The 202,259-nt window shown below is 40.2% G+C and overlaps 3 protein-coding genes and 1 pseudogene across 54 annotated transcripts; 3 read left to right on the top strand and 1 right to left on the bottom strand.

The window, feature by feature from the left end:
* LOC103694898 (COMM domain-containing protein 6 pseudogene) overlaps positions 1-2,807 on the top strand; it is a 6,986-nt pseudogene extending 4,179 nt beyond the window's left edge.
* An 11,679-nt stretch (positions 2,808-14,486) lies between these two features.
* On the top strand, positions 14,487-38,169 carry Rad52 (RAD52 homolog, DNA repair protein). Of its 20 annotated transcripts, none has more exons than NM_001354109.1 (12): positions 14,487-14,662; positions 22,056-22,149; positions 24,974-25,075; positions 26,023-26,116; positions 26,281-26,348; positions 27,533-27,651; positions 28,382-28,457; positions 31,656-31,858; positions 32,001-32,152; positions 33,153-33,233; positions 33,870-34,103; positions 35,152-35,784. In NM_001354109.1, exons 2-12 carry the CDS (start codon positions 22,063-22,065, stop codon positions 35,211-35,213), a joined length of 1,278 nt encoding a protein of 425 aa, NP_001341038.1. In that variant the 5' UTR covers positions 14,487-14,662; positions 22,056-22,062; the 3' UTR covers positions 35,214-35,784. The 20 variants fall into 20 exon arrangements, with proteins under 20 accessions (NP_001341038.1, XP_008761454.1, XP_008761459.1 ...); XM_008763232.4 differs by having other exon boundaries at positions 14,527-14,662; positions 33,870-34,156; positions 35,152-38,169; XM_008763237.4 differs by having other exon boundaries at positions 14,527-14,662; positions 33,870-34,094; positions 35,152-38,169.
* On the bottom strand, positions 36,757-162,314 carry Wnk1 (WNK lysine deficient protein kinase 1). Of its 33 annotated transcripts, none has more exons than XM_039106932.2 (31): positions 161,391-162,149; positions 119,753-119,925; positions 112,867-113,087; positions 110,313-110,470; positions 83,849-83,937; positions 81,812-82,031; positions 80,001-80,334; positions 79,247-79,434; positions 73,118-74,356; positions 71,321-71,401; positions 69,326-69,445; positions 66,962-67,093; positions 65,876-66,160; positions 65,082-65,182; positions 64,819-64,981; positions 64,193-64,309; positions 63,675-63,848; positions 63,415-63,472; positions 63,192-63,314; positions 61,168-62,609; positions 59,405-59,488; positions 57,165-57,248; positions 56,096-56,156; positions 52,663-52,727; positions 50,301-50,959; positions 49,282-49,484; positions 47,009-47,203; positions 45,457-45,549; positions 42,702-42,743; positions 39,870-40,057; positions 36,757-39,501 (listed from the first exon to the last, which is right to left on the bottom strand). In XM_039106932.2, the coding sequence occupies exons 1-31, from the start codon at positions 162,147-162,149 to the stop codon at positions 39,184-39,186; spliced, it is 8,169 nt and encodes a 2,722-aa protein (XP_038962860.1). In that variant the 3' UTR covers positions 36,757-39,183. The 33 variants fall into 33 exon arrangements, with proteins under 33 accessions (XP_038962860.1, XP_038962850.1, XP_038962859.1 ...); XM_039106922.2 differs by having other exon boundaries at positions 66,962-67,423; XM_039106931.2 differs by having other exon boundaries at positions 69,326-69,448.
* Rps12l11 (ribosomal protein S12 like 11) lies at positions 127,975-128,441 on the top strand. Its single transcript, XM_039108946.2, has one exon. It carries the CDS (start codon positions 128,041-128,043, stop codon positions 128,404-128,406), a length of 366 nt encoding a protein of 121 aa, XP_038964874.2. The 5' UTR covers positions 127,975-128,040; the 3' UTR covers positions 128,407-128,441.
* Positions 162,315-202,259: the final 39,945 nt, after the last annotated feature.

Genomic DNA, 202,259 nt, shown 5'->3' on the forward strand with positions numbered 1-202,259 from the left:
CATAATCAGGCCACTTCCAGGAAAACTTGGAGTGCCTGCCTGTGCAGGGACAATACCTGTGCTTACAGGGTACAACCTAGGGTATCTCCCACTGTTCAGGAGACTTGAGTGCCACCATCCCAGTCACCAGCACCCATGGAAAGGGTGGTTAGCCTTCTCCGTGCTGTCCTAGCTGTTAACATTAACCCTTGGGGTCAGGTACCAAAGCCAGAGGCTGAGGTTGAGACACTGGGTGTGGGGTGTGGGGTTCTGGGCTGTTGGGGAGCCTGAATCAGCAACCACAGGCCAGGAAGGAGTTGTCAGAACCACCTTGGAGGACATTGTGATTACTTCAGCTGTCAAACAATAAACCCTCTTAGTGCTTTCACAGCCTAGATTACCAACTCCGCATCTGGTGTCCTTACTATGGCTGCCACCACTGCTTCCTGTCACGAGCATAGCCAGCACTCCGAAAAGTCCACAAGAAAGGATAAGCTAGAACAAACTTTTTTTTTTCTTTTTTTCGGAGCTGGGGACCGAACCCAGGGCCTTGCGCTTGTTAGGCAAGCGCTCTACCACTGAGCCAAATCCCCAACCCCTAGAACAAACTTTTAAGCTTATTGTATTTATTATTGGTGGGGAGTGACGTGTGTATCCCACAGACTGCGGAGCAGGGGCGGGGGGGCGGGTCAGGGGACAGCTTGGTTTTCTTTCCATTGTGGGTTCCTGGATCAGATTTTAGTCTGAAGATTTTGCTATAAGCACTTTCACCTGCTGAGCTGTTTTGTGGGCGTGAGGGAAGTCTCTTAGGGGACCTAATGGGCAACATCAGAGGAGAGGAACTACAAGCTGTTGACTTGAGTCAGTCTACAACATCTATTTCTGCAGACAAAGAAGAGATGTTTGGACCAATCAGAGCCATTTCTTTGCCAGCCTTGTCTCTCAGCACCAATCACGGGCATTGGGGCTTATACTTGGACCAACCATGGCCTTGTCTCTTAGTTCTAGTCGTAATGATCCCTCCACCAGGCACGTTGCTCCCTAGTACAAGTAGGTGGAAATGTTTGCACAGTTGTTGAGAAAAGATGAATAATCCAGAGTAATGAAGGTGAGGCAGCTTTAATTTACGATTCTACAGAAGAGGCGTCGACATAGAGAGACAGCAAAAATGGTCACTACGCTGATTTAGTGATGTTAATCTCAAAGATTCGAGAGAAAGAGCACTGACCCAAATCATCATGGCCAAATCAATAAAAGCAAGCTTTTTAAAATTTGTGTACAGGGGCTGTCTCCACCCCGGCCCTCCAAGGCAAGGGCTGAGAGGTCAGCATTGGATGTGAGGAAGGCAAGGTTTATAAAGCTCAAGGATAGAGGGTTTCCAAACGGGGAATCTGGGGTGCAAAATAGGCCGGGGGTTACAGAAACAGAAGTAAGCATAGCGACCTCTTGAAGCAAAGTCATAGTTTCAAGGTGGTCCTAACAAGGTAGTCATAACAAACTTTTGAAACAAAGGTAGAGTTGCAAGATGGTTATAAACAGATTTTTGAAACAAAGACATTGTTGCCATTTCCTGAAACAAGTGGTACAGAAACATTTGTAGCTAAGGTCACAGATGGGGCATAGCCCAGTGCTTGAGAAACAGAGGTTTAACCATAAACAGGAATGAGCCTCGTTTGGCTTTACTTTAAAATGGCTTTTAAGTCAAGGATGGATGGAGGCAAACCAGTGGGCTTAAAATGGTCTGATCAGGAGAAATTTTTATCCTCTTCTGTAGGCCAGAACTTGCGTATCTCCCAAATGCCTTTTCTGGTTGGTTTTGTCAATTTGACCCAAACCTGGGCATGTCTGGGAAAAGGAACTCAGTTGAGAAAATGCCTCCAAGGGGTGGCCTGTAGGCAAGTCTATGAGGTCTCCATTGATGTCGGCAGAGTCAGCCATTGTGGATGGTGTCACCCCTGGATAGGTAGTCTTAGTTGTGTAAGGAAGCAAGCTGAGCAAGCCACAGAAAAACAAGCCAGTATGTAGCACTCCTCTGTGGTGTTTGCATTTGTTCCTGACTCCAGGTTCCTACTCTGAATTCTCACCCTGGCTTCTGTCAGTGATGAATGTGACCTGAGAGTTGTTAGAAAATCCATTCCCTCCCCAAGTTCGCTGCCTGTGTTAATCACAACTAGAGAAAACCTAACTAAGCTCCCCTCACCCCCGATGTCTAATTGGTCCAGGACACATAATGATCGTGAGTTACCTAGAGTTCATCAAAGGCTCAAGATAACAAACCCCGTCTGTGCCCTGAGGGGCTCGGAGCATCAGATGTCTTTAGGGGAATTCGAAACAGCTAGTGCTGGGATAAAGGTAATCTGGTTGGTGTTAGACTAAAGATTTTGCTCAAGGCATCAGGGCACAAGGGAGAGTCTGACAGCTACTGATTAGGGAGTCAAATTGCCCTAGTCCCAACAACTTTGCTTATTTAGGGAGGTAAACACGGTGTTTGCAATTTCCACTCTGGCCAAGGAGGAGTCTCAGTTCAGGGAGCCGGTGCTGGACGCCAAGTCAGATGTCACCGGCCAGCTTATAGACTTTCAGTGGAAACTGGGCATGGCTGTGAGCTCCGACAGCTGCAGATCTCTCAGGTATCCTTAGGTGGTGGTGATGCTGAAGGTGACAGATGATTCTGGCCAAGTAAGCAGTAAGTCCATGGAAATGACAATCCCACAGTTTCAGAATTTCCACAGACCATTCAAGGAAATCCCTGCTGTAATTGAGATGGTGTGAGAACTGATTCATGATTCAAAAGGAATGGACTCTTCCCTCCAAAAGAGAACCGCATATGGATCACAGGATATTTATACAGTGAAAATTTTGCTTCTCGGGTTGGAGAGATGGCTTGGAGGTTAAGAACACTGGCTGCTCTTCCAGAGGACCCAGGTTCAATTCCCAGCACCCACATGGATGCTCACATTTGTCTGTAACTCCAGTTCCCGAGGACCCAACACATGCAGGCAAAACACCAATATAGAGTAAACATATGGAGTAAAAATAATTAATTAAAAAAAAGAATTTTGGGGTTGGGGATTTAGCTCAGTGGTAGAGCGCTTGCCTAGCAAGCGCAAGGCCCTGGGTTCAGTCACCAGCTCCGAAAAAAAAGAAAAGAAAAAAAAAAAGAAGTTTGTGCTGGAGAGATGGCTCAGTGGTTAAGAGCACTGACTGCTCTTCCAGAGGTCCTGAGTTCAAATTCCAGCAACCACATGGTGGCTCACAACCATCTGTAATGAGATTTGATGCCCTCTTCTGGTAGCTGAAGACAGCGACAGTGTACTTATATATAAATAAATCTTATTTTCCTTTTTTCTTTTTCTTTTTTTTTTTTTTTTTTTTTTCGGAGCTGGGGACCAAACCCAGGGCCTTGCGCTTGCTAGGCAAGCGCTCTACCACTGAGCTAAATCCCCAACCCTTCATAAATCTTTTTTAAAAAAAGAAAAAAAGAATAAAGGCAAAAACTAAAGGAGTGCTCGCCCAGGAAGAACTAGTCGTTAACACGGTTATAACTAATTTTAATGTTTTACAGCTCCCCAGCACCTAAGGGGGAAGGCTTTCCATAAATTAGGACAGAGGAATGGAATCGACAAAAAGATCTAGCCCCAGGGGATTTATTAGACTGCCTTATGTGACACAGGCTAGGCCATCCAACAGTAGCTGTCTTCATATCAGAGGCTGAGAACAAGATGACTGTTCACTTTATGAGACTGGATACTTCAGCAGTCCCTGTATTGGTGTTGAAGGTCTGGAGGGTTCCCAGAGAACTTCTGGTCTTCAGTCTTCCATGGAAAGCCCAAGAATCTGGGTTTTGATGCCACTGAAGGAAGGTACCACCGCCACCATCGCCACAGCCACCAGCAGCAGCAGCAGCAGCAGCAGCAGCAGCAGCAGCAGCAGCAGCAGCAGCAGCAGCAGCAACAGCGCAACACAGAAGATACACTCTCCACCAAGACGTGAGATCAGGCACACAGGAGCCGCCCTGATTTCCCCTTTCTATTCGGGTGGTGCTGGGATGTCCTGTCCATTCTAGAAGATGGTTTCCCAATTTAGTTAACGCATCCGTAAAACACCCTTACAGACATGCCAGGAGGGGTGCCTCTTAGTTGAGTCAAGATCCAGTTAGGTTGACAACTGTCTTCCTGTAATGAAACACCACGACCGAAAGCAACTTGGGGAGGAAAGGGTTTATTTGGCTCACCTATCCCAAACTATACTCCTCTGAGGGAAGCCAAGGCAGGAACTCAAGTTGGGTAGGAACCTGAAGGTAGGAGCTGATGCCAAAGCCATGGAGGAGTGCTGCTTACTAGCTCGCTCCTCATAGCCCTCTCATGCTGTTTTTTTATAGAACCCAGGCCCACCTTACCAGGGGTATCTCTACCCACAGTGAACTGGGCCCTCCTCCATCAATCACCAATTAAGAAAACGACCTACAGTCTTGCATGCCTACAGCTTGGCCTTGTGAAGGCATTTTAAAACTTGGTGTTCTCTATTCTCAGACTTTATGACTTTAGTCAGGCATATGACTTTAGCTTGTGTCAGGTTGACATAAAACTAGCCAGGACAATTGACCCTCGTCAACTTAACGTACCAACACAATGCAAACGCCATTTCACAGCCACCTTTCTGTTTTTGTTCATCTCCAGAGATCTCATATTAATAAATAATTCAATATGAAACATTGTAACTGTAAAAGTCCCACAGTCTTTACAAATCCAAATGCTTTCAAATTCAGCGTCTTTAAAAATCTAGGGGCTGGAGAGATGGCTCAGTGGTTAAGAGCACTGACTGCTCTTCCAGAGGTCCTGAGTTCAATTCCCAGCAACCACGTGGTGGCTCACAACCATCTGTAATGGGATCTGATGCACTCTTCTGGTGTGTCTGAAGACAGTGACAGTGTACTCACATACATAAGATAAATAAATAATTTTAAAAAAAGATCATGTCTCATTAAAAAAAAAAACAAAATCTCTTGAAAGTTCAAAGTCTCTCAACTGTGAGCTCCTATAAAATCAAAATAAATTAAATCCTTATATGGAAGAGCCACAACACAGTCACAATCTCAACAAGGCAAAACCAAAGTCCATCAGTGTCAGACTTTTGGGACCCCCTCACAACCTTCTGGCTCCTCCTCCAGCACACAGAGCTTGTCTCTCTGTGTAAGCTCAGGCTGACTCCACTCCATGGCAGCCACTGTCTTGGCAGTCATTACACTGGTGTCTCCAAAGTCCTGGGATCTCCTGGGCTGCACTTGCACCAGTAGCCTCTCCTGGGCTCTCTTCATGGTGACAAGCCTCGATTTCTCTGCATGAGCCCTTTCAGTCCTGGGGCTTCAGCAGCTACTGTGGCTGCACCTTAACCAGTGGCCTCTTCTGGCCTCTCACAGTGCCAACCCTCAGCTGCCCTCCATGAACCCATCATGTCTTCAAACCCAGAACCATCCGGGAGACTTGTATACAAGATGAAAGCTTGGCTGCCAGCACAAGGTACAACACTGGCTTCCTCCAGAACCCAGCCTCTGTGTGCCAACCCCGAGGAAATACTACCAGATTTCACCTCAGTGATGCTGGTTCCTTCTTTTTTTTTTTTTTTTTTTTCCGGAGCTGGGGATCCAACCCAGGGCCTTGCGCTTCCTAGGCAAGCGCTCTACCACTGAGCTAAATCCCCAACCCTGCTGGTTCCTTCTTAATCTCTGCTAATTTCTCAGCTCCAGCCCACCTTCTTCTCTTTTTTTTATTAGATTTTTTATATTTACATTTCAAATGTTATCCCCTTTCCTGGTTTCCCATCCATAACCCTCCCCCGTTCCCCCCTCCCCCTGCGTCTATGATGGTGTTCCCCCACCCCCACCCCTTCCCACCTCCCCACCCTGTCATTCCCCTACACTGGAGCATTGAACCTTGGCAGAACTAAGGGCTTCTCATCCTATTGGTGCCCAACAAGGCCATCCTCTGCTACATATGCAGAAGGAGCCATGGGTCTGTCCATGTGTGTAATCTTTGGGTAGTGGGCACTCTGGTTGGTTGGTATTGTTGTTCTTCCTATGGGGTTGCAAGCCCCTTCAGCTCCTTCAGTCCTTTCTCTAACTCCTCCATTGGGAACCCCGTTCTCAGTCCAGTGGTTGGCTGTGAGCGTCCACATCTGTATTTCTCTGGTTCTGGCTGAGCCTCTCAGGAGACAGCTATATCAGGCTCCTGTCAGCATGCACTTCTTGGCATCAGCAATATCGTCTGGGTTTGGTGGCTGTGTGTATATGCCAGCCCACCTTCTTGTGCTGGTTGTCCCGGCAAAGCAAAGGTTTCACTTTAGTGGTCCTGGTATCTTGTTAATTCCAGCTGATTCAGTCCCACCTCACCAGGATCACAGATTAGCAATGCAGTATACGCAACAATAGAGTTTAAGAGGCTCCTAAACTTCCCTCTGGAAAGTCAAAAGCCAGGCCTTTATCGTCTGTGTTCTCCCAACACAATTCTTTCCCAAGCACTCACAAAGCACCTCACCAAGTTTTGAACTCTCAATGGCTTTTCTTGCCCAAAGTTTCAAGGTCCTTCCACGATTCTTCCTAAAGCACAGTCTCAAGTCTGTTATGGCAACACCCCATGATTCTAGTATCAATTCCTGTCTTCGTTAAGGTTACTATTGTTGGGATGAAACGGCAGGATCAAACTCGACTTGAAGAGGAAAGGGTTTATTTGGTTTTCACATCCTGAATCACACGGTCCACTGTGGGAAGCCAAGGCAGGAACATAGATGGGAACCTGGAAGCAGGAGCCGATGCAGAGGCCTTGGAGGGTGCTGCTTACCGATTTGTTCCTCATAGCTTCCTGAGCCTGCTTTGTTCTAGAAACCTCTCTATAGGACCACCTGACTAGGGGATATCTCCACCCATGATGGGCTCCCTCACTCCAGGCCTGCCCCAGTCAATTACTAATTAATTAAGAAAATGCCCTATAGTCTTGCACGCCTTAGCTGGATCATACGGAATCATTTTTTAAATTGAGGGTCCCTTCTCTCAAACTCTTCTAGCTTGTAGAGAGTTGATAAAAAACTAACCAGGAGAACAACCAAGATGAGCTCGAGTTTCCCTCTGTATGTATCTCCTTATGACGTCAGGATACTTGTATCCAGACACAGCTACAGCAACTTTCATCTTACCTGTGCCTTTCCCCATGAAGACTTCCTGATGCTTCATCAGAGGTGACCCCATTTAAATTTCATTATCTAAACTCCTCATTCACCACTTTTAATGTCATATGGAAATTATTTCTAATATCGATCTAAGTTCTTTACCTTCTTGTGAGTTCTGTGGGCGTGGGTCCTCTACTTCACCTTCCACACCCTGTTGGACCTATGTGGTAAGTGTTCAGAAAACACACCTAAATTCAGTGACCTGCCACATCGTTAGAGAAAATAAAACTAAGACATTGTCACATGCACACACGCACACACAAAAAAAACCTTTCAATTTATTCTGTGTGGTGTCAAAGCATACATGAAACACAACATTTGAACACAGGAGTACTATCTTTCAATTAGTGAGTTGTCCCCCAAATAGATTTTTTTTTCTTTTTCTTTTTTTTTTTCGGAGCTGGGGACTGAACCCAGGGCCTTGCGCTTGCTACGCAAGCGCTCTACCACTGAGCTAAATCCCCAACCCCCCCAAATAGATTTTTGAGCTGGCAAGATGGCTCATCAAGTAAAGATGTTTCCCTTCAAGTCTCACAATCTCAGCTTCATTCCTGAGACCCACATGTGGAAGAACTGACTCCTGGAGGTTGCCCTCTGACCTCCACATGTGTATACACACCCACTCACAAATGCGCACAAAATAAATATGTGCAATAAACATGTTTAAAAAGATTTAAAGATTCTTTTTTATTATTTATTTATTTATTATTTATTTATTTATTTAATGTATATTACAGATGATTGTGAGTCACCATGTGGTTGCTGGGATTTGAACTCAGGACCTCTAGAAGAGCAGTCAGTGCTCTTGACCACTGAGCCATCTCTCCAGAGCCAGATTTAAAGATTCTTAATAGAAATATTTTTTCTTGTGTGTGAATGCTCATGGTGTGGGGGAGATGGATATTAGCTCTCTTCCTCAATCACTCTGCACATGATTTTATTTTTTGAGTAAGGTCTTTCACTGAACCTGGGATTAACAATTCACCTCCACTGGCTGGCCAGCAAGCTTCAGGCATCCTCTTATTCCCACCTCCCCAGCCGTGGAATTCTAGGTACATATTGCTATTCCTGGCTTTTCCCAAAGACGTTAGGGATCTCAACTCTGGTCCTTATGCTTGGATAGTGAGGTCTTTGATGAGTGAGCTATTTCACCAGACCCCAAATAGATTGTCTAAATTGTACGGTAGGGCTTCCTTGGGAGGTTTCTGCTAACAGAAATGGATGATAGGTGAAGAGGTGTAGAGCATTATCTTATTCAGCTCTGAACTTCTCTTTGTGGCAAAAGTACTGATTCTAAAGCCAGAAGACAGGTCACAGTCTGGCTGAGTTGCAGCTGTGTGACTCAGTGGTAGAGCACTTACTTGCCTAAAAGGTGAGTGACTCTGACTTCTATCACCAGAAGTGCAACCTAAAATGAACAAGCAGATACCACCAGCCATCAGTCTGATTAAAGCAATAGCTACATGGTTTCTGGAAAATCAGTAAATCCCATCGTGCTATATACAAAATGAGGGTGACTTCTTTGGCTCCAGAACACAATGTAAACACTATTACATTTCTGAAGTTGGATGCTTCTTGTCAGCCAGGTGGCATTGGCAACATTGATAGTTCACATTGTTTTCAGGCTTGTAGTAAATTCTGAGACTTTAACAAATGTCTTCTCAGAGATTACAATATAAATTGTCATTGGAAATCTTTTGTGTGCTTAGAAAGGCATGGCTGAATCAGGCAAAGCGGCTCATACTTGCAACTGTAGCTAGCACGTGTGATACTAGGGCAGGAGGGTCACTGAGAACCTGAGGCGGCTCAGGCTACAGAGTGAGTTTCGGGCCAGGCTGTACTACAGCATGAGGCCTGGGACTACAGCGTGAGGCCCTGTCATAGAAATACACAAAAGAGGGTTGTAGGGATGGCTAAGGGCAATTGTTGTTCTTGCAGAAGACCTGAGTCAAGTTCACCACAGTCTGTAAAACCAGTCCCAGGCGATCTGATTCCCTCCTCTGGCCTCTGTGCTCACCGATGCGCCTCTCTCTCTCTCTCTCCATATATATGCTCTCTCTCTCTGCATATATATATATATATATGCAGATGCTTACACATACAAATAAAGAAAACTTAAAAAAAGGAACCCAAACACTACAAAACAAAAACCAAGAAGAAGATGGACCTGGAGTCACTAGACACCTTTGTCTCTTCCTCTTTTCAATGCGGTTACATTGATAAGTCTCATTTCTCTGCTTTTCACTAAAAAGATGGATTATATAAAGACAGGGCAGCAGGACAGGCACTATACATTTCTGCTGTGTAGACAGTCTCTGCAGTTGCTTTGGGAATGTTTTGGAGATAAGGCTCCACTGTACAGTTGGGGCTGCCTTGAACTTGATATTTAGTCCAGGCTGACCTAGAACTTGAGAACCTCCTGCCTTATTTGCTGGGGTTATAGGTATGCATGTCCAGCTTCCTCTTTCTTCTTCTCTTCTTGCTCCCAGCCCTTTGTTTCTTTTCCTCCCTTTCTTGCACCCCAGGCTGCCCTTGAATGCATTTAGTAGTTTAGGATGACCTTGAACTCCTAATCCTTCCAAGAGCTGGGATTACAGGCAGAGGCCATCATGACTCTCTGCTTTTGTTTCAAGTTAAGGGTCTCATCCTACAGTGCAAACCAGTGTGAAATTTGCTATGTAGCCTAGGTTGGCCTCAAAGTTGTGACGATCTTCGTCCTTCAGCCTCACAAATGCTGGGATTAGAAGCAGGAGCTACCATGTCTGACTTTCATTTTCTTCCTTGGTAGTAAATAAATAATGATAAATATTTAAGATGGACAGCATCTTTCAGTGAGTGATCATGGTATCTCATTGGGTTACCCCATGAGGTTATTATAAAGCATGAGGATTAAATGAATTATATACAATGTTTACAGCCTTGGAACAAGAGTTAGCACCATGTAAGAACTATTGTTATTAAAGATTTACAAAATGAGTCATTGTTAATTTAACAGTAGCATCCGGCACTCTGACTTCTAATATGTCATAAGCAGCAGGCTTTTGAGAAATGCAAAAGGAAAATTAAAGCTTTCTACAATGTGAAAATAATGGCCTTGGAAATTAATTATCAATGCCATCAAAGCAAAAGAAGTCCTAGGAGAAAACAGTAACATCTCACGGGCCAGCCTCCTTAAACTCCCAGAGAAGTATCTGCTCATGAAGCCTCTTTGGAAATAGCCCAGAAATCCATCCCACTGCCCCTCCAGATGTCGGTCAAATGATATTTGACTAATAGTTCCAAGAATGTGTGAGAAAAGGATAGCCTTCCTTGATACATGGTGCTGGGAAAACTGATCTTCCCAGGTGAGAGAGTAAAATCAGACTATCTTCCTACAGTGCAATTATAAAGTAATTCCTCATGCTCAGTAGGTAGGAACAAGAGAAGTGTGAGTTTAGGGCTGTACCGAGCCACGCTGGGTTCCAGGAAGCCTGGGATGCATATATTATATACTTCTGTCTTTCAAACAGGAAAGAAAAGGTGAAAGTAAAAGCCAGGCACGGTGGTCATCGGTGCGCACCTGTAATCTTAACTACTTGGGAAGTTGAGGCAGGAAGACAAGTTTGAGGCTGGCCTGAGTTACACAGAGAGAACCATTTAAAAAGCAAAACAAATGAGAAACTTAGAGCAACACATTTCCTTATGACCTTAGGAACACCAGACTCGCAACAGGACAAGCAGAATACCAACCTAAAAAGCTTCAACATAAAAAGAGAAACAGCCTCTGGGCAGTGGCGGCATGCCTTTAATGCACTTGGGAGACAGAGGCAGGCGGGTCTCTTTGAGTTTGAGGCCAGCCTGGTCTACAGAGTTCTGGCATAGCCAGGGCTACAGAGAAACCCTGGATTGAAAAAAAAAAAGAGAGAGAACTAAAAACAAAAGAAAGACACAAGTCACAGAGTAAAATAGGAGAGTAGCCACAGAATAGAGGAAATATTTTCATACTATATATTTGATAGGTAATAAATAACCAAATTATATAAGTAACTCCTATAACACCAATTAAGCCCAAATATCTCTATTTTAAGAAAGGGTAAAACAATCAGGTGCCATGACTCATGCCCACTTTCCTGGAACCCAGGAGGCAGAAGCAGGAAGGACAGTGAGTGTGAAGCCAGCCCTGGTTACAAAAAGAGCTTGTCAAAAAATGAAAATAACGCTGGGTGGGGATGGCTCACATCCTTGATTCCAGCACTCAGGAGGCAGAGGCAGGCGAAACTTTTGAGTTCAAGGCCAGCTTGGTCTACAGAACAAGTTCCAGGATGCTCAGAGCTATACAGAAACTCTGTATGAAAAACCATAGATAGACTAGATAGATGGATAGATAGATTGATAGATAGATCAATAGATAGATCAATAGATAGATAGATAGATAGATAGATAGATAGATAGATAGGGAAAGAACCAAAATACGATATACGATATCCAAAATTCGAAAAGATGTTTACCATCAGTAATTATAGACGGAAGGGGGTTCAGCCAGATAGCTCAGAGGGTAAAAAAAAAAAACAAACAAAAAACCAAAAAAAAAACAAAAAAAAAACAAAAAACCAAACTGCTGAGCAAACCTGTTGAGCTGTGTTCAATCCCTGGAGCCCATCTAAAAATGGAAGGAGAAAACAGACTCCAGAAAGTTGGTTTTCAGACCTTCACATGTATGAAACGGCACACAAGCAGCATACACATACCATGCACACACATGCACATTATTAAAAAGAGGAAAGAACTAACTACTAGGAGGGAACTACTATCTCACAATCTCGTTAGAATAGTCATTAAACAAGCAAACAGACAAACACACAAACAAACACAGGCCTTGCAAGATGGCTCTGAGAATTACCACGTTTGCTGCCAAGCCTGACCACCTGAGTTTGTTCCCAGAGTCCACACAGTGGAAGGAGATACCCAATTCCACAAAGTTGTACTTGACTTCCTGCATGTGTGGGTGCATTCACACTCACTACATGTGCAAAACTAAATCCAAAACACACTCGAGGAGTGGAGAGGTAGTTGGTCCAGGGGCTCTGGTGCCCCAGAATGCCAGAAGCAGGCATCAGAGCCCCTGGACCTGAAGTTACAGATGGCTGTGAGCTGCCATGGGGGGGTGCTGAGAACCCCAGTCCTCTGCAAGGACAACATTTTCTCTCTTTTTTTTTTATTATTATTAACTTGAGTATTTCTTATATACATTTTGAGTGTTATTCCCTTTCCTGGTTTCTGGGCAAACATCCCCCTCCCCCTCCCCTTCCTTATGGGTGTTCCCCTCCCCACCCTCCCCCCATTGCCGCCCTCCCCCAACATTTTCTCTTAACCGGTTAGTAAACTCACCAGCCCTTCCTTAGTGGTTTTAACTTTTTTTTTTTTTTTTTGAGACAGTTTCTCTGTAATGTAGCCCTGACTGTCTTGTAACTCACTGTGTAGACCAGGTTGGTTTTCGCGTGTCTGCCCTCTGAGTGCTGAACGTAAGGTGTGTACCATGTCGTGCTGCACCTTCATTTTTAAAAGGAAGATTCATTTTTATTTATATGTATGCATGTTTTGTGTGTCTGGGTCGATGAGTGCCTTATGTGTACGGTGCCTTCAGAGGCCAGAAGAGAGCACTGGGCCCTCTGGAACTGCAGTTACAGGTAGTTCTGAGTTGCCTAATTTGGGCGTGGGGAACCTGACTCAGGTTCTCTGAAATAGCATGTGCTCTTAAACTGTGGAGCCATCTCTGTAGCCACAAATACTCAGGCTATCCTCCCCTGTCCTTGGGATTGAGCCCACTGCTTCATATATGCTAAGCAAGAGTCCTACTGGTGGGGGCTGGAGAGATGGCTCAGTGGTTAGGAGCACTGACTGCTCTTCCTAGAGGTCCTGAGCTCAAATCGCAGCAACTACACTGTGGCTCAGAACCATCTGTAATGGGTGCCAGCCTCTTCTGGTGTGTCTGAGGACAGTGAGAGTGCACTCACATACCTACAATAAGTAAAATCTTTGAAAAAAATTAAAAAAATAAGAGTCCTGCTACTAAGCTATAATGCCAACCTTCTTTTTATAGGTAAAAAGCCCAGGCTCTCCTTGAGTTTGGGATTCTCCTGTTTCAACTTCCTCAGTCGTTTGGGTTACAGGCCTGTGCCCCCAGGATTGGCAAACTTGGTGGCACAGTTTCAAAAGATGTTTTTCTTTTCTTCGAGACAGGGTTTCTCTGTGTAGCCCTGACCGTCCTGGAACTCACTCTGAAGACCAGGCTGGCCTTGAACTCAAGACAGGCCTGCCTCTGCCTCCTGAGTCCTGGGATTAAAGGCGTGCTTCTGCCTTTTGAGTGCTGGAATTAAAGGCGTGCTTCCCCACTGCCCAGAGAAAGAGTCTTTTCTTTTTTTGTGCAAGTATTGGGCATGTTGAGTGGCCAGCTAATTCCAGAAACTGCTGAGTTCTTCTTGTAGCTGGTGTCGTTGTCCTGTTACCTTGGTCTTGTCGGTATGGACCCTACATTGGGCTAAAGAACTTTCGATTTATTTATTTATTTATTTATTTATTTATTTATTTATTTATTTATTTATTTATTTATTTATTTTGTTATTTATTTTGTTATTTATTTATTTATTTATTTATTTTGTTCTTTTTTTCGGAGCTGGGGACCGAACCCAGGACCTTGCGCTTCCTAGGTAAGCGCTCTACCACTGAGCTAAATCCCCAACCCCTCGATTTATTTATTAACTGCATCTGACTCCGTGTTCCTGGGAAGACTAGTTAAGCCAATCATCCAGGAAAACACAGAAGATCCTAGAGATAGTGGTCATATAATGAATTGGTTAAATTGTAGCAATCCGGAGGCCTGAACCAAAAAGTTCTCAGTGTATAAACTACACATTGGGGATATAGATCTGCTGTAAAGCAGAAAACACCATAAACTGGGATCGGTCTGGTTGAATTTCTGCGGAAATCCCTCTGGCTGCCAGGGTCTCAGAGTTTAAAAGTGCTTGGAGGAGAGGTTGGCTCCAGGAGTCACCCAGCCCGGTCACACCAGGCACCCTCGCAGGGCGCCTAGAGAAACCAGATAGAAGGCGAAGAGTCAGCCTCGGGAGAGCTTGGAAGAAGCCGCACCCTTGAAGAGAGAGCAATGACCACCGAAGCTGTGGTGGTATCGCGGCTCCAACACGACCCTGGCTGTAGGATGGCTGATTGCTGCAGACCGCAACTTAATAGCGAGCGAATCAGGATGCCAAATCCTCCGCGGCCTCCAGCTCGCCACGAGATTTGCGACAGTCGGCTTTGCTGCTCTCGTCGACTTCGGACTTGACTTACGGCTCCTCTTCTGTTATTCTTTGGGCTCAGACCTTCTTCCCAGCGTTCCCTGAGCTTGCGCCTCGATCTCTTCTGCGAGGCCCTCTCCAGCCTCCCAGCACCCAGGACCGAGCTCCTGCGTGCACCGCGTTCCGAGGCACGTGAGTGCAGGCGGCCCTCGCTGGGGTGGTTCCAGCGGGGTCGCAGAGCGTGGGACCCTTTGGATTCGGGCGGCTGCTGGGCACGCCCTGCACGGGGGCGTCTCATTTAGGGAGACCTAGTCCGGAAGTCCCCTGGGCTCCGCTGATTCTGGACGGAGGCGCCGGGTCTGCGGTGCTGACCGCGAGCTAGGGAGGGCAGCCCGGGCTGTAGTAGCGGTTCTCTGCACAAGGTGACACGCGCGCCGACTGTTAACAGTCTGTGACTGGGTGAAGTCGGATGGAGTGGGTTGGGTTGAGAAGAAACGGTGGACTTGACCTTCGGAGTAGCCTTTCCGGACTTTGAAAACTGAGGCGTGCATTAGTACGTTTAAATTCACTCCTTAGAGGTGTGCAGTTCTCTGGTTACTCATATGCTTGGGGGTTGTGCAACCCTTAGCATCATCGAATTCCACAACATTTTCATCACTCCTAAATAAATCCTGAAGCTCCAGTGAGCTCTCCATTCCACCACTTTCCCCCTCGTCCCAGGACCCCTTCTACTCTGTCAGTGAACTTGCCTGTTTCGCTTGTGTGAAATAATACAGTTCGTTCTCGTTCTCTCTCTCTCTCTCTCTCTCTCTCTCTCTCTCTCTCTCTCTCTCTCTCTCTCTGTGTGTGTGTGTGTGTGTGTGTAGGATCTGTTTCCGCAGAATAAAGTTCTGTCGTGTGTATGGTTTCAACTATCCATCAGATGACTAAGTTGTTGGCCATCTAGGCTGATTCCACTACATCCATGACATCTCGTATTGCTGCTTTAATAAGAGCTAGACAGGGGCCGGAGAGATGGCTCAGTGGTGAAGAGCACTGACTGCTCTTCCAGAGGTCCTGAGTTCAAATCCCAGCAACCACATGGTGGCTCACAACCATCTGTAATGAGATCTGATGCCCTCTTCTGGTGTGTGTGAAGACAGCTACAGTGTATTCACATATAATAAATAAATAAGTCTTTAAAAAAAATAAGAGCTGGACAATGATAGCACCAATTGACATGCCCACTTGGAAGGGGGGCAGGATCTTGAAGGGCCAACCCCTAGATGTAGAGCTACAGACAATGACTGTTGAGACAGGGAGAATAGATACTAGAGATGAACCCCCTAACGGATAACCCAGTACCAAGTGATCAGCCCTAAAATCATGCATGTACATGCTACATTAAACAGACTTAGGGTTATATTTATATATTCACATATGTATGTCTGTGTTGTCTGTGTAAAACAAACACAAAAAGGCCATGATGTTGAGAGGGGGATATGAGGGATTGGATATGATGAGTATAATGTAATTATATTTCATTTAAAAAAAACATCAAGGCTAGAAAGATGACTCAGTGGATAAGAGGACTGGCTGCTCTTCCCAAGGACCTGGGTTCAGTTCCCAGCATTCAACATGATAGCTTACAGCTATCTATAACTCTAGTTATAAGGAATACGTGGAGGCACCAGGCACACATGGGGTGCCCAGATAAGCATGCGGGCAAAACACCCATATAATACAAACATTGAATGTTTTTTTTTTAAGATTCAAAATTTCTAATCTTTAAAAAACACAGGGGCTGAAGAAATGGCTTAGTGGTTAAGAGCAATGGCTGTTCTTTCAGAGGACCTGGGTTTAATTCCCAGCGCCCACGTGTCTATAACTTCAATTGCAGAGGTCCAGCACCATCATATAGACATAATATGCTGACAAACTACCAATGTACATAGTTTAAAAAAATAAAAAATGTTAGCTGGGTGTGGTGGTACATACTTTTAATCCCAGCACTCAGGAGACAGAGGCAGGTGGATTTCTGTGAGTTCGAGACCAAACTGGTTGACAGAGTAAGTTCTAGAACAGCCAGGACTACACAGAGACCCCCTCCCCCCAGTCATTTCTCTGGCTGGGTTTACTCCATGATAGTTTGTTTATTGTGGTAGTTGTGAATACAGTTGTGTTTGTCGTTGGTCTATATTTTGCCCCTAATGGTCTGTGTGTATTAATTTTGCATCCTGGTAGTTCATTAAAGTGACTATCAACTCTAAGACTTCTGTTGGAATCTTTAGGGTCTGGTGTATAGAGGCACAATGTGTACAACTAAGGATGCTTTGGCAACTTCCTTAGAGGCCGGCAGGGCACTGGCTGCCCTGAAGCTTGCTACGCAGGTCAGGCTGCCTCAGTGCTGGGAGTACAGTGAGGCAATCAGGTCAGACTCGTTTTATCTTTCTGTAGCTTTGGCTGTCCCAGAACTCAGAGACCCGCCTGCTCTGCCTCCCAAGTGCTGGGATTAACCTCATGGGCCACCTTGCTCAGCTCTGGGTGACATTTTCATCTATAGTTTAGATGTGTGCTTCGATAAAATTATAAGACCAGACAGACCAGAAAGGCTCCTTATGTTCAAAGCGTAGGTATAGACCGGGCCGGCTTCATTTCCTTGTAGGCAGGCAGGCTTTGTGGTGATTTGAATATGAAACAGGATTGCCATCCTTGTGGTGCCCCCCTAAGAATCCCCACAGGAACAGCCAAAATTAAGATACACTGACCAAAGTCACCTGCAAAGGAAAAGGAGGTCCTGTCACCTGCCACTAGAAGGCTGTGGGCTTGCCTCTTTCTGGACAAGGCCTTCCTTTTGTGTACTTTTGGTTTATTCTGATAGTAGAACGTTCTACAATATATGAGTTGGACTGAGAAGGCAGGGAGTGGGTACACAGTGAGATCCAGGACAGCCTGAAGGAGATCCCAACTCAAACAAACAAGTGTCCCATATGTTAATCTCAAAGATGGGAGGAGAAAGGCCACTGACTCATCATTTCATCAAGCAATTAATGAAAATAAGCTTTTTCTACTTGTGCACATGGACTGCCTTCACTTAAGGCAGGGTTGGAGAGGTCAAGCATTGGATAGGAAGAAGAGAAGACTTTTTTTTTTTTTTTTGGTTCTTTTTTTTGGAGCTGGGGACCGAACCCAGGGCCTTGCGCTTCCTAGGCAAGCACTCTACCACTGAGCTAAATCCCCAACCCCAAGAGAAGACTTTTAAAGCTCAGGGGTAGGGGGTTTCAAATGGGGCAACTGACAGGCAAAACAGGCAGGGTTACAGGGGCAGAACAAAGCATAATGTCAGTCCTAAAGACCTCCTGAAGCAAAGACTAGTTGCAAGGTGGGCATAACAAGGTAGTCATAGCAACTGGTAGCCATAGCAACCCCTTTGAAACAAAGGTAGGGTTGCAAGATAGTTATTAACTTTTTGAAACAGACATTACCATTCCTGGAACAGGTAGTACAGTTAAGGTTGCAGGTGGGAAACAGCCCAGAACTTGAGAAACAGGTTTAATCATGAACAGGGGTGAATCTAGTTTGTCTTTCTTATGAGATGGCTTTAAAGCCCCAAATGGAGTCAGGCTGGGTCTTCACATATCTGCCATGAGTGATGGGAATTGACAGCATAACCACTTCGATGATTCAGTAGCAAAGGCCTAGTGTGGATTTTTTAAAATTGTTTTTAATTATTTTCTGTGGGGCCGGGGTTGTGGTGTGTGGAGGTCAGAGAACAGTGTGCAGAAGCCTCTCTTTATTCCACCATGGGTCCCTGGGATTGAACTCTGATTGTCACACTTAACGGCAAGCACCTTTACCTTCTGAGCCATCTTGCTGGCCCAGATCTTATCCTTTCTTCCCTATAATACATATCCATACTTCATCCTTTTGTTCCATTGTCTTACTTGAGCTTTTTCTTACTCCTCTCTGAGTCGTTGTGATACAGGTTGGCGACTGACCTGTACCATTCCCTGTGGAAAATCTAACTTGCCTTCAGATTTCCCGTTAGTCTCTCTGGAAGCTGATGAAATGGGCTCACACTTTTCAGGTTCTTTATAAACACTGCTGCTGCTTTGAAGAGCTGAGAAGGGTTGCCGGGAGGGAGAAAGGTCAGACCTCCTCCAGTGACAGTGTCTCATTTTCTGTCCCTCCTTCCCCTTCCTTCCACAAATTTCTAGACATGCTTTTAGGTAATGAGATGGAAGAGAATAGAAAGCCACTTTGCTTGTTTTATCCCCGACCCCACCCCAGGACTGAGACATGAATGGGTCTCTTTGCTTGTGCTTTCTAAACCTTGCCTCTGAGCTGAGTCCTTATTTACCTTTTATTTTTTTGAGACAGGGTGTCATGTAGTCCAGGTTAGCCTTGAACTCACTATGTGGCTGAGGAGAGCCTTGGACTAATCCTTCACTTCCTAAGAGCATCATGCCTAGTTTATGTGGTGCTGACGATCAGACTTGGGCTTTGTGTGAGGTAGGCACTGTGCATCTTCAGCTCCGTTGACCTTTTAAATCATCCGTTTCTACTCGTAGTAAGGACTCCACTCTGGACTCTTACTATTTATGGGGCTCAATATTCTGTGTCGTTCCAGGCATTCACTGCCTGTGAGGAGGCAACCGTGTGTCTTAGGAAAAGGTTGTTTGAACATCGCCGCCATCTGAGGCTGCTGCATGTGGTGCAGTGCGGCTCGCCAGCTTGCCACACAGAATAGGTACTAATGCCAAAGGAGCACTCAGGTGAAGAGTGCAGGTGTTGGCGTTTGGACGGAAGGTCAGGGTGTGCCGTGTGGAGAGAGCTGAGCGACTGGACGTGCATTTTCCCTTTAACAAATGTGTACATGCTGGAAGGGAGAAGTGTCAGATTTCCTCCAGTGTACATGTGTGTACATAAGAAAAAGGGTGGGGCTGTTTCTTGGTGGTGGGATCCATTCACTTTTTGCTTTCTACTTATTTGTAGCCTTCCTTTACTTCTATTTCATGTATATGAGTGTTTTGTATATGTGTGTCTGTGCACCATATGTGTGTAGTACTTAGGGAGGCCAGATGATGTTGACTCCTTTGAAATTAGAGTTACAGGCGGTTGTAAACCACTGTGTACTGGGTTCTATGGAAGAGCAGCCAGTGCTCTTAACTACAGCTCCTTTTTCCTTTTCTTCCTTTTTTGTCCTCTCTAATTCTACTTTTATTAATTTTTTTTTTAGTCCAGTGTCTAGTTTCATAGGAATGAAACTATTTCTATGGCTGAATATCCTGACCAACAAACAGACAAAAACCAACCGCCACAACAAATCAAACAGCCTCGGGGAGAAGGGGTTTATTTTAGTTCACCTTCCAGGTCATAGTCCGTCATGGCCAGGAAGTCAGGGTGGCAGGAACGTGAAGCAGCCTGTCACATCACGTCCACAGTCGTGACCTGAGAGACATGAATGATCCGTGCTGAAGGCTCAGGTAGCTTTGCCTACTCTTGATGCAGTCCAGGCCCACACTGAGGACTGGTGTCTGTTCAAGCTGGGTTTTCTCCACATCAGCTCACGTAGCCAAGACAGTCCTCACAGACATGTCCCCTGATCAACGGGACCTGGGCAGGCTTCCCTTACAACCCTCTCCCCAGGTGATTGTAGATTAGATCAAGTTGACAACTAACCTGGTTAGCCATCACCTCGCTAACTAGCTCACCTGGTGTAGCTGGACTTTCAGAGATTAGAACATGAGTTCTAGCAGGGGTGGGCGCAGTGTGGCCTGTGGGCAGATCTGTTAGCTTCATATACAAAGCTCAGTTGAAATGCCCACTTAGGAATTGTCACTGAGCGACTGCTCATATGCTCACATTCCACAGTTGGATGCTCTGGCAGGCTCTGCATTGCTCTGGAACACAGTACTCACTGTCTAGCCTTTGCTGGATCCACTACATTTGTTTATTTCTATTTATTAAAAAATAATATACAGGGCCGGAGAGATGGCTCAGTGGTTAAGAGCGCTGTCTGCTCTTCCAGAGGTCCTGAGTTCAATTCCCAGCAAGCACATGGTGGCTCACAACCATCTGTAATGAGATCTGGTGCCCTCTTCTGGTGTGTCTGAAGACAGTGACAGGGTACACATATACATAAAATAAATAATCCTAAAAGAACATTACACACACACACACACACACACACACACACACACACATTTGAGTACTGGAGTAGTTCTAGAAGTTTATTTTGGGGTGTGTATGTGGGGGGGTGGAGATTTGAGATAGGGTCTCTTATATCTCAGACTAGGCTTAAAACTCACTGTGTCACCAAGGACCTCAGAAAATGCTTCTGCCTCCTGCTCCCGTGTGGTTCTTAGTGTGTCTCTCTCTAACGGCCTATGTGTTTTCAAGCACATTGTACATGTAGTGGAATTGTGGGGCAGGCATTTGAAACAGACACTGTTTTCAGTCTACCGAAGCAGTCGTGCTTCAGCAGCCTGAAGAGGAGTCTAAGAATTTGCATCTTCTGCAAGTTTCCCAGCTGCTGCTGCTGCTGCTGCTGGTTGAGAGTCCAATCTGGCTGAAGGGGATGCTGCTGTTTCTGTCAGTCTACTGCCCTGCCCACCCTGGCTATCCGGGTCCCCTTTGCTTTTTCCTTTTCCTTTCCTCTTGCTCCTTTTTCCTTCTGATGAACTCTTGATGTACTGCCCAGGCTCTCCAATGTGGACCACCACACCTGGCCTGTTTCCTTTCTGGTGTTCTCCTAACTAGAGTGATTCTTGGAAAACAGTTGAGTTATTGTGGCCATTTCCATTTTAACCCCATAGAGACCAGAGTTACATTGTCCATATGCTAGATACTTACGGTTAGTCTTTAAGGTGAAAACATAGGTTCTCAAGTTGGGCTGGTAGCCTACATCTTTAATCTCTGCTTGTGGGAAGGAGAGGCTGCCCTGATGTACTTAGTTTCAGGCTAGCAGAGCTATAGAGTAAGACCTTCTCTCAGAATAGCCTCTTTATTCCCTCTAGCTTTCTAAGGTGTGTAGTATGCTGACTGTTGTTTTGAGATGACTGTGTTGTTCAAACTGGACTCCAGATCCTGGGCTGCAGGGCGCCTTCAGATCAGCCTTCTAAGCAGTTGAGCCTGTAGGCATTTGCCCCAGACCCAGCTACAGTAGTGATTTGATATATAGCATATACGGTGTGAAGTGATTGCCACAGAGAGGCTGTTAATACCTCTCCTCTTGTACTCACTCTGAGGTAGCAGTTAGTGACTCTTTCCCCATAGCGAGAATTTTGTTTTGTATTTTAAGACAGAGATTGTCTGCCTCTGCCTTCTGAATGCTCGCATTAAGGTGTGCACCACCGTCGCCTGCCTTTGTAACCCTGCACAACACAGTGTGCTCTTGGTGTAAATATTCACCCTTGCGAGCCCATAGTAGTAAATGTGTGAACTGAAAGTGGGAGCTATAGGTTTGTCTGTGTCTTCGTAGACCCTAGCTGACCCCTGAGATACTTTGTCCCTTGAGTAAGTACCTTATCTGATTTGGGATAGAGGCCCTCCCTTCCTTTAGCATTCTTTGAATTTTGTTTTAATGTTTTCTTTAAACAGAGTCAATATGGCTGGGGCTGAAGAAGCGGTCCATGGAGGCTGTGACTGCCGTCCTCCGTTTGTTGGTGGGAAGTCTGTGCTTCTCTTTGGACAGGTAACTGGCTCTTTGTCCCTCATAAAAGGAGTTCATGTGAGGAGTGTCAGACTGTCAGCATGTGTGTGAGCTACTCACTGGTTCCCTTTTTCCTTTGGATGCAGGACCTCTGGGTCTTGGCTGTTTTGTTCTGTATTACTGAGGATTGAACTCAGTGCTCTACTACTGAGCTGTTGTGTCCCCAGCATGGAGTAGGATTTTGTCCTTTGTTTTAAGTTCTTTATTAACTAAGTGTATTTAAACACTTTACAGCAAACGACTAGTAGGGCCAGTGAGGCAGCTCAGCGGATGAAGTCACCTCCTGCCAGCCTGATCACTTGAGGTGGGTCCCTAGGATCCGCACGGTGGGAAGAAAGAAGTGACTTCTGCAGGCTGTCCTCTGAGCCCACTACACACTGTACTTACACATGCATATGCAAAATAAAAACATTGAAAAATTAAAAACACCTAACAGTACAAGGGATTACATTTAGGTGTAAATTTTTTGTGCTCACCCTATTTGAATGTACAGTGTTTAGGATGTGTGTGTGTGAAGAGGGTATCAAATCGCCTGAGGCTGAAATTGTAGTCAATCAGTGATACACCAACCAGTGACAGCCTTCACAGTGACACACCAGTGACAGCCTTCACAGTGACACACCAGTGACGGCCTTCACAGTGACACACCAGTGACGGTCTTCACAGTGACACACCGGTGACAGCCTTCACAGTGACACACCAGTGACAGCCTTCACAGTGACACACCAGTGTCGGCCTTCACAGTGACACACTGGTGACAGCCTTCACAGTGACACACCAGTGACGGTCTTCACAGTGACACACCGGTGACAGCCTTCACAGTGACACACCAGTGACGGTCTTCACAGTGACACACCGGTGACAGCCTTCACAGTGACACACCAGTGACAGCCTTCACAGTGACACACCAGTGTCGGCCTTCACAGTGACACACCGGTGACAGCCTTCACAGTGACACACCAGTGACGGCCTTCACGGTGACACACCAGTGACAGCCTTCACAGTGACACACCAGTGACGGCCTTCACAGTGACACACCAGTGTCGGCCTTCACAGTGACACACCAGTGACGGCCTTCACAGTGACACACCAGTGACGGTCTTCACAGTGACACACCGGTGACGGCCTTCACAGTGACACACCGGTGACGGCCTTCACAGTGACACACCGGTGACGGCCTTCACAGTGACACACCGGTGACGGCCTTCACAGTGACACACCGGTGACGGCCTTCACAGTGACACACCGGTGACGGCCTTCACAGTGACACACCGGTGACGGCCTTCACAGTGACACACCGGTGACGGCCTTCACAGTGACACACCGGTGACGGCCTTCACAGTGACACACCGGTGACGGCCTTCACAGTGACACACCAGTGACGGCCTTCACAGTGACACACCAGTGACGGCCTTCACAGTGACACCCCAGTGACGGCCTTCACAGTGACACACCAGTGTCGGCCTTCACAGTGACACACCAGTGACGGCCTTCACAGTGACACACCAGTGACGGCCTTCACAGTGACACACCAGTGACGGCCTTCACAGTGACACACCAGTGACGGCCTTCACAGTGACACACCAGTGACGGCCTTCACAGTGAGACACCAGTGACGGCCTTCACAGTGACACACCAGTGACGGCCTTCACAGTGACACACCAGTGACGGCCTTCACAGTGACACACCAGTGACGGCCTTCACAGGCCCAGACCCTCCTGAGCTTCCTTTTCCCAAGCGGCACCAACATAAACAGCCCCCTGGCTAGAGCTTCTTGGCAGCCACTTCCCCTTTTCAGTGCTGAGATTTTGTGTGGTTTGAGCATGTGCGTGTGTCAGTGTGCAGCTACAGTCTGAGTGTGCATTAGTCCTCTTGTGTCTAGAAGGCGCTGTTGGCTTAGAGTCGCCTCTGCCTCTTCTGCATACATCCCTGAGCCTTGAGGGGAGAGGTTTAATGAATTCCATTTAGGGCTGTGTGTGCCGAGGCCTCTTACTCTCCTCACACTGTCTAGTTGTGTATCTGTGATGAGGGTTGAATGATGCATGGATCTGTGCATATAGTAATGTATCAGTATCATTTATTAAGTATCATTTATTGCTATATTTCTATGTAGAATAATAGTAGTAGGTTCCCCTCACTACTCTGATCCATCTAGTCTCCAGTCCCCAGCCATTTAAAGCAGTGTTTTTTTTTTTTTTTTTTTTTGTTTTTTTTTTTTGTTTTTTGGTTCTTTTTTTCGGAGCTGGGGACCGAACCCAGGGCCTTGCGCTTCCTAGGCAAGCGCTCTACCACTGAGCTAAATCCCCAACCCCTTAAAGCAGTTTTTAATGAGTGCATAAAGTAAGGCTTTGTAGAGGGTACCACACAATGCTTTGATTCATGTATATATATATATATATATTTTTTTTTTAAAAGAAAACCACTTTTATTTATTTTATTTACATTAGTACACTGTTACTGTCTTCAGACACACCAGAAGAGGGCATCAGATCCCATTACAGATGGTTGTGAGCCACCATGTGGTTTCTGGGAATTGAACTCAGGACCTCTGGAAGAGCAGTCAGTGCTCTTAACCGCTGAGACACCTCTCCAGCCCGATTCATGTATATATTAATGTCTAATTTTTCCCTTGGGCTGAGGATGAAACCTAAGCCTCATGCCTGCTAGGCAGGTACTCTCCTGCTGCTGACCTACTCAGCTCTCCTCAGTGTTTACCAGGAAGAGATGCCGCAGTTGGAAACTCAGACAGGGCTTCACTGGGGGAGGAATGGCACACGTAGCAATTTGATTTCCTTCTTGATTATAGAGCCAATACACAGCAGATGAATACCAGGCCATCCAGAAAGCCCTGAGGCAGAGGCTGGGGCCAGAGTACATTAGCAGCCGCATGGCGGGAGGAGGTCAGAAGGTAAGTTGAGTCTTGGACATGTATGTAGTTGTTGACAGAGATCCTGCCTTTTGCTTTTATTGGATTTCATGGATTCAGAGGCCCTTGGCCTCTGTTACTAGATTCTTTTTAGTGCCTCTAAGATGGGTGGGTCCAGCCTTCACTGTCATCTGCAAAAGCCCAGACAGATGCCCTCTTCAAATTCCATGTTGAGATTTTTTAAAGACTTATTTATTATAAATGAGTACACTGTAGCTGTTTCCAGACACACCAGAAGAGGGCATTGGATCCCATTACAGATGGTTGTGAGCCACCATGTGGTTGCTGGGATTTGAACTCAGAACCTCTGGAAGAGCCGTCAGTGCTCTTAACTGCTGAGCCATCTCTCCAGCCCCCATTTTGAGATTTTTACATCATCTTTAAAAATGTTCCCTTTGCCACTTGCTTCCAATTTTATTAATTTTTGTTTTTGTGTTTTCAGACAGGGTCTTTGTATGTAACCCTGCCTACCTTCACAGAGATCCACCTGCCTCAGCCTCCTGAGTGCTGGGATTAAAGGCGGGCACTATCCTGCCAGGTCTTGCCTTCAGTTTTAACAATCTTCTCTTGGTGCTCGGATGGAGAATTGGCCTCCTGCCTACGAGGCGTGTGCTGTACACCTGGCCACCATGCTAAAGTTCTGTGTGTGGTTTTGGTCCTCCATTTAACATGTCATACATCAGCTTGACGGTTTTTCCCAGAGTCTGGTCCATTCCCAGAGGTAGACTGGTAGTTCTGGTTTGATTTTTTCCAAAACTCTCTGAAATACTTGCTGCAAAGCTTCCTGTGGAATGAAAGTTTTTCCAAAAATCCAAAAACGAAAACAAAACAGCAAAAAACCCCCACATGAGGAATAAATGACTTTCATTCACATTTTAAAATGGCAAAAATATTTTAATAGTTTTTTTCTTAAAAAATTTATTTTCTAGGTGTGTTATATTGAAGGTCACCGGGTAATTAATCTGGCCAATGAGATGTTTGGTTACAATGGCTGGGCACACTCCGTCACCCAGCAGAATGTGGGTATGTTTCTGTGTGTGCTGACCGCCCCACGTTCCTTACTGCATAACTGCCCTACTGTGCTCCAGTCCAGTGAGTTAGGGCAGGCGGCTTTGATTGACAGCCGAGGAGTGCGGATGAGGCACAGGGCTCAGTATCTCTCCAACTGCTTCTCTTTCCATTTCTAGATTTTGTTGACCTCAACAATGGCAAGTTCTACGTGGGAGTCTGTGCATTTGTAAGGGTGCAGTTAAAGGTGAGGGGGTGGGTGCCACTTCCACCTTGCGGGGACTGAGCAGACAGAGGGGAGGGAGTCTATAGAGTGTAGACCTGGGATGGGGTTGGGGATTTAGCTCAGTGGTAGAGCGCTTGCCTAGGAAGCGCAAGGCCCTGGGTTCGGTCCCCAGCTCCGAAAAAAAGAACCAAAAAAAAAAAAAAAAAAAAGAAAATCTATAACAACAACAGAACCTAAGTGTCATAGGGGATTGGAGTCTGTCATTTATTTGAAGCAATGCTGTGTCCCATAACCCTTAACTCAGTTTAGACCAGTGGTTCTCACCCTGTGGGTGGCAACTTCTTTGGAGGTTGAATGGCCCTTTCAGGGGTTGTCTAAGACTGTCTGTATTTCAGACATTTACGTTACAGTTTCTAACATTAGTAGAATTGTTATGAAGCATCAAGGGAGACTGTTTTATGGTTGGGTCACGACAGGAGGAACTGTTAAAGTTTGGTAGAATCAGAAGGGTTGAGAAGCCCTGGCCTGACTGTGCAGGCTTCTAGGTGTCTGCAGCTCTGTCTTCCTTCTGCCTTTTGCTGAGGTGACAGGCGTGTGCTATGAAAGGCCTACTAGCTTTTTGTACTTAATTTTATAGAGAGCTATGGAAAAGGTGTCAGCAGACAGCCTAGGTTATGCTTAAACTGTCAGTCTTCTTGCCTCTTACCTTGAGCCCCAGGATTTTAGGGTTTGCTCTGCCACATCTGGCTATGCTGCACTTGGATCACAGAAACGTCAGAATGTTCTGTGTTTTGTCTCAAGTCCTAGTTCCTGCTGCTGTTGTCCTATATTTATGCTTGAAAGTTCCTTTTATAACTCCATTGCATTTCCACACCTCTGTGTGTGTGTGTGTGTGTGTGTGTGTGTGTGTGTGTGTGTGTGTGTGTGTGTAAACATAAATTCCTCTTGTTTAATTATTGACCTTAAAGCTTTAAATATTAAAGACTTGTCACTGAGCACAGGTATCTTTCCAGGTAGCTCCAAGCAGCACTTCTAGAAATTGATATCTTAAACTCTGTGCTGTGTCCTCTTCAGCAGTGTCCTGGGTCCTTAGGTGCAGGGCGATTTGTTTTGTTTATTTTCTTCCTTTCTTTTAAGTGCTGTTGGTCAGAGAAGAGGCTGGACAGCCAAAGGTAGTACAGCTTTCTGCTCCCTTTCTACCTCAGGATGGTTCCTACCATGAGGATGTGGGCTATGGAGTTAGTGAGGGCCTCAGATCGAAGGCTTTGTCACTGGAGAAGGCCAGGAAGGAGGCTGTGACTGACGGGCTGAAACGGGCACTCAGGTAAGGAGGAAGCAGGGGTCCACCTCATTTTAGCTCTTATTTTCAAGGAAGTGGCACGTTCACTTGGGTCAGAAGTCTAAATAGCATGGAAAGATGTCTCAGCTCATCCTGATCTCATGTTTCCTGCTTTTTTAAGGACTTTCCAATGGATAAATGGCAGAATTCAGACCATGCCTCTTGGTTCTCCAGTTTTGGGGCCTCTCTTCCCTCCCAGGAAGGGCCCAGAACTTCTCAGGTGCTGAGTCGCCAATCAGTTCTTAGAACAGTTGCCTGGATATAGTGCTCAGAGCTTTAGCTTGGCTCAGCTTTGAGAGGGCTTAGCCCAGGATTGACTTAGCCCAGGATTGACTAGCCTTCTTGCTGTGGGTCTGGAGCATGGGTCATGCATCGTGGTGGAGAAGCAAAAATAAGAACAGACAGAAGAGACCAATGGTCCATAGTCCAGAGGACAGATGCCCAATCACCAAAACCTCCCATCAGCCCTGAGCTGCTAAACTCCATCAGTTCCATCAGCTCCCTAGAGATGAAACTGTCAGCAGGTGGGTTTTGTGAGACTCATGTGCCTGTTCCTGCTCTGTTCTCAGAAGCTAGTGGAGTGCAGGGACATGGCAGAAGTTCCAGTACCACTGAATGAAGGTTAGGGTCCGATTCCTCTCGTGTTTGCATCCTTGTGGTGTTGTGACAACTGGTCAGATGTTGTCACTGAGCTCTTGTTTCTTTGTCACCATAGGAGTTTTGGGAATGCACTTGGAAACTGCATTCTGGATAAAGACTATCTGAAGTCGCTGAATAGGCTGCCTCGGCAGGTACGTTGTGTGAGAGCTGGTTAGCCCGGTTGGGGTTCTCCAGTGTGGCCCAGCTAAAAGGAGAAGTGAGGACTCTCACTTCTGGGCAGCATCTTTACTGATTATTTCAGATCTGGAAGGTTGATGCTAGTAGATGTGTCCTGGACAGGTTTTCCATTGCACCTCACAGACAGAGGGCTGTGCCTGGGACTGGTCTTTGACTCCTCAGAACCAGTGCAGAGCCTTCTGCCATTGCTGTGCGCCATACATGTTCAGATCTTTCTTCCTTTAGTTCTGGTGCTTAGAGGTGCACATCTCCGTTCTGGTACTGCCCACCTATGGAATCTTAGTGCTAGCCTCTGAGTGTACATAGATACTGATAGAGTCACAGTTAACTAGCGAGAGCTGCCATCTACCTCACAGAATCATTGCCTTCTCTGTCTGTCTCCTTGAGGGCCCTTTCAGCTCTACCCCGTTCTCCTCTCATGGGTCCAGTTGGCGTCTTCTTCCTCCTTCCTCTTGTGTGTCTGCTGTCTCCTGGGGACTACACTGTGCTTGTCTGCCCATCTCTTGGCTGTTGTCACTGCTATGAACATGGATGTGTAAATTCCCTTAGAAGCCAGCCTTCAGTTTCATGAAAATTACACACAAGTGTGAGTGCTGGATCGTGTGTCTCCTATGTTGATTCTTTTGAGAAATCTCCATACTGATATTCACAGTAGTTTCTACTGTACCAAAGGTTCTCTTCATGGCTTTGTTCTGTGTTTCAAAAGCTTGTTGGTCTTTTTTTTTTTTTTTGAGAGATTGAAGTCCTACGCCCTTTTTAATGGGTTATCTGGTATTCTTTTTTTTTTTTTTTCTTTTTTCTTTTTTTCGGAGCTGGGGACCGAACCCAGGGCCTTCCGCTTGCTAGGCAAGCGCTCTACCACTGAGCTAAATCCCCAACCCCGTTATCTGGTATTCTTGCTGTTAAATTACAGTAGTACTTTCAAGTAAAGGACATTAAAACCCTTTATCTGTTAATAAGACATACAAATATTTTCTTCCATTCCCTGGGGATCTTAAGGTTATTTTTATTTCATTATATTAATTTTTTTACCGAGAAAGGGTTTCTCTGGCTGTCCTGGAACTCACTCTGTAGACCAAGCTGGCCTTGAACTTGGAAGATCCATTTGCCTGCCTCCTCTACTTTTGGAGCACTGGGACTAAAGACCTGTGCCACCACAGCCTGGCTCTTTTGGTATTTTATCAAGACATTATCATCATATCCAGTGTTGTAAAACATTTTCTATTTTTTACTTCCTAAGAGTTTGGAGTCCTACACTTAGGACTTTAGCCTATGTTGAGCTGGTTCTTGTGAATAGTATAAGACATGAACCTTTGTTCTGGGAAGACCACGCATTCTCAGCCTCCTTTATTGACTCTATTCCCGGGTGAGAGCGAGTTCATGCTTGTGTGTGCACGTGGTGGTGAGAGGTCGATGTTGGTTGTCTGTCTTAGTTGCTCTACCTTATATTTTGAGACAGGGTCTGTCACTGAGCCTGGTGTATATCAATTAGGTTCCACTGGTTAGCCGTTGAGCCCGGGGGTCCTTCAGGGTTGGGGTTCCTTCAGGGTTGGGGTTATGGGCATGTGCTACCCTACCAGGCTCAGGCTCAGCTCTTTGTAGGTGTCACGTATTTGATATACTTTTTTGTAATTCATTCACCAAAACTGCTTTTTTAATTTTAATTTTTGTTATTTTTAATTCTGTGTATATCAGTTTATGTATGTGGGTGTGTATGAACATAGATGCAGGTGTCCATGGAGCACAGAGGAGTTAGATCTCTTTAGAGAGGCAGTTACAGGTCTCTGCAAGAGCTCCGTATCCTGAGCCATCTCTGGCCCCATCCATGCATTTTAACTAAGATTTGATCCATTTATGTTTAAAATAATTACAATAGGATTATTACTACTTTCACTTTTCTAATTTTCTGCACATTTAATAGCTTTTATTTTCTTGGTTCTTTGTCTTTTAAGTATTTTGCATTGCTGATTCACATTTCCAGTTTGTACATCCTAAGGTAATTTATTTCCATTGCAGTCGCATAAACCATCCTAATGTTAATAATTCTTTTAACAAGGCATCAGTTTAACTCTAATTGCATAAAAGCCTGTAAAACCGTGCTTTCTGTGTGTTACACAGTCCGTACCATAGGGTTGGAGGTTTTGTTGCCGTTGGCCCAGGCTCCGATGGTGTAGTTGTTGCTGGTCTGGAACTCAGAGAGACCTGCCTGCCTCTGTATCCTGAGTGCTGGGGTTAAGGGTGTGTCCCACATACCTGGCAGGTTTTTTTTTTTAATTAAATTTTTTATTGCTTTGCTTTGTACATTCTCTGTCCCAGAGTTTCAGTGGTCGTCTCTGTGCATGCCAGTGCTTACTGGAGACTTTTGTTTCCTTCTGTCTTTATGCTGCTTTCTGTATCTTTTTTTTTTTTTAATGTTGACTCCTGTTTTCTGTTTTTTAAGATTTATTTATTTACTTTATATATTTGAGTACACTGTAGCTGTCTTCAGACACACCAGAAGAGGGCATAAGATCCCATTACAGATGGTTGTGAGCCACCGTGTGGTTGCTGGGAATTGAACTCAGGACCTGAGAAAGATCAGCCAGTGCTCCTAACCGCTGAGCCATCTCTCCAGCCCTGTGTCTTTTCATTTTTAATCTAGAGGACTCCAGCCTTTTTTTCTTCTTGTTCCTCTCTTCTTCTCTCCCTTCCTCCTTCCTTTTACTTCCGTGGCCCTTCCTTCTAAGACATGAGGGGAAGCCCGTTTATCCTTAAGCTTGTAGCTGTCTTCTGTTTGCTGAAGTGCTAGGGCCTTAGGTGTGTGTCGCTGTGCAAAGACGGTAATAAGCAGACAGCAAGGACAGGTCAACAGCAAGATTCAAATTAGATTGTGTATACTATTCATCAAAGTAAAGATTCATTTTTATTATTTATCATTTGTTAAAATGTCAGAAGTCTGCAGTCCCAGCTGCCTGGCCCAAGAGTTTGACATGAATATAGAAAACGGACCCAATTATGAAACAAACAAACCAATTTGGAAATTATGGGTCATTTTAGTCACCTTTTGAGGACAGATGGATCAAGGATCAAATGCTATGTCCGAATAGCTATGCATGATGGGGAAGGACAGCTGTGTATGGGGTACATTCAATATTTCTTTCTCCTCTTTCTAGCTCCCACTTGAAGTGGATTTAACTACAACAAAGAGAGAAGATTTTGAACCATCTGTAGAACAGGCAAGATATAACAGCTGCCGACAGGATAAAGCATCGGGGCTCCCCAAACCACAGGAAGCAGCTTCTCCTTGCAGACCAAGCCACCCACATGATTCGAACATTAAGCTACAGGGGGCTAAGGACAGCAGCAGCAGCTCCTGGTACTGGACTCAGGTTCCCTCCCTTTCCTCTCTCGCCCCTTCTAGTGTGGCTTTGATCGTTTTCCACTCCTGTACTTGAAACCAGCAAGTGGTTGTGTGTGCTTCCTCAAGCCGGGTCCATTGTGGTTAACTTGGTTTGCAGCAGTCTGGCCACCACCTCAGAGAGTGATGCCACTCACCAGAGGAAGCTCCGGAAGCTCCGGCAGAAGCAGTTACAGCAGCAGTTCCGGGAACAGATGGAGGCTCACCGGCTTAGCCACGCACCTGCCGAAGAGGTGGAAGCCAAGCGTGAGGGTGTGTGAGAGGGAGCTCCTGTGACTCATTCTAGGCCATGTCTCACTAGGGCGTGTAGGATCTATAACCCCATGAAATTAGGATGGTAAAGTTTGCCCTGCATCTTCCCAGTTCCAAAGACAATAGGCTTTTTAGGGAAGTCAACAGGCTGTGATTGACATAGTCTTCTACAGTACTTGGGAGGCAGAGGTAGGTAGGTGGTTCTAGGCCAGCCTGAACTATAGAGTGAGACCCTGTCTCAAACAAACACCTCCCAAAGACACCCCCCCCCACCCCATTCTGGTATTTGAAGTTTCAGAGACTTGCCTCTTGGATGGCCTTTGACTATGAGACAATGTTGGAAGATAATGAGCTTTGGGCAGATTCCTTACCCAGAGCTTAAATTAATTCCAGGTTTCATAAAATTTCAGGTATTTCTGGTGTTACACAGATATTTGTCACAGAGCATTCCCAGACCAGGGAGCTTTGTTAGCTTTTGTTTTTGTTATGCACCCCTTGGCATAACAGTAAAATTATTGCAGGAAAAAATGAAAACAACAAAAACCAAAACATGTACCATTTTGGGTACATCATGAGTAGTGAGTTATACTGAAAGTTTGGCTTCTGGGTCATAGCAGGAGCTGGAAGGGCAGGGGTATCTAGGATCTACTGCCCTTGCCCCAGATCCACTGGGCTGGATGGCTCCTAACAATGTTCTGCCTTAAAGTAGAAATGGGTCAGGGTGCCGCTCTCCAGTTTTATCCCCTGCACCACAGACCTGCTGTGCTGGCACACTGCTCTCACTCAGTAGGTTAAGGTGTCGAAGGTCATCTTGGCTTTATAGGGAATCCGAGGCCTACCTGGGCTACATGAGATACCCTGTCCACCACAGATAAAATGCCAAAGGAAATACACTCGGTTCTCTCAGGAACCTGAATGCCCAAGGTGCACAAGGGGGATAAACTTAATCAGAGTTGACATGTGACTCTGGCTGACCCTCTGTCTCCTGTGCAAACCATAGCAGCACTTCCAGCCCCTCCAAAACACAGCACCCCCGTACCTGCAGCCTCGGCATGCCTCAGGGAGAAAGCCGTCCTTCCAGGTAATGCGAGTTCTGAGTTACTGTACTGTGTGCTTTTTGATATATATAGAATCCATGTTAGTTTGGGGAGGTCATGTACAGTGTTGGATTGATCCTACCTTGCAACACTAGGCAAGTGCTGTACCATTGAGCTCTATCTCTAACCTGTAGATTTCATCTTAAAGGAATCATAAAAGTCCTCACTTTTATGTGACTTTTATGTATGTCCTGGCACATACGTGTAGGTCAGAGGGCAACTTGTAGTAGTCAGTTCTTTTTTACCACGTGCCTGGGTCTTGAATGTAGGGAATTGAGCTTTGTGGAAAGTGATGTTACCCAGTAAGCTGGCTCTCACTTGATTTTTAGTGCCATTAAGTTTTATAAAAAAAATGGAAAGAGGTCTCCAAATTGATAGGGGCTCTGATATATGTTTCTTTGTGCTCTGACCAATGGGAAGGTTTAGATATTTGTGAGAATAAAAAATTATCAGAGGGAGCTTTAAGCATGGAATTTTTTTTTTTTTTTAAATCCCGAGACAAGGCCTCACTGTCTTGCCTGAAATTGTCAGTCTTCTACTCCCTGCCAGCTGCCAGGTGCACCATTATGGTTGTCAAAACATGGAAGCTTTTGTGAATAACTCTGTGGTTCTCTTTGTAGATAACCTAGAAGAGAACCTTGAAATGTGGGACCTTACTCCAGACTTAGAGGACATCATTAAGCCCTTGTGTAGAACAGAACCACCCCAAACCTCTGTCACCCGAACCCTCAACAACCAGGCGGTGATCCAGGACAGTGTCCCACATATCCATTGCCACCAGAAAGTACAAGAAAAACCTGGACCTGGGCACCTGCAGACCTGCAGCACTAATCAGCATGTCCTAGGTAGCAGAGGTTCGTGGAAGAGCAGAGATTCTGGGTTTAATTCTATCAAATGGAAAGGAAAGGTGCTAGTTCATTTTAAGAAGTTGACTTAGGGGGGTCTGTAGAGAACCTGGACTTAATTCCTAGTACTTCTGTGTTGCTTTGTAACAGTTTATAACACCAGTTCCAAGGAGATGAGGTCAGCCTGCACTATAGATGAATTCTGTGGGCTGGGCAATCAATGTTAGAACATTTTACCTAGTGTGTATAAGGCCTCATGTTCAATTGTGCCAGTAAGGAATACATACGAATTAAAATCCTGTCTCAAAAGAAAAAAAAAAAAAAGCTAGATGGAGTCCTCCTAAGGCAGTGAGCAGTACAGGTGGTGGTTTGAGCTTTGGACTCTAAACATCACGTCTAGATCTATTTAGATCTAAAATGTGTGTCCAACATGATATTTGGGAAAGCTATGAGTGTTTGTATTAATAAAGTTTAAAAGTTTTGTAAATTGATTGCATGGCTCTTGAGCTCCAAAATGTCAAAATGTTGGACACACTACTTATCCTGACTGCATTTAGAGGACTTCCTTCTGAAGGTAGATACGTCATGAGAATGATATCAGTGGTCACTCTCACTGTGTTGTCTGAATGAAAGTAGTTGGACAGTATACTCCAGAAATGACTAATTACTGTTTGTTTTTAAATTTGTTTTCACTTTACATCCCAATCATAGCCCCACTTCCCTTTCTTCCCAGTCCCAACCCTTAACAAGTCCCTCCCCCCATTACAGCCACCCCTCCTTGGGTACCACCTCACCCTGGGACATCCAGTCCCAGCAGATTGGCACATTCCCTCCCACTGAGGCCCAACCAGCAGGCAGCCCGCCCAGTTAGGGGAAAAGGATCCAGAGGGAGGCAACAGTGAGAGACAAGTCCTATTCTAGGTGTTAGGGGACCCACAGGAAGACCAGACAGCACATCTGCTACAGTTACGGGGGCGGGGAATGGGGATGGGAGGGTACTGTTTATTTTAAAGTCAAAGCTGCTGTATTTTAACTATTAAACCATTATCTTCTACAGAAAACTCTGAATCTCATAGGAAGAGCCAGGACCTGAAGAAAAGGAAACTAGATCCATCCTGAAGCTCAATAAGTTACTAGATTCTGCCACAAAAGGACTTTGGAAAATGCAGTTTGGTCACCAAATTATTCCCATCTTGGTTCATGCTGAACTCTTTAGAGCCTACTGTAGAGGAAGCTGACTACAAGAGGTTGTTGTACCCTGTGATGGGAAAGAGGCCAACAGATGCTTTAACTTTTTTCAGTATTGCTTACTCCTAAGCCAATGCATTGAGATTCTAGGAAGGCTGCCTTCCGTTTTAACGATGTAGCTCACCAAACCCAGTTTCATTGCCACCTACATTAAATCACGTGTGACCTTGCCTTTCCTTTGGCTTCAGGTTTTTAATGTTTTCCACTGGGTGCTATCAACAAGGTCACGGTTAGTTCAGGACTATGCATGGATCCACAGAGTAGCCTCCCTTTATCTAGAGATGTGCCAACACTTAAATGGGGCACTTAAGACTTCCGTCCTCTCCATGGCATTTCTTTTAGTGTTTTTGTTTTTTGTGTAGTCCTGGCCGTCCTGGGTCTTGCACCTGCCCCCTCCCTCCCTCCCTTCAGAGTGCTGGGATTAAAGGAGTGGCTCCTGTCAGTGCTGTGTTTTGAGCTAGTAATGTTTGAACGCTAATACTGGAAGAATTGGTGTGACTTATAACTGAGATTACTGGTCGTTAGACTTCTTGCATGGCTGTATTTGGCAAAGGCGTAATTCACATCCAGGGTAAGATTCATGAACAACGCACAATTTTAAAGAATTGTTTTCTCTGGCTGAAACCTGAATGAAAAACCATGGGTTGTCGGGGAGCTACTGCATAACTTCTCATTTAAAGGAAGGAATCATAGTGCATAAGGTTGCTGGGACTTGAACTCAGACATTTCAAGAGCAGTCAGTGCTCTTAACTGTTGAACCCCAGGAATAGGTTTTTTTTTTCTTTTTTTTCGGAGCTGGGGACCGAACCCAGGGCCTTGCGCTTCCTAGGCAAGTGCTCTACCACTGAGCTAAATCCCCAACCCCCAGGAATAGGTGTTTTAAAGAAGTAACTACTCTCTTGACTATGTCATACCCAGAAGTTCCCATGATTCTTTTCAAAGGAATAAGGAACTTCCAAGTCTACGTAGCTGCATTTAGGGTTATGCTATGCCTAAAACAGGAGGAAATTGGTGCTCTCTTCACACCATGTGGGTCCTTGTGGTCAAGCACAGGCTTTGTGGGAAGTACCTTTAGCCCCTGTTCTCAATCTCGAAGCAGGAACAAGATTTATTTGTGGGAAACTGAGTCAAATGCTTACAGAACTGTTGACTGACAGCCGTTTGCCATAATTTCCCTGCCTCCTAACAGCTGCTTTGCCTTTTTTTTCCTGAGGGGAAAGTACCACTTTCATCCTTGCAACTGCTACTAAAGGTTCCCAGAAACAATAAATCCAGCTATAAACTGACACATCTGTGTGTTGGTAGTCTGGCAGGTTGGAAAAGGAGAGACTCACCTCATAATTCATGTGTCCTTTGCTGCCTCTCCTGCCTGAAAAAGTTTTTTTGTTGGTTTGTTAGAAAGGACACCCCAGAGTTCAACAAAAGCAAGTTTGGTTTATTTGAATGGTTTCATTAAATAAGTTCTACAAAGGTAACAAACTGAAGCACGAAGCGCAATCTTACAAGAAGCGCAACACCCGGAGTTAGTGCAAAATGTACAGTTAACGGCTGCTGAGAAACCCCAAGGTTTGAATTCAGTTTTAAACAGTGTACATTGTTAAATAACGTAAGGAAAACATTTATAATTCGGAAAGTTCTTTTTAAATGTGGAAAAAGATACTCAAAGTGTACTATTAACACAAAAATAATTTAAACAGTTCAGTAGCTCTAGCTCTTGTCTCTAGGCTTCAGTTATTTCATCCACAGGAGGGGAAATCAACAGTAAGTAAACCTTTGTGAAGGGGGCACAGACCTCAAAACCAAACACCACAGGCTGCATTTGGCTCCCTCTACTGCTGGTACAAAACACTCAATCATCCAAAACCCGCTTCACTCCCACAGTACCTCTCACCCTCTCCCAAAAGGAATAAATGAGTGAACACTTTAGTAGCAGGACCTCAAACAAAAACCCTGCTCATTACACTTCCCTCTCCTAAAACTTTCAGCTCTCACTTGTACCTTTGGGCCTCGACCAACTTAGAAAGAACAGGACTGACTCTTAAAGGAAGCAGCCAGGCTCTTGCTAGTGTGGCAACTCCCGGGATGTGTCATGAAGTTGGAAATGTGTCAGTTCCCAACTCAAGGTGAAGCACCCAAGAAATGACGGAGATCTACTTTTCTCCACTTTTCTAGAATATTCAGATCCCAAACAGCCAATTAGGTCCCTACTGCCAGAAAGTTAGATAATACTGGTTGGTTCTGTTATTTCGGGACATGAGTATGAAAACGTGAGAGTATTATTTCTAATACAGAAGTATAGGCAGCACAATAGATTCTGACTGTGCAGCCATTTGGACATGGCAGAAGGGGTAGGAAAGGAAATAAGCATTGTTAGAAAGTCAGAAGTGGGTTGAATTCCCACAGTACAGTACTTAAAGCAGAGAAATGGGTGGTACATGTGTAATAAGAGGTGGGGGCAACCAAGCAGGTTTCCTTAGAGCAATATTTCCATCTGTGACTTGGCACTGCCATCCTCCCCAACGTAAAATCTAGCCCACCCCCTCTCACTTTACTTTCCTCTAGGTCTTGTTTGTTCAGTGGCCAGGCATCACTTCGAACAAGCTTGTCCCCCACATCCAGTCCCTGTCCTTCACACGGCTCACAACTCTCCTCATTCTTTCTGAAACAGAACTTTATTTCCCACCACTGATGCCAACCTCTCACTGTGTTCATCTCACACCTGCTCTAGGCAAAACTGTTGAACGACTAAAAAAAAAAAAAAAAAGAAAGAAAGAAAGAAAAAAGAAAAAAAAAAAAAGGAAAAAGAAAAACAAAACAAAAAAATAAACCAAACCAAAACCAAAAACACTTTCATTTTCCCTTTGGCATATCCACTGCTGGGGTCACGTGGACCTAAGATTTCTTTCCACATACCCTTTGGTGACCTGGGGGTCTGGTAAGTTGATGCTAACAGCAGAAGCAATAGAAGTCCAAGGCACTAAAATATCCAGCAAGCAATACTGGGAGAACAGAAGTATTCAAGTACAGTAATTTATACAATTTTACATTCACATTTATTTATCTAATACAATGGAAATACAAAGGAAAAAGTTAAAGTGTCTTAATAAGGAAAGGACAGAGCTAGCTTTGTGTGTGAACCTTTTAAACCTTTCAAATTTTACTCTTAAAACTAATGTTGTCCAACAACATTTATATATCACAGTGTTTCCACATCAAAACTGATGGCAAAGTTAACATGTCCGCAGGGAACGTCATTGTTTTCCCTAATTGCTAATGCTGCAGTCAAAGCTGCTAATCTTTTGCTTAAAGCATTAATGACCTATATAAGAAAGGGTTGCAACCCCAGTCCCCTGGTGTTTTTCACTAGGTTGTAAAAGGAAAAAAAAAAAGTGGGGGTAGGGATCCGAGTGGGAGAGAACCTTTTTGTCTTAAGGTGTGCACTGTTGAGGGAATAAGGAGTTTCGGGGGCACATGTCAAAATTAAGAGCTCTACCCACTTCAGATACATATGGGATTTGGCTTACATGAGGCTTTCTGGTAACAAGGCTCTCTTCTAGCCCCTAGGCCTTACTGGTGGGTACAAAAACAGAAAAGCAGTCTCAGGCAGCCCCTCCACCAGAAAGCTCTTCTTTCCTTCTTTTTTAACTCCAACAAATGGAGAAGGAGGGTGGTTCTCCATTCTGAGGGCTCAAAATGGTATTAAAAACATTCCCTTCTGGCAAGAAATAACCAGTTAAATGCAGCACTAGTAGTTAGTATATAGGCTATTTCCCCACCCCCCACCCCATCACCATTCCATTTCCTGCCCCCAGATCTACTCAGTTAACATCCTTGCTGCTGACTAGGTGGTCCGTAGGTTGGAACCTGGGGGGTTGCTGATGGACTTCTGCAAATTGCTGATGTTGAAATTTTGCAAGGATGTGGTTCCTACAGGTTGGAACTGACCAAGTGGCTGTGGTGCTGGACCACCTGTTCCACTCCACTGAGTGCCGAATGGGGCAGCTGGAAAACCATACTGCTGTGGGGGGCACATGGACTTGGTGAAGTGACCTAGAGAGGTAGCAGATGCTGCAGAGATGGGGGTAGAGCCACCCATGTTTGAGGTCATGGAAATGCACAGCTGCCCAGGAGCAGAGAACTTCCTTGCCATTCCAGGGCCCTATAAACAAGAAAGTAGCAATGAGAACTTGGCATAGGTGAATACCCAGACACAAAATGGGTGCTATGCAGTGCTGTTCTAGAACTGAGATGTTCTAATCTTAGCATTGTCAAAATATAACAAAGCCTCCCATAATATTCACTGGCTCTACCCTTAACAAGGAGGAGTAAACAGGTATTTATGTGCACATACAGGTAGTGCAGGATGCTGAAGGAAAAGGGTAACAAAGTGATTGTCTCCTTGTTTTCTCAGTGATGGAATCCACAGGCTAGTGAAGAGGGTGGTAGTTAAGAACAACACACCAGCCTTGGCAGTCCTGACACATCTGTGTGTTGGTAGTCTGGCAGGTTGGAAAAGGAGAGACTCACCTCATAATTCATGTGTCCTTTGCTGCCTCTCCTGCCTGAAAGATTCATGGCATCTCGGGCCCAGTTGTCTACCAACTTGTGCAGGTCATCTGTGAATGTGCCCTTCCTACTGGAAGTCATGGCAGGAGGCTGAGCCTGGGCAGCCTGGCTACTCACTGTTCCTCCAACGGTGTTTGTGCTGCTGGTCCCTAGAATTGTAAGTAACATAATACTTGCATTAATGTGGGGGTCTGGAATATAACTCTAGGGAAAGGGGAAAATGTCACAGGATAATGAATGGCAAGCCACAGAATGGGGAGAATATTTGGGAAGCCATGCAGGAGAGGAAGATTTTGAAGTTTTACTTATCCATTTGCTTTGCATAACAGGTAATGAAAATGGTTTCTCTTCCACAGCTTGTAGATAAGGCTCAACAACTTGGAATGATGGCAGGCATGAAGAGGAAGAAGCCTTTCTTTCAAAGCATTTTCTAACACTGGGACTCTTTGCCAGTACTCTATTCCCAGCAACACACTGATGAGGGAGTGATGCGGTCCACAGGGCTAGCTGCTATGGACTTTGTAGAGAGCAGGGCCAAAGAAGTACTGTGCACTGGGCAAGTTATAGTACAAAGGCAGAGATCAGTGCTTCTGTGGAAAAGATGGGGTTCTCAGACTACATGTGTACTGTGGCATTCTTTAGATCCTCTTAAACAGAAACAGACAATGAGATGCAACATGCTTTGTTCAAAAGTTTCCACCTGGAACCATAAACATAAATTTGTAAATATGAATTTGGAAGGAGTCAAGGCTTCAACTCCTCTCTGTGTCCCAGGAATAAAGAACCGAGATTTGGTGGCAGCAGATGTGCCTGAAATTTTCAGCTCCACGAAGTTATGGTTTCTTGAGGACTTGGGTTTTAATTGGTCAAGGATTCTCATCCCTTCTCCCCACTCTTCCCAACAGAAGAAGCACTCCTAGGTAGAAGCAACAGGAAAATGCAGCTGAGGCAGGGGTGCAGAGGGGAGAGGAGGAGGCATAGAGGTTATGATGAAGGATTTCTATTTCTATGGTTTGATGAAAAAGAAAAGGAGGAGTCTGTGTCCTGCCTGATTTTGGTTCAGCTGGAGGGCACACTGAAGGTTATTCGAAGAGGCAAGTTTTAGGGAAGAGGGAAAGAAGAGTCATGGTCTTATTTTTGGTTTTTATCCCCCACTTTATTAGTAGACTTCACATTTACTACACAGTTACTAAAGCTGTGAGCCAGTAGGTCCTACCGTATGCAGGAGCTCTGGGTTAACTAAGTGCATGCATTTTCCTGCTTTCAAATGCCAAAGCAGCACACCAGAGCACAGCAGCACACCTGAAGCAACCCTGCCTACAAACACCCACTGCCATCCTCTGTTGATACCAAAGGGTATATCTACTACTTTACCACGTAGGGAATAGGACTCTAGCTAAAAGCATTTCTGTGCTAAAGGAAAGCTAACTTGGGTGAAGCTGCAGAGCGAGGATGCTCACATGCTTTTTTTGTGTGGCAATTCATGGCTAAAACTGCAGGGGATCACAATACAGTGTGAAGGTAGAGTAATTCACCTATAGTACAGGAAACCAAGTGGGAAAGTATAAAAGCACAGAAAACGGCTTTCTTTGAATGCAAGTGTGGGATAAGGTGCAGTGGGAAGGAAGCAAAGGCCATGAGGATGGGCAGTTACAACAGTGAGGAAACCCAGAAAGCAGGCATGTGGCATGCATGTGGACCAGCATCCTGCTGGATGACAGGCCAGATGATCAGAACAATAAAAATATCCACAAGTGAGCAGAGCTGTCGATGCCAGATGAGAAGCCAAGTCAAGGTGAGCACTGCTTGTCCAGAGAGCTCATGCCAGAAGTCACACTTCTCTAGTCTGATGCTAGTTGCTCTTGATGTTGTGAGGGCCCTTTAAAACCAAACGCCATTCATTTTAGTCTACATTCCTCAATATTGTATTCTGAAAACGAGGTTTACCCTACACACGAGAGTCACCCTACAGTTAATCTTTTTTTTTTTTTGGTTCTTTTTTTCGGAGCTGGGGACTGAACCCAGCAGTTAATCTTTTTATTGTAGTTTCTGACTATAAAGTAGGATTAACAGGCTTTCTGCCGAGTATGGTAACTTTAAAATGTTTTCAGTCACTCTGAAAGCTTTATAAACTAGGATAGATTTTATTCCTTTAAATTCATGCTTCCCTATCCCTACAATGTCAGATTCAGACATGTCCCTCAGCCACTATAAGTCATATTTACTGCCAAAGAATCCCACCCATAGAATTTTCGTGTTAACTCTGTATACTCTTATAACTTGTTGGGTACTAAATTCTTAGCATTTGCATTTTATTTTAATGAGAAACCCCTAGGCTAAAAAGCCAAGCTCTAATAACCAAGCAGCATTCCTCTCCCTACTAGCTGAGCATCACCTTCTACTGAGATGAATGATAACGAGAACATGGTTCTCTGTACACCTAGATCATCGAGTTTCCAGTGTGACCAACTGTGGGGGGAGCATGCTCCCTGTCTCTGAGATTCTTCTGCCTGGATCCTAGGTTCCCCCCTTCTCCCTACTCAACATCAGTGGACACAGTAGATCCACGACTAACTTAGCTGGGATCACAGAACAGCACTGACTATGAAGTGGTTTCTCAATCTGGAAGTAGTAGTAATTAAATATGGCAATTAAGCATGTTAAGGAATATATCAGAAAAGGGTGCAGGAATGGGTGGAAATTAGGAAACAGGGAGTTAATGAGGCTTCAGAGTTCAAATAACGCATGGCTTTGCAATCAGGACCAAAAGTGACAGAAAGAAAAGATAATTACTACAGAGCTGGTTGCAAGGACAGACTTTTTTCACCATCTTCCCTGAAGCACAAAGAGAGAGCAGTGTGTTAAAGAAATATCAGTGTAAAATCTTTACAGACACTCCAAACAGCACATAGAAGCCCAGCAAGAGAAAGCAGGAGGAGACATAGCTGGGTGGGACCTGGTAGCCCTAGAAGTAAACACAAGTGGATGAATAAATCTAAGTGGCTTGTGAACAGTGACATAGTTATCAGATGGACTGGCTGTAAAGCCGGGGTGACAGATACTGGGCTTTTACACCTAATCTTTCTAAAATATAATTTGGCATTAAGGCTCTAGAAGAGGAAGGAACAGGGTTCACTGCTTGAATTTCAAATATCCAAGCAGTACTTCCATTGACCTTGTCCTACTTCCTGTTTCTCCTGCTGGGTTGTTATAAAGCATTTAAATCAGTAACATTGTTATAGCTTTAAGTTAACTTAAACTGGTTGTTATATTTCCACATCCTAGGTACAACACACCCATGTACACGTACATACACACACACACACACACACACACACACACACACACACCACCCCTATACCATACAAACATACTCTCGCTTCCCCCCATATACCCCATAACTTCCAGAAACAATTTAAAAGTATGTGAAAAACAAGCAACCTTTAAATAAATATAGATAGAGCATTAAGCCAAGCCGTGCTTCCAAACTATTTTGAGAACATAGGATAATGTCTCCAAAACTAGTAAGGGTCCCCCGACTCTTTCAAGCACCTGCTCTCTATTCTATGTCTTTTTAAAAATCTGCCTCCTAGGATTTGTCCAGCAGTTTTATCATGATGCACCTTTGCTAGGTATAAGGCCTTTCATTTTCAAGTAGATAATACTGCCTATACTTAAAGAGTATGCTGTGAGATACAAAATTAGTTCAAATGGTGCATATCAGATTTCACAGAAAGAAGCCCTGCTTTGCCTTTTTTTCCTCAGATGTATCAGGCTGTGTTTTACAGGCCTGGCATGTCACATTTTACTGCAAAATACCCACTCTATTACTTATACACTTACATCTCTCTAGCTGGACATATAAATTAAATGCTTATTCAAGTGTGCTAACAACATATGTAGTCAAAGCTACACTAATTAAAAAAAGGTATTGGTAAATGCATACACAAATTATGCATGCTTGGAAACCACCAAAATGGACACTGCCCTTCAACCACTTTTGTTGAAGAGCTCAGCCCTGGACCACTGACATGTGTGGGAATGTGGTAAAGGAAGGCTCTAGGTAGAAGCAATCCATAACTAACCCAGGAGAAAGAACAGGGGAACAAGGATGACAAATATGTCTGTGAGGGAAACAGAGGCTAAATCTAATACACAAAAGTACAAGAACAGAGCAGAGAGCAAATTCTTCCCACCATGAAGAGGCCAAAGGCTCCCTGAGCCATACTTAGAAACACTGATGGCTTTAGCACATGCATTTAAAAGCACTAATAACCACACCAGAAGTTTGAGGCCTCAACGGATTGTTATTCAAACTCTAAACAAGGTTTTTTCTTACTTGAGTTTTTTCTTTTTAATTTTTTTCTTTCAATACACACTTATTGGCCACTTACTAAGTACCAGAGAGGTTCTTGCTAATCACAGGGAACTCTGACATTTTTCTAAGGACCAGACGTTTTTATGGAGAATATCCATATTTAAATTGCACAATAGCCTTGGGGAGTAGGCACTGACTTCACTCCTTATCTGGAGAAGACGAGACAGGGCAATCTGCTCCTGTGCACATGTCACCTTGTTCTTCATGATTATTTTTTATTTCACTGTTATGGGTGTTTAGCCTGCATGTATGTCTGTGTACCATGCATGTGCGTGTTCTAAGGCCAGAGGAGGATGTTGGATTCCCTGGAACTGGCATTGTAGACAGTTGTGAGCTGCCATGTGGTTGTTGGGAACTGAACCTGAGTCCACTGGAAGAACAGCCAGTGCTCTTGACTGTTGAACAATCGTTGGAGTCACACGGGCACCCTTTTCTTTTGGTGTGTGCCCTTCTGTGTATAGGTACATGTGGTGATTGGAGGACAACTTCAGGTGTGGGTCCTTCATGAGGCCATCCAGTTTTTTTCTGAGGAAGGGTCTCTCATTGGCCCAAGGCTTGCTAACATGGCTAAATTGATTTGTTCTTGAGACATGGGGTCCTTTTTCCAACTTTGCTACTACTAGGATTACAAGTACAAGCCAACGTGCCAAACTTTTAACTTAGGTTCTAGGGAATCAAACTCAGGCCCTCAATCTACATAGCAAATACTTTACTGAGGAATTTCTCTAGCTTTCTTCACCTCGTTTTTACACAGAAAGTGGGAAAGTTCTATTGATATTAAAGTGACAAATTACACGTGCAGGTATTTAGCTTTGGTCTTCAAAAGTATAAATGCTTTGTCATGATAACTACACTAAATGTTCTTTCCAACTACTTAGTGTCATGGAGTTGGTAATAGTAAGGGATTTCTAGCATTTTTTCAACCTGCACATATTCAGGCTAAATTGAAAAGGTGAACCTGGGAGTTATTTTGAAACCTCAAAAAATTTACTGTTGTTTCTGTATCTTTTACTATAATTAACATGGGGACCCAAACTTCTGAGGGTAACAATCAGCCAAGCCACTGAGTAGATGAAATATAAAAGAGACAAATGAAAATGGACTGCGTGACAAATCAGATCCAAAGCAGCAGAAAAACAAGGACAAGGAAGGAGTAAAGGTGTTACACACAAAGAGCCAAGCAGGGCGTACTCAGAAATCGCGTCCTCCTGCCACCAGGTTTGAATGTCACCTGCTCAGATGCACAGTTAAACTTCGCACAGCCTGTGAGAAGGGAAAAGGAAAGAACAGAGAGGAGAAGAGACAACACAACTACAAGATGTTAGAGCTTGAGGCTGGAGTGGTGACACACTGGATGGCATGTAGAAGAGCAAGATCCGTGGGAAGTCCATCTGCTGTATGAGACAGAGACACCAGGCTTCACTCCATTGGCAGAAATGAAGCCCTTTTTTTTCCGGTTGGAACAATGCTAGCAACTTTGTGTTGTTTCATATTAAGCAAATATATTAACTGGGTGAAGAGAAAATTAATGTCTAGATTTTATGTAATTGTGCAAAAGGCACTTAACTTTTCTGTAGTCTGTACCTCCATTCCTTTCTACACAAACACCCAATTGTTTTGAATTTTTTTCAAAAATTTTCTTTTCTTTTTTTTTCTTTTCTTTTTTCTTTTTTTGGTGTGTGTAAATCAGGTTTCACTGCTACAGCCCAGACTGGCCTCAGCTCGTGAGTACTAGAACTAAAAAATCATGTGCTACAACACCTGGCTTTCCTTTCAATTTTTTAAAGACGTTTTATGTGTTTGGCCTGATTGTAAGCCTGTGCACCATACACATGGGTGCTGTGAATTGAACCCAGATCCTCTGCAAAAGCAGCTCCTGCTCTTAACCACTGATATACTCAGTCTCTCCCTTCCAACTCTCACTTAATTTTAGTTACTAAAGGATCTGTGCAGAAATGTTTTGAATAAGACTAAACAAAATACTATTTTGGAAAGTAGAATATGGATCAAGAACTTGATCTTAGGATATTCCTCTCTTGGAGTCACTTCAACTCTATGGAATTTTCTTGTTTTCCTTACTAAATCCATGTTTAAAAAAAAAAAAAGTAGATGTTAAGACTAGTCATTTCAGTATGCTGCTATCATGCTTAGAAGTTTAAATGTGCACCTAGAAGTGCACATTGGCTTAAAAAAAAAAAAAGACATTAGTTTTTAAAAACTGCTAGCAACTTCTTAGAGTTTTGTCCACAAGTCTTGGCTTAGTGTGAAATGTTAAGGTCTAAATCTTTAACAAATTATATACATAGGCTGTAAATGCAATGATCCCTCTTTAAAAAGAAGCAATTTCAGAGCTGGGTTTGATGGCTTACATCTAATTCCAGCACACGGGAGGCTGAAGCAAGAGAACTTGTAGGAGTTCAAGGTTAGCCTGGGTTCCACACTGAGTTACAGATCAGTAGAATCTAGTCTACACAATGAGGTGTTGTCTAAACAACAACAAACGAGAAGAAGCTATCTTACCAGACGGCTGGAAGCAAGGAGGCCAGTGATTCTAATCCCTAGTCAACTTTCCTGCTAAGCTCTATAGCTAGTCATTGCTTAACAACTCAGGCTCTTTCTACTCAGCTGATGGCAGTAAGGTATCCATCTTGCTTTTGTAGCAAGTAAGGCAATATTTCTATTTTAATGCTTCTGGAAGATGGTGGTCACTTTGAATTCTTACCTTGACCTGGAGCAGAAAGGCTTGGTACTGAAATGGCACCATCACTGGTAAAGGCTGAATAGAGGTTGTCACTGGAGGGAGATGGCTTAAGAGGCTGTAACAGCTGGTTGTGTCCAGTCTCTGGGGTATTGCCTGGGGGATGGAGGGTCTGTTGGGGGTTTAAGACTGAAGTTCCACTCTGACCAGACAGGTTACCTGTTCAAAGATAAAAGTACGAAAAACCATGTAGAAGGGGCTGAAGATCTGTCTCAATTCGCTACGCATTCGTGAAGCACTGGATTTCATCTCCAGCACCACAGAAACCAGGGTATGTATGGTGGTCAGCATGTCTGTAATCCCAGCACTCGAGAAGTGGAAGAATGATCAGGCATTCAAGGTAATCCTTAACTGCACAGTGAGTCTGAAGTTAGTTTGGGATTCATGAGACCATATCTTCAATAAATAACTAAATAAATAATAAAACAAACAAAAGAAAAAACATATAAACCTTTCCTAATACACTTATTGTTTCTGTTTCAAATTTGTCTTGAGAGGTAAATGAAACAAAACAAACCTAAAAAATGACAAATGCACAAAAACTTTATTGATATGAAGGTGAGAAAAAATAAGTTTATAAACATAGGATCATTATGAATTGCTCAAGAATGATAGCTTAGGTAACATGTAGAGCTCACTAGCCTGAGCAGAATGTACAGTAAATTAGAATATAGACACAAAGATTCCTTTCTATTTCCATAATCACTGTTTTCTGCCATATTAGAAAGATGGTGACCATACAAATAGGATGTTAGTCTCTGCTTAGATTTCCTTATAAACATGCACGATATAATACATATAAAAATGGCTGGAGAGATGGCTCAGTAAGATTAAGATTAAGATTAAGAGCACTGGTAGCTCTTGCGAAGGAGCCAGCTTAGATTCCAAGAACCCACACGGCAGCTTACAACTGTCTTTAATGTCAGTTCCGGCGATCCAACACCCTCTTCTGAACTCCTAAGACAACTTATAAATGTAGAACAAAGCTTAAGAAATAGGACACAAAGAAAGCGTTGAATGATGATGTAGGTAACCACTGACTAGTATTTAAAACTCCTTTTGGATAAAGAAAATGAATAAAAATAACACTTAGTAGGGAGTTATGAGTTATGTCAACTGCCCATAATTCTTGGTTTACAAGTTACTAGTTAAATAGAAATGCACTAAAAATTACATCAAAACCAGAGTTTGAGTCTGAATTAGCCACTCTCCTCTATAGACACATCTCTCTAAGTTGCACACATTGGTCAAGTACTCAAGAAAAGGCCTGAATCACTCTGAGTTTCTAGACAATAGAGAGCAGGTAAGAAATTTGCAAATACCTGCTTTCCATACTTCAACTAGACTTGGAGAACAAGTGTGAAACATATAGCCCTTTCTTTTAGCCCTCTTCTTTAGCTCTGAAGCCAATTAGTTGTCATATACTACACAATTTTAACGAGGACAAAACTTTCTATCCCATTAAAATAGGCATAGTGTATTATGAAAAGTTATGATTTTATATCTTTGATTAGAGTCACCATCAAGTTCCTTATCCTAAGACAGATACATGAGATGCAAAGCTTCATCTAGGGTTAATACTACTTAAGTACACCAAGTCTCTAACAGCTACATTAAGTTTATGCAATTATGGCCAATTCACAGACATTTAAAAAAGAAAAAATCTTGAGGCTGGAGAGATGGCTCCCTGGTTAGGAGCACTGGCGGCTCTTCTAGAGGACTTGGGTTCAACTCCCAGAACCCACGGGGCCACTCACAACTATCTGTGACTCCAGTTTCAGGGGCTATGACACCCTCACACAAAAACATGCAGGCAAAACACCAATGTACATGGTATAAAAATAGATTAAAAAAGAAAGAATGAATGAAAGAAAGAAAGAAAGGAAGAAAGAAAGGAATCTTTAGTTTATTAAACAGAAAATAAGTTTTTCTTCTAAATGCCCAAAGGCCTGATCAAATATTGAGTTGTATAAATTGACAGAGCTAAATGTCTATCCTGAAGAATAATCATAAACAAAAACTGTTAGTAAGATAGACAGTAACACCCATTACATTTTTTAAAAAAGCCTATTTCTATAGTGTCAGAGGTTCAAAATACACAAGAGGTAGAAAAGTCAAAGAAGCAAGAAAGCCAAACACCTTTGAAATGTAATAGAAGTTAGCCAATGTGTAGTAGTAACATACATTGTGGGATACAGACAAAAAAATGACTGACTTGACAGCTTCCAGCTTTTTACCTGAAAGCTGAGGGCTTTTGTTGCCCAATGAGCTGCTGCGACTGGACTTGCTGCCTTTGCTTTTAGTAGGCCTCCTTCTTCTCCCTGACAGAGGAGCAGCTGGGGGAATAATGACAGCAGGGGGAACCTTGCCCAGTTTGGTATACAAAGATTCAATTTCATGCTTCTGGCGACTCTGCAGGTCCTGAATCTCTTTAAGATGTCTAGAAAAGATAACCAAACATAGATAAAAATATAACCATCATTGTTGAAGAGTTAAAGCGTGTTCTTAAATCTGCATTCAAGTGTTTACATAGCTATGAATCCCTTTGCGAAATGTGCTGTGAGACTCTACTTTGACAATTCATTTTTGCTGGTCTCTATTACACAAGACACATTCCAGCAATCTCCTAGTCTAGATGATAGCATGTTACAGAAAAAAAAAAAGGACTTGAGGCCATACAAAGGGTAGGTAAGAATGCTACTGTGATCCAAGTGATAATCAGCAAAACTGATCACAATTATATACTGTAGTGCTATTATTAGATTCATAGTATAGACTAAGAAACAACCAAGAGTTGTTAGTTATTAACAGAGCTGGAGAGATGGTTCAGCAATTAAGAAAATTTCCTCTTCTTGCAGAGGACCTGAGTTCAGTTGGCAGTACCCACATCACAGCCAACAACCATCCGTAACTTAGGTCCAGAGAATGATACTGTCTTTTGTTCTCCATGGGCACCATGCATGCACATGATGCATATCGTGCAGGCAAAATATTTATACACATAAACAACTTTCTTTAAAGGTGTCATAAGCAAAAGTAATTTAATAATACAGAAGTGTTGAAGAGATCCCAAAAGTAGAAATGCCATGGGTGCTGATGAGTACAGAACAACCCATGAATAATCTATCAGGTAATTTTAGCTTTTGTGTATCACTTTCTGTTCAAAAGGGACGTGAAATTAGCATCTGTATTGAAAAGCTATTAGACCAGGTGAGACATAGTATCTAACATTATTTTACATGAAAAAATTACTTACTTTTCCCGTAGTCGTCGCAGTTCTAACCTTAAGTCTTCATCTTCAATGTCGGACTCATTGTCACTACTCATGTAAGAGGAGTTGAATGAATTACTAAGGCTTTGACTTAGAGTCTGGATGGGAAGGCTCTTTGAACACAGGTGAGGGGGAGAGTGAGGACTACCTGATCCATCCTCTCCACCCCTACTTAGAAAGGCAGCCTCCAAGTCTGAAGATGGCCCATTCAGATGGGAAGGTTCTGCCAGCTCAGGCTTCTCCTTCTTTGGTATCGCAGCAGGAATAACAGTTTGTTCTGAATCTCTGAAAGGAGAGGTCACTGGTCCCTCTTTTTTGAGCTCTGTGACCTTGTCCTCAGTTCTTGAAACAGAGAAACGACCCACTTTGTTGGCTGTAGTTGTCACCTGAAAACGTCCAACCTTGGTAGGCTGTCCTGTTTCTGACTTTGCTTCTGGGGTCGGTGTTCTATGGGTACTGTCTGGCACATCTAAGGAGATGCCAGAAACAGTAATTCCATTAGGCTCTGGCTTTACCAGGGTACTCTCTGGACTACTACTTGAAAGAACTGATGACTCTGATGTACTAGATTCAAAATGAACCGACTTTGTATCTTCTGACCTATTTTTACGCTCTTTCTGGGCATCATCCATTGTAACTGAAACCTGGTGGAAAAAGAGAATGAAGTATAATTAAAAAATGATGTCCCTGGCTGGAGTGGTGGTGCACGTCTTTAATCCTAGCACTTCAGAGGTAGAGGCAGGTGGATCTCCATAAGTTTAAGTCAACATGTTCTATATAGCAAGTTCCAAGCCAATCAAGGCTACATAGGAAACCTTTTCTCAAAAACAGACAAACAAACAAACTCCAAAAAGCACAAAGCCAAACGAGAGAGCAAGATAGACAGAGAGAGAGAGAGACTGAGAGAGAGAGAGACAGAGAGAGAGAGAAAGAAGAGTTCTTCCATTTTTAGCGTGGACAGTTAAAAAAGAAAAATCTGCTGGTGATGTAGCTCAGTTGGCCAAATGCTTGCTTAGTATGAATGAGGCCCCTGGGAGAAATCTCCAGGACTAAATAAACCAGAAACAATGGTGCATGCTTGTAATCTCAGCGCATTGGAGACGGTGTCAGGAGGATCAAAAAGAAGTTCAAAGCCACCCTCACATACACAGCCTGGGCTGGAGAGGTTAGCTTAGAGAGGAGAAGGGCCAGGAGGGGCAGGGTAGGGAGGGGTGAAGGTGAAAGAAGGATTAGTGAACTTGTGGCACCTCTTCTCTTAGTGTCTCTGATCACTGTGAAGTAAAGTGGATACCTATTACAGAGAACATTTGCATACAGTACTGAGATGCATATTCTCAGTGGCTGCTGACTAAATGATTCATTTTTACCTCTTATTGGACCTGACACAAATTCATATCTCAGTCAAATTATAAATAACAGGTTATAGTCTTGAATGTTTCTTCTGAATAGATTAAATACAACAAACCTCAAATGCTAGAATCAATAGTAAGGCCATCCAAGCCATGACTTGTTCATCATATAAACTCAGTCCATTCCAAACTCTTAGAACCTCTGTTTGAATTATAATTAAAAAAAAAAAAAATCACCTACAATCTTCTTCAACTCCAAGGACTATCCCAAAAAATAATGAAAGTGTTTTAGAAAATAATTCTCTATGTATTAAGGGCCAAAAACCCTCCCTGGTTGGACCAAGGTGGGAAATAAAATGTAGTATCACTTGATGCTGATTTTATTTGAGGGCTGAATCCTAAGAAAAATATTCTAAACATGGAAGATATTTTTAGATGTTTGCTATTACTTTCGTTTGTGTATTGGAAAATTACAACAACAAGGAACAAAAGAATGTATAGGTAAGCCAAATGGCTATTGGGGAAAAGAATCTAGAAAAGATCATTTAGAGAAGCCAGTTGTTAAGGGGGGTAGGTGGAAGAAAATATGTTTGCATTTTCTATAATTAGTAGTAATGATTTATGAGGTAAAGAATAGAGCTATAAAATGGTATATAAAATACACCATTAGATTGATAACTATGTCCTAAATATGTATATAATATATATTTCTCCTTTTTGTGAAGACTGAATTGAGGGATGTGAATATGCTACTTTAGTGTCCTAGCACTGAGTATATCCTAGCCTTCTTTTTACTTTTTGAGAAAAGCTCTTACTAAATTAAAAGTCTGGACTTGAACTTACTCTGTAGTCCCAAGAACACTCTGAACTGATGGCCCTCCTGCTCAGGGTTCTCGACCAATTTTCTAGAATCATAGTCCATGCCACTCAGTTTGGCTAAGAGTTTTTTTTACTATAGACCCTGTCCCCAAAAGAGGCAAAGAAAATGATTGCCTTACCTGAAATCTCCCCATCTTAACAACACCAGCTCCTGAGCTACTTGCTGTGACATGAACTTCTGTGCCTTGAGAAACAGAAACAAGAAATAGGAAGACAAAAGCAAATTAACATCTCTTTTTAGTCTTTGCAATTTCACCAGTAATGTGACATTAAAGATTCCTTTCCTACCCTTACGCAGTCTGCTAATAAACTTGTTCTGTGTCAGACTCCCAAGTACGTATGAAATTACAAGTGTGCAATCAGTTAAACATTTGTTTTTAAATTTTTCATTATTGCTATGGTTTGTTTGTTTCTTTCTTTAAGACTTATTTATTATATATAAGTATACTGTACCTGTCTTCAGACACACCTGAAGAGAGCATCAGATCTCATTACAGATGGTTGTGAGCCACCATGTGGTTGCTGGGATTTGAACTCAGGACCTCTGGAAGAGTTCAGAGCAGTCATTGCTCTTAACCACTGAGCCATCTCACCAGTCCATTGCTATGTTTTCTTTATGATGTGTGTATGTGGGTATGTGCTTGCATGTAAAACAGCACATGGGAGAGGTCAACTTTCAGGACTTAGTCCTCTACACAGGGTAGACTCTGGCAATAAAAGCAGGTTGTCGGGCTTGTGTGGCATTTACCCTTGAGCCACATCTCTAGGCAACATCATTTTTTGCCTTTAAGCACACACACAAAGAAAATTACATTTATTTATTTCGTATGTGTACATGTGTGCACACTTGTATTCTATAGAATGTGTGTGGAGGAAAGGATGTCGACTTGTGGCAGTTGGTTTTCTTCTTCCACCTTCTAAGTCTTTTTTTTTTTTTTTTTTGGTTCTTTTTTTTGGAGCTGGGGACCGAACCCAGGGCCTTGCGCTTCCTAGGTAAGCGCTCTACCACTGAGCTAAATCCCCAGCCCCCACCTTCTAAGTCTTAAGATCAAACTCAGGCTGACAGGCTTAGCAGGAGGAGCTTCTGCTTGCCTGACCATCGCACTGGCCTTTCTTCAGATTTTTTAAGTTCTCTGAGAAATAGTCTCTTACAGATCTATACACTACAATTTTGACAGATGTTACTAAACTGATTGGCAGAGGCTTTTTCCATGTGGCTGAGAAAGCAAACTGCTTTTAACTTTTTAACTTTGTTTTGTATTTTTGTTATTATGTATTTTCATAGTTATGTCTTTTAATCCCAGCACCTGGGAGACAGTAGCCAGATTTGAGTTCAAGGCCAGCTTGGTCTATAGACCAAGTTACAAGATAGCCAGGGATACACAGAGAAACCCTGTCTTAATAACAACACCCCCCCCCCCACGAAAAAAAGGATGTCCCTTTTTTTAAAAAGATTTATTATATATGAGTACACTGCCGCTGTCTTCAGACACACCAGAAGAGGGCATCAGATCCCATTACAGACAGTTGTGAGCCACCATGTGGTTGCTGGGAATTGAACTCAGAACCTCTGGAAGAGCAGTCAGTGCTCTCTCTCTTTTTTTTCTTTTAAATATTTTATTCATTTATTATATCTGAGTACACTGTAGCTGTCTTCAGACACAGCAGAAGAGGGCGTCAGATCTCATTACAGATGGTTGTGAGCCACCATGTGGTTGCTGGGATTTGAACTCAGGACCTCAGGAAGAGCATTCGGTGCTCTTAACCACTGAGCCATCTCTCCAGCCCAGTCCCTATTGTTTTTTAACTTAGTCTGAAAAGTTACTACTACTGCCTACTCTGGCTTGTACACCAAACTTATTAGTAACCTGTTTTACTGTATTAGTAAAAACTGTGATTAGTGGGACAAATTTTGCTTTTGACCATTTTTAGAAATACATTTATTTTGCACACAGCCATGCTCACCCACATACTATTATCCACTGTAAGAGACTTGTGTGACTTGAAAAACCCTTTTAATAATCTTAGTATCTGGCCTTTACAGAAAAGTTTCAGTCGAGCATATAGTAGCCCATATCAATAATTCTAACACTCAGAACATAGGAGCACAAGAGTAAGAGTTCAAGGTAATCCTTAGCTACACAGTAAGTTGTAAGCTACCCTAGGCTACATGGGAGCCTTTCTCAAAAAACAAAAGCAACCAACCAAACAAAAAACGGTCCTGGGCTCTGCTCTAGATAGTTGGGGGAGAAGATAAGTATGCTTAATTAGTTTGGGTTTTATTATTTTTAGTGTGCCTTCATGACATAGAAATATAGGTTTATGGTATTTTCACACATATACTTTTATGACTTTTATACTGATATTTTATGTTGCATCTGTGATTTATTTAGAATTTTACCTTGGTCTAACTGCTGTTCATCTTGGCATTATACAGATCACTATATAGTGGTCCGAACCATATACCAAAATTTCCTATCTTGCCACGTGCTATGGTAGTACACACTTTTAATCCCAGCAGAGGAAGCAGGAGGATCTCTGTTAGCTTTGAGGCCAGCCTCATCTACATAGTGAGTTCTAGAATAGTTGAGGCTATGTAGAGACTCAGTTTCAAACCATCAAACTCACTCTACTGGTTTAAAAAGCCATCTTTTCAGATTTTACATGCTTCCCTATCCTGCTTTGTTTTTCTGAGACAAGGTCTGACAGTATCTAACACTGGCTTGCAACTCATGGCAATCCTCCTGCCTTAGCTTTCTGGGTTCTGAAATTAGACCTAGTGTTTGTATTTTCTTTTATTTGGCACACCTTGTCACCCCTTAAACCCCAAGTGATGTAGACTGAACCCAAGGATTTGTGCCTGTAGATTTTACTCCCAGCCCTGGGGTGAATACCAGTTTTTATTTTATATATATATATTTTTTCAATGCATCTAAAACACATTGGAAATCTAAACTTTGTTCATTTCTAGACTTTCTATACTGTTGTACTCATTTCTCTGTTTTGTTTTTAATGAGAGCAAATCAGAAGATAATTGCTTTGAAAATAAAAATTATAATGTCTAAACTAATATATTAGTACCTTAAGTTTTTATCAATAAAGAAATGTTATGTCCAGGCTTTTCCAGGTAAACTACATTTCTGTATATATGTTTCTATGTAAAAATTACAAATCTTAATAGTTACCTGTCAATTGACTACTCCTAGCCTTTTCCCTGCTGACACAGTTATTATCTTGCCTCTGCTGTGGCACATCACCACACCTGGGCTTGTAAATTGTTTTTTATAATAACAAAGGATCTCATTCTATAAACCACACAATGCTTATTACATGTACCTCTTTACCCCAATATAATCATTCAAGATTCATTAGTCCATTATTTCCTACCTTAGAAATTAGCAAAGTTCTTCAGTCATGAAAACATATAAATATTCTCATATATAAGTCAAAAGTACAACAATATTGTCAAAACGTGTCTTTTAAATAGTAAACTGTATTATCATTTACAGGTAGAAGTGGGTTCAATAAAACAAAAGGAAGAAGGCATCTCACCATCCTTCTGAGGTTGACTTCCTGCTTCTGTAACTGCCGTTGAAGACATCGTAGACAAAGGCTGCAAAACACATACACATAGATACCAGACAATCTTCAGTTTTAATCACTCTGACAACTTTTGTTTTGTTACCTTTCCTCTATGTAAAATAGCAGAAAGATAGTATATACAAGGAAATACTTTAATGTAGTGGGGTTTTTTTCCCTCTTCTTTTTTTTTACAACCTAAAGGTTGGATATAGAAAGGCAGTTTTTAGAAAAAACATTGAAACTTAACTCTTTACTATTGTCTTAGTTTTCAGCACAAAAAAATTTAAAATTACATTTATTTATGTATATGTGTACAGGTGCCAGGAGAGACCAGAAAAATGCATTAGATTCCCTGAAGGTTGAATTACAAGGAGCTGTGAGCTGCTAGAGAACTCAACTCTGGTCTTCTCCAAGAGCAACAAATGTACTTAATTGCCAAGCCATCTTTCCAGTGTCTATCACAAGATATTTAAACAGTATAGCTTAAATATTTATTGGGGAAAAAATTTTTTTTGAAGCAGGGTTTCTCTGTGTAGTCCTGGCTGTTCTGGAACTTACCCTATAGACCAGGCTAGCCTTGAATTCAGGGATCCACCTGCCTCTGTCTCCTGAGTGCTAGGATTTAAAGGCTTGAGCCATCACTGCCTCACTGAAAAATAGGCTTTTTTGTTTATCAAGACAGGGTTTCTCTATGTAGCCTTCGCTGTCCTGAAACTTGCACTGTAGACCAGGTTGGCCTTGAACTCAGAGATAGGCGTGCACCACCACTAGAAGGTAGTTTTAGTAAAAATATTGTCACAGGGGTTTAACCTCTTCTAAAACACAAAATTCATAAGCTCGAGCTATAATCTAATTCCCTGAGAGGGCATCTCTGATATCTTTTTCCATAGATACATTAGGGGTCAGTGTTACTCTTTCATTAATCCGTGCCGTTTTGTTAACAAGGACTCTGACTAGGAATTAAGATAATCATCTAGATTATAGTTTGTGCTAGGAAACACTTTGAAGACTGGTTTTTATCACAGCTTTAAAAACTTACACCAACTGCGGGTGTCACTGGAATAGTCTCTGGACTAAGTGTTCTTCTCAACTGAGCATCAAGATCTTCTAGGGGTTGCTGGGTCTAAGCAAAAACAGTTACAGCACTGTAAGTTGTTTAGCACCTTCAGAGTCACTATATATAGCTAATTTATAGAACATACATTATTTTATGCTTTAGACCACAACATTTGTTGTAATACTGAATATGAAACCAGTGCATATCAAGTTGCTAGTCTATCAATCTTTGGGACAATTCAAGAACATTTATGCTTTTGTAGTTTCAGAACCATTTTATCTTGTGTTTAATATTAGTGACGTTACTGTTTTCTGTATGAAAATACATTCTGGAAAGTATATCAGAATCTATTGCTAGATTATATAACCACTTGTCTTTCTACACACACACACACACACACACACACACACACTTTTTTGCTGTGTAGCCAGGTTAGACTTCCTGGTCTCCTGAGTTCTTTTATTGCTATTCTGGCTCTTTCTCAGCTTTCATACATCTTTCTGAGAACTGCTCTCTGAATAAGAGATAGCATTAACACATCCTGTTGCTATCAAGGGATCGTTTTCTTTTCTTCAGCTGTTCAGATGTAGTTCTTCTGTCATTAACAGCATCAAGGAGCTGCTTTGTACCACTAGTGTCCATCTCAAGTTCCTTTATTACTCTCTAATCCTGCTTCTAATCTTGTTTTTCTTTTCTGTATGCAAGCTTTTATCTGTTAACGTCACACATTTCTCATTACACTTTTAACTTCCCTAGATTTCTTATGTGACTTGCTATGCTTCCTAGGTTAGTTGCAAACTTCTGGGTTCAAGTGATACTCCCCAAACATGGTGCCAGGCCTCTAAATACCTATTTCTAACAAGAACCAGGCTAAAAACTACATTCCTAATTATAAGCTTTTCCTTTTCTCCTAAACTTTTATGGCTTGACTGGTAGTGTCTATTTCTGTTGGAGTTAAGACTCTTATGGTACATTCCTTATCCTATCATGTCTATTGAAAATTAAGATCAAATAAGTAGGATAAATACATACTGGGCTTCTTATGTAAGCAAATTTGTCATGTTTTTCTTAAACATAATTTAAAAATGAATTACAAATATTTCAAATTTATTTGCTGTTTCATATAAGAAGCTTTTTCAGGTTTACAATGAATTCAGAACTGCTTTCAATCAAGAATGCAATTAAATGCATTGGTAACAGTGGTGGGAAAAGTAAATAGTAACTTAAATATTATACTTATGACCATACTGTACTTTAACTATTTCACTAATGAAAGAAATGATAAACACAAAAGGGAAAGCTTGTGAGCCCCAAAGGAAAGCTGTACCAGTTACCCACGTGGTTTCCACCCTTCTCTCCCTGGAAATGGTCTTGCTATGTAGGCCATCTGTCCTTGTACCTAAAACTCTTTTTCTTGACCCACCCAAGTGGTGGGATTATAGATCTTTTTTTTTTCTTTCTTTTTTTCAGAGCTGGGGACCGAACCCAGGGCCTTGTGCTTTCTAGGCAAGCGCTCTACCACTGAGCTAAATCCCCAACCCCTATAGATCTTTTTGTACAAGGCCTGGTTTATGGTTCCATTCTTTAAACAAAGTGAACAGAGTTTTAAGGAAAAGTGAGGAAGAACTCTGGTTGTGTGCTGTGGTTTGCAGAGATTTCAAACTCTGACTGCTGACTTATGACGGATTTCTTTTCTTTTCTGACTCAGGAACTCAAGAGTTAAATATATACCTTTTATTTCTACAATGGCTTAGAAGCTCAACTTACTCTTTTTTTGCTTTCAAAGTTTCATCTTATTTCTGTGTGCCTGTGGTGCTGTGGTGGGCGGCACTTATATACACTGTGTATGCAGAAGCTTGCAGTTGTTATCAAGTGTCTTCTTTGATTGCTTTCCATCTTATATATTGAGACAGGTGCCTCGTTTGAATCCTAAACTCATCACCTGACTAGCATAGCCAGATACAGTTTATTATTTACTTATTTATTGAGGGAGGGTTTATGTAGCTCTGAATGGCCTGAAACTAACAGATCCACTTGAATGCTGGGATTAAAGGCATGTGCCGCCATGCCAGGCCTGCCAAATATAGTTTAAAAAACTGCTATTACTAATTTATAGCCAAAATGAGTTGGAAGTCAAGATAAATAACACAATGGAGAATTTACACAAACTTGGTGAAGAAAAAAGCAGGGGCGCAAAAAATAGTTTGTTAAGTTAGTGGCACCTGAATTAGAGACGGTCCGGGAAAAGGTGGCAGCTGCTCACAGGGTACAGTACCAGCCGAAAGCTCAGTACCCACTGGCGGCACCTATGATGATGAAGGAGAATTCAAATCCATGAGCTACCACTGGTAAAAACCATATAATAAGAAAGAAAATGAAATAAAATGTGAAAGCAGACGAATGAAACTAAAGTGTGTCTTTTATGGCACACTAAGTCACACTCTTCAGTCTGTCTTAAAGGACAAAATATCCAAAGATATTATTATGAGAGTTACAATGAAACAAATGATAAAATACAGTGAAAGGGAAAATAAAAAGAACAAATTTTCTAAGTAGATAAGAGGTACAGTTAGGGGCTGAAGAGATGGCTCAGCAGTTAAGAGCACTGGCTGCTCTTGCAGAGGACCCAAGTTTTGTTCCCAGAATCGGCATGGTGGCTCACAACCCCAGTTCTAGGGGATCTGATGCCCTCTTCTGACTTTGGTGGACACCAAGCACTGAGTGCCAAAAGAAGACCCATGGACAAATTTTTGAAGCTGCTCATATAAGAAAAATGAGACATTTTAAAGAAAACATGCAGACTTAGAAATAATCAAGGTTCAAGACTGATAATAAAGGCATAAAATTATATTACTGTAAAGTAATTTCTGTTGGAGCAGAGAGAAAGAAGATGAAGATATCAGAATGGGAGGAAATCTGCAACAGCACAATTAAATACATTCTGGTTATTGGATTTTTAGAATGATACCACTTCCTCTTCCATTATTATTACTTAACAACTTCCAACTTTCTTTAATATATATGAGCATGCTGTCGCTGTCTTCGGACACACCAGAAGAGGGCATCAGATCCCGTTACAGATGGTTGTGAGCCCCCATGTGGTTGCTGGGAATTGAACTCAGGACTTCTAGAAGTTAACTGCTGAGCCATCTCTCCTACCCAACTTCAACTTTTTATTAAATCCAAATTTATATCAACGGAATCTACAATAAGGAATATTCATTCTCAACTAAAAGATGATAAACTTTTCCCCTGCTGGTAGATACATTTTGTTCCCTTTTGGGATATAGAATTCTTTACCATCTACTAATCTAGTAGAAATAACCTTTCCTTCTTTTCAATAGAGATTTATTATAGTATTAAACTATTTATATCTATTTATGTCTTTGTGGGGAATGTGCATTCTGAATGCAGATGCCTGCAGAAGCGAGAAGAGGTCAGATCCTTGGTGCTGGAGTTTTAGGTGGTTATTAGACTCTCGCACATGGGTTCTGGGAACCAAATTTGGAGCCTATGAAAGAGCAGCATGTGCTTCTAAATGCTGAGTCATCTTTTCCAGCCCTTGCTTTTGTGTGTGCGTGCGTGTGTGCACAACAAAGCCTCATTCTATAGTCAAGGCTGGCCTGGAACTCACTATGCCCAGGCTCTCCTGGAACTTGTAATTATTCCTACCTTCTGTCATTAAGTGCTGGAATAATGGATATGAGGCAAAAGACCCAGGGAAAAACATGTATTTTATCTGATAATTCTACATTCTAAGAAAATTGTCCAACATAACCTAAAAATCTAGCTATATTTCAAACAAAGAGAACATTCTCGTGTTAACTGTACTTATATCCTAAAATGGCTGTCACTTTAAGACTGAGTGACGAGTTTATATGCCAGACACCTTCATGACTTGTAAGACTCAGGTGAAAATATGTAATTACTGAGGGAGGAAAGAAAAGTAATCATATTTATTTAGTCATTTTATGATGAATCTTACCACAGTCTTAGTTAAAGATGGCTTTGGGGGAGTTGTTCCAGGTTTTGCTCCTGTTGCGGTGCTGGCTGGGGCTGAGGCATGTGTGCCTGGGGTAGAAACTTGACCAGGTGTGCCCACTGGCATAACTGGCATGCCAGCTGTTCCTAAGGGTAAATTGGTTGGTGGCAAGCAAGTGCTTGTAGTGGAAGTCATGAGTTTACTTGGTGCTACAGCAGTGGTAGGGATGCCCGGTGTGACAGTCTCTACTACTAAGGGTGTCTCCAGGGAGACAGAAGCATGCTGAGTTCCAGATGAGCTATGCTCACTAAAGAGCGATCTCAGCTTTTCCTCCAGAGTCTTTATATCATCGATCCCAGGAGCTTTGGACTGGGTATCAGCATCCATTTCGGGACAGTGTGTGTGAGGCTGGTTGGGAAGTAGAGCTGGTTGAGGCTGACTATGAATGAGTGTTTGCTGTACAGCAGGCACATTAGCAACAGGTTGTACCAAGGGTGGGATATTAGGTACTTGGGGTAATAAAGGTGTAGAAGTAGGTACTGCTGGTTGTGGGAGGACAGGTGTAGAAGCTATAGCTGATGAGATGACCAAAGGATGCACAATACCAGGCTGAGAAACAGAACTAGACACTGCTGTTCCAGAGGAGGAAGAAGAGGACGGTGCGCAAAAGGACAAACCCAATCCTGCTGTACTACTGTGAGATGCCTTGTCTAGTGAGTGTGCACTAACCACCACTGTTTCAGCTAGTGTAGGAGCAGATGTGCTGCTACCAAGTGGAAGGGATGGCTGTGAAGCCATGGCTGGGAATGGAGTGGTAGTAGAAACTGATGTCACTATGGCTACCCCAGCAGTATTACCTGCTACCTGTTGCAGTAATACAGTTGGAGGCTTAGCATTTGGGACAGCTACACTACTCACTGTGGTACCTGTAGTTGTGGAAAATGTTCCAGAAGGAAAACTGCCTGTACTAGAAGCAATGCTCCCAGATGTGGAAGCCTGAACTGGTTGGGATGTTGTAGACACTGTGACAACTGCAGGCGCTGTAGAACTTGAAACTGCACTGGAAAGTGTTGGTGTCTCAGACACAGACAATGTGGTGAGACCACCTGAAGCTACCACACCTGTGCTGGTGGTAACTCCCCCAATGCCTTTGTCAGTGGGCAGTGCACCCTCTGACTGCATCACTGATGTGGAAATGTCATTAAGAGGGCTGCTTGTTATAGGGACTGATACTGATGGTGTGGATGCTGCTACAGTTTGGACACCAGCAATGCTAGTCAAAAAGGGAGAAAATGTTGGTCCTGGGTGATTAAAATTTGGAGGTGCTGTATTGGGTCCTTCAGTCATCTGACCATGTTTCAGTTCAGAAAAAGCCTGCTGGAGACTAAGGGATGAAGCGGAGTGAGATAAGTTCATTCCAGGGCCCTGAGATGTAGAGGCCGCAACTAGAAAAGAAAAAATAAAGAAATTACGCTATTTAAAACATGTGGATTCAAAAAGAGTGTCTTTGAGGAAACATTATTGGATTATTAACAATGTTACACATCAGTATGTCTTATAACTATTCCCAAGGAAATGACACGCTGTAAAACAGTATAGTAGTTTGACATAGTAAGGCAGCTTATAATTTTGAAAACCATCAAACATAAGACTAGCCTGAAAACAAAATTTATCTCTAAGTATAGAAACACAATACTGTGTAGGTTCTATTTAGCACGCCTGGTCCTTTATGGCCTGCTGTCTTTCTTTTTCTTTGGAGAGAGGGTGTTACGTAGCCACCCAGGCTGACCTCAAACTCCCGATCATTTCCTCTTCCCTGTCTCCTGAGCATGAAATTACATGCACGTGTCATGTTCAACTCTAAATTTTATTTCAACACTATTTTAGTTCATTTCCCTCTTCCATGTTACTTTACTATTACTTTTAATTTTATACTTTTGATTTGATCATGAGTTATTGTTTGATCAAGATTCCGCCATACCAGAGATGCTATAAGATTTACCAAAGCGTGGCTAAATCATTCTTACCTGGATCTGGTATTTCACTGGTGAAAATTTTTGATTCTCGTAATCGACTTTCTGGAACTGGACTCACTATAAATCGTCTTCCAGCAGAATGAACAACTTGTGTTAAAGAACTGGTAGGAACACCTGAACAAAACAAATCATTGAAATTCATATATACTGTTATATATAAATAAAGCCTTGAGATTTCACTATTGGCACATACAACTTCAAAAGAAAAGCTTACCTATTTGTTGTGGCATGGAAGATACAGCAATTGGTTGCTTGAACTCTCCTTCTAATTTCTACAATAAGCAAAAGTAAAACTCTTCTCAAATGCAACCTCCATGATTATGCAAAGCAAACTGTCACATTTGATGCGCACATAAATGTTCATTCTCAGGCATAGAGGTACTAACTATTGCATCAGTGGATATTCTGCTTGATAGGTTAGGCAGTACAGAACTATTTTAAATACAGAACTAACTATAGCTATGGTGAACATACCTGAGAACCTGGAAAGCCATAGTCATCCTTTCCTTGTAGACTCTCCAATCCCTGGTCACCCTCAGGCTCCACACTGACATCCTCGCTTAACATTTCATCAGCCTTTTCAATAATTTCCCGCACTTGAGCCACAAAAGACTCTCTCTCTATGGCTAGAATAAAGTCATTGTTCACCTATAAGAAATTTGATATCAATCTCATTAGTACATTATTTAAGCTTTTAGTCATTCAATTACCAATTCATTTTTATGACTCCAATCTGTACATCAGCTGTACTGTGTATGTGGTATTTAAAATACTACTTTCCTTCATAAGACCCTGAACACATACACAGCTACATCTTAGACGAAAGCCATCTCTAAATCATAGAATCATGGGTTGGGTATGCTAGTTTTAAAGCAGAAAATAAAATTTATCATTAAAATGAAAGTGGATGGCAAAATACTGCATGGTTGTCTAGGACATGTACTTAAGACCATATACTATGGGAAAATGTGGAAATCCAAATGGAGGCATACCATAATTGTTGCTATCTCTTCAGGGTTGTCACCATCTAGGTCAAATTTAAATGTAACCATTTTCCGATTATGAGTCTCCAATTGACATTCTACTACTCGGTCTCCTTTATTTGAAACCTAAAATGAGAAAGGTAATTCATATTCTGATTTATTACTGAATTTGAGAAGTCATCTTGAAATTCCTTGAATCGTTGGGTGTGTATGTGGTTTTTTGAGACAAAGTTTCTCTATGTAGCGTCCTGGAACTCAGAGATCTGCCTATCTCTGCCACTCAAGTGCTAGGATTAAAGGTGTGTGCCACCGCCATCAATGTCTTCAATCTTAACTGGCTAAAGAAACCCGAGAGGTCTTGCTCAGCCCTTGCCCTCTTTTCATCTTCCATTAACGAAAGTATCTAGTATCTTTGTTTTGTCAGCTCAAACTCCAGAGCTAGGTGCAACAACAAAAAGAAATGTAATAGTCAACTAACAGAGATTAGGTATATTAAATAAAAAATCTGCTATAAAATTATATATAAAGATAAGGCATCTTTATTTTAACCAAGTGAGTGGTTTAGATCTCATGATCTCTAAAATTAAAAGTACTAAATTCTTTAAATAATACAAAGGTTGAAAATCAATATTTACATTTAAAATCCTCAGTTTCGGGCGAGAAGTCTTTTCATGACGAGAACGACTTCTTACAGATTTTCGATAATGACGTTTTGTCGTCCTCCCTTCATGCCTCCCGCTGGATGAAGGAGCATTCTCATTGCCATCACTCATACCAGAAGCAACATCTGAATGGGCACTTTGAGGGGGAAAATCATGTATAAGATTTAAAGGCCTATTATTCTGAAGTTTCATATCATCCTGCCTATTAATCAAAGGAGTGTTTTTAGTTTACTTACCTGTCCACAGAGGAAACCAATGGAACAGGTTGAGTAGGTTGTGACTGTGTTATTGGAGTTTGTTCTGGAGGAGCAGCCTGAGAGACTCCCTGTGTACTACTCTGTGGATTGAAAGGATAATTCAAATCTTGCATTTATACATATATGTATTTAAATATAAAATAATCATCCATCAATTCTAAGATGTCCCCTTTTATTTTTCTTGTTACCCCGCTATAATTCCTAGAAGCAATGAAGCTACTAGTAATTCTTAATATTCAAAATCTAAAAACAGTGTGCTTACATTTTCAAAGTTTCCAAAGCTAGTTTCTAGTATAGACTGTTGGTGTGAAGTCAGCCAACCTATTTGCGAGGCACTGTGAAACTACAATTTGCCATGCAGCCAGCATCTTACCAGAATGTGCAATAGGGCAGGTAGAGCAAAGTGCAGAGATGAATTCAAAACTGTATCCTAGTAGGACAAAAATGACTGCTGGGAGCACAGCAAGATAAGATACTCTTATGAACTGCTAATGGCAAAAGTTTGTGGAAGAACAATGGCTAATGCACTAGCTAGAGAAGAGAAGTGCTAATAGTGTTAATCTTCTCTAAGGCAAACTCACTTCCCAACAAAACAGCCAGTGGCAACAAGGCCCCCACATTGGCATTTCATTCTGCTGTAAGACAAAGTCATTTAGAAGTTAGTTTAACAGTGTCTAAATGCGTTGTAATAAGGGGAGCCTGTTTTTCCTTTTCTACTTTAACCCCATGTTCAATAGATGTTTTCTATATAACCATGCAGTAATTCCATTTACCTCCAAAACTGCTTGCTGGGAGGATGTAGTGGGGGGTTGTTGCGATAAACTCACTGCTGGTTGGGACACTTGAACCTGGCCTCCTACACTGCCCATAGGAACCAAAGGAGTTGATTCCACATAAGGCTGCACTACTGTAGGAAAGTAACCTTGGGTGGCCAATGCTTCTGTTGGCATAGGAGGAGGGGCTAGGACTGTAGAATGGATGCAAACAGAAGCCACGTTGGAAGAGGGAGCAATATTTGAATCTCCTGGGTATTGTGGTGGCAGTCGAGATGGGAAGCCCTGTGACAGAAATGAGGAAGGTGAGTTAGTGCAGGCTGGGACATCAAATTAGCAAATCAGTAGACGAGGAGGTGGAGGGAAAAAAGCACAAAGCAAAGGACAGTGTCCCACTTTCTAATAATTTAAAGATCATTTTCAAAATGAACTAGCAGATAACTTATGATACTTTAAACTGCTTGATTTCCCCTTCTAGAGAAAACTGACATAGAATTTAGGTACTTAATTCCTCACAAAAAGGATCTATAGCAATCTTACATGGAAGAATGCAAAAATATTTCCCAGGTATCAGTCATATTATGAAATGTAAAGCCTCTAAATCTAAACCCTGAACTTTCTGTTAGTACCAAGATGCCTGGTCTCTTTACTCATCTACATATAAAGGAGCAGCTTGGTATATTTCACTAACCATATATATCCAGGGATATCTAGCTTATCATGAATACTGAGTTTAACTTTCTTCTAAGTTATGTCTTTAAAAATGTGTAAGGAATCATTTGACAATATTATCCCATTAGATTTTTTGAGACAGGGACTAGAACATGCTATATAGACCAGGCTAGCTTTGAACTTACAGAGATCTGCTACCTGCCTCTACTCTACAAGCATTGGGAACAAAGGCATATACTGCTATGCCCAGTTTTCCATTCTTATTTTTAGAATTTTGCTATTTATATTTTTTCTAGTTTGGAGTTTCAATTTTTGTTACTGATACTCAACTAGTACAATTTTCAAGTTCTTAATCATCTTCCATTAAAATCAAGCACTAATTAATACCCTCTGATTTGCTGGCTAACACAATACCTGGTACAGAACATCTCCAGGGGGAAGTGGACACTCAGCAGCTTGTCCAAGGTTAGCTGGTAATCCCATGGACTGAACTGTTGTTGGCTGTAGGAGCTGTGGGTGAACCTGACTCTGCAGCTGATTCACAGGCTGCAGAAGGGTTGGAAGCTGATTAGGAACTACAGTTGATGCCCCTGGGATTGAAGATGCTGTAGCAGATGAAGCCAAGGTGAGCAGAGGCTGATTAATGCCAGCAGCCATTGTTATAGGAACAGATGAGAAACCTGTTTGCGCCGTGGACACATGAGGAGTCGATATGGAAATTTGAGAGACAGGATACTGTGGGAGTAAAGAAGTAGGGATTGGCTGTCCCATAGGAAGGAAATGAGCACCAGAGTGGACTGGAACAACTGAGGGTTGTGTTGAAACTGGGATGTGAGGTTCACCTTGGACAGTTGGTACTATCTGGGAAACTGGAAGCTGGGAAGGTAAAGAAAAACAAAACAAGACTTTTTTTTTAAAAAAAAGCAAAGCTGCCAAAAGCAAGATTTACATATTAGGCAAGAAGAAGAAAACCAAAACTCTGAATACATTAGCATAAATTAACATGCCATATAAGAATTATGAAAGAATAGGAAAGACAAATATGCTAATAAAGTGTCTAACATCTCCAGACCTTTTGTTGTAGAAAAATATGGCAGTGTTTCATTGTTGGCAATAAAAAGAGGACCTTTTCACAGGTGAGCATTTCCCCCTCTCTCCTTTCCATTTATGTTTTTGATTTTGAGTCTCACTAAATAGCTGAGGCTTTCCTGGAGCTTGCTTGGTGGTCTAGACTGCCCTCGCCTCCCAAGTGTTAAGATTCCAGATATGTACTACAATACCCAGTTTTCTGCTTGTTTTTTGGTAGCATTTTTGCATGTTTCACCCACCATAATCCACTGGCATGTTTGCTATAACCTAATCTCTGACAGCTTATAATTAAACATAATTTCTTCCAGTGGAATTAGGTTTTACCAGTATTATATATCAGTTTTTAAAATGTAAAACAGCTCCATAAAGTGGGTGTAATTAACACAATTCACTGACTCTAGGAAGTTATCACTCAGTATTTCACTAATCTGTCACTTTAACAGCTTAGAAATTGGGATATACGTACTAATTAGAAGGATGTATTAGTTATTTACTTTGTGGTAAATAAAACTATAGAGCATTTACAGTTGATACTGCTTTAGTTAGTTCTAAGATATGATAATAACATATTCTATGCACATATGATGGATAAATGAAGCTGATAAAGGTTATTCATAAGAACATACCTTCTACAAGGTACTTTCCAAATGACTGAAACAACAACAAAAAAAACAAAACACCCAAAGAACAACCAAAATAATCCCCCAGACAAAATGAAAATCCTCCAAGGTTTTTTTGGGAGGTGGGGTGGGGTTAGGGGTGAGGGTAGGGGTGAGTGTGAGGGTGGGTATAGCAGATATTTAAGGTTTTTCTTGAAATTTTGAACCACCTGCCTGAGAAATCTCAGATGTGTCAACATGCCCATCTTGTGATGGGTAATCCTGGCTTGAGTCCACTTTAATTGGACTCAAGAATAAAGTAGGAGAGTGGTACTGTAAGTCCCTTGAGTGTGTCTCTGAGAGGATTTCCAGAGACAACTATATCATAAAGATTCTGACCTCTGATGAATTCATATCTTGAATGAACTAGAAAGTAGAGGAACTGTAGAGGGCAGGGCCTAGGTAATGGTGGGGCTTTGAAGGTTATATTTTGACTTTAACCTCTTCTATGATCCTTGTTGGCTATAAGGTAAATAGTTTCTTATGGCATAACCCTTCTTCCATCCCTTGCTACAGGCCTAAAAGCAATATAGCCTGCCAATCATAGATGGACTGAAACCTCTGAAACCACACAAGAAGAAAAAAGCTTCTTTCCTTACAATAACTTTCTACTTATTTGTTAGTAATGAGAAACTAATTATAATTAAACAATGAGTTAGTATCTGTAGGCAGTGAGGGGAAAAAATACTGAAGTTTACCAGGAAATGAAACATTGTGGCAAATCTGAACTATCAGATAGACTTGACATATTTCTAGAGAATGTCACAGGTTTACTTACCAAAGCATCTCCATCTAACCCATTAGTTGCAATACTTGTAACTACTTTATATCTATAAATCTAATATCTCACATTTCATATTGTCACTGCTATCAGCATATACTGATTTACAATAAATAAAAGCGTATAATGGGAATGATCTTTATTCCATTTTAACAGATCTTTAACTATTTGAAGAGAAAGTAAAATCTGTAGGAAGGGACAAAGTATATAGCTATCATTTGCAGCATCCCTTCAGACATTTGAGTTTACCTGTGTTCCAGCTGACACTTGAGGCTGACTCACTGGCTGGACAGTGCCTTCACTGGAAGACGCTGCCTGTGGAAGTGAATACTGTACTGCCTGTTGAGGAGGTACAGTCGGCTGTATTCCCTGCTGCGAAGAATAAAATACAATGTTTCAGATTTTTTGAGAGGGATTTTGCTATGTTACTTAAAATAAACTTTAAAAAAAAAAAAAAAAAAAGAGAACAAAGTATTATCGTGTAGCTCTGGAACTCACAGAGTCTGCCTGCCCCTGTCACTGAAGGTGATGGAAGGCAAGCTCCATCACCTTCAGTTCCTGTTGGCTTTTAAGCATAGGCTACGGGAATGACATTAAGACTATGTGCCCGGGGTTGGAGATTTAGCTCAGTGGTAAAGCGCTTGCCTAGCAAGCGCAAGGTCCTGGGTTCGGTCCTCAGCTCCGGAAAAAAAAAAAAAAAAAAGACTACATGCCCTCTTCTACCCCCCACGGGCACTGCCTGCATGTGAGAGACATACAATCTTTCAGGCTTTAAACACTAATATAAATAAAAGTAAACTTCTAAAAGTATATACATTTTAAAAGTTAAATGTAAACACTACCATTTCTATCTATTCTCAAGAGGTGGTCACTATGGATTTTCTCAGTTTTCTATATTTTTACTTTCTGTTGAAACAAAACAAAAACAAGCCTATATTATAAACTGATGTTACTAATTAACATTTTGGTAGGTTTTCTTTTTTTGGGGTGGTGGGGTTGTGGGTGGGGAGGTATTTAAAAAGATTTCGACTAATAGCCCTAACTAGTCTGATTTAGGGTTAACTACTGTTATGATCAAATACCATGACCGAAAGCCGAGTTGGGGAGGAAAGGGTTTAGTTTATACTTCCACATCATAGTTCATATTTGAAGGAAATCAGGACAGGGAATTCAAACAGGGCAGGAACCTGGGTCAGGAGCCAATGCAGAGGCCATGGAAGTGATCTACTTATTGGCTTAGCTTGCCAAGAAGCTCTTATAGAACCCAGCACTACCAGTCCAAGAGTGACACCAGCTCCAATAGGCTGTGCCCTCCTATATAAATTACTAATTAAGAAAATCCCCTACAGGCTTGCCTACAGCCTAACTTTATAGAAGCAATTTTTCAATCGAAGCTCCCTCCTCCCTGATGACTTTAGCTTGTGTTAAGTTGAAGTAAAAGTAGCCAGCACAAAACCTTCGTCTTGATATATCTAATACAATTATTTGGTTGGCACCTGTATAAAGGTAAGTTACTTATTCACACACCATAATGAGTGCCTTGGATTTTTATAAGATACCTGGAAATACTTTTGTCCTAACAGAATGATTTTGTATCATCAAATTACAACTACCAAATTTTAAAAGCACCAAAATACACTCGTCTTATTTAATCATTCCTGATAAGGATTCTTTCACTACGCATGGCCATGCTGGAACCTGCTCTTAGACCATGTGTATACCTTCATCTCAAGAGAGTCACCTGCCTCTGCTTCCCAAATGCTAGAATTAATACTCTTACATGGACAAGTCATAAACATATATAGAAACAAAGATATTCTTTGTATGGTTTACTTTATGCATAAAATCACTTAGGAAGGGAGATATAATTTATAACTATATAACAATTCTCTTTTTTAAAAAAAGATTTATTATAGCACTCTGCCAGCATGTATGCCTCCACACCAGGCAAGGGCATCTGCTTTCATTACAGATGGTTGAGAGCCAGCATGTAGTTGCTGGGAATTGAATTCAGGACCTCTGAAGAGCAGCCAGTGCTGTTAACCTCTGAGCCATCTCTCCAGTCCACAATTATTCTTTTCAACACTTATCTCTTAAATTGCTCATAGGTACATAAAACATGTTATGAAAATTACTCTTTCAAAAACTTAGCAACCCATTTATATCAGAAATCTACTGATATAGATATAAAACAGTGCCTGTGGCTACTGCTAAAACATTAATATAGCAATGTGACATTTTTACCTGCTGAGGATGTTGGACGGGTTGTGAAGATAGAACCCCTGCTAAACTACTTGATGGCTGGCCCTGGTTCTGCCCCTGTGCCTGAAGAACAAAAAGCACATACAAATTAGAAAGTTTATATACAAAGTTTAGATTTTTGTATAAATACTTCAGATCCTGAGAAGATTGCTTGATCAAAATGAAACATCAGCTTAATGCTGTAGTACAAGACCGACCTCGGATTTTTTGGTAAGGTAAGTTCAGAAAAAAGATCATAGAACATTTCTGATCACATCTCAAGTAAACACAAACAGAAAGACAAAACCACAAACACATTGATAGTTCCAGTTTTAGCTGGCTTGAATAGTCAGATTCACAATAAAATTGTCACAGGGAAAATGTGGTAAGATATCAATATGAAAAAATTTATTCTTGACAATTAAAGAAAACCACATTCAAAACTGTTAATTTGGTTCCCTTTTGAGTTTTCTTGTAGTATTGTAGTAACTCTGATGAGAAATGTGAAAGAACTGTTAGAAACCAACTCCTAAACAGGCATATAACGGTTGTCCAGGCAATGTAGAAATATCTTGAGTCATTCTGATTGTTAACTAGGGGAAATGGCTGCTACTTATAAGAGATACTACTAAAAATAAATAAATAAATAAATAAAATTCTATGACGACCAGAGGAATCTCACTCAAAATAAAGGATTAACCAACCCAGAATGTCAACCACGTTGGGTCTGAGAAACTGAACAGTGCATTCCAATTAACAAGAAGTCAAATTAACTAAGAATAGAGTGTAAGAATATATGTTAGGAAAATTAATCCACGTATACTATGTATATAAACACGTTAAGAAAATGAGAAGGCTAGACCTTTACTGTTTCATTCCAATGTAGCAGAAGTTTACATGGATGTATCATACTCCACTAAAACTTTAATTATCTATTTTCTTTAAAAAAAATATTTTTCCTTTGCAAAGCTTAGAGGATAATGTAAGCATACAGCATGTCCACACTGTTTAAATTTCAGGGTCCTTTTGCTTCTTAAACACTACTCTAAATAACTGATAAGAGATAGTCATTGCTGACTGCCTTACTTCTATGTCTTTGTGTAAATGTTCATTAGTATGTATATACGCTCACCTGTGTGATTAAAGTTTTACATGTATTTATTGAGAACAGGGTCTGAAAGATCTACTGTTCCCAACTATGTAATATGTTATCATAAACTCATGAAAACCTAATAAAAACATTATATAATAGGCTCTAATAGTCATTAATATTAGACATAGTCCTTAATTTTAGTTTAATATTTTATTAATATCTTTAGTATAGTGATTTGACGGATACCATCTCAAAATGGCACCTTCATTTATTAAGCTAAACTCCTAAATTATGTTTTCTTAAGTTCTTATGATGAAAAGTTCTGTGTTTCTTAACATGACACCAAAAAAGCCATTTTGCTTTATGGTTTGTTTCTCATTTTTAAAAACTTATTTAGAAGAAGCAATTATATACTAAATCATCTTACTATAAATAATCAAGACTGACAGACAATTGCATTTTTACTACTACCACAAAATTCCACAGATATTAGTCATTGATTCTGACAACTAAAATCACAGGTAAACCAGGTATTTTCCACTTTAAAGTTCATTTTTTTAGTACATATATTTATAACCACAAAAGAAATCCTACTAAGAAAATAACATTTCTTATAAATCCATGATTCAGGGAAATGAGACAGAGAATTTAAATGCATTGGTGCATAATAGGGTATTTTAAAAGAATTGTGAAAGTTTTCCTATAACCTGTGGATGGAGTGCAGATCCTCCTGAAGAATATGAAGCAGATAAGACCTGCTGAGATGTGGTTCCTTGGGGGAAACAGAAGAATAGTGGGGATTCTTGTAACACTGTCTGAGGCAGGCGAATATAGGGCAATGAGACGTCAGAGCCAAAAGGTGCAGCTGTTCCCCCTGTAGGGGGAGGTGATTGAAAATCACTGATATCTGAAGAAGTAATTTGAGAGGAATCACTGGAATATTCTGGGCTTCCTACTGGCCAGTTTTGTCCCATAGGTTCTACCACAGAAATGGTCAATTCTGGGGTATGGTTATTACGCTGTTCTTCAGTAACAGGCTGCAGGTGGCAGTGTAATCCAACTGACTGAGGAGACAGTTCTTCCTGACTTGAGTCCACTGCAACCTGTCGATTTCGGTAAACACGTTGAGGTAAAATCCCACCTCCTTCTCCTGAAGAGGAACTTGGTGTTTGAGCATGAAATTCAAATACACAGTTGCTTCTGTTCTCATTGCTATGAGTTAACACAGCTGGTGCAGAATGAGGTACAAAGACAGGGTGAAATTTCAAATGTGTAGCATCTGTACTGTTAGGCGCAGAAATACTAGACAGGGGTGATGCTGGACTTGGTCCAGAATCTAATCTTAAATTCTGAAGGTGTCCTACTAGGAAAGCCTGTCCAGAAGGAAATTCAAAGACAGAACTTGAGGCAGGGCACCCAGGCACTGGCTTCTGTTCAGTTATCTGTTTCATAGGACTTGACAGTACTGGTGAGTTGTATGAAATACCCTCATACTGTCCTGCCGCATGGGCCTGGTAATGCACCCCAGCTAGATATACTGTTTCCTGAGGAATAAAATAGTGAGCTTCTTCTGCCAGTACTAGTCCAGGTCTATAGTCACTGTAAATCTGGGTTGTCTCAAACACAGGTTGGACCTGCATCTCACATAGCTCTCTATTTACTCTATTGGCTGTAGTACCCAACATAACTATGGCCTCTGGTGTCCAGTTAGTTGGGCTGCCACCAGGTGGAAGATGATTTTGGCCAACAGTCCTCAGCAGGGGTTGGAAGTGGCGAGTTTGAGCTTCCAGGAAGGAGGTACTCTTACGTCGCTGGGAAATGGCTACTTTCGGTGGACAGGTAGGAGGTGGTGAAAAAGAAACTGGACGTTCATGAATAGTTGGGAAAAATATCTGTGATTCTGGGTATGTTGGGGTCCCCCCACACGGATGCGCCACGGACTGAGGCTGTATCAACATGAATAAGACAAGTAATTCATACATTCAATATGTAAAATTACATCAGACATGCACAGCTGGATAGTTCTGTGTAACCCCATGAAGTGGCTACACCAAAATTTTAATAACTAACAATGCTTTTGGAATTTATAGCAAAAATCCATTAAATACATCCAGGGCCAATAAAGTCAATCTGTGGCACTTCCTTGAATGAAAGAAAAAGCTGCTTTCCCACAAACTTGCTCCATCAAAGCAAAGGCATAAATTACAACTTCCCAAGTAATTATTCTATTTTACCTATAATAAATGTGTTCATTCTTAAAATGTTTGTCAATGGAAAGAGCTAAAGTTAGAATATTAAAGGACAATAAATAACCTTATTATTTTTATAATTTAAAATATATTTCAATTTAAGCTACTGTTCCATAGTGCTACAACATTAGTCTATTAGAGGCTTCAGTTATTTTTCATTAACTAACAGTAGAAATTTAACTAGTATAAATCAGAAGAGGTCTTTGGTATTTGGTATAAGATAAGCCGAAAAGAGTGGAACATACTTATAATAATGTTAGCACCCAAGAGGCTAAGACAGGGGAATGTAAGAGTACAAGACCTGAGCACTGTCTTAAAAAAACAAATAAAAAGATAAATGACTTGTTGCTCTTTTCTGTGTTTAAAGCTACAATTAATAGTTTTACTATAAAACAAGCTACAGGTGCTAAATCATTCTTCTGATCATTGCTAAGGGCTGAATACCATGAGTTTCCTAATTCTGACAAATCAGGCAAAAAGGCAAACCTGATTTAATAGCATGTTTTATTTCCAGAATTTAGACTAAGCTTGCCAAATGCAATATACATACTTCTCTACCATGCACTGGACTTCTAAAGTGAGCTTATGTAAGAGCCCAGGCTCAATCCTTAACAACATAAAAACAGAGGACAACCTGAAATGTTGGACATCATCCCCAACTTGTCAGAGACAGGTGTCTGTTGCTTGATTATGTATACAACAGACTGCAAGGCACATAAGATTCTACAGAGTCTATTATCCTCTCCCATCGCAAAATAGGAACACGAGATTATGGACAGTATCTACCACACCAGGCTTCACATGGGTTATGGTAATCTGCATTCAGGTCTCCATGCTTGTGCAGCAAGCACTTTAGTCACGGAGCCATTTCTTCAACCTGCTAAAGTATTTCTCCATAAAATCAAAGTGCTCATATTTTATTGATTATTCAATTTGTGTCCTGAGGCTATAAAACATTGTACAGTTAATCTTTTTCCTAAGTAAAAGTCTTAAGTTTCTGGTGTTATTAGTTCAGAATATTCTGTTTGGAAAAGCAGCAAACAAGGTCTCATAACAATTAATGTAATTTGAGAGGTTGTATGTTTCACAGACATTAATGGACACAAGGAAAATTACATGTTATATATGTATCTAATATACTCGAGTCTATGCCCCACTTTATGTAATCTAAGAGGTGAAAAGAAAGTGCTTCCCAGACAGGAAATAGCCTTTTGATTTCCCGACATTTCACTTCATACAAATGACTGAATTAAAATCAACTTTTACTCCTCGATTGATTGGTTTAAAAAACAAAGGACTTGGGGTTGGGGATTTAGCTCAGTGGTAGAGCGCTTGCCTAGGAAGCGCAAGGTCCTGGGTTTGGGCCTCAGCTCCAAAAAAACCAAAAAACCAAAAACAAAGGACTCAATTAGTTGTATTTCTTAAGAATAAACTGAGGAGAAAACATACTTGGTCAGTGTTTGGTAGACTCTACTTTTGATTAGGCTAATGAGTTGAATTAAGTAATCCACATACTTCTTGCTAAGATATTAAAATGAGAACCCTTTTATCAATAGAAGATAGAAAAGTATAATAAAAACTCTATTAATATATGCTAATGACATTATAAGCATTCTCTTTCATTGCCTCTTTGCTTTTTATTCCCATTTAAAGTCTTATTACAAAAATGTTTCCTATAGGAATAGTTATCTTAAAACACAACATTTGCTAATAGTTTAGTTTTGCTTTTTTAAGCATATAGTCTCTATGCCCGGATGTATTCATTGGTAATGGTTTTTCACTTGTCAGGAAGTTTACAGTTACATACAGTAGTGACAAAGAGGGAAGGCAGGCTGGAGCGTCGGTGCTTGCGCTGGGAGGCAGAGTGCATAGGCAGGACACTCTCCAATGCTTTAGAGAGTTTTTCCGCAAAAGTTTCCTCAGGGGCACTCCGAAGGAGGGAAGGACAAAGAGGTGCAGACAGCACTGGTGGTGGGGTGGAAGGAGCACTGGGAGAGATGCGGGATAGAGAGGGAACAGCAGAAAGATGGGGAACACAAACCGACATGCTACGGCCACGACGAGGCTAAACAGAAAACAAACACACATGAAAAACACAGTACTTTGAAAACAAAATAACCAAATGTACAGTGATAATAGGGTATAGTTAACATAAAGAAATGTTCTACCCTCCCCAATTCTACAAAAAAAAAAAAAAAAAGAGTGTAAGACATAATTCTACAAAGCACAGCTGGTATATTGTAACTATTTTCCCTGTTCTGGTGGTTTTGTGCAGGTTTTCTTATAAACAATCAAAAGATCAATTATGATCTTTAATATTTTGAAATAATATCAACTATTATAAGTTCATTAATTTAAAAAAATGACTAACAATACCACACAAGAAAAACAGTTAACTATAGTTCTAAAACCTTAGTAAGACTAAGCAAGAATAAATTCTATTAGAGTACAGGATTTGGGAGATGAAGAGTACATTGTCTGTAAGAGCTCTAGTAACTTGAGGGAAAAATTCACCTATTTTTTTTAGAAGCCATCTAAAATGTTGTTTGCTCACAGCTTTATTCTATTGCCACATTCTGTAAAAAGGTTAAAGAGTCATTGACTAGAAGAAAAAATTCATAACTGGGTATCAGAAATATTGTATATTGTTACGAAGGAGCCAGTGAGGGGGTACTTTCAATACCACAACCCCCAAAATAAAAAATTCAGTTTAGACCTACAAAGCTTGAAGTACCTTAAGAGAAAGGGTGTAATACAGCTACAGAGTAGCCTAATACTGTGAAGTTGTCTGGACCTATTTGTTTTTTTTTCAAAACTGGCTGCAAAGAAAGCCTTCAGCCAAACTTGAAGCCCATAAGTACATATCATAATTTAATTTATTTTGATTTCAAATTTTTATCATTTTAAAACTTTTTCTCTTACAGTTTTACATTATTATAAGGCATAGTAGGTTTTTGAGATGAGACAACAGAATTATAAAATATTTTAATGTTATAAAGACTTGTAATTCTTTATAACTATTTGACAGAATATTGTCATCAAAAATCTAGAAAGTCTGATTTTAGAGCAGCAAATAAATACAACTATGTTAATGGCTTAAGCATTTAACATCTACATAAACGATCAATCCTGCTTGTCTTTTAGAAACATACATAACCCTGTGGAGAGGGAAGCCAAGAGGTAGAAAATAACTGTCAAACAAAAGGAGAAGTTAAGAAGTGCTGACAACTAATATTTGCCAGTATTCAGAAATAAATCACCCAAGATCATTTACCATACTTAGGTTAAAGAACAGACTGTTAAAAGTTTAGTATACATTAGTAGTAGTTTTCTTTGTATTAATGTGGCCATTAATCTTGGGATCTATGTCCAAAGCAGGACTGATCGATCAATGGACTCCAAAACAAACATCTTTTATGTGCAAAAAGTATCTTCCTGAAAAACATTCATTTAATGGAGATAAGAATTCTTCAAAGTTCAGATTAAAGCCCTCTGAGGAGGGTGGGAAATCGGTCTGCTTAAAGATTATACTAAACAAGTGAGATAGAGTGAACAATTATCATCTAATTCCTTTCTGAAGTATATGATCTAGCTTTTTTTTCTCCAAAGACCTCACAGAGAGTCAGCAAAAGAAATGAGGATATTTTATGATTCATCTCCTTTAACATTCACTATTGCAAATGGACAATGTGCATATGCATCGTGTACACAAACAAACCATTCCAAGAAATTTACTTCTATAAGCTGACTCTGAAAATAAACTGGTAATGAAATAAATACCAAATAAAGGGAAAAAGCAAATGAACATATACTGGGAAAGGAACACGCAGAGCAACTGATGATCAACTAAATACAAGCAATAAATTAGTTAGAGGTCATAAAGGATTCCTTTACACTATAATACTCACATGCAACATTCTATAATAGTTTGAAGGTCTTACCTGGTTTTTATACAAAAGAAAAATCTTAAAATTTCTTTAGTAATAAGCTTTAAAATTATTTTAAAAAAATTTGTTCCACCCACAAATCATCTGGTATATCTAGTTTATGTCACTGTGAAGAGTTTTTAATTCCTAGGAGTCTTAATGTTCACATAGCTGCTTTCTAGGAAGCTCAGTTAATTCTCACTGTCTAGTGTATATTTACCCAGTCTGATCTACTCCAGTTATATTCTTGTGAACTGATCTTCTTTAGCAATAATACCCTCAGTCTCTGCTCTAAGTTGGTTTCAAGTCACCCCAACAGATATCAAAATCTGCAACTGGCTAAGTCCTTCACATACATTATCCCAGCATTTGCATATAATCTCTAGATTATATACCCATGTAATTCAAAAGCCATATAAAAAACTGTCATATTGCTAGGGAATTAACAAGAAAAGTCTGCACATGTGTAGTACAGATAAATTTTTTAAGCTTTTTACTATTTAAGTCCCCCAACATAAAAACCCCAGATAAAGAAGACTGACTAGACCATTTATAGTCTCTTAGACTCACAGTGCTACTTAGATGACATAAATAATTTTAATTTGGCAGATTACCTATTGATTACTATTTTGGTATTCCATTTTCTTATGCATTTACTCACCATACTTGAGGGTGGATACACCCCATGGGGCTGAGATTGTGCTTGGATACTAGAAACTGTATGTCCTGGTGCTGTGCCAATAGAATGTGCCTGCTCATGTTGGGAGCCATAGGAAACAGTCTGTTGGCTGCTCACTCTGGATTCTGTGAATACAGATGATCCTTGACCACTGTCAACTGTTCCATCAGCTGAAGGAAAAAATGAATCATAAGAGGGAGGGATATGGAAGGGAAAGAAATTGTTCACATTTAGAGTCATTACATTAATGTTATTAGTTATTTCTTTGTTCAAACCCAAATTTTTAAAAAAATGAATAGCTCAAATGAGTACTTAAAAAATTATTTCTCTGATTCTCACTGAATGTTATCATCTGAAGAGCAAACAAAATTTAAGTTAGTCTTAAATTGAATCCAACTTCCAGGTCTTACCCTGTGGAGACCTATGTGTACTTGATATTCGATTAATGTGCACTGGTCTTATCAGCCTTTGGTTTGCTCTGCAGTATTGCTAAAAGAGCTGAACCAGATTAACAGCTGCAATTATAAATGCCAAATTTCCTCACTCTTGATTATTCACAATCTTAGGGAACTAAGTAAAACAGACAACTTAAACCCCCAAGACACTGGAAGTTTTTTCAAACTTTCTTATATTCTAACCACATTTCCTCAGTGTTTCATCCTATTAATCATGGGTATAGGAATAGAAACATATAAAGAACAAACTAGCACATCTGTTTACTCCCCCAGATACTTACACAACACAGATATACTAGGTTGCTGATACTGCAGCTGTTGATGCTGATCTGCCTCGGGTTCTTCAGGCTCTACTTGAGTAGAAACTGAAGCGGATGTGGTGGGAGCAGTGGGTATGCCAGTGCTAGCAACAGAGAGTGGCTGGATTCCTGCCTGGGAAACACTTGCTTGTTGTTCATTCTGCTGTTTGAAACTGCTCTCTTCTTGTTTTCTTTTTTCTTGTTCTTCTCGAACCAACTGCCGCTGCTCTCGTTTTCTCTTAATTAATGATACCCTATCTTTGATAGCTTTAGCCATGGTCTTGTGATCACCTTCACAGACATAACCAGACTCGACCTACAGAGTAAAAGAGTATATTAGGAAGAAAAGGGTACCCAAGGAAAATGACTTAAAATGACAGTAAAATTACTAGTCTGGGTTAAGTTTCTCCACAATTGTGGTAAACAGAGACCAGCAGTCTCAACTGACCTAGACCCTTGAGATCTCTCAGATACTGAGCCACCAACCATACATCAGCTGATATGAGGCCCCCAACACGTACACAGCAGAGATGTACGCCTGGTCTGGCCTCAGTGAAAGAAGATACATCTAACCCTCAAGAAACTTAAGGCCCTAAGGAGTGGGGAGGTCTGGTGAGGTGGGAGAGGGTGGGGTGGGGGCATCCTCTTGGAGACAGGGGGAGGAGGTATGGAATGGGGAGCAGTCTAGAGGTAGACCGGGAAGGAGATGAAGACTGAATTGTAAAAAGCGGATCAAAGAATAAAAAAAACAAAACAAAACAAAACAAAAAAACCAAAGGGAAAAAAAAAAGATCAAATGAACAAACCAATAAAATTAAATATCTATTTCATATTTAGCCCATTTTTAAAAACACTGAATAATTTATGAATCCTAGTAAGGGTACTCTATAACTATCTGTGTGATAATTGACCATTTTTTTAGGCACTGTGGCATATCTAGATTTGGTTAAGGGTTTCCTTTAGAACAGTGATCGTTTACACATACTTAAAGTAAGGATACATCAAAGAGTAATTAGTAACTTTTGACAATGAAAACATCCTGTAGAGTAAAAATGTTTTCATAATGTTTATTTTTGTTATTTATATCATGTGCATGCAGATGAAGGCCCAGTATTTGACCCCCTGATACTGGAAGTACAGGAAGGTGTGAGCTGCTTGATGTGGGCAGTGGAGACTGAACTAAGGACCCTGGAAGAGCAGTATACACTTGTAACTGCCATCTCTCCAGCCACCAAAGTAAAAGTACTTTATAATCCTGTATCTGTCTACAGTATTTATGAGGATGGATCAAAGGCTAACCAGTATTTAGAAACAATTCAAAACTTGATCAGACTGTATATGCCTGTAATCTCAGCACTCAGTGGGATGAGACAGGAGGACCATGAGTTCAGTGTTCCCACAGCAAAATAGCATAACTAACACATTTTGACTAAAGAATCAGCTACAAAGGAGGAGTTATTAAACTTTATAGACATTAAAAGGACTCCAAAATGCATCCCAGTCTTATATCTCATTTATCCACTTGTACCTACATGTTATTTTCCTCGTATAAAAAAATTTAAAGAACTAAAATCCAACCACATCAAAACAATATCAAAAAACACAAAGAAAGAACTTAAAGAGAAATTATAGGTAGCCCCAGCCCCCACATCCAAAGACAATACACTTGGGAGCAACACAACCTCATATAAATGATATACATATCATACATCACTAATTAAATAGTTGTTTTGCTTTTTTCCTATCAGTTTCAGTATATATAAATCTACATCAACATCTACGGGCCAATTTACCATTTCTTGAGCAACATCTTCTGGTACATCCCTCTCCAAGTCAAAGGAAAACTCAATAGCTTCATTGTCTTTGTATTTTCCCTTTAATTTCTTAATATCTTCAATACGTAGCCATAATTTGATAGCTATCTTTTCTCCATCATCTTCTTCTGCTAATTCTACCCGTACCCCTGTTTCCTCCTGGAAAAAGGCATGGTTCAAAAGGTCTTTGATGGAATATCTTTCAAAGAAAGAAAAATCAAAAAAAAAGAAAGTCATTAGTTTGAAAGGACATTTTTCTTTCTCTTTCTGAGATAATATTTCACTATTTTACCCAGGTTGGCCTCAGACTACAGAGTACTTAGAGGAATAAGAATGATTTTCGAATGTATGTGTTTACTATTATTTAGTTAAGGGAGAACATCTACAGAAAAACAAGGAAAATTTTGTTATTCATTTTAACATTAATCCATTTGAGTGGTAATGTTATAGAGAGAGAGGGGGGAGGGGGGAGAGAGAGTGAGAGAGAGAGAGAGAGAGAGAGAGAGAGAGAGAGAGAGTGTGTGTGTGTGTGTGTGTGTGTGTGTGTGTGTGTGTGCGCGCGCCCAGGGAGTGGAGGCAATGGAATATATGACCTTGTACATGATAGACAAGTACTTCTACATCTCCAGTCTATAGTCATACTTTAGTCTGTTTTGTTTTTTTTTTTTTAAATAACAGTCGATAGGGACAATTTTTAAATTAAATGACCTAGTCTTATTAGTTAGTAGGATATAATTATGGCAAGTCATACATACATAGAATATCGAAGCTTCAAAATACCAAAGAAGCATAGCAAAAACAAACAAAACAAAAGCCAAGAAAACAAAATTATGTATGGCCTTGACTGACTCTTGAACAATAACTATCCAATGGAATACCATTTACTAACTAATATAAAATGAAGGCGGAGAAAAGTTAATAGTCTTTCTGAAATTTCTAAAATAATAAATGATGATATAATAAAAACTAGAACATAAATTTATTGATTTCTAGTTTGGTACTTTCTATAACAGCCACCTTCATTACTACAATAAATTCCTTATCAACAACTTGTGGATTAAACAAGTCAAAGGCTGGTTATATAACAATCAAAGAAGTTTCAACAAAATACCAGTAATCAAGTAAAACTGTTCCATCCAGAAAAGAAACAGAATGACATTTTAAGACACAAAACAAATATCCCTTTGTTTACAGTGAAAAAGTCTGAAAAGAGCAAAACAGAAACTCAAGCTAAATATCCACTGAACAGTCTTATTAAAGATCATGATGTTAAGCTCTTCTAAATAACATTTTGAAATGAACATGAGCCTCGAAGGGTGAAGATACAGAATTCTTGAATTTGACTGATATACTCAATTGTGCCCATATTTTAGGAGATAGGTTATGCTCAATTTACAATTTATATTTGTATTAATTAGGATAGGATGGTGTACTTTTTCTTTTGTAGCTGGTATGGGGGTGTGGTAAAGGCAGATTATTTTCAAATACAGATTGTGGCTGCCTGCCAAGCCTACAGGTGACCCATTAGCTGCACTGCATAAACAGATACTTGACACTTTTCTCAGAAAAGTTCTGTTTGTACAAATGACTAAGCCAGATCTCCTCTTAAGCCTTGGGTAAAATCTCTTTTTACTCAAAGGAATTTTGATATTTTGCTCTTTAATGACAGAAAAAAATCTAGGCCTACGTAGCTGAGCTGACTTTCAAAGCCAAGATTTTACTTTACCTTTCAAACTTTAATGAGAAAAGGATTAAAGAATGGGTTTGCTGCAATGGAGAATAAACTTTAGAGTTTTCTAAAATTATCCTCTAAGTAGTCTGTTGTAAGGTGTAAGGCTTACATTAAAAAAAATCACTAAACCACATTTTTACAGTTACAGTGGGCAAATTTGAGTAGATTCAATGGAAATAATCCAATTTTTTAAAATGTTATATGCTATGAATGAAAAAATGAAACACAAGTATTGAAGTCACCTCTCATTGTTCAAGTGACACAGTATCAAAGAAACAACTTACCTTTCATCTTTGTTTTGTCGGATACATCCTTCAATAATTTCCTTCACTTCAGGAATTGCTACTTTGTCAAAACTGGCTGGCTTCACTCCCTAAAATCAGAAATAATGAAATAATGAAAAGAGAATCCTAAACTATGTTCTAAATAAGATGCCTCCTTAGTATCCTGGTCTTTTTTCTGATGTACCTGTAGGACCTGATCCAGAGGTATTAAGTAGCAATCTCAAGAAACAACAAGTAGTATGGTAGGCTACTTTCTATTAGTAGAAAAACATTAGGCTGCTCAAAGTATCTTACATGGTATCCAGGTGCTCTGATTCATTAGAAAATCTTTTGTGCAACTTTGAAAACTAACATATTGATTACTTCAGCCTTTATTCTGGACACTGAACCCATGAGTAGGTATGAAGTCACACAGTTTGGTAGACATATTATATAATACTCTTTAAAACACTTAGTACAAAAAATTATGGGTTACTATTGATTTGCCAGAATAACTAGGAAGCAATTTTACATAAATAAAACAGAAAAAAGAGAATCAGGAGCAGTGATATAAGTCTGCAAGCCCAATACTTTTGAAATGGAGGCAGGAGGATCAGGCTTGCAAGGTTATCCTTGGAGTAATGTCACAATGGAGTACCTCAGTAACGGAAATTAAACTAGTGATAACCGGATCATAGAAAGGTATATAATCTCTCACAAGACTAAATAAAAACACAGTTGTTTGAGTTCTTCAAGTGTAGACTGGAAATATTAATATTTGTCTTGATTCTGTTCAAGAAACCACCTTAACTTTTTACAATAAGGTACTTTAAGTCCTAGAGGAAATGTATTAGAAGATTCAGTACTATCACTGGTTTCAGACACCCACTGGTTATACATCAAATGATTCAGTGTCAAAGCCATTAAATGTGGAAATTAACTACAAATTTGATTAATTTTTATTCATTACCCATTGCGTTCTTTCAAGCAGTGATTTAGAGAATTGAGCTCCTAAGAATAACTCTTCACAGCAACTAACTGTGTATTAAGAGTAAAATCCTCAAGTCACACAAAGGTAATTTGAAAGTTTAAATCTGAGAATGACTATAAAGATCATTTTTTTGGATTTTCCTTAGTCATTTTCTTTTTCAAATGCAGGTAAATAGTCCCTAAATATCTTTGTCTACATAATTCTGTTTGAGAATTTCATAAACATATGTGTCTTCATTAAGCTACAAATCCATGCACACACAAACCCTTTGAGACCACTTAGTGATGCCAGTGTACACTTGGGTGAAGTCATCCACTGGATCCTGGGTAATAAACCTCTTAGAGGCTGTCCCTCCCTATTCATGCTAGGATTTTGTCTGGTTTATTTTACTCAAGTCTTGTACATGCTGTCACAACTGTTATGAGTACATACGTGCAGCTGCCCTGCTATATTCAAAACACCCCAAATAAGTTGTGAAAAGAGTTAATATATATATGGGTATAATGATATACCATTAGGAGTCATTTTAACATTATGTCCGTTTAGCTGAATAATAATCGTAGGTATTGGGCTGGAGAGATGGCTCAATGGTTAAGAGCACTGACTGTTCTTCCAGAGGACCTGAGTTCAAATCCCAGCAACCACATGGTGGCTCACAACCATCTGTAATGAGAACTGATACCCTCCTCTGGTGTGTCTGAAAACAGTTACAGTATACTTATATAAATAAAATAAATTTAAAAAAAAAATCGTAGGTATTTCTCTAGGGCCTAAGACATACTACAGTTACAAGTATATGTTTTCTTTTAAGAAGCGGGCCTTAAATCCAATCATAAAGTGTTTCGTTGCCGGGTATAATGGCACATGCCTTTAATTCCAGAATTTGGAAGGCAGAGGCAAGTAATCTCAGAATTAGAGGCCAACCTGTTAAACACAATTTCCAGGACAGACGAAACTCCATAGTGTAACCCTACCTTGGAAAATAAAACAAAACAAAAGTCAAAAAGGTGGCGGGGAGCGGGGAGGGTGTTGTATACCTCCATAACAGCTTGCCACTATTGTACCAATGGCTATGTCTTGGTAGGCCAATCCTAACTGGGATCACAGCCGAGTGAAGACTGGTGATGCCTTTTCTCCACTAATAGCTGCACCTTCCAGCAGAACTAAAAAACCTAGCTTAGTAGGAATGAAGCTTCTAGATTGTTACAAGGTTTGCTTTCTCCGTGTTCTAGGTGCTACTATGTAGTATCGTTAGCAACATAATCTTATTATCTATTTCCAGATGACAATAGCCTGTCTATGAGTTCCACTAATGAACAACTCCAAAATAGGAAATATATGTCTACCACTGGTCTTTTTTGTTTTTTCCTTAATAGCTTATAATGTCAAATAGAACAACTATTTTTAACCCTCACCTCACCTCAGCTACAGGATAATTCCTTTTAAATTCTTTGTATGTTTGTATAGATTTTAGAAAGCTTCTACAGTAGTAGGTTTCCATGCAGCATTTCTGAAAGTCTTTAGTTTAAATTATCCCTACCCATTCTCCATTCTTGTGAGTGATAGTATTAAAAAAGTCACCCTGGTGGCACACATTTTTTTAGTCTAAGATATCAGGTATTAGGCAGAATTGCAGTAGTTTATACTTGGCTAACTTAAAGAGCTTATAAAGAAATTCTTTTCCATGTTTAAGATATGGGTATTGATTTCCCTGATGACAAAGGATGTTGAGCATTTCTTTAAGTACGTCTCATCCATTCAAGAGTCCTCTGTTGAGAAATCTGTTTAGCTCTGTACCCCATTTTTTGGGGGAGGGAGGGTTCTCTGAAGTCTACCTTCTTGAGTTCTTTGTATATTTTGGATATTATCCCTCTTTGTCAGTTGTAGGATTAGTAAAGATCTTTTCCCAATCTATAAGCTGCCATTTTGTCCTATTGACAGTGTCCTTTGCCTTACAGAAGCTTTTCAGTTTCATGAGGGTCCATTTATCAATTGTTGACCTTAGAGCCTGAATAATGTGTTCTATTCAGGAAATTGTCTCCTGTATCATATCATTGCATTCAAGGCTACTTCCCACTTTCTCTTCCATGAAATTTAGTGTATCCACTTTTATGTTTTGAGGTCCTTGATCCACTTGGACTTGAATTTTGTGCAGGGTGATAAATATGATTCTATTTGCATTGTTCTACATGTAGACATCAAGTTAGACCAGCAACATTTCTTTTTCCATTGTATGGTTTTGGTTTATTTGTCAAAAATCAAGTATCCATAGGTATGTGGGTTTATTTCTCAGTCTTCGATTTGATTCCATTGATCAACCTGTCTGTTTCTGTACCAACACCTCCTAGTTTTTATCATTATTGCTTTATAGTACAGACCCTAAGATTCCATCTTATATCAATTTATTTTCCTCTGCCTCCCAAGTACTGGAATCAAAGGTATGTGCCACCACTACCACCAGGCAAATTCTCATATCCCCTTACCCCTTTTAAAATTTACATCCCAAATGTTGCCTCCCCTCTTGGTGCGCCCCCTTCATAAAGCTCTATTCTATTACTTGCGATTTTCATTTTTCTTAATAGCTAAATATCCCACTGTGTGACTATAGCACATTTTCTTCATCCATTCTTCTGTTTATGAACATATGGTTTGTTTCTATTTCCTGGATGTTATGAATAAAGCAGCAATGAACATGGATGAATAAGTATCTCTAAGATATAGTCTTTTGAAATATGTCTGACAAAGGGTGATATACTTGATCAGTACGTAGATCTATTCCTAGCTATTTCAGGAAACTTCACACTGCTGATTTCTTCACTAGCTGCACTAGTCTGAACTCCCATTAACAATGGGTAAGTGTTCTCCCTTTGCCAAACCCATGCTGTAATTTTTTTGTCTTTAAAATCTTAGCATTTCTGTCTGGGGTATGTCAAAGTAGTCTTAACCTGGATGACTAAAGGACTGAACACTTGGAAATATTTCTTAAGCATTTACATTTCTTCTTTGAGAACACTCTGTTAGTTCCATGACCCAGTTTTAATTGACTTGTTTTCCTGATGTTTTGTTTTTTATGTATTCTAAATACTAACCCTCTATCAGATATATACCTAGGAAAGTTTTTTTCCCCTCATTCTATAGACTGCCTTTTTATTTGACTGTCTGTATCCTTTGCTATACATAAACGTTTTAGTTTTGAGAATCCATTTAAATTGCTAGTTGAAGAAGAAGAACTTGGCATATTTGCTGCTTGTATACAAGAAGGCTACCAAGCTTTATGTGTTATGTTTATGTTCTTTGCTAAATGTGTTTATCAGCAGTCAGAATTTTCTGGTAAAAGCCATAGAGTCTTTTATGCATAGAATCATATCATATGCAAACAAGAATACTTCTGTTTCATCCTTTCTTATGTGTACCACTGTTAACATCTTCAGTCACAAGACTGTAAGCACTATAGTAATAGGAATGGAGATCATGGACACTCTTGACTTATTACTGATTTTAGTGGACATATTCTTCATATAACTCAAATGAAAACAAGAATACTGCTAAAGTCAAAACTGCAGTGATAGAGCAAAAGGGCATTTAAAAGTTAAGACTGTAAGAAAGAGAAACCATGGGTTGTGTCTCAGTTGGTACACCTGCCTAACAAGCTTAAAGCCCTGGGTTTGATCTCCAACACCACATAAGTCAAATCTGGTCTGGTGTTCCATAATTGATCCTGGTACCCAGGGAGGTGCCACTAGCCAAGAGGATCAGAAATTTAAAAGTATTAATGGTTACAAAGGAAGTTCAAGGTCAGCCTAGGTTATACAAGACCTTGTTCCAAAAACAAAACAAAAATAAAATAAAACCACAAGTGTCACAGCACACAAGCAGTTTTGGACATACACATAGTAAGTAAAATAGTAATTTACAATAAAACAAAACAAACTTCGTTTAAGCAATTTTATGGATGTATTACACTAAAGCCTGATAGGAGAAAGTTTGAATTTTCTGTTCTATATTGGCTTTTGTTTTCTACAATAAAGTAAAAACAGCATAAAGGAAACTTTTAAATGGCAATAAACACCTAAAATATTATTTGCAAGCAATCGTCTGAAACATAATTTGGTATAACAGACTGAACAGTTAGACTTTGCATGTGAAGACAGTTCAAATGCTACGAAAAAATAATCACAAATCAACAGAAAATATAATGAGGAGAAAAATGTTCCTTCTCTAATACAAGAGAATATAATCTCCAGGGAATGCGCTTCAATTATTGGCAGTAATATATTAACTACGATGGCAAATGTGGACTGACTTTGGTAGTAATGTAAAGGACAATGACCCTGCTTCTGTCCCTGACGATTCTAAACTGCCATCTTATACCACAGCAGCTCATGCAAACACACACACTCACATCTTTACAAACTGTAATTTCTATCTACTTGCTAACAAAACAGAAAAGTCATGTATGGCACAACCTCAAATATATTAGTTAATACTGTCATTTAAATTTATGGCTAAAGTTAGAAACAGATGGCTCTATATGAATGTAATAAAATATATCCAGAAGCCACTGTGGCCTTAAAAAATGACCTTTAAAAAATAACTATGTGGTCCAGCAATGGTGGCACATGCCTTTGATCCCAGGACTTTGGAGGCAGAGGCAGGTGGATCTGTGTAAGCTCATGGCCAGCCTGGACTACAGAGTGAATTCCAGAATAGCAAACGTTACACTGAGAAACCCTGTTTCAAATAAACAACAATAATAATGTACAAGAATGTATAAATTTAGTATTAACAGACAAGTAAAGTATTTGGAATAAGTTCAAACTTTTATATGCCTGAAAATGACTTACGGAAGAGCCATTTGAGACATTGAGTGGCAAGGTTTTGAGATACTCGTGGGTTTTTTATTTTTAAGATATAAGAACTTGGGCTGGGGATTTAGGTCAGTGGTAGAGCGCTTACCTAGGAAGCGCAAGGCCCTGGGTTCGGTCCCCAGCTCCGAAAAAAAGAACCAAAAAAAAAAAAAAAAAAAAAGATATAAGAACTTAATATATATTTGATAATTGACATTTTTTAAAAGTTGGTCTAGGTTATTCTAAAACATAATTTTTAGCACCAGAAAGAACATAGTAGTAATAATAATGTTTTTGTATTAACTTCATCTTATTTTTATTTAACATGCATATATGAAATAGAGACAAAGATTAACTTGAAAGTCTTACAACCCCTCAAAAGCAACCCTTTTCCTTACTCATTATCTTAATCACACTTGGTCCTGTTCCAACTAGTAAAAGCAAATGTATTTCCCACCTTTTCTGAATAAGATTAGAAAATATAAAACCGATACTAAAATAGAAAAAACTGGGTTACTGTTAAAGAAAAAAAAGTAAGCTTTATTCAATAAGGACATACACTTTTCCCACTCCACTCCTCCCAACAGGCAACTTAGCTCTAAAAGTATTCTTGTTTTACTGTTGAAAGTCACAGGATCTATCTTTGGGCAACCGTCTTGATAGACATACATTCCCTTGCAAAATGTGAGAGTAGCCTATTTCTCTTCTTTAAATGATATTAAGTATGTCTTGAGTATCTATGGATACCCACTAGATACTTTCAAGGTAATATTTGTGTACTTTCTCATTTTGTTTTGAGACCTTGTCTCAGTCACTTCTGTAACACATATAAAGTATAAAAAATATAGAATATTTGACTCTAAAGTATCAAATATGCAGCATTAGGTGCTAGAGAGATGGGTTAGTGGTTAAGAGCACTGACTGCTCTTTCAGAGGTCCCAGGTTCATTTCCCAGCACCCACATGAGGGCACACACTTGTAACTCCAGTCCCAGGGCCTCTGTCACCTGACACAGACATCCATACAAGCATAACACCACCAGTGAATATCACACACACACACACACACACACACACACACACACACACACACACACACACACAAACCCACCTCTGTCTGACTTCATTAATTCTGTTTGTTTGCCAACTAATCTGCTGGAAACACAGGAATGAGTCATAATATAGAATTCTTTGGTTCAGTCTTTGATTTTTTTTTTTTTAAAAAACTGTCAGCAATTCCTTATAAAAGCTTAAGTTTCAAAAGTTAGGGTAATATTTAATATCTTGACAAAAGTAAAACTTGTCCTAACCATTCAGAATTTAGAAAAGCATACCTCCTCACACAGAATAAATTATAGATCACTAAATAATTTCAGTAATTTAAGTGAAATTTCCTGTATACATCATTAGAAAGGTTATAATATGCCTGTATAAAGACTGGAAATTCTTACCTCATTTATACAATCCTTTTGAGAACAGCAGCAGCAATGAGAATTTACAATAACAAATACTGAACAAAAATCTTTCTTCAAAAAATCCATCAGAAAAGGCAAAACAGACTTAATAGAGTTTAGGAAAAAACTAGGGGGAAAGTAAATAGAAATACAAACTACCATAAACTTAGCCTATAGCATAAGGAAGACAAAGACCAAAGTCAGAGCACTGGTCTTGTTTAGCAGCCATGCTTCCCAACTCTATTGCGTTTGTTCTGCTCAGCCAACAATCTATTTAGATTGGCTCTGTGGATATAAACCCTGAAAGGGCAATGATTTTGCTGCTAGTAGTTTCTTCTGCTTCTCCTACAATAGCAGTAAATCCTTGAATAAGCACAGCCGTTTTTATTTGCTCAAAGCTCCACCTACTGTATCCAAAAGCTCTGCCTCCCTGACTGTGAAATCTGCCTTAGAGGCGTTTCTGTATGTGACACTATATATCTAGCTACTCAAACACTTTTTCACGCCAATCATATTAAAACTTACCTTTATTTAGAAGTGGGATAAGAGACTGAACTCAGTCACCAAAGGAAATTCAGAAGAATCATCAAGAAGGGACAATACACTGACAGTTATCCAGTTAACTTATGCTCCCATTGGCTTTTTGTCCAGAGGACCCCTATTTACTTCACAGCACACACACACACAGCAGCTCACAACCATCTGTAACTCCAGTTTCCAGAGAATCTGATATCTTCTGGCCTCCATGGGCACCAGGTACAAGTGGTGCATAGAAACAGATGCAGACAAAACACCCATGCACTTAGACAAATAGAAATAGATCCTGTTTCCCCAATTGACAAGTGTGGTAATATCAGGGCTGGGGACGTCGTAGTTCAGTGGTACAGGGCTTGCTGAGCGTGGATGAAGCCCTGAGTTCAACTCCCACTGTGTGTGGAAGGGAAGAGTAAGCGCTATTAAACTGCTTCCACTTCTGTATAGGTTTTTTTAAAAAAACAGCAGTGAACTGTTATACAAAACCAATAAAGGTTTCTTTTTTTTTTTTTTAAATCCATCCTATTTAAAGCCTACACATGTACAGAAATTTCCTGGACCCAAATAAAAGCTACTCTGAATTTAATTATTAATCATTGTTTAGCTTTTCTTCATATTAACACAGTAGAGAAAGTACTGCTGTGGCATCAGCATAAAGCTGTATCCTTTGAAATGGTATGAGATTGAATCGCAAAGACAGCAGTGGATGTCAGGTAAGGGTTAGATGCTATTTGGTAAAAATACTTCTACTCTCGGGAAAGCTAAATGACTCAGTGGGTAAAAAAACTTGCCATTGAGCCTGACATGAGTTCAATCCATTAGACTCATGTGTTGAAAGGAGAGACTGACTTTCACACAAAATGTTGCTGTGATACATTAGTGCCCCCCCCCCATGTATACATATAAAAAAAAATACTTCTATCCTATAAGGTTAGAAATGCACTAATTCTGGCAGTAATTTCTGGCTCAGTCATTTAACACTACTAAGCAGCCAATCTAAGACAGCAGGTACTGGGCAGACATGCAGCAGTTCTTTCAGCTTACACATACAAGAAAGACTGTTTAAGACTACATGCTTGGCTAACTCAAAGCACTTTTGCAAAAACAAAAATTGCCTTTCCTGTGCTTCTTTAAGATATGGGTATTGCCAAGAGGTGGTGGTGCACGCCTTTCTTTAATCCCAGCACTCAGGAGACAGAGGCAGGCAGATCTCTGAGTTTGAAGCCAGCCTGGTCTACAGAGGGAGTTCCAGGATAGCCAGGGCTACATAGAGAAACCCTGTCTCCGAGGGGGACAGAGAGAGGGAGAGAGGGAGAGAGGGAGAGAGAGATCAGGGCCAAAAAACAAAAAGAAAAAAACCAAAAAACCAGCAAAACCCCCAAAACAAATAAAAGTAAATAAATAAAATAAAATAAAAATAACTTTAAGACACATAGAATGGAAGGAAAGGAACCAAAACAGAAATCCCAGGACTGAAAAAAAATCTTATGAGCTTTAGATACTGTTGGAGGAGTTAGAGAAAGGATTCAAAGAGCTGAAGGGGTTTGCAACCTCATAAGAACAACAATGCTGGGTTGGGGATTTAGCTCAGTGGTAGAGCGCTTGCCTAGCAAACGCAAGGCCCTGGGTTTGGTCCCCAGCTCCGAAAAATAGAAAAAAAAAAAACAAAAACAAAAACCAACAATGCCAACCAACCAGAGCTCCCAGGGACTAAACCACTACCCAAAAAGTACACATGGACTGACCCATGGCTCCAGCTGCATATGTAGCAAAGGATGGCCTTGTTGGGCACCAATGGGAGGAGAAGCTCTTAGTCTCACCAAGGTTGGACCCACAGTGTAGGGGAATGGGGGGGGGGGGGCAGTTGGGGGAGTGGATGGAGAGGGGAACACAGAAGAAGGAGCGGAGGATGAGATAGGGGGCTTATGTCCAGGGAACCAGGAAACAGAATAACATTTGAAATGTAAATAAAAATATCCAAAAAAAAAAAAAAAAAAAGAGGAAAAAAAAAAAAAGAATAGCTCTTAAAAAAAAAAAAAAAAAAAAAAGTTGTACATAAGATCCCCAAACTGCACTTTGGGGCCTTACATAAAAGTCTGTGATCCTTGCTCAGCACACACACAAAAAAGACTGATTAGCTCTATGTTATACTTGTTATCTGACCCACTTATCTTAAATCTATGCCTCTGGTAGTAAGAACCAAGGAAGAGTATTAATTCAGCTACTTGGGAGGCTAAGGTAGTAGGACTGAAAGTTCAAGCCCTACTTGAATTACAGAATGAACTCAGAACTCTGTGAGACTCTATCTCAAAGTAAAACTTTTAAAGGTGGATATGGAAATACATAGGTCAGCAGTAGAACATTTGTCTAGTATGTGCTTGGCCATAGGTTCACTCTTTAGTGGAGCAGGAAAAGTAATACAAGCTTTGCATGCTATTAAAAGCATACACCACGGCATCAATATTTATATGGAGGATAGTGCATCTGAGGTTGGAGCAATACCTTGGTTCTCAAGTATCCAAGGTAATAAGCCTTAGGAAATCACGAGGCAAGCTAATTTCCTTTAATAGAGCCAACTCAATTTGGTAGGGCATTTGAAGAGGCTTGTTTTCCAATGGAAATATATGCTATGTTCAAATACCTGTAAACTAATGGTTCATACCAACAAGAATCTGGCTTAATCCAGCCCTTTAACAACCAAGTTAAAAATAATGGAGATTTTTAATGACTTTGTTTGTGTAATTTGACTTTGTCACTGATTCCATTAGCCTTTGAATTGCAAGGCTTGAACATCTTATATGGAAAAAACAGGATTAAAGCCATTAGGGTAAAATTCCTTCCAGTTTTTATATAACAGATTACAGTTTGCTCCTTTCTATAGAAACAAGTGACACGCATTTGTGATTAGTGTTTGAGGTTGAGAAAAATGTTCTATTATCTTTTAGCAGTTAGAAAAAAATCTGGAATTAGCTAAAATGATTCTTTAATAAATCCTCCTGTAAATCTGGATTGAAAGTGAAAAGATAAGTTGTACCTTAACATTCTTGTCTTTCAGAGGTTATCTGTTACCACTGTGGTTCTAAATTTAAGAGACTATTTGGGGTATTATTTGTGGGGTTAAAAAAAATTGCAAAATTTTTCATAATTCCTCAGTGAAGCCTGAATATCAATCTTTAATTCCCTATGTAGTAGATAGAATAAAAACTGACAGTATGTAAAGATACTTTTCTTACTTAGGCACATTTCAGCAATAATGAATTTTCTGGCCTAAGAACCATAAGAAGTAAGTATACACTAAACAGAAATACATCTGACCAAACTTACAGGGGCGATGAAGATATTAACTTTTAATATTATTATTATTATTGCTGTTGTTATTATTATTATTATTGAGTCAGATTTGGGGAAAGGTGTTTATTGAGAGCAAAGGAAAATATCTTTTATAACAGAAGGAGCACTATATGAAAAATACAATGTTTTTGGTTAGTTGGCTCATTTTTTTGAGACTAGATCTCTATGTAGCCCAGGCTGGACTCCAGAAATCTGCCTGCCTCTGCCTTGCAAGTGCTGGGATTAACGGTTTGTACCACTACACCCAACTGAAAAAGTGTTATTAATGGAAACAAGTTTTAAGCATTCAATGAACAAGTACTCAGTCTGACTGACTTACTCTGAGAAAATAAGGGTAGATAGAGGTGAAATACTAAACATATAGTATAGAATTCTACTTTTTGTTCTACCATTAACTGGACCATTACATACTAGAACATAAACTGTGCCTTACCCTAGCTGCTCAAGTTAATGCACTATTAGCACTCACTAGACTAGATATTCAGAAGTCAACACTAAATTAACATTTTTTCATATGAATGCTCAAAATTACAGAAATAAAATGAAATATATTTGTGCTGAGAAATGCAGTAATAAATACAATTCAAGAAAGAAGAACAGCTCTCTACATTGATATATTGTTACAAATGAAGATTTTGGAGTCCCACCACCCACCCACATCTTAGTATCTGTTGCCCCTTTTGCATATGCACTTTTATAATCAGCCCTCTGAAAAGACTCCTAACTGAAAGAGAATGAAAAGCATACAAATGTGCATTAATCATGATTTTATTTAAAAATAGCAAACAATGCTGTACAGAAATTGATATGTAAATTTCAAAAAATACTGCATTTTAGATTTAATTGGCAAAGACACAGAATTTAATCTTCATTGTAGAGACCAGATACATCAAACTGACCAAAATAAAAGTTTACTGCTGTTTGAAAATCCTGGGTTGGGCTGGAGAGAGGGCTCAGTGGTTAAGAGCACTGTCTGCTCTTCCAGAGGTCCTGAGCTCAACTCCCAGCAACCACATGGTGGCTCACAACCATCTGTAATGAGATCTGATGCCCTCTTATGATGTGTCTGAAAACAGCTACAGTGTACTCATCATACAAAATAAGTAAGTAAACAAATAAAATTTAAAAAAAAAGTCTGTATTAAAACTGCTGTGAACAACAACAAAAGGCTATATTAATTTAGGTTGTTCTTGATACCCATCCTTTTTCTCTTTCTTTCTTTTTTTTCTTTTTGAAACAGAGTTTCTCTGTACAGCACTGGCTGTCCTAAACCTCACTCTCAAGGCTGGCCTTGAGAACCTTCTGCCTCTGCCACCTAAAAGCCTTTGCTGGGATTAAAGGTATGCGTCAGTCACCAATACCTGGCTAGGGACTTAAAACAACAACAACAAGGAAAAGAAAAACCTAGAAGAAAAAGTTTAAAACAACAACCAAAGGACAAAACTATTAGGATCTATCTTAATATCTTGTTTTTAGACTCTGTTATTATTTGTCATGACATTAAGTAAAATGATTAAACCTTTCAAGTCTGTCATGCTATCTATGACTATACAAAAATTAGAATAAATATAAGGTAATTTGCAAGGCAACTGACAAAATTATATGCAAATATCAATTCCTTCATCCTGTTTGAAGTTTGGCTTTATGAATGACGCTTATTAAATACATTTCATACAATTTGCTGAATATCATTAATGACAACTAATTTCATCACTACTGATGCTATAGTAATATTAGTAGAATGACAATATCCAGCAAGTGCTATAAGTGTATACCCAGGACGTTTTTAAATTTTATAATGCCTTTCTCAGTTCATACTTTAGGCTCAGAGGAATTAAAAAACCTGCAGCTATCAAACATTCCTGGGATCTGAACCCAAGCAGACCAAACTTCAAATGCATTTAATTCATCTCTCATAATCCATACTCATGTATTTATTTCACAAATACTGGCCGAGTGCTTATAACTTCCAAATCACTGTATTACCTAGTCTTTAATTCTATACTGTCAACTCCTATATTTGAAAATGCTATATTTTTTTAACTGATATCCATTCCTCATCATGAAATGAACAACAAAGGGCCTGTGTTTTGTGTTACTTTTCTAGAGGGCTGCTTGTGTTTGAGGTAATAAATATACAGACAACACAATAATTTCATGTAACTATAAGCAACAAATGACCACTATTAAAATAAGCCCCATTGAAATATTGTGTATATAACTTGTATTTGAATTAGAATATAAAATAAAAATTTGCTGGCATGTGATAAATGAAAAATAAAGTGAGGATGGAATCAGAGTATATGATATATTTTAAGAATTTTTTTAGATAGGTTAATCAGAGAAAGCCTCGCTAGGCATATTAACATTAAGAGAGCTGAATGATATATACAGTGTATTATCAATGCATTATTTCTCTGTTAATTCAGTCTGCCTTTATCACTCTCATATCAGCAATAATGCAGGTTAAAATGCCCTCATATCATAACTGACACTATACTGCTTATTAATTCATTATAACACTTGATTTAAGCTGGATCTGAGATCAGAACTCTTATTTTCCAATTTTTTTTTAAATGTTTTATATTTTCTGGTCTGACAGCTACAGTGTACTCATATAAGTAAAATAAAATAAATCTTGAGAGAGAGAGAGAGAGAGAGAGAGAGAGAGAGAGAGAGAGAGGGAGAGGGAGAGAGAGGGAGGGAAAGGGAGGGAGGGAGGGAGGGAGGGAGAGCACGCAAGAGCACTTAATGCTTTTCCTAAGGCCCCAGGTTTGATTCCCAGTCCCAATGTGGTAGCTCACAACAGTCTATACTGGAGTTCCAAGGGATCTGAAGCCTTCTGGCCTCCCTGGCGACCAGGTATGCATGTGCTGTACAAGACAAACATACAAATAAAACACTCAAGCACAATATAATAAATAAATGCATGCATACATACATACATACACACACACACACATAAATAAATAAGAGTGTTAAGAAGACTAGGCTGTTCAAGACACCATCTTAAACAGAAAGACACGGAAAAAGAGCAGCCTAATTTCCTCTTCTAACAAGACATATGTATTACTTCCTTAGTTTTAGAAAAACTATCCTGAAATGTTTGCGGGATATTTTAAAAAATACAATTTGCTTTTGCCCTCAGAAAACAAAGTAAAAATAAGACTAAAAATTATGGGGAAATACTGCCAGGAAAAGCCCCACAATCCTATCCTGACAGCATAGAACGTTGTTTTAACTGGCTACCAAGAAACTTCAATTTTGAGATTTTTTGAATCTGTACAAGAGGGTTCAGATGCTACCCCATTCTATCCTTTTTTTCTATACTTATATATTGCTTCTACGTGTATGTCAGTTTCTATTTACTGTGATTTAACTTCATTTTGTAAGAAAACAATTTTTCAAAAGTCATTTTAAATTTCATTTCTTTTTTGGAATATAATTCTCATAAATTGGCATAAAGCCCAACTTTTAACTATAATTGGGATTCCTTTAAATTTAAATGTTTTATTTTTCAAAACATTTATAAATGCCTGTACTATGCCATATGCTATACAATGAACAGGTAAATATAAACAAGTATTTGACAGATAAACTCTTAAGAAAATGACTTTTAAAACACTATATACATCATCCTTCATGTTAGCTATGATCTGATTATTTATATATCCACCTAAAAATCTGATGTCAAAATACAACATACAATGGAATAGTATTCAGAAGTACAACCTTTGGCATATGGTTAGGTCATGAATGTACAAACTATATAACTTAATAAAAAGAATCTTTCACAGGAAAGGACAATGTGAAAAGGCATTCTGCACGAGGAATGGGTCTCCCATAGATACTGAAACTGGAGGCGCCTTTATTTTGAACTTTCCAGTTTCCAGAACTGAAAAATAAACTATATAAAATAAATAACCCTGCTGTTTAATTCACTCAGTTTATGGTATTTCTATTATAGCTGCTCAAAAGATTAAAACACCGTTCTTTATCCTTCTCCAGGAATAGAATCAAGCAGTTTAACAATAAAAGGAGAAAAAATACAGAACTAAGGAAGAACAAAAGCTGCTGAATATTATACAATAGAGTATTATCCAACTATAAAAAGTAATGAAGTACTGCTACATGTCAGCACATGAATGAACACTGGAAATATTACGCTAAGTTAGTAAAACTAGAATATTGATATCATATGCCCCCAAAAGACAAATCAAATTCAGTTTGGTGAGTAGAGGAGAGAATTACTAACTATGGGATTACTTTGAAGAATGGTGAACAAGTCCTAGAATCAGTTGGGAAGGATACATTAGAAATGTAACAGAAACCGCCAAACTATATACTCATGTATTCATATTTGCTCACTTTAAAAATATTTATTCAACAACTGAAAACAGACTGAGAGCTATAATAACTAAGAAATAGTTACAACAGTCTGAGTACTATTATTAACAGAAAGGTCTTATTTAAAAGGATTTTATTCTTTTTTAACATTGATTATTTTATTTATTTACATTTCAAATGTTGTCCCCCTTCCTGGTGTCCCCTCCACAAACCCCCATCCTATTTCTCCTCCCCTTTGCCTCTATCAGAGTGCTCCTCCACCCACCTACCCACTCCCATCTCCCTGCTCTAGCATCCTCCTATGCTGGGGCAACAAGCCTCCACAGGACCAAGGGTCTCCCCTCTTAACTGACATGAAGTTTATAACTAGTAAACTCTTCTTCATTTCCTATGAACCAATTTTTTTAAAACCATCCAACTGAATTAAGACTGTAAAGACAAAGTCATCACCTGAATTAGAATAAAAGCCAAGTATACTGTGTGTTAGGTCTTCTCTTATCAAGAGTAAAATTTGCTCTGTGCAGACACTTCACTTGGAGTTGTAGTGTTCTTCTTGGCAGCCTTAAACTTGTTTCTAACACCTTGAAAGAGTAGTCAGTGCTCTTAACTAAGCCACATATCCATCTCTCCAGGCTCCCACTTTCTCTTTGTTTGTATGTCCTGTTTTTGTTTTTTTCAAGACAGGGTTTTTCAGTGTAGCCATGGCTGTCTTTGAACTCACTATGTAGACCAGGTTGATCTCAAACTCAGAAATCCATCTGCCTCTGCCTCCTGAGTGCTTGGATGAAAGGTTGTTTGTTATTTTTGTGTGTGACCCATTCTGTTTTATTAGGGTTTCTTAACAGGCTCCTGGGTGAAGGACTATTTGCAAGAGCATGAGCTCCCTATCAATGGTTATACTTCTGAAGAAAATGTCTCTGCTTGCCCTAGTGACCATTAACAGCCGATAGATAAGATGCTTAGGGAAGGTGGGGCACCCTAAAGCCCTCCCTGCTAGCTACCATTATCTGTCCACAAGTCTTCAGAAAGGAACAAAATGTTGGTAAACATAACTGCAGTGAAATCAATAATGCGAATGCAAAGTCATCAACATGCTCCAAAGACAACGTTCTACCTCCCTCACCTACTTTCTCCTGCTCTTAAATTCTTTCCATTTCCTTTTAGGTGACAGGTGATACATTTGTCCCAACGAACATTCAACATTCTCTTGCTCTTATTACTATGACCAATTGGCAATCTCTGGATCACCAAGGGCCACTGTAGAAGTGTATTTCTCTAAAATGGTCATTTATTTTCTTAAATGTTAAATGTAAGAACTCAAATTTAAATTTAATAAGACAAAACAAAAAGCAAAAACTTCATGAATCCATCTAATACAGGTTTTTTCCTATGATTCCATACCTCCAAACTTTCAGTTATTTTCCCCCATTAGCTGATTACTGTGATGATCATTTCTCATTTGCCCTTCTATATGACTCATAATTCTGCCTTGGTACTCTTCAGTGCTAGTGTATACCACTAAATCAGAACTTCAATAGCCAACTGTTTTTAGTGTGGTTTGATTTTAGTCCCCTATTCTGCTTTTCCTATTTTGATTTTAGTTCTCCAAATTTACATCCAAAAAAATCTTTGTAAAATTTAAGTCTGATTATGTGACACCTATCTGTTTTATAAAAGCTACAACAATTCTGCCAGTACTTTAGATAAGCGTCAAAGGTTTTCATTCACCCTTTAACCCTTTACTCTAAACCTCACTTTTTTCCTATCTGCAAACTCAACAGGCATGCCTAACTGTAGTTCTCTCACAGATAATACTTGGGGCCCCGTAGGATCTTTGATGATTATTCTCCCAATCTGTTCAACTCAGTGGGATACTAACTGCTGCCATGAGCTTTAGTTAACTATTTAACACTAGAATAGCTGGCCTAGTTGTGGTGAGACACATCTTTAATGGGGGGCTGGGGAGGAAGGGGAACAGAGGCAGGAAGATGTGAGTTCAAGGCCAGGCTGGTCTATAGAGGTAGTTCCAGGACAGCCATGGCTACACACAAAACAAACAAATAAAAAACAAACAAAAACCAACCAACCAACCAAACCAAATAAACCCACTAGAATAGTGTTTGTCTGTGATACCAAACTTCTTTGTCATTGTCCTTCCTCCACTTAAGCTTTTTAGAAACAAGAACTACACTTAATAATATTCAGAATCATGAATTTAGAAAAGTCTGGAATACAGAAGAGACTCAACATATTTGTTGGTAGATGAGATAGTTCAGCTGTGGCCAAACTTGGTGATCCAACTCTTGTCCCTGGGGCTCATACTGTAAAGGGAAGAGTCCTCTGAGCTCCACACATTTGCTATGGCATGCATGTACACCTACACAATGAAAATAAATGTAATAATGTAACAAAAGGTATGGGTGATACCACTTCTTGGGCTGCGATCTAAATAAACAGGCGAGAACAAGTTTTTTTTTTTTTTTTTGGTTCTTTTTTTCGGAGCTGGGGACCCAACCCAGGGCCTTGTGCTTCCTAGGTAAGCGCTCTACCACTGAGCTAAATCCCCAGCCCCAAGCGAGAACAAGTTTAGCAGCAGCATTAATCTAGATGTAATATGAACAGCTGCCTCAAAACCCTGCCATGATGGACTGTACTCTGTGATCCAAAATAAACCTTTCCTTCTTTAAATTGCTTTTGTTGGGTATTTTTGTTACAGCAACAAGACAAGTAACTGATACAATGACCTTATTTAGAAACAGGATTATTACAGAAGTTAAGTTTGACAAGGTTAAGATGAGTTCACTTGGAACAAAGGAAATTATATAGCCTTGAAATTTAAAATCATTTTACCAAATGTTAATAAAATTGGTTTCAGAGGGCTGCCACAGCAAATTATTACAAATTGAGTGAGACCTTTATTTTCTCAAGGTTCTAGAGGCCAGAAGTTCTAACCTACAGTTTTAGCATGACTAAATGCCTTCTAAAATATGTTTGGCTTTGGTGTTCCTTGTCTTGTAGCATAGACAATCTCTTACTCTGTCACCACACAGAATATCAGATACTCCGAACTATATGCACCTCTCCTATTCTGACAAAGAATAGACAATTCTTTGTAAGGTAATTCTTACAAAAATAGCTTGTCATTGGGTTGAGGTCCCCTATCCCTTCCTGAAAGGTAAATCTAAAAGCTAAAATGTGGAGCAGTGCTGATGCACACCTTTAACCAACACTCAGGAGACAGAGGCAGTGATTCTCTGTGAGTTTGAGGCCACCCTGATCCTGTTCCAGGACAATCAGGGCTACATACTGAGAAATCCTATTTTAAAACAAAACAAAAAACAAAAAAACCCAGCTAATTTGTATACATTTGGTGAACTATGCTGTATTATGTGATAAATTATTTAATTCACATATGTAACAATAAAGACCAATAAAGAGTTAGGTTTTGACAAGTTCTCGTGTGTATATGGTCAACTGATTTGGTAGATGTGCTCAAACCATTTAAAGGCATAAAAATCTCACTCTGCTCAATAAACAGTGGTAGAACAATTGCCACAGTCAAAACTGTGAAGTAACTGAGAAATTCGGCATGTAGTTCAGTTGGTAGTTTGCTTGTTGGGCAGACATGAAGCCTTAGACTCAGTTCTCAGTACTACCTAAACTGAGGATGGTGTTATGTGATTCTTCTATGTCACCAGGAAATAGAGGTAGGAGGATCAAAATTTCAAAGTTACCTTTCATTACATAGTAAGTCCTCATGTAATCTCTAAATACAACACTATCTTCTACATGGCTGACATCAATACTAAAGGATCCAAAGAAAAACCTTTAGTGTTTCTTCTTTAAACTGTTTTAGAGTTGGTTTTTTTTAACTTTTAACATCACATTGAAATGAAATACAAGAGAGCAAAGCAATTTGATTCCTCTTAAAGTTAAATGACTGAACTTCTAGACAAAATTCTAAAGTCTAGCTTTGATTTGAAAAGTAACTCAAAGATGACAAATATAAAATAAAGTAAGGCAATTTGAGATTTGTAAAAGAAATTCAGCAACTTGGACAGTAAACTAACCAAAAAGAACATGGAGGGGAGAAAAACAAAGCAGAACAACAACAATCAGAACATGAACAGCTCAATAAATCCAGTTTAAAAAAAGGGGGGGGGGGGGGGCTGGGATTTAGCTCAGTGGTAGAGTGCTTACCTAGGAAGCGCAAGGCCCTGGGTTCGGTCCCCAGCTCCGAAAAAAAGAACCAAAAAAAAAAAAAAAAAAAACAGTGGAGAGAGGCTGAGTGAATAAAAAGATGTCTGTCCTGTGGGTAAGCCTGAGAAAATGAGTTTAAATATCTGGGACCCAATAGTAGGAGAAAGCCATCTTTCACCTTTGTCAGTGCACTAAAGTAGACAAATATGTACCATAAACATAACATAAAAACAATATCAACAAAATAAACTAAGTAGAAGGACTATTAGTGATTAAAGGCAAGATTAAAGAATTATTACATTCAGACAGCAATAAAGAAAAAACCCTATAAGAGTCAATATGTCTGGAATAAGATTAAGAGACCAATTTATAAAAAATGTGATAAACTTATTAACTGATAACTTATTAACAGTCATGGTAACTGTCTTACTTTTCTATTGCTATGATAAACTACTATAACTAAGGTAACTTACAAAAGGATTTATTTGGAACATAGAGTTTCAAGAGAGGTAAGAGTTTATCACTGTATTCTGGTAAGAGCATGTAGCAGGCAGGCATAGTCCTGAAACAGCAGCAGAGAACACACATCTGATCCATAAACAGGAAACAGAAAGAACACTAGGACTGGAAGTTTTTGAAACCTCAAGTTTGCCCAAAATGACATGCTTCCTTCAACAAAGGTCACACCTCCTAGTCATCCCAATTGGTTCTACTAAGTAGGGGCCATTTTCATTCCAACCAGAGTAACCCTATTCAATAAAATTGCTCCTAAATCTGGTGAGGAGGGGGATGGACATCCAAGTAGAATTTCATATAAAAATTACCAGAAAAGAACATTTCCATATTAGGTTACAGTTAAGCAGTTAGGAGCTTAAAAGAGTTGCTGGAGAAATGGCTCAGTAGTTAAGAGCACTTCCCAACACCCATATAGCAGCTCAAAATTGTCTCTAACTCCAGTCCCAAGAGATTTAACACCCTCTGCTGGCTTCAAGGGCAGACACACACACACACACACACACACACACACACACACACACACACACACACACACACAGAGAGAGAGAGAGAGAGAGAGAGAGAGAGACAGACAGACAGACAGACAGACAGACAGACAGACAAAGGTTATTTAGATAGGCAACCTACCAGAACAGTAGCAGACAGCTCACCAGAAACCATAAAAGCCAGGAGAACATTAGCTAATGTTTAAATATCTGCCAATCAAGTTTATTATATCCACCAAAATTACCTTTTAAAACTGAAGGAAAGGACTGGAGAGATGGTTGGTTCAGTTGGTAAATGCTATGCAAGCATGAACACTGTGTTTGGAGTACCAACATCCTTGTAAAAAGCTGTACCAGGTTTGGTAGATCTGACACCTGGCCATGGTACACACCCTTATGTACACACAACATACAGACACAAGACACACTTGCACATAAATATAAAATAAAAATGACCTCTGGACTTCCTACACACACACACACACACACACACACACACACACACACACACACACACACACACTCTTCAAATGAGGAGAAATTTGGCCAGCAAGATGTTTTAGCAAGTAAATGTGATGGCTATTTAAGCCTGATAACCTGAATTTTGATCCCTAGAATCCATAGTAAAAGGAAGAAGCAACTTCCAAAAGTTATCCTCTGATCACTGCATATATATGTTGCTACATATGTACCCATATTCACACAGGCATGTGCTTTCTATACTGCTCTGAACTAAATCAACTTGGGGTGGGGGATTAATTTGGCTTATATTTCCAAATCACAACCCATCATCAATCAAAGTCAAGGCAGGATCTTACGGTAGGAACCTGGAGACAAGACTTAAAACAGAGATCACGAAAGAAGACTACTTACTGGCTTATTCCCATGGTGTACTCATTATGCTTTCTTAAACCCCCTAGGACAACCTGCCTGGAATGGATGGTCCCACCCACAGTGTGCTGGGCCCTCCCAAATCAATCATTTATCAAGAAAGTGCCCCAACAGATTTGCCTATGGGCCAATCTGATAGAGGAAATTCAATGGATATTCTCTCTTCCCAGATATGTGTCACATTAACAAAAACTAACCACTACACACACACTAATGATTTTTTAATGAAGAATAAGGAATGAATTGTCATGATAAATTGTCATGAAAAATGACCATTAACCAAGCACTCCAGACTCAACAACATCTAAGTTGAAGGAAGAAATCAGAACATACCTTTAGACGATAATCCTAAGTATAAATGGTCCTAATTTTGTGAATGTATCAAAGTAAGAACAGTTTTAAACAAGACTCAATTGCTTTCTATCTGTGAAAACTCACCAACTGACAAAGGCCCAAAGCAAAAGAACAGAAAAATGGTATTTCTAAGCAAACAGAATTAAGATAGCAAACAGGAGTAACTAAATTCCTAAATAACAAAGGAGGCTTCAGGACAAAATTATAAAAGGATAAAGGCTAATACATATTAATAGACAATCAAGAAGATCCCAGTACTCAGGAGGCAGAGGTAGGGGGCTCCCTTTGAGTTTGAGGCCAGCCTAGTCGTCTACAAAGTATAAGTTTCTGATCAGCCAAGGCATAATGAGACCATGTCTTAAACTTAAATAAATGCATAAATGAAAATACAACGAAAGTTTGGGCATAATAGTGTGTCCTTATGTGACAGTGAGAATATAGGTAAATCCCTAATGTTGGCTGACCAGCCACTCTGGCCTACTTGGCAAGTTCCAGGACATGGAATATGATGGATGGTACTTGAGGAACAGTACCCTGGCCTCCTCTTCCCTAACCCCTCCTCTAATAAATAGCCCAATGGTGAACTGTAATCTTTCCTAAAATTTCAAGATCTTAGAAAAACAACAAGTCAAACTCAGAATTAATAGAAAGGGAAAAAAAAAACTAACAATCACAGTGGAAAAAAAAATTTTAAGGCTGGATAATAACAAGTCCTGACAACAATACAAAAATGAATAGAACCCTCTCAGTAGCGAAATGGTCAAAAAATGTAAAGTGGGCTGGGTAGTGGTAGTATATGCCCTTAATCCCATCACTAGGGAAGCAGGGGCAGGCAGATCTCTGAGTTTGAAGCCTGACTGGTCTACAGAGTGAGTTCTAGAACAGCCAGGGCTACACAGAGAAACCCTGCCTTGATTTAAATTAAAAACAAAAAACAACAACCAAAAAACCCAAAACAGTAAAACGAAGCAGTCTCATGGAAAACAAGTGAATAAATGGTTGTGCATAATTATGTGTAATTGGTATACTCCTACATAAAGACCAGAAATTAAATAACCGATTGTACAGATGACCAATCAAATTCTTGTACATGAACATTCATGGCAGATCTATTTAAAATTCCCCCAAAAGGCTGAAACTGACTAAATGTCCACCAAAACATGAATGCTAAACAAACTACATTGTATATACACAATGAAATATCTCTAAAAGTAATGAAAGGTACAGGGTATACCTAAGTGGTAGATCACCTGCCTACTATGTACAAAACTCAGGAGCTCCATTATGAACATCATGACCCTCAAAAAGAAATGAGGATAAGAACTCACTACATGAAACTTAAAAGATACTGAAAGAAGCTAACCACAAAAGATCACACATGATATCCTATTTATAAAATATCCAGGAAGGTCTATACATATAGAATAATTCATGCTTTTATTATGCAAAAAGCCTTATTAAGTCTCTTGATCTGGTACACAAATACACACACACACACACACACACACACACACACACACACACGTATAAAATGTCAATCAATACATCAAACTCTCAAAGATTCTCTAAGATTTAATAAAACAGCAGAAAACATAAGAATATCAAACCGGCAAAGAAAATCTATTGCGACTGACCTTTAAAGACTACCAAAAGCCTATCACTTTGATTACATAGCCAGACAGATATCTGTATATAATAGTTCTCATGTTTACTAATTTACTGAAAAGCTTTGGGAATGAAGTACTAACAGTTTGGAACAAGAAATTTTGTACAAAGAATTTATTCAAAGAAATCAGTTTAACCTCTCTAAACTTAAATAAGCTAGTTTTGCTACTACTTGTCTTCAATTCTGAGCAACTGGAGAGATGACTTCACTGTTAAGAGCACTTACTGCTCTTCCAAGGGACCTGGTTTTAAATCCCATCACCCATATATACTTGTTTCTTAACTATCTATAACTGCAGTTTCAGGGAATTAGATACCTGCTACTGATATCCTTAAGCACAAGACATGCACATGGTACAAACACATACATGCAGATAAAACACTCATACCCAAAGAATTGTAAAAAAAAAAAAATTAATTTATTAAGATTGAAGACCTTTCAAAGATAATATTACATGCTAGATACAATAAATCTATTTTAAATTTTTTCAAATGCATTTTTCAGTTTATAATTTTAATACGTTTGTTGTTCCTAACAATCTTAGAAATTCTAGCCATCATTAATATCATTACCACATTCATATGAATAAATTAAGGCTCATAAGTGATTATCTTACAAATACTTTTTATAAAACATTGATCTCTATATTCAATTGGGAAAATCAACAATACTTTGGCTCATTTTTTCCTCCAAATTGATTGTCTCAGCTTTTATTTTTCTGTCTTACTAATATGTTTTTTCGTTTGTTTGTTTTCAAGTCAGAGTCTTGCTCTGTTGATCAGGCTAGCCTGAAACTTAGATTCACCTGCCGCTGCTGTAAAAGCTATGACTGAAGTCTTGCACTACAACATGCAGTTTCGTTATTTAATTAAATAAAAATCAAACTGATTTGTTATATAATCATACATTTCAGGCAATAAGAATGAGTATATGACTGTGTCACAGTAATGAACCTAAATCAGCTTTTCAGCTTTTATCTATCATCTATTTTAAACTTGAATCATGTTATTATTTGTAGTGGTTTAAATAAGATTGGACATTTTAGGTGCAAATGTTTGAATACTTTGGTTCATGGTTGGTGGAATTGTTTGGGAAGAATAAGACGGAGGAGGTCACTGGAAGCAGGCTTCAGTATGTCTCTACAGGCTTCCTTTTTGTGAATCTAAATGTGAGCTTTCTTTCACCTGTTCCTGATGTCACTCCATCACCATGGACTCCTAACTCTGAAACCATAAGCGCAATTGAAGATTTTCTTTTGTGTTGTTCATGGTTTTCTGGACACAGTAATAGAAAAGTAACTAAGATACTGTTTTAAGAGTAATACCCTTTTTCACACATGTGAAGAGAAATAAACTCCATATAAAGTTGCAACCTTTTTACTTGGTATATTCTTAAGACCATAATATATTGGTTGGTAATAGCTGATATGCAAGCCATGTACAGATAGATAAAATCTGTTGGGGTTGGGGATTTAGCTCAGTGGTAGAGCGCTTGCTTAGCAAACGCAAGGCCCTGGGTTCAGTCCCCAGCTCCGAAAAAAAAGAAAAAGAAAAAAAAAAAAAAAAAAAAAAAAAACCTGTTAAGTGAAAGGATACTAAATAAAATTAACCAAGGACTAATAACTTACTGCCTCGATAAATTAAGTCTTAAGAATGTGTTCTTTTGGGGACAGGAGAGATGGCTCAGCTGTTAAGAACACTGCTCTTCCAGAGGTACTGAGTTCAATTCCCAGCAACCACATGGTGGCTCACAACCACCTGTAATGGGATACAATACCCTCTTCTGGTGTGTCTGAAGGGAGCAAAAGGGTACTCACATACATTAAATAAATAAACCTTTTAAAAACTGTTCTTTAAAAAAAAAACTGTCCTTTTATACCTACATACACATAAAATTACAAACAATGAAATTATTATATAATAGTTTATTAACACTGAAAATTTGGTATTGCTTTCACTCTCTGAGAAGCACAGCATTCCATAGATACTATTTCAAGGTTTTTTTTTTTTGTTTTTTTTTTTTTTTTTTTTGGTTCTTTTTTTTTTTCCGGAGCTGGGGACCGAACCCAGGGCCTTGCGCTTCCTAGGTAAGCGCTCTACCACTGAGCTAAATCCCCAGCCCCTATTTCAAGGTTTTATCATCCTTTGAAGGCAGTCTTTCAGGTTACACACCTCAGATACTGTTCACAGAAACAGACCTACTTCTAGTACTAAAGTGAGGTAAGTAATCTATAAGGGAGTGAGGACATTTTGCTTTTTTAACAGAGAACAAAATAAAATACAGATAGATGATTTAGAAGAACACAGAAGTAACAAATTTAAACAGGAAAGTGAACCTGATATTTTGTCTCCTAAACTCACCATGATATATCTAACATTATCTCTGAAAAGGGAAAAACAAGCAAACAAACAACACCTAAAGCTAAAAAACTCTTCCTTCTTTATGCCCATCACGCCTCAGATCCCACTTAAACTGGATATTTCTGTACCAATTATCTATCATAGTTTCACTGCCGTAATACCAATCTTCTTAATGCTTTCAAAAGTCTACAACTGAACCCTCCTTTTAAACAATATAATAAATAGCAAGACAACACCATATATGGTGATTAGGAATTTAGATATAAAACACAGCTTCAAACAAATGCACCTTGAGATAAAGGTTTGAGTGAATTCAAGGAAGGAAGAAAAACTGATAGCTTATCTTTGTTCTCATTACACATAACTCAGCAAACTCCCATACTAACAGCTTTGGCTTTCTGTTGTAGTGCCCTTTTGCATAGGTGGATGTTATCCAGCTTGACTTTATTAGATATGACTCGATGTCATCAACAATTAGGTGAGGACTTACACTGGTCACTCGACGGTAGATCTGAGCAGCATTTTGGCACTCTGAGTATGGATATTCAGACGTAGCCATCTCAAGCATGCACATCCCAAAAGCATAAACATCAACGGATTCATCGTACTTCTCCTCATACATCTCAGGAGCCATAAACTCTGGGGTACCTTAAATTAAAAGAATGATTCAGAATCAGACTCAATATGGCCAATAGTTGTAGGTTTTACTTAGCAGAGGTTTCAAGAAGCAAAGAGGTTGACCTGTCAAAGAAAAAAAAAATGGAAGGGAATAAAAAAAGAAAGGGGGGAAGAGGGGTTGGGGATTTAGCTCAGTGGTAGAGCACTTGCCTAGCAAACGCAAGGCCCTGGGTTCGGTCCCCAGCTCCGAAAAATAGAAAAAAGAAAAAAAAAAAAAAAAGAAAAAAAAGAAAGGGGGGAAGAGGAAAAGAGGAAAGGAAGACAGAAAGTTTAGCCTGTTCCATCAAAAATCCCATAGAAGATTTTAAAAACACACTGAACATAGTCAAGTACATGATTACTTATACTGTTGTGTACCCATTATTAACATGGAACTTTGGCTAAGAGATACATTAGTACTATTCAGAATGAAAACAAATATAAGAGAATGGTAATAAAAGACAAATAAAAACCTATCAGGGAACAAAATACTGTAAGATAGTAATGAAAAAAAGATCAAATACTTGTCTGCCCTCTACCACATGGCAGTTGTCTATATTTTCCTTTGGGGGTGGGTGGTGGGTTGTGAGACAGTGTTACTCTGTTATAGCCTTGGTTTTTCTAGAACTCACTCTGTAGACCAGGCTGGCCTCAAACTCAGAGGTCCACTCGCCTCTGCCTCCTGAGTGCTGTGATTAAAAGCATTCAGTAGGACAGTTGTTAGAAGAATATTCACAACCAGTCTTAAGCCATTAATATTACTTTTTAAGGAAGCCTTGCAGAAAAACGAAAAAACCCTCTGTATTCAATGTTTTTAAAGACAACGAAATGTAATTATCCATAAAGGCGACTTAACTGATGCATTTTCTTCATATACTTACCCTCCCACCTACAGTACACAAATCAGCCTAATATAGATATAGGAGATATAGTAAGGGGTATCTTATAGATGAAAAACGAATATACACGATACAAATATAGAAGTCAAATACAGACTGATTTGTAAACATAGTATGTATATGTATGGTCCTACAAGATTAGATTTTATAATGATTTCAGAATTTTTAACTTCAGTTCCAAGAATCAATATGGACAGCATGATCTGGGGGGAAAAAAAACTCTTGAACCCATGATTTTAAGATGTCACAGACAAATAAATGCTTCTTATGAAGAAAACAAAATGACAATTTAGCTTGAAATGTATTTTCCCTATTAATATATTATGTGAATACATATAAACAACATTAGAAATCCTAACTACAGGGTTGGGGATTTAGCTCAGCAGTAGAGCACTTGCCTAGCAAGCGCAAGGCCCTGGGTTCGGTCCCCAGCTCCGAAAAAAAGAAAAGAGGGGGAAAAAAGAAAAAGAAAAAGAAATCCTAACTACACAATATTCCAATGAGAACACTATTTTTGTTTTGGTCTTTAAATAAAGAACTACAAATGACTGGTGTGCCATGATGTTGTTATCAATACTTAGAATTCTGGCCCACTATCAGTTAATGAGCTTTTAATATTATACCCTATTGGAGAACGGAACAGAATGTGAACTGCAAATTTTTAAGTTCAGAGAGCTAAACCTTATCAAACAGCCTTTATTTTTTTCCCAGCTGTGACTCTAATAAACAATCAAAAAGTCTGCAAGGTCATTCATATTCTTTGGACTACTTAATGATTCCCAATAGAGTTAATTTTGTTCTTACTGACAGTCATTTCTGGAAATATTTTGGTGACAACAATTAGGAGTAATTAGACAGAGTATGCTACTAGTATATTGTGGTAGAACTCAGGATTGCTATAGAATAATGCTACAGTATGTCTACCCGACTGTCTACAGCCAGACATCCAGAGGACTAGAGCTAGGAAACCTAATTTAGATATATCATTCATTCCAAAAGGTGGAAGTAAAGGAAAGTTGATGAAACCAGCCTTTCACTGGACTTGCCCATATGTTCTAATTTTCAAATCAAGTTTTACAGCAGGTATTCTTGAACATATAGCCAATGGACATTTCTGAAGCTGAACTATATATAAATTCCATTTATTCAATGAAGAAAAGCAACAATTTGTTCCTACTGTATAAATATGAATATAAAATATTAAGTATTAACAGGATTACTTAGTAATAAGATATTATATCAATGAAGTTCACCTTACTTCTCTCTATGTAACTTTTTAAAAACATCAATAATCTTCAAAATGATTTTAGAAGCTTAATATTTTAAAAAATCCCTCATTTCATATTTAAGTAGACTTGATCACTAGATTCAAGCTATGAATTCCTAAAGGTGTATTTCATGTCAGAAAAGATATGGTAGGGTCAGGTTTCTAAAGAAAAAACTATGTCAAGAAGCTAAACTGGCCCCAAAAGCACACTGGAAACATACCTATCACACTCTTGGCAAAAGAAGCCCGCTTTAGAGTTGCCAGACCAAGGTCTCCGATCTTGACTGAGCCGGTAGGACCAGTGATAAAGATGTTGTCACATTTAAGATCCCGGTGAATAATCGGGGGAGTTCGTGTATGGAGAAATTGAAGTCCTTTAAGGATTTGCCGACACCAGCTTCTTAAAACTTTGATTTTCATCACTTTAAACCTTTTTAAGTACCTGGAAAAAGCAAAGTAAACCAAACGGGTTATCAATGATATGATGTTCTGCTTTGAAGAATTCCATTAAATTCTAACATACCAAAGACAGGAATATCAAATTTGGAATACTGAACCTCAGTAAAAGTTTAAGGGACTGAGATAAGATTAAAGTGAAATTCTATCAAAAGACAAGAAAAATAAACTTTTTTTAAAAAACATTTACTGTTATGTGAATATATATATATATGAATATTCATATATATTCACATGTATGTGGGGTGAAGAAGTACATGCACCTGTCCATGTATGGAAGTCAGAAGAGACCGTGAAATCCTCTGGAGCTGAAATTACAGGTATTTGCCAGTTGCCTGGCTTGTTACCTGGGTGCTGGGATCTGTCTTCATGACCACAATAAGTGATCTTTTTTTTTTTTTTTTTTGGTTCTTTTTTTTGGAGCTGGGGACCGAACCCAGGGCCTTGTGCTTCCTAGGTAAGCGCTCTACCACTGAGCTAAATCCCCAGCCCAACAATAAGTGATCTTAACCAACTCTCTGTGGTTTGTTTTCAAAGGATCTAACTATATAGCCCAGGCTAGCTTCAAACTTGCAATTTTTCTTCCTCTGTAACCTTTTTGTTCTTTGTTTGTTTGTTGAGAAAGGGTCTCATGTAACCCAGGCTGGCTAAAGTTTCTATATAACTAAAGATGATCTTGAACTTTGATCCTCCTCTCTGCTTCCGAAGTTTAGAACCATAAGCATGCACCACCATACCCATTTTTGCAGTGCTAGGGATTGAGCCCAGGCCTTTGTGCATACTGGCAAACACTTTACCATCTGAACAACATCCCCAGCTCTCAGTACTATTAAAGTAGAAGTTAGTAAAAAAATTCTTTTTTTTTTTTTTCCTTTTTTTCAGAGCTGGGGACCGAACCCAGGGCCTTGTGCTTGCTAGGCAAGCACTCTACCACTGAGCTAAATCCCCAGCCCCGTAAAAAATTCTTATAACTAAAAAAAAAAAAAAAAAAAAAAAGTATTCTTTAAAATTAGTTTGCTGTTGACATAATTAAAAAGCAGAATTTTGGGGCTGGAGAGACGGCTCAGAGGTTGAGAGCACTGACTGCTCTTCCAGAGGTCCTGAGTTCAACTCCCAGCAACCACATGGTAGTTCACAACCATCTGTAATGAGATCTGATGCTCTCTTCTGGTGTGTCTGAGGACAGCTACAGTGTACTTATATATAGGAAGGAAGGAAGGAAGGAAGGAAGGAAGGAAGGAAGGAAGGAAGGAAGGAAGGAAGGAAGGAATAAATAAATTTTTTTAAAGGCAGATTTTTGCTTCAGTAAATAATGGAGTAGCTTCTACTAGTTACAAATGTATTCCTAAACTAGTTTAAATGTGTGTGTGTGTGTGTGTGTGTGTGTGTGTGTACATACACACACGCAAGCCTTGCAAAATGGTAAAGGAAAGGCAGAACCAACAACTGCAAGTTGTAATCTTAAATATGATTTAAAGGGTTTTTTAGTTTGTTTTTGTTTTTGAGATGGGGTGCTTTCTCTGTGTAGCCTTGGCTGCCCTGGAACTCCCTCTGTAGACCAAGCTGACCTCAAACTTGAAGATCTGCTTGCCTCTGCCTCCTTAGTATAAGGGTTAAAGGCATGCACCACCCACCCACCCACCCACCCACCCACCCACCCCCGATAGGTTTTTTTTTTTCCCTAATTAAACACACATAATTGAAAGGAGCTAGAGAACAAAACCAGTTGAAGTAGAGGTGATTTGACATGAGAATATAAAGGAAAAGCAACATGTAAGCAGCCTCTATGAATGTATGCATGCATGCATGTACATGTAGAAAGAGAGGTCAACCTTTTGAATATCCTTCCATCCACCTTGTCTTTTAAGCCAGGGTCTTTAATTGACAAAAAAATTGGGATCCGATGCCCTCTTCTGGTGTGTCTGAAGACAGCTACAGTGTACTCATATACAAAATAAATAAATAAATCTAAAAAAAAACCCCACAAGTGTTAGCTAGGAAATGTGTTTTAAATGAACTTGTACAATATAAGTGCTAAATTAAGTGAAGAGGTAAGGATATAAATAAAATCTTTATAGTAATCTTTTTTTTTTTTAAGAAATCCTACATTCCACATCTGAATCAAAAATGTACAAGTAAAACTAAAATAAAATTCTACAACTGGATGTAGCAATTAAATAAGCAAAGGCAAGTAGGTGCTTTGACTACATGTATGTCTGTGCACCAAGTGTGTGCCTAGTGTCTACTATGGTCAGAAGAGGGGGTCTAATCCTCCAAGAGTAGAGAGAGTTAAAGATAGACAGTTGTGAGCCTGCTGGGACTTGAACCAGGGTTCTATGCGAGTGAACCTGGTATTTTTAACCCTTGAACAATCTTTCCAGCCCACTAATTACTTTTAATCCCTGAAACCTGATTATGGGGAGAGATTGGGTGAATATATAATCGAGATATGCTGTTCTCTAAGAGTTAATAAAAATATTATTAAAAACAAAACCAAACAAACAAATAAAAATGATCAGTACCAGGGGTACCATAGACCCCCCCCAACATTACAGCCTACTGCTATTGTTGGTTACCCTCCAGAAATCGATGGCAAGCCCCTACTGCTGAAGAGACTACATAGCTGACAGAGAAAAATCAAGCTGGAAACTTCATCCCTACTGACAAACTTTAATAGTGCAGGAAGGTACTATGTATACTACAGCAATCAACAGTTCCACCCAGCTTAGAACCCATGTGAGCTACAGTAAGGACTGGCCTAGCAAGAAATGTCATTGACACAATATTGACAAAAATGTTATGGGAGTAAGCAACTACTACTTTATGACTGAATTTAAGACAGAACCCATGCCAGATAGTAGTACTAGTAGGTTAGAAGCCCTAGGGAAAATGGCCCTACTACTGCTGTTCTGTGAAATAGACGTAGTACTAGAGTGACTCCTGGTGGCTTATCATTATACCTATGTACTAGTACATCTCTCAAACCTCACAAGAAGCTCCTATTTTTGCAGCAGATGATGAATACAGAGACTAACAATTAGTAAACAGGGAGCGAGAATTAGAACTTACAGACTGCTCATCCCTAAATGGGGTATATATGTCACACCTCCTCCCTCTGTGGCTCAGGGATCATTGCTAAAGAGGGGGTAAAAGATTATAAGAGCCAGAGGTAGTGGAAGACTAACGTTAAACAATGTTTTCTATACATCAGAGAACTCTATACCTGAGTTCTATAAACATGATCAAAAACTTACGGCTGGGACGTTTTAGGATCTAAAAGCTGGTTCTTTCTCAACCTTCCTAATGCTGTAATCCTTTAGTACAGTTCCATCATGTTGTGGTGACTGCAACCATAAAATTATTTCATTGCCACTTCATAACTTTAATTTTGCTACTGCTATGAATTGTAATGTAAATAGCTGATATTTGACCCTTGTAGGGGTCACAGCCCACAGGTTGAGAACCACTTCACTGATAAGAACTCAGTACTGTTGGTGAGCACACCATCTTCTAAATGTTTAAGTTTATACACATAGACAAATGCTTTCCTTCGCCTTAATTAGAGAAGGTTCTCTTTGCAATGAATGTAGTGAAAGTAAATGCAGAGACCGATAGTTGCTCGGGCTGGTGAGGATAGGTGAGAGCTGAGTATTTAACTTTGAACAAAACCTTGTAACAACTTTTCTAAGTCTTAGGGAACTTGTGGAATTAGGACAGAAAACTATATGATCCAAAGATAGGGATAAGAACTATAGGTTAGGGGCTGGGGATTTAGCTCAGTGGTAGAGCGCTTACCTAGGAAGCGCAAGGCCCTGGGTTCGGTCCCCAGCTCCGAAAAAAAGAACCAAAAAAAAAAAAAAAAAAAAAAAAAAAGAACTATAGGTTAGTCCGGCAGTAGTAGCACACACCTTTAATCGCAGCACTCAAGAGGCAGAAACAAGTAGATCTCTGAGTTTGAGGTCAGCCTAGTCTACAAAGTGAGTTCCAGAACAGCCAGGGCTACACAAAGAACCTTGTCTCAAAAAACAAAAAATAAACAACACCCAACAAAAAATAACTATAGAATGCTATTTTCCAGGAATGATTCCACTATTCCAAAAATCACCTGTATAAGATTGGGCCAGCCAGGGGTTGGGGATTTAGCTCAGTGGTAGAGCGCTTGCCTCGCAAGTACAAGGCCCTGGGTTCGGTCCCCAGCTCCGAAAAAAAGAAAAGAAAAAAAAAAAAAATTGGGCCAGCCAACAGTCAATCATGAATAGGGGAACAGAGCTTCACAGGATCCTACATACACCACTACCCCCATCCCACCCAACTGAACTACTGGTTACTGATTAAGGGGAAGAAGTAACTTTCTTCAATTCTGTACCCACTAGTGAGCCCACCAGGCTCCAACAGACAATTCCAAACTCACATTCACATGGGTTAAACTCAATGAGTCACAAAACAAAACAAAACAAAACAAAACAAAACAAAACAAAACAAAACAAAACAAAAACAGCATGAATGTGGGGAAAAGACTTGTGAGGAGGTGGAGGAGGAGTGTCAGGAATTGAGAAGATATTGGAAGGATGAAAGAGTAATCAGATATACAATATTCAAATATGAAATAGTCAAAGAATGATTTTCCCCCTTTGGGAGTCAGTCTAAGTGTCCCTGGATGCCCTGGAATCCATTAGATAGAACAAACTGGAGACCTGCCTGTCTCTGCCTCCTGAATACTGAGATATATACCAGGAGTATACCAGGAGCAGACTCTTATGACGTTTTAATGATTTGCTCTTAGGCAGATTTTGTTTAATTGTGCCTGTCATTTTCGGGATAGAGTCCCATTTCTTCTTTATGTCTTCTACTATTTATTCTCAATCCTCCTTATATAACTGTTCGCATGCTCGTTTTAATCTTTCCATAAACACTTAATATATATTACTTTCAGAACTGCCCAAAGTATCTTTAACTGCTCCAGTATTAATTTCTGGTTGTGTGTCTTCATAGTTTAGAGGGTTCATTGTTTAACTGTGAAATCATCTGTCTAGTTACTTTTCTGTTACCATAACAAAATACCATCACCAAAGCAATATATCAATATATCAATATATATTTGGGCTTATAGTTTCAGAGACTTAAGAGTCCATGATGGTGGAGCAAAGACATGGCAGCAGACACATCCCCAACCCCCCCCCCCCGAAGACAGAGATTCTTTGTGTAATCTTGGTTCCTAGCACCCAGCCCACTACAGCCTGTAACTTCAGCTCTAAGGGATCTATCACCCTCTTCTCACCCACCTCCGCAAAGATTTCCATACATATGGTATACTCTCACAGATATGTACATTTACAAATGAATAAAAAATAGATCATGAAAACCTTAGTAGGGGGTTGGGGATTTAGCTCAGTGGTAGAGCACTTGCCTAGCAAGCGCAAGGCCCTGGGTTCGGTCCCCAGCTCCAAAAAAAAGAAAGAAAAAAAAAAAGAAAAAAGAAAAAAAAAAAGAAAACCTTAGTAGATTCATCAATGTTTTTGCTTGTGTATCCATGTGTGCACCACATGCAAGCTCGGGGTCCACAGAAGCCAGAAGGTGTCAGATCCCCTGGCATGGGAATTACAGATGTTTGTGAACTACCATGTGAGTGCTGGGAATTAAACATGGGTCCTCTGCAAAGGAACAAGTGCTCTTAACCACTAAGCTTTTGCTCTAGCTCCATATATCATGGCTTTAAAAAAAAAAAGCAAGCAAGACACAAGTAAAGCCACTGTACTCTGCTATTACATAGGCCTTACAGACTGCTGACAAGCAACTAAGTATCTGTATTAATGAAAAGAATTTCAAGTTGTAGATAGATACACAACTACCACACAACTCTCTTTAAACCACTAAAGTATTTATCAAGTTTCAGACACTGTGAGACAAAGTAAAGTCTAGTAGAAGAAGCAGGTATATGAATAAAAAGGAGTCTGAATATCATCATCATCATCATCATCATCATCATCATCTTCTTCTTCTTCTTCTTCTTCTTCCTTCTTCTTCCTCCTTCTTCTCCCTTCTTCCCCCTTCTTCCCCCTTCTTCCCCCTTCTTCCTCCTCCTCCTCCTCCTCCTCTTCCTCCTCCTCCTCCTCCTCCTCCTCTTCCTCCTCCTCCTTCTTCTTCTTCTTCTTCTATCCTTATCCTCATCCTTACCATCTTCATCATCGAGCGAGATGGAGAGATGACTGGGCAGTTAAAAGTACTTGCAGAGGACCTGAGTTCAACTTTCAGTATCCATGTCTAGTGGTTCACAACTACCTGTTAATCTGATTTTAACCACTAGAGGGCAACCTTGACATTGATTTTTAATCCCGAAACTGCTCGATTTTTTTATATTTTTGGTTGTGAGCCTAGCCTTTAACGGCTGAGCCATCTCTCCTGCCCGAAACTGCTCAATTTTAGAAATACCAATCAATGTGACTTAAAATTAACTAGGTTTATTCACAACAAACTCATTCCAACAGTTACCAATAAATAATCACTGTATTCAAAATAATATATACAAGACGATTTTGTGGGTAGGAAAAACACATTGTATCAAAGGTTGAAAGGATTATTTCTGTCATAATAGGCTAAACAAAAAGTAGATCTAAAACAAGAGATTATCTGGAAAAATATTGATTGACTTACGTTTTAAGTGTTCCAGATGTCATTAGTTCAGTCACTAAAACAATGCATTTTTTCCCTTTTACTGTGGATTCCCAGGAATCATAGAATCGAACAATGTTAGGATGTTGAAGACCCTTTAGCATTTCAGCTTCTTCTTTGAATCTCTGCCTTTCAGATTTTGTTAACTTTCGATCCTAAAAGGGAAAAAAACAAAACAACGTGATTTAAAATGGTAAGACACAAGTCACACAGCTGCACTAAGATGCTCAATAGGCCACTCATACGGTTGCAATCACTCAGGTAGCCTCAGTGAGGCACTAAGACTTAAATTCAAAACGTGTCTAAACAATAAAATGTGCTAATTATACATTAATGATAAATAGCATTAAAATGAAACAGTAACACCAATAACAGTCATTTGTATGTCTAAAGAGAACAGACTACTATATGTTTAAGAAAATTGGATTATAAAGTAATGCTTAAAATTATTTAGTAATATCAATGTCTAAAATATAATCTCATTTTGTATGATATAGTGAACTTGTCACTTCCAAAATAAATCAATAATTGTTAGAATCAGGCAATTAATGTCACAGAATAATCATCGGTTTTTGAAAGCAAAGACTTAATAATCAGGGCTACACAGAAAAAATGTCTAAAAAAAGGTTAAATTAAATGAATATGGTTCTATCTTTGCACTAATTAGAACTTTCTATGAATATGCTGTATAATCTAACAAAATTATTATCATAGTCAAGCAATCTAGTAAGTATGTTTTCATCATGTGTTTTAAAGTTCTTTGTGCCGTTACAGGTGCTAATTTACTTCCTATGAGATGAAGAATATTAAAAGGATCAAATTTGGTTTTATAGTTTAACAAAGTCCATATACACAATGTCTAGATTGTTTTGCTTATTAAAATGGAAACTATCTTTAGTAACCTCAGTGTGGATATTTTAATGTAGTATTTCCAGCAAAACTAAACGTGATTCAATATTTTAGCAAAACCAAGTGTTTTTTAATATTAAACATCTAATTTAAAGTCCTTTATATAACTAGAGTGAATACTCCTTCCTACTTCTTTCCCTTGAATGAACAGTATCCTAAATTTAGGTATATAAGAATCATGGGGCTGGAGAGATGGCTCAGCGGTTAAGAGCACTGGCTGCTCTTCCAGAGGTCCTGAGTTCAATTCCTAGCGACCACATGGTGGCTCACAGCTATCTGTAATGGGATCCGATGCCCTCTTCTGCTGTGTCTGAAGACAGCTGCAGTGTACTCACATACATGAAATAAATAAATAATTCTTAAAAAAAAAAAAAAGAATCATGTAGGAGGGACCAGCAGTCTCAATTAACCTGGAACCCCAAGATCTCCCAAGACACTGAGCCACCAACTAGGCAGCATACACCAGCTGATATGAGGAGACACACACACACGCACACGCACACACACACACACACACACACACACACACACACACACACACACACACACACACATCAGAGGACTGCCATTTTGGACTCAGAGACGATATACCTAACCCTCAAGAGACTGGAAGCCCCAGGCAGTGGGGAGGTCTGGTGGAGTGGGGGGTAGGGGGTTGGGGGATTGGAGACATCCTTGTAAAGATGGAGGAAGGAGATATGGGATATGGAACAGTCAAGAGGGTGGACTGAGGGGGGGGATAAAAAATGATTATAAATTATTAAATTAAAAAAAGAAAAGAAAAAAAATCACTCAAATATGAAGACTATACAAAACTTTCACCAACCTTCCATTTTGAGAACTATTATAAATATCACACCACTTATCCATACACATGATATGAATTAGTAAATATTTTGTACAAAAAATTCACTAAAGAGTTTTTTGGAAAATAAGCTATGAATGCAATTATGTTTCAGGTAGAATGATCAATGTTATAGCAATGTTAATTTGACATGAGCCAAAAATCAAAACATCTATGTAATTATTGCTAGTATTTTTGTGGAACAAGATATTCTATTATTATATTGACATTATTTTATCTTCTTGAGAGAACACCAAAGTTTGTCTTCAACTTCAAATCTATTCATTATTTGACTCAATCCACAGTAAATGTATTTCAATGCCTCTGTTCATTTCTTACTGCTTTATGATGTTGAAGCTCTGTATTATATGAGGATGGCATTGTGAACTTTATATATTCCATGAATGACAGTGCTAATAAAATACATAATGAAATAAAAAGAATCATTGTTTTTTACATTCTGAAAAAAATGAACATATTACAATCTATATATTACTTACTAAGGAATCTTTAGACACTTATTCATTTGTTGCTTCTCCAATACCACGAATGAGGTTGGACTGTTCATATTTTGGGGCTTGTATGTGTAACTACTATAGAACACTAGGGCTTTTGTTTTGTTTAGACAGGATATCTTTACATAAGCCTGGCTGTTCTAGAACTAAGTAGTCCAGGATGACCTTGGACTTAAGAGATGTACCTGCTTCCGCTTCCTGAGTACTAGGATTAAAGGCATGTGCCACCCAGCTTGGATACTTTCTCATAGGATTCACAAGCTTCATTTGCAAACTTACAGAACTAGACAGATGACTGCTCAGTTAAAAGGAGTTGTTGGTTTTGCAGAGGCCCCAGGTTCAGTTCCAAGCACCAGTATAATAGTACACAACCATCTATAATTCCAGTACCACCTAATCTAATGCACATTCTTCTGACCTCCTCTGGCATCAGGCATGTACACTCTCATTCACATACATAAAATAAATCTAAATATTTTTAAATGTTTATAGACTTGCACAAATGTTAATTTTGATTAACGTTGAATTAAAACTTATCATTTCTTATTTATGAATGTAAACATCTAACTGTATTCTGTATTACCTGCGATTTTTATCACTGATGGACTTAATCAAATAACAAATAATTATAGATACCCCAAAATGCCACTCTGATTAATCACTGCTTGGAAATGATCATAGCTACTAGATCTTGCACTATATCATAGAATCTATTACTTACATATATAATGCCACTTTAAGAAAATGATACTTTGATAAAAACCAAAGCAACTTCTTTTCTGCTCTTCTGTGCTTCTGCTATGGTCTAAATAATTCACATTAAAATCTTAGCTCAAAGATATTAGGAGGTAGAACCTTTAGGTAGTGACTTCATAAAGGGGACAGGGAATAGGGAAGAAATTAATCTCTTCACCCTCTTCCTCTATGTGAGGATGCAACAAGAACAAGATACAAGTTCTGTGAGGCACAATAAGTACTGACCAGACATGGCAACTTAACCTAGAACTCCCCAGTTACCTAAACTATGAAATCTTTTCTATTATTTATAAACTAATGCCATCTAAGTTTCATCATAGTAGCCTAAGCAGTCTAGACATTTCCTAATGTCTAAAGGTTACCACCGTTACACATGCTCAAGAGCACATGTGGTAGTTATCTACAACACATCAACTTTGTCAATTTGGTGAGTGTAAAATCATATCCTGTTGCTTGATCAGTGTTATTAATCTGCTTAAACAACCTTTTCTTTTTACTTTTCTGAGAGGATCTGATATATATCCCACAGATGACTTTGAACTTGTAGGCCTTCCTCAGTCTCCCAAATGTTGAAATTACATATATGCACCATCAATGCCTACTCTAATTACATTTTTTAAATAAAATTTTCAAGTGTTATATTTTAGGAAAAATCTCTCTCTCTCTCTCTCTCTCTCTCTCTCTCTCTCTCTCTCTCTCTCTGAAATAAACTCCTCTCAACTTTCTTTCTCTATAAGACTTTATGTGTAGAAATTCACACATGTGTGCATGTAGGACTTATCTTTACTGTTTCTCATTTTCCATTGCTTTCTCTCAGCTCCCTTTTCTCCAATATCACAATCTTTTGTTACTATAACACATTCTTGCTTATTGCTGTTTTAAAACTATCATTACTAATCAAACCATAGGGCTTAAGGAAGGCAAAAATACAAAAGGCACTGTGTCAGAGAGTCTGCTCCAGATATAAGGGTGAGGTGAGCATAAATGAAAATACAAGTGAGTCTGAAATATAGATTGGGGCAGGTGGGTGGCTATACATGGACACACACAAAGAATATGAAATAGGCCAAGCTAGACATAGTGATGGTATGCCTATAATCTTAGCATTCAAAGATTTTTGAGGTTAGAAGAGGCTGTTTCCCTCCAAAACACAAAACAAACAAAACCATGTCCAAATCAAATTTGAACAGTACAACAACAAAAACTCTACAAGGATAAGCAGAAAGCCATCGCTCCTATTCATTATTCCTTCCACAATATCCAAACAAGGCTAAGGGCCAGAGAGATGACTCAGCAGGTAAAGGCATTTACCCATAAACCAGATGTCCTAAGTTCAATTCCTAGTACACCTCAATCCATGGTGGAAGGAGAGAACTCCTGAAAAATGTAAGCTATCCTCTGGTCTAAACACGCCCATGCAGGCATGCATGTACATACACTAAGACAAACAAACAAAAAACAAAAAAACAAAGCTAAAATGGGCATGATGGTACTTAGCACTTAGGAGGATTAGCCTGGGCTACATAGTATAACCTACACTAACTCATTTAAAAAAAAAAAAACTAGAAAATAGCCTGGAGAGGTTATGTAGGGGGAATATGATCATACTAAAGAATTTACTAAGAAGAGTCTTCTAGCCGTCACTTCCAAGGAACCCAATTCCTAGAGAGATTCGTCTTTCCTCATACAGAAGCAACCCTCTACATCTGAATGAGTCATAATAATCAGTTTAATACAACAGTCCCCTTCATAAGCAAGCAAGTTTTTCCACATCCTCTTTGGACTTCTTCCTCGTCAGAATCTTGCCTGCTCTCTAAACTTTTACTGTAAGACCAGCAAAAACATTATTTCACTGGGCTGGTGACATGGCTTAGTTAGGTAAAGGCACTCTTCACTACATAATTGATAACATGTTTCAGATTCCAAGGACCCAAACGATATATGGAGAAAACTGACTTGGACAAGTTTTCCACTCACCTCTAATACATATATCCAAGCTCCAACAACAATGAAAGTAAAATTTTTTAACGTAATGTTTATAAAAAAACCAAAAATCCAAGCTCTCTGTCACATCTTTTTATAATTTATTTCAACTCTCCAATCAAAAGCTGTGCTGCTTCTTTATCCACAAAGTCACCTCACCCGCTCTCTAGGGTTCATTATTCATGATGACACAATTATTGTATTATTGGTTATCTTCCAGAGTATGAACTTTCCAGAAATTATTCAAGGCACAGGTCAAAGTAACTGAGGCTAGGTGACTGAAGAAGATGGGAATACCAATCACTTAGTATTTGATTTCAGTGCATTTTTATTTCATATTAGATCAATTTTTCATTGTACTATCACATCACTATTTCATTTTCAGCCTCTTAAAAGATACTGAGGTTATATTAGGAGGACAGAGTTCAAAGCCAGTCTGATCAAATAGCAAGATCTTATCTAAAATAAAAACAAAACTATAAAAAGCTAACTCTGAGAAACAAGAAGCAAAGAAAGAAGGGAGTATGGGCATGTTACCCAGACTAGTCTTGAACTCAAGTCAAGTGATTCTCCCATCTCAGTCACCCAAGTAGCCAGACTACAACAGTGTACTTTAAAACAGTGTACTTTCTTCAGCTTCTTATTTTATCATTCATTCTCATTCTGTAACTTGTTTTTCTATGCCTTTACCACATAGGCAATGGAAGTCTTGTGAGAAAGAGCAGGGGTGACTTCTCTTACCTTTGGTTTTTCTTATAAAGATCCTCTAACTCACTTCCCAGTTCCCAGAGACTCTTCATTCAGCCTATCTTCTCTAATTCCTAACCCTGGCTCTATTTAGACTGCTTCTGTCCTCTTCCCTGGATTGTTTCTTGAGGCCCTTAAAAAGTACACAACTGCTAGCCTTGAATCACCAGAAGGAAGGGACTTCCTAGACAAGTATTTCTTTGCAACAGATACTATAGAAGCTTTAAACAGGTCCTGAAGGCTAACAAATAGGCACATAGGAGTCTGAGAATCATAAATAATGGGGATAGGATAAAAGAAGCCAAAGGACCACAGAAATAAACTAATGGCTGAATTGCTAACTGCTGCTATGAACTCTGTGTCACTCTGGGAATGCCAACTATGAAAAAAATAATAGGAAAGTGTCAGGAAGGTCCTAGCCAGAGCTATAACTCAGCCAAGCACCTGCAAATCCATATATGTAAATAAAAAGGACACCGGAAAATAAAACATCCCTTTGCAGGAAAGGGACCAAAGATTCCCTGCTCTCTCTGCAAACAAATGGGACACTGGAAAGAAAATGTCTCCGGTTCTGAAACAGTACAGGAAAAATCTTGGGAGCTAAGGGACTGCATATCCTTACCCAGAAATCCAGGCTCCTGCTAGCAAAGAAGAAAGAATTTCAGAAAATTTAACAAGTACTTAAGGCCCTTATCACTTGCTTTCTAGCTTTAAGCATAGAAGTTTCTAGGAATCTCACCAGAAACCCCATTTATAGGGAAAGGATGTGTACTAAACTCTTTGTGCAACCCTAGTAGCTTCTAGTTTTACTTTATCAGATTATAATTGGGCCCAAGGCATTTCCAGAGCCATCCTATAATCTGACTTCCCAAGGGAAAACAAACACCACTAAGGTTTTCTAGCAATTTTCTGAGATGGTAACTTTCAAGCTACCAAATGGGTATATAGGGCTAATGCTGAGACAATTGTGACTCTCTCTTGAGAAGCCCATTTCTCTATCTGGGGATGTCTTACTTTCTGTGACTCTCTCTTAGAGAAACCCACACCCATGCTCTCGGTGGAACATTTATTTTTCTCTTGACACTCATGCTTCCATCTCTGTAAAACTATCTTTAGGGCCAGCAGGATAGGTGAGTAGTTAAGACACTTGCCATATAAACCAGAACCATTCCCTGAAACACACATAAAAGCAGAACTAACACCACAAATTTTGTTCTCTGACCTCTACATGCACACAGTGACATTTGTGCATGTGCATGCATGTGCACAAACACACACAATTTTAAAGAAATAACAATAAACTCTTCAATTCTGCTTATATCAGCTAGGCTTGACATTCTTAGAATTCTGGAGTGCTCATTGAACCTGAGTCAAGGTCCTTTAAAAGCTTAGGGAAACTCTGCTAAGGATGATATCATGAGCTGGGTCTCTGTGTCCTCAACACTGATGCTAGAGGAAACTAAGGCTATCCAAAGTTCTGGTGACCCAGGACACCTAACTGAAGGGACTAAAAGGTCCTCTTTCCCCCCTATATCATCATATCAAGCAAAAGGGATGGAGAAACAAAATCAAACAAATATACTTGTGAGCTGACAGTTAACCTCAAATATGTCTTTAAGGAAAAGGCCGCATAGGATCAGCAGTGGTATTAACTGCCTGTAACCCTAGAACTATGGGAGTCGGAGATAGGATTATGAATTTGAGACCAGCCTAGGCTGTTAATGAGACCCTGTCTCAAAAATCAGGGTGGAGGAGAGGAGAAGGGAGGGGAAGGAAGGGGACGAAGGGGAGGAAGGGGAGAAAGGGAAAACCATCAAGCTAGAATTGAAGAGAAATGGCTCAGTAAGTAAGAATGATTACTGCTTTCTTTCATAGGTCCCAAGTTTGGTTCCTAGCATTCACATCGGAAAAACTGCTCATTAACTCCAATCCCATCAACTACTCTAATTTTTTATTGACTGATAGTTCAGTTATTATTCTAAAGAAATTATTTCATTTAGAAAGTCCACGAGGCCTCAACACCACAAAAAACAAAACAAAACACTACAAATAACTAAAGGAATACCTAAAAATAGGAGAAATGTTTGTCAGGAAAGAGCACACAAACTGGTTATCTAATGCCAAATGATCAGTCCTGAAAACATACATACAAGTAACATTATATAGACTGGGTAGGCTGTATTTAAGAATCTCTCTCTCTCTCTCTCTCTCTCTCTCTCTCTCTCTCTCTCTCTCTGTGTGTGTATATATATACACATACATATATGCATTTAAATGAAAAAAAGGCGAAGAATTTGAAAGAGCAAGGAGTGTATGAGAGGGTTTGGAGGGAAGTGTAAATATAACTATATTATAATCTCAAAAATAAAACATTTTTAAAAAGAAAGAATATTTCATTAGGCTTTTCCCCTGCCACCGCCAAGTTCCGCAGAGGCGGAAGCTCAGGTGCGTTCAAGATTCGGCGTCACCCGTAATCCACCGCCGTGGCTGAGGAAGGCATAGCTGCTAGAGGTGTAATGGACTCCAACACTGCTCTACAAGAGGTGCTGAAGACCGCCATCATCCACGATGGCTTAGCACGTGGCATACGCAAAGCTGCCAAAGCCTTAGACAAGCGCCAAGCCCATCTCTGTGTGCTTGCATCCGACTGTGATGAGCCCATGTATGTCAAGCTGGTGGAGGCACTCTGTGCTGAGCACCAGATCAACCTGATAAAGGTTGATGACAACAAGAAACTAGGGGAATGGGTAGGCCTCTGTAAAATCCATCGAGAGGAGAAACCACGGAAAGTGGTTGGTTGCAGTTGCGTAGTGGTTAAGGACTATGGCAAAGAATCTCAGGCCAAGGATGTCATCGAGGAGTACTTCAAATGCAAAAAATGAATAAATAAAATTTTGGCTCAAAAAAAAAAAAAGAATATTTCATTTGAAACATTAAGTAAAAAAGGTGGAAGCAGCAAGATAGCTCAGTGGATAAAAGTGTCAGAAGCGCAAGGCCCTGGGTTTGGTCCCCAGCTCCTAAAAAAAGAAAAGAAAAAAAAAAAAACCTGGTAACCAGAGTGCAATTCTTCAGACTCACACGGTGGAAGGAGAACTGACTCCCAGAGAACAGCTTATGTGGCCTGCACATGTGTCCCATAGCACACAGGTCTCCCTCTTCCCACTACAAAGTAAATAAATTCAGTTTACAACATTCAGTTTTATATTCTCTAGCTAGACATCTGTTTTTGTTTGTTTTTTATACCAACCTCATCCTTTTGAGGACTTCTTATTAATCCCAGAAGAAAAGTTCCAGGCCAATTCACAGTTGAAGCAGTGAAAATGTCTTTTATTAATTAAAACTGAATGTTTACAAACCTATAGCCCATATCTCAAAAAATATTTAGTCCTCAAGTCCTTTTATTTTCTGTGGTATTTTATGTTTGGTAATATCTGAAGTCTTCTAAATTAAGACCCCCACATGATAATTCTACATATCAAAATATGGCTGACATACCTGGAATCCTTTGATTAAAATAATTTGGGTCAATACTAGAGTCCTCCCTCCTTATCACTGTGCACCACACTGACTTACCAAAAACCCGAGCATCCATTCCATCGTTAAAAAATAAGCACTACGGGGCTGGGGATTTAGCTCAGTGGTAGAGCGCTTACCTAGGAAGCACAAGGCCCTGGGTTCGGTCCCCAGCTCCGAAAAAAAGAACAAAAAAAAAAAAAAAAAAAAATAAGCACTACTAACTTAGGTACTTATGTTAGGTATTGTGATAAAAATTAATTTCAGACAGGTAATAAGCAGCAGTGTGAAACTACTAAAGTACAAATTCCAATTATAATAGAAAATAGTGAATCTATCAGCAATTTAAAATAAATCATAATTATTTGAGTCTGGAATATTCTCTGATGGAGTAGGTTGTATATTAGCACTTTTAAATGAGAGAAGTATTTGCTTATGTATTTTTTCATTCTATTTTATGTGTGTGTGTTTGTGCCTGAGTGTATGCGCATACACATGTATATAGTGCTCTTGGAGGCAAGAAAAAGGTTGTCAGATCTCACAGATTTACAGATATTTGACCTGCCATGTGGGTACTAGAAACCCAATCCAGGTTCTTTAAAAACGCACAAAGTGTTCTTAACCACAAAGACATCTATCTCTATAGCCCCTAGGCCCCTATTTTATTCTTCATGATGATATCAGAAGAGACCTAGGGAGTGGGTAAATAACTAAGAGGCAAAATGATTCTTGCAACTTTAAAAAAAAATGCATACAATGATACAATAGAAAAATAACTCCTGAATCTTTTTGTGGGCAAACCTAGATTAAAATGCAGGTGGCAGATGTCCTTACAACCTTCAAATACACTATCCCTAAAACAAAACTAGGTCTATCCCTTAGGAAAAAAGTTTACAATAGTTGAATTTTCCTCAATAAGTAAAATATATGATAATCACAAGAATAAGGTACAATGTCCTTTATATCCCACGGAATCATCTTAATTATTTTGAGCCCAAAAGCTCAAATTACCCAAGATGCAATCCACAGACCACAGGAAGCTCAAGAAGGATGACCAAAATGCAGATGTTCCCACTCCTTCTTAAAAGGGGAACAAAAATATCCATAGGAGGAGACATGGAGGCAAAGTTTAGAGCAGAGACTGAAGAAATGGCCATTCAGAGCCTGCCCCACATGTGGCCCATATATATACAGCCACAAAAACTAGGTAAGATTGATGCAACTAAGAAGCGCATGCTGACAGGAACCGGATATAGGTCTCTCCTGAGAGACACATCCAGAGCATGACAAATACCGAGCAAGGCGAATGCTAACAGCAAACCACTGAGCTGAGAACGGGACCCCCTTTGGGGGAATCAGAGGAAGGGTTCAAAGAGCTGAAGGGGCTTGCAACCCCATAAGAACAATGACAACGGGGTTGGGGATTTAGCTCAGTGGTAGAGCGCTTGCCTAGCAAGCGCAAGGCCCTGGGTTCGGTCCCCAGCTCGGAAAAAAAGAAAAGGGAAAAAAAAAAAAAAGAAAAAAAAAAAAAAAGAAAAAGAAAAAGAACAATGACAACCAGCCAGAGCTTCCAGGGACTAAACCACTACCCAAGACTATACATGGACCGACCCAGGGCTCCAACTGCATATGTAGCAGAGAATAGCCTTTTGTGGGCACCAGTATAAGGGGAAGCCCTTGGTCCTGCCAAGGTTGGACTCCCCCACTGCAGGGGAATGTTGTTGGGGGGGGGGGGACACTCTTATGGGGCAGGAGGAAGGGATGGGGGCTTATGGACAGGAAACCAGGAAAGGGAATAACATTTGAAATGTAAATAAAGAAATATATCCAATTAAAAAAAAGAATTACTTTGAAATTGTACCAGTCTGTAATTTTTTTAAATTCTCCATTAAAAATAGTAAATAAAGTCTGTTTTTGTTCTTCTGTTGGACCCTTCTTACTACAGCTTATCTTTATACTCATTTTACTGCAACTGGATTCTTCTACTTAAAGATACCATTTTCTCAAAACAGATATATACTAATTTATAGGTTCTATTCACTAAGCACCCTCCATTTAAATTTCCAAATTTGGACTACAGATTTATATGCTAGAACCTAAGTCATTTCACTGTACCCCTCTATGTTTGGGGAGCACCTAATGTATCTAAAACTTGGCTTAGAGAAAGCTTTAAGTTAATAATAAAATGTGACAGAAATATAAAATAGTTGAACAACAAAAAATACTATTTCGATTTAAAAAAAAAACACACTATTTTCTCCTAAATGACTTACAGTATCTAGAGTAAACAATACCCTAGACGTTGTCATAAATTTAAAAGTGGTGGTGGTGGTGGTGCAGGTTTAACTGAAATAGTAGAGATTAGTGTGAAGGCAACTAACTGAAGGGGCTGAACTTTCAGCTCTCTCATGTAAGGCCTAGGACTACTACACCTTCCTAAAGAAAGCAATTAAGCTGACAAGGAACCAAGGAGAAAACTGAGCCAGATGAAGATCAAATGGAAATTTTCTTCAGCATCAAATGCCAACATTTTTTTCTTGGAGGGGGGGGGTGGCAAGGGGAGTCACTGAAGAAGCCAATAGAACAAAACTCATTGAATAACTAACACTGAACCAGAAGGTCATAAGGTCATACAAAAGTGTCAGCACAGGAGAGGAAGGTGGTGGTGGTGGTGGTGGTGGTGGTGGTGGTGGTGGTGGTGGTGGTGGTGGTGGTGGTGGTAGATACTGCAAAGCTAATGAGATTCTCAATGAATTCACTGACCCTGATAATCAAAACTGCTTTCTTTTATTTTGGGGGGGCTGGGGGGAGGGAGAAAGCAGGGGATGTCAAGCAGAGTATAAACACAATTTGTTAGGTTTAAGAGGCATGATGAAGCTCTTAAGGAAAGAGGCCAAATGAGATAGGACTCAGAGCCCTTGGGTGGAACATACCAGTGATCCCAGCATTAAGTAGGATAAACTGAGGAAAGAGTTCAAGACACTCAAAAACGAACAAACAAACAAACAAACACAAAAACAAAAGACAACAACAACAAAAGAGTCCGGAGGAATCATCTGCCTTTAGAGTCCATAAGATATGTTACTGTGATCCTAAAACAAGAAGATGACAGGGATAGAACCAAAAATAAAGATATATTCACAAACAAAAGCTTGCCAGAAGTAGGTAGAAAACAATTTTTTGACAAAATAGCCCAAACAGAATAATCAGGCGGGTTGGGGATTTAGCTCAGTGGTAGAGCGCTTGCCTAGGAAGCACAAGGCCCTGGGTTCAGTCCCCAGCTCCGGGAAAAAAAAAAAAAAAAAGAATAATCAGGCAAGAGATTCAGAAGGATGGGTGAGAGTAATCACAAGATTTCAAAAAAACAAGAACAACAAAAACAAAAACCTTCCCAGAAAAAAGAAAACAAAAAAATAAGTAGAAAATCTCCAATTGAAACCCTTCTCAAAGGAAAAACACATATTTACAAGAGTCTGTTTACCAAACCAGCACAGATGGCAGAGAAAAAGCTAAGACAAACAAACTGTAATGAAAAGAGGAAAGTATTATTCATTTAAGTCGAGTTTCCAAAAGAGAAAAATACCAGGACAGCCTCCTTTCTCTATGGGTAGAGATCTAAAAACAACATTTCGAGCTGTTCTGCATGAGCTATATCTCCATATCATCACCACCACCGCTACCATCGCCCCTGCCACAGCCACCTGAAACAAAGTCTCTCACTAGTCTGGAAACAGCCTCACTGGCTAGCTGCTGAGTCCCAGGGACCTACTTGTCTTCACCTCCCCAGCACTGGCATTCAAACATACACCACCACACTTGGCTTTCACTTTAATAAACAAACAAACAAACAAACAAACAAACACCATGAGTTCTGAGGATCACACACAGGCCCTAAAGTACTTTACAGCCTGAGCCATCTATCTCCCCAGTCTTAGAGCAGAATGTTAAGAAGGAAAAGTGAAATTATAGACTCCTACAGAAAATTTGCTTTTAAAAGTACTTTCATGGGTAAATACACTCAAAGTTTAACATACATGCATCTTTCTCTTATTAGCAAGACAGCAGATACGTTAATATTTTAAGAATTGCATTTATTAAAATCTATAAATATTAAATATATTTAACAAAATATTTTGTATGTTAAAGAAGGGTTCAGGAACAGATCTGCAAAAAGGGGGCAACAATACCAAAAGACCATTTGTGCAGCAAACTAGCATATAGTCCAGATTTAGGAGGGCAGAAAAGCCTGCAAAAATCCCAAATTGGATATGGTATATAAGACATTAAAAGTGAGGGGGGGGATGAAGTAATTTAAACCAAGTAAATCAAAAAGTCTGTATCATTTTAGTGCACCAGGCATTTTTGCTTTTTCTCTATCCTGGAGTCCCTTTCTGGGTATATTAAAAATTGTTTCATATTCATTAGTCTCTTGAATTAGTGATTATACAGTGAGGCTCTTACTTCCTACAGTGCTGGGAATTGAACTTGGGTCCTTTCAAGATTTGGCCTCCATATATACACAAGCACAAATACAGTAAGTACAAGGTGATTGCAAGAAAAATGAAGAATGTAAAAATAAAAAAAAATCAAAGCCAGGAACAGTGATATACATCTGTAATACCAGCACTTAGAAAGTTGACTCAAGGGCTAATGAGATGGCTAAGGCAGTAAAGAAGCTTGCCACCAAGGCTGACAACCTGAGTTCAATTCAGGGAACACATGGTGAAAAGAGAAAACTGACTTTACCAAGTTTTCCTCTCATCTCTATACAAGTACTGTAGTATCCATAAGTTCACACACATACATGTGAGAAAATAGTGTGAGGGAATAGGAAAAGGGAGGGGGTGGAGAATGAGAGGGGCAAAGAAGAGGGAAGAAATAAATCAGGGAGTCAGAATTATCAAGAATTCAAAAATGAGTTCAAAACCAGTCTGGGCCACATGAGACCCTGTCCCAAAAACAAGAAAAAAAGGAAAGGATGTTAACTAATGAAAGGAGGTGCAAAGTCCAAAATGATTTTCAGAAATTTGTTCTTGTAAATCAGGCACTCAGGAATTTGATAGATGGTACAAAAGAATCAAAACAGAGTGACTAAGTAAAAATGAGAAATGGGGTCAACAAAATGTTTTGGCAGATGTTTTGAGGTTTGCCAGGTCTGCACGGCAAATTCCAGGGTACTCAGGATATACAAGACCATGTCTCAAAAAAACAAACAAAAATATCCATATACCTAAAGTCTTTTTAAAGATAAAGGATACCAAAACAATTCAATGTGAGGAGGGAAAAAACAAAAAAGGCCTTTAAACCTTGGGTTACCCCTGTTTTTATTTAGGGGTGTGGATACACAGGGGATGGCTAAGGCAGGGTACCACACTGCCAAGAAACTGAAAACAAAACCCAAAAAGCAAAAAGTTAGCTACCCATATCTCTGAAAAAAAGATTTGTATGAGGCTAGAGAGATGGCTCAGTGGTTAAAAGCACTGACTGCTCTTCAAGAGGTCCTGAGTTTGGGGGTTGGGGATTTAGCTTAGTGGTAGAGTGCTTGCCTAGCAAGCGCAAGGCCCTGGGTTCCGTCCCCAGCTCTGAAAAAAAGAGGGAGGGAAAAAAGAGGTCCTGAGTTCAAATCCCAGCAACCACACAGTGACCTACAACCATCTGTAATGAGATCTAATGTCCTCTTCTGGTGTGTCTGAAGACAGTTACAGTGTACTTATATAATAAATCTTTTAAAAAAGATTTGTATAGGGGCTGGGGATTTAGCTCAGTGGTAGAGCGCTTACCTAGGAAGCACAAGGCCCTGGGTTCGGTCCCCAGCTCCGAAAAAAAGAACCAAAAAAAAAAAAAAGATTTGTATAATCTATATTGAAAACTTTCATAAGTATAATAAAATCACAAATAATCTAAATTAAAATATGGGCAAAGGAACTGAAAAGATCTACAATGGTCATTTAGAAGATATTTGATGTTATTAATTATGAAACAAATACAAAATCATAATAAGGTGTCACTTTGCAGCCATTTCATGGTATAAAATAAACAAAAACTGGAAAAATTATGCTCAGTGACACTAAGTACAAATTGGATGGGTGTAAGAAGTTCTGAAATGCTATTTAATTCACATGGGGTGACTAGATATAACAATAATGTATATTCATCTCAAAAAATCTGTAAGAGAGGATCTTAAAATTATGTTTGAAAAGATAAATACGCTTAGCTTCTTTAAAATATACAAAATCTATGCATGTATTAAAACATTATATAGTACTCTAATCAGTATATACATAATTTTTTTATCTTTAGTTAGTTGAAGAAACAAAGAGCTGAGACAATTAGGAGAACCAATAAGTCTTCTCTTATAATTTTATAGACTTTCCATCTCATCCAAGTTTAGTATGAAATACCAAAAATAGCTAAAATTTTGATAACTTGGTTTCTCTAAAACCACAGGGGGAAAACCATGTATTAACTTCATTAATCAATTCTTTGATTATCTGGTGAGAGTTATTGTGAGACCCTATGAAGTTTTATTGTCTTCATTTAGGGAACTGTCTTTCTGTGCTCTATTACTACATATTTTATTTCTTAAGTATGTAAGGATGGAATATCTTGACTTTTTTAACTAACATTAGCCACCCTGGCTAAGTGGTCCATATGTAATCCATTTAAGATAAGAGATGAGGAAAAACAGCATTAAGGGTATCCAATTCCAAACTGTCTTTTTTTGTATGTGTACATGGATGTGGTATGAGGGTCTATGTGACTATGCATGTAGAAATACAATAGGTATTTTCTTCTATCACTCTCCACTTATTTTCTGAGAAAACCTCTTACAAAACCTAGAATTCAGATTCAGCTAGACTGTCTGCCTGGTCAGCAAGCCCTCAGGATTTTGACTCCATCTCCCCAGCTCTAATAAAATACACACACTGCTGCATCAGGCTTTTACATGAGTGCAGGAGACCCAAACTCAGGTCCTAATGATTATATAGTATGCACTTACCAGGTATCTATGCTATACTTCCAAATTGTCTTTTAATATTCATTATACCTGATAAGAATTTCTTAAACTTCAGAAAACAAAGTGAGCCACAGAAATGTTCACATGGTTTTTCAAAATATAGTATGAATAGACATGTGCGTGAATGCATAAATAAAAAGAAGCACATTTGATTTTCTATGGGCAAAGGAGGGCAGAGCATGAAGGAACTTTATTGGGCTGGAGAGATGGCTCAGAAATTTGGAATACTAAGAAATGTTCAACTCCCTAGTCCTCAAAGAAATGCACATCAGCACTACCTTGAGATCTCATCAATCCAGTCAAAAATGCCAAAATCAATAAAACAAATGACATCTCATGTTGATGAGGATTAAAGGAAACACTCATCCACTGCTGACGGAACTGCAAACGTATTCCACCACTATGGAAATCAATGTGGCATTTCTCAGGAAGCTGGAAATAAATAGATTTACCTCAAGATACCACTTTTGTGCATATACCTAAAGAACTCTACATCCTTCAACAGAGACACCTTTTCAACCACTTTTACTGCTTCTCTATTCATAATAGTCAGAAAATGGAAACAGCCTAGATATCTGTCAATAAAACAATGGATAAAGAAAATGTGGCACATTTAAACAATAAATTTTTTACAATAAATTTAAACAATATGTAAAATTGGCAAGTAAATGGATGGAGCTAGAGGGAAAAAATCATGAGATAACCAAAACCCAAAAAGGAAATATGATATATATTCACTTATACGTGGATGTTAGTTATTAAGTCTTCCATAAGTGAGCTACAATCCATATAGCCACAGAAGTTAGGTATAAAGTAAGAGAATGGGGTGGGGGGGTCCTCCTTAGGAAGGGGAAAAAGATTAGTTACTACAGATAGGCAATGGTTAGAGGGAGAAAGACAATGGAAGAAATCAAAGAGAAGGAGGGAAGGGAGTAAAGGAAAGAATATGGAAACCCAACATGGTAGAAGCGTCTTAAAATATAAACACAAGATAAATTTAAATTGAATTAACAAATAGTGAAGGGACACAAAGCCCTTAATAGACATCCCATGTCACCAAATGAAACATCACTGAGTTGTTGGCCAAAGGGACCCAATGGACAACCATCCTCTACAACAACCCAAGCTATTGTCAAGGCTATTGGTTGATCTCCACCAATTGATAATGGCCCTATTGTTGAAAACACCTACACAACTCACAGAACCCAGAAAAGTCAAGCTGGTGCCTACCTAGAGCTTTCACCCTTACAGCCTAGTGTTCATGGTACTAAAAGGTACTCTATCAGAGGAGAAAGGTAAACACCAACCCAGCTACAAGCTGTTCTATCTACAAATGCTGACCTGCCTGCAAGATACTCTGGTGCAATAGTGACACAAAGCTTGTTGAGTAACCAATCAATTAGTATTTGATTGGATTTAAGGCCCACTCCATGAGACAGAACCCAACCCTGACAAAGCTCAGGTGTCAAGAACATAAGACTAGATAGGTACCTGGGTAAAAACCAAATATTACTGTTCTGCTAAAGGAACACAGCAATAAAAGGACTCCTAACTACATACAATATTGTATCTGCCAGATATGCATAGAGTAGTGTCTTTGCTCAGATGTTGTCAGAAAAGCTTCCTCTTAGCAGTAGATGGGAACAAATACTTATACGAACAGCTGGAAAATATGCAGAAACCTTGCTACACTAACTCCTAAATGTGGTGTCTTCATCAAATCCCTCCCCATGGGGCTCAGGTAACCTTGCAGAAGAGGCAGCAGAAAGATTTGAAGAGCCAGAGGGGATAGAGGACACCAAGGAAACAAGGCCTTCTAAACACAGCAGGACTAATACACATATTAACTCACACATCAACTCAGAGAATGCAAGGAAAGGCTTCCATGATCTGGACCAGATAGGGTCCCAGCACTGAAAGGGGAAATAGTCACAAGCTCCTCCTCGAACCCCACCTCCCCGCCATCGGTAACCCAGGAGCCAATTGATAACCATAGTAAAGTAAAAATTAGTTTTCTCCAACAGTCTTATTGCATAAACAAACCATTCCTAAAGGCAGGACCCCGTGCTTAAGCAGTAATGCTCAACACAAAATGAATTCAATAGCTTTTTGACGGTTCATTCTCTTGTAATGTTTCCTCTGAGTATTATTTTTATTCTTTTTCTCTATCCTTTTTTTCCTCCCTTATAGGTCTTTTGTATATATGTTATAGTTTCTGGTTTTGTGTTTTACTGGAATTTGTGTGTGCATATGTGTGTCTCTGTATATGTTTCTTGTGCTTTTCCTTGGGCTCTTTTTCTCCTGGTTATTTGCTTCATCTATTTCTGCTGATTTGTTAGGTTTTTTTTTTTTTTTTTAATTTATTTTGGGTTTTGTATGAGTACACTGTAGCTGTCTTCAGACACACCAGAAGAAGGCATTGGATCCCATTACAGATGGTTGTGAGCCACCATGTGGTTGCTGGGATTTGAACTCAGGACCTCTGGAAGAGCAGTCAGTGCTCCTACCCGCTGAGCCATCTCTCCAGCCCGATTTGTTAGGTTTTATTTTATCTTTTTTTTTTCTTTTTCTTTTTTTCGGAGCTGGGGACCTAACCCAGGGCCTTGCGCTTCCTAGGCAAGCGCTCTACCACTGAGCTAAATCCCCAACCCCTTGTTTTGTCTTTTTTAAAATGCCTGTTTGTATTCTAGTGAGAAAAAGAAAGGGTATGGATTCATGCAGCAAATTTTTCTTTTAAGAAAACTTTTTGTGGGCTAGAGAGATGGCTCAGTGGTTAAGAGCACTGCTCTTCCAGAGGTCCTAAGTTCAATTCCCAGCAACCACATGGTGGCTCACAATTATCTGTAATGGGATCTGATGTCCTCTTCTGGTGTGTCTAAAGAGATCTACAGTGAAAATAAATAAATAAATCATGTACCAAAAAAAAGGAACACTTTTCGTTAACATGTTCTCCTATTTGAGGTGGTGAGGATGGGGAAGCACAACTAGATTCAAAGTAATAATTTTTAGGTACTACAAAGACAAGAAAGTTCCTTTCCATAGGTATTAATTAAGAGGGAAAATAATTAACTGTGTAATTCACCTCACCCACTCTAAGGCACTCTTGTATAGATCCTGGGTAAATAAGACTACTAAGTAAATGGTATATGTTTTAAATACATAGTAATAAATCACTGTTGTATTAAAATACTTAAAAAACAAAAATGCTAAAGACAGCAAACAGATGAGAAGAAAACTATCAGGAAATGACTTAGTAATTATATTAACTAATGTTTGTGAAATATATTAAGGGCTGCACCCTGTAAGCTAGAAAGTCTTATTTCCTTTCTTCAATTTGTTTTTTTACTAAGTAAATAATCTAAAATAAGTATTTGATGAAATAAAGCAGCTTTCCATTTAGGATGGCAGGTTACATACAAAAAAATCTTTAGCCAGGCATGATGGTGAATGCCTTCAATCCCAGCACTAGGAGGTAGATGGCTCTTTAAAAAGCCCAGGCAACCTAGGGCTTTATAGTAAGAACTTGTCTCAAATAGGCTCTACTGTTAAAAAGCAGATTCTTCCAGAGGACCTGGGTTCAAGTCCCAGGGCCTACATGGTAGCTCACAACCATCCATAACTTTAGTTCTGGGAACCTCTTCTGACCTCAGCAGGCATCTAGCATGCATGTGATGTGCATACATACACATGCAAAACATTCATACACAGAAAATAAAATAAATCTAAACTCTTTTAACCTCTTGAGGTAAGGATAAGTTTAAAAGTTATTTAAAAAAAAAAAAAGACCAAAGTTTTACATAAATTTTGTTTTTTGACAGTTTTATTCTGTAGCCCAAGCTAGTCTTGAACTCAAATAATACACTTGCCTTAGACTCCCAAGTATGAACCACCATAACTAGTTGGTTTCACATAAATCCATAACTAATTGGTTTCACATAAGTAACAGAAATGGAAATATTTCACTTAATATTACACACAGGAAAATTTCCAGATAGTTATCACTATTGATATGTCTCTTAATTAGGAGAAAAACCTCATGTTCCTAATTTTAAATACATAAAAGATGGCAAATTAGGTTACTGAAACTTAAATTACTATATGACATGTATACACGCGTGCCGCGCGTGCGCACACACGCACACACACACACACACACACACACACACACACTATTTATGATAATCTTCAAATCCTAATGAAGTTTTACACCCTGTTTTTAATATATTGGGTTGTCTTGGAGTTAGAAAGAATGGAAAATGTCACCAGAATCCAAATATACCACATGGTTCCCTCTTTCTACTACAGCTGTAATTCATTTCCCAGAAAGACCTGATTAAAAGTCTACTGGCCAACTGATATCATTCAATCTTTTTGACATCTCTATCTTCACCTCTATATAATACAAGGGGGGAAAAAAACAAGAGACGGGGAGCAGGGAAGAAAAAGAGAAAAAAACCAAACAAACATTTAAACTAAAAACCTTATAAAATCTAAACAAAATGGGCTAAAAACTTACAATTGGGTGACGGAATATGACACTCAAAATGAAACATTACTTACTATGCCAGGTGTGGTTAGCAGCATTCAGGAAACAGGCAGGAGGATCTTTGTTAGTTTGAAGCCAGAGTGGCCTACATAACCAGAACTACATAGACACCCTAGCACAATAAACAAGTAAGCAAGCAAACAATTAGCAAGCAACCAGGTAAATTCCTGCTGTAATTCACAGTCAGGATAACTAAGACTACATAGATATCCTGGCACAATGAATGAATGAATGAATGAATGAATGAATGAACGAACGAACGAACGAACGAACGAATCAAACAAATGAACGAACGAACGAATCAAACAAACAAACAAACAAAACCAAGTAGCCAGGAAAATTGCTGCTGTAATTCCAGCCCCAGGGAAAAAGAGACAGGAAAATCCCCATTGTCAGTCTATGGGCTCCAAATATAAGACATGGACACACACAGAACACAAGTGCACATACATGAGGACACACACAAAATATAAAACAATGAAAGGTTTTTTGTCCTTTCAAAGATTGTGTTTAGAAGTTTCTTATAAGTGCTTGAACTGGTTGCTCTATAGTCCTTTAAAAGTCAGTAACACAGCAAGCAAGCACTTTACCCATTGCGCCATATCCCCAGCAATTACCTTTTATGCATGAAAAAGATATGTTTTTTAACTTACTTGAGGTATATCTGTATGTATACACACACACACACACACACACACACACACACACACACACATTACAGCAAAATTAAACTTAATAGCATGGTCAAATCAAAACTTCATAGAGAAATTCATAACAAAAGACTAAAAGATAAGACAGAAGTTGGGGATTTAGCTCAGTGGTAGAGCGCTTACCTAGGAAGTGCAAGGCCCTGCGTTCGGTCCCCAGCTCCCGAAAAAAAGAAAAAGAAAAAAAAAGACATTTATTTGGGCTGGAGAGGTGGCTCAGCGGTTAAGAGCATGGACTGCTCTTCCAGAGGTCCTGAGTTCAAATCCCAGCAACCACATGGTGGCTCACAACCATCTGTAATGAGATCCAACGCCCTCTTCTGGTGTGTCTGAAAACAGCGACAGTGTACTCATATGCGTAAAATAAATTAAAAAATTCTTTAAAAAAAAAAAAAAGATAAGACAACCCCTCTAGGAGAAAAAAAAATAGTTGCTTCAAAACAAAGAAATCAAGGACAAGAAATAAGTAGAAGGAAAATTCTCAGAATTGATGGCCACTATTAACAAACACTAAGAGCAATAAAAAATCTACACCACAGCAGCAATTAATGTATTTCAAAATACTTAAAAACAAGAAAAAAAAGGAAACTTTGAAAATTTTTAGAAATGGGAGACAACAAAATGTCCTACCAGCATGCAACAATAATTCAAAAAGCTAAAATAAAGCATCCCTTTAAAGTCTACAAGAACCATTTCCATTCTAAACCATAATATCCAAACTACCAATTAGAGAATTTTCAGACACTCAGTTTCAAAACCGTATCTTCCAATTGCTATTTCTCAAGACATAATGTGCTAATAGGCTTTTTGTTTGTTTGTTTGTTTTTTGTCAACTTGATACAAGTTGAAGTCATCTGGGAAGAGAGAATCTCAATTGAAAAAATGCCTGTAGACAAGTCTTTTGAGACATTTTCTCGATAAAGGACTCCTCCTTTATCACCTTTAGCACACTGTGGGTGATATCAAACCTGGCCAGGAGGTCCCAAGGTATATAAAAAAGCCAAGTGTAGCTGGCGGTGGTGGCATACACTTTTAATCCCAGCACTTGGGAGGCAGAGGCAGAGGCAGAAAATCTCAGAGGCCAGCCTGGTCTACAAAGTGCAGAGTGAATTCCAGGACAGGAGGCCAACACAAAGGAACCCTGCCTTGAAAAACAGAAGGGGAAGGGGAGAGGCAGAGGAAGAGGAAAGGAAAGGAACAAGCAAGCAAACAAGCAAACAAATAAAATACTTGTACAAAGGAGGAAATCAAGAAAGACTAAGAATAAGAAATGGAAGTCTGAAGCCAAGTTGTAATAGCACCCAGAGTTAGAAGAAATACCCAAAATAATAAGACCCTAACCTGGGTCACAAGGTAGAAAACTACCAGCACAAACTAAAGATTAGAAAGTCTCTAAGACAGATTAACTCCAAAATGGAAAAACATCCACCCATTGTAATACAGTTTCCAGATTAGAGTTCTGGAAAATATTAATAAATAGCTTGACTGTGATAATGGTTTATGGATATATTATGTGTGTATGTATATATGTAAGTTTGTCGCTGTACATTTTACTGAATTATCATTTCTTGAATTTTTTTTTTTTTTTTTTGAGCTGGGGACTGAACCCAGGGCCTTGAGCTTGCTAGGCAAGCGCTCTACCACTGAGCTAAATCCCCAACCCCATTTCTTGAATTTTTAAAATAAAAAATGATTATCATATCCGGATAGTGGTGGCCCATGCCTTTAATCCCAGCACTTGGGGAGTTAGTGGCTAGTCTGGTCTTTCAGAAACTCAAGTTCAAAAAGTTGCTGATAAATTTTAGTGTCGCCATCTTGTTACAGCTAAACAGTACTCTCTTCTGCCTGTTAATAAAGATTAAATTCAAAATAAAAGTAAAAACCTAACAGATTGGAACTGGAGAGATGGCTCATCACTGGGAACATGTCCTACTCTTGCAGAGTATCCAACTTCAGTCTCCAGGACCCCACATCAGTGTTTCATAACTACCTATAACTCAAGTTCTACAATACTTGATGCCCTCTTCTAGTCTATCAATACTAATACTGCATACATATGCACAACCCTCTCCCTATCTAACCATACACACTTAATTAAAACTGAAATCTTTAAAATAAAAATAGATTATCTAACTAAGATATGGCAACGTTAGCAAAACCTTGTCTAGCATCCATCCCCCATTTTGGAGCTCCAGTACTATATGAACCAATGCATGCAGAAATGGGATTATGGGAGTGGAATTTCCTGAATATCAGGAATTCAAGGCCATTCTCTGCTCCAGAGCTGCATAAGACCCTGTCTTAAAGAAGAAAACAAAAATGAAAAAAAGAAAAAAGAACTTTACATGGACCTAACTTCAGCTGTTACATAAAACCATAATTATCTGTTCCTTTCTAAAAATGAAATCAACAGTGTTACAATTACATATGGCAGAAACTAAAATTTATATAGCCAATAATTTTCATTTTGTAGCAAATAATTATCAACAATGTTTAATTAGTTTTAAATACATTATTATTTTTAAAAAATGTAGCTTCAGGCTAGGGCAAAAGGACCAAAAGTATAGTGGCTATTCCAGAGGCTAAGGCATAAGAATTATAAATTCTAGACTAGCTGGAAACTAATGAGACCCTGTCTCAAAATAAACACAAAAGGGACTGATATATCTCAACAGTAAAGTATTTGCCTAACATGTGTAAGGCACTAGGATCAACATTCAGTACAAAATAAAACAAACAAACAAACCCAACCAATTTTTACCCTAAAAGTTTTTCAGAGTAATCTATAAATAGTACCCCTTATTTTTTTAAAGAAATTTTAGGCTTTTTGTAAGTTATTTCAAAGTAAGTAAGTAAGTAAGTAAGTTCAAAGTGTTACTTAGAATACTTGAATACTTCTCAGTCATAAAAAGTTAAAAAGCTCAACTATAGCAAACCATACCATACTTCCAAACATCTGGAAAAGAGTCGCAGAACTAAGACTGAATCAAAGAATTAGAAGTATATGTAAGACAAAGGCCTAAAGTTGACAGATCTTTACCCACAATGCATCATTCTTCTATAGCTTACATATGAACCAAATCTCCTAAACTAAATTAGGCTGTTTTCACCACATTAGCATTTAAGTCTGAATTCTGAGTCTCTTATTTTGGGTTCTAAAAACTAAAACAAATTGCACCCTAGTACATGTGACCACTTTCCCAAGTACTAGTGTACCAGATTAATGACCATGCCAGCCATCCCATTAAAAGCTTTTTCTAGCTAGTTAGTTGGTACTTAGCTTTTTTATGGCACTTTTCTTTTCACATTATGCTCAGTAGTGCATGCAGCACACTACATTTAGGAATGCAACACACTTGTTTAGGAATGCATAGTAATGGTTATAGTATAACTGACAATCTCCTTTCTTATATTACCTAAATTTAGAAGCAAAGTACTACAAAATGGAGTTGAAAAATTCTGCATTTGTTACCTGCATATCTTACTATTAAAATAAATTAAACTTTCATTGAAAAACATAATATCTTAGAATATGCAAAAGACCTTATTCCTATCACCTCATCTTTTGCTAATAACTGAGTCAATTAAAAACACACAAAAATTTAAATTTAAATTTAAAATTGGATTTGCTAGCAGGTCATGGTGGCACACACCTATAATCACTGCAGCCAGGAGACTTATGAGCCTGAGGCCAGCCTAGCCCTCACAAAGAGTTCAAGTACAACCTTGGTTACACAGTGAAATTCTGTCTCCAAAAAGTCAAATCAATACACAAAATTGAGTTAAAAAAAGATTCTATATAAAGAACAAAAACAAATATTGCAAGCATAGGGCAGCTCATAACTACTGTACAATCAAAGATGTACTACTATCCTCCTCCTTTCCAATATCATAATAAATTTATGGTATTGCATGCAAAGAATCACCCTCCAAAGTGTTTTCAATTAGTTCTATAGATATTATCTGTTCAGTTTTAAGCAGTTCTATCAATTACTATCAACTAAATCACAAACATGAGAGAATATTCAGCAATGAGAATGTCAGAGATATTGGCTCTTATAATGATGAGTAAAACTAGTAAAATATGGATAATTCGCAAAAAAAAAAGTACAAGAAAAAAGGGTAGGTAACTTGAGAATCTAAGTTCTTTATCTCTAAAACAAGATAAAATGTCTTATTTTTCAAACTTGCCCACATGCAGTCAAAGAGACTTTAAATTTTATTATTAGTATTGTATGTACATGCATGATGTGTATTTGAACACATGTACCATGGTTTTCATGATGGGGCCAGAAGATAACTATGTGATGGCAGTTCTCTCCTACCACCTTTACATGGGTTTCAGTGACAGAACTCAGGTTACCAGGCTGTGCTATGTAACTGAGCCATTTGCTGACCTAAGACTTTTTTTCTTTTTAGTTGTAAATAGCATTTTACTTAATTTTATGTTTTTAGTGAGCATACAATGGGCTACATTATGACATTTTTTTTCTTTTCTTTTTTTCGGAGCTGGGGACTGAACCCAGGGCCTTGCACTTGCTAGGCAAGCACTCTACCACTGAGCTAAATCCCCAACCCCATATTATGACATTTTTATATGTATATGGCTTTGCTCCTATTTTCTGTTCCCCACCCCTCTTCCCAACTCTCTACTCTGACGGCCCCTCAAATTGTCAACCCTCTGCCACTTACAAGACATTTTTAAGTGTACTACTTTTCACATAAAGTTCAATTTACAAAAATGTGTTTATATTAAACTCACACTAACATATCTAAAAATTCTAAATGAGAACAGAAACTTCTCTTTAATATATCAAATTAAAGGCTACCAAAGGTATTGATTCCTGGGCAGCAGGTCAGTGATAGAACACTTGCCTAATATGCACAAGGCCCTGAGATCAATTTCCAGCAACACACACACACACACACACACACACACACACACACACACACCCCAAACATATGAGTCATATCACCTGAATCACTCTTAGCCATATTTAGCTCTAACTCAAGATCCTTGATTCATGATTATTCTACAAGGACCTAACTGATAAAAATCTAACTTCAAAAAAAAAAAAAAAAAAGCTAAAAAAACCCAAATGCTGACATAGACCAGGAACTGAACCTCATGAATGCTAAGCAAGCACTCTACCTTTGAGCTACAAAAGTAAAGCTCAAAGTAATACTACATTCTGAAATGAGAATAACACAGGCAAATAATTCTCAATAAACCAGAGAATAGCAGCAATTAAGGGCTCAGGAGGTCATTTAGTCCAATCTTTTATCTTTGAAGTTCCTGAATACCTACCCTGTATGACCATGTCTTTGTAAACACTAATCAATGATTATGACTCAGAGTGTTCTAGTTTAATTTCACATTCCTATTCACAGATCCTCATTTTTTTTAATCAGCCTCTTCCAATTTCTTGGAAAACCATTCACACAATGTGACTTATCTCCCCAAAATACAGCTCAGTTACAAATGCCATACAAACTAAAGAGTACACTGAAACCTAATTTTGGCTTTGCATATTTAAAATAACATCAAACACCAAATTGAATACTGAAAGATCACTTCAATCTTTTAGTCCATAAACAAATTGAACATGTATACTAACTTTAATGTATACTAACAAGGCAATTATAAAGTTAAGAGGATTCTCAACCTTAAAGTAATGGAAAGGTTTAAAAAAAAAAAAAACAAAAAAACAAAAAAGATCTGGACTCAACTCCCAGTCCTATTATTTGCTAGTTGTGGTCTTGGTAAATCATTTAACTTCAGTTTCTTTATCTCTAAAATGACATTGGCTTTTTATGTCACAAGTATTAAATGAGAATATGGGCTAGGGGAGACAGCTGTGCAAAGTTTAAGACCTAATTTTGTATCCTTGGAACCCATTCAAAATAAAAAGGCAAATGTCCTATCACTCCTAGACCAAAATGGGAGGTACAGACAGAAGAAATTCCCCAAAAAAGTTGTGGCCCAGCTAGTCTGAAGTAGATAGTACAGTGGCAAACCAAAGAAATTCTGCCTCAAACAAGGTGGAAGGTAGGGAGAGAAACCCCACCCAGGTTATTGTTCTCTGACCTCCACACCCACATTATGGCACTGCATACCATCATACATGAACACATGTACATATGCACACCATATACAAAAATAGCATCTAAATTAAAATATATGTAAACTACAATTTTTACCCTTTTCTTAACACCAAGAACATAAGGTTTATTGCATGTACCCCCCAGTTTAATAAAATTTCACATTCGATCCTACCAACAAGCTATTGAAACCACAACTCATCATGACAGATATCTAAAGAGAAATGATGTAATTATGTTTCTAATAGTATATTATTTGATGTACCATTTACCTCATCATATTGAATATCTTAATTTACTCAATAAATACTAGTTCATAACATACAAGTGAGACAATAATCATACTAATGTCACTGAAAGTGTATACACACACACATACACACACACATATCCATAAAAGCAAATCAATTTTTTAAACATTTATTTTTAAGTGTATGTTTTCCTGCATGTATAAATGTGCACCACCTGTATGTGTGGTGTCCTTGGAGGCCAGAAGAGGGTGTTGGATACCCTAGAACTAGAGTTACAAATGGTGAGATACCATGTGTGTGGAAGGAACCAAACCCAAGTGCAAAAACAAAAACAAAAAGTGATTTTAAACACTAAGCTATCTCTGGCCCAGCACATAAATTTTTAAAAAATCACTATAAGGAATATAAAATCAGAAACTTAGCAACTTTAGAAGATTTACTATACTTTATGTAAAAGATTAAAAAGATAGTTAAGATGACTGAACTATCTGATAAGTCTACTATGCTACTGGCACCAAACTTCAGCACTTCTGAGGGCCATATAATTCATTTGTATGTAAACCTAGCTCTTCTGTGGTCTGAAGCAAGATAACATAAATTAAGACCATAACTTCAAAACAATAAATTGACATTAATAATAACAGGGCTAAAGGTATATATAGCACTTGCATAGCATGTGCAAGTCCTTGGATTTGATCCCTACCACAACAAAAGCAACATTAAAAAATACTTCAGATAGGCTAGAGAAAGGGTTCAGTGAGTAAAGGTCCTTTGTTACATGCCTACCAATCAAGTCCAATCCCCAGAATCCACTGGTTGGTGGAAGGAGAGAACCCACTCCTGAACTCTGATCTCCACATGCAAATTAACAAAATACAATTCTATTTAAAAAAAAAAAAAAAAAAAGCAGATTGGGGATTTAGCTCAGTGGTAGAGTGCTTACCTAGCAAATGCAAGGCCCTGGGTTCGGTCCCCAGCTCCGAAAAAAAAAAAGAAAAAGAAAAAAAAAAAGCTATATTTCTGTCATAACCTGAGTAAGACTGTATTTGTAATAGAAAAATAACATAATCTAGGTTAGGCAGGAAATGAGATAAATTATGTATGTCCATAAGTAACTATGCTGTAACTGTTCAAAATATTTACAGTAACTCTTAGGCCAGTGAGAGAGAACAATATCAACCATGCCAGAGTTCACTCTCATAACTCACATGGTTTAAAACGAGAGAAACACCAATTCCAGCCAGTTGTCACATGTTACAGACTTCCAAATACATGCTGTGGTATGTGCCCTGTATGCTTGCATGTATAAGGAAGGAAGGAAGTGAAAAACACACTAAAGTTCCTCCACCTCCAAGCTTAGTCAGTATACAAACTAAACTTCCTCAAATATTTTTCCTATTGCTTTGAGAAAGGGACTCACTATACTGCTGCCTTGGTTAGTCTAGAAATCACTTTTTAGATCAGGTTGGCCTTGAACTTGCAGCAATCCTTCTATCTTTGCCTCTAGAGTGCTAGGAGAACATGTCCTTGTTGATCAATCATACCCATCAGTTTATTTTGTTTGTTGAAACAGGGCCTCCTTATGTAGCCCTGGCTCGCCTGGAACTCAATATGTAAACCAGACTGGCAAACTGACAATGATCCACCTTCCTTTTTCTGAATGCTGAGATTAAAGGTGTGCACCACCAGGCCTGATCCAGCAATACACTATCAAGTATCACTGTTATTTTAAGCCCCTAATATTTGACTTTTAACAAAATTTTCTGAGAAAGGCAGGAGATATGGTTTGGTAGTTAAAACAACATTGAGCCATTCTCCCAGCCAACCCAAGTTTGATTTCCAACACCCACATGGCAGCTTACAACCATTTAAAAAGAAAAAAAAAAAAAAAAAACAAAAAACAAAAAACAAAAAACTCCAGTCCCAAGGGATCCATTGGCCTCCTCAGAGGATCCAATACTCTGTCTTCTGACCTCCAAGGGCACCAAGCATATACATGATATAGACATAAATGCAAGTGATATACCCATACACATGAAAGAAAGAAAGAAAGAAAGAAAGAAAGAAAGAAAGAAAGAAAGAAAGAAAGAGAGAGAGAGAGAGAGAGAGAGAGAGAGAAAGAAATTATCTGAAAAGCAGTGAGGTTTCTTGCACCTCTGAACAAACATTAACAAGTAGAAAACAAAAATAAGTTTGGCAGTTATCAAGAATGACTTAAAACTTTGTTCAAAATGATAATATAGCAAGTGATAAACTTACAGTCTTAACTAAATATTTCCATTTGTAGACCAAACAAATCTCTAAGAACTTAAAAATAATACATACCTGGATAAGAACTCAACTGTAAATTTAGCTTCATGACCAAAAGTTTAGTTATAAAATTGGTACTTACCAAGTGCTAGGATTGCAGCCAAGTACTATACCAGCTGGGCAAGCACTCTACAAATTATATACCCAGCCAGGAAAGTGATTTTTCTAATAAATTAAGAAAAATAAAAACATGTATATTGCTACTTTATTCACTAAAGCAAAGAACTGGAATCAGCCTAGTTGTTCATCAGTAGACGATGGAAGTTTGATATATACATTTGTATGGAGTACTGGTTAGCACTAATGTAATCGCAAAACTTGTAAGAAAATGGACTTACAATATATATTTAAGTAAGGTCCTACATTCTCAAAAAAACCTGCTCATTTTCCCTCGTATGTAGAATCTAGCCAATAATATATGTGTACATGTAAACAAATGTACATTTGAGCACAGTATAACATATACAAGAGAGGCCACGAAAAGGTAAATATTAGGAAATGAAGGAGAACTGAATGCAGGTGATGAATACAATTAAACTAATTGTTTTTCCAGTTCTAGCTGTCAGAAATTTTTCATTTTTGGTGTGTATAAGTGTATAAATATATATTGTATAGTCAAAGTGTAAAAGCCAAGGTGAAGCACTACAACTTCAAAAAGGCTATCCTAAATTACAGGAGTTTTACTGAGATATATATATAGACTTTGGATCTGGTTAATTTTGATGTGAGGTGATTTTTTTATTTGTAAGTTTTTGTTTGTTTGGTTGGTTGGTTGGTTGGTTGGTTGGTTGGTTAGTTGTTTTTTTTTAAGACAGGGTTTCTTTATGTAACTCTGGCTGTCCTAGAACTCCCAACTGTACTAGACCAGGCTGGTCTCAAATTCAGAGATCCACCTGCCTTTGCCTTCTGGGTGTTGGATTAAAGACCTACCTCACTACTTCCCACGGTGTTTTTATAGTAAAGTTATTTTAAAATTTTTCCAGATACTTGCAGCCATTAGTAACTTCCACTTGTCTTTCTTGCCAACAACTACCATACTCAAAGAATACAAGAAGAAATATTTCTGATAAAGACATGCTGCAAAATGACTAGAGAAACACTTAAAAGAACAGATTCCCATTTTTATAATAATCAGATGATCAAAGCACTACAAATTAAAAAGAAAAATGTTAAATGCAATATTTCTCTAATCAGCAACAGCAAAGAACTGTCATTTATAAAGAATGGTAGTGAAAAAAAAACAGAAAAGGTGCTACAATATTTTTAAAAGGAAGTAGTAAATTTGCTAAAATGTCAACTCTTTTATAGCATTTTAACGGGGTCAGTTTGTAACAGACAATAGAAATAGAACATTAAGCTAACCAAAACTTAAAATTTAAATTTACAAATGTTTACGTAAATAAAAAATCCAATAAAAGAAAAAAATATAAAAAATTACAAATGTTTAAAATGTAAGTGAAATCAACATAAATGAGCTCAATAACAATATATATTTAACCAATAAGCCAAATATTATTCAACCTGTAATGCTAATTGAAAACTATTAATTTTAACTTTCTGGTCCTAAACTTGCCAAATTCAATCTGTACTTAAAATACATATCAATTTGAATGCAAATTTTTCAGAAATATTAGATCCATATTTAAACCTCATACAATTTACAACTGATCATCTTTATTTTAAGCATATTTTTAAAGTTTTGTGGTCATTTCCAGATGACACAGAACCAAGTAGCCAATACCCTTAAGAATGCCAGTATGTCCAAGTTTTATTGTGACTACAGTATCTCACCTATGACTCTCCATTTTTGAGAAAGACACACTGTCATAATAGGAAAGAGTATAAAAAAATTACTATCACAAATGGATGTAAGAAGAGTAGGCTCACAGACTGACTAACAAAATAACAGCTGCATTGAACAAGAAAAAGACACATCCAACTTCATTCTCTGCTTTTCCTCTTGCAGGGATCCTGACCCTACCTGCTCCCAATCAATACTCTAGAACAAGAGACCCTCCCAAGAACCCTCCTCTTTTTTTCCTGGGATGATGCCTATAGAACTTGATCCTGGAATGAGGCCTCATGGTGAGACCTCCCAGTAAGCCCATGATAGTGCCCAATCAGACTGGGATGACTTAGCCAGACAGGTAAGAACAGAAGGGGCCTTTATCACTTTTGTTTCTATTTCATAGGAGATTGCAGTGCTGCGCCTGACCTGAATGTTCTTTAAAGGCCTAGGGGATATACAGCCAAACCTAGAAGCATGAAAAGATTCAAGTAATACAAACCCAAAACACTAAAGGTCATGAAATTTACTCATGCCTAATCTCCTTTAAAAAACTAAAACCAGTTCTAACAAAATTAACAATTCCACTACCTAGTACAGAGACTATCAGAAGCATTAATAAGGATGCTGAGGAAACTGAGGCCAGGCATTATGCACCCATAATTCTAGCACCAAGGGCAAAGCAGAAAATTAGGAATTCAAGGTCAGCTTGAGCTACATAAGGAGCTACTGTTTTAAAAACAAAACAAGTATTAATGACAAAATCTTTCTACTTTGAAGGCAAAACTTCAGTTACATGAAGTTATTGCAAGTAGACACATCCTGTTTCCACAAAATAATCTCACAATGACTGTCAGAATTATGTCTCTCTTTAAACACTTAAGCCTGGGGGCTGGGGATTTAGCTCAGTGGTAGAGCGCTTACCTAGGAAGCACAAGGCCCTGGGTTCGGTCCCCACCTCCGAAAAAAAAAGAACCACACTTACTTAAGCCTGACAGAAGTAATATTTTCTAACTAATATCTGTAATATCTAAAAATGTATAAGCACATTTGTTGTATGTATATATTGCCTAAAATGCCATTGAAAGTGGCAATATGTTTCAGGAAGAAGTATAACATGTGTAACAAATTTCAGTAAAGTCAAACTGATTTCTTCCAGAAAGCATTTTCTATTAGAAAGAACAAGAACTGAGATAAAAGATCTCACTATGTACCCTTGGCTAGCATGGAATTCAGAGATCCACCTGTCTCTACCTCCCTAGTGCTGGGATTATAGGCAGTGCCAGCAAGCCCTGAGCATGTCAGTGATCTTAAACAAGTGGTTAAACCTGAATTTGTTTCTCAAATATAAAAGTCAAAAACTATACTATCTGCCCTGTAGTGTAACTGTGACAAATAAATTATACAGTGGTGTTAGGTAAACAAGTAACTGTCAATTTTTAATAACCTTTCCCCAGTAATTATAAAGAATTCACTTTGCAAGCACTCTTAAAGCCTAAAGTACTACATATGTATAGTAGTTTTTAAACTTTTGTCTAAAATTAAAAAAAAAAAAACAAGGATACACTAGAAACAATAATTCAAAAGTTTCTGTATAACAGAATTTATTTAAAATCTTGCTGTCTTGGGCAAGTCACATGGCTCAGTGGTAAAAGTACCTGCCAACCCCAAGTCCCATGCCTGGACCCACAATGACAGAAAAGAGCTGTCCTGAAAGCTGCCCTCTGACACAGATGACAAAGCACACATCTCCTATACATTTGTGAAGGTCAGGGGACAACTTTCCAGATTCCATCTTCTCCTTCCACTATGTGAGCCCCTGAAATCAAATTCAGGTCAACAGACTCGGTGGCAAGCAGCATGACCTGCTGAGCCATCTCACAAACCCTCAATACTTCAACCTAATTATTTTTATTATTTTACTTTATATACATATAACATATCTGTATATATATATACAAATATATATATATATATATCTTTGTGAGGAATGTTCAAAGATAACATCAAAATGACAACATAAAATGACACTGCATAATCACACCTAATATTTATTTAGGGACCAAGTTTGAGCTACATGTTTGAGGCAGAGTCTCACTCTGTAGACCAGGCTGAACTATTTTTTTTTTAAAGATTTATTTATTTATTATATAAGTACACTGTAGCTGTCTTCAGACACACCAGAAGAGGGCATCAGATCCCATTACAGATGGTTGTGAGCCACCATGTGGTTGCTGGGAAATGAACTCAGGACCTCTGGAAGAGCAATCAGAGCTCTAAACCGCTGAGCCATCTCTCCAGCCCCAGGCTAAACTATTAACTCACAGCAATCTCCCTGCCTCAGCCTCTCAAGGGCTGGGAATTACAGGTATTTAGCCACTACACCTGGCTAAAGCAGCTTTTCTTTATCCCGGCTGTACAAGGACAATAATTAACATAGCATTTGCCCAAGGCAATGAGAATCACATAGCAAAATAATAAATGCAGGTAACCTAGGATTTTTTGGTTTTGTTTTGTTCTGTTTTGGGTTTTTTTGTTTGTTTGTTTTTTGAGACAAGATTTTGACCAGGCAGACCTTGAACTCTGCCTGGAACATCTGGATTTAAAGACCTGTGACACCACTGCCCTGGGGGCAATCTAGTTTTTAATTTTATTCACTTGAAAATGTGGCCTCTTTAAACCAAAACAGAGATTATGCTAAGCCTCACCTCTTTCTTTCTTCCCTTTTTTTCCTTTTGATTTTTCAAGACAGGGTTCCTCTGTGTACAAGGCTGTCCTGGAACGCACTCTGTCTCGAACTCGAGATACATCTGCCTCTGCTGGGGCTAAGGTGTGTACTGCCACCACCTAATACAACAACATCTACTTCTAAAAGACCAGATATCTACCATGGTTAAAAACCATCTATTAAAATTCAAGTTACTGAAAATATTTTTTGGTTTTTTGTGCTTCTTTTTTTCGGAGCTGGGGACCGAACCCAGGACCTTGCGCTTCCTAGGCAAGCGCTCTACCACTGAGCTAAATCCCCAGCCCCCTGAAAATATATTAATATAAAGAATAATAAGGTTAAATATGGTGGCATACACCTTTAATCCCAACACAGAGGCTGGTGGATCCACATGAGTTCCAGGCCATCCCGGTCTACAAAGGGAGTTCAAGACAACCAGGGTCATCACAACCAGGGTCATCACAGAGAAGCTGTCTCAAAAACAAAATCAAACAAAACAAAAACAAAAAAACCCAAAAACCTAACATACCAAAAATCTCTAAACTGTAGTGATTAATATTTCAAGTATTTTCAGAAATTATTTTATTTGTTCTGCTATGGTTTTATCTAAAACATTGATTCTCAACCTTTCTAACGCTACAACTCTTTAATGGAGCTTCTCTTGTGGTAACCCCCAATCATAAAATTATTTCCATTGCTACTTCATAACTAATTTTGCTACTGTTATGAATTATAATATAAATATAAATTTGAGAACCGCTGATCTAAAAAAATTTAAAGCTACCAGAAATAACAACAGGATAAATTCTTAATACTACCAGTAATGGTTGAATATCAAGTACCAAAGGATAAATTAGGGTAAATTTCACATGACCAAGATCTTTCAGCACTTGAATTTTTAATGTGAACAGATGAAATCAGTCACCAGGTAACATTATATTCTCACTTGTCTTTTATACAATAAAATCTTTCCGGGGCTGGGGATTTAGCTCAGTGGTAGAGCGCTTACCTAGGAAGCGCAAAGCCCTGGGTTCGGTCCCCAGCTCAAAAAAAAAAAAAAAAAAAAAAAAAAAATCTTTCCAAGTTCTTAGACTAGAAATTAACATCATTAATTTGGGTCAGAAAAAAAAGGTAAGGGAAAAAATAACAAATTTAAATTCCTGAGACTGTGAAAAAGAACAATTTTTAAAAGTCAACTAAATCCAATTCTCAACAGTTATTTTCAACAGCATTAAATATGTATTTTAGAATTTGTTTTGTTTAGAACAGTGTATCTGTAATTCTGTAGCCAGGCTAATCCTACACTTGTATTAGACCTTACTATTTCAGCCTCCGAAAAACTGCATTGCTTGAATTCAAATCCAGGCTCTACTAAATATTGCTACTAGAATTACAGGTTTGCACCACCATACCAAGTAAACATACATCTTAAATCCAATCTTACCTAGCCAAAATCATATTTTTTCTAATTGTTTCTGAGTTTGAGATCAGCCTAGGCTACCTAGTGAGTACTAGGTCAGCCTGGAGTACAAAGTAAGCCCTTATCTCAAAATCAAAAACCAAAACAATCAAATGGGAAGACTCAGTTCAATAGGTTACTTTAAAGCTGGCAAAGGAATAAATTATGGTTTGAGTCACAGGACCAAATCCCATTTCTGCAGCACTGCTAATCTTGAAACATTAATATCCTGTACTTCGAAGCAGGCATGGTTGCACACCTTTAATCCCAGCACTGGAGCAGAGAGGCAGGTAGATTTCTGAGTTCAAGCCAGGTCTACAGACCAACTTACAGGGCAGCAAGGGCTACACAGAGAATCCTATCTCAAAAAGGAAAAACCAAACCAGACCAAACAAAAAAATCATGTACTTAGGAACTCAAACCATAACTTTGTAAAAGACAGTTTAAGATACAGGCACTAAATGGGCTGAAGTGTAAACAAAAATTCTAACTTTTACTTCTTTTTAGGTAGAGCTGAAAAAGCTCATCAGTATATACAGCATCAAAGAAACTCACTATTTAGAGACAACCTATGAGAAAAAAGTCAGAAATAAGTAAATTACTAGGTCTGTTTGTTTTCTTAAAGCAAATTATACTGTTTCCTAATGAGCATGCTCCAACTAACTATCCTCCATAAGAGTAAACTGTACAGAACACCCTGGGAACATTTTTCCAGCAACACAGTCGACCAAATAAAAGTGATTTTGACTAACAGGTCCTGATAAAAGAATTCTTTTAGGAGTTCTCAGTTTATTACTTAAGATTGTGGTATCAAAATATTACCTTTTTATTACTGAGAAGAGATTCTTGCTTTGATAAATAGCTACACATATTGTGACCCTAAAAATAACCTAACATTAGGAAGTTTGATTTGTACACCCCACTCATTCATCCTCCAAAGTCTAGATCCCCATATGAAGTGATAAAAATTAAACATTTATTAGACTTTAGAAATCTGACAGCCAATTCTACATAAAACTAGTATTACTTCATTTGAAATTACTAATTAGCTATCTACTGGGACTACAAATATAGTTTGGGTTTTTATTTGGCTTTTTGTTGTTGTTGGTTTTGGTTGGTTGGTTTTTTTTTTTTTTTTTTTTTTTTTTTTGGTTTCTCTGTGCAGTCCTGGATTTCCTGGAAAATCAACTATGTAGACCAACTGGCTTCAAATTCAAAGGATCAGCCTGCATCTCCTCCCAAATGCTGGAACTAAAGGTGTGCGCCATGAGCATGCGCCTTTCTTTTAAAAAAAAAAAAAAATCTTTATTCTTCAGAAAGTTAACATATATACAGTCAAATATATCCACCACCTTTCTCCCCTTCAAGTCCCTTTAATGTCCCCCAACACATATTCCTCAATTCTTTGACTCTTTAAAAATAGCCTCCTAATTCCAATTTGTTGTTGCATAGGTTTGGGACTGCATAAGAAACCTACCAGTAGGGAACATCATGATAAAGATAATGAATCTCCTTCTCAGAGAAGTTACCAACTGCCAAAAACTCCTTAGGATGCGATAGGCCTTGAAGAGAATATCTATACCAGAAATTTGGCTGGCAAGTTTATGTTGATAACCACAGCTGTTTCCTGGACCTTTTGTAATACTGAGAATTGAACCCAGAACTTGGGGATATTAAACAAATATTCTAACACTGAACTAAAATACTCTACCACTAAACTACATCCCCAGCTCTCTTCTCTTTCTGAGTTACAGTCTCACTGATTTGTCCAGGCTGACCTAAAACTTACTCTGTAGCCTAGACAGGCCTTGAGCCTGTGATCTTACTGTTTCGGCCTCCTGGAATAGCTAAAATTATAGGCCTCTGCTACCAGGTCTCACTTGTAATTGCCTTTAATATCTTCCAAATTACTGAATCATAACCATTTTAATGTTTGTTCTTTTCTAACATAAGATAAATTATGTAATGCCCTACATATTTCAGGTCCTTATTTAACAAACAAGTAGGTGGGAGAGAGACCCTGATTTCATCCAATTTTGCAACTTTCACAAGTTGGCTCTCTCTTTCCACAATGTAGGTGCTAGAGATTGAACTATTGGACATCAGGCTTAGTGACAGGGGTCCTTACCTAATGAGCCATTTCCCAAGGCCCTTCTAGTTTTTTTTTGTTTGTTTGTTTGTTTGTTTGTTTGTTTGTTTTGGTTCTTTTTTTCAGAGCTGGGGACCGAACCCAGGGCCTTGCGCTTCCTAGGCAAGCGCTCTACCACTGAGCTAAATCCCCAACCCCCCCTTCTAGTTTTAATACACTAAAAATTTTAAAACCAGGCATGGTAGTACATACCTAAAATCTCACTGCTAGGGATATAAAAGCAGGAGTTCAAGGCTATCCTGGGCAAATCAGACTTTTAACTTAATGGAACACAGTACTCATCCAGACTTGGTTCAATCCCTAGTAAAATGGGAGTGGAGAAAATGTGCATTCAATGTCAAGGGGTATTTTTTTTCCTCTCCAAAGCTTTACTTATCTTTAGGTTTGACCTTTAATTTGGACCCAAATATACTTTGATCAAAAACAAAATGATACAAAACAAAACCCAAAAAATACTGCCTGACTACTGTCATTAGGTGATCTTATACTAGGAGTCACATTTGTTTATTTTTAAAATGGAAGAGGACTTTTTTTAAGTCAAAAGAAAAATTTTTCAGAAGCTTGGTTAAAGGCCATGAAAAGTTCTAAAACTCATGGCTTCATTCTATAAGCTAAGATTCATTTCATTCTGCTTCCAAATGGTGACTTTGATTAAATATAATAGTCAATGTAAGATTTTTCATTAGTGTGATCACGCCCACATCTACATAAAGAACTAAGTCCAAAGCCAGGTGGCGGTGGCTCACACCTTTCATCCCAGCACTAGGAAGACAGAGGCTAGTGAATTCAGGGCCAGCCTCAGCTACAGAGCTAGTTTCAGGACAGCCAGGACTGTTTACACAGAGAAACTCGGTTTCAAAAAACCAGAGAGAGAGAGAGAGAGAGAGAGAGAGAGAGAGAGAGAGAGTGAGAGAGAGCACACAGTCCAAAAACTTAATACATTCTGAGAAAAACTGAGGAACTTTAAAGTTATTATTGTGAATTATTAGTTCTAGGACATAAATTATCAGTCCGTGAAAACAAGCATACTACATTCTGAAAAGTCCTCTTAAAAATGGAATATTTGACTGCTACAGATATAGTTCTATGTTATAGCACTTGCCATAGTACAAAAGATCCTCAGTTCAATCCTCAGAACAAACAAAACAAAAAAAGTAATAATAAAAATAAAAAGAGCACACATTTATAAATGAAATGTAATTAAAGAATTGAATTCCTGGATCAGTAATAGATCCTTAGTACGAAAAAGTCTTCCTGTAAATCAGTTACATCTAAATTATTGAGTATGACTGACCGGTAGTAGTAGAGGCATATTTTGACAAGTTTACCAAAGAAAGAAATAAACAACCAAACAAAGAAGGTAAGTTAGTTTGCCTAGTATGGCTAAGGCAGAAGAATCAAGGGTTCAAGGCCAGCTTGGAGTACACAATGAGCTCCAGTACAGCCTTCATTATACAGAGTTTTAAAAAAAAAAAAGTCACATCTCTAAAAACAAAATAAACTTACTAAAAGTAATTTAGTCACATTTCCAACTCTAATCCACTATAAAATTAACAAGGCATTATTTTACTTCATATTGTGCTTAGAAGTTCCATTTTAAATGTTGAGCTCAAGGAACTATATGTTACTGAAGAACTTTCCAGTTTCAAGTTTGCTTCCACATGCTGTGTTAACTTTCTTTCACATTTTAAAAATAAAAACAAAATAAACACGCAATTTCCAATAAAGGAAATTTCAAGCATATAGGAAAGTAGAGGGGAAAGCTTAATCGACTACCTTGCACTGAACAATCATGTGCTAATAATTGTTGAAGCTGGGAAATTACTAGCTACATTCCCCTCGCCTTTATTAGATATTTAGAAGCAAATGCCTAACATTTCACATTTCATATGGCCTTGGGTCATCTGGAAATCAAGTTGTTTGTTTATTAGTTCTTAGGTAAATCAAGTTCTGAGATTACTTCAGTTACTTTCCAATCCTATTTCAGTTTGGTTCATTTTCTTGACAAGAAATGATGTAGCTGAAATTCTGCTTCCACCACTAAAGTTCATTTCTGGATTCAAACAAACCAATATTTACACAGATGCTTTATAATAACAACTGTTTGTTGCTATAATAAATCAAGCAAATAGTCCAAACTAATCTATTTAAGTCTAGAATATACCTGCACTTTATTTATAACCTGGAATTTTCCCTGAGATAAAAAAAAAAAAAAAAAAAAAAAAAAAGCACTGTAATCCTTCAGACTTTCGGGAAGTTTCATTTAAAAATCTTTTATATCCCTAGCATAGTGGCATGAAGTTTATAATCCTAGCATTCTGGAGGGTGAGGCTGAGGGATCAACAAGTTCAGGACAGTCTGGGCTATACTTTAGGACACCGTCACAATAATCTTTCATAACAATATTACAATAATGATGGTACTGTCACAACTTTCAAAGCACTTATACAATTCTGCATGGACTTTTACTACTCAGTATGGACTGAATAGGACCAAGAACAGACACTCTAATGAAGTGTCAGATCACAGCTAGCCACATGGCTTAAGCACCTGTAGGTAGGTGCATACTGTACCCTCCTACTCTGAAAGCACTTATCCTTAAAGGGAAAGAAAAGAGAGTTTTGATGGTTTTAAGGCAATGTCTTACTATGCAGTCCAGAATGGCCTTGAACTTGAAGTTCTCCTGCCTCAGCCTCTACAGTAGTAGAGATTTTCAGGCATGCCCTGTCACATCTAGAAAGCATTTCTGTCTTATTATCTACTAAATGTCTATGCTGCTATCAAGTACAGGGTCTGGTCTAACAACCCGATCTTAGAGATGGACACACACAAGGCAGTTCATTATTGCAGAGACTTAAATGAGACTGACGTGCACAGGAACAAAAAGATTTGATATTTACTTAACACAAAAAATGTTCCCAAAGGCTGAGGATATATATAGCTCAGTGGGAAAGCACTTGTCCAGGCCCCACTTGTTCAATCCCCAGCACAAGGAGGGAAACCCTTTTCCAATAATTCCATGTTTCCTGGCAGACATTAAACACACAAGTTTGTACTTAAATGACGTTTTATCCCCTGCCTGATAACAATCCCTCGACACCAATAGTTCCTATCGTTTTCCAAACACCTAACTACAGGCTCCACAATCTCCCAATTTCCACCTCTTCGGATGCTGGCCTCCCCCGCCCTCCTCTCAGAGTCACAGAATTACAAGTAAAGAGTGAACTCGACAAACTGGCTTAACCGAGTCAAATTTGGGATCCAAACAACAGAATAAGAAGGGAGGTGGGGCATTACCTGCAATTCACACCAGGCGACTTCCACAGTGGTTTCGGTGTCCAGACCTTTGTAGACCGTCTTAAAGGAGCCTCTGCCGATTTCGATGTCAAATTTGAGAAAGCGACCGTCATTGGACATTCCCACTGCCTTGGTCTCCAGCTCTTCGATATCATCCTGTTGCTGGTTCCTTTCCTCCTGCGGCTCTTTGGCACTGGCACCACCGCTGCCACTTCCACTTCTGGACGGCGGCGGCTCCTCTTTGCTACCCACGAGGCTGGGCTGGGACACCGGGCGGTCTTTGCTGGTACTGCTGGGGACGGTCGCGGTGGCCGAGCCTACAACGGCTTGTTCCCCAGGGGAGGCAGCAGCCGAGGGTTGCTGAGACACCTGGGAAGCAACGGTGGCCGTCAAAGTTTCCTCTCTGTGAGGCTCGGGTGGAGCACTCTGAGGCACCACTGCGGGTACACTAGGTTGAGGGATAGAGAGAGGGAGGCCCGGCAGCTCCAACGCCGTGGCATTGGAGTCGCAGATGACGCTTCGGCGGAAAAATCGGTGCTCCGTGGGGGTAGTGGTGGCGGCCGCCCCACGACTGTCCTTGTCCATAGTGTGCCGGCGGCGCCGGTATTCCTCTGTCCTGCCAATTCCGGAGTCGGCGACCGCGGCCCCCAGTTTCTCGCCCACGGAAGAATCGGAGCTTGAGCCATTCTTGGGGACTGGAGCCGGAGGCGAAAGGAAGCCAGGAGTGCCGCTCTGCTTCTCTGCGGTGCCGTCAGACATGGTTGGTCCGGTGGAGTGAAGAATGCGGGCTCGGATTTATGAATGAAAAGGGAAAAGGGTGGCCCGGAGAAGCCACCAAGAAGTGCTGGGCAGCGCTCCTACGGCGGGCTCGGAGCCACCGGACGACTCCCACTCAGCACTGACAAGGCGCCCCGAGGGCGACGCGGGACACTGAGTCCGGCTGCGGCGGCTGCTGGCACCGAGGCTGCTGCGGCTCACGGAGCGGGCTCGTCGGCGAGCGAGGAGGGAGCGGAGCCACGGGGGTTAGCGCCGCACAGTCCGCATCCATCCTGCAGCCAGCGGAGGCCGGTAGGGCTGTGGCAGCAGAAGCGCCGCAGTCATGAGGAGCAGGGCGCGGAATTGGCTCCCAGGCGAGCGGATGCGACGAAAGTGAAGACGGCTAAGCTCCCGCCGCAGCCGCCGCCGCCGCCGCCCGCCGAGCACGGCGGGATAGGCCCTGAGGGCGGAGGCACAGCGCGCGAGGGACGAGCCCCGACGCCGGGCGGTGGCAGCCCGGGGCACAGGAGTGGGAGGGGCCGCGCAGGGGAAGGAGGGCCGAGGCCCGGGTTCCCGGTCTCTCGGCCGCCGCCTCAGGCAGCACGCGCCCCGAAGAGGGGACCAGTCTCAGAGGGCGCCCATCACTAGATGCTGAGGGCGGAAGCCTCGAAGCCTCGAAGCCTGAGGAGCGGCCCCCCCCGTCCCCGAGGCCTCCCCGCCCGCCCCGGGCCTGGCGAACCTCTTCCCCTCTCTGGACGGCGCCGGGGGCAGAGGAGGGAGGGAACTGTGGGGAGGGGAGGGCCGCTCACCGCGGGGCCCGGGCTCCGCTACTTCTCTGACCAGGAGGAGAGGAGACCGAAAGAACTGGGAGGAGGGGGAAAGGGAGAGAAGAGAGCAGTCACCCCACTAGGAGCCTTCTGTCAGCGAAGAAGGGAGTACGGGATGGCCGAGCAGAAGAAACGCGTCCGCCCGGGAAACTCTCCGCTTTAAATGGCGCCGATGTCTGAAGCCTCCACACAGCCCGCTTGGACCCCGCCCCCCGCCGCCCGGGGCGGCCCCGCCCACATCGCGCTCGGGGGCTCTCGCGCAGGCGTGCGGAGCTCGAGACACGATGGGATTTGTAGTTTCTGAGTGAAAACCGTGAAATGGGCCTAGGAGGAACGCGCCTACTACTTCCGTGATGCCCTGCGATTGCTCTAGCCTGGTGCCTCCTGGGAATTGTAGTTTCTTTTTTGAAAACCGCCCCTTCTGAAAGCCTGATGGGAGCGTCATCCTGGGTCGCTCAATTCCATTCCAAACTCAGTACTCCCTATCAAAATCATTATTTAAGAATCAATCGCAAAAGAAGAGAAGAAAGGAGAGAAAAAAGAAAAGAGAGAATGAGAGACTTCCGTCATGCTCTACTTAGACAGCTCATAAAGCTGCCATGGATTGAAAAATGATCTGTTGTTCGTCTTTAATGGAGAGCCTCCTTAGTGTTGAGTGATTAGAGGTGTGGGAGTGAAGAAGAAGGTAAAGCTGGATAGAGCCTGAGTTCGAAGAGTTCCGGGAAACTTTGTGAAGAGTACACATAAGATCACTGTTGATTAGATGGGTTAGGGAAGACAAAATATATTCCATCCTTCTCTTCACAACAACTAAAGCCACATGCTCATCTCCAGTTTCCAAACAAGTACTTTGGCTGCAAAGATGGGCTGCCTACTAAATAAAACCCAGGATCAGAGCGGACCTCTTTGCTTTGCCAGAAACTTAACGGGAACCAGAGTTGTGGGGGGCGGGGAGAGGCGGGTGACAGGCAAAGGAGGAGGTCGAGTTCGAAAGTAGTCTACGTCTTTGATCTTTGATTACAAATTTGAGAGGACATAGTTGACTTTCGCCTCTATATTTGAGTAAAATTTATTTTCCTTTTGTTTTGTTATACTCCCCCTCGGTGGCTCAGTAAAGCATCCCCTTTAGCATATGTATACATATGTGAATAACACCAAGACGCGGAACTAGGGAAACCTAGATCCGTGCAGTTACAGTAATGGAATTCTTCTCTTCAAAATATCCCTAGTGCTTCCTGGACCACCTTTGCTACTACGTAAGATTATAGTTGTAATGAGCACCAGGGGGCACCAGACAGAGAAGGAAATCAAATTTCTGAGCCAGATGGCAGTTACAAGTCTTAACCCAACCGGTGAGAGCGGGAAGCGCTTAAACGTACGCAACCGCACCGGAGCGTGAATACGCTGCAGCCTCAGCCCGGGACTGGAACGAGCTCTGAAGCGCGTTTTCTTAGTCCAAGACCCTATGAGAGGAGCAGTGATTTGGAAGCAGCTAGACAGAAGATTCGTTGACTCAGTGTATCTAGATAAACTCCGCATAGAGAAGTCTTGCTATACAATTGATATTAACTTATCAGAAACGTTTAAAAAGAAGTTAGTACTCTCCCCCCCCCCCCGCTTCTCTCTCTCTCTCTCTCTCTCTCTCTCTCTCTCTCTCTCTCTCTCTCTCTCTCTCTCTCTCTCTCTCTCTCTCGCTGGCCCCGAAAGCTACCATATAAGTTTTAGAGTTTGTTTGAAACCTATGGTTGTTAGATTTCATAAAGAAGGCAGGTTGTTAACATTTTAAAATATAAGTGCAGAAGGGACAGAGAGAATACTGAAATATTAGTGCTCTACTGTTTTAGAAAATCAGTAGTTCGCTATATTAATGGTAAGTCTGTTTTAGTACATTTAATTAGTGGTTTATCTCCAGTCATAAATCTAATCTCAGCAAGTGAAGAAGTAACTGTGAAGTGCATTTTTCTTGTACTTCTTGAAGCTACTGATATAATTTTCTCAGTTGTTGCTTTACCAGAGAAAACTTTATATAGCACAAAGGGACTTAATTATACAGTGGTGAATTTTTAAAAGGCCAGTAAATCACAATGTTTATTTTTGTTTCTATAAAAAGAAATTAGGATATTTCTATACGGGTGGTTATGAAACAGTTTTATCATTGTTGCTTACTGTTATTTACTAAGCCCTGAAACTTTAGTCACATGACAATAGGCACAACTTCCTTAATATATGTAATGTGACCATGACCTGTCAGCATGTCATTTCAAGTAGGAATACCTAGTCATTGTAAATAACCTAATAATCATTGACTTTAAGACCACACTTATGCACATGACTTTTCCCATTTAGCTTTACTAAGAAAACAGATATAATTTTGAGCATAATTGCTGTGCACGGTGGTAAGACTTAAAGGTTAAACTATAGCATGGATGTTTACTACACTGATTTGCTCATTGCTCTCTATAATGCCTTCCACCCAAACTGTTATTCGTGACTATAATTCCCAATAGAGCTTTTCCTTTCTCTGGCGCTTCGGTTATCAAGTTCCCTCTGGTCCACACAAACCAGCAAGTGACTCAGTAGAAGTGGGTGGAAGAGTGCACTCGGCATGAACGTTTGACGCACTGGCATTTAGGTAGCTAAGAATGCTGATCTGTTTCCTTTCTCACCGTATTTGTACTCCCTTACATTCTTGTTCAGTCTGTCGATTCACGCCTCTCCCTCCTGCCCATCCACGCATTTGTTATGATGACACAATCTCTTGCCACTGATAACTTACAGGCAATAAAAGTCAGTGAGAGCAGTGTTAATGTACCCGGTGGCTGAATGAGCCTGGCATATGCCTGATTTAGAGTACGGCACAGTTCATGGCAGCTTCCGGGCTGTGGCTCGCAGAGAGTCTCTTCCCCTTTTACTTTCTTTCCCTCCTTTCCCCGTTCCCTTTGACTTTCCTGTGGATAATTTTTGTCTCATTTCTGCCATCTGCAACTCTGCTTGGCCTTATTTTAAACTTGGCTTGTGTTCACTGATTTACAAAAGCTCACTTTGTGCAGGGTTAAAGCCGGAGAGTATGGATACCAACTTCAAGACGTCATTCAAGAAATCCCTCTGACTTCTTTACAAGAAATAATCTTTTCTTCCCTCAAATGTCATTATCCATTATTTTTACCTCTGTGTCATAGATCACCTTCTAAAATGTAGTTTTTTTTATTTATGTGATATGTTATATTCTCCTGTCCCTTTGTTCTGTAAAATAACACCTACCATTGATCAAACAGTTACTTATATGTCAAGATCTTAACACAAACAGGCTTATTTGAACTTCACAACTACTTCCCAGGAAGTAAGTTTTTTAATCTTCACTTTATGAGCAAAACCCTAAGGAGTAAAAAAGATTAATATGGAGAGATGGCTCAGAGGTTAAGAGCATTGATTGATTGCTTTTCTAATAGACCTCAGTTTGATTCCCAGCACTCACATGGTGACTCACAAGTATCTGTACCTCCAGCTCCAGGTACCCTGATGCCCTCTTCTGACATCTATGAACACTGAGTGTGCAAGTGGTGTGCAGACAGGCAAAATATTCATACACATACAATGAAATAAAATAAAGCCAATGTGTTGTTTAAGACAGGAGCCTCTATTCAGACTCAGCTAATTTGCCCTCAGAGTTTGTGCCCTAGCATCCTCTGTAATGCTTTCTGTACGTTGCAGGCACTAAAGGCCCTCTTTAATTAATTAGTGGATCAATTAGTCAATGAAACAACAAAGCTGTTGAGTAGTTGCTCACAGACCATGCCAATTTCAGAAACTTCTTCTGACCCACACATAGTGTTAGGATAGCGTTAGGATAGCACTTAGGAATAAAACCATTTGGATCATTACTGAACAAAATTCTACCAATACTAACACTGGCAATATTAGAATTAACCAAAGACACTGCTGCACATGCCCAAGTGCACTAACTTTAACTTCTGTAGAAGAGGAGGTTACACATCTCAAAGGGCTAAATTATGGACTGGAAATGTAGCTCAGTAGAATGCATGCTGTTCTGAATATGGCCTTCCTGTGCCAGAGCCCTGATACAGCAAAAGCACACACATAGAAACAAATTATATAACTCTTTGATTGAACTCTGGTGTTTCATGGGTTCAGAAAGAGAAAAAAGCAGGTTTTATATACCTTTGGTTATTGTGAAATTTAAGAAGCTAATGTGGTATACAGGACAATGCACAGTATATAGAGAAACAAACCTCCATCCCCCTCACTAGGGGTGGGAATTTCCCTTGTTCCTATTTTGCAACTAAGCTGAGTATCAGACAAAGCCATGAATAGAGATGAATGAATGACAGCTGAGAGATATTAGTCAAATTCCACAGGGTTAAGTTATCATGAATCAGAGGTGTCAACTCCACACCCAAGGTTCTTAAGAGCAGCTTTTAGTCTTGCAGGAGTATCTAGTTAGGAGGATAAATGAGAAGCTTAGAGGAAGGAGGAAAGAGGAAGTGGTTACTCCTTGCAGAGGGTGAAATTGGTTCATAGGACCCCTTCACTGTCATGGTGTCTACTTTGTCAGGCTTGGGTCAGCTCAAGGGCATTTAAAAATCTGCAGGTCTCCCTGGGTCTGCATTTCACAGAGGAAAGGGAAGATTAGGTACAGGCACCTTCCAGTCTGCTCATCTAACTTAAAGCAACAGGAAATGTCTATTCTCAGTCCAGAAACCACACATTCTCCTGCCTTTGTAATGTTCACACTTCAGTCTGGAAAGGGGGTAAAGGAGCTCTCATTTCTACTAAGCAGTAAAAAAAGCCAGCCTGGACAAACCTTGAAATTCATTCTAAGAATGTGAATGGTTACTTAAGAGGTACTCCAACAATGTACGTCTTAGGTGTGCTTCCCCAGAAAGAGACCTATATGTGGATGTACACGAAAGGCTGATTGGTTCCTAGGTTTTTGTTTGGTTTGGTTTTGATTTCGAGGATTGTTTCTGTTTGTTTGTTTGTTTGTTTGTTTGTTTTTTCAGATAGGGTCTCTCTATTATGTAGCACTGGCTGTCCTAGAACTGGCTCTGTAGACAAGGCTGGCATTAAACTCACAGAAGACCAAGTCCGCCTTTATATCCTGGACTGCATGGATGCTGCCTGCTGCCAGAGATGGGCATAACCTCTTGACTCCTTTGCTAAATCACTCCTGGAGAGGAACTCAATGCCAGGCAGTGTTATGGCTTCAAGAATTCTTCAGTGCAAACTGCTGTTCAGCTATTAGTCATAGTCTAAACTCAAAAAGCGAGGAAAAATTTTGGTTTGTTGATTTCTAGAAAGCAATACTGGGAAGCAGGAGAGAGGCTGCTGTTTAGGAGTGATGATGTTGAAAAGAATGGATGAGTTTTAATTCCATTGCAGCAGTGTGAGCAAAACAAGGGCTGGATGACCCTCCGGGGGAAGACAGTTCCGGTAGTTGGTGGTGGAAAAATCAGTTCTCTCTCTCCTTTTTTTAAAGATTTATTTATTTATTTATTTATTTATTTATTTATTTATTTATTTATTATAAATACACTGTAGATGTCTTCAGACACACCAGAAGAGGGCATCAGATCTCATTACAGATAGCTGTGAGCCACCATGTGGTCGCTAGGAATTGAACTCAGGACCTCTGAAAGAGCAGTCAGTGCTCTTAACTGCAGAGCCCTCTCTCCAGCCCAAAATCAGTTCTCTTTGCAGACAGCAGGGAAATTTTTCTTATATTATACAAGCACAAATGCTACCCATCTTGATTTAATGCACAGGGTCTAAAGGGTATTTTCAGTTTGTCACGTCCTTGAGAGAAAAGCTAAGAAGACTTTCTCAGATCTTGACAAAACAAAACTCCTAAACAATATACCCCTCCCCATCAGTGAATCCCTCCAGGGCTAATGCACGTGTGTGTGTGTGTGTGTGTGTGTGTGTGTGTGTGTGTGTGTGATGTGTGTGTGTGTGTGATGTGTGTGTGGTGTGTGTGGTGTGTGAGTGTGTGTGTGGTGTGTGTGTGGTGTGTGTGTGTGTGGTGTGTGTGGTGTGTGAGTGTGTGTGTGGTGTGTGTGGTATGTGTGAGTATGTGTGGTGTGTGTGTGTGGTGTGTGTGAATGTGTGTGTGGTGTGTGTGTGGTATGTGTGAGTGTGTGTGTGCTGTGTGAGTGTGTGTGTGGTATGTGTGAGTGTGTGTGGTGTGTGTGTGTGGTGTGTGTGACTGTGTGTGTGGTGTGTGTGTGGTATGTGTGAGTGTGTGTGGTGTGTGTGTGTGGTGTGTGAGTGTGTGTGGTGTGTGTGTGGTTTGTGTGTGGTGTGTGAGTGTGTGTGTGATGTGTGTGTGGTATGTGTGAGTGTGTGTGTGCTGTTTGAGTGTGTGTGTGGTGTGTGTGTGGTGTGTGTGGTGTGTGTGTGGTATGTGTGAGTGTGTGTGGTGTGTGTGTATGTGTGTGTGGTGTGTGGTATGTGTGAGTGTGTGGTGTGTGTGTGTGTGTGGTGTTGAGTGTGTGTGGTGTGTGTATGTGTGTGGTGTGTGGTATGTGTGTGGTGTGTGGTATGTGTGAGTGTGTGTGGTGTGTGTGTGTGGTGTATGTGTATGGGTGTGTGGTGTGTGTGTGTGTGTGTGTGTGGTGTGTGTGTGTGGTGTGTGTGTATGGGTGTGGTGTGTGTGTGTGTGTGTGTGGTGTGTGTGTGTGCATGCAAATTTGTTATATAGCAAAAACTTTTTTGCTTTGCTCCTTTTTCGAAAGGATGGAGCTCAGTAGAAGAGCATACATTAGTTTACATCAGGCTCTAGATCCGATCCTCAGCACCAACTATTAAATAATTAATTAGACAAAGCAACATGAAATCAAGTAAAATTAAGTATCTGATTTCTCCCTCAGGTTTTCAACTCCTGGAGTGGAGGTTCTCAAGACTTACTCTTTTTCATTTCACCCACTGCTATGAACTGTATTCAAACTGGTCACCCTTAGGCCAACACAGGCACCAACTTAAGAGGGCACAGGTCCACACTGGTAATCACAGATGAATACTTCTTTGTTCTTATCGACAAGGCATCCAGCAAACAATTGCTAACATGGATTACATCAGTTTAGTAGTCCTGGGTTGAACATCTAGTAGTCTTTCTTTCTGAAGTCAGGTGATTGCAAAAACAAAATCAGAATCATATTTTCCTCATTGATTTAGATTTTACAGGCATCTGTAACTTTGAAAAGCTTTGCAAGAAATAAGACAATCTATGCCTTTATTATCTATATGGTAGCACTTGTCACACAGCAGATAAAATATTGGATGCCCAGTTCAATTTTAATTAAACATAAAAAAGAACAATCTTCAGTATAAATGTATTGCATGAAATACTTGCAAAAATTTATTTTTTAGGGGTTGGGGATTTAGCTCAGTGGTAGAGCGCTTGCCTAGGAAGTGCAAGGCCCTGGGTTTGGTCCCCAGCTCTGGAAAAAAAAAAATTTATTTTTTGAGTTAACATCTTATGTGTCCTAGGCTGGCCTGGGATTTACTATGTAGTCCTGGCTGGCCTCTTACTTGTAACAATCCTCCTGCCTCAGTCTTCTTCGGCATGACAATTGTGGGCTACCACGCTGGAGTGAGAGAAAGCATTTTTAAAGGTCCTTTATGAGAAGTGTGCTATTATACAATGGTTTTCTTAAATTAATCATCAGAAACTCTTCTCAACTAGAATAACCTGGTTACAAACCAAGTCACCGGCAAACAGCACGCGTACTGTCCTGTAATTAGCCTTTTGGGAGAAAGCATGTTTTGAATTGCTGCCGGTAGCCCTGGGAGCTTTGCAAGAAGCAGATGTGAATTAATCCGGAAAAGGTTTCCATGACAAAGGCTGCCTTTACTGTACAGCTTAAAGGAACTGATACTGTAAATCGACAGGTTCAATCAGCTGACAAGCCTGCAAAGCCTAAACCATCCCTATAGCGTCTCTCATCCTAGCGTCCAACCTGGAGGTTATCCTTTGTGTCAGTGACCTATGCGTCTACATAAAGCAAGTGATGGACTGACTTGGTGCAATGGTATCAACATTCATGTCGGGCTGGAGAAAGAGCTGAAAGGACAGGAGCAATGGTCTTCCAAAGAACCTCGATTCGATTCCCAGCATCCACATGGCAGCTCAGTCATCTGTCTCACCCTCCTCTGGCCCGTGTGGCCAACGAGCATTCATGTGGTTCACAGACATACACACTGGTAGGCAAAAATACCCAAACACGAAGTCCTTTTTTTGCTTTGTTGTTGTTGTTTATTTGTTTGATTTATGTTTTGGGAGATAGGGCTTTTCTGTGTGGCTCTGGCTTTCCTGGAACTTACTCTGTAGAGCAGGCTGGCCTTGAACTCAAAATTTGCCTGCCTCTGACTCCCAAGTACTAGGATTAAAAGTGTGTGCTACCACTGCTGGATCGAAATGGCTCTTCCTGTTGTTGCTGTTTTGTTTGTTGTTGCTGTTTTTATTTTTAAAGTTTCCTCAGGAAAGGTTAAAAAGTAAAGGCAGATGAATTACATTTTAAAATATTTTTTGACACACAAAATAGTTGGCACCCAGCTAAAACCCATTATACAGATGCCTGTACAAAGCGCTTGACTTCAGGACTAATGAGAGAACTGTAAACGAAAATGACCGTGGAGAAGCGTTTTTTGTTTTTTTTTTTTTTCACTCGTGGGAAAAATAGTTGTAGTCAGTGTCAGTATCGCTGAGGAGAAAAGTGGCATCTGCTGGTGGAAAAGCCAAGCAACATGGTCACAGAGCGTGCACGCTCACAGTGTGGAGTCTCTGTATGAAACTTTTGCCACACCGATTTTATTTCTAAGTAGTCAGTTCAAGAAAAGACTTACAAAGTCCCCGAACTGCATACACTGGCACTACAGGTAACAGGTATTTTTTGTTTGTTCTGAATCGTCCTTGTAATATACTCTCGGAATGACAGACTCTGTGTTGAAAGGACCCTTTTTTTCATCTTAGCGTCCAACCTGGAGGTTATCCTTTGTGTCAGTGACCTCTGCTTCTACCTAAACATTTATTATTACTAGTGCATTCTTTCATTTTGTGTGTAACCCTGCAGTCCTCCAAGCACAGACACAACTATGGAGGTAACAACTCCCTATATGAGGCTGGGGGAATGGAACCCAGGTCATCTGGCTTAGTGACGAGTGCCTTTATATCCACTGAGCTAGCTCGTGAAACCCCCAAGCATTCTTTTTGTAAAAAGGAGATCATAGGCTCACACAATACTCGTTGCAACTTAGGGCAACCTTAACCACTAGCCAGGTTCTACTAACATTAAATCGAAATCCATCTCTGTGTGACTTACACTCTTCAGCCCTTTGAAAGCACACAGGATAGGTCCAATCTACCTTTAGGTACCTGAAGAATGTCATGTCCCAACACAAATTTCCTTGTCTGTGCTGTGTCCTGGGTTTCTGAACTTTCATAGGACATGATTCCTTTTGTCTTCTTGGGGGATACCTGCTGCAAGCTTGATCAGTAACTTCCTTTTTTAAAAAGCCTTCAGACAGCAAGGAGTGTCACAAGATCCAACCTGAGATAAAGATCCAGAAGTTGTCAATAGCTGCTGAGGGAGGGAGAGCCAGTTGCATTTTGCTTGTGTTTTTGTTTTTGTTTTTGTTTTTTTTTCCAGGATTAAGTAAGATCTCAATCCTAAGCGTGGTCACACCTGAACATGTGCATATATGGGTAACACTAACTGAACTTGGTATATGTGTATAAGAAGCCATGAATTTGAGAGGGGGTAGTTAAAGGGTCACAGGAGGAGCTGAGGGGGAGTCGGAATTATGCAAACATAGTGTACTCATGTAGGAACTTCTAAAAAAAAAAAATGATAACCAGAACAGAACACTATACTGTAGAATGGTGGTTCTTTAACTTTGGCTTTCTTTGCTCGGTAGAGAAAGAGTCAAATGTATCTTTGGGAGACAATGGAAAAAAATCTGTGTACTTATTTCCTGAAAGAATATAGATTCAACCCCAGATATGGTGGTAGGTAATTCCGGGGGCTGAGACAGGAAGACAGTGAGTTGAGCTCGCAGGATTTCTACCCTAGACATGATCCTTACTATGTATCATACGAAGAGTGAAAAGAGCGCCTTGCTATTTCCTCAGTACAGCGAGCTTCTGCAAGCCTGGGGCTGAGGATGCAGCTCAGTAGATCAGTGTGTCCTTAGAATACATAAGGCTCTGAAACTCAGAGAACAGGGCAGAGGGAACAACAAAGCCAGAGCAAGTTCCCCTGTACCAGGAAATATAAGAGGACTAGGATCATTCACCATCTAATGCCTTGGGTGAGTCTAGACCACTGGTTCTTATCCTGTGGGTCGTGACCACCAGAAAACAATATTTCCAATGGTCGTAGGAACTGAGACACCACTCAGTAGCAAATGCTAGTTATGAAGTAGCAACAAAAATAATGTTATGGTGGGGATGGGGAGTCACCACAACATAAGAAACTGTATTAAAGGGTCACTTTAAGAAGGGTGAGGACCACTGGTCTAGATGGAGGCTCTCTCTGCACCTAAGAGAATCTACTAGTCAACCTCAATCACTGGCTAGGTTACTCTAGAGTCAAATTATCTGCTTCTAGTCTCAGATTACCCATCTATCTTACTCAAGTTTCCTTCCTTCCTTCCTTCCTTCCTTCCTTCCTTCCTTCCTTCCTTCCTTCCTTCTTTCCTTCCTTCCTTCCTTCCCTCCTTCCTTCCTTCCTTCTCCAGAAAAGAAAGTGGGAGAAGGTGTATGGTTGCACGGAGAGCTGTGGGTTCGACAAAAGAAACCAGTGGAATACTGTGTAATGTTAAGAGCTTATCTGTCCAGATTGGTAATCCTTAAAAAGAAGCTACCACGCTTTAAGAGTTAGAATGGGCTGAGGTGTAGATCAGTGGCACAGTACTAGCTTTGTACACCTGAGAACCTGCATACTATACAGGATAAAAAGAAAAGAAATTAAAAATCACATAAAATATCCAGGTGTGGTTTGGTGACGCACATCTCTAATCCTACCTCTTGAGAGGCAGAGAAAGGTGGATCTCTGAGTTCGAGGCCAGCCTGATCTACCTAATGAATTCTGAGATAGCCAGAAGTCTCTCTGTCTCTCTCTGTCTCTGTCTCTCTCTGTCTCTCTCTGTATGTGTGTGTGTGTGTGTCCCTCTGCTCTCTCTCTCTGGCTCTGTGTGTGTGTGTGGTGGGGGAGCTAAAAGTCATAAATAACTACACAGTTTTGTACACCTAAAAATAAAAGTGTGACACACTCATATACATTTTTTAAAAGAATGGTAGGAAACACATACGGAGTATAGCTCAGTGATTGTATGTTAAGTGATAGTGTGCTTGCCAAGCCAGCAGTGGTGGTACCCACCTTTATTCCCAGCCCTTGGGAGGCAGAGGCAGGCAGATCTCTGAGTTTGAGACCAGCCTGGTCTGTAGATCGAGTTCCAGGGTGGCAGGGGCTACAGTGAAACCCTGACTTTAAAAAAAAAAAAAAAGACAAACCAGAAATAAAAAGAAAAGAAATAGAATAAAATTGGCTGGGCCGTAAGAGAGGGGCTTTAAATTCCTCTTTGGTCATTCTGAACTACCTTTTCATGACCCTGTGAACAAAGACAGTATAACAGGCTGTTTTCTCATCAAGGCCTAACTTTTTTGCTTGGTCCTTTCTCATAGTTAATCTGATTTTTCAACCTGTCCTAGGTTGTTGGAGAAAAATAAGACTACAACATAAAGAATATCACCGTCTTAAAGCATGTACTCTACCAAGTGTGGAGATACGTGCCTCTTAGCTCTCTGGAAGCTGAGACAGATGAAATCTTGAGTTTGAGGTCAGCCTGGGCTACATATGAAGTTCTAGGACAGCCTGGGCAAGTTAGCATGACTTTGCCTAAATGACAACAACAGAATGGATAAGGCAGGAGGAGTTGTAAGTCCAAAACCAGCCTGCGCTGCATCGTTCCAGTCCAACCTGGTTACAGTGTAAGAGCCCATCTCGACAAACAAAAACAGGAGAACAACAGACTGCACACTTTTATCTGCTAAGGCAGATTGGCACTGGGAAACTTGTATATATTTTCTCATTTGGGATGAGGATCAAAACATGGTCCTCATGCGCTCCTCCACTGAGCTATGCCCCCAACCACTCTACCATCCTAAGACCGTAAATTCACCCTCTCTTCCAGATCGTCAATTGGTCCCACATACGGACATTGGGAAAATGATACTATTGTTTCTATTGTTAAGGAATTTCCTAATTCACAGAGAGTGAACCTGGCTGTGGAGATTAATTAAGCACAGTACATTCAGTGGAATCGTCTTCAATTTCAAAACACTAATACTGAACATTAAGAATCTATAAGTAGTGTACAGAATTTACTTTAATCACATATGACTGAGTAATATAAATAAACTCTTGAGAGGCCATTAGGGAGAGAAAAGCTCATCTTTGAACTTATTATGAAGAAGAGCATTGACCATAGCTTTCATATCTGCCTCCATAGCTCTCTCTCTCCTCCGAATGACCACTGCTGAGGAGTTTATTGGACTAACTAGTCATTTCCTTTGTACCTTTCTGTCACAAAATGTATGTAGACTTTTCAGGAACTGGGTTTTGCATCTCTTGAGTGTACAGGCAAAAGACTGTGGGCATAAGAGAGTCCTTTGCAGAGTGTAATAGGTTTCAAAGAATTTTCTAGAATTCTGTTATTTAAATAATCCGAGTTACTGAGTAACACAGTATATGATAATAAACTACGAATTTAAGTGTAACTCCCTAGTCAGAGAGATGGACTGGCAAGGAAAAGCAGTCCTGATGACCTGGGTTCAATCCCTTTGAAGCAATGTAAAAAGCTGCGTGTGGTAGTACACATCTGGGATCCCAGCACTCCGACAGTGACGTGGGAGGCAGAGATGGGACAACTAGCTTGGAATACACAGCAAAGCTATAAAATCAAGAGGGACCCTGCCTCTCAAACAAGGGGCAAGGTGAGAACTGATCAATAAAAGTTGCTCTCTGATCTCCTCATGTGCTCTGTGACATGAGTGTGCCCACCCTCACACCACACACACACACACACACACACACACACACACACACACACACACACACAAATAGATAAATAAAGCATTTTAAAGTGTTCTTGGTGGTGGTGGTGGTGGTGGTGATGGTGGTGATGGTGGTAGTGGTGGTATGTGTGTGTGTGTGTGTGTGTGTGTGTGTGTGTGTGTGTGGTGTTTTTTGAGACAGTGTTTCTTTGTGTTGGTCCTGGCTGCCCTGAATCTCACTCTGTAGACCAGGTGGCCTCAGAGATCCACCTACCTCTGTCTCCTAACTTCTGGGATCAAAGGTGTGCAGCCCCACGCCAGGCTCATTTTAACGTGTTTTAAAGTATAACTCTCTGATCTAATGAATGAGAACAGTCACGCAGCTGCCATTAAAACTCAGACTGAAGCCATACTACAACCCTTCTCTGTATTCTTTTGCAACCAATGGCCTACTTCATCTCATTGACCCTCATGATAACTTTTACAGGGCTGAAAATTCAGCCCTGAGCCTCAGGCATGCTAACTAGACATACTTAATGAAAGTGCTAACTTCCCCCCTCCCCCAGCTCTAACCTGTATTGGTTTTGAAAGCCAGTATCAGCTGGATATTCTTGTGTATCCCTGTGAGTGTGCACACGCATGCGTGAGCAAGTGTATACACGACGCTGGATTGAGAAGAAATTTTCCTTTGCATCTTTCTCCTGACCTGCTGAAGAGATGACTCTCCATGCTGGTCTAGACCAGACATCCCAAACTAGGAACCCTCCACAGTCGTTAGCCTCTGCAGTAGTGAAAACCATAGGTCAGCCTGCACTACAGAGCCAATTCCAGGACAGTTGGGGCTACATAGAGAGAACTTGTCTCAAAAACAAACAACAAACAAACAAACAAACTGTAACTGATTTTTACATGAAACAATAGGGGAGAAAGATAGTCTCAGGAGGGAAAAGGAAGAACACAGAGGGGAAATCTTACAGTCATGACTTGTGTTTTTCTAAAGGGAAATGTGCCCTCTGAATGTCATCTGCCCTGCCATCTAATTATGTATCATTTACATTGGTGGAAAGTTTCTCTATGGAGCCTAGGCTGGTTCTAAACTTCTGGGATCTGGTGGTGTTCTCACCTCACCCTCCCAAGGAGATGGGGTCAGGCCTATGCTGCCAGTCCCAACTTGGAAGGATGGTAGTGTTGTTCTTTTTTTGGTTTGGTTCGGTTTCACCTGTCATTGTTCATTTCTATGAGGAAATGTTTATAGAAAAAAAAGAAATTTAGTTTATACTAATAAAGACTGGGAAATGCAAGATAAAGGCAAGGTCTATAATTAGCTATGTTGCCTCCATCCCAAGCCATAAAAGATCTTCTCTCCAAGCACTGCCAAACGACAAACAACAAAATGAACAAAATCCAGGATGTAGAACCCGTAAGAGAAGTCACTGACAGAAGTGACTTGGGCTGCCCCCTCACTAGTAGAGGAAGGCCCTTCTGCAGGAGACCTCATGGAGCCTCTGCAAGCCTGCCCAGCTGACTCACACCCTGGGAAGATGCAATAGGTAGCCCTTCCCCCATCTACATTTCAGACCTGCAATGTGTCCAAGAGCTTAGTCATCAGCGGGGGCGCACTAAGGGCCATGGAAGCTTTCAGATGTGGGGCCTGCTGGGAGGAGGGCTTTGGTGTTTAGGGGCTGTGTGCTTGAAAGAGATTGAGGGTGCTGATGCCTGCCTTTTCTCTTCCTTTTCATGAGAAAAAGGGAGTTTTGTGTGATTCCTAATCGGGAAACTAAAAACATAAAGATTAAAGAAAATAAGGCTAGGAGGAGGGGTCTAGCCTTTCAACAAACAGTCCTGGGAAACTTGAGATTCATATGCAAAAGAATAAACTTAAATCATTACTGTTCATTGTGGATATGTGTGTGTGTGTGTGTGTATGCATATATATATATATATATATATATATATATATATATATATATATATATATATATAAAATCAAACTGGAACAAAATATAAACAGACCTAAACCTATAAAATCTTTAGGAGATTAGGTTCACATCTCTTGCAAGCAAACACAATAAAAGAAAAAAAAATAAGTAAACTGATTTCATGAAAATTGAAAACTTTTGAGCAGTGGGGCTACCGGAGGTGATGACCTGTTTGGTAGTTTAAACCTGAGTTTAAAAGGGGCAAAGGACTTTAACTCGCTTGCCCTCCCTCCCTCCATTCTTCCCCTCCTCTCTCCCTCTCCTAGTCTTTCTCAAGCATTCAATGGCTGAGCCACAACCCTAGCGCCCTTCCTTATGTGAGATTATGCGTCTGTGGGCGTGCCTGTGTTTGAGACAGAGTCTTATTGCATAGCCCTGGGTGGCCTGGAACTCACTATAGAGACCAGGCAGACGCCTTCCGATTCACAAAGATCCGCTTCCCTCTGCATCCTGAGTGCTGGGATTAATGCTGAGTACCACCATGCCCAGCAACTCAATTTTTATTTTGATGTAAGGTTTCACTAAATCGCCTGCTTCAATGTGAACCTAAGTAGCTCAGCCAAACGCAACCCTCCTGCCTCACTCTCCTGAGTGCTAGAACTTGTGGCCCTCATGCCTGGCCACAAACATTGTTTCTCTGAAGAAGATACACACACCAAGTATATGATATAATCGAATGAAAACAGGCACATCGGTACAAGTCAGTAGGGGAATGCAAATAAAAACTGCAATGAGAAGCACACTAGCCTTCAGGTCAAGTGTGAAGTAGTGACTTAGGCCTCTAGGATCCGTGAAAAAATGCCAGGCCAGTGAGTTTGTAATCCCAGCACTGGGAGGGAGACATAGGACCCCAGGCTCGCAGGCCAACTATCCAAAACAGTGAGCTCCAAGCCAGTGAGAAACTTTATTTCGAAAGTAGTTGATGTCAGTCGGTGGGGGATGGGGTGGGGTGGGGTACATTCCTTTAATCCCAGCACTCTGGGAGGCAGAGGCACATTATCTCTGTGAGTTAGAGGCCAGCCTGGTCTGCAGAGTGAGTTCCAGGACAGCCAGGGCTACACGGAGAAACCCTGTTTCAAAGGAGAAAAGAAAAAAGTAGATGCAATTCAAGAACATGACACCTTAGGTTGTCCCCTGGCTTCTACACACACCTGTCCACATACACACATGCACAAATGCACACGAATATGCACACACTGTACACACTTAACATAACACATTGGGGGGCTGGAGAGGTGGCTCATTGGTTAAGGGCACTTGCTGCTCTTGCAGAGAACGCAGGTTCGGTTCCCATCACCCACCTGGTATCTCACAGGCCCCTGTAACTCCACTTCCAGGGTGGAAGTGCCCTCTAATGCCCTCTTCTGACTTCTGCGGTGCATACACATACAGCCAATCAAACACCGATGCACAGAAACCTTAACATTAAGGCATCGTTTTGGGGTTGGGGATTTAGCTCAGTGGTAGAGCGCTTGCCTAGGAAGCGCAAGGCCCTAGGTTCGGTCCCCAGCTCCGAAAAAAAGAACCAAAAAAAAAAAAAAAGGCATCGTTTAAAAAAAAAATCTACAAAAGGGCTGGAGAGATGACGCAGCAGTTAAAAGCATGAGTTGATCTCTGAGAACCTGGGTTCCATTCCAAGCACCCACATGGTAGCTTATAGCATTCACAACTCCAGTTCCAGGGGAACTAAAGTCCTTTTCTGACTTCACAAGCACCAAACACATATGTGGTGTATGTATACACATGCAGGCAAAACATTTATACACATTAAAAACAATTTAAAAATAATTAAAAATTTAAAATACCAGATACTACTTCACAGCTCTTAGGATAACAACGACTAAGCAAACAAACACACCGGGATGTTGGTAAAGACTGAGAAACTGGAGGTTGTGTGCACCGTTCATGGGGATGTAAAAGGATACAGCTGTAGAAAACAGTTAGGCCAGTCTACAAAACGGTAAACAGAATGATCCTACCATCTAGCAGCTTTACTCCTCGGTGTGTACCCAAAAGACCTGAAAACAGAGACTCGAACAGATTACCTATGGACTAATGTTTATAGCAACGGTGTTCAAGATAGGTGAACAATACAAGTGTCTATCACTACATGACTGAATAAATAAAATGTGGCATAGGCACACAATGGGATATTGTTCAACCTTTAAAAGGGATAAATTCCTCTTATCCCAAGTAAAAAAGGCAAATTCAGAGAGACAGAAGGGAAATGACAGGTTACCCAGAGCTGGTGTCTTACTGTTTAATGGGCACCAAGCTTTTATTCTGAGTCATGAAAAAGGATATCGGTAATGATTACACAACATGTTGAATGTTCTTTTTTTTTTTTTTTTTTTCAGAGCTGGGGACCGAACCCAGGGCCTTTCACTTGCTAGGCAAGCGCTGTACCACTGAGCTAAATCTCCAACCCCATGTTGAATGTTCTTTTTATTTATTTTTTTTTCTTTTTTTTTTTCGGGGCTGGGGATCGAACCCAGGACCTTGCGCTTCCTAGGCAAGCGCTCTACCACTGAGCCAAATCCCCAACCCCATGTTGAATGTTCTTTTTTTTTTTTCTTTTCAAGATTTTATTTATTTCATGTTTGTACATACACTGTCACTGTCTTCAGACACATCAGAAAGGGACATCGGATCCCATTACAGATGGTTGTGAGCCACCATGTGGTTACTGGGATTTGAACTCAGGACCTCTAGAGGAGCAGGCAGTGCTCTTAACCGCTGAGCCATCTCTCCAGCCCATGTTGAATGTTCTTAATGCCACTAAATGTATGTTCTAAAATGAGTAAAATGGTAAGCACTATATATATTTATGCACACACACACACACACACACACACACACACACACACACACACACACACACTTTTTTTCCCTAAAACAGAAAAGAATACTGAATCAGAAATATAAGAGTAGACCAGTGAAAGAACGCCAAATAGACTCCTTTGGCAACCTACTCCACGTTAAATCTGTAAGACAGTTTTGAGGGGCCTCTGGAAAGAGGGATGGGTGAGCAGTTTATAAGAGAGACAGGAAGCTGTCACCTGAGCATCAAATGGGCATCTCTGGCTACAGCGCCTTGTAGTGGTAATGGTTTGAGAAAGGTAGTTTCAGGTTGGCCGTTGGCTAGGGTCACTCTGAAATTGAACCCCTACAAGGCTTAGCTTTCCTCTTGGCTTGTTTTCTTGGCTCCTCTTTCAGCGTCTGAGCCAAAGCCAAGGCCAGAGCATCACTAGGGATTCATGAGAGACTAGGATCCAGTATCACAGTGTCCCCTCAGCTTCTGTCCCCTCAGGTCTGCAGAGTCCTTGTCTCTTGTGCCTGCTGTCAGCTATACTTCTAAAACTACAGCCTTTGAAACTGCCCAGGCATTTTTTTTTCTCCAGCTTCTAAATGGGGTTCAAGAAGTGTTTTTCTGGTTCTTCCTGCTTAACACCTGCTTTTGTAATTACCCTCTTAGAGCCACAACAAATGCTTTTTCCTTCCTGTTTCCTCAGGCAGCATAGCATAACCAGCTCAGGCTGGTGAGGAAGTCTAGCACTTTCTCCATCCCTACTCCCATCCCCCATGACTTCTGATTGTCTTTGTCAGCCACAGCTCTTCTGTATATTTTATATAAATTATATATAATATAATGTATAATATGTATGTTTTATTTTATACATATTAATTATTTTATACATATTAATGTTTTAATTTTTATATATTAATATATTAAATGTTATATAATTATATAATATATTATATGTGAAATATCTAATTTTTATATTTTTTTCCTTAAATTCTGGTCTTAGGGATACACACCTTTAATCATAGCACTTGGGAGGCAGAGGCAGGTGGATTTCTTTGAGTTCAAGTCCAGCCTGGTGCACATAGTAAATTCCAGGAAAGTTGGAACTACACAGTGAGCTCCTGTCCTCCTCAAAAAGAAATTTTGTTTGATTTTATATGTATAAATGTTTTTTTCTGCTCTCTGCAGAAAAAAAATTATTCTGCTATAGTGAACACGGTAATTATTTACTACCAGAATGTGTATGTCTCTGTAACCATGTCTGTTCCTGGTGCGAGAGAGAGTATCAGATCCCCCTGAAACTGGGGAAGAAGTGTATCACTCACTCTTCAAGCCCAACTTACTACTGACTGCTGCTAGAGACTCTCCTAGGCCCATTACATACAAACATAGTGTCTTCTATTAATAAACCTAACTGTTGCCACGAAGCAGCTTAAGCATGAGATCAGACGAGATCATCGCAGGACAACGGTGCTGTCAGCCGAGTGTGTGCTTCAAGAGAAGGGAGATTTGCAGTCTTGCAGCACAGAGTGAAGGAACCTGCTCTCTTGGCTCTTCCACAGCAGCGTCAGGAGGAAAATGGAAGCTTGCAGCAGCCGAGGAAAGCTGTTAAGAACCTTTTCAGAACCAGTCCTCAGTCTGTGACAATTTGAAGACCAGCTTATGCATTCAAAATTCATGCTTTTTCTTTTTTTCCAGAGCTGGGGACCTAACCCAGGGCCTTGGGCTTGCTAGGCAAGCGCTCTACCTCTGAGCTAAATCCCCAACCAAAATTCATGCTTTTAAACAACACACACACACACACACACACACACACACACACACACACACACACACACGTTTTAGTTGACAGTGATCTTTATTGTCCTGAGGGAGTCCTGCCTCTATCCCATCCATATGAGCAGAACTTCTCCCCAGGCTTTTTAACTTAACCCTCCCATGTTTATGCTGATGATGGTTGGATTCCATAGCACACATCTCAAGCTGAGGATAGGCTGCTCTTTATTAACCACTGTGGCCAAGCATGAGGCCTTTCATTCGGATTCCTAGTGTGTGTCTGGCTCTCTGTCTCGGTGGATATGACACTCCTTTCCTGCCTTCCTCACGTCTTTGAAAAGTTCCCCTGCTTCCAAGAGAACTCAAAACCAAAAGGGGAGGATTCTAGACCACTCCTGAAACACAGAACCTGCTGTTTAGCTGTTCTAATGGTCACGCTAGCCCCATCCCTCCATTGGCAGAGTCTACTGGATTCTGGTTATGACGGGAATAAGTCAAACAGCAGCCAGGAGGCACTGCCCTCCTCCCTCCTTATTTGTGAAATGAACTTGAGAAACCAGACAGCATTCACAAAGGATGTGTGGATGGCGTTGATGAAGATGGGAACCTAGAGTTCTCTACCCTGCTCCCCCCCCCCTTTTTTTTTTTTTTTTGTTCTTTTTTTTCGGAGCTGGGGACTGAACCCGGGGCCTTGCGCTTCCTAGGTAAGCGCTCTACCACTGAGCTAAATCCCCAGCCCTGGCTACATGCATTTCTTATTTAAATGCATTTTACTTAATATATGCTGTTGGGTTTTTTAAAATTTTATTTATTTATTTGTTTATTTAATGTATGCGAGTACACTGTCACTGTCTTCAGACACACCAGAAGAGGGCATTGGATCCCATTACAGATGGTTGTGAGCTACCATGTGGTTGCTGGGATTTGAACTCTGGACCTCTGGAAGAGCAGTCAGTGCTCTTAACCGCTGAGCCACTCTCCAGCCCCACTGTTGGATTTTTTTTAACATGGCTTCATAGCACTACAAGTCATGGCTAAGTGAAGATTGTTTAATATGTGTTCTCTTTGTTAGGCATGTAACGTTCTTTTCTTGCTTTTAAAGATGCTGTACATGGAGCTTAAGAGCTGGCTCAGTGGTGGAGAGCACCATCTGCTCTTGCAGAGGACCTAGGCTCATTTCCTAGCACTCACAATAGTAGCTTACAATTGCCTGTAACTCCAACCCCAGGGAATCCTCTTCTGACCTCCAAGCCTAGCTACATATGCAGGCACACCAACATACAAATAAGTGAATATAAATGAATAAATTACTCAAAAATAAAATAGAAATGTTAAACATTACTTCAAAGACTTTTAATTCCTAGGGATGGAATAAGGGCGTTCTGTTACCAGAGTTTTGGGGTCAGAGCCTGGGCCCTGGTCACCCTAACAAGCAGGGCTCTGTCACCTGTAAAAATAAGGCAGCTAAAGAGTAACGGTGAAAAGGAGACTTTTCAGCATGGCCTCATCCTACAAGAGGAAGAGAGAGGTCCAGTGGCCAGTGCTCCCAAGTCCATCTTCGAGGGTCCTGACATGAGGTTCAAGTAGTTGGCAAGAGGTAACAAAGTAATCCTGAGCCAAATGTGGTCCCACTCATCACCCACCCACCATCGCTCTCTCAACTCCAGTCTTTCCCGAAGGCCAGGCCGGTCTCCACTAGGTTGTCGGTTGCCACAACTGTATGATTTGGGAGGCAATCTTTCCTGGCTAGCACTAGGGCCCCAGCCCTTTTCTTCTCTCAGCGTGAGACTCCTGGGGAAATTCCAATTTCTTGGGACCTATTGTCTCAGTAATTTGATAGCCAAAGGGAGGGCCACAGGTGTCCCTCAGAATATATTTGCCCTTTTCAGAATGGTAACACCCCAACTGGCTACCACTGAGCCACACCTTCACACACACACACACACACACACACACACACGCGCGCGCGCGCATCATTTTAAAGATCTTAAGAGAGCTTGTGAGGACCTGGTTCAATCCACAGACAAACAAATAAACAAAAAAAAACCAAAACCAAAAACAAACCTTCATAATTATCAACCAAAAACACAGAAGAAAGGACAAAGTATGGTACAAATAAAGGGGTGCTTGTCTCCAGTACAGAGCAGAACAGCCTCACTTTGTCTGGCCCCAGAGTGCACTACTGTGCTCTGATGACTCAATTTTCTCATTTCTCTGTGACTGTCGCTGACTGGTCACAAAAGTCCTGTGAGGATGGATTTGGCAGTCACAGCTAGATTTTAGGGAGTAATCGAACCTGTAAATACTGAGCCAGGGTAAATGAAGATTAATTATGACTAAATACTGTGAATGTAAAAAATCTTAGCTGTGGAACCAGATGTCAAGAAAACATGCTTTAGGCTGCTGGGATGGCTCTGTAAAGAAGGACTTTTGCTGCTAAGCCTGAGTTCTAGCCCCAGAATCCACATGGCAGAAAAGAGAACCAATTCCCCCCCCCCAAATAGTCCTCAAGTTCGATACCCACCCATCCACCCTAATAAGCAATTGAAAAAAATAACAAACAAACAAACAAATATAAAACAAAACAAGCCATGGTTTTATGAGCCCTCAGAGCAATTGAATCTATTCTAAAGGCACTTTGAAATGGTTAGCCTTCATCCATAAAAGCAACACCATCACCTTCTCCAATCCACCATCACTAGAAAGTGATTAGGAAAATGCTTGTCCACTGCTACAGCTATATTAACTGTAAGCCAGATGATCTCAAGGTCTGGTACCAACAGCATCAAAACTTTGTCAAAAATATCAACTCCCAGGTGGGTAGTGGTGGTCCATGCACTCAGTAGGCAGAGGCAGGCAGATCTCAGAGTTCAAGGCCAGCCTGGTCTACAGAGTGAGTTCCAGGACAGCCAGGGCTACACAGAGAAACCCTGTCTCAAACAAAAGAAAAAAAAAAAAAAAAAAAAAAAAAGAATCAGCTCTCATGGCAGAGTGTGATGGTACATATCTTTAATCCCAGTGCTTTGAGAGATCCTGTCTTTAAAAAAAGACCACCAGATTGGTGTGGTACTTCAAGTTCAAAGACAGTCTTGGATACAGAGTGAAACCCTGCCCTCAGTCAGAGAGAAAAGGAAAGAGAACACAAATCCCATGGTTCCCACAGTAAGATTATAAAACTGGGTGTGGGAGGGGAGGGAGCACCTTCTGGATTTTAAAAAGCTTGAGATTTTGCTCTCAAGGTTGAGAACCTTGCTCTAAGCCACAAACTACCCCAACCAGGTGGTCCCTCTAAGGCTATTGACCTACAGAAGGCGTGACTGATTGTCCTTTGTTATGGAAAGACCCAGGGCCTGACAGTCAGAAGAATCTCACTTCTGCCTTCTATAAGGAGAAACATTTAAGTTACTTAAAGCCTCTGAGGGCCAGTCTCCTCATATGTAAACATGTGGAGCTTCATAAAGCTTTACCTTCTATAAGGAGAAATGTTTAAGTTACTTAAAGCCTCTGAGGGCCAGTCTCCTCATATGTAAACATGTGGGGCTTCATAAAGTAGTAGCCAAGAAAAGTGCCTAGCATGTAAAGGCCCTTTCTTGCTCTCTTGATCCCAGGTTTATTGAAAACATTACTGAACAGATACAAAGGGCTCCCCATGGAGTTTTAAAACTCAACCCAACTGCAGGCTGAGTAATCTTGTAGTTTGGTGAATGAAAAAAAAGAAAAAGAAATAAAAAGAAAAGGACATGACTGCTCCTAGGTATGGTAGAAGAGAAAGTTTATTGTAGATAAAAGGAAGAACGGAGCCAGAGCCAGAGACATCTGGGAACGTGCAGAGTAAACATGACCAGATTGAGCTGGGCCTTGTCAGGAGATGCAGAGGAGGGAGAGAGGAGAGAGGGAGCCAGGTGCACCAGCCAGAAGGCCAAAGGCACAAAAGGAGTGAGTAACCAAATGGCTGGGTTATATAGGGGAGAAGAGCCCAGCAGCCTGGGCTTGAGGGTTCGGAGCAGGGAGGACAGGTAGATCGGCCAGGAAGGCCTGGTTAGGACTGAAAATGCAGGTAGATCGGGCAGCCAGCATCTGCTTTGATTTGTTAAATAGTCACTTCTGCCATTTGTCCCAAGTTTGAAACCTAACGGTCAGAGAGACTGTGTTAATCCCACCAGGTAAGAATTAATCAGTACTACAAATTTTTCAGCCAAATTTAAAGTAAGCTTTATCAAATACTGGCCACAATGTGGATGGACACTGGCCAAGTCCACACCCAGGACTCCCAGAGAATGGCACACTTATAAAAGCAAAAGCTATAAGGCTACTCTCTTCCTGCCTTCATTCTATTGGGGGCGAACATACTTCCTGCCTACATAGCACCCGCCTATGTGTGATCAAGCATGGTCTATGCAGTTGGGGAAATGAAGTTTGTTTCCAGAGGCAAAATATGAGGCATGTTATCTTACATGAGCAGCAGCCCCCAGCATTCGGCAAGTGCGGCTCACAGGTTAGAGGCATTTTTTGCTTTCTAGATCTCTTAAGCATGTTAATTTAAACTTAAAACATAACTTTAGCCATCACAATAGTCCAAGATCCTGGGAAGTCAGGATAGGAACTCAAGCAGTAGCTTGAAGCAGAAACTGCGACGGTGAGGGACACTGCTTGCTGGCTCACTCACAAGATCATGCTAACCTAACCTTATACAGTCCACTACCCACTGCTTAGAGAATGATGTCGCCCACAGTGGGCTGGGCCCTGCTACAGCAGTTAACAATCAAGGCAATTCCCCAAAGACATGCCTCCAGGCCAATCTGATCTATATAACACCAGGATTGAGATTCCCTTCTCAGCCTGCTGGGTTGTCTCATGTTGACACAAGTTTATCTTAGTTTAAAATTTACTTATTTGCTTGTTTATTTGAGACATGGCCTCACTATGTTGACCCGCCTGGTCTGGAATTCTCTTTGTAAAACAGGATACACTTGAACTTGAACTCAGAAATTTGCTACCATATCTGGTCCATTATTTTTTATTTTATTTTTAAGTCTCTCTCTCTCTCTCTCTCTCTCTCTCTCTTTCTCTCTCTGTGTGTGTGTCTGAGTCTGTGTGTCTGTGTCTGTGGGTTCTGTGTGTGTGTCTCTGTGTGTGTCTCTGTGTGTGCATATGTGCAAGAATGTGGGTGCAGGTGCCCACAGAATCCAGAATAAGGCCAGGATTCTCTAAAGCTGGAGTTACAGGTAGTTTTTAGCTGCCAGATGAGAGTGCCAGGAACTGAGCCCAGGTCCTCTGCAAAAATAATAAGTACTCTTAATCACAGAGCTGTCTCTCCACTCCTACTACCGCCAACTCTTTTTTGAGACAAGATCTCATATAGCTCAACCTGATCTTGAAGCTGCTATGTAGCCCACAATAGTCTTGAACTCCTGATCCCTCTGCCCCAGATTCTCAAATGCTGGACTTACAGGTAGAAGCCATCACACACAGCCAACTATTACAATTTTCATTATAGTGTCTTTCTCTATATAAGAAAGGGCTAATAATGTGGTTCTGGTGTTGCTCTAGGGAAAGAAACACACTAAAGCCCTTCAAAGAGAATATTCACTAAGTTCCTTCACCAAGAAATACAGCAGAAAAGCAAGTCCCCAGAACTCACCCCCAAAGCCCGATTCCTTCTGCTTCTGTGTCTGCCTAACACCATCTCTTGCTTGTCTTCTAGCCTAAGAAATTTAGAATCCCTTTCTCTGAAAAGTGGGTGGGTACAGGCTACTGCCAACTAGCCATCCAGTTAAGGGAAAAGGCAAGTATTAATTTGCTGACCTTTGATCATGAGCCACACAGTCATTAAAATCAAAATACAAGCCGGTGACTTGTGTTCAGAGCTGAAATATGCCGTATCCACATTGGAAGGCCTTTGCATTTAGAAATTGACAGTGTCCATTTCTGCTATAGTTCAGATATGGTTTGAACATAGCCCCTCAAAGTCCATTTGTCTGGGGTTCAGTCCTCACCTGATGTGGGGAGACCTTAAAGAAACTAGACCTGAAGTTGTTCGAGGTGGTACTATTATGGGACCCCAGCCTTCCTCTGGTCTCTGGCCTTCAGAAGGGGCCTTTGGTTCCCCATCATGGTAGTTTCATGCCCTTAAACCTCCAAAACCCTGATCTACATTAATATTTTCTTCATAAAGTGTCCCAGCCTGAGCCATTTCACAGGTTTGGAGAATATATCAATACGGTTCGTCTGTGGGATAATAGTCTAATATTTGGCTACATGAAGAACAGAGTTTTCCTGTATTTGAACTTTGCTGGGGTCACCCTGGAGACCCACTGTGAGCGCCACCGCACAGAATGCTGTGCTCTAATCTTAACTCCTCCCCCCTGAGCAGCAGTCAGATCCAGTGGATGAGCAACTCTAACAAAGAGCAAGAGAGGACCACAACCTTGGATTTTTAGCGGTAAAAACCAGAGGGATTTTGAGGGTAAAAACCTGTTCTGAGGAGGGAATTTCCTTAACACAAGTTTCGAGATGTCTCACCAGTTTTCCCTGGATCTCTTCTCATTCTAACCCACCTCCATTTTCTCTTTTACTGAATCTTCAGCTAGAAAAGCTATCTTGCTATCTTGGCTCTTTCACCCAGACTCCCTTCTCTTTCCCTCCCGCTAATGCTATACTTTCCTTTTCTGAAAAGAAAAGTTAGAGGCAACTGGAGCCATTATCCTTACTTAGCCCCTCCCCATGGCCCCATGCCTGACCATTTCCCATCCTACAAAGCCAGAACTGAGATTTCCCTTGAAGATTTGCTTCCTCTGAGAGGCCAAACCCTCCCCTTCTTCACCTGACTCCAAACCCCTATTTGATCCAAGCCCCTTTCTCTTCTAGGTATAGCATTGTTGACAAGAGGATCATAGAAGTTTTTGTTCTATTATTTATGTGGATCCCAACTGGGGCCTGGACAGATAGGTCACCAGTCAAGAATACTTGCTGTTCTTACAGAGAACCCAGTTTGGTTCCCAGTACCCAAGTCAGGTGGCTGGGAAAATGCCTGTAACTTTAGCTTCAGGGGATCTGGTACCCTCTTCTGGCCTCTTCCAGCACCTGCATTCATGTGCATATACCTGCCATTACACATCCATACACATAACGAAAATAAATCTGCTGGGCTGTAGTGGCAAGACGTTAATCCCAACACTTGAGAGGCAGAGGCAAGCAAATGTCTGAGTTCAAGGCCAGCCTGTTCTACAGAGCAAGTTCCAGGTAAACCAGGGTTATACAAAGAAATCCTGTCTCAAAAACAAAACAAACAAACAAACAAACAAAAAACCCACAAAACCCAAAACAAACAAACAAACAAAAAGCAAACAAACAAAAACTTTCAGAAAAAAAGAGCCCACAACCAGCAAATCCAACTCTAGACTCAAAGTTCCTAACTCAGAATTCCCTTTATGGCATGGAAATAACTATTTGTATTTATGTTCTCTATTTTAAAGATTTAATTAGCTGGACATGCCTTTGCTCCCAGAACATGGAAGGCAGAGGCAGACAGATCTCTGAGTTTGAGGTCTGCCTATTCTCCGTAGTGAGTTCCAAGACAGCCAGTGCTACATGGAGAGAGACCTTGTCTCAGAACTTTTTTTATTTATTGTATGTGGTGTTTGCCTTCATATATATATATATATATATATATATATATATATATATATATATATCCCATATACGTAGGAGCTCACTGAGAATAAAGTAGGTCATAGAACACTTTGAAACTGGAGTTATAGGAGGTTGTGGGCTGCTCAACCTGGGTGCCAGGAACCAATGCCAGGTCCTCTACAAGAGCAGTTTACCCCTTAACTGTTGGGCCACCTCGGCATCCAACCTCTCCTTTCTGTTTTAACTTCATGCATTCCATGAGTCCCATGCTTCATTGTTTTCTTTTTTTAAAAAATATTTATTTTATTTTATGTGTATATGTGTGTGCCTGAGTATGTGTACCACATACGTGCAGGAACCCACAGGACAGAAGAGGTGTTGGATTCCCTAGAACTGAGTTACAGATGATTGTGAGCCATCGTGCAGACCTTAAGGACTGAACCTGTGCGGGGTGGTGGACCATGAGGGGAAGCTTGGTAAGGTCAAGCAAAGGCTTGAAGCCCTGGAGACCCTGAAGGGACAGTAGGAACTTCGCCCACTCTCTGCACCAGGCCCCTGTCACATAACTGCAGTGCCCCCAAAGATGTGTGGCCATCAGTCATGAAAGAGCAACAGCCCAAGCCCTTCCACATGTAGATAGGCATCCCTAACATCTCAGACCAAGACAATAGGAAAAGAGCCGTGACCATAGTCAAGTAGGCTTGAAACAGAGTTCTCCATGATGATGAGGTACCTAGAGGACCGGAGGGCATTGCCAACATGCTTCCCTTCTCAGACACTCCTCCCAGCAAAAGGTATTTAATCTCAGACCCACCCTGAAAGGTGAGGTATGGTTTTACGCATCCACTTTCCACCATGACAATAAACTGTTTAGAACCACGGATTGTCTCTTTTCATTGAAATCCGCTGTGGGGAGACAGGGAGGAGGCATATGCCTACAGAGCTGAATCTCCCATAGAAGGCTTCTCTGCACTCCCAGTCCATGCCTGCCACCATCAAGCCAAGAACAATCCCTATGGGACCTGCCAGAGCTCCCCTTCTCCTTCTGCTCAAGGCTAGACACAGCCCACAGGGGCCCAACTCCACAACTCTCAGAGAGCAGCTCCTGGATATCCAAGAGCCTGAAAACTCCATGGCCCTGGCCTCATCACAGGCCCTGGGACCCCTAAGCCTGCTCCAGCTTTCCCACATCTCAGACTGCATTTTCCCAATCCCGGAGTGGTGGCACTCTGTCGCTTCTGTCTCCAACCCACAGAAAAGAGCGACAACACAGCGTTCTTCTCAAAGCAGTTTATTCAGGAATCTTTCTTTCTGCCTGTAAGCAGAAATCTCTCTTTTCTTCCCTTCCTCTTCCCCAGCCCCCGAGCACACTTCTTATATCCCTTATATCCTCCCTCAACTCCGCCTCCTCAGTCCAGACTTCGTAGTCTCAGTTCTAGGTCCACGTCACATGGCCTGATCTTGCGTCATGGTGCGCCTGCGCAGCTCTCACAATGGCTAGTTTCAGGTGTGTGAGGAAGTCAGGTGCTAATCATGAGACTTAGCTGCAGTCCCAGGCGCCATCTTGGGACTGCCACCACACCCGCTCCCCACATCCTTTATGACTGTATAGCTCAGAATGGCTCCCTACAGCACTCCTATGGCCCAGCATCCACCCCAGCAGTTACTTTGTAAAAGGAAGGAGCCATGTTTGAAAATGATGTGTAACTGAGGACAAATCAGAAAAGATCTGACAAAATGAGTCAGAGATAGGATCTGCCTAACCCTAAATAGAATAGATAAGGAGAGGCTACTTTAGAGCAGGCAGGGAGAGAAAGGTATGTGTGGCAGTTTTAGCAGGACAGTTTTACAAACCTAGGTGGCAGAGAGAACAAGCTAGACATAAGTGAAGACAGAACGAGCCAAAGAATGAGAAGGAGCTGGAGCCAGAAGATTAGAACATATTGTCAAAGTCAGTATGAGGCAAAGCAGAGCAATTCAGTGATAAGTTGAGAGAAGTCAGATTGAATCAGTCAGCTTGGAAGATTAGCTTGTATGGAGGCTGGACACTTCCAGGCCTAGGCCTAGAAATAGAACAGAGAAAGAACCACTCTGAGCTCAGCCCAAGCTGAGCTGTGTGTACATTCAATTCTCATCTCTTCCCTCCATCCAAGGAAATAAAAGCTAAATTTACATTCTGGATGACCACGGTTCTAGATTCTTGGTGTCCTTCACATTTGAGCCCCAAAGAGAACAGTGTTGATATAACACAGGAGAGGGACTGGAGATGCAATTCAGTGGAACAATGTTTGTCTACCATACATAAAGCCCTGGGCTTGCTCTCCAAAGGTAGCAAAATACACTTTGTGGAACAAAAAGGAAGACAATCGAGACCACAGTTACCACAAGAAACTGACTCAACCCAGGCCTAATAGAACTCACAGGAGCTGGTGAATATGGAGACACTCATTGGACTTCAAACAGAACTATTAATTGCCAACACTGTACGATGGTGACCTTGGCTGCAATGAACTACATGCCGATGACCTACCAATTCCCTGGACCGATGTGAATCTCTCATGTCATGTATTAGAATTGTTCTAAATCGGGGCTGGAGAGATGGCTCATTGGTTAAGAGCCCTTCCAGAGGTCCTGAGTTCAATTCCCAGCATCCACATGGTGGCTCACAACCATCTGTAATGGGATCTGATGCCCTCTTCTGGTGTGTCTGAAGACAGCTACAATGTATCCATATAAATAAAAAATACATCTTAAAAAAAATAATTGTTCTAAATCTGGGGCTTAAATAGTCAGGCCTGGGGTTGGGGATTTAGCTCAGTGGTAGAGCGCTTGCCTAGCAAACGCAAGGCCCTGGGTTCGGTCCCCAGCTCCGAAAAAAAAAAAAGAAAAAGAAAAAAAAAATCCTCAGGCCTGGAGAGACTGAGAGGATAAAGCAGAATCGCAGGGAGGCAGAGTTGGTGGAACCCCAAAGTGCTGTCCTCAGTCCAGAAGCTCGCTCCTGAGCCCTCCTCTTTGGGAACTCTGTGTCCACCAAACCCTTCTTGAACCAGTTGAGTAGGTTTCTTTTGCAACCAAGTGTGGACTAAGACCCGCCCCTTGAGGGCGGACCTTGTTTCCTGCTTGCAGGTATTGCTCCTCCTTCACTGACTGACAGTTGACAGGGCCAGTTGTAAAGGCCCAACGATGCAGCTACTGCGAGTTCAAGTCTGTAATGGCTGTGTCATATGTAGGAAATGATATTTCTCAGCCCTTCCCCTGTCTTCTGGTTCTTACCTTCTCTCTGCCCTCTGCAATGTTCCACGAGCCCTAGAGGAGGAGATAGATATAGATGTCTTACTTAGGGCACAGCACTCAACTACTACTTATTCTCAGCACCCTGAGCAGCCGTGACTCCTGATAAGGGTCACAAACCACAGGTTGAGAACAGCTAAGCATCTATTGAATGGATAATTTGTTTTGAGTCAGGGTGTCAGGGTCTCGAGTATCTAAGGCTAGCTTTAAATATAGCCAAGGGTGACTTGGAATGCTTGAGTCTCCTGCCTCTACCTTTCAAATGCTGGGATTACAGAGATAAGACTCCTGGGACACTTGGCTCTGGTTCCCAACAGATGCTGTTTTCATTTCTTGTTGCTATGGCAAAACATCTGCCTAGAAGAGCTAAAGGAGGGCAAGGTTTATCACAGTTGAGGGACAGGCAGTCATGGCAGAGAAGGCATGGTGGTAGGACGAACACAAGGCAGCTGGTCACATTGTGTCCACAATCAGGATACAGAGAGAAACGAATGCTGGTTCTTGGTTCATTCCCTCCTTTTTAGTTAGTCTGGGGCCTTTGCCCATGGGATGGTGATGTGCATAGTTGTAGACAACCTTCCCGCCCCAATCAACCCAGTCTAGAATTCCCTCATACACCCAGAATTTTGTTTCCATGATAATTTTAAAACCAATTTAAGATAAACCAACAATATATTATGCCCTGTATATTTTTCTCTCTTAAAAAAAAAGACTATTTGTTTATTTGTTTATTTATTGTGCATTGATTAGTGTTTTGCCTTCATTCATGTCTGTGAGGGTGTCCGATCCTCTGAACCTGGAGTTAGAGACAAGTGTAAGTTGCCATGTGGGTGCTGGGAATTGAACCTGGTTCCTCTGGAAGTTCAGCCAGTGCCCCAAACCACCGAGCCATTTCTACAGCCCCTCCTCTTCTTTAAGGTTTTTATATTATTGTGATGATAATCATACTGTGTGTGTGTGTGTGTGTGTGTGTGTGTGTGTGTGTGTGTAAGAGTATGGGAATGCACATACCACAGAGCACAGGTAGAGATCAGAGGACAACTTTGGGGAGTTGGTTTTAAAGCGCTTTTACCTCTGAGCCATCTTGCCGGTCCTCTGCTCCTTATCATTTTCCTTCTTCCTTTTGCAATCTGTTTAAAACATGCACTAGCATGAAACGGTTTGTTTACTGAAGCATTGAGGATGGATATAAATTCCTTCAGGGACAGAGCATTGGTGTGGCACATCTGCTCCCCTAGCTTTGCAGAATCTAATGATGGGCCTTATTATCTAGTGTTGCTGAGATAATGGCATTGTTTCTATAGAACCTAGTTTCCAAGGCACGCAGAACCCTTGTGTACATCATCTAACATCTCTACTAAGTGGTGATCACTGTTATTACCACATTGGCATGTGCACGTGCGTGCGTGCGTGCGTGCATGCGTGCGTGCGTGCGTGCGTGCGTGCGTGCGTGTGTGTGTGTGTGTGTGTGTGTGTGTGTGTGTGGCTTTGTTTTTTGTTTTTTGAGACAGGGTTTCTCTGGATACCCCTCTCTGTCCTTGAACTCCCACTGTAGACAAGGCTGGTCTCGAACTCACAGCGATCTGCCTGCCTCTGCCTCCTGAGTGCTGGGATTAAAGGCATGGGCCACCTCTGTCCAGCATGATTACCACATTTTGAGGCTTGGCAATCAGAACCCTCACGGATCGGACCAGAATGCTCAGCAACACTGAACAGAGCCACAGGAGTCACGAGATGCCACCGTGCGGAAGATTCCTCCTGATGACCTGGAAAAGGTCAATAGAGATGAGCAAGAAGGTGTTCAGCGCACAAATCAATTCACAAACACCGAGTTATAACATTCAAAGCGGCTCTCTTTTTTGAGAACTTCCCAATATTTAATAAACAATGTACACTATGCTTCCTGACAGAGAGCAAGAGAGCATACACCAGTTTTCAGCTTGGCCATTACATTTTTAAAGATATATTTATTTATTATTTTTAAGTACACTGTAGCTGTCTTCAGACACACCAGAAGAGGGCATCGGACCCCATTGCAGATGGTTGTGAGCCACCATGTGGTTGCTGGGAATTGAACTCATAACCTCTGGAAGAGCAGTCAGGTGCTCTTAACCACTGAGCCATCTCTCCAGCCCCCTTGGCCATTGCATTTAACTATTGAGAAATTCTTTTTATTTTGATTTTGTTTCTAATTTTCAATTTTTATATATTTTTTCTTTTTTCTATTTTTCAGAGCTGGGGACCGAACCCAGGGCCTTGTGTTTGCTAGGCAAGCACTCTACCACTGAGCTAAATCCCCAACCCATATTTTTTTAAGATATGGTCTCACTCTGTAGCCACAGCTGGCCTAGAACTCACTGTGTAGTCCAGGCTGACCTTGAACTTGAAGCAATTCTCTGGCCTCTGCCTCCCTAGTGCTGGGATTACACCATGCACTCTCATGCCTAGCTTGGCGTGATACCATGTTCTTTAGAGGACTAGTTTGGAAAACTAGATACACATAGATACACACACACACATATATATATATACATATATATACACATATACACACACATATATATGTTGTATATTACACAGGACCCTATATATGTGTATATATAATCTATACTATATATTTTTATATAAAATCATGCCAATATGATTTATACTCCTTTATTCTAATTCTCTTCTATTATAAATACCAGCTACTCATATTTGTTACTATAAAAACAGAACAAAAAACCCCAAATCTGAAGTAATTCCGTCCTCACATTACCTTAGGCCCATCCTGCACACTACAGTTCACTCCTGTGCGGCTGGCTGCAGCTGGCCTGAGGGAGTGGTGTTGTCAGTCACGTTTGCTGGTTATGATCTACCCTGGTCTCATGGGGCTCTGGGGTTCTTTTGGTTTTGTTTTGTTGCTTTTTTCTCCTTTATTTTCTTTCTTTTTTGTTGATTTATTGTTTTTATTTTTATTTTTTGACACAGTCTTTCTCTGTGTAGCCCTGGCTGTCCTGGCTGTCCTGGCACTCACTCTGTAGATCAGGCTGTCCTTGAACTCACAGAGATCCTCCTGCCTCTGCCTCCTGAGGGCTGGAGACGTACATCTCTGCCTGACTTAGGTTCTTTTGTTAATTTACAATTTTTTTTATTACTTTGAAGACTGTATAGTAGAAAATAATCACCTCTAATTTTAGTAAAAGTAGATTATTGAAGCCAGACTATTATGATACATGTCTCTAATCTTATCACTTAGCAAATGGAAGCAGAGAGATCAGGAGTTCAAACTACAACTACACAGAGAGCTTCAAGCCATCCCGGGCTACCTCAGGTCTTGCCTTAAACAAATAAGGAAAAGTATGATATTGATAGAAAATTAGATTTATAAGAAATGTCGCCTTATCCAGAAAGGAAATCAATCCATAGAGTGACATCAGGTTTCCTCACAATGAAAGAAAAGCCTCCTGCTTCTTAGAGCAAGCTGTGTTTCAGAATCAAAGCGATTCTTCTGTATGTTTGCTGCTGGTGGCGATGGGTTAGGATTCTGTCCCCGGAAGTAGAAGCCAGGGTTTCGCACAGGTCAGGCAGGCTCTGAGCCACCTCAGCCCTCCCTGTTTTAATGTGCAGAGAAGATGCTCCGTGAGCCCTGGCGTTATCCTGTTTCTCCTCAGGGAAAAGAAAGGATATGGCCGTGGTGGAGGCATCTGCTTTGGAAACAACCGTGACCACGCACCTACAGATAGAACTCACCGAATGTGAGAGCGTTAGACGAGAAGCAGTCCTAGTTTGGCGCCCAGCGGCTGATACCAGCCTGCTGTCTGTTAAGGGTTGATAAGTAGGTCTCCCTTTCAAGTGAGGTTTTCATGTTATAGCAGAAATGAAACAACCTCAATAGGAACGATCTGAGAGGAAGGTCACGCGATTGAGGGGAAGACTCCTCATACTGCTGATGACATCACTGTTTGAAGTAAGACAAAAGCAAACCAGAAAGGTTGGCATTAGGTGCGGGTTTATCTCTGAGCTTCTTGGTCACTGCTAAGGCCTGGGTAACTGCTGCCTGAATAGCCAGCCATTTTATGTTTTTATGACTGTTACATGGGGACTTTCTCCTGAGAGGTTACTAGGAAACTTTCTCATGCCTGAGTTGACTGCATATTCTCTTATGTGCTGTGCTTTGGTGTTCTTGGAAACCAATCACAGCAAAGGTCAGTTAGAACTGCTTTGTATAGTAAGCTCAGATCCTAGGCAATGGTCCCACAGCACTCCTTACACCTATAAGCTGCCCCAGAGATGGGCCCCAATGGAAGAGAGAAAACTTCCACTTTGAGTAGGGGGTCAAATGAATTTTTAAGTTCCCAAGACCTCCCTGGATAAGTGACATCCTGGTGGCAAGTTAAGACATGAATGTTAGGTAAGGCAAGTTCCCTGCCACTGTTGTATGCCCCAGCCAATGGGAGCAGGATAAATGTACAACTAAGACATGTTCTGAAGGAAATCCCCTATCCCTAAATCCTGATTGGTGGAATAACTTGGCACAGTTTGTGGATTTCAGGCTTAAAAACTCTGTAGGACCCTGTGTAGGATTGTCACAGCCAGCTCCCAAGTCTGGTCTATGACCCCGATCAATCAGTCTTGGGACAAATGCTCAATAAACTATCCCTGTCTGTGTGATTTGTGGGGTGACTCCTGGACCCCAAAAGTAACCAGATAAAAACGGAGAGAGGCTATAGAGAACAATGGGTGCCTGTCCATTACCCAGACCATTACCCAGAACAACAACAACAAAAAGATTTTTACAAAGTAAATCTTTTTTTTTTTTTCACACAAAGGCTCTTATTTTAGGGGCTGCAAGACTGTTACATACACGGAGTTTGGATTAGATTCAAGATATAGTGTCTATATGCTAGATTGGTCTGATGTTTTTGTTGTGTTGTTTTGAGACAAGGACTCACCAAGCAACCCAGGTTTTCCTTCAACTTGTCATCCTCCTGCCTCTAGCTAGATTGTTCTCTGATGAAGAGTAAAATAATAAGAGAATCTCTTTTTAAGTGCCAGAAGTATTGATGCATACAATCTGATCTCTGTGAGTTCAAGGCTACCCCAGTCTACATAGTTAACTCCAGGGCAGCCAAGACGACATGGGGAGACCCTATCTTAAAAAGGTGTGTGTGTGTGTGTATGTGTGTGTCTCTCTGTGTGTGTGGGCGGGGGGTGCTATAGAGATGGCTCAGTGGTTAAGAGCACTGACTGCTCTTCAAGAGGTCCTGATTGCAATTTCCAGCACCCACATGGTGGCTCACAATGGTTGATAGCGGTAGTCTAATGAGATCCAAAGCCTTTTTCTGGTATGCAGACAAAACACCCATACACATTTAAAAAAAAAAAAAAAGCAAATGACTAGAATAAATCTTTTTAATCATATTTATAAAACTATGGTAATTCTTAGACCTTTGTCTGATTTAAATATGCAAAATAACTCATTTTTCCAACTCCTGTGACAGACTGTTTTATATGGAATGCAGTTGACACACTTTTGTAGCCCAATCTGTTAGTTTTTGTGGGGAGGCAAATACAGAACTCAGTCAATACTCCATATTTGTCAATTACTATTTTCTTTTAAGCGACAAAACACATTTTCAGAAAGCACTGAACACTGTAAACACATTTTCTGACAAATTTGAAAATCTAGCGTCAGACGATACAGGTCTCAGTATTTCCTCTGTGCTTTCTTCCACAACTGTAAGACAGATGCTAGGTGGCACAGGGGTGTTTCTGAGTTTCCGGTTGTGTTGGAGTTATTCGTAGTTATTTCTCTGTGGGGATGAGGGCGTGTGTGTGAGAGTGCAGGCGCCTATGGAGGCCAGAAGGAAGCATCAGACCCCTTCGGATCTGGAGTTCCAGGTGGGTGTAAACTGCTTGCCATGGTTTCTGGGGCATGATTTCTGGGTGCCAGACTCCAGTCCTCTTCTAGATCAGTGTGTGCTCTGATTAGTTGAGCCATCTCTCCAGTCTCACTGAGTCGTGATTTTTTTTTTTTTGTAATAAATCAAAGATAGGTTCATTTTCCTGTAGTTTCAGAATGACTCTTTAAAATTCTAGTTCTGTCCCTAAAATGAACTGAGCACTGTTTTTATTTCCTTAGCAGTGTAGCAAGATGCTCTCTGCCTTTCTAACTTCTGGCTTACCAGCATGCACAACACAGGACTAAGAACCTCAGAAGAACTATGAAGAAGCGTGGTGTACGATCCGTCCAGCAGTATCTTAAGGGATGAAATGTACCTCTATCCATGAAGGACTAGAATTACACAGCAAACACAAAGCACGACAGAGCAGTGTCTCCTGCTGACAAGACTGTCATGGCGCTCGGTCTGTGAGTGCTGAATAAGTGATTAACCTAACAGGACTTAGGTTAGTCATGAGTAGGGACTCTGAGATGATGAGTCTTGAATTAAGGTTTAGGATGTTTTGGGTTTTGTTAACAGGGTGTCCTAGAAAGCCATTCACTTCGTAACCCAGACTGGCCTAGAACTCGAAATCCTCCTGCCTATCTCCCAGGTACTAGAATCACAGGCGTGTTGTCCCGTGCCTAACTTTGAACTACGTTGTTGTTTTGGTGGGTCTTCCTTTGATTGCTGTTTTGTTTTCTTCTTTTGCAGGAGTTGTTTTCAGACATGGTTTCACCCTGTAGTGCATTCAGGCAGGGCTGAAACTGTCTTCCAGAGTGGCCTCCAACCATGGCAATCTTCCTGCCATGGCTGGAACTACTGCTGGAATTGCAGGTATGGGGACATATGCATATGGCCTGCTAGAGTTTGGTGCTTTAAGGTAGGGGGCCTCATTCTACAGCCCAAGCTGGCTTTGAACTCATGATCCTCCTGCCCTTAGATTCCAAAATACCAAAATCAGAGGGATGCCCCTCCCCCCATGCCTGGCTCTGAACTGAGCTTCGAAGGAAGGACTATAGCCGTTTGGATATATTGAATACTTGGTGGCCGCTATTAGTGTTGTTTAGGATATTACAGAACGGTGAGGAGCACCCTTGCTGGAGGACGTGCATCACTCGGGGCAGAGGTTGGAAGTGTAGAGGCTCACCCCACTTCCTCTGCTTTCTGCATGTGGTTGAAAATGTTATTGCTCAGCTTCCTGATCTGCCGCCATGCCTTCTCTGACGTTGTGTCCCCAACCCCGTTGCCCTTTGGAATGATAAGCCAAAGTAAACTCTCTTCTATATGCAAAAAGTAAAAAATAAAAACAAATAAATCTGTTTTTAGTGTTTTTTGAGTGTCTCTTTTATATTATATTATATTATTATTTTATATTATTTTTATGTGCATTCGTGTTTTGCCTGCATGTATGTTTGTGTCAAGATGCCAAATCCTCTGGATCCAGAGTTACAGACAGCTGTGAGTTGCCAATGTAAGTGTTGGGAATTGAACCTGGATCCTCTGGAAGCAGCCACTGCTTGTAACTACTTAACCATCTCTCCGGAAGTTCCAAAGTTAAAAATAAATAAATAAATTCATTTTTTAAAAAGATTTAGGGGTTGGGGATTTGGCTCAGTGGTAGAGCGCTTGCCTAGCAAGCGCAAGGTCCTGGGTTCGGTCCCCAGCTCCGAAAAAAAAAAAAAAGATTTATTTATTTTATTTATATGTGAGTACACTGTAGTCGGTCTTCATACACTACAGAAAAGAGCATCCTATTACAGATAGTTGTGAGCCACCATGTGGTTGCTGGGAATTGAACTCAGGACCTCTGGATGAGAAAAGTCAGTGCTCATAACCACCGAGCCATCTCTCCAGCCCAATAAATTCATTTTTAATAAAGTAAGAACTAACAAAGCCTAGCAAATTAATCTGGGAAAACTTTCCAGAGCACACACGCTTTCCAAGTACCCCTGCTCCTAGGGTGACTGTTGTGAAACCTTGCCACATGAAGTTTTTAATTTTAAAAAGGCTACAGAGAATTGAAAACAAAACAAAACAAAACTGGGCCTAGTATAACATGGGCGTACTCTCCATTCAAGCTGAGGAAATAGTAACGGTTATAGTGTCGGTTCTCAACCCGTGAGATTGCCTGAGAAACGCAGATCTTCCACGACAATGGCAGAATCACAGTTATGAAGTAGCAACCAAAATAATTTATGGCTGGGGTTCAACGCTACCTTAGGAACTGTATCAAAGGACCCCGCAGTAAGATGGCTGCGAACCACTGCGTTATCAGATCTTTAGACTTGAAACGGGGAATAAGGGATGAGTGGATGTGATTATGCTCACCTGAAATCCCAGCGCTAGGGAGGCTGAGCGGGAAGATGACAACTCCGAGGCTGGTTTGACCAATAGAACAACTCAATCTTCTCCCTACCCAGGCCCTTTGCTTCCTCCGCTTTGCGGGCACTGTTTGAAAATGCTCCACATCTCTCTTGGTATAAATAACAAACCTGTCTCTACCCTTTTATCTCCTGTGACGCTTATTAGCCCTGCCTGGCCCCGCCCTGCCCCCAACCTCGTGACCCCATTGCATTCCATTGTTAATGCTGCGATTAATAAGACGACCCCTAAAGTAGCCGTAGAACCACTGTATGGTAAGGGAACCTCTCTACCATTCCTCTAAAATGATGCTAAACATACACCATCCTTGGAAAGAATCGTTCAGCTAAATCCCCGGGCTCTGTAGCGCAGAAGGGTGTCTGCTGAAACACCACTGAGACTGTAACCGGAAGAAGATTGCAAGATCTTAAACTCTGGGACC

The sequence above is a fragment of the Rattus norvegicus genome, chromosome 4, assembly GCF_036323735.1.
Source record: "Rattus norvegicus strain BN/NHsdMcwi chromosome 4, GRCr8, whole genome shotgun sequence".
Lineage (NCBI taxonomy): Eukaryota > Metazoa > Chordata > Mammalia > Rodentia > Muridae > Rattus > Rattus norvegicus.

What these genes read in the sequence shown, in the direction of transcription:
- Rad52 (XM_008763232.4), top strand. Translation starts at nt 22,063, where the DNA reads ATGGCTGGGGCTGAAGAAGCGGTCCATGGAGGCTGTGACTGCCGTCCT. An exon ending in TGGCGGGAGGAGGTCAGAAG is followed by an intron (nt 25,076 to 26,022) that starts GTAAGTTGAGTC and finishes TTTATTTTCTAG; the next exon opens with GTGTGTTATATTGAAGGTCA. An exon ending in CGTCACCCAGCAGAATGTGG is followed by an intron (nt 26,117 to 26,280) that starts GTATGTTTCTGT and finishes TTCCATTTCTAG; the next exon opens with ATTTTGTTGACCTCAACAAT.
- Rps12l11 (XM_039108946.2), top strand. Translation starts at nt 128,041, where the DNA reads ATGGACTCCAACACTGCTCTACAAGAGGTGCTGAAGACCGCCATCATC.
- Wnk1 (XM_039106921.2), bottom strand. Translation starts at nt 162,149, where the DNA reads ATGTCTGACGGCACCGCAGAGAAGCAGAGCGGCACTCCTGGCTTCCTT. An exon ending in CTGCGACGACTACGGGAAAA is followed by an intron (nt 49,485 to 50,300) that starts GTAAGTAATTTT and finishes TATCTTTTCTAG; the next exon opens with ACATCTTAAAGAGATTCAGG. An exon ending in CAAAAGCCCTCAGCTTTCAG is followed by an intron (nt 47,204 to 49,281) that starts GTAAAAAGCTGG and finishes ATCTTTGAACAG; the next exon opens with GTAACCTGTCTGGTCAGAGT.